Source organism: Nipponia nippon, unplaced genomic scaffold (genome assembly GCF_047370975.1).
Source record: "Nipponia nippon isolate SJK-2023a ecotype South Korea unplaced genomic scaffold, ASM4737097v1 scaffold_1, whole genome shotgun sequence".
NCBI classification, from domain to species: domain Eukaryota; kingdom Metazoa; phylum Chordata; class Aves; order Pelecaniformes; family Threskiornithidae; genus Nipponia; species Nipponia nippon.
Window position 1 is genome coordinate 146930984 of NW_028262290.1, and position 288358 is coordinate 147219341.

At 37.9% G+C, this 288358-nt stretch overlaps 2 protein-coding genes across 10 annotated transcripts; one reads left to right on the forward strand and one right to left on the reverse strand.

The window, feature by feature from the left end:
• The first annotated feature begins 3121 nt into the window (after window positions 1-3121).
• On the forward strand, window positions 3122-142635 carry MLLT10 (MLLT10 histone lysine methyltransferase DOT1L cofactor). Of its 8 annotated transcripts, none has more exons than XM_087776568.1 (21): window positions 3122-3364; window positions 3987-4155; window positions 7940-8019; window positions 26070-26124; window positions 39821-39930; window positions 46153-46256; window positions 48790-48883; window positions 50891-50986; window positions 64596-64691; window positions 72478-72733; window positions 74793-75359; window positions 104611-104789; window positions 121751-121868; window positions 123204-123276; window positions 127756-127910; window positions 129793-129981; window positions 130387-130475; window positions 130601-130962; window positions 136031-136133; window positions 136903-137115; window positions 137440-140894. In XM_087776568.1, the coding sequence occupies exons 1-21, from the start codon at window positions 3326-3328 to the stop codon at window positions 137512-137514; spliced, it is 3222 nt and encodes a 1073-aa protein (XP_087632694.1). In that variant the 5' UTR covers window positions 3122-3325; the 3' UTR covers window positions 137515-140894. The 8 variants fall into 8 exon arrangements, with proteins under 8 accessions (XP_087632694.1, XP_087632668.1, XP_087632631.1 ...); XM_087776505.1 differs by lacking the exon at window positions 137440-140894 and adding an exon at window positions 140985-142635 and having other exon boundaries at window positions 3123-3364; XM_087776523.1 differs by lacking the exon at window positions 137440-140894 and adding an exon at window positions 141002-142635 and having other exon boundaries at window positions 3124-3364.
• A 5269-nt stretch (window positions 142636-147904) lies between these two features.
• DNAJC1 (DnaJ heat shock protein family (Hsp40) member C1) lies at window positions 147905-260291 on the reverse strand. 2 transcript variants are annotated; one of them, XR_015708746.1, is made up of 13 exons: window positions 259892-260291; window positions 222435-222536; window positions 221595-221641; window positions 214902-215067; window positions 213907-214004; window positions 212748-212841; window positions 202829-202919; window positions 192806-192972; window positions 164438-164557; window positions 150815-150863; window positions 149828-150315; window positions 148523-148874; window positions 147905-148387 (listed from the first exon to the last, which is right to left on the reverse strand). XR_015708746.1 is itself a non-coding variant. In XM_087776578.1 (12 exons), exons 1-12 carry the CDS (start codon window positions 260054-260056, stop codon window positions 148806-148808), a joined length of 1656 nt encoding a protein of 551 aa, XP_087632704.1. In that variant the 5' UTR covers window positions 260057-260291; the 3' UTR covers window positions 147905-148805. The 2 variants fall into 2 exon arrangements, 1 of the variants encoding a protein (XP_087632704.1); XM_087776578.1 differs by having other exon boundaries at window positions 147905-148874.
• Between the last annotated feature and the right edge of the window lie 28067 nt (window positions 260292-288358).

The following is a 288358-nucleotide window of genomic DNA, read 5'->3' on the forward strand; positions in this document are numbered from 1 at the left end:
TTAGAAAAAAAAAAAAAAAAAGTGAAATTTAAAGCAAGTATTCCAAAATCTTAGCAGTATTGTTGGAACTGATTAATTGGTAGTAAAAATGTTAAGGTGAATACCTCTTTATTTTTGTTAATGAAGCTAAAGTGCTATGTGCTAATGTATGCTAACATTTTCTTGAGGAATTCCTTAAACTTTTAAAAACAATTTGCATTTGGAGAGTGTAATTTTCTTTCACTTATGCATTCACTCTATTTGAAAAAGTATCTAAAATCTAAAAAAATATGAAAACATATAATCTTCTTGTACGTTTCTTATAATCTAACTTGTTTAGCTTCTAGGTTTTGTAGGCTCCTTTTAAGAGAATTGGATTTTCTCCTTGCATTTAGATTAACAATGAAATTATTCATTCTTACTCACTGAATTATATTCCTCTTTAATTATTTTAATCTCTTATATATCACTATAAGAAGGACAGGCTTCTTTTTTTAAAAGGAAAATTGGCCTTCTGTGTCATGTCAGTGCTTATTAAATACTACAATCATAAGAACATATATGCTACAAGATTTTATGTTCTGATTCCATAGCTGTTACAGGCTTAGTGTTTGCAGTATTTATTTAGTGGTAATGCATTTCTTTTCCTATTTTGCATTTCAAAGGTCTTCTCTAAATGATTGTTTTACAGAACTATCAAGAGGTTATCTAAATTTTTCCATCAAACATTACACAATACCATAAGGTGGTAATCATGGAGTTTCTTTCAGTCCATGCACATTCTTTCTATAGAAAGAATTAAACAGAAATCCATACAAAAATAAAACAACTATTTCATTAAACATTTGAATGTATCAGGCTTGACAGAATTTTGACCAAAGCAAAATTTGAGGCTGTTCAGTACTGAGCTGTGTGTTACACGGTGTGGAATTAAAATATTTTTATTTGAAAACTATACAGTAGGTTTTTCACGAATGTACTTTTGTTGCCGTGGCGCGGCTTTAATCGAGTTGTTGCAAAGTGATTAATTTTTTCTTTGGTGATGCTTCTTTATAAAACTAAAAATTGAGCCTTAAAATAGCTAACATTAAACAACAACAACAACAAAAAAAGACCTGGGAATTGTACTAGTTGCTTTTCAAAGAAGAAATTGCAGGAAGACCTTGTCAATGAATTATAAAATAAAGAAAAAACCAAACCAAAACCCACCGTGAGAAAAATTTACAATTGTTTGTTACAAGTTTTACTAAATGTATAAATTTGTCCAACAAATTAAAATATATTTAATATATTTTCATTTTAAAAGGATATTTATTTTAATTTACCTGTCAGGGAAATAAAGGACAGATTTGCTGCTGTACCGTGATTTTTTTTTTTTTTTTTTTTTTTTTGGTCAGGGTTAACAGAATCATTGAGAATGCTTTTTAAATTAGATGTCATTTTCTTGACAAGAATGAAGAAGGGCTGGGACACTATATCTATCAGCTTCAAATAATTCGTGCTTTTTTAAAACATCAGGATATATTAATTGCTTTATTTCCTCACAAAGTAATTGCTTGCACCTGCAATTTTCAGGGTATTTTTACAAGCTTTAAAAGTAATAAAAATAGTGTTGTAAGTATGTTTTATAATATAAATAGTTTTATGTTCAAATTTGTATTCTTCAGTGTTGAGATAGGACATTTGGGTGTGGGGTGGGTTTTTTTTCAGAGCAATCACTGAATGATTTTACACAAACTGAAACGTACTACATTCCAGTCCGTCCCCGTCCCCCCCCGTTTTTGACGTATGCCTTAAAAATTTCTAAACTCTCAAGGATATTGGAACATACATTTACAGAGAAATGTTTAGAATGTGTCTCAAATGGCTGCGTTAATCGCACGTTTGGCTGGGCTCTTCATCTGGGAAGCTACCTTCATCATTCCTTTTTTGCCTGCCCTCCATTCTTCCTCTATCTAAATAATTTCACTTAAAACTTTCAAGGAGAGAAAAGAGCTTGACCTAAGAGATCCTGCATACAAACTGCAGACTTGGATGTCTCTAGGGGGTAGAGAGTTGTGCACATCCCACCTCTCCCTTCCACGTAGCAGTTCGTCATACTCACCTACACAAGTGCAGATGTTTTATTAGTTAGCAATGTATAAAATATAACCTGCATGTATATAGGTCTAGGTAGCGACATGTCCAGGAATGTGCACAATTCAGTAGTGATTTGTACAGATACCGTATCAACTAAGCTGGCCTTGGAAAATCATCATGAAAAATACAGTCCATGCGCAAATTCTGCTTCTCCGCCTTTTAGCATGATAATGAAGATAAATCAATGATATCTTCCTTGCCCAACACTAAATAGATAGATAAATAAATAAATAAATAAATAAATGCTGGCCCCGGGGCAAGCAAGTGAGCAGAATTTTGCAAGGCTGCATTTAATTTCTCTCTCCCCCTAACAATCACCACAATTAGTTCCTTCTGCTACAGGCATACCTGCTTACAATGGAGAATTGAATAGCCTGAGATTTTCCTCTCTGCTGACCACCTCAGCTCTCTCTCCCCCCAGGTTGTCTCCCCCCCCCCCCCCTTTAATTAAAAGAGACAACAGAATTAGAATTGTTTTACTAAAAAAAAAAAACCCAAACGCCCCACTTCCAGAAGGGCATATCCCCCTCTAAGCAGAAGTAGAGAACAGCTGTGTTGAAGAACGCGGTTGGTTTTGTGCCTCTGCGGCCTCCCCGGTTTCTCGATTTGTCATATCTTCTGTGCAGCATCACTTTTGCTGGTGTGGCAGCGCTAGCCACGCAGCGCCGCATCCGCACGGCGAGTTTTGGGGGAAGAAGAAAGAGCGGGATTAATAATGCATTAGTTTTGCAGCCCCATCGAAGGGAAAATAAACAAAATAGTAAAAGTTGCGGCGAGGGCAGGGAAGCGGTGTAAGAGTGAGAATGCATTAGTCCTGCAGGCGCACCGAGGGGATATAAACAGGATAATAAAAGTTGGGAGCGGGAATGCATTAGTCCTGCAGTCGCATCAGGGGGAAAATAAACAAGATAGTAAAAATGATTTCTGCGGGGTGGGAGGGGAGGGCGGGAACGGGGCGAGTCCTCCAGCCTTCCTGAAGGGGGCATGAGCAGAGTGACATCGCGGGTGGGAGCGGGGCGCATGTCTGCCACCTCCCCGCCCCCCCACGCCGCGGGGAGGGGGGCAGCAATAAGCCCGTCTAACGCTCGCCCGGGCTGGGAAGGGAAGCGGTTTCGCAGGGGCCGTCCCGAGGCGCGCCGAGCGGCCCGGCCGGCGGCCCCGGCAAGGGAGCGCCTGAGGGTTAGGCCGGCCGGGGTGGGGGGCAGAGATGGCTCGCCCGGGGGACGGCGAGTGGCAGCGCGCCGAGGTGGGTGCCCGAGCGGGGGGGCGCGGCGGGCGGGCCGGGGCCGGGGCCGGGGCCCGGGCCGGGGCCCGGCGGGCCGGGCCATCAGGTGGCGGGGCTGCCGGCGCTTCCGGCCGGCGCGGAGGCGCGGCGAGGCGAGGGGCGGGCGGGCGGGCCTGGCGGGGCGCCGCTGGCTCGCGCACGCTCTCTCGGCGCGGCGGTTGGAGCCGTTGGGGGGGGGCGGGGGGCGCGCGCGCTCGCAGCCGCGGCTCACGTTCCGCGGGCGGCTCGTGAACCATCGCGAGGAGGCCCGGGCCGAGGCCTTCCCCGCGGGGGCGCGCAGTGCGCCTGCGCGCCGGCCCCGCCGCCTTGCCCGTCCGCCTGCTGCGGGGTGTCCTCCTCAGCGTTACCGCCGCCGGGCTGCCCCTGCCTGCTTGCGTGACTGATACAGCCTGGCCGGTTGGTCGGGCGGGGGCGAGAAGAGGCTCTCAGCCAGCGGTCATGGGCCCTCAATCATTGCCGTGGCGGCGGTGGCGGCGGCGGCGGCTGAGTGACTGAGGGGAGACACCGCCGGGGGAGGGGGCAGGCAGGGGGCGAAGCGCGTGTGTGCGTGTGTGTTGTTGACGACGGTGTTTTTAACCCTTAGATGGTCTCTAGCGAGCCGTTGCTGCTGCCTGTGTCACTGGAGGGCGAGTTCTCCAATAGCATGAAGGAGATGATCGGCGGCTGCTGCGTGTGCTCCGACGAGAGGGGCTGGGCCGAGAACCCGCTTGTCTACTGCGACGGGCACGGCTGCAATGTCGCAGTGCATCAAGGTGAGTAGGCAGGCGAGTGCCAGCTCACCCGCTCTGCCCTCCGGCCTCGCTGCTTCCTTCTTTACCCTCCCTGTCCTCTCCCCTTGGGCCTACTCCCCCCCCCCCCCCTTACCCCCCTTGGCCATTTTTCCCCCCTTCTTGTCTCCCTCCCCCCTCCCAGCTCCTTCTTGTCACCCATGAAGCCTATTTTCTTCTTTCTATGGCCACGTGCTTTCTGGTCTGACCTGTCCTGTCATCCTCTATCCTTCCAGTTTGTCTGTCTTTTCCCTCATGTGAGACTTCCTATATTATGACTTCCTATATTATGGCTATGAGAAAGGAAGAATCCCCCCTTCCATTTTTTTTTTTTCTTCCCTTCCTCTTCCCCTTGTACCTCCCCTGTGTCTATGTTTTCCAGTCCGCCTTTGCACCCTGTTAACAAACTCAGCTGCAGCAGTCCAAAGACTACCTGAAACTCCTTTCCTTCTTTGTGGAACCTCTTACTAGTCTCTGTTCTGGCAACTGTGGCTGTATTTCTTTCTTCCTGTGCTCGATGCCTGTTGTCCCTGCCTTCCCAAGTTAGAAAAAAATGACTTGAGGGGCAGCCAGTATGCTAGGAGGGTTTAGGGCTGGAAGAGAGCTGTGTGTAGGAAAGAGTTAGCTGTCATGTGATTTCTTCGTCTGCCTGCCTTTCCTTGAATGTCATTTGGCTGATGTTTCCTGGTAGATGAAGAGACTTCCTGTTGTGGTTCTGCAGGGGGAGGGTGCTAGTTGGAATGGCTGATGCTGGATTTGTTTGGATTAGTGGAGGCTGGTTGGTTGGGTTCCAGCTCAGCTCAGGAGCTGGCATGTTCCCTCTATGTGTGATTGTTTTGTTTCTGTCAGTGGGTTGACCCTTCTTGTGAGAGCAGAGGGAGAGACTGGATTCTGCTGCTTACATTGTAAGAAAGGAAACTTCCTTACAATGATGACTTCTGCTTTATGGTAGCAGAAGTAAGCAATGCGATGGTAGCTTCTCCGTATCAACTCCCAAGCAGTCATATGAACTCCGTGCCTAGCTCTTTCACTCCTTCTAGATGGTGAACAAATTGGAGGAGACAGAAAATCCTAAATCCAGTTCATTAGTCTGAATGCCTAGCGCATGTGAAAGAACTACTACTGTGTGCCTCATGCTTGGTCTTAAATTGTGTTGAAGGTGATATAGTAACTGTTTGTTTCAGGTATATGATCCTTTGTAAACTGACAAGAAATAATGAGAAATAGTAATAATTTAAGGAGATCTGCAAAAGAATTCAATTATTCTTGTTAATGTTGGATTGAATGCAGAGGGGAGCTGACACGATCTTTGAAATTAGTCTGGTTTTGAATTAGTTTTCTGTTGTCTTAAGAGCTGAGTAATGTTAACCAGTAAGTTAACTCTGCTTTCGTGGAATCTTAGGATCATGAAAAATAACGCTAAAACATGAATACTTCTAGAAGTCATACCGGAACTAGCTATTATTTTTGGATTATTTTGGGCATCTTCCTTTGCATCTAGAGCCTTGCTGATATTTTCAGTGAAAGAATTTGATGATAGCAGCAGTTGGAGCTGAAATAGTGGCAACAACAAAAATCTGTTTTAAGAAGTGTTTCTCATATAGAGGCACGCTTCAGTAAATTGGGTAGAAGAATATTGAATTTTTTTTTTTTTTTTTTTAAGGTGAGGTCCAAATCTGAATTTGAATGTGGCAGGAAGTGTGCAATGTACTGTTGCTTCTAAATCCAGACGCTGTTGTAGACGTCTTAAGAAAAGAAGAACTGTATGTTTTGATTTACTGTCTAATTGATGTTTTACTTTTTGGATTTGATGTGTCACGTGAAGGTGGTAGAGGAAGCATGTCCACTCTTTTTGTAGTCTTTCTGTAGTAAAAGTAGCAGTCCTCATGGTTAAAGCTGGTAGTCCTTATTTGAAGTTCAGACAGCAGTATTACCCATGAGACTTTATTAACTGCATTTTTTGTTATTATAATTATTTTTAGTTCAGAGGAAACTTCTTTTCAAGTGTTAAGGCATTGGCAAGTTGTGGAGGACAAAATCCCTTCATGTGTTTAAAGAAGGTTTGCATAGTAGTGGAAGTATAAACCAAAGGAAGCCCTGGAACTCAATAAACAATATCACAGTGTATCGGAACACGAACCTGTGGTGGACTTTTTTAGGCTCTAGGTGTACTGTTACGTTTGCAGACATAGAAGTACTTCACTTCAACTTTGGTCTTCGCCCAGCTCGTGTTGCCTTTGAATCTAATTGCCAGCCCTGTCTCTGAGTTGCATTCTGTAATTAGTTTCTTACTCTGCACTGTCTCTTGCTAATTTAAATGTATGATTGCACATTTAAACTCTCCCTCTTAATTTCTAAAGAGGAATTCAAAGTCCTCCTCATCTGTGGTTAATATAGATGCAACAAAAGCAAGATGTTTTTTCTCATGTTAAAGAACTTTATTGTACAGTAGAAGGGGCTTACCAAGGTAGTTTCGTCTGTCAGTACTTGGATAATGTATTTGAAAATCTGACAACTGATCTTAATGTGACTACATGTATGTATATAGTAGGAAATTATTTCATTGACTTTCCTTCATAGAAGGAAAGGTGTATTAGCCAGACTTTTTTTTTTTATACTACTATTGCATTACTGGTTTTCTTTTCTTCTTCAGGCTAGCACAAAACCAATAATATTTTTCTATGTATACTAGAAGATACTAATTTAGTCTCAGCTTTCCTCTTAACCATTAATTTAGCATATATATATATTTTTCTAGTTAAGCACTTAAACCAGATTTTCTTATTTGAATAACATATGACTGTTGGGAATTGAAATATTAAAAATACGATGTCAGATTCAGGATTATCTCTTTGAGGAAAATGTTTGGCTTTTTGATTGTTTGTTATTAGTTGTTAAACCCATACAGATATTAGAATATACTCACAGCCCTTGTGTTCTTGTATTTTCATTCTCTCAGCAGTTCTTAAAGTTTCTTGATCTGCGCATTTCAAACATGAACAGTACTGCCAAATTACTAAACTCTTTTCCTGTGGAATTTCTTATCAAACTCCTGCCTTTTTTTTTTTTTTTTTTTTATATACTATAAAATACAGATGACAGTCTTGCAGAGAAATCTGCATGTCTCAAAATCTCTGTCCTACGGATTTATGTTGTAGCCTGACTATAGTTGCAACTGATCCTAGCCCTGGTGCTCAGTTTAGTTTGTATTTACAGCTCCATATGAATTTTCAGGGGGAGAAAAAGGCAAACTTTGTATCTTTCTTCAGTTTGTTGTGGATTTCTTGCTTAAGACCACTTGTCTTACTCATAAAGAGTAAGAGAACTTGATCATAACTGAGTGTGTGAATGTCTTGCGACAAACTTGGACTTGTTAGTTGCTTTTAGTTTTCTTGTAAAAAAGACTTTACTATAAATGATGAGTGTTTGTTACTGTGAAGTATTTTACCTGTTTTGCTGATAAATAAATAGTGGAACAGATCACATATGAAACATTGCTGCTTTTGAGTGGTTATATTACTTTTCAAGCTAATCAGTATTTTTTTGTTTAATTTAACAAATTTTGCATAAATTTTTAAGTGGAAGCTGCTTGTACTTCATTTTGAGTAACATTGTGATAGGATTTCATGTGCAATGTATAGATGTCCATTTGACTTCTTAAAATGATGCGAGATCAACTAATACTAAGCTTTTTTTTTTATAACATTCATGTTAGTAGTACTGTAGTGCTGCTTATGTTTGCTGAAATATTTTGTCTTGTTCAAAACAGCTTGCTATGGAATTGTTCAAGTACCCACTGGACCTTGGTTTTGCAGGAAGTGTGAATCTCAGGAAAGAGCAGCCAGAGTGGTATGTGCTTTGTTTATTAAGTAATGCTTGTGTGGATAATATTTACCTAAGTATCCCAGTAATAGTAGAAAATAGCTTAGTGTTCTCTCGTAATTCCGTGTAGATGCTATTCAGAAAGACCTGGTTTTTGTGTGTTTTTTTTTTTTTTTTTTTTTTAAGTGGAAATACGTTACTGTCTCTAAGTATTCTGACAATTTTGGGGGGGGGGGATGTGGGGTTCTTTTTGGTTGTTTGGGTTTTTTTATTTTTTTTCCCCAACTGTTTCAAAGATTATTTTCTTCTTGTCTATGGTGTGGGTTTTGTGTAATTTTGTCACATTTTGTTAGGTATGGGGAGGAAATAGAATCTGTGTCCAATTTTCTTTTACAGCAACTTTAGCTTGCCAGTTGAAAGCTTCAGTCTAGGAATGCTTAACCAATGAGTAGTGTTCTTAATTTCGGAATCTAATGCTTACTTGGAATGTGATACTTATAATTGAAGAAACATTTTCTTTCTCTGCCTTTTTAATTTTTATGGTAAATATTGGGGATTCAGATAATCCTTCTGAACAGCAACAAAAAAACCCAGCACTTTCTTTTTTTCATTGCATGAGGGGTTTTTTTTTGGTCAGACTTGTATGTTTTAGATCAAGCTGCATGATATCAGGCATTTTTAGAAAAGAGACAATCACATTTCTCATTACTTGGCACTTTTTCATTTGTGTTCCAGCAAAAGATAAAGTGAGAGTATTTAGAAATACTAAGGTGTTCCTTTGCCTCTGAAAACATTTTTCATATAAGAACTGGAAGAGAACGTGGTGCAGCATCTTAGGGCAGCATGTAAACTATTTCTAACTTTCATATATAAAGGCAAATGAAGAGCCTGAAACCAAATTTTCTGTTGCTGTCAGTGACTGGCAGAGTGTTTACATGAGCCTGTTTGCTGTACCTATTTCCTTTTCTAATATAAACTACTATAGAAATGGTAGCATGACCTAATGTGTGAATTTTTGGCACAGGACTGAAGAACCTTGTTCCTCTACTTTTTCCCAACTTGCCACTAGTGTTTTCATAATGCCCTAGTAAGCTAGACTTTGTTACTCCTTCAAAAGCAGACCTGTTGGTGGGAACAAGATCGGATTTATTTCTATGTGCTCTCCAAGTATTTGTCAACAGAAAATCAAAACCGCCACCCTTTCTAAAGAAAGGCTGTTTCTTTCTTTTCCTGGGAAGACCATCAGCAATGTGAAGTTTTATGAGTAGCATTTTTTAATGTTGCTGAGTTTGATATATACAGGTTGACAGCAAAGTTAGAAATACAGAGGGGGGAAAAGAGAGATGGTGGCTAGAAGGAGGATTTTTCTGGTGCATGACAGGGAATTCTCATCAGGATTTAGGATATAGTTATTCCTAGCTTCTCCTGACACAAGGAATGAAGGAGAACTGTACTGAGTTGTAAAATAAACAATGTCTCACTGCATTCTGATAATTTCTTGAGTTTACCAAAGAGAATAGCTTTGACAGGCATTATAATGCTTTTCTTTGCTGTTTGAAGTTAAGAAGGAATGGCGATGAACTTAACTGAATTCTCTGCCTGCTGTATTCTGTTCTTGTTTCCACCTAATGGGGTCTGTTTATGGTACAGTTCAACAAGTTGATTACTGATCTTGTTTCAAAAGCCAAATCTTTCCCATTTGTAATATAGCATAGGTTTAAATGGTTCTCAAGTGAAACTAATTGCATGTGAGGTAGAACAGATTGATAATAGTTGAAGTTTTAACAACTACTTGTATGTTAGTGAGTTAGAAACATGGTGGCTGTCTCTGAGGTGTCTTGAAGAAGCCCTTAACATTCAAAAACTAAACTGAAGCTTTGACTTCAGTATGAAGACTGGAACTTTACTGTAACCAGTTTATCAGACTCAAGTTGTAACACACTTACTTGCAAAAGCAGACCTCTTTATTAACTGTAATTAACAGAAATTAACTGTATTACATTGAACATGCTTCTACTTACTTATTTTTAATCTTTAAAAGACGTGAGTCTTGCACTCAAGGCATATTTTTCCTTGCTGATGCGGCCTGAATTGTGTGGTTTTTTTTTTTTTTTTTTTTTTTTTTAAAGCTGCAGTTACTGGGCAAATAAATCCGTTCTGATAAGAGTCCAGGGTTAATTGCTTGCACTAAAGTTAGTCTTGTTTTAACAACTGAAAGAAATAAACTAACTCAGGAGCATGTAACTCAAGTAGGTGGGTCACCAGAGAACTTTGCTTAACAGCAGGTTAGAGCAGTTGGCTTCCCATATACCTTCAGCTGTTATACACTGACGTCTGCTGTGTTCCCTTTCCTCTGTGTGCTGCTGCTAAGCTGGTACATACTGCTTGTCAGTAAAAGCGGTGGCTGATTTTTTTTTTTGTTTTGTTTTCAGCCACATGAACCTCCTGGCTGGTTGCCTTCTGCATTTTTGATAGTGAGGTGGTAGGTAGTGTCTTGGGTTTTGAATGGTCAACTGCTAGTTGGAAAGCACAGTTCCATACCTGACAAGTCGTATTGAGTCTTGGCTCTAGCGGAGTCATGTTTTTGTGTGTGTGGGAGAAACTGCAATTTTTGTAAACCTGAACTGTTTGGATAATGGACATATTGAGGTGTCTGGTAATTATTTGACTTACCTTATAGTCGTGCATATGTAGTACGTAATAAATAGAAGGTTGTAATCCCAGTGTGCACTTCTTACAATCACTGTCTTAAGTTTTTAACTTGAAAAGTCTTAGCTTTCCCTAAATCAGCTAATTTAAATTAGCTGACCTATAGTGAGCTTGGAACGTGAATCTCTTCAAGATGGGTGGCAACTGCTCCTAGCTTTGCCTGTGTCAGCACCAGCTGTTATTACCCTGCATAGTGGGCCCTTTTTATGTCTTCACATGTACCTCAACTTCTGAATCAAAAAGCAGGGCGGATACATGTTGATGTAGGAAGAAGTAATATTAGGGTCTGTGTGAGGATGTATACATAGGGAGTAGTATGTAAGGGACTTCGGGTCCTGGCTTGGGAAATTGAATGGTGCGTGTATGTTGTCCGGGGGCTGATAGTACTGGTATCCAAAGAGAGAACAGAGAAGCTAAGTTTAGGAATTGTAGCACAACTGTTGTTCAAAAAGACTGTTTTCCCCATCATCCTATTATGTGCCAAACATCTTTCTTGATGATCTTACTTTAAGAATGACTTAATTATAGTATATATGGGGTGTAAATAGATAATGTGTTTATGGTTTACTACAAGCTACTACTATTCATGCTTATCATGAGGGAGCTGGAATAATCCATGTGCTAGAGATACCAGGCACCACAGAGGCATCCAGCATTTGGACAAACAGTTAGCTTGGTCAGGCTTATTAGCTACATGTAGGGGCTGGTCCTTGTGAATCTAACTCGATTCAGAGAGACCAGGAGATCTCAGTATTGAACTTCAGTGTTATGAATTCCAGGAAGTTTTACTAGCTCAAGCACAGCTCAGCCTGTACATGTGAAGTCAGATTGCTTACGGCATTGCAAGTGAATTAATATGCTGTTGATCTGTTTCACTGGAATATGTATATTATAAGCCTGTCATTGTGTCTGGAAGAATCAGTTTTGACTTGGTACAAATTACTCTAACGTCGTAAAGGTGGTGTTTTTTCCACTTGGCATTTCTGTGTTAGTTTTTTTTGATGGCGTGGCTCATGGAGTACTGGCCCAGAACTGAGTCAGCACATTTGCGCAACACTACAGCTGATCTAATAAGCCACCTGGATTTTAGTCCTGGGGAATGTGTTGATGGGGCTGTGATTCCCTGTGGAGCTAGCCACATAAGATTTGAGATAGTATTCATCTGAATCTCAGCTGAATGTAGCGTAACTGGAGTCTCTGCACTTGCACATGTGTTTCTTGGAACTTGGTGCAGAGACAGAAAGATTGTCATTGCAGAGTTAGTTTAGATCACACAGTACTTAAGAATTCAGAGCTGTAGAAACACAGCTATACTGTTTACCTCCGAAGCCAGTTCAGGTACATTGTGCTCTCATAGTGATAGGTTCCTGCTAGTAATCCTGCCAGACTCGAGCTGTTCCTGCATCTGCTGCACAGATGATCCACAGTCTGAATGCTTGAGATTTTTTTTTTCTTTAAATGTTTAATACAGCGGTTGTAGTTCGCTTCTCCAAGTTCCGTTTTTTAAAAAAATAATCTTTCATCACGTGCATCTACAAGTTTGTTATTGTAGAGTTGCTCATAAGAGTTGTATGATGTATCCATAGTTTAACACCTCACCCCCAGCATAGTGTAAAATAACCATAGATGTAGTATTACTTGGCTTTTGCCTAAACAGAAGGAGGCAAAGAAGGAGGAAGTAGGAATGTAGGTTTTCGATACGCAGATCGGTTTGTGATCAGAGCTCTGACAGCTCTGGCTCAACAGGCTGCCTCCAGGGGAATGGGATCTCTGTGCCTGTGCTTTGAATCAGTTTTCCTGTGGTTATTAGACCTGTGTTTGTAAACTAGAATGCACATTGATAAATGCGGTCACAATAGAGGTGTACTAAGCTTAATTTTAGAAGAAGAAAACTTGCTGTTTTCTTTTTTTCTTCAGTTTGAAATACTGTCCACCAAACTAGTCAGGACTAATACACTATGCATTCTCTTTGAAGATATCTCTTGAAATAATTCTTAAAGAAATTTTGAAATGAATGCTTTTTTTAATGTATATCCATAGTTCTCCTTAAAGAACGTTTTATATAAGAATATTACTACAACTACTTCTGAGAATACTGTAACAAGTAGTAGAAAAACTGCTTTAGTTTTGAGTATACAACAGAAAAATTGACCTATGTGCTTTTGTTATTTGTGTGGCTTTTACACAGCAGTAGAATAGTAAACTTCTAAATAAGAGAAGGAAAAGTGACTGTAAAATACAAATTACTAGTAGATTTTTTTTTATAAATATGATAAACTACTACTTATTTACAATATCCTCCTGCCCGCCCCCTCCCCCCCCCCAACCAAAAAACCAAAACCCCACCAGCAGAACAGTCTTGTCTTTTATGAATGGCTATGCAGTCTGGAAGGCAGTGAATGTTTTTTTTGTAGCTGGATAACTGGAATAAAAAGTCTGCCTGAAGATACTTAGGCACAGCATGTGAAACAACTTTTATTCTGAAATGCTATTGATTGAGTGATGTGTGTTTCTTGTCCATTACATAGATGGGTGAGTGTTGTTTGCTTTGCATTTCAGGAGTAGGAGAAAATATTTTTTTCCTGTTCACATTTTTTTTTTTTTGTATACGTAGTGATTACAGACCCATCACCTTATTGCACTGCGACTCAAAAGACGACAGCATTGCGTAGGATTGCAAGGTGTCTGGTCATCAGTGTTAGTAGTACAAACGGCAGAAGGTGTTGCAGAAGTGCAGTATAGCTTCTGTGCATCTTCCTATTCGGTGAACTGAATCTTACGCACTGTATTGTGTGCTGTGTATATCGAAGTGGGAGTATTAATGCTATTTCTGATTGTTCTGCCTTCATGCTTTTCTTTTCCTTTTTGTGTGTGTGCTGCGTTTTTCCCTGCTTATATACATACTTGCTACTTGGTTCCTAAATACACAGCTGAGTTCAAAAACTTATTTGCAGCACTTACTACAGCAGAAGAGGTCTGCTAATATTTTTCAGTTTTGATTAGCTGCAGTTAACCTAAATGTACACCTTATTTGTGCAGTAATTTAAAATTACATTATGCTAAATATGGATACATAGAGTATTCAGGCTTTGTAACACAGTGTAAAATAATTGCATCACTCAAGTACTATTTGATCAAAAAATTTTTAACATAGATATCAATATCACAGGTACTTTAGTAAATGCTCTAAGGGTTCTGTGGCAGAATTACTAACCAAAGTGAGACTAGAGCAAAACATTTTACGTTACAGGAATTGCTTAATTCTTACGCAGAAATGTTTTGTGCTGGTTAGTGTCATTGGTAGACTGTTAAATCATTGGCAAAAGAAGTCTCTAAAGTAAGCAAGGAGCTCTTTAACTGCAAGAAGCCTTAAAATGCATGCTAGCATTTTATACCTAGGAATTTTTAGGGTACAGCTGTGGTATGTTGCAGGACGACACTGAAGTGAACCATCGCATACTGTGTTTTCTTCAGCTGGATTGAATTGGGTCAGTAGCGTACTTTCAGCCTGATAACAAAAGCTTGGGTGTTTAGCTGGAAATCCAGCCAAACATGACAGATATTTCTCATGGCCTTCTGATGCTTTCCATTGAAGATCAATGTGTGAATCATAAAAATTTGTGTATGTTTATAATTTGGATTCCTGCAAAATGTAGCAGGGTTTACTAGTCTTAAATATTTAGTGGGAGATTTATGGCTTTGGACTTCTGAAGTTGGAGTAGCCAGATCTTGATACATGCTGTGTGTCGCCACTATGTGACATTGTACTCTATGTTCCCTCTCTTCTAGTTACCTTACATGTATTGAGTAAAACTATGACTAAATGTCACCTGTAGTACGTACTGACTGGATGGTCTTGGAAGAATGCTGATTTGCATGTTGAGTGCCTCTAATCTTCTTGTCATAGTCTGTAAATCTGTAGTAGATGTTTTTGACAGAGCTAACTGAATCTGCATATATTTTTATCTGATGCCTTGATAAAGAGAACTAGGTCGAGTCTCTTTAATTTATCCAGGTATAAAACCCGAAATGCTTCAGGTAGTCAGTCTGTTTTTCTTTTACCTGTCAACTGTCTGCTTTAAAAAAAAGTTCTCTCCTTCTCCTGGGACAGATGACTGAATAGAGATGGGGCAGAGATTTGGCAAATTTGTCAGCATCAAGAAATGATTATTTGAAGATGGAGATGACTTAATTTCTTAAGTTGTCAAGTTGCAGAACATAGCACTTTTCGAGAGAAGTACTGACAGTATGCGTTCGTTTGCTCTATTAGTGGTGTCAGCCAGTTGGGGATTCCTGAATGTGGCAGAAGATCTTTTGATTCCTGTTGGTTCTTCATTGTGGCTTATAAATACTGGAGTCTGGGGTGAGTCATAGGTTGGAAACACTGGAACTTTAGTTTGCTTCTCTTCAGATACCTTGGTTGAAAAATGCTGTAGTTAGCTACTTGCTGACTTCTGCTTCAAATGCTTGCGTGGTTGCAAGCTATCATTTATAGAGCCATTTAGATCAAAATATTGAAGGTGGGTATTTTGTGGGTTTATAAGTAAGGTCTTAAAATACCGCAGGTTGAGACTATTGATAAGATATATTGCTATCCAGCTGTAGTTTAGAAACTGATAAATAAGAAAATGTGGATTTGGTTTTGTAGATAGCGGTCTCTTCATTGGTTGGGCTATGTGTTCCTATAGAAGCTATTGGAAAAGGGGTTATGCAATTCATCCTTTTTGCTGTACTGAACAAGTGAAAAATGAAGTTTTGACTCTGGCAGGTATGATAAAGCATGGGTGTAAAAAATCAGACATAAACCCTACTGGGAATTTTCAAAGTGCCTAACTGGTTTTAAGGAAAAAGAACCAAAGAAAAGATTAGTAAAATATCAGAGTAAAAGGATTTGATATGAATAGATAGCCTAAGTTTGGTGTGAGTAGAGCTTCAGTAATTTCAGCAGCATCTGGGAATGCTTGTGAGCTTTATTGGACTTTCTGGAGGCTTCAAGGGCCGTGAGGATGATCTTCTCTGGTTAGTCTTTGTATGTTGGCAGTATCGGGTTTGCTTCATAGAAGGTAGTTTGAAGGGGTGAATGGAAAAATGAGATGTCACTAGGTTCTGAGGGCTGGGGTAAGTTACTGCCGGCAGAGGTAGACATGGTCAGTCTGGTATGCATCCTGTTGCTGGGTCTGTTTTTATACTAACTGCCTTAGAATTCTCATCTATTGATGGAATTTATGCCAAGACCTAAATTTCCAGTGTACTGGTTTGTACCACTCTGTAAATGCCTGTGGGTTTTTCTTCTGGTTGTCTAATCTTGCAAAAACTGTTTCTTTGTAGGCTCTAAGGCATTTGTTCTTCTGTAGATACCCTCTGATTAGCTGAATTTGAGTGAGGTTTTCTGTTAAGTATAATCTAATTGTCTGTGGTGTAATTAGTACACTTTCATGTAAGTGTCTTTAGAATATGGTGTCTCTTTATAGAGGGAGCTATGTTTACATTGGTTGTTCAGTGCCATATTTGCCTGAATCTAACACAAACTAATCGCTAAAATGACCCAACGTTTTTCCAGGTTTATCAGGGGAAAAGAGAGTTTTTTCTTATTTTCAGTGTTTTCATTCCAATGTATGTGTATGGGTTTGTTTGTTTGGTTTTTTTTACTTCCCCTCCCCTGCCCCATCAAAGAAATGGGCCAAAACGCTAGGGCGAAGAGAGATGTAGAAAGAAAAGTATAAAAGGAAGATGAGAAAATGTAAGATTCTCTCCTCTGGAGAAGATGGAGTACTAATCTCACGCCCTTTGGGGGAGAAGGAGAATAAACAGCAAAAATGTTTTGAGCTTAGAAGATAATTTTTCATCAAAAAAAGTGAATAAAGAACTTCAGCTAGGTACATATAGGTAGGATGATGTATGTGCAGCATTGATATAACTGAAACTCTAGACGTGATTTGTGATCAGCTTTGTATCTATTTTTGGTTTTGTTTTCTAGGTATCTATTTTTGTTTTTTTTGTATGTGCCTGCCAGCGTTAAATTGTTTTACATTAACGTCAATAACTACCCATATGGATGTCTCTACCCTTCTAAACCAGTTTTTTAACCCATATTAAAATACTTTGTATCATCGAAAGTAGTAGTGTGTAAGACTATCTAGCGTATTAAAAGTCTATAGGATAGGGAAAGATCATCTTAGATATGATAAAGAGTATTACAAGTGACTTTTGTATGTTTCCTTCTGCTAACACCCAAGGGTGAGACAAAATGGGATGGAATATTGGTGAAGGTAGGTGAAACTGTACCACAGGACTTGGGAGATGAATACCTGGATGCAGTCAGCTGTGCTGCAGGCTTCCACAACTACTGATGAATGGGAGACAAGATTGCTAAGAGCATCAGGAGCTGCCAGTTGGAAACCATTGATTAGAAACTAACCTTCTGATCAGCTGCTTTGCTTACCTTTGTAAATCTGTCCCTGTGCTTTGGGGGAGTGTGTTGAGTTGGTGCATTTTGATATATACAGAAATACCCAGTAGCATGGCATGCTGTAAAATAGATGTATTTGGAAGCAAATTCAGAAGTAAAGCAATAAGGTGACTCCTGCTTGGCAACTGACTCTCTCCTCCTAGGTTAATTTTAAGAAAGTCATAAGAATTTGATGGAGTGTGTGCACATTTTGTTTTCACTAAAATGGGAACTAAAATTCAAACCAAAACCAAATGGATTTAACCAGTCTGCTGTTTGATTAATGATTAACAGGAGCAGCAGAATAAAATGTTTTGTATGTCAAGTTTGAACTCCTGTTGATGAAAGGATTGAAAGAGATTGTGTGTCAGGTTTCAAGAACTGTGATGCTGATTTTGTGTAACTTGCTATTTTGTTATTTGTAACTTTAAGGGTCATGTATTGCAATCTCTTAAAGTTGTTCCTTTCAGTTAAATACTGTTTGTTTGCTGTTGTCAAGCAATATGAAACAGTAATTCTGTGATCAAAATGTATTTTGGATTAAAAAAAAACTCTTCTGGAAGCATGGGTGTCATGCTGGATATAGTACAGCTTGGGAGGGAAAATAAGCTTGTAAACTAAACAGTTTGTGTATATGTGGCTGATGCCTATTAAGAAACTTGGAATATATGAATGTCAGGGAAATACCGAAACAAAGTTGGCCTAATAAGTATGTCTGGGTCTGGGCCCAAGAAATATGTCTATATTACTACTGAAATGAAATTAGTCTGTTTCAGGTGTGGTGTGTGATTGTTTTTGGTTTTGTTTGGTTTGTTTTCTCTTTGTTTTGTTTTGGTTTTTTTTTTTTTTTTTTGAGGGGTGTGTATAAGTGTGGTGATGTTTTGGTTGTTTTGTTTTTTGTGTTCTCTCCCCCCACCCCACCAAGGCCCTTGGTTGTAATTCCATGCTTACTTATAGGCAGCATAGATGATGCCACCTCCTGAACAGGGTGGTTGTATCCTTGCCATACTCCCTATCTGTGTTCCTGTTACATTTTTTATGTGGCATTGTTGTTTGTATGGCCTCATGGCCAAAGAGGTGATCTGGCTGAAAAAAAAGGTATTTCATTTTTAGCTTGCTGATTGGGATTTCCATGGAGTCAAATGAACGCTCTTCCCAGAGCAAGGGAGGCAGTAGAAAGTACACAGCAGGGGATGGCCAGTGATCTTCTTTTGGCAGCAGTGTGCAATTATATTAGCTTAAAGTGAGCCTGAAGTAAAGTCAGCTGGAACTGCAGCCTAATTTCTCAGCTAACTTTTAGGAACTGTGGTCTATTTAATCTGCTGTAGATCTTCTTGCGTTATTTAGGTTAACAGGTCATATTGAGACACACGGTTTATTGCCTCGTTGCAATGCGGGGAATTCAGTCCTGCAGGACTTTACTTGGTTGACAGTCATTATTCAGGTGAACGGTTCCATTGGCCTACCTTGGACCAGAATTCAGTAAATTACTTGCACAAGAATTCCTTGAGCTTTGTTTTCTTATAACAAGAGACAGCATATAATGGATGTTTGCAGATGATGCTTTATGAAACTCGCTCCAAATTTACAGAACCCTGAGGGAAGAACAATGTTATATTCCTACTAGTCTTTTTTTTCCCTCTTCTACTTGTATAGTCTTGTTCCTGTCTCTCTTTATCTTCCCTATCTATTACATCTCTTGTGCATTCTCTTCATTTCAACATGAATCAGGTTATCTACTGCTAGTTAAGGTAGCTGTTAGTCCTGGTTAAAATGGAAAGGCATATTTATCTAAAATGGGGGGGGGGGGGGGACACTTTGTGCCACAATGCAGTGGAGCCAAATTGGACTGTAACTAATTCAATATAGGAAGATGGGTTTATTTATCTCCTTCTTTACTTCTCTTATTTTGGTCTTCCCGTCTTGGAACTTTTTTCTGCTGAGTATCTTTAGTGGACACCCTCATTCTTTTTTCTTTTTTAAATTTTATTTTACTGGGCTTTATTTCTTCTTGGTTATTTATACTTTTTTAATAATGACGGGAAAAAAATGGGTTCTTTCCCCTTCTGTGTGGACCTCCTATGCTTTTGACTACTTTAGGTCTCTGCTGTGTGACTTTTTAAAGATTGGACCCCTCAGGAGGCAGTGGGTTTTTCGTCAGACCGAGGCAGTCTCAGTTCACCTGGATGCTAAGGTTACAGGATCAGTCTTCTTTCACTTAATTACCTTGCTGATTATGTAGCTCAGAAGTGAGTTGTGACAGTTACACTGTCAGACTGTTCCAGCTGCAGAACTTTGGTTTCACTTTAGTCCTCTACAGGAGACCTCATAGTCCAAAGCAATTCCTGCTGAGAGTTCACCTGAATTCTGCTTGGACAGAAGCTAGATCCATGAACTTAGTCTGTTCCACCAAAGAGCTGCAAAAATGAGATGTCCGTGTTACGCTCTGCAAGGACAGAAATGTCAGTTGCTACAACTTCAGTCTTCCTTCAGCCAGTGTTTGTGTCTTTTTCACTCCTCTTCAAATCTAAATCAACTGGCTGTACCTACAGCACCATATGCACTGGTGCCCCTCCCTGCTGTAGGACTAGTGCCCTTCAGCACACCAAAGGATGTGGTTATTCTCTTGGGTCACAGTCAGCCTCTTTGGTATTCACATTTGCACTGTCTGACCTGATGATGTTTATCTGAACTGTTGATCCATCATAGCAGGTTGCCCTATTTATGCTGTAGTGTCTTGTAGGTGTCATGTCCACCCCTGCTACCCCTTCCCGCCCCCCACACCCCCCAGCTTGTTTAGTAGTTCCCCACAATGTTTTTGAATGCTCAGACAATAAATTTGTGTCAGAAATCCTTTGCCAGAGCTAAGACTTAGAACGCACAACTGGAGAAGAGAGCCCTGGCATGGTCTGGGTGCTCAAATATTAGAGATCATCTGACCATCCATACAGATGGTCAGATTATTCCTTATACTGTATTGCAGACATCAAAGCTTTATTCCATTGTACAGGTTGTATGTGATGTGGCATTCAGTAGAGAGATTCAGCTGTTGCTGTTCACTTAAACTCCAAGCTCTGTCCATGAGTAAACTGGAAGAAGGAGACACTGCGTGGACAAAAACATGCAAATAAGATATTATAAGTAACTGGACTTCTGAGATACATATACACCCAACTATCTCCTTTCCTGTCTCCTACAGAATCCTTTGTAGCAACATGCATTTAAGCATTTTGAAAGCACCTAAGAGTTTTTTTCAGTCACTTCACAAATTCTCACTGAAACTCACTTTTTTTTTAAATGCTATATTGCTGTAAGATTTTAGAACTAGTAATAAACTGTTAGTTTAAAAAAAAAAAAAAAAGAAAAATTCTCTACTAGTGACTTGTCTCAAGGCATCATAGAATTATCATAGAATCATAGAATGGTTTGGGTTGGAAGGGACCTTAAAGATCATGTAGTTCCAACCCTGCTGCCATGGGCAGTGACACCTTTCACCAGACCAGGTTGCTCAAAGCCCCATCCAACCTGGCCTTGAACATTTCCAGGGATGGGGCATCCACAACTTCTCTGGGCAACCTGTTCCAGTGCCTCACCACCCTCATAGTAAAGAACTTCATCCTTATATCTAATTTAAATCTACCCTCTTTCCGTTTATAGCCATTATCCCTTGTCCTATCACTATGCTCCCTTGTAAAAAGTCCCTCTCCAGCTTTCTTGTAGGCTCCCTTCAGGTACTGGAGGGCTGCTATAAGGTCTCCCCAGAGCCTTCTCTTCTCCAGGCTGAACAACCCCAACTCTCTCAGCTTGCCCTCATAGGAGAGGTTCTCCAGCCCTCTGATCATCTTTGTGGCCCTCCTCTGGACTCGCTCCAACAGGTCCATGTCCTTCTTATGTTGGGGGCCCCAGAGCTGAATGCAGTACTCCAGATGGGGTCTCACCAGAGCAGAGTAGAGGGGGAGAATCACCTCCCTCAACCTGCTGGTCATGCTTCTTTTGATGCAGCCCAGGATATGGTTCGCTTTCTGGGCTGCAGGCACGCATTGCCAGGTGGTATTGAGTTTCTCATCAACCAACACCCCTGAGTCCTTCCCCTCAGGGCTGCTCTCAATCCATTCTCCACCCAGCCTGTATTTGTGCTTGGGATTGCCCCAACCCATGTGCAGGACCTTGCACTTGGCCTTGTTGAACTTCGTGAGGTTCATATGGGTCCACCTCTCCAGCCTGTCAAGGTCCCTCTGGATGGCATCCCTACCCTCCAGTGTGTCAACCACACCACGCAGCTTGGTGTCGTTGGCAAACTTGCTGAGGGTGCACTCAATCCCACTGTCCGTGTTGCCGACAAAGATGTTAAACAGTGCCGGTCCCAATACTGACCCCTGAGGAATGCCACGTGTCACTGGTCTCCACTTGGACATCAAGCCATTGACGGACTTCTCAGATATGATGGATAGTGGCTTAGCAACTTCATCTGTCAGTTCCCTCAGGACTCGTGGATGCATCTCATCAGGTCCCATGGACTTGTGCACCTTCAGTTTCCTGAGATGGTCTCAAACCTGATCTTCTCTTACAGTGGGTGGTTCTTCATTCTCCCAGTCCCTGCTTTTGCCTTCTGTAACTTGGGCGGTGTGGCTAGAGCACTTGCCAGTGAAGACTGAGGAAAAAAAGTCATTGAGTACCTCAGCCTTCTCCATATCCCACGTAACCAGGTCTCCTATTTCCTTCTGGAGAGGACCCACATTTTCCCTAGTCTTCTTTTTATCACTGATGTACCTACAGAAGCTTTTCTTGTTGCCTCTGACATCCCTGGCCAGATTTAATTCTATCAAGGCTTTAGCTTTCCTAACCGGATCCCTGGCTGCTCAGACAATTTCTCTGTATTCCTCCCAGCCTACCTGTCCTTGCTTCTACCCTCTGTAGGCTTCCTGTTTGAGTTTGAGTTTGTCCTTGTTCATCCACACAGGCCTCCTGGTGTTTTTGCCTGACTTCCTCTTTGTTGGGATGCATTGCTCCTGAGCTTCGATGAGGTGATCCTTGAATATTAACGAGCTTTCTTGGGCCCCTCTTCCCTCCAGGGCTTTATCCCATGGTACTCTACCGAGCAGAACCCTGAAGAGGCCAACGTCTGCTCTCCTGAAGTCCAGGGCAGTGAGCTTGCTGTGTGCCCTCCTCAGTGCCCTAAGGATCTTGAACTCCACCATTTCATGGTCTCTGCGGCCAAGGCTGCCCCTGAGCTTCACATTCCCCACCAGCCCCTCCTTGTTGGTGAGAACAAGATCCAGTGTAGCACCTCTCTTCATTGGCTCCTCTATCACTTGGACAAGGAAGTTATCATCAGTGCATTCCTGGGTTGCTTATGCCTTGCTGTGTTGTCCCTCCAAGAGATATCGGGGTGGTTGAAGTCCCCCATGAGGACCAGGGCTTGTGAATGTGAGGCTGCTCCTATCTGTCTATAGAGGGCCTTATCCGCATGGTCTTCCTGGTTGGGTGGCCTGTAGCAGACCCCCACTGTAATGTCACCTGTCCCTGCCCTCCCTTTAATCCTGACCCCAAAGCTCTCGGTCAGCTCCGTATCCATCCCCAGGCACAGCTCCATGCACTCCAGGTGATCATTGACAGAGAGGGTGACAGCCCCTCCTTGTCTCCCCTGCCTGTCCTTCCTAAAGAGCCTGTACCCTTCCATTCCAACACTCCAGTCACAGGAGCCATCCCACCACGTCTCCACGATGCCAATAAGATCATAGCCCTACAGGCATGTGCACGTCTCTGACTCCTCTTGTTTATTCCCCATGCTGTGTGCATTTGCATAGAGGCATTTAAGTTGGGCCCCCGATGATGAAGCTGACTTACTGGCTGGAGTGGCTGGAATTCCTTTGTGCTGCTCTTCAGGTGCTCTCCTGCTGACCTGTGATCCTTCTCCAGGCTCTGGGCATCTATTGCTGGCACTGGCATCCAACTGGTAGGAGTGGGATGGATTGAGGTTCCCCTCCCCTGGCAACTTTAGTTTAAAGCCCTCTTCACCAGCTTGGGAAGCCTATGACCGAAAATGCTCTTCCCCTTCGCTGACAGATGGACCCCATCAGCCGTCAGTAGACCAGGTTTCTCAAAGCGAGTCCCATGGTCTAAGTAGCTGAACCCCTGGCTGTGGCACCAGTCCTGTAACCACTTGTTGATTTGCCAGATTCAACTGGCCCTGGATGAAGTGCTCTGTTCCCATCTGGCAAAGCTACTGGTGTTACTATCTGGTGCATATTGAAACTTGGGAGAGCAGAAATGGGTGACACAGTCTGAGAGTGTGGAGGCTGGGATGGAGTTAGGTTCGTGATCTAGAGGGGGAAGTGGAAAGGGTCACTGTGTGGTGCATTAGCTTACTAGGGTGCAGAATGTAGCCAGAATTCCCACACCAGAAGTGCTCTGTGTCATCAGAGTGCAGGTATTTCTGCACAGTTGCCTAGCCCCAGCTCCGTGACAACCGAATGCAGGCATACTGCTCCCTGCCAGCGAGAGGATACTCTGCAGAACTCCATGCACTCAAGTTTCCTTCTGCTGTCAAAGCTTCCTCCACCACTTCAGTTTTCTGTCTTATATCTTCTCTGAGTGGTTGCAGCCAGGGCTGACCTAATGGACCCGAGTCCTATTAGAGATAGGAGACAAAAAAAAATTAGTTGAAACTGAGCTCTGAAGAGACTGAATGGAGCATGCTTAACTCTTCTGCATAAAGGACTGGTTCAGTTCCTTGCTGCTTAGTGTCCTGTGATCATTTTAAATTTTTTAATTTTGTAACTCAAGAAGTTTGCTAATTCTTTAATTATTAATGCTGCAGTGCTGTGGTTCCCTGCCTTCAGTTTTGCTGATGCAACTGATTGTGGGATTATGCTTAAGTTGCATCAGTGATATGACCTGAATTAAAAATGTTAAAAAGAAAAAGTTAATTTCACTCCCTTTCACTGATCTGGTTTAAGGTGCAGCCCTACAGATAGTTGGGTCAGCAGCTGAGGGAGTGGTGGAGGGAGAGATTAATAAGGGAGAGGTGGACGGAAGACAAGAACCTCCAAAACTGGTTTTGCCACTAGTGGAAATGTATGTCAAACTTCCACAGGCTTGCAGAGGTGGGGCAAGGTGGACTATGTTAACAGCTTCCCTTGTCTCTGTGGTAGACATATCATGTCCGCTCACTGGCCTTAAGCTGCCAGCTCACAGCTTTGGAGTGGGAACAAACTTTATTGCACTGTCACCATTAATATATACCAGGCTTCTTGCTTTGAGAATCTGATTCAGTGTATGGGGAATTCACTGAAATGAACCTACTGCTACTGAGTGTCTCTCAGCACCTAGTATTTAATGTTTGGAAAGCTGGAGTGTCAAGATACAGCTCACATACACACTGCATGTGTAGGATTTTAAAATGAACTGATCAGCTCATTTCAGTTGCAAGGAAGTCCTTATAATCTTGACTTTTAAAAAAATGGTGCAATGCTCCCAGTCTGCAGGCAGCTTACAGAATGGTTCAGAAATTTTAAACCATTTTTATCTTTAAATTTCACCATAGGCTTAATACTGCATTTCAAGAAATTGCTGATCATTTTAGTGGGTGAATGTGAGGGAGGGGAGTGAAGCAAAAGGCAAAAAGCGGCAACTCTAAAGATTCTTCTTCCTGTGTGCAGCTGTCTATACCAAGGTACCAAGCAAAAATAATTTAAGAATTTTTCTATTCTACCCTTTGTGAGAGCCTTTTTGCTGCTAATACCAATTTTCTTACAGGTTAAGAGGAATAGATAGTTCTCACGGTATACTTCAGCCATATGAATTTCAGAAATGGAATTTCTCATTCCTCAAATAAGTTTGGACAATCTGTTTCTGAGTCACTTCTAGCATCATAGACTCCTTTATCTGCTGACTTGCCAGTGAGCTGGTAACGGAGAATAGTACTGTTCAGGGAACACAGAGAAGATCTGTATTGATGCCAGATGTTCCTCTCCATTTGAAGGATGTGGTGTTAAGTTTGCATCTGATGACCAGACTGTTCTTCAGTTTCTTAAAAAGCTTTTTAGATTGATATGCTTTGAGTTGTCCCTAATTTGGGAATTCATAAATGTGCTAATAAGGTGATTCCTAGGTATAGGCTCTCCTATAATGGTGTTCCTTTGCATGTCATTTGGAGCAGTTGACGTGGAATGTGTGTCAAACCTGTTCCATTTCTGTCATCTCTGAACTGATTTGGAATTGGTTCACACTGCTCTAGAACACTTAGAGATAAACTTGATATTAGGAACTTGATAGAGGCAGCGACAGCAGAAAGATTGTACTGTTGTGATCCTGGTGTATGTCAGAGTAATACGATGTCAAACTGCACGTTTCCAGACATGCAGTCTTGGCGAATTTCAAGGATGAGTCAACTTCTGACCTCCTTTTTCTGAGACAGAAAGCGAGATTATTTTTGTCTCTCAGGGTAAGTGAGAGTCAGCAGAGACTGTGAAGTCAGCTATAGTATGTGCACCTGTGCTAATATATCTGTGGCACGTCTTTGTGATTGACCACTTTGGCGAATACAGAGATCCCAGGAGAAAGAAATACGGTAGGGAGTCTTTGGACTATGCCCAAGTTTCTTATCAAGTGAGTCTACCCTACCCCATGCTATAGTTTTCGGAGGCTTGTCTCCAGAATTCCAGGGTATGGAATCCAGGAATAAAAACTTGGAGGTAGAACTGCGAATAGCTTAAATATAGTTTCAAGATCTGAAGGAGAAAGCTTTGTTTGTGGCAAACTAATATTCAAGTAAAGGTTAAGGAAAAACACACCCATTCACTTTGAAAGAATGGTTGCTTCCTTAATGACAGCTAACAGTTTTGATGTGTGTGGTTTCTTTTTCAATGCTCCTATGATCATTCCATTTTTTTATTTTATTTTTGCTTTTTTTCCCTAGAGATGTGAATTATGCCCTCATAAGGATGGTGCTTTAAAGAGAACAGATAATGGGGGTAAGTTTTATTCTTATTTTTTGTGAACTCTCTTATTTTGTGTGAGGGAAATAAGACTGGAAAAAAATTATAGGGATCCTGAACACAAATGAAAACACTGGCTGGTTTGGAAAGAGAGAACTATTTTACAGTAACCTTTATTTGTCCAATTTAGGTTGAATTTAGTTTGAGAACATCAATCATTATTCTTAGTTTTATTTTTAGAAAGAGTTACAATGAAGAAGAAGCTGCATCTTAACGTAAGATTTTAATGGGGAAAAAGGATAAATTTTATGTGTGTTTAGTTGGAGTTTGAGCATTTATAGAAAGCTGTTGAAAGTGCACCATTCATGGAGGAAAGTGGAATTTTTGTGTCTGTAGCCCAGACTGAATGCACCAGTGCATTTTCAAAGAACAGCTCTTTCATGCCTGGTTTACTAATGTGTTCTGTAACAAAGAAGTTACAGCTGAAAAGTTGCAGTAGTGATTACCTGTCCCTTACATCTTTCTAATTTCATCGTTCAGGTTATCATCAGTTCTGCTCCTGCTGAGTAGAACTGCTAGAGAAAGTCTCCACTGAATATCCTGTCTTGGTTATGTTTATACTAATAGCTGGGTGATAGGAATGAAAAACTTCAATTAACTTTTCAGTCACTTCTGGAATTCCTTCTTCTCTCTTTACTAGATACTTCTAAATTCCTGTCCATCATCTATCTGTAAATAGCCTGGTTATTTTGATACTGAGCCCTTTCTTTTGTGAGAGGAGAAATTATGATCAGGATTCTGGGTTTCATTTGGACATGGCGTAAATTGTATTCCGGAGGTTTTATGCTGCACATGTAATATTCTAACTAATTTATATCTTAGCTTAGTGTCGATGCTGTTGATGCAGCTTTGCTACTTCTGTTGCAGTTGAGTTGCAGGAACACAGAGCCTACTTGTGTTTGGGCTGATCTATGCTTTCCCCTGTCTACACTTTGACTGCAATGTAGAGTATACGCTTTAGCGTTCACCATTCTGGTGTCTGCTTATCTCAAACACGTTAGTGAACTTAGTGTCATTTGTGAGAGTTGGGAGATTGTCTTAAGTCTCTGTTGTCTGTGTGTCAGTGAAACTACCATCTTAAGTGCCAGCCCAGTATTTTAGCTTTAGAACTATTCTTCCTCTTAGACAGGTTGATACATGGCAGTGTTGAATTAATTTCTTCAGGTAAGGCAGCTGGACACTTGATTTTTTTAGGAAATAAGTAGTAAGAAAGCCTCAGACCTCTTGAAATACACAGTAAATTTTGTGAAGTGTGAAGTATCTGAAGTGTTTTCTGTTTTTATACTTAAAGTAGTGTTTGGGAATGCCTTGCTATTCTGTATGGTAATTTTGAAATTTTTCTTTGCATAAAGTCTTGAGAACATGTTTTGACAGTGTGCATCAAAGATCTGAGCATCCTATTAGTTATCTCTCATATAGCTGTATTAATTGTAATTATGAATTCTTGTCTGAAAGTGAGTTACTGTATGAGATTGAAATTATTTGAGTTTAAATAGCAAAGATGTTACACTGTACGAACAGTATCGTCCCTGTTACAATTTTCATGACCAACTGCTTTCATCAGTGAAAGCCTCATAGTGAAAACTGAATAGCAGATAAGTCTTAAGAATTTGTACTTCACCTTCTGGAAACATCCATCCCTTAGTAATAGATCTTGTCTATGGTCTTGAATACAGCAAATTCTACCTTATGGACCAAATGTCCTTTAAATAACAGCTTTACAGAAGGATGTGAACCTTGGAAAAAATGGACTCCGACTGGTGTTGCATCTCAGAAATCTACATTCTTAACCTGAAGCTTTCCTTTCAAAGAGTTGCCTAACAAGGGATTGTGCCAGAAGAGTTTCGGACTTAAGGAAATATTGTTGAAGGTCATGTAATGGGGCTTGCCAGTTTAAAATTACATTTACAGTAGATTAATACTTGGATTTTTTTAAATGCTCTTACACTATTTGTTGCTGAGGGAAGTGATAAAAAGATGCAGGTATTTCTGAAGCAACTTTGAAACAAACATTTCTGATAAAACCTTGTAAGGATCCAGCTTTAGAAATTTGTAATTATGGAGTCTTTTGGTAAGTATAGAAATAATTAAAGGGTTTCAGCTTCTCAGAACAAGTGAAGAAATTACTTATGTCAGTGTTACAAAGTTATGCTTCTTTCTGCCTTCTAGCAACAAGTAACTTTATTTTGTGGCCAGAAAACCAATGCAGTTTTTCTTTTGGATATGCGGATAGCTTAGCTCATACATGGTCTGCTGCTCTTGTAGATTTTTTGGTTTTTTTGTGGTAACAGTCTTCTGGATAGTTGTTTTTTAATAATGTGAAGAAGTGTGTTTTGTTTGGGTGTTGAAGATGCTGTATTTTCTTTTATGTCAGGAATCTTAATGTTTTTTGATCTATTGAGCTTTTACTGTAGGATTCCACGATTTTCTTAACCTGCAGTAAGAAGCTGTTACTGCAGGGAGGGTCCTGGCTATGCATTATTTCCTCCTTCTTTGTGATGGTACTAGCATTTAGAACTTCCTCCCCCTGCCAGGTTAATTTTCAGCTAAATGAAATCAGTTCCCTGACCCAGCTGACCATGCTAATGCTGGTGTAGGGGAATGACCAGGACTGTTCTTTCAGCAGCAGCCTGTACCTTAGCTGTTTTAAGTCAGTTGCACAACTGTACCTGAAAGCAGCCTAATCTTATAGCTCTTATGTAGTGGTGTTATCTTGTCTTTAAGAACTCTCGCGCACTATAAGATACATACGGCAAAGTAGTCTGGGAATCAAACTTGTTTTTAAGTATTACTGGCTGACTGGAAAATAGCAATGGTGGTGTATGGTGTGGTTGTGTTGGTGTGCTGTGGGGTTTTTTTGTCCCGCCCTGCCCCCCAAGTGGCGTGAGGTTCCTTGGTGTGCGTTCTTCCTCCTTCCCCCCCTCCTTTTACTGGCCTGTTACTGCTTGTCTGGCTTTCTGGAGATCAGCACTTCTTTAGATTTGCTTTTATGTTTTATATTTCTGGTTGGGAGACATCTACTGTACCTTAGCCGTGCCTATCAGTACAGTTGCTGAGGGTTTATGTAATGGTATTTTTGTGTTGAATGGAACAAGAGTCCATCACTCCATTAATATGTCCACTTCTGTATAAAGGTTTAGTGTCTATAATGTTGTCTGGCAAGGCATTTTGCAGTGATCTGTGCAATGTGTCAAGATGTATGCTGGTTTGTTTTGAACCTGTTACCTCACGGTTTTATTCGATGCCACTTGGCACTTGCTAAGTGATAGGAAGAGACAAAGAGCAGTTATTTTATGTTCACCTTTTCAATACCCCTTCTGGCTTTATAGACCCTCTGTCATTTTCTTTTTTTGTCTCCTTTTCAGGATGCCCAGACTGATTGGGCATTCCTTGTACAGAAAACTGACCATCCCCTTTCCCCTTCTCTATATGTCTTCCAAATGATACATAATCCTTACCAGAGCTGAATGTGACATTTTAGAGAAGCAGACCTACTGTACCTGATGCCATGGAATCTCTAGACTGCAAAATGATTACAGTATGGTTTACTGTTCCCTAACACAGACTATCAATGTAATTATGGGTCACCATTTTTTTGGTACAAATTTTTCTCATTGATTATTAAATATTTGCATTAGTGTAAACATTCATAATACCTTGAGACTAGGACAGATCCTGAAAATGAAACAAAAGTATTAATTTTAGCAAGGCTTTTGCCTGAAGAATGTTCTTAAAATTGAGTGCACTGTTTTCTGCATCTGCTCTGAAAACAGAAGACATGGGTAATCTACATTTTTGAGGCATTAAATATTTTTATAGCCATAGTTAACTCTTGGCTGTTTGGGTTATTGGATGTAGAGTGGGATAGGGGAAGTTCAGTACCCTAGGTAACAGTGACTGTACTAGCCAAGTGGTTTCTAGACGGTGTTGTGGAAACATTCCGCTTAGTGTTGGAAACTCAATGGTTCTGCACCAAGTTGCTAGTGTGTCTGGATCTGGAAGGCCTAAAGAGTTCACGTGAGGCACCAAGTGAAAATGGCATTTTTTGTTGCTCATAACCTTTTTTGGTACACTGGAGAGTACACAGATGCCTGCCTGTTCTTGGCTGGGTGGTGGTGGCTGCTGTCACTGTAATCAGAACCTTGCACAGATCTTGGAAAAGATCTTGCGCAGATCATGGAAACAATGCAGTTGCATTTAGCAGAGTGTAGCCTGGACTAATATCCATGATGCGGGTTATCTGTCAGCAGGTTATCCATGCTAAGGATTATTAAGAGTTGACTGTATTTAGCTGCACATCTGATTGAATTAATTTGTTAAGGGCAGTGGGACATTGCATGGTTATGAACGGGGTGATTGTCAGAAATCTTAGGAATAAGTTTTGAATAAGTTTTAATATTTTGGCTGGCTAACATCTGTGACTGTCTTACAGCTATGGTTAAGTTTTGTTAACAAAAAATAGTCTTCCATATATGTGGGCTTTGTGGAATTTGTTTTTCCATAAGCATTAGGACTTCTTCAGTGTTCAGAGACTGCAGTTCTATTTATTTATTTATTTCAGTTTGTTTATTTATTTATTTATTTATTTATTTATTTATAATTGATACTAGAAGTAGAAAAGTAGGATTGAGTTGAAAAACTAACTTTTCTCTTTCAGTATGTTTATTGACAAAATTTCTTGCTAAGTTTGATATTCATGTTCATTTAGGGGCACCACTGGTTTTAAACACATGACTGAATAGAAGAGATTTTAAAATGAGGAAAACTGGTACATATATGAGTTGCTTATTGCTTTGCTGTCTTATGTGTAAGAAGGCCATTGAAAGAGATATTAACTTTTCTTTACCTTTGTACTCTGTATGTGGATTAGTAGTTGGACAAAATATAAACACATTTTTTTGAAAAACAGAAAAGCAACAAGTGAGCATTTGTTTGAAGATACTTGAGAACTGTAATGTTTCCTTAACGGCTGCAGTAATTTCCTTTGGGTTTTGACACTCAGTGAGGAGGAAATAAAATCATGACCATTTGAACTGATTATAGTTTTTTTGAATCCCAGTTCTTTTATCTTCTCATAATACTGAGTATGCAGTCTGTTTTTTTTAAGCAAATTGTTCAGTTGTATCTAATATTGTGCTTCTCCTGTTTAAATAGTTTTCTTACAGTGATCTTTATCCACAATTTTCTGTAAGCCTAAAAGGCTTGATTTTGCTGTACAAGTTGTTACTTTGAAATCTGATTCCACTGGATGATGATCAGGAATGCTGTGTAACAGCATTCTTTGTGTGACTTTTCACCAAGACTTCTTTCATGCAGCTGCTTGGGAAAAGGCCAGCTAACAATGCGGTGGTTTTATGTCATCGTCCAGGCTGTCTTCCCATCCCCTGGGTTAGCCTTGGGATCTCCCAAGTCTATAAAAACATCATATGCTAGGTTTTCCTATTGCTGTTGTTATTATTAGAGTCAGCAGCTCTCACTGTCAGGTTTACTGTTCTGATGAGTTTTCTTGGTATTAATGTCTAAGAATGAGGATGGTATAATGTCATACGTACACATTCAGGAGTATGCATTTTGCAAGAAGTGCTTACCTACAAATGTGCTGGTCCTTTTGTGCAGATTTGCAGGAGTTTGTATGTGTATTTTTTTTTACTGGGAAAGACAGTATAAATTGATAAGCAATTTAAAATCTTTTACTAATATAATATACATATTATTATATAATCTATATTGTATATTTATTATTTATATTGCTAGTAATCATAATGTATAACTAGGAAAAAAATTAGAGCTTTAGATAAATATTTGTGACATTTCTTCCTTTTGTTGTACAAAAGGATTTCTTGAGGGAGGGCGAAGAGACTCATTAATGCCATAGCATGCCAGATAAAATTATTAAAGCTATTAGCTTACTCAGTGGACCAGTGGAATGTAATCTGTAGCTGTTTCAAAACCAAACTATTTGTTGTGGTGCTGAATAATGACCCAAAGTGAATTTTTCTTATGTACCAATCCTTTAGTTCAGGAACAAACTTTGATAAATGGAGAGTTTGGTGAAATTCTATAGTAGGACTCTGTAGAGTGAAGCCTTTTCATAGACAAACAGTATTTTCTTTTTTTTTTTTTTAACAGAAATTGTCCCTTAATTCTGTGTACTAATGATAAGGTTGACTACCAGCCAGAGTGGTGAGATGTCTAGTGGCTAGTGTGAGCGCCTTTGAAAAGCGTGGATCAAACAATATAGTGAATAATACTATATTAACTGTAGCAAACTCTAAAACTGTATTTACTAGGGTAAGGAAAAGACAGTAACTTAAGCTGACAGATTTCTTTTCTGAAGTTTTACTGCTTTTCTGGAAAGGAAGATCAGGGTGAAAACAAAAGTGTGTGGAATGCCTTAACTAAAGGTCTAAAATAGTACTTAATCTTGCCCTCTGGCAAATAGTAACAATAAAGGTCTTAAGTACATCTTTGCTGGATTCACCTTTCAGAGTGGGATAGAGCTGAGTCTTGGGGTCAGTCAGCAGATGTGATAGTTGTGGAAAGTGAGGGTGCATTTTCATGCAATCTAGGGCAGCTGTTGACCTTTGCTGAAAGGAGTGGACTGTGGTTTTCCCACGACTGGCTGTTTCTTCACTGGTGGTTTTGTGTATGGTAATCACATGGCCTCAGTATGGATTGCATCAACTTATTTACTGATCTTACTGGAAGGTAAACTTTTGTTTTCCCCCGAGTTTAGTAATCAGGTGAATAAAATTTTATCTGCCCTGCTACATAGCAAGCTTATACTACAGGAATATACAGTTGAAAGTGAAGAGTAAGGTGGGATCTTACCTCTTAGTGACAGCCGACAGTTGAAATGGATTAAGGTGTATCCTTAAATTGCAACCTGGAGCAACCCTAGTAAGAAACTAACATTTCAACAAAGAAAGGTTTTTCCATGCTAGAAGAATACATTCACTTGGCTTAGGAGTGAGCTGTGGTTACAAAGAAAGTAAAATTTCCTTAGTGAGATATAATGGACTCTTTTAGGAACTTACACAGAACGCATAACCAAATTTTACTCTGGAATTGGTGCACAGTTAGGAGATGGTGATGACATCCCAGAGCTCTCTTGTAGGACCACACTGGCACTATGGCTCCATCTCAGTGTGACTTTATGATTCTGGCCTCTACAGTCTGTTACTGCTTTGCAGCATGGCTTCAACATTGATTGCGGGATGTAGCGCTAGTGTAGTGCCTACTCTGTGTCTGTTCACATGGTATAGTGAACTTCCCTAAATTCGGATGGTGGGATGGATTATTGGAACAGGCTGCCTAGGGAAGTGGTTGAGTCCCCATCCCTGGAGGTATTTAAAGGAGGTGTAGATGTGGTGCTTAGGGACATGATTTAGTGAACCTGGCAGTGCTAGGTTAACGGTTGGACTTGATGATCTTAAAGGTCTTTTCCAACCTAAGCCATTCTATGATTCTGTAAGTCTGTTGCTGTTATTATGAAGTAAAAGATTATAAAAGCAAGGCTTCAAAATTTGCACTGGAAGATGATTTAAAAGTACTATGAATTTTTTTATGGTGAAAGTGCTTGTGAATCAAGTTTTGAACACTTCAACAGTAGTTGTAAAGGCAAAAATTTAGTTAGATGGATAATGTACTGTATATTATTTATCTTCCTGGGTTTTCTTTGTTAATTTTAGATTACTTTGTTAGAGTTTGCTTCTAGCTATAGAGTTCTTTTTTGGCAACAGTCTTTTGTTTGCTGATGGTGAAATTGTTAGGAGTTACCTGTTCTCCATCACGTTGGGATAACAGATCAACTATTTATTTTCAGTTGGGGTTCTGGGGTCTGAGATTTGTTACCTTGAATGAATAAGGTATATTCAAATTATACCTGCTACGTATGTACTGATAGGTTTTCACTGAGTTAAAAATTAGTTAGGCACCTGAAATAAAAATGTCAGCAAAAGATTGGTAAAATTTGGATAGATTCTGTGCTGGTAATTAAATATTTTTCATGCCAGAACAAGACATAAAAATCAGCAAAACTCAGTAGTGTGTCTTTCTGAGGGATAAATCAAAATAAAAAAGGACTCAAGTGAGAAGCTGGAAATTTCATAAGATGTATGTGAACTTTGAAGGCTTTTCAACATGAATTTCCAATTTCTGATATTGGAGAAAACTGTTTTCATTATTATTGTTATCAAAGTAGATCTTGGAGTTGGTTTATATGTGGGTTTGATATTGTTTTAATGCTGGTTGAAGTTGTTTCCTAAGATCTCTTCAAAGGAAAGTGTCTTAGCTATACTTGTGTGATGTTACCTTAGAAAGCACAGTAGATTTTTTTGTTGTTGTTGTTTTGAAAGGTAAGCAGGATTTCCCAAAGTTATTGTACTTGAAAGCACAGTTGAAGTAAATATTTTTAATTTTAATTTGGCTGTCACCAATAAGTTGTTTCTAATAAGTAATAACCAAAAACTGATGACATTTTACAATTTCTGGATGGAGGCATTTATTTTTTGTGGAATATTGGATTGTTTAAAACAAAAGAGGCAGTGAATCTGCTAGCCCATGGTAGCTGCTGTGAATATTTTTTTCAGCAGTTTCAGAGAAAGCAGTTCTGATAAGAATGCACAGAAACAAGCAAACTCAATGGCTGATTTGAACCCTCATAATACATTTCCTGATTTCTTGTTTTTAAGTTAAAGCTTAAGTTTATTTTAAAATAAGCAAGCCAGATACTATCATCTAGTAAAAATATGATTATTGAATGTCCTGGTTTCGGCTGGGATAGAGTTAATTTTCTTCCTAGTAGCTGGTATAGTGCTGTGGTTTGGATTTAGGATGAGAATAAGGTTGATAACACACTGATGTTTTAGTTGTGGCTAAGTAGTGTTTATAGTAAGTCAAGGACTTTTCAGCTTTCCATGCTCTGCCAGGTGCACAAGAAGCTGGGAAGGAGCACAGCCAGGACAGCTGACCCAGACTGGCCAAAGGGCTATGCCGTACCGTATGGCATCATGCTCAGTATATAAACTGGGGGTGTTGGCTGGGGGGCAGTGACCGCTGCTCGGGGACGGGCTGGGCGGCAGTCAGCGGGTGGTGAGAAATTGCGTTGTGCATCACTTGTTTTGTATATTCTTTTATCATTATTATTATTTTCTCTTCCTCTGCTGTCCTATTAAACTGTCTTTATCTAAACCCACGGGTTTTACTTTTTTTTTCTGATTCTCTCGCCCATCCCACCGGGGAGGGAGGAAGGGCAGGCGAGCCACTGTGTGGTGCTTAGTTGCTGACTGGGGTTAAACCACAACACTGAGAAAGCACATACATAAAGTGACGACCTCCTCAAAGATTAACAAATAGTAAGTCAAATAAGAAAAAAAAAAAAAAAAGAAAATTCTGATGATAGGGAAAATTTTAAGAACATTTTGCAAGATGACAGAACCTGTATTTACAAAAAAATTTGTCCCCGTGTCCCTGCCCCCCCCAGTTACAGTTGTTCTGAAAGTGAGATGAAAGCAAAAGTAAATTGAGTATAAGCAATTCAGTGGCAACAGTAAGAGTTTGTTAGTAATTACTGTAAATTTTATAAGTAAAATTAAAATAAGTAAGTAATAAATCTGTGGCCAGTTGTTTGGATGCAAACAATGCACAACCAAAGTGAATGGAAGCTTATCATTGATTTAAATAGTAAAGGATGTGGTCTATACAGATGGTTTTAAAAAACTCATTTGGAACAAGAGTGGTCTGAAAAACGGCATGAGTTCCTGGCTAAGTTTGGAGAACAATTAAGAAAAGTCAGAGTATCCTGTTATTTCTGTGCGGTGTTTTGGGTGAAGAGGAATGGTGATAAATTAATTTCAGTTCCAAGAGAAACTAGTGAGAATGTTTTAAGTGTTATTGAATGTGTAGAACAGTGCTACTGGAGTTGGTTTTTTAAACTCTAAAACATGGGTATACAACAGAATTTTTCACACTTAAGCATTGGGAAAACTCAAAAGGACTGGATTTAATGGTGTTTTTTTTTTTTTGGGGAGGGAGGGAAGAAAAAGATGTATAGTTGCTGATGAAGTTGTAGTTGCCCAAGAATAATGTAGCAAGTGATTTGAATAGGAAGTTTACAGCACAATCTTTATGTCCTAGGTGGAGTTCATTGAAAAATATATATTTTAATGTAGTCTTAAATATCATAAGTCCTTATAAATGCTTGCTTCTCTTATCAGCTCTATGTACAGTTTGCATGTGTGTCTCTAGGATGTTTCATTATCTCTGCAGACAAAGTAGGCAGTTGTCATCCAGTAAGAAACAGTAGATGAAAGCACTCAACTCTCAACGTGGCAGTAGGTACTTTATTCCGTTGGGATTCTGAGCTCGGTGCTCTGCCTCAGAGTAGTTGTCTAAAAGAGAAGGAAGTGGCAGCGGAGGATGGGGGAGGCATTTTCTCACTGTGTTATGTATTCAAGAGCCCTCTCAGTTGCAGAAAACATTAAAAGTAAAGTCTGCTTGTGTGCTAGTAGCTCGTTATTCTATCAGTGAGACAGAGGAGAGCTATCACACTTACTTTTGCTGTAGGTGTCCTTGCTTCCATGCTTACTCTTTGTAGGAAAAGCGACTAGTCTTTTGATGCTTGGGAAAAAGATGATGGTTGTTTGCTTCCTTTCCTGTTTTCCTCCTCTACTATCTGGTCCTTATATGGCAAAACTGAATCTTCTTGACCTCCCTTAAGTTGGCAAGTTTTGTGAAGGAGTCTACAGACCTTCTTGAGTTCTCCAAAGAGGGAGATTCCACAGCACCTTTAGGCAACCCGTCCTTAATCATATTTGTTATGGAAAACTGTCTTCCTTATTCTTTCTTCATGGAGAGCTGCTGAAGCTCTCTGTCTTTCGGTTCTTCCAGGTGAGCTGGGTGTTGCTCTCTGACAATTTTATATTTCGTCACCAGGGAAACTTTGGACAAAAGAACGTTTAAGCAGTTGTGTATGGGGTGTCTGAGTCCTTGTGGGAGCTGGTGCTGGAGGAGGGCCTCTTTTATGATGTAGGCATTTGAGGCTGGTAACATAAGGGTGCTGCAACCTCTGCTATGGTTAAATTTTTATTGGACAGGTTGTGATTTTTCAGCAAGGTGAGATTATCTGGGATCTAAAGATACCAGATGGAAACCAATGGAGAAGGTCCCTTGTCCTCAGTTCCCTGGACACTTACTGACCCCTTGGTCAAAAAGTGTATTAGTGCTGTAGTACTTCATTTGTTTCATTATGTAGATACTGTTTTTGTTATAATGAAAGATGAAGGCATGCTATTGCCCACAACTATCCTGGATGTGCGCTCTGTATTTTGGAAATCAGAATATATTAAGCTTGTAGGTTTCGGACTATATTGTTTAATTTTTTTTTGATAGTGATGGAGTAGTATGCAGTCAAAGTTACTTCTAAAACTGGTTTCTTGTAGTGAAAATTCTTTATTTATCTAAATTTCAGTTGGCTTAGTAAGCGGTTTTTTTTTTGTTTTTTTCCCCTTAATGTCTCTGGTATATTTTGTATATTTACATAATAATTTTTCATTATAAGTAAGTGTAACTGGAGTACAGGCTTAATTATGTCTGAAGTAAAAGCTTTTGCCATCTGTTTATGAGTAACTAACTGAAGAAGGTTTTTTTCAAAATTTCAGTGTCACTTTTCTACTGGTTTAATGGCTTTATTAGATGAATGGTGTTTCTATTTGAGTTAGTTTTTTGGGAGGAGATTTAAAGATAAATATTCACCATTAACACCATGTTAACATTTATTTATCTGTCATTAGTAAGATGACTCTGGCTTAGGGCAGTTTGCAAGTCTTAGAAAAGTCCTTATAAACACTTATTCCCTGAAGATATTTCAAGTAGAGCAGAGAACAAAAGAAGATTGTGATTTTTATAGTTTTTTTTTTTTCAGTCTGTCTGTTAATGATAATTTTAAAATGGTCTGTTGGAACCGTTTTTAAAAGCAACTTAATTTGGCAGCTTATATTTTCTTTTCCCTACTCTTTTATTAGTCTCACGCTTTTTCTGTTTGGAATAATTCTACGAACTATTTGTGAATAAAATGATGAAGCAGCACAGATACTGTATTTAGATGCAGATGAAGTACCAGAATGATACATATTACGTTGACTGTGAATGTTGACTCTGAGTTGCGTGTGCGCTTTTCATTTTCTATACAAATTATAACTACCAGTTTAGCAAATGGTGAGGGGGAACACCAATTGGTTGGAAGCAACTAGGAAAGATTTGTCCTCTAAGAAAAGAATAAAAAGCATGTATGCTATTGCAGATACTAAATACCATTCCAGAGTCTTAATGATGCTACTGTAAGTACATCATTACGTTTAGCTCAGTTTAAGAGTGAAGAAATTAAGAACCTTTAGATTCAGCAGCGTAGTTAAAAGGAGAAAATCCAAGATGAAAACAAAACTCAAAAAGGTCTGCAGTGAGGCAGTATGGTATGGTTTGTGTGGTTTGTTTTTTTTTCTTTATAGGATGCATTTGCACAATGATAATTTACTTTGTTTACCTAATCTAATAATCTGCTAGATTATCTGATTTTGTAAGTCATTTGATCTCCTTAATATTTGCATGCAAGTAAACCTGGGTAGGAGGAAAGCACAATTATTTTTAAGGTGTACTGAAGGTCTTATAAAAAAACACTTGAGTTTTCCTCTTGGGGAAGAACAGAATTCCTGCTAAATGATTAGCCACACCAAATTCACTTTCAGATGAGGTAGCTCTGTACTATGTGATATTACTCTTGTAATTCTATTATTAGTGTCAGTATATTAATATGTTGGGTAAGCTATATAGCAGCTTCTGCTAAATTTAGTTATGGCAAATGTCCTCCACTGAAACAAACTGACAACTCTCAAGATCTTAGTATTGAAAAAAGGCCTAAAATAGTAGGTTTCTTTCTGAATTGTTGTTTCCCCTTGCCCTCGTCCAACCATATGTCAGGCAATTAGGATTGTTTACTTCTTGAAATGTTAAAACGCAATATGGTAAGTAGCTAAGCATTTATTGATGACCCCAAGTTAATGAGTTAGAACAGGACTGGATATAGGAGTTGATATTCCTATGAAAAAATTAATTGGCCACACCTTTAAGGAAGGAAAAGAGCTCTGACGGAGGGGGTGTGCGGGTGTGTGTGTTGGGATTTCTTTCTGTAGAAAAAATACAGGAGTCTAGTCAAATTAGAATGACTTTGTTTAAATAAAAAAGTGTACGCAGAAGTCTTATATGATGGTAATGCTTGCATGAATGCTAGTTTATTCAGGTGATATCTCCGTTTTGCAGGAATTTGCATAGCTTTTACGTGATGACTGTGTTAATCCAAGAAATTTAGAGAAATAACCTGTTTTTCCATTTGTGTGTGTTACTGTTTGTATAAATCATTAGTATTTGGATTTCATGGAGGATTATCTGTGTAAATTCTTCACTGAATAAACTTAAAAATGTATTGCAGCTCATCTAAACTTTGGATAATATAAAATGAAATGTAAACATGACTTAAGTTACTTATGTCTGTAATATATTAAACAGTTAAAATAGTCCATGGAAAAAAGTGTTGTAAAAGGTTCTTTGTACTATAATTGAAATGTCCTTTGAGCTTCTAGAAAACATTAAAATTAAATACAATTATAACTTTTTGTAGGTTGGGCTCATGTGGTTTGTGCTCTGTACATTCCCGAGGTGCAGTTTGCAAATGTTTCTACAATGGAACCTATCGTGTTGCAGTCTGTTCCTCATGATCGTTATAATAAGGTATAATTATATGTCTTTTTATCTATATTTAATGTATTTATTTTAAAACTTGTGAGCTTTAATAATCTAAAACTACACTTCTTAGAATGCACTTTATATAAAATTCATAAATGTATGCAGTAATGATGTGTGTTTTCTGCTATGGCTTTAATTCAAGAATTAAGAAAGCTATATTATTAAATTAAGCTGTAAGGTTATCTGCCATGTCTCATTATTCTTTTACAGATTAGGGACTGTTTTGTTAATTAAAAATATCATGATCTTTGAATAACAGTTTATTTTGAAAGGAATGTGAAGTATTTCCCATAAGTTAAAATATTATTACAGCTTATTTGAAATGTTATTATTAATTACCACTAAGTCCTACTGTTTTAAGTATTGATATGATGTTCATAAACATTTCTTTTAGGAAGAAAAGCTATGCTAATATATTGAGGCAAAAGCCTGCAGACTTTTGCCTTTGTAAACAGTGTTCAGTTTAGTGGGATTATTTACTTGTAGAAGAACTGCTCCTAAATAAGTGTCGGTGAGACGGAATGTTTTGTGAAGTGTGGTGAGACTTTATTTAAAAAAAAAAAAAGGCAAAGCAATGTAAAAGTAACTTATTAATGTTCTATATTGGTAGTTACATTTTTCTACTTGTTTAACTTGTACTACCTCTTTGCCACTAGTCTTAACTACTTCCTCCTGTGTATTTTTGTTTTCCCTTCTGTAAGCAGCAAGCTGTCTGAATTTCTGATTCATTTTATTACGTATTTTTCTGGTGGTGTTCTTTTTACCTCTGCTTGCTTTCTTTCACTTCATTTTATGGTGGTTTGTGGACACTGCGGTAAAAGAGGAATAGACTGTATTATAAAAAAAAGAAAGGAAACAAAAAAAAGACACGTATCACCTCTGGTGTTCTTTCTACATGGAAAGCGGTCTTTCTCTTCTCTCCCCCCCCCCCCCATCTATGATTTACATGCCCCCCTCCTGTTTTCCTATCCTTTTTTCTTTTTTCACACTTCAGTCTTTTCCTTATCTGTTTCACATTCTCACAATTGCTGTCAGTATGTTTTGCCAATCTTATTTACCAGTGTATCTGAAAAGCCGGGAGTCAAAATCTAGGTTCTTCTCATGCTTTCTCATTGCGTACTACCTGAGCATCTGTATTGGCTCCTCACTATTGGCTTTCTTCTGCCTTGGCAAGAACATGCAACAGTGAGATTAAGTGCAGAACTAATAAAATTTTTGTGCTTGGACACAAAGCAGTACAGATTTGCTGTGGCAGATGAGTTTATTTTCTCTCTCTCCTCAACTCTGGGCCAATAGCACATCTGTTTTCTCATTTTTCCTTGAGTAGTAGTCCATGGTTTTTTTTGTTGGTAGTGGTTCTTTGCTAATGTACTTCAAAAAATTTTGTGGAACACTTTGGATTTTGTTTTATCTTGCACCATTTCCACTGGTGGTAATTGGTATTGGATGAGTAAATCCTTGTAACGTAAAAAAATATATGATGCATCTTTTAATATTACTTGTTCACAAAGTCCATTGTTGGTCTGTGACTTTAGTCTTGAATTCCTTTTTGTTACAACTAAAGTTGCTTCTTTCTTGAACTGTTTTTCTTCCAAATATACATGTATAGTTGTTTTTTACTACAAAAATTCCAGTTTGCATTTTGTTGGTCTGTAGTTACCATGATTTTTTTTGCTTGCTAGATAATTACTAGTGCCATACAGATCATGTAGATAAAGTTCCTGATGGTGTCTAGCTTTTCATTTTCTGTGGTTTTGGGTGGGTGTTGTGATTCAGGCCTATTTTCCATGATAACAGTCAGCCTAAACCTACTTTTATACAGACCACTACAGTAGATTGTAAAATATAATGAGACCTGTATCAGAAATTTCAAAGTTTGGGGTCATACCCCTAGCCTGCAAATTATTTATTTGTTTTTTCCCTTCTCTTTTTACAGAATGCAGTTTTTCCTGTCTTTATTTGGTCTATATGGTTCAGGGAGGTAGCAGTTGTGGATTTCAGGGGAATCAAATGCCTATATGCAGTTGCTGCGGCAAACCTCGTGAGACCAATCTAACTTCACTGCCAACAGCAGTCTAGTTGTAACAGCACAGAATTTAAGATGCAGTTACTGACTGGGGAGTCTCCCAACCTTTTTGATAAATCTGTAGCCAGTGCTGAGTTTGGTACTGCTGTGGCTAAACTGCCACCAGTTCCTGAGCAGGCTGGTTTTGAGCAACACCCCCAAAACCAATACAACTACTAATTCCCTTTTCAGGTAGCCTGCAATAACTTCACCTCCCCACCCCCGTTGCTATTCAGTATAAATTGTTTTTATTTAAATGATACATTTTTTAGATCAGAAACTTTGTAAAGCATTTAACTATGACTTTATCAGTTTGGGAGGAAATGGGAAAGAAAAGCTGTTTTTCTGGGAAGTAGATATGGCAAACCGTTCTTAAAACATTTGTTGTGCATTGTGAACAAATGTAAACATGTAATTAGGAAAAAATGATTAGAGTTGTTTCTCCTTTTAGAGTGGTCTAGTGCTAATTTCATTCTGTCTGTCAACTCAATTTGGAATAGGATGATTTTAAGAAAGATTTTATTTCCTGTGAAGTCCTAAATAATTCCGCGTATGTGGCTGGATACATATGGAAGGCTAGCATATGGAATTGAGGGAAAATACAGGTCAATGAAAATTACCATAAGGGAAAATTTATACTGTAGTCTTTAAAATAGAAACAAATGTTGTTGGAGTTTTGCCAGGAGATAGTACTTAATTTACACATTTTTTTCTATGCACTTGTTTCCTTATTGAACACTGCAACATATGCAATATTATAAAGTGCAGTAATCTTAAATGCAAGAAGAAACGCAGCAGACGCCGACGCATGAGGCTTGTCAGTGTAAAGACATTTAGCTGCTGTTTCCCTGAAGTTTACCTGCTTCTGGGATAAAAACCATCACATCACAGAATGAATCCACTGAATGACTTGATAGTGCGTTGACTAACAGGAAAGCTCTTCTTACACAGTTGCTTCCAAAAAGAAATGGACTAGTAGTTGCTCTCCTATTTAGTAGATGTTTGTTATTCCTTGAATGATTATGCGTGGATAATCTCTATTTATTTTATATGAGCTTTATTTGAGGTTCATTTGAAAGTATGTGGTAATTGAATATAATTACTGCTTTGAGGAATTTCTTTTAAGAGCTGATTAAAAAATAACTGCATTTGGAGTTTCTTGATCCGCCTAGTAGTAAAGGCAGCTGTTAGACTTATTTCAGTGCTTGCTGCAACAATGAGAAATTTCTGCACAACTCCTAGGTTTGATTCTATAAGCAGGGAATGCTCTTGGGTAGCTGTTACAAGTAGAGTAAATGATTTCTCAAATTGCTTTTTGTTTTATAAGGGTTTTCTTGCCTCATCTTCCCTTCTGTCTTTACTTTTGCAAAGAAGGTTTACATTTTGAATCTTTGAAGAAAAAATATTGACAGAAACATAAAGGCAGCTTTGCAAAATGTATATTTTGCCATTAAAGAAACTATTTGTTGTGTTTTTTGAGTAAAATTTCCTTGCTGAGTAAAAAGCTTTGTGTAATGTTTTGCTTGTTTTCCAATGAGTTTGGAAGAAGTCTAAGTACTCTTTTCCCTTCAGAGCTCTGAAGAGCAGCCCTGCTGTAGGTGGTGGGACACAGAGTTTTACACTTCCACATTCCAGAGGTTTCAGAGCAGGTGTAGCAATTGCTTGAATTTACAAATGCATGGAAGTCTTCAGTTTTCTGCTTTGTGAAAGAAAGATAAAGGTTCTCAGGCTTCTGGAATTGTTTCTGTGTCTAAGAGAAGGTAGAAGTATGAGAAGCTCAGCTTTAGAGAGAACTTACCGTCCATGTTGGAACGGGAAGATGAACCTTCTTTGGCTCCATTTCGTGTGGAAGATTAGGAAACACGTTTTATACTTCTCACGACTATTGTAGGAAGGATAGAAAAGTTCATTGAGCTTGTTAAAACGGGTAGGCAGTCCACCATGTTGTGTTCAAACTTGTTTGTAATGTAGCTGGTCGTTTGTTATAATTTTTCAGTCATTTTACTGTAAATTGGTTTAAGGGGTCCTGAAACACAGACCCTAAATGTAATATGTAGTGGTGAAAAACAGGGCCTACATCCTTCCTAAATGGAATGCTTATATTGCTTTTCTTTCTGAGCTTCAGTGAGGGAAAAAAAATTCCAGAACTTAAGACAAAACTTGGCAAAAACAGAACAGTAACAGGAGCTTGAGTTTTATGGGGTCTGTTGAACCCTCTATTTATAGAGGTACCTTGATTTTGAATTTACTTACGCTTAATATAGTTACTCAGATGAGGTTGATAGATCATGACCTTGTTTGTTCCTAAAATCTAAATGTGTCAGGTCATGGTATGGAAAGCTAAAAAGCAGCCAGTCTCAGACCTGTCAAACAACTGAATTATCTGTGTGCGCTACCTTGATGTACAAAGGGAGCAAAGCAAAGAATTAAGTAGGATTATCCCCTTTCTGATCCTTCAAATATATCCTTCAATATAGGGTATGATTTTAGGATATATTAGCTATTGGGTTTAATGCTTTTTAAAAAGTCTTGTGGAAACCATACAAGAATGACTCACCTACCCTAGAGTCTTGCATGTTAACAAAAATGCTGTAGTTAGCTGATATCTCATGTTAAATGTTGTTCTAAATACCTCTGTTAAAGGCTGTTCTGATCTCAGAATTTCACTCATTTTCATGTCTTTCTAAGTAATACTGGTTTTACATTATATCCTTTTTAATTTCAGTGGTATCTTGGTCCATTTTTCTTAAACTGGATTTTCTACTACCCATCGTTGATGTTCTTTTTATTTATTATTCTACTCATTCTCTGCCTCACTGAAGGGAGGTTGTGATACAATTGCAATAAGTCAGTTACAGTTTAAGTGTAGACAATTTTTTTTTAGAGGGGGAAATTTCTTTTTTCTCATCTAAGATTTTGTAATGGGATTTCTGCAGAGGTAGCAGTGTGTTGTTGATGATTGTTACCTCAATATGGTTCTCTCTCATTTAAAAACAGACACTTGACTGCCCCAGTGCTGGAGGATACTTTCACTAAGAATCTATTCTTAAACTGTTAAATTTTACACATAAAAATGATATGATAGAATCTCTCTAAACAGCATTTCAGTAATTAGGACAGTAAAAAAATGGAAAGAGATTTAGTTTTGCCTGATGTTTCTCCCTGAAATGCTGATGAGAGATTATAGTGATGTCTAGTATAATAGTGAGCTTCCATACAGCATGTATCCATGTTTATTGGCCACATATTAAAAAAAAAAAAGTATTGAATAATGAGAAAAATTTTGGATTCTTCTTAATTCTTTTTTTCTTGCATTTTACTGAGAATGTTTTTGAAAATATTACAAATTGCTCTAGTATTCCAGTAAAACAAATAAATTGACAGAAATGCTGTGAAAAGATTTTCAGGTACTAGACAGGGTGTTTTCATTTTAGCTTGTTTTTGAGCCTGAAATGGGCTTGATTATACTAATTTAAGCTTTGTTTACAGAAGGTTCTTGCTTGATTAGTTTCTAAGGTGTTTATGGGGTTGTCCAATTCGTGCTGAAATTAAAGCAGAGTTCTGTTAAACACCATATATAATTAAAGGTAACTGAGCATCATATAAATATTGAAGCATGCTATAAGACTTCTGAAAATTCTTTACACCAAATGTACAAATAAAATTTTAAGTTTGCAGTTTTTCTTTGTGTAATTTTGTAGACATATGCATGTATACTGTATGGTATCCTGTACCATTAGGCACTCAGTCTAATTTGATATTTCTGAATGCCACCGATACAGGTAATGTTAAATGAATGTGGAAATGATTGTGACCTAGAAGGACATAAACACAAACTTGAAAGCAAGGAAAATCTTGAAGCCTAATGCTATTAACCTTTGGCTGTTTGGCTAGTTGAATAGTCGTATAGAATTTAAGTAAATTAGTATTTGTACTGCTTTAGTGTTTGTGAAGTGTTACACAGATCCCAGGTGTCTACCAGGTGATCTCCTTTTGCAAACAAACATAATCAGACTTTTATAAAGAAGTTCTTATATAAGCTTAGCTGCAAAATCCAGTGGTTCTCACACTAGAATCTCCTGTGAGTAACACAGAATGTATTTGTATGCTTCTTATCATGTTAAGTATTTTCTCTTTGGTAGACATGCTATATTTGTGATGAACAAGGCAGAGAAAGTAAAGCAGCCACTGGTGCTTGTATGACATGTAATAAACATGGATGTCGACAAGCTTTTCACGTAACGTGGTAAGTATATTTTATTACTTAACATCTCTGATGTTCCAGAAAGAATTGATGCACGCAGTGTAGTGAATAAACTCTTTATTTAGTATATTTCTGAATAAAGAAATATAGTAAGGTACTTTGTGTAGAAATATCTAACTTGATTATAATAGAGTTTACTAACAACATGGCAGTGGCAGCACAGACGTTGCTGTGAGCTGCAAAAGCTGTCTGATAATACTCCCTTCGGTTGTATTAAATGCTGTGTGCTCCTGTGGATAAGGTTTAGTGTTGTTTGTTTGTTTTGTTTTGTTTTGTTTTGTCTTACGTTATTTTTCTTAGATGATATTTTATAGGATATGGGAATGTGAAGACTTTGTTTGTTTACCTGCAAACTGATTTGATGTTTACTTTTGGTAAATCAGTGGGAAAAATTATTGAGCTACACATAAAAATGCACTAGAGTCACCCCTTCCGGTACAGATTTCCAAACATTTGGGGGTAATTCACCTCACTGATTTTATCTAAATGGTACGCATCTATCCTGAACTATTCATTTAGGTTTCATGTATAGCTGTTGCAGAAAAACAGCTGTGTCCACCATCTGATTCATTCCACGTTAAGATATTTAGGTTTGCTTGGATTCAGGAGGCGCTTGTATTGCTTCATGGACTTCTTAAAAGAGGCTGGATAATTAGATTAAACCACATATCAACAGGTAAAAGGAGGCAAAAGGAGTTCCACCCCAAAATTTACAGGCATTATTTGTTTTTTTTCAAATTCAGCTGAAGCTGTTTTGCAGTAGATAGCAGATTTACACAGACTGTCTAGCTGCATAATCTGTGGCCTTACCCATCTCCTTTATAAGTGGCCCAGTATGCTGCTTCATGACCAGCTCAGTCAGGGAAATGGTATTTGCACACCTACTTAAATTACTTAAATGTTTTTTCTTCAGTGTAATCAAGTGATACTTTGAATGTCTTGTGCAGATCTTAAAGGATGTAATTCTGTAGTTTAGGCGCTGATTTCTTGGCAGCTCTTCTTTTTTTTCTTTTAATTACTTGACTATCTGGCAGGTTTTAATCTTTCGTAACCATGTAATTTTTCATTGGATGTGATCAATGTCAAGTTTCTTTTTATGGTGAAAATGGACTGTGTTCCTCGAAGCGTACATATCATGTAAAGAGGTTACTTACAGATGTGAAAAAATGTATACATCCAAGTGTTTGGGTGAAAAGGACTCTTTTCTTTCAAACATTTGGATGCATACAAAAGTCCTTGTCATTTTTTTTCTTTCTTCCAAAACCCCGTTTTCAGTGAATGCCATAAAGAGCATGAGAATTAGGTTCAAAATTAAAATATTTATCTTGCCAGTTTTTAGAATGTTTTGATTCTAAAAAAAACAGGTATGTACTATAAAATGATATCTAGCCAGAGAGTACTGTGACTGAGGATATTGAGAGGCTTCTGTAATATTTAAAAAATGGAAGAAAAATGTGAAAACTACAGAAGGCAGAGATCCAGGGCGAGGTATATCAATTTTGGGTTAACAAAACTAATGTCTAAGGAAGAATGAGCTTGAGTCCATCTGATTTTGTATGGCAAGCTTAGAATGATAAATCTTTGCTTAAAGAGATCCTCTTAAATGTTTTCTGTAGTTGGAATCTGCTGTAGGTGTGCAGGTATTTACGAAGCAGTATTTCTGTATTGCCCAAGAATATAATGTATAAATGAGGGGAAAGTGATTTTAAAAAGCAATGAAAACAAGCTGCCTTATATATTGTTCTTTCATTTAAATACTCACGTGCATCATTTTGACTGTAACATTGCATTATTATGCTAATGAAAATGATACGGAAAATGAAACTGAATATTTGGTTTCTCAATGTCTAACTTGGTTTTGATAAAGAAAATAAATCAACATTACAAATGGTGAAAAGCAAATTTGATTTGAAAAAATGTAGTAGAATAAGGTAATAATTAGCCCAGGCAAGGAAACTTGTCACTCTTATTCTTTTTAAAAGAAATTAACCTGCCACAGTCTTTTAAACCAATAAATATGGTTTGATTTATTATGTCATTGAAGTTCTAGTTAAAAAAAAAAAAAAAAAAAAAAAAAGTAATTTTCCTAGCAAAACAGAGAAGGATGTATGCAACTTTAGAAAAATTTCTTCTTTGGATCTACGGTATGGTTTTGTTAAAAGCCATTCTTTCCATAAATGATTTTTGGCTTGAATTTGAGCTAAGAATCATTGGAAATTGCTTGGTTTATTTATTTGTGGGAGTACGTGCATAATAAATGTAGATTTTCAAGCTATAAGCCTTGTGTGAGTGGCTTAAAGACTATGAAAAAGGCATCAGGCCAAAGTGTAAACTGTACGTGTTTTTCACTGGGCTACAAAGGTCGGTTATGTGCTCGCATGCCATTAGAAGTCACTTGTGTGGAAATGTCTTCTGTTAAATGCAGGTATAAGTATCTGTGCATTATCAGCTGTGATATTGTGGTACAAGTTGATGTAAAATTTCTTTTCTTGAATGTTGTTTGGTTTATTTTTAGTGCACAGTTCGCAGGACTTCTTTGTGAAGAAGAAGGCAATGGTGCAGATAACGTCCAATACTGTGGCTACTGTAAATACCATTTTAGTAAACTGGTATGTATTTGTTAAATTCTATAAATCAATGTCACTGACTTATTTTTTCACTCTGAAATGCTATTAACAGTAGAATTTTCATGTAGCTCAGAAAGTAGATTGTATTTCATTAAAATAATGTTTTAATCACAGTTACAGAAGTACTAACTGAAAATGTTTTTATAAGTGGTTACTTTCCAGATGTGTGGGTTTTTCCCCTCTGCCAGGAATAGCATGCACATTTAGTGGGTTTTTTCATTAAGTTCCTGTAATGTTTTCTTTTGCTATTTGATTAGTTGGCTTCTAGGAATTTAGTCCATTTCGGAATAATCTAGAAAATACTACTTGTTATCCTGCATATTAGAGAATAAAGAAGCCCTCCATTTCTTTCTGCTTCTGTTACTCCTTTTTTTTTTTTTTTTTAGTGTTTTTCCTTTTGTTCTATCTCTCACCATGTAGCCACTGGATATTCCCTGCCTATAAGTTCTCTGAAACACAACCTCGAGGAAGTGACTTGAGGTTTGATTTTTAAAAAACAAACAAGCAAACAAAAAACTTTGACATTTCTCAGTTATTTAAGTAGGTTTTGGATCAGACCTCTGGAATCTTTCCTATCACTTCCTATCAGTTTGACAGTTCCAGATATCTGTTTCTGTGTACGTGTGTGTGTGTGTGGACTTGAAGGACTTACTGATGTTTAAAAAATGTTATTTATGAATATTGAATTATGAAAATTAAATTATATAGACGTAAGTTCAGATACTGCTGTAAGTATAGTTACACTTGCTGATTACTTGTTTTCACTGCTAAAAAAGGGGAATACTTGGGTGAGTTTTGAAGACATTGCAATGAGGTAAAAATACAGGGCCAATGAACCATTTTAGCTTTCTAGAAGACGAGCTGGGTGAGGTTAGCTCTGTGCTCTTGTGAATATTGATGATTTTGCTTCATATTGAAGATAAGTCAGGGCTTTCTAGGCCCTCACTAAGCTAAGATTTTTTTATTATTATTATCTTGAGCCAAGTATACAAAAAGAACAAAAATGGTCTATTACTTAGCAGTGAAGGCAAGCTCTTAACAGTATTATGCATTTGATTTGAATGTTCCAGTGCTGCTATGATTGAGAACACGTATGTTTATTTAAAAAACAAGTTTAATGATAAAGACATAACTCCATATTTGACATGTAATTAGGTAGCTTTCAATTACAAAACTATAGAGGTAATAACAGTAAAGATTGGCAAGGTAGTTTAAGTGATTTAGTGTTTCTTTAGGATTATTGTGATTGTTGATGCCTGGTAAATACAGGTGTTTTGTATTTACTACTGAAGATGGTGGGTGGCATATATCTACTATACCACTGAAAACTTTAGTTGGCAAAGTAGTGACCTGAAGTGTCTTTATAATGCTACCTCAGTTATGATAAAATAACATTTTGAACGCTGGCCTAGCATAAAGTATTTGCGGTCCCAGACTAGGCTCTCAAGCATTACAGAAATACAGGCAATTATGTCTGCCGCTTGTAAATGCATACATGACCATAGCATTGTGTATCCTATTTTTAAACAATTCTAATGAAAATATTGCAGACGGGTCACTTGAATAATAAATCATGAAGCCATAAAGCAGCCACCTCACAATGCCTGTCAAGCATGTGGCAGGGCTAGCACTGTGGCTTCATGTGATACTCATTTGAGCAGCATCTTTTCTGTTTTATGTTATGAAAACTTGAAAATGTGTCTAGCATCTTTTAACCTTTAAAAAGTGGCATATCTTATTTCTTTGTGGAAAACATATCTTGCAAATTCGTGGGAGGTGTAAAAGTCAATATAAGGATAGGTTTTTTTCCTGGTATACTTTGGGTAGTCTTGTTAATGTTATTAGTGTTAGTAATTTGTCAGCTTTTCAGTGACTGAAGTGTTTTTTTTCTTCAAGCAGTAAGGCATCTTATCAGTTGAAATGCTTTATACTTTTTATTTATTCAAATGGTTCCTTTTCTCTATCCATAAATATATTTTCTCTTTTTAGAAAAAGAGCAAACGGGGATCTAATAGGTCATATGATCAAAGTTTAAGTGATTCTTCCTCTCACTCTCAGGATAAACATCATGAGAAGGAGAAAAAAGTAAGTGGATTTGTCGTTGCTAATTATGTGGCACATCTGCTTAATAGTAGCACTTTCTGATAAATTTAATTTTTGCTGAAAAGCGTGAAGGAAATCTTGTTCCTGAAGCACTGAATAATAAGTAACACAGCTGATAAACTAAAGGTACTAGGGTCCAATGAGGAAACATCTTGGGGTGCATTTGTACATGCACCTTCCTATTCCTGTTTATTATCAGTTTTGGGATACACACTGAAACGTATCCATTGGGAAGGCTGTTTCCATGCAGCTTCCTTTGCTTTAGTCTTCTATTAGAGATTCTTTTGTGTAGCCCTTGTGACCAGGCGGGAAACAAAAATAGGGGTAGACATTTTAGCAAGTGTGCTGATAAACAGGTGCATCTAATTTTTTTATATTTCAACCTGTTATATCTCTTTCTCCTCATCAAAGAACTGACATCTCTTGTTGACACATTTTTCTGGTACTGGTGGTCAAGCCCACTGTGATGGCAAAATACCTTGTCATTCACCTGGGAATCTTCCTGTGAGGGTACAAAGAACATAGCTGACTGCTAATTTCAATCATTGGTGTATTCTTTTAGCATTTAACTTTACATATTTTAAAAAAGATTTTTAAATTTATAATGATTATTACTTTATGTTTTTGTTACTGCTAGATTAATAGTTGTCTATGGGAAATTTGTCATCTAAATTCAACACAGGGTGATAACACGGTGGCACGATAATGCAAATTTGCTTTGGCTCTCTTTTTAGCCCTCTAAGAATACATGCAGAACTGCTCACCTGCATGCATCCTGTACAACTAACTTAATAGACTTTTCTACGTGTGTGGGTAGACTTAGTTTTGCATTATTCAAAATCCTTACATAAAAATTGAAATCAAAAAATGTATTGACCAAATGCGTATTTATGAAGGAGCTGTATTTATAGTGACGGGAAATTGAATAACAAATGTCAGTCTTCAGACCCTTAGTCTTCTCAATATTTGATTTGGTTTTTAAGCTCACTTCCACTTTGCATGGATGTTGCTCTCCATTGTTCTTGGATAGTCTTCTAAAAAGTGTCTTTAGATCTGGTTAATGGTGTAGGTGAATAGTTCCATCTTCATCTGGTAATGCAGAAGAGAGTATGCATTGTGGTGTGGTTGTACCTCTAAATCTAAATTTATGCCTAAAATAACAAAAGTATGGGGTTTTGGCAGATCTTTTTTGCTTAGTAACACATGGGTAGAAAAAAACAATCTTGAATTACAGACTACAGAATTACCTGCAAGGTAAAACCTTACTAACATTTACCATATTTTATTCTTAGTTTGCTTAGTTTTTCACCACTATCTTATTTCAGGTCATGTTTTGTCAAAATACCTGCATGGATTTTTACTCACATTGACAAAACTTTGAAGTTGAATTTGAAGAAACTTTGAGGTGTGAGCATGAGGCTCAGTTTCAGTTTTGTATGCCTGAGCAGTGCAAAAACATGTTGGTGGTTTGTTTGTTTGTTTTTTTAAGTTACTTTGGAAATACTGTGCTTCTTCAGGTCATAATACCTGTAAAATTTTCAGGGAATACTTGGAGGGACTTTCTAAGAGTGTGTTCAGCCAATGTATCAGCTATTTTTTTCCACTAGCTGCTCGGCTTCTGCTCTGGAAGTGTTTTGATATGGATCTTCTAGAAATAGTTAATGTTGTGGCTTGCCTGTTCAAGTCCTGGCCTTGTTCTGTGACTCAAAGTTTGCTAGAAATAGGATATTAAAGTTTCTTCAACCTTTCATGAGCTGAAATGTGGTAATCCAGAAGATCTCATGATCTGTAATACCAAGTGAAGCAATGCAGTTTGAAGCACTAACCTGTTCTGTGACATTCAGAGGTTCTCATGGCATGTTACAGCGTGTTCACTTATCAAGTTTAATTTGCTTTATATGTTGTATAATAACAAAACACTATTCTAGGTAAAACCACCAAGTGGTGAAAAAAGTTGCAGTTTCCTGCAGCTATTAATCACCTAACTTTTTGTGGCTACAGATGTTTTGTTTGACGTTTTTAATCTTACATGTTCTATACTTAAAAAAAGTTAAAAAAGGACTTGTGCTTTGCAAAATACTAATCTTCAGTCAGTGAACCGAATGTGGTATGGAGGCTCATTCTCTTGGTAAATTTCTTCACCTTCTGCATGTGATGTCTTCTTTGATGTAGTACATCAAATGTACAGTGTATCTTGGAGGAGTAGGGTCATTTTTTAGGGTGATTTTCCTTATTTTCCTTTTCTGTAAATCCATTTGGAATGTAGATAGTTGTCCTATTACAATAAATACATATATCTTTCTTCCCAGATACAGTGGTGTCGTGTCCCCCCCCCAGGGCACTCTAGTTTCTACTTTGTCTTTCATCTTTGTTGGAAATTTGGATAATCTGATCTTCAGGCATCCTTAAAACTTTCCCTTTTGCCAAGCAGAAGCTGTATGAGTTGAGGATTGGAACCATTTTTATTGCTCAGACCTCAAAAGCTATCCATTTGCATATAAAATATTATTCTGCAATAAGAAGAGGTTGGTCTGAAAATGTTGGTATGGGTAGCCGTCATTTTTGTAAACAGACACTGAGTTGAAAGCGTGTTTTCTTTCATAATATGTTTTAGTCTTTTCTGGGCACTGTGCTTACAAAATAGATAGCAAATATATAAGGGTATAATAATTAAAAAAACAAGCAAACCAACCTTTGGTATGATTTAGTTTTAATGAGGAATTTGAAGCTACAGAGTAAACAGCTTTGTTACAGTCTGATTACTGCTGCACTAAGTATTGTTAGTTTCTATGGCAGAGATGTTATTTAGAAATGATTAGAGATTAGGCTGTGTGCCTCGTAAGTAGGGTTGGTAGTATGTTGCTTGACATCCCGTTACAATATCCCTTTTTTCAGGGCCCGTGTGTTTACCTCAAGCTTTTTGGGGAAAAACTTAGGCCACCACAAGGCTGGGGAAGAATACCTTGCTTTGCTAATGTTCCTGGCAGCCTTATCCTTGGACTCAAGAAGGAACTAAACATGTCTGGGATTGACCTTTGTGTAAAAGAAGCGTTTCTTGCCACTTATGTGAAAATTAGGCAAGCTTACTAGCATTATATATTTATGACTTCTAAAAAATGTGAATTTACTACATAGTAAGTAACTGCTATATAGCAGCTGAATTACACAAATTCCTTTTCTACTAGAAGTGCTTTGGTCTGGGCTGAGCAGGAAGGGGAAATTTAAAACTCTGCTATGATGGCTCATATGATGCAAAATAAACAAAAATGGGCTTGTGACTGAAGACTGCAAATGTGTAAGAAGTGGTGATTGAAGGGCAAAAGGAACAAAATAGTGACGAGGAGCTCGAGGGCACTATTACAGAACTTGGAGGTGTCAGTCTGAGGAGAACCTAAAATGCAGGAGCCAGGACAAGTGTTCTAAACACTGAGCTGCTGGCTAAAAGGAATTCATTATGGGCTTCTTCTTGCTGCTTGTCCTGTTCTTAAAGAAACATTACACCTTCTCTGATTTTGAGGGAGAAACTTGAACATCTAAGAAGAGTTTGAGGCAGCGTGTGCCATTCAGCGTGTTCCCCTGTAGCCGTGAGTTTGGTCGTTGGGTCCATGGGAAGGGAAAACTTAAAACACACCTCTGCTCTTTGAAAGTTTCCATAGGCTAGCTGTGTGTTGGTTTGTGAACTGCATTCTGAACTGCCCAAACTTTCCCAATATGTTGTGAAGGAGCCTACATTCATATGTCAGGGCTATGAATTTCATCTGGGAGAAAGGCACTTGATGCTTTTTAATGTATTTTAATGCTCTGTGTGGGCTGTTACAAATCAAGTGTTCATTATGTATTCCTCACTATCTGAATAACTGACTGTGAAAAGATAAAATTGACCTGCCATGCATCACATAAGAGTCTGTGGCAAAAATAGGAACAGACTGCAGTTCTTTGGGTTACCATTCAGCTGCATAAGCAATGGTTTCCTTTTTCTCTTTTAAAAAAATCTGATTTAGTCCTGAAGAGTCAATTTATAATATAAAGCAGAGTGTTGCAAAGGCAATTCTAATTATGTCATTCCTCTAATTGCCTCATTTAATAAACTTAATGATGTTATTTGAACATTGGGGTTTTTGTGTAACTTTTTAGGGGAAAAAAGCTCCAGACTCATCTCAGTAATGCAGTATTCCACTGCATTGTTATTTTTGTTAAGTTTTTGTTAATCAGTTTAACAGGTATACTCAACTGTTCCTGGCATATGAGGAAAAATTATAAGAATGCTCAAGATAACTAGAAGAAAAGTGTTTTGCAACCACTTTGATATTACTTCAATTTTAATTATTCAAGTATTGCTGGATAAATATTATTCAAATGAGAATTGTGTGGCGTGGATACTAATGGTGATGCTTATCCATGTTGACTTCTTCCAAATTCTGTTCAGTCAGAGGGAAAGAAGAATGCCTCTAAAACACCTCTAAAAACTCGTCAATAAGTATATACCATATGTAGCTCGGTTTATAGATGCTCTTTAATATCTATGTGTGAGCTGCATAACCTAGTTCCTGTTTCCTAAGACTGAGTTTTTGCCTGGGTTCCCTAGTGTTCAAAAAGGGCTGACTTCATGCTGCAGTCTTTTACTGGTGGTGCCAACGAATACTATTTCTGGTTTTGGGCACCTGTTCTTCACTGACTTAGTAGGAGTGTAATTTTTTTTTCTTTTTTAACATATCTCTTCATGTCAAATTGTGTTGAACATCTAGTTATTTGGGAGGACTGACAGAGCGTGACTGTGTAAATGAAATTTCATTAGAAAGCCACTCTGAGTATATTCAGTAATATATATCTTTAAAGTCTGCAAGATTAAGAGCAAATGTGCCATCTTATTGTTTGATTTGTTGCCTGCTAAAGTTCTGTGTTAAGTTGTGCTGTATTCTGTGTAAGCCTGCTATCAACTGCGTGTAATCTACTGGAACTGGCACCAGTTGGTATAGATGGCACAGCAAAATAATCTCTTGTGCAGGTCAGGAAGAACTATATAAGCAGAGAAGCTAGGTTTTATTTAAATTTTCTTTTAGTAAGAAGAAAAGTAGGAACTTCTGTTTCAGTTATAATGCTTATCATGGAATTACTGATTTGACTACCTCATATTTTTTTGAACCTTACAGTAAAACATCAAATATATTATGGAAAAAAAAAAGTAATGCTTTTAGTGTACCTTAGCACAACATGCACCTCATAATAGTATTAAGCTTGGCACCTGGGATTAGTTAATTATTGTAAAATCAAAATGACAAACACACCACCTCAGGTATACCTAAAAACTACTCTGTAAGATGTAGAATTTTGTAAGGCTGCATTAGCTGCAGCTGTCCCTTTTCCCTCAAAGTACACATTTCAGTCTTCTGCTTTTCCCTGTGAAAGAAAACAAACTCAAAATCTGACCCCTGCAGAACCTGTGCACAAAATAATAGTGGTTAGTAGCAGTGATAATTGTCTTCGTAGACTGTAAAACTGAAATTCCACAGGTGGCAAAATTCGCAAACATTTATCTGAAGTAATTTGGTTATTTATTTGTTTCTTTCATGGAGCTACTACTTCACTGTGATTTTTATAGATGTCTCTAGACCAGTACTGGGAGAATCAGAATTTTGAGTAGATCTCTACCGTAGTAAGTTCTTACTGTGCTCATCAAAGAAGAGTTGTGTTTTTTTTAAAAGAAAAATCACATTGTTAGTCCAGGTGTCTTCCTCAGTCTGCAGGGATCAACCAGAAGACTTTCTGTTACATTGAAAAATTGCTATGATATACTTGAGATATTATTAGGTGTTACTCTTACGTATTTATGCTGTTATTACGTATTACTTCAGTTTCATCAATATCTTCACAAAATTAAAAAAAAAAGACTTTTTCTCTGATTATGATTTTGATCTTTCTATGAGTTCAGTGGATTGTGGCCTCATTTACTTAACTCCTCAGTGTTTGTACTCTGCCACATTGTAAGGTAGAAGAGAGTAACTTTTGAATAACTGGGGTAAAAAGTAAGCTGAAGTTCAAAGAAATGGGAACATTTCTTGCTTGAGAAAATTATGCTATATTGTTTGTCTTAATTTGGAAACTAAATGACACCTGAACATTAAAAATATGTTATTAAGGTTAGTGCTTGATTTTTGTTTCTGTTTGAGCAATGAAATTCCTATGCTTCAATTCTATAACTGTGAGAGATGTAGAAGCAAGAGGTACTTTAAGATATTCTTTTTTCTTTGCTTTGGAGCCTAGATTAACGCAAGATGACTTTGTAACAGTTTCTAGAAGGTAATCTTGATACTTTTTTATGAAGTTGTATGTATGTGCTGTTCACCAGGTACAATGTTTTGTGTGGTGGTAGACCATATGTAGTTAAAGGTGATCTGCAATGTTAAGCTGACTGAGCCAGGAAAATTAAATGTATTCCTTTTGCCTGCCATTCTGTTTGCCTATTTCTTGGCATATATTTGATGGGTATCTTTAAGATACCTTGCAGACAGTGGAGCATTTCACAGTATGTAACATAATACATATTTTAAAGTTTTAAATACTTGCAATTTTTATAGGAATAAATGAAGATGAGCATGGAGAATAAATAGTTGCCTTGATTTAGTTAGTCTTGCACTGTTTTTGAAGTTATAAAGTGCTACTCAAGTGTTTAGCACTGCATGTCCATGACTAACCATTAATATTAAACCGTGTAAATAACAGAAAAAGCATATTTTAATGTTAAATATCAAAAGAAGAGTAGCTTATTCTGAATAAGAGTTGTTGTGTGTTAGTCTTGCACCTAAGAGAAGCTTTGGCTGGCATTTTTATCATCGATTCTTGAGTCTTTTTAGCATTGACGGTTAAAATTCTGACCATTATCCCTGTATTGAAGTGAAGGTTTTGAGTCTTTTAAGTAATTGTATCAAGGATTGGTACTTCAGAACAAGTTTCATGCTTAGAGCTGAATATGTATGTAGTTGAATAATGCTGGCAGTAGTGTTCCACCTCTCCCTATAAACTATCCCGTGCCTATATCCTTTTATTACTGTGACTGCAGCAACGCTGCCACTGCATTTAATTTTCCTGCTGTGGTTTATACCATATAAAATGATAGATAGATGAATGCTTGAGCTAGGGCTGTTCTTGTCAAAACAAGATAAATTAGGACTTGAATTTGAAACTTGTGGACTGTGGGCATCTTTCATTCTGAAATTGTTATGGTTATATTACTAATAGCTACTAGTCACAAATAAGAGGCCAAGCAGGTCTTGTATTGGGGATTAGCAAGAGCTATGTGCAGCTTTCTATTAAAGATGTTAGTTGTGATGGTGACAGCTCTGGATTTACAAGATTCAGTGATGGAAAGATAGTGCAGAAAATCCATAAATGACAAAAGCACCAATCTGAGTACTCTGTGCTAACAGAACATTCTGATACATTGGAATTATTTGAGGGAGTCAAAAACAGTGGCTGAAAAAAATAGTGATTTAGACCTTCAGATTATTTTGCTTACAAGAATCACTACAGAAACTAGATTTGAAAATGTTGTTAAGGTTTGAAGAATTGGGCCAACCAAAAGTAGTGGAGGGGTTATGATTTTTGTAATAGAGAAGGGGATAAGAATGGAATACTTCAAGGTCGGCCCAAGCAGTTGTGTCTGAAGGGCCGAGCACTGGTGCTTGCTGATAGTGTGCATGTGTTTTAATTCTTCCAAAATAGAAAGTTAATCTCCTCGTCCCTGGGCAGGTGAGCTCTTGCTCCTCCGTTTTGCATCTGCCTCTTCTTGTCCCTGTTACTGACCACCTCTCATGCTCCTCCACTGAACTAACCCAGCTCATTAAAACGGCAGAAAACTATCCACTTTGGTTTTTGTTGCTGCTGTTTTAGCAGTTTGAATTGGCACACGGAAGGTCTGGCAGGGTAAGCAGTGTGGGAAAGGTGAGAGAGGGGTCAGGAAACTTTTACCGCCCCCCCCCCCCCCAGTGAACTGTTAAATGCTGAACTTCAGTACTGTGGGAAACTCTTTGGAGAAGGTTGTGCATTCCTGAGACAAAAATGAATTGCAAATAAGTGTAAATACCTTTAACAAGTTAAATGATACTTCTGTGTGGAAATGTTATGAATTAGTAATGCCATTAGAGAAAAGCTGAACTCATCCATTCCATCTGTACTGGAAAAGTTATCATTCACTTGCATTGTTTAGTCTTCCCAGATACTGAGGTCCAAACTGTGGAAAGATAGATTTGATAACATTTATTCTGTTGGTAGCAGATCAGAGCTAAGATGAAATTATACGTGTATCCTTAATTTGATAATTTCAATGAGATGATATTTTAATTCAATAGTCTGATGTTTCCTCTGAAAGTACGTTAAGAAAAATGAATGAGCAAGTGCTGATCTTTAGAGTGATCCAATGTGTATATAAGCTAAAAAAATGAAGAGTTGGAACCAAGCTGTATTTGTGAAATCATATTATGTAATAATTTCGTAGATTGAATCTTTGTGGAAGAAATAGAAGCAATCAAAATGTGCTTTTTTCCCTTCTCCACCCCCTACCCCACAAGAGGGCCATGTATAGAAAGTGCTATAGCATTCCAGAAATCTTGCACCATATTTGTTTTCTTATCTTACAGCATGTAGCTATTGGAATTAAGAAGGTATTACATAATATTTTAGATAAGAAACAAAAGCCAAAAAATGAGGTCCCTAGTGATAAATAAAGCTTTCTGGTTAATCATGACATATGAACTCTAGTAGGTATTTTGTATTGGTATTTAGCTACATCGTAAATCAGGGCTCTTCAAGTTCTAGGATGAATAATGTTACAGCTGCTTACCCAATGGCTGCATGGCAGTCACGCCTTATTTTTCTTACAGTAAGAAAGGTTTCAGGAGCTGCCTGAGTCTGGTCTGTTGAGCCACCCTATTTGTGAACCAAGATTGAGGTTTGCTTTGTCAGTTTTGTAGCTGGCCCTATGTTTTTTAAGGTATTCTTCCTTGGAATGTGTCTTTTGCTAAATCCTGTTTTTACAGAATGTAGCATTGCATTTATCAGCTCTGCAACTATCTTAAAATAAGGGTGTTTGGAAGATTTGAACTTGTGCCTATGAATCTTTAAAAAATTTGAGTATATAAATGGGATACATGGGTTCTGCCTGCCCTCAGGCCTCCCTTAGCTTTCACTTACTAGCAGTATTATTTTCAGTGCTTGTTAAGAGTCATGTCTGCCCCTTTTTTCCTTACAGTAAATCTTGTAAAAGGTCAGACATTTGATATCATTACCTTCCATTGAACGGTGTGCTTCCATGTGGCTTTCTGGATGGATGTTTATCTTAGTGAACTGCTGCTATGTTATTTTTTTGTTGGTGCTGTGGCTGGTCAGAGGAGGTCTTACAAAAGCGAAGCATGCAGCGAGTTGTCCATGAAGGGCCAACTGTTTGTTCTTTTTCTGGCGGTAGGGAAGATGGCTCGTTTGTGTGTCCTTTGAGACAGACTTGATTGAAAGCTGTCGTATTTGTTAAATATTGTGGGAATTCATGTCCCTCTGTTATTCCTTTTCTGGATCCAAAAGTGGGTATTTCAGAACTCTTATTATGCTTTGTATGCATCTTTAGGGTGAGAAGAGGGTGCAACTGCAAGGAGTCACTTTGTGGGAACTAAGTCTCTTCATCTCAGCAGGTTGTTGCTGAAATTTTTATTCTTATCAGTGTAAAACCTGAGCATTCCTTTCAAAGGTTTTTTGCAGTGAAATTTTCTCCGCTGCTTTGATGTTATTTGCATCTGGAGTCAATTCACATTCAGAAGCAGGACTTCTGAACTTTCCTTAGAAAAAAAAAGAAAAGAAAAAGAAAAAAAAAGAGGAGAGATTATTTGTCAGAGGAAGTATAACCTAAGCGGAGGAGGGAATATAGAGTTAAGGACAGCAGACCTGCAGTGGATGCGATCTTTGTATGCAAAAGGCCTTATGGTGGGGTACCCCTCTAGTTACCTTGACTGGTAAGCTGTAACCTTGGTAAACTGTCCTGGCAAACTTTGTGTTGATGTTTTGGATCTGGGAGAGGTATTTGATGTGGTTGCTGATGCTTCACTTTACAGAACCTAAAGCATATTCTTTCCAGACTCTTAGTCATTTATGCCCCTTCCCTTCCCCCCTTTTTGTATCCCTCTTTCCTTCTTGACACATCCTTTTCTGTTGAGACTGCTATCAAACTGATTTTAGTACATTACAGAATGTAATTTGAAGTCCTCCTGACGGTTCCTTTGATCAGAATTCTGTTTCTTTGCCTTTCAGACAAAATTAACACTGGAAGTAAAAGAACACTAGAAAGTCAACAGAAGAGACTGTAAAATATGTTCATTTAAACATTTCCTATTGTTTGCTGATATTGCTGTGAAGTTTCATCTTAAAGCATATTAAATTCATTGCCTCTTGGCTCTGAAATTATAAACAAAAAAACCTCTTGAGGGTGATTTCCTAGTAAAATGATGAAAGCTAAAGAAACTCGGGCAGTGGCTTAGATTTCCATTTCATAATTTCTTTCTTGAGGCTTGTTTGGGGTTCAGTGAAATTGTTACTGAAGTTTAGATAAACAAGCACACTGACGATATAGTAAGCTGGGTAACTAGCACTGATGAAAGGCTTTTGGACCAACAGACTTGATGGATAACATGGTGTACATGTCTACAGTCTTGGTGTAGATGCTTCTGTTTTCTCTTGATCCCTGTTTGTTTTCTGGCAGTATGGGTAGCACTTTTGGGATTGCTATATTTAAGAAATTACTGGAAAAATTGTGCAGTGCATTTGAATCCCGCCTCTCCCTATTTTTTTTTTCTTTCTTTTAAATGTGTATTTTCCAGGTCTAAAAAGACCAAAACAAACAATTCCCCCTCCAAAAAAAGCCCAAAAGAAAACAAATACAGCCTCCCTGATCTAAAAACTTCCTCAACAAGCCTATATTAGGTTTTAAACAATTGAAATCCTACCTTATGGTGTACGTTATTGTAATTATGACACCTGCACACTTTGTTACGAAAGGGAAGACTCCACATTTCGATCCAGGTGGCACACGGGGGGTGGGGGTGGGTGGAACAAAACTTCAATGTGTTAAAAAAACAAACCTAGAAATCCCCATCAGCCTTTGAAAGAGTTCTCTTGGACCTTCCTTTGAGTTTTAAAAAGCGTACAAGAATCAAAAGGACTTTATGTGTTGTATTCTAGCAAGTACATTTTTGCATGATGTTTTGGTGAAGATAGCTTTGGTACTTTATTTATTAATTTTCTGGCTAAACTGTATTTCCTTCCTGGCTAAATGAAGTTATAAGTTGAGTTAAATGGGTTCGGGGCTGGTTAGAGACAAGGCAATCGCTAAGTCAGTCAGCTGCTGTTTATAGTTTATAAAGGTAGAGATAAATCTGTTTTGCTTTCAGCTTTGCGTTTGGATTGTCAATTAACTGATTCTACTTTATTAGAGAATTTGAGAACCCATTCTCTTACTTTTGTCAGCTGATTCCATGAAACATGGTTCTGGTATTTCTTCCATTGTGACTGAAACAGAAAGCTGACACTTAGCGATACCTGAATAGAGTATGCACATGTTACATCTCGTCCTGGTGCTTGGTGAGAGTGGTTGTGCAGTCACTGTTGGACAAATCATTATTTTTTCTTTTGAGGGTCTGGATAATCATTTGATAGTTAGAGGATGATCACTGTGGTTCACTTTCAAAATTCAAAACAGTTACTGAGTTTTCATACGGCTATTCAGACTTACACATTTTAAGTTGTCTTTCTCATCTTTTCAAGCTACTCAGTATTTTCAGTAACTCAATGGGAGTTTTAAACCCCTTGTGTCAATCCATATGTATGCATTTTTTTTGGTAGCTTTCTATTGAAGCACTCATTCTGAACAAATGGCCATAAGATTATACTGTTCTGCTGGGTTTTGTGTGAGTACACAAAAATTCCACAAATGTATAGTTAAAGAAGCAAAATACTTGAGTGCCAGTAGCTTACAAGTAACCTTCTCTCACACCTGCAGTTTCTCTGCATCTTCTGATGTTGACTGTCGAAATAAACCATACTATGATACTAACGAAAAAGTGACCCTCTAGACTTGCTTTTGATTAAATTAGTAAAAATACTGAACTCCTCCTGTATTCTGAGTTTAACTGTTAATTTTGTCAGGCTTTTGTATTTTTTGTATTTGTGTGAATTATTGTCCTGGTTTCGGCTGGGATAGAGTTAATTTTCTTCCTAGTAGCTGGTATAGTGCTGTGTTTTGGATTTAGGATGAGAATGATGTGATAACACACTGATGTTTTAGTTGTGGCTAAGCAGTATTTATAGTAAGTCAAGGACTTTTCAGCTGGCTTTTCTGCCAGCAAGGAGGTGCACAAGAAGCTGGGAGGGGGCACAGCCAGGACAGCTGACCCCAACTGGCCAAAGGGCTATGCCGTACCGTATGACGTCATGCTCAGTATGTAAGCTGGGGGGAGTTGGCCAGGGGGCAGTAATCGCTGCTCGGGGACAGGCTGGGCATCGGTCGGCGGGTGGTGAGCGGTTGCATCACTTGTTTTTCCTGGGTTTTGTTTCTCTCTCTCACTTGTTGTTTTCATTTTCATTATAATTATTAATTTAAATTCTTAAACAGTTCTTACCTCAACCCACTAGTTTGCTTACTTTTACCCTTCTGATTCTCTTCCCCACCCTACTGTTGGGGGGAGGGTGAGCAAGCGGCTGTGTGGGGCTTGGTTGCTGACTGGGGTTAAACTACAACAATTATTTAAACAAATACAATTTGGATCTGATTCCATAATCCTCCAAGAATTGATTTCTATCAGTATAGAAGACTTCTATTATACTCTAAAGGCTCTGGGTTAAGAAATGATTTTGTCTCTGTTTGCACAATTTCATTCACACTGCCAATGCTTCATGTTGTGGTTAAAAAAAAAAAGTTTTTATTTGTCTTTTTTTTTTTTCTTAAATTCTCAGCCTCTTTAGAAAGCACACTTGATTTGTATAGCTTTTCATATTTTGTTCAGTTTAACATGGAAGATACTTATTTAGTATGTAAACTGTATGCACCTTTTTGGGAATGAAACCTAAATCAAATTTCACATTCTTATGCATGGAGATGTCAGCAGGGGAGCCAAAGCTAAAACCTTGCATTAATTTACAGTGATATCTGAACAAAAAATACTATGCAGGTGCAGAAATGCAGGAAGATGGGAATCTTTGGTGCAGAAATGCAGGAAGACCTACGAAGCAGAAGCCATGTCTCTGTTTTTAATCCACTTTCTTTTGTTGATTAATTGATTATTGGGAAGATGGATAATATTAACAACAGTGGATTCATAAATGCTGGCTATAATTGAAGAGCTTCAGTTTGTGTATTTTGAAAGCAAATATAAATACTTGATTTGCTCTTATAAAATTGTATTATAAAAATTTCAAAACATTAATGTTGTTTCCATTAAAACAGCACAGGACATTATTACTATCTCTCTTAAATTTTGATAACACTTGGTGCTACTTAAAATGGGTTATGTTAAAGAGGAAGCTGAACTTAGGTTATATTCTCTTTTATAACTTCTAGAAATATAAAGAGAAAGATAAACACAAGCAAAAATATAAGAAGCAGTCGGAGTCCTCACCATCCTTGGTTCCATCTCTTACTGTAACTACAGAGAAAGTAAGTCAATGTATTTTCCTCCTCTTGCACTTCAGTTACTTATGTTGAAATTTTGTGATTCGTCATTCCGGTGAAGATACCCAAGCTTTAAAATGGCCTAGATTCTATAATTATCAAACACACTTGGTATTTTTTCCTATAATGTAAAATTCTAAAATACTTTGAAGTTTATAATATGAAGAAAGGCTTAGATTTTTGTAATTGAATAGTGAGTGATTTAATGGTACCAATCAGGTAAGTTTTATTTCATTGACTTATGTTTAATAATTTGAGAAGTTCTAGAAAATCTTGCCTTTGAAATTCACTTGTGTGTGCTGAGCTGTCACTGAACCTGTAAGCATTTAAGCTGGTAGGTAGGAGACTGAAACTTATGCTTCATATACTTGTAACATCACATTGCCTTTTTTAACAGTTTACTCCTTTAGGTTCTGTGGTCTTTCCATCCTGTTAATGTGCTAGCAAATATCTAACTCAAGGGACAACGCAGAGGGTTAAATAGTAAGGACTGTTCTCATTGTACTCTAAGAATCACTTTCACTATCCACCAAAAAAATAACACTAATGGTGGTGTTACAAAGTGGGCAGCAGTATTGAGAAATGGGTTTTCTGACTTCAAAGCTGGAAAACATTTGTCCCGTTCTTGTGGGAATGTTTGACATCTGAGTCAGGGAATTACAGTTTGAATTAATTAGCTGTCAGTAAGTAGAACAGTTTTTTAGCCGAAACTTTTGTTAACTGTATGTAGTTTGGTTGCTGTGATGCAATATTCAACAAATGTGTCTATTTGCATATGGTACACCGAGACATTGTCAGGACAGGGTAAAAAAATTGAAATACCAACTTTCTCTAGTCCCTGGATAACTAATGGTATCAACTTCAAGAATCGTCACCAAGAAAGTTAGTTTTTTATTATGCTTTGGATATTTCTTTATTCTCAATAGTAGGAGTATTAACTTGCGGATGTGTACCTGTTAACATCTCATTATTTGTGACTCATGCTTCTGATAAAGTAGTCTTGTTTCTGGTTCTACTGTATTCTTTTTGACACAATTATGTCAAATGAGACTTACTAGTCAGTGGATTTCTGAAACTCCCAATAACTCTTTATTTAAAGGAAAAAAAAAAGGTAGTCAATTTGCTGCTTTGCTGTTTTGATTTGAGAATGATTAGACATTGCAGTCAGTGAGTGTGACAGTTTTTATTGAAATTGTTGTAGAACTCTTTGAATAGTACTGACTGGTCCATGTGATTTGTTATTTCATTTTATTAATTTGTCCTGAACATGTTTCTCTTAAGTCTGAGACAACTCATAAAATTCATAGCCTGTAAAATAATTTTCCTGTGTGGGAACTTCCTTTAGATGATACAATTTTTTGTTTAGGTTTTGTGCTATCTATGATCTTATCTTAATTGAATATATCCCTTTTGTACTATGATTATCTAACCATCATCAAAAGCTTAACGAAAAGTGATGTTGCTGTATATTTGTGTAAAAGTTAAAGAAAATATATTGAAATATTGGTTATTTTTGACTCCTACCTATTTGAGTATGCTAGAAGATACAGTTGGATTCTGTTTTTCTGCTAATCTATTTTCTAATTGCTCCTCCCTAGACTTTTCCTAATTACAAAGTTTATGACTGAATGGTGTACACTTTAAGGTGAACAAGAGTAAAATCCCATTTTTAGAAGATCTCTATTTAATCCAAGTAAAAAATGAAAAAGTTGCTGAGTTGTTGGCCATACTGTTAATCAAGATTGTACTACCTATGCATGTATAGCAAATATTAAAGAGAATAGAAACTCTATAATTCTAGAACCTAAATTATAAATGAATTAAACTAAACCAGAAGTATTAATTGTGGAATTTAAATATCAACATGTCTCCTGTTAGTTTTTTTTTTTTTTTTAAACCTTTTACACCCTGCGTTTCTTTCTATCTAAGCTATCTGCTTCATTTTCTACCTTCTTTTTATAATTCTTGAGATGGTCAGGAAACTTTATAATGCTTGAGACCGTCAGGAAAATTGGTGTTCAGTTTTTTTTAAATGAAGTTACTAAGCGTGATTACGTTTTTAAAAAAAGTATCTGCTGGATATTTGGAAGTGATTTTCTGTGGCTAGTTCCTTCAGTTATCTTATTTTAATTTTTTTCCAAAGTCCTTTTGACAACATTTACATGCATTTGCTTTTCTAGGTTATAAATTCATAGTGTGTTCCTCAAAATTTTGAAATTCTAATAACTAAACAAACTTTGTTTTTTCTTCTGAGATAAATATTTGGTTCAGAATATTTTGTTAATGTGTTACTTTTGTGTATCCCTTTATATAGAGTTGTCAGAATTAATTTGGACTTGATGTCTTTTTCACAGCAGTCTGTCATTGCAGTGAATACATTATTTTATCATGCTATATAATCACTTCTGCTACCGTGTTGTTCCTGTTGGGGGGTACTGGAACTTGAAATGAATTTTGGTTTTCCTTTTTAAAGAAGTGAAATCCTTTATGATACAGTGGCAGTGACCATTTATGTAGGTGATTCCTTAAAGGATGTTTTTATCTGGATGAGTGGCTTCTTAAGATACGTTCATGAAAGGCTGCAGAATAAACTGTGGATTTACATTATGTGAGTTGGTATACTTGGCTTGCCTGTTTGTCCTGCAAAAATTAATTCCAAGAAATTTTACTTTGGTTCCAGTCCAAATGCTGTGTTGAGATACAAGTATGCGTTTTGTGCATCCCTGTAATGTTTCAGCAAAAACTCCTTAGTCTGGGTCAGTTAAGTTTTGAAAAAGTTTGAAATAAGAAATTCTTAACTACTCTTTGATTAATGTATTAATAAATTTTTCACTTTTCTTTTGGGATATGGATGCAGAATGTTTTAAGAAGGACTAGAATGAATCACTTACGAACTTGAGTTTTCTCTCTGCCCCTTTGGATGAGGTTTTCTTCCTGCCTTCTTCTTAATTGGGAATTGCCATCAACCCTTTATTTAGTCCTGATAAAAGCTTCTGTCTCAGGTTTTGAGCTTTGGGAGGCTGGGCTTGTGTTGAAAATTTAAAAATGTGTATGGTTTAACAGATCCAGAAAAATACAGTTGTCTTTTTTTTTTTTTTTTAAGTTCAAACCCCAAAACATTGATGTACGCAAAGATACACAAGACAATGTATCTGCTTTCAAATTGTAGCCAGTAACTAAATAAAAGATACTGCAAACAGAAAGTACAGCTGACTGAATTTTATCTGTAATGGTAGAGATGATGGTGATAGCCCTTCTCAGGTCACCCTGACTGTCAGACTGCTGTCGTTCTCAAGGGGCATGATCAGATCCTACTGCAGTGGGATACAGAAAGGAATGAAATAAGTAGAAAAATATCTATTTGGTATGACTGAACGTCACTGTCCTACAGTAGTGTGGTGTTTGTGGGCTATGGGGGTGTGTGTTGATTTTTTTTGTTTGGGTGTTTTTTGCTTGGACCATTCCCTTACCATCTGGCATTTTAGTGGATGATGACCTGCTGTGGTCCTTCCCTTCTCTGTGCAAGATTACGGGCCTATATATCTGTATTAGGGCTAAAGGCTTCTCAAGCCTTGGGACGTACTGTGTATAGCAAGAATGATTATTATGCCTTTACCGTAAATCTGAAGCTTTCCCAGAAGTTTTAAGACTTGCTGCAGATAGGTGGTACAACTCTTCAGGGCGCACAGAGTGATATATGGGGGGGTGTAAAATGACCGTAACTCTGTACGCCAAGTTGGCAAGGTGAAAGTGAGCTTTTAGGGAAAAACCTGCGAACTGGTTTATGGGAAGCATAAAGGAACCCTGATACACGCAGGGTTAGTTTGGTAATTGCACTAGCAAATACTGATTGATTTTTGAGAACAGGATTAACGTTCATGACGTAGCTAGTGAAGTCCTCCCAAATAAACCAAGGGATGGTATTGGGTGACAGCATCAGGGAGATCTCCTTTGTGGGGGATGTTTGTACTTAAATGGTGGAAAATGACTGCCTTGGAGTGTGAGCAGTGAACTGGGGAGCCTCGAGTAGCATATTCCACTTAAAAGTATGTGCTGGGGAGAGGGGGGACGGCAGAGGCTGAAGCCAGTCATTATATAACCAAAGATGTTCTGCCTGCATCCTCAGATCCTTGCTCCCTGCCAGTCTTACTCTCCTGACCTCAAAAAATCGCCCAAACAAACAAACCAATATAACTTTGGCATGGCATATTAGGGTTTTTTTTTGTGACATTTATGTTAGGCCTTTGTCTTTTAGAACTTAGCGTTTTAAAAAAGCAGCTTGTTTAGGGTTGGCTAAGTTGTTGTATGAACCAATTAGCTTAATAACCTAAAGTTTGTGCTGCAGTTTTACCTTAGATCTTATTGCATATCGTGTGGATTCTCAGTGCATATCTGTTTTAGGGCACTTTGTTGCAATTAAGTCCTTAAAGTAAGGAATATAATCTGCGAAAAAAACACTGACCAAGTGATACCAGTTTTACTTTTCTAAGTGTCTATTGCATCGTATAGTGTTCAAGATACTTGGAGTAAGCATGTAGATTTCAGTATGTTTTATAACACCTTCCAAAACAGAAATACCTGTTGGAGGAAAATTTTCAAAAGCAGAACAGCGATGTGCACGTATGTTCTCCAAAATCTGCTAAGAGCAGGATTCAGGCTTGCAGTCAGCCCAAATCTCTGCACAGTATATGCAAATTAATGCCTACTTGTAATTTCCTAGCCCTGGGCAGTCTGTAGAACTATGTTAAACTCTTAATTTCCTTTTTAAAAGAAAAAATTCCGCCCCCCCCCCCCCCCAGCAGTGAATGAGAAGAGTTACTAGATAACATCAAAGTATGATTGTTGATACCTACGGAGAATTATCCTTGCAATTAGCATTCAAATGACTGGACGGGAGATAAGGAGGGAATTGGATAAAAGGAGAAATCCGGGATCCTACAAAAAGCCTGACTTTTGTTTTGGGTTATTGCATGTCTGGAAGCCTTTTGTTCAAATGACCCAGATTTGAACCACTGCTTCTTAACTCAGGTCAAGTGACACATCAGTTTAAGGAAAATTGAGCATACTTGTATACTTCGTAATAGTTCAAAAAGTTAACTACTAAACTTACCTTAGAATTTGCTTCATCTTCATTATAAACAGTTACCAGTATCATAATATGAATTTGAGGTAAATTATTTTCAACGTTGTACTTTAACAGACTTAAACTGTTTTTTCTTCACTGTTATTCAGAAAATCCATAATATATTTTTATTGCAGTTCATAATAGGGCTATATTTGCTATATATATTTTGAAAGGCTATGTTTTGCCTTTCTTTTAGGTAGGTAAATTAAAATATATTCTTTGCTTGCTAAAAAGTGTTGGATTTTTGATGGACTATGCAGAGTTTGTTTCATACCAGTGGATACTTTACGGATACTTTGTACATGTTCATAGTGATGTATATTTTTCATTTAGAATATTGTATAGTGAGATAATTTTGTTATGATTTGGCTTGCTTGCTATAGGAAGAAAAAATAGCAGTGATTGAACAGTATGAAAATATGAAACATTTGTTTATTCTTAATTTAATGCTAACATGGAGATGTTACTTTGGGACCTTAAAGACATAATGGTACTCAACATGAGTTAGTATATCAAAGTTTCAGCTTCAAATGTTAAGATACGTAGAATCGCTTCTCTCAAGTGGCACAGAGGAACTGACAAAATTGAATTTGATTCTATAGTAGATTTTAATACTGGATTTCTAATTAGGGTGTGCTCTACTTCTTTTCACTCATGAGTGAAGAGTTTAGAAGCATTGTCTGTGCATGGCTTTTTACTACACTAGGTCACATAGGTTTGGTGGGATGGAGAGCTTCAGGATGAGCCTAAGCTAATGGGCAAAGTGCTTGAAGAGTGAGTCTGATTGTTTTCTATATTGGCCTATTGTGCCTGGAGACACCAACAGTGTAAAACAAAGCATGAAGCCCAACCAGTTTGAATCCTTCAGATTCATGTATTACTTTGCTGTCTTTGGAGTCAGTTGGGTCTGCTGTTGTAGTTTGGAAAGCAATACCTGTCTTAGCTTGGTTTACAGTCTTTGCATGGAACAAGTTAAAAAAACAACAGTAGAAACTAATAACTAGAACAACAGACTCGCAGTAGAATTCAAGTAAAGCAATTTCCATGGAAACCATGTTTTTAAAGAAGCTATTGGCCAAGTTGATTCCTCACCCCAAATAAACACTACTCCTCTCCCCAATAATTCATACAGGGCAGTATGCAAATAGATTGAAATTTTCATCTTCCTCAAAGTTTGCGTATTTAGTTGTCTTCTGGCATTTGCAAGCGAAAACTAAGTTCTATGTAAATGTCTTCTCTGTTTTAGTAAAAATATGAAAAACTTTTTATACCAGCCATACAAAGCTGTATGTAAAGTGAGGCAATATTCTGCTGTAGGCCTAAATTCAGCAAGCATCCCAGCTGGGGAAGAGAAAACTTGTGTATATGCTCAATTTTGAGAGGCATGTATTTGTGTGGTCTTTAATGGAGATAAATTTAGATACTATTTTAAACTCTCTTCTATAACAAACTGAAAAACAAACTAAGCTTGTTCTGAACAGATGAGTAGCTTCTAGGTTTGATCCCTATTTTTTTTGTTGAAGACACTTTATACAGTTAAAAGGCTATTTTACTAGCTGGTTTGAGTATAAATAACAATGGAATATTGTTTCCTTTTTCCTAATTTTGCTTTCATTTTCTTTCTTCTGATATTAAAATTCTGCTATCACAAGTCCAATTTTTTTTTATTACGAAAACAATTATATTCCTTTCTGTGGTTTCCTAATGCTGTGCACGCAGTTTCCCTGCTTACTTAATTACTTTCTGTGAACCTATTTTGACTATTGTTAACCGATATGAACAATTCTGACAAAATTTAATGAAAGAATAATGGGTCTAAAGGTAAAATTGTTGAAAGCCCTGTGAAGAGTTTATGGGTGTAGGAGAAGGGCCAAAATTCTTGGCGATGGGTGGGGGCTGAGGAAGAAATCTTCAGTGGGAGCTCAAGAGCGTGTTACGCTTTTTCCTTCCTGTCAGGTAGCAGGGTTGTAGTAGGTAGCCAGTCATTCCTGCATGTGTCTTGGCCAGCTAGATCTCACGTGTCTTCTTTACTTGATGGTACTTAAGGAACTGGATGATAGGGACAGTTCAGGGAATCCTTGTGTGATGATGGGAAGTGAAGACATAAGGCGCAGTTGAGCTTCTTGGAGTTGATTTTGGTTTGGCGTTGAGAGTATAAAGTCTTAAAAATGCAGGTTCCTAGATTCTGAAGCCTTCATCAGTTCCACTGCTGATGGAACAATGTTTCCAGTTTGACAAAACAAACTGCACAAAAATTGTGTTTTCAGAAAAATATTTGAAGTCTCATTTTTTCTTTTTAATTTTTAAGTGGTAAAATAACTATCCTATTTAAATAGAATATAAAGACTGTGTAACCATAGATTGGAGATTAATCCATTGACCTCAACAAAGTAAAAATTTCAACCAAAGCTGACGTTATTTTTGCGCATTTTTTTCTACAAAGTGAAGTTCTATGCACTTAAATGGTTTGCTGAAAATCTTAACAATTCAGTTTATGTAACTCCTGCTGTTGCCAGTTACCTTAGTATCTGAACACTTCCAAGTTTATTTGAAAGAATGGGTTCTTTTAAACACTTCTTTGGTTACAGTTTTTTGTGTGACCTAACTTTCTTTTCTTTTATTTCTTTTCTTTCATCAAAATGCTAGACATACACAAGCACTAGCAACAACTCCATGTCAGGCTCCTTGAAGCGGTTGGAAGATACCACAGCTCGATTTACAAATGCAAATTTCCAGGAAGTTTCTACACACATTTCAAGTGGAAAAGATTCTTCAGAGGCTAGAGGGTCAGAGAGCAAAGGGAAGAAATCTGCAGGTCATAGCTCAGGTCAGAGGGGAAGAAAGCCTGGTGCTGGAAGAAATCCAGGAACAACTGTGACTGCAGCTAGCCCTTTTCAGCAAGGTATTAATTGTTACACTGTAACATGACTTCTGCTTTGACAGGAATTGGAAATCTTACATATTTAAAACTTGAAAAGTAGCTCATCCTTTATCCTCAATAATGAGAATGTCGTTTTACTTTGGGGAAAAAATAACTTTTTTCAGGGAAACAATGTTCATTGTCATAACATGAAAAAGAAGGTCGTGCATCTTTAAAGGGCAAAACTGATGCTTTTGTTTAGACTGTTAAGGTATTCTTTTTAACTGCTAAAACCAGAAGTTTTTTTATGTGCTGAAAAGTTAGTCTGGGGTAAAATTTAACATGTGAATTTGAGTCTAGGGGTCTTTCTTAGCTCTTTGAGAGAATAATACTAATGTTTTTTAGATAGCGCATATTAGAACGAAACTGGACTGCCTAATGTATAGGATGCGGTGGCCCCTAAATAATTTTTCAAGATGCCAACATTTAAAATATACCATTTTCTTCAAAGTGAAAGGCCTTTTTACTTTTTTTTTTGGTCATCGAAATACATAAGCAGAAAATGATTACCTGACAAGTATATACAGTTTATTTACGTTATGTAATACAAAAAGTTTGACGTTTTGAACATGCTAAAATGCACTAAATGCACTGTTGACGCTTCTAAAAAGCTGATTTTATTATGGCATCTTCATCAGGGTTGAAGAAAGATAAAAAAAATTTAAAAGTCTTTTTTATTACTTAAGTAATAAAAGATATTATTTTGAAACACAACAAATTAGACCTTCTATAAAGTAATTGTTCCTCCATAATTTTCACTGTGGCACATAGTAGCTGACTGTCCTTTCAGCTTTATGATGTTGCTCTTTCTTTGAGTTTATTTATGCAGTGAGCACTTTTAAATTTGTCTAGAAATGTTTCAATATTTCAGGCTTTTTTACTTGAAAAACCTGAAGTGTTTTTTTGTTTGAATTCTCAAAACTTTGAAAATTGCCTTCTGGAGTCCTGCATTCAAAGAAAAACCTTGCTCACTGCAGATGGCAAAATAGATCTTTACTATGTGCATGTATTTTCTTTAAAGCTGCATTAAGTGAAGTTGATGTAACATATTTAAAATACAAAACAACAATGTTTTTATGATTTTTAAATTGCTGTATTAATGTAAATTATATTTTAAATAGAATTCATAATAATATTTAATGGAGTACTAATGATAAAACAGTAATTTTTAAAGGACTTTTTTTACACCTAATGTTGTATTTAGGAGTATTTTCTTGATGGGATAGTCGTCATCAGTCTGAGTTCTACAAAACAGTACCCACATGCACCCACCCATATAAAATTACTAAGTTTCGGTGAAAGTAGATGTTTATATTTCCTAAGTGTGCCTCATTTTCTGCCTTGGATGCGCTAACACAGTGATGAAATGACTGCCTTCCAGATATTACAGAAGCAGTGTAATTCTATTACACAAAAGATCTTTATGGTTCTCTGGCAGTGCTAAAGGAATCTTAAAATGCCAATTTTATACACTGTTTTCCACTTCCTCTACTGTCATTTTGAAAAATACCTATTCTGTGGAACACCTCCACAGCCAGGGTAAATTAAGTGCAATTGCTGTTCCCTTGACCTGTGTCAGACCCTTGATTTAGGTAGAATGGTAAGGAAGATTGTAGGCATAGTGTAGATGTGATCATAGCACGTTTCTGTCAGCCTCCTTCTTTTTATATATATGTGTATGTTTAAAAAAAAAACTTGCTCTGAGTTGCACCGAGTGTTTGTTGTGGCTTCAAAACATGAGGGATGTCAAAGCTGCCTAAGCAACAAAGTTGTTATTCTCCTTTTATTAATTTTCACCTTGTTTGTGCCCCAAATTGAAATCTGAATCTCAGATAGGAATGTGAGAATCAGATCCAGCAGAGCGAAGATCAGCAGGAGAAGCAATGACTTATCTTAAAAATAAATTCTTTAGCTCTTGGTAACACTTCTCATAAAGACATTGTACTTTAAATTTTTTTATTCTAAGATATTAATCTTTCCCATCAATTTTCATCAACTACAGGAAAAAAAAAATGTACTTTTTCTTTACTTTCTTTTTTAGGAAGCTTTTTGGGCACTCCTGGGAGCATAAAGTCATCTTCTGGAAGTTCAGTTCAATCTCCCCAGGATTTTTTGAGTTTTACAGACACAGATCTGCGAAGTGACAGTTTCACGCATTCTCAACAGGCTTCATCAACCAAAGATGTACATAAAGGAGAGACTGGGAGTCAAGAGGGAGGTGTCAATTGTTTCACTTCCTTAATTGGTCTCCCTTCATCATCAGCTGTTTCTCAATCTAAAAACTTTGACAGCTCACCTGGAGACATAGGTAATTCAAGCCTTACTTCTACAGCATACAAACGAGCTCAAACTTCTGGAATAGAAGAAGAAACTGTAACAGAGAAGAAACGGAAAGGAAACAAGCAAAGTAAACATGGGCCTGGTAGACCCAAAGGAAATAAAAGTCAAGAAAGTATTTCCCATCTTTCAGTTTCTTCTGCTTCCCCAACTTCATCTGTGGCATCTGCTGCAGGAAGCGTGACAAGCTCTGGTCTTCAAAAATCTCCAACTTTGCTCAGGAATGGAAGTTTACAAAGTCTTAGTGTTGGCTCATCTCCAGTGGGTTCAGGTAGGCATTTATTGGATTTGTTTTCTTACCTCAAAATATGCCTTTATTTTAGCCATAATTCTTGAGTATGCTTTTCAAGAACAGAGTATCATTTAAAGTGTCTTGAAAGTCGCATTGGGAAAAAAAGTAAAAATTAGAATATGACTGTTGGAAGAGTAAGTTTTGTTCCATGTATAGGTGCCACTGTGCTATAGGTGACTGTAGTAGATTGACCTGTGTATTAACCTCTGTGCTATACAAATGCAGGTGTTGAGGCTGTAGGGGGAAAAATAAGTTGCATGAAAATAGGTTCTTTGGAAATTACATGTGACAGGTTTAGCTAAAATAAATGATAGTTTATACAGACTATATTGTCTGTCTGCTCTGTTACATAGAGAAAACAAAATCAGTACTCAAGTATGTCAGCTGTGCTGAGTATGTCCCTCAATTATTTTTTCCCAATTTAGCTTAACTAAAAATCAAAATGTCTATATGGAGAATTACCAGTTTAAACATGTAAAAGGATATTCTGAATCTGGACCCCTGTGCAGCCAGATGACATTTTCATATTCTTGTGTGCTTTTTAGCAATTGAAATTGGCTGGTTTGTTCTTCCTCTGTTCTAAATGTTGTGTGCATCTGAGGCTGCGAGAGGCTTTCTGTTCCCAGTAAACCTGTGTGTGGAATGACCTTGCGGAATACTGTATCTACCAAAGTCTTTGTTGCTTTGAAGTTTCTTTCAAGGCCTTTGTGTTTGGATAAACAAATAGCAAACTATCTGATAGCTTGTTTTTGTAACTTTGAAATTTTGTCCTTTTTGTTGTTCTAGTAGATTTTTTTTCTTAATTTTTCTTTTTGGGGGAGAAAGAGAAATGGAACTTGAATGGTTGTGGGCAGGGTTTTATGCTTTTATATTGTGTCTTTTCACTGCATAAGCAAGAGATACTTAAAAAATATATATACTTAAGAAACAAGAAACTTCATATTTGTTACAAAACAAGGCAGGTACTTAAAAACTTGATCTCAAAACCACATTATTTTAAATCTTTGTTAGATGTAGGCAAATGATGCTTTTTATTACGGGTTATAATGGCAATAGCAGTGGCAACTATATTAAAAAAATATTTTTCCTGCCTTGAAATCAATAGAAAGAAATGGTATGTGACAAAACTTCCTAGTTCACTGTCCATATTTTTGATTAAAATGCAGCTTTAAAAACATCTTAACCTCATATCTGTTATGGACAGAGATCATCCAACAGATTTAGATCAATGTTCTGATTATTTTAGTATGCACTTTCTTATTTCTTTATAATCCCTTTGAGGTGGATTATGTATTGTTGGAGTTGGGGTTACAGATGCAAGTACAAGATATTGGTTTGAAGTGAATGACCCATGTTTCCCATCTTAGATTTGTCTTAGAATATTCCCATCTTGTCAGCTCCTAGAACTGGCCTTTCCCTGGCCAGGTCTATTCTTGCTTCCTTTGTCCTCTTTATTACATCTCACTCGTCCATCTATAAAATGATAATGTAAACTCCCATTGTAAAAAGCTTTGAAATACATGGATGGAAATACTGGGTAGGTTTTATTACCTTTTTCATGATACTCAGCCTATAATTTCACCTCTGTTAAGCATACTTAGATTCTTGCTAGCCAGCGTTAGACCTGTCCTCTAAAACAGTGGTATTTTCTGAAGGCACCAAAGAATATGAATGAAAAACAAAAAACCAAACAAAAACCATAAACAAAATCACCCCAACAAAACCGAGAAAACCCAAAGAAACAAAACCAGATGGGATTTCTTTGCCTTCGAGCATGAGCTCTAAATTCATCTACAAACTTCTGCTTGAGTCTGAGCATATTGTTTTCATGTGCTCTTCTCCCTCATTTCCCCTCTTTCTTATGGTTGTAGTGCTGCTTTCCTCACTTCATCATAAGCATTTTCTGGGTTTAGCAGTCCATTTACAACTTTGTTACAATGAGGACAGGCATATGAGTATTATCAGTATTATCAGAAACATAACATTTTCTCAGGTATGATATGCTGATGTTTCTCTTTGAAATGTCTCTATATTGTCCAATAACAAAATCTGACAAGTGAATCTAAACGATTTGACCCAAAACCCCAAATAAGATTTTGTGCATGTAAATGTAGTGAGAGAAAATACAGCGGAAGTCAAGCCAAAAAGTTTTTACTGACTCTTACTTGGAATTGCCTTTGCTACTTCAAAGAAGCAGAATCAGGAATGAGTTAGGCCAGACTGTACAAAGCTTTTGAGGCACTTTTTCGAGAATCTCCTCCTCATTTTTTTTCTAATAACCTTCTTAACCGCAGCTATCTTAAGCTACCATTCTTTTTCCATTTTCTTAAGAGTACTTGTTGAGATCCATAAAAATTATGAAAATCATTACTTCACAGACGTGTGATTATCCTGTTCACAGTTAATGTTCAAATTAGATGAAATGTGAAGGAAAGCTTATTTTAGAAGGTAATGCAGATTCATCATGTGCTATTTATACATAATTAAATGTCTTCCATAAAACTTTTATTCTCAGTAAGTACATTTAGCTCATTTTGTGAAAATATTTGTCCTCTCCAAACTTTTTTCCAGTCTACAGAACCTCTGTTTTCCTGCTTAATAAGAACAGAGACGTACCATGAATAGTACAAGGCCATGTAATTAAAAGCTGTTACAATACATACGCTCAGGTTGTATTACAGTTGCCATGCAATTGATGTGATGCTTTCAAAATTTTGAGCGCTGGAATTTTCAATCTTAATGCTCTTTATAATTTTTTCTGAAATGTATTTGTAATCTGATAGGAAACAGTGTATGCATTACTTTAACAGTGTACTCAAAGGAATAAAAAGTAATTTAAAAAAGTGAAATAAAATGTAGTTGGTAGGGTAATAAGGAATTTTTATATTAAATTAACATTTAACTAGTACATCTGTCCCTATTAAAAAAAAATAAAATAGCTTCTTTAGCCAGTAACAGCTTATTTCCAAACCATACTTAATAATCTTTCTGCTGGAAATTCACAAGCACTGCAAGTTTGTTGTCTAAGAAGACGTAAGTCAGTTGTCAATGGGCGTTATATAAAGCTGATACTGGTTCCCCCAAAATGGGACTGGTCTTTGGAGTGATTTTGGGATCTGAATTTTTTAATGGGGGAAGGTTTCATCTGAACTCTAAAATTTTATACAGCTACTTAACTTCGTAAAAGTCACACTAGTTGTATTCTCAGGATTAAGTTCATTCTCAGCATCCTTCTAGGGAATAATACTTAAAGATTTAGATCTGAAGTATTGTAAAGCAGTGATCCCTTCTGCTGAAGATTTTTTTTTTTTTTTCTTTTCACAACAATGGTGATTAAAGAACAGAAAACCGTAATCCAGGGACTGGAAGAGATGAGTAGCATCTTGTCCCAGTGCTGACCTCTGCTAGTAGTAGATTCCAAGATTAAATGTTTCTTTTACCATACTTCCACTTTATTTCAACAGTAGTGCAGAAACTAATAAGGTGGTGGGAAGAAGAAAAAAATACAGTTACGATAAATAACTTTCATACATTCTGTATTTTTCTGTCAAGCAGTTTGTGCAGGCTCTGGCCCCTCTTTGTTTGGAGTACACTCCAGTGCGTGAAGAACTTTCAGAGAACTCATGTTCCACAGCGATAGGGGAAAAAAACCCATTTTATGTGCCTTCTGACTTTTGTGGAATAATGCAGCAAGGTAAAATGAAAAGCAATCAAAGTGTCAGAAGTAAACTGAAATTTCTGTTTTATGGTAGAGAAAGTTCTTGCACAGTTATCTTCAAGCTCTGCATGGATACTTGCTGCTGGAAGAACTACAGTGCTTCAAGCATATAGGGATGCTTCTCTGTCTTTCCCAGTTCCGTTCTTGACTTCAAGTGTACAACAAATTGTATAGTATCAACTTAAGTTGCTAAGGACTTCAGGGGATCATTTGCTTCAATATTTTAATTTTTACATAATTGATTTTATGCCTTTATGAGCACTGTAAACCCTACAAAAGCTTATAAAGCAATTAACTTTTTTCCCTAGGAAGACTGGAGAGGGTTAAATTCCAAATTGGACCTCAAAATGGTTACCTTTTTCTTCCAGCACCCTTGCTGTGTCCATCTTCTGGAATTCCTTTGTCACAATTGAGGCAACCTTATAATTTGTCTTCCTGCATTTTTATCTCTACATCGTACATATTCTACCCTTGACCAGTCTTCAGTATGCTCTGGTTAGTAATACTAGACAGTTTTTGGAATAAAGGATGTATCCAAGCCCAGTATTGTACTTTAATATAGCAATATTTCAAATTCTGATTTAGAAACAGTTAATGTTTCTTGCCACAGGCCCTTCTGGGTTGATCTTATGTCTTGTGCAGTCAAATTTCAGCTTTATATAGGAGTTTACTACATGCTTCAGCTTAGTCCATGTATTTTATTCTCCTTTCTCATCAGATTCAAGCAGTGGTGAAGCCTCTGCCAAATGTTATGCTTCTGTGCAAGGAGATGATCTTACTGTTAAGCTTGTTGTCATACTGATGATGTAAGAGAACTCAGAGCTTCAAAGTAGATGGGTAACTTGAAATCATTCTCATTGAGATGCCGAGTCCCTCAGAGCTTATGTTAAATCTTTATGATGTTATGTTTAAACTCTTCTGTAACCTTTGACTTACTAGCTCAGTCTATTGGGAGAAAGAGCTTAGACAAAACTATTCTGAAACAGTTTGTGCTATTACGTTTATCTGCTAGGTGCCCCAGAAGCCAAAGCAGAAAAAGAAGTCTTGCTGTGTTAAAATGCCAGTTTTTATTCCAGGGGAGACAGAATAGAAAGGACCAATTGATACTAATAGATATTAATGACCTTTTAGGACTAAGCAAATGGTGTAGAAAACACACATGACAAAATTCTTGTGCAGAGAATTTCATTCTTCATATTTGAGGCTCAACAGAAATGGTGTTGGTTTGATATGAGATTAAAATGTTAAAATTGATGATTGTTGGTATTGAAAACATGGAGACATTCATCAAGTAATTGGGAAGAAATCACAGGAGGTAGTAAAAGCTTATGAAAATGGGGATTATTGTGAAATGGATCCTCCTATCAGTGTTCCTAATTAAAGCAGGTGTTAGCAGCAGCTGCAGCCAGAAGTAATAAATTGGCATTTCCTGATTATGAGGACCTCATATTTTCACGTTTTTAGCCTGTCAGAGTTAAATTTCAGTACGTCTTTAAAACTTGTGAAGTTGTAGGAGACTGGCAAGTAGTTAATGTTATGTAATTAGAATCATAGAATCACAGAATCATTTAGGTTGGAAAAGACCTTTAAGATCATCGAGTCCAACCATTAACCTAGCACTGCCAAGAATTAGGACATGTCTGATACAAGAAAGATCGATGTTAAGAGATGTAAAGATGTAATGATTGATGATGGTTATTGTGAGTTACGGAAAATAACTTATTGGACTTATTGTATTTTTTTTTCTTTTTTTTTTTTTTTAATAAAAGGAGTGGCATAGTAGATGTCTACATTTCAATTGATACAGCAAGACATTTCAAATAAAGACCTGTAATGATAGGAAGTCGGCAAACCTTTGTATAAAATGTAGTTAATGGATAAATTTCAATTTAATTTTGATCAAGGAATTATTAAATCAAAGTGTTTACTTTGGCATTGCGTTATTTCCCTGTACATCAGTTATCAACCTTGTGCTTATTGGAAAATTCTGCAATTTCTGAAAAAATCTGGGTATGAGGACAGGGTAAAATGAATCTTTTGTTAAGCAATAGAAACCAAGAGTTATGTTGGTGGAGCTAAAGTAAAAGATTACGTCTAAGAAAGATGGATATGTGCTTGCAGGATAAGGATGGCCTTCTGGGGAAGGAATGGCTGAAAAGAAAAAGGATAAAGGTGAATAATCAGTTCTGTCTGAGCTTCCAATGCTGAACTATGTTTAAAAAGGTTTGAATGCATAAACAGCAAACTGATGAGAAAGGTAACTCTGTGTTCAGCAGAGTGTGTCTGGTCTTCAAATACTGTGTCTAGTTCTGGTATCTGCTGTGTGTAAAGAAGAGAAGAGCCACAAGAAGGATTCAAGGACGGGAAAAAGCACGTTGTAGAAAAGCTAAGGAGTGAATTTGTATGACTATGGATAACATATGGGGAACTGAAAATTGATACTATAGTGATCCTTAGCCTAACAAAAAAGGTAAAACATGATCAAATGAGAGAAAATAATAGTTGACCAATTCTCAGTAATGGTTCTGAAAATTTAGAGATAATACGTCTTCTAGAAGATACAGTTTATTCAGGCATGTTTATTGGATTTGCAGGTGCAGGAAGTTCTAGGGCTAAGAATCAAGTCACATGCTTGCAGAGATTCTTGTCTGGCTCTTATCTATGAACCTAATTCTGCACTGTATTATCCCTTTGATTTCTAAAAGACAAATTAGCACGGTGCATCAGTTTGGCATATGAAATAGACTGTAACTAGGCAAATGATGCACTTCAAAATAGAGTAGTTAGTAGGGAATTGTCAGGCATTGTGGGTCTGCAGAAATCAGTTCCCAAGATGGGATGTTCTATGCTTTTATCAAAGATTAGGAACAAATTAAGAAATCTTCGCTGCTTGGTGTGAGGGTTCACGGTGGTTTCTAAAAATGCATGTTGTAAGAAATGTACTTGGATGTTATGAATAATAATTCCTTGATTAAGAAAGTTTTGTACAAAAAATACTGAACAATGAACCTTATAACAGAGATGTGTTTTGAAAACAATTATGAAAAACTTCTGAATAATGATGGTGAACTGAACATTATCTCATATTGAGATGCTTTAGGAAAAAAAAGCCATTTTCATCCCTGTGATACTCATTTCAAGAAGGGATATAAAAGTTATATTGCTTGAAATTACTCCATAGATATTGCAGGTAGCAGAGTACTATATTTAATTCAGATATTAATTTCCTCCTAAAATATGAATATAGGAAAATTGAGAGGAGGCATACAACGATCAAGATTTTTAAAATGTCCTTTTTAGAGAGTCTTAAGCTCTTTGATAGACTGAAATATCTTTAATTTGAGAATATTTCAGTTTACAAAAATGGTTAAAAGCATGATCATAATTTTTATACAGGGAGAATTAATATCCCTGGTCAAGATTTTTTCATTGGTAATTGCCCCATTTTCTGTTTAAAAAAAAAATTGTTGACAGAAAGGTACAGACCCATAGTACTTAATTAGATGGGCTGCTGAAAACAAGAAATGTTCAGCCTTTCCACCTTTGAAGTTTGCAGGCTGCCTGACTTTCCATGGAAGGAGTGGTTTGTGCATTAGATACAAATCGGCTTCCCTGTGAATGTCACAAGACTAGAAACTCTTGGAGCATTGCTTGAAACAAAACTTCATTCAAAACAAAACAAAACAAAACAAAAGAAAATTTTCCTTTCTCAAAAAATTTTAGATTTTTTTTTTTTTTTGTGAGTGAAAACAGATGTGAGGGCTTTCTGAAGTGTAAAAATGTCCCAGGGAAGGGAAGGTAAGTTCTAATAACTAGGGTATGGCTTGCATGTCAAGCTGCTTATATTGGAGATCTTCGCAGCTATGGAAATGCGATTTTACCTGACTAGTTAATTGTTGTATGAGAATGTAAGAAATTTTGAAGATTACATACTTGCAACTACAGTTCTAAATTATGGTGTGACTCTGGGCATTAGTTTCTAGTTACATTTCAAAATATATCATCATTTATTTATTTATTATGCTCTGATAGTCAACAGCAAATAGTATGTTTAAATTCTGAACTTGTAATACATTTCAGATTCTTAAAAAAACCAACAAAACAAAAACCAAATTAATATTGGAAAGGGAATCTGTGTTTTGCTGAGTTCCCTTTTAGGTCTTTCATTTAAAAACAAAATAAAGATAATATTGGTAGTTACTCATTTCAGGAGAAAGATGTAATAATTCTAAACAGCTGAGCAAAAAGATGTAATTATGTATAAAATGTTTAAAAATTTGTTTTTATTCAAGCTTTGAAAATCTTTTACTCAAATATGAATTTAATAATGAATAAAATAAATTCTGTAGGTCTAGATTTTTGCCCATACAGAATTATCTGCAGAATTGGCATCTAAATATGATCTTTTCAAAACATAATAAATATCTGTATGAATACATTGGCTTTTTGTTAGTCGTATCTATATTGGCAGAGAAGAAAATGGACTGGGAGAGGCTTAAAGGCTACTTATATTGCTGTACTTACTACTTTTTAAATTTAGCTATAAATCTTTCTTGTTTGGTGAGGAAAGGTTTTCAAAGAAGTCTATGAGATTTTTGTAAACTGTTTGCTTTTAGATTATATTTGACCCGTAAGCCCACGAAGTGCCTTGTATATATTTGGTGTTAGGTTTGAATTCCTAATAAAAACTCACTTATTTTAGGCCTGGGTGAACTACACTGTATGGATGAGATCTAGCCGACAGCTTTGCTATTATTGTTGCCCTCATAGTAAACAAAATAAACTGCCTGCTTTTCCAAGAGTTGATTATCTTTGCAGATACATGGAGTAAAAGTATGCGCCATTATCATTATTCTATTTAAAAAAAAAAAAAAAGGCAGAAAGAGAAAATCTATTGAAACTTCCAGTTTTCTGCTTGAATTATGTTAGTTCTTTAGCTCTTTTTATAAAACTAAGAATTAGCATTTAAAATATACAGAGCAGGGGAACAAGGAGACACTCTGAAGCAATTAAGAATTCTGTCCTATCAGGTGTCTTTGTTGCAGAACTTGATATTTGCTTTAGAGGTGTATCCCTTTTCTGAAGATCAAGGAAATATTCCTTAAATGAAATTGTATTGCTTCATGGAAAGTGAAGTGAGATACAGGTGGTGTTTGCTTACTTGCAACTGTTTAGTTCCCAGGATCTCCTTTAAAAATTAGCCTTAAAAATCCCTTCATTTTTTATAATTTTTTATATATATATTTTTAAATTAAAATACACATTTTTTTGAGTGTGAACATTTTTCAGCATCTGGAGCCAATTTACTAGAGTACGGCATTCCTTGTACGTCAAATGCGAGATAGCAATCAGTCTTTTAACTCCATAAAATCTGTTAAAGGTGACATGGGAACATAAAAAAGTGTGTGTGTGGGGAGGGCAAAGAAGAGGCTTGACTCTAAAAGGAACAGTAGGGTTTTTTACCCCTCCTTGAAAATTATACTTTTCAGATATTACAGACTTCCAAGTCTTTCAGAAATCAAATATAGCTGAAAAATAAATGAGGTATATGTTGTTGGTAGTATTTGCAGCATTTTTGTCCCTCTGAAGACTGTCCAATTCATATGGTAAAATCCTTATTTTGTTGTGTTGTCAGTCAGAGGTGATAGCGCTACAGTCAGGTTTTTAAAATCAGAAGGAAATGTACTTTGCATTTAAATTTTCCATTTATTTGATATGAAGAGCTGCAGTATCAGAAGTTTGACTGAAAGTTATTTCAGGATTACAATTGGGGTGACTTCTATATAAGAAGAGGCTCTGATGTGTAGAGCTGTTGTTGATTATTGTAATTATTTCTGAGATTCCCCTGTAAAGTTTTAAAAAGAAAAAAAAAATTAATTAGAAATACTAACATAGTGTAGTAGTATCAGGAAGACTCATAGAATCATAGAATGCATTGGGATGGAAGGGACCTTTAAAGGTCATCTAGTCCATCCCCCCTGCAATGGGCAGGGACATCTACAACTCCATCAGGTTGCTCAGAGCCCCATCCAGCCTGGCCTTGAATGTTGCCAGGGATGGGGCATCTACCACCTCTCTGGGCAACCCGTTCCAGTGTTTTACTACCCTCAATGTACAAAATTTCTTCCTTATATCCAGTCTGAATCTACCCTCCTTTAGTTTAAAACCATTACCCCTTGTCCTATTGCTACTGGCCCTGCTAAAAAGTCTGTCCCCATCTTTCTTATAAGCCCCCTTTAAGTACTGGAAGGCTGCAATAAGGTCACCCTGCAGCCTTCTCTTCAGGCTGAACAGCCCCAGCTCTTTCAGCCTTTCCTCATAAGAGAGGTGTTCCAGTCCTCTGATAATTTTTGTGGCCCTCCTCTGGACCCACTCCAACAGGTCCATGTCCTTCCTATGCTGGGAACCCCAGAGCTGGATGCAGTACTCCAGCTGGGGCCTCACCAGAGCAGAGTAGAGGGGCAGAATCACCTCCCTCAACCAGCTGGCCACGCTTCTTTTGATGCAGCCCAGGATATGGTTGGCTGGGAGCGCACATTGTTGGCTCATGTCCAGCTTTTCATCCACCAGTACCCCCAAGTCCTTGCCAGGGCTGCACACAATCCCTTCATCCCCCAGCCTGTACTGATACCAGGGGTTGCCCCGACCCAAGTGCAGGACCCTGCACGTGTCCTTGTTGAACCTCATGAGGTTCACACAGGCCCACCTTTCCAGCCTGTCCAGATCCCTCTGGATGGCATCCCATCCCTCAGGTGTGTCAACTGCACCACTCAACTTGGTGTAATCTGCAAACTTGCTGATGGTGCACTTGATCCCGCTGCCTATGTCATTGATGAAGATATTGAACAGCACTGGCCCCAGAAGGGACCCCTGAGGGACACCACTCGTCACTGTTCTCCATCTGGACGTTGAGCCATTGATCACTACCCTCTGGATGCGACCATCCAGCCAATTCCTTATCCACCGAACAGTCCACCCATCAAATCTGTATCCTTCCAATTTAGAGAGGAGGATACTGTGGGGGACCCTGTCAAAGGCCCTACAGAAGTCCAGATAGATGACATCCGTAACTCTTCCCTTGTCCACTGATGTAGTTACTCCATCAGAGAAGGCCACCAGGTTGGTCAGGCAGGACTTGCCCTTGGTGAAGCCATGCTGACTGTCCCGAATCACCTCCCTGTCCTCTGTGTGCCTTAGCATAGATTCCAGGAGGATCTGTTCCATGATCTTCCCAGGCACAGAGGTGAGGCTGACAGGTCAGTAGTTCTCAGGGTCTTCCTTTCTACCCTTTTTAAAAATGGTGGCAATATTTCCCTTTTTCCAGTCCCCAGGGACTTCGTCTGACTGCCATGACTTTTCAAGTATCATGGAGAGTGGCTTAGCAACTACATCATCCAGTTCCCTCAGGACTCTGGGATGCATCTCATCAGGACCCATAGTTATATACGTTCAGGTTCCTCAGGTGGTCACTGAACCTGATCTTCTCTTACAGTGGGAGGACCTCTGCCCTCTCAATCGCCATCAAATTGGCCAATGACTTGGGAGGTGTGAGGAGAGAGATTGCCAGTGAAGACTGAGGCAAAAAAGTTGTTGAGTGCCTCAGCCTTCTCGGCTGTTGTTATCAGCTCACCACTACCCCTCATCAGAGGGGGTACGCTTTCCTTAACCTTCCTTTTCTGGTTGACGTACCTGTAGAAGCCCTTCTTATTATTCTTTGCATCCCTCGCCAGGTTCGGCTCCAGCCGAGCCTTGGCCTTCCTGATCCCATCCTTACACAACTGGGCAGCGTCCCTGTACTTTTCCCAAGATACCAGTCCCTTCTTCTACTGCCTGTGCAATCTCTTCTTGGTCTTTAGTTTGATCCCCAGGTCATGGCTCAGCCATGCCGGCCTCTTCCCTTCCTTGCCCGATTTCCTGCACTTGGGGATCGAGAGCTCTTGTGCCCTATGGAAAGCATCCTTGAAGACCTGCCAGCTCTGTTCTGCTCCCTTGTCCCTGAGGGCCATTTCCCAGGGAGTCCTGTTGATTAACTTCTTGAAGAGCTCTTCAGTTTGCTTTCCTGAAATTCAGGGTCCTGACTATACTCTTCACCTGACCCTTATCTCTCCGAACTGTGAACTCTACCAGTGTGTGATCACTGCAGCCAAGGCTGCCTCCAGTCCTGACATCACCAATGAGCTCCCTTAGATTGCTGACCACCAGATCCAGTACTGCGTCCCCTCTGGTAGGGCTATCTATTACCTGGCTTGTCGTCTATGCACTCCAGGAGTCTCCTAGATTGCCTACTGCCTGCCGTGCTACTTTCCCAGTAAATGTCAGGGTGGTTGAAATCCCCCATCAGGAGAAGAGCCTGTGAGCGTGAAGCTTCCTGTAGCTGAAGAAAAAAGGCTTTGTCAATAGGTTCCCCTTGATCAGGCGGCCTATCGTAGACCCCAACCACAAGGTTCCCTTTGTTGCCTCGGTCTCTAATTCTTACCTATAAACTTTCAACCTGCTCATGGCTGTTCTTCAGGGACACTTCTTCACACTCTATCCATTCCTTGACGTAGAGGGCAACGCCTCCGCCCTTCCTACTTCGCCTGTCCCTTCTGAACAGCCTGTAGTCTTCGATAGCTGAACTCCAGTCATGGGATTCGTCCCACCAAGTTCCAGTGATGGCAGCTAGGTCGTAGCTTTCTAGCAGTGCGGTGGCTTCCAGCTCCTCCTGTTTGTTGCCCATGCTGCATGCATTGGCATAGAGGCACTTCAGCTGGGCAGTTGGCCATGTCACCTTCTTGGAGGAACACCCCTTGGTTCTTTTGAGGAATTTGTCTGATATTGCCCTGTTGGCTCCTGTTACCTCAAGAGCGCCCCGCTCATCCCCGTAAGACTTGAGCTGTGCTGCAGTGTCTCCAGCACGCCTCAGATCAACAGGCTGAGGGCCCCTGCTAGCACCCCATCCCCCGCTAGTACCCTGTCCCTCTAACCATGGTCTGCCATCCCACCCCTTGTCACAGGCAGACGTGGTGTCGACCCCCTCCCCCTTCAAATCTAGTTTAAAGCCCTGTCAATGAGCCTCTCAAGCTCCTGAGCAAAGACCGTCTTCCCGCTTTGGGAAAGGTGAACCCCGTCGGATGCCAGCAAGCCTGGTGCCGTGTAGGCCATCCCATTATTGAAAAACCCAAAATTATGATGTTGACACCAGCCACGGAGCCATGTATTAAATGGACTGGATCCATCCGTTCCTTTCAATGTTCCTGCCCGCAACTGGAAGGATGGAGGAAAAAATAACGTGTGCTCCTGATTCCCTCACCAACTGTCCCAAGGCCCTGAAGTCTGTCTTGATAGCTTTTGGACTACGGGTTGCAGCTTCCTCTCCACCTACATGGAAGATCAATAACGGGTAGTAGTCGGAGGGCCGTACCAGGCTTGGAGGTTTCCTGGTGATGTCCTTAATGATGACTTGTTACCTTAAAATAATTGAGCTTTTAACTGAAAGATGTTGCTTGGGGACAAATCCATTAAGACTTAGAGTGGACAGATTCCTGTGTTGATGTATAGGAACTGTGCTATCTGTATACTATGCTCTTTTTAAACAGATATAGTCAGACCATGTGTCTGATTAGCAACTCCACATTTCCCTGTGCTTCCTTCTTACTCAAGTAATTTATTCTACTTTCTTAAACAGATTGCATGGAGGTGACAGGACTAAGAACAGTAGCTTTCTGAAGCTCTTGATATGTGTGCTGTCGTATGGTGCTCTGTGTGTCACTTGGTACAACATCAGGGCACGTGTCCCACAGCAATTCTTGCTCTGTAGTGAAATATTTGACATCAGGCGGTCCCCAGGTATCTTCATATGCTGTGGTTGATGACAATCCAAACGCCTAGCTCTAGTTAAAATGGCAGGCACCAACTGGGATAGCTTTACCGCTACAAAGTTTTGAATAGCTTTTGTATTTAAGAACACTTTAAAAAAGGGAAACTGTGGAATCCAGTGTCTGTCTAGATGTAAGGATGTGTCTTAGCTACACTAAATGAAAATATATCCCAGTGCCTTTTCACTGTATGGCAGTATACCTTATAAAGGTTACCTGTACTAGTTGCTTAAAACCTGCAAGATCTTTATGTTGATCCACCTGGATGTGAGCTCATTTTTAATAAATCTCCCCAGCATAAATAAAATGCAAAAAATTGGCACAGGTAAACGAACACCGTATTTCCGGAAGATTACTGAAACAAACCTCTCTTTCAGGAGTATTAGGCATAATTGAAAAAGTGTTGGAGGAGTTAGATATACAGGTATGCCATACACACAAAGTGTGCTGTCAAAATATTTAGCAAAATAGTTCTTTCCAGGGCTTTTGTGGTGGTAATGCAAGAAATAGTAAGTGAAACAAACTATTTTATATTGTTAGAAAAGATACTTCTTGGCTGATCCTGAATTTAAAGTGAATTTTTTGTCCATTTGAACTAAACTGAGATTTAACACCTAGTTTAGATGCAAACTCATTACTTCATATTGTTCTTTCTATACTTTTTAATCAGCTTTTAAATAGAATTCTTCATTTTTTGGTGTCAGATCTGGTAGTTATGTAAGGTGTCTGTGAGAAGGCCATAAGGATAACATTAAGAAAACTGTTAATTTTTGACAGTCTTCTCGCTTGCTGCATATGTTTTCCTGAGGGAGAATTACATGCAGTGGTAAAAAGTTTCTGAAGAGGGTTCTCATTAGACTAAGTAACTTGGAAAAAAAAATGGAAATTGTTGTCCAAAAGAGCAAGCATCTGTGGTCTTTGGACCAGTATAGCTCTAGAAACTTCAGCTGAGAAGAGATTCACGGAACCTATAAACAGAGCTGAAGAATATGAACATGTGTCTGGGGCTTGTGGACGAGTAATGCTATCAGATCCTTTGTACTTGACTTGGCTTTATATCTATTTCCCATTGTTTATTTGTGTTGGACATTTATGAGAAGGATTTCCTGATAAGAATGACTAGACGTTCCAAGTAAATTTAAAAAAAAACCCAACAAAACATTTCCCCACCCCCCCCCAAACAAATGAAAAAGCAACTCATAAGTTGTTAATATAGTTAGCTTTCACGTAAGAATCTCAAATGCAGATTTTTTTTTTTTTTTTTTTTTTTTTTAAGTGTGATAACTGTCATGGACTAATTCCTGATCTGAAGGATTTAGTGGTTGCTTACAGCAAATAACATCCTTTCAAGGGCTAAAGTCACTAGGCCTTTTTTCTGCTGTGGGAGTAGTGGTAAGCTTAGAATTTAACTTTAGTTTTTGTATGCATAACCAATTCCTTTAAAAACAGGTAATGAACAGTAAAAGGATGGTGACTCGGATGTAGGTATTAATACACAGTCAGTTCTGAGTTATTTTGAAACTAATTGAAATGGATGAGCTGGAAGCAACAAAGTCTTCCTGAGCAGCATAGATTTTAAGAAAGAATAATTGTAAGGTTTTAAAGCAAGCAATAGCAGCTGCCATAAGGATTAGATGAAGAAAGGAAGGATTCAGCTAAGACTGAGAGGAAAGTGCGTAAGGCAGCAGAGATGGAAAATAAAGGAAAACAATTAATGTGAAGTCCAGCTATTACAGCATATAGTTTTTTGGCATATATGATTACCATTCACCATCCCTAACCTTTCTTGACACCTTAGCGTATTGGAGTTCAATAGCTTGGCTGTACATTGTAGGAGAAAACTGGGTGGCTGGGAGGGTACTTCAGTGCAGGAAAAGTCAGGAAAGAGGTAGCTGCCAACAGAGGCCGTTATACCAGGAACCCAGACAGTAGCTCTTTTTTCCTTCCAGAATAAAACACCTTTTTTCATCTGCCTTCTACTAATTTATGGGGTGTGGAAGGGACTAGTGGTAGCGGAACAGTTCTCCTTCTGTTCTGTCTTGAGGCTTGGGGGGAGTCTAGAATTAGCCCCATCAGTCACAAGGAGGGCTGATCTAGTGTTGGCCCTTCGTCATGTAACTGGATGAGGTCTGTCTTAATTTCAAAGCAGTTGGGTTAAACAGGGCGTTTTCTTGCTAGGATTCCTTGCATCTCATCTCAAGGCTGGATATCTGTAGCTATTGATCTGTTCTGTGAATCGGTCTCTTCCATGAATTTGTCTAATAATTTTGGAAACGATTTATGCTGTTGATATCTGAAACGTGGAAAATGAGTTTCGTATCTTTATGTATTGTAAAGGGATGTACTTTGTTCGCCGCTGTTGCTGATCATGTTTTGACACTCCTCTAAGAACAGTGAATAGTCATTAAAAATTTTCAGCATCTTTACAGTATTCATAATTGATACATTTCTGTCATTTCCCCCGTTATCTTTTTTAGACCTAGATATCTTAATACCTTCATGTCATTCATACTATATCCTTCTTACCCTTTCCAGATCTCTTTTAGTGCTACTATATCCTTTTTTTGGGAAGTGCAGGTGGTATTTGAAATATAGGTGCAACATGAATTTTTAAAGTGGCACAATTATGCTTTTTTTTTTTTTTGTTCTGTTCCCGTCTGATAATTTGTCACACTATATTTGTCTTTTTTGATCATTGCATGATAGTCTTTTTACTTACTATTGGGAACCTTAAGGATTCAAAAAAAAGACACTTTCAAAGTAAGAATCAAAGGTGTGAATCCTTTTCTCACATGTTTATTCCATTGTAGCACATGCTTATTGTGAAAAGTTCATTCTGATAAGCACAGTAGCAGACTACTAAAGTGTAATTCATGTGTCCTGGAATTGGCACTGTTCTCTTAAGGACTGTGTATACTGTGAATGTTAAAAAGACTTTTTTCTGCATTTAGTAGCTGCAGTTGAAAGGGGTTCTACTGCAATTTGTTTCTCTCACTTTGTTTTTATATATGTTCTTGAGTTGCCAGACAGCTACTTGTTTTAACCCCGTGTTGCTGACGAGGTCTACTGAACTGTTTTGTCAGCTCTTTAACTGCATCTCTTCCTCATTTGTCTATGAAGTGTGTGTCTTGTCGTAGTAAATTTTTCACTGGGGCATATCTAGTGTATTCTGCTATAAAACTTTCTGAAAGCTCTGAGTGATGCTTGGGAATGCAACACTTGTGATGGTTTGGGTTAATGGTACCTCCTGTGTGGTACAATTTTAAAGAAACAAAAGCAAAAGGTGTAGCTTCAGGCAATCTAGGGCTGTGCATGTTTAAAAAAACCCAAAACACCCCCAAGCCCCCCAAAAACCCTACCCAACAGTTCCTTTAGTTTGAAAGGGGTTTTCCTTAATATTGAAAGCAGCGGTGGATCAAAATGGCTGCTATTTCTTGTTCACAAAAATTGAGCGTAACTGGAATGAACCGATGTCATTATAATCAAAGAAAGGCTGTGGCAAGTAGGTGTGGGCAAAATGAGTCTGCTCTTAAGGGTAGAAGGCCGCAGTTGCATCGTGTCCTCTGCACCTGAGGCAGAATTTGTCCTAATAGTGTAATGTATATGATCCCAGCCATATTAACTCTATGCGTTTCAGTGATTTTTTTTTTTTGCCTTGTAAAATAATAGTTTTGATTATAAGTGTATTTGTCTACATTGTTGTTAGTTCTCTGAAAACTGTTGAGAAGGTTAATTAAAATTATCAGTTTCATTTTTATCAGATTAATCCACTTTTGTAAAGAATCATCCAGGATTTTCTTTTTTTCTCTACCACAAAATTTAAAAAAAAAAAAACAAAAACCAAAGGCATTTGTTTTTACAGACTTGGTCTGTAATGTTTTAATTAAAATATTCTAACTTTTAAAAGTTTTTTCTATGGAAGTAACTTTGGCTAGTTATTCAAGTTTAGGCAGTAGGTAAAAGGCAAAGATTTTTTTTTTTCTTTTTAATGACTTCTAAATTAGTTTTGTAGTATTCTAGTACCTATGACAAAAGTTTAAATTGTCTTTGTTGTTAATTCATTTTTTTTGGAATCCTGATGTTCAGAAGAGGCTGGCAGTTAAAAAAATGGCTTATGACAGCCGTAGCTGCCAGTTGTGGGGAGAACAAAGAAGAGAAAAGTAAAGTATAAAAGACAGTCACCCTGTTGGAACATGAACAGTTATTACAGTCAAACCTCAGAAGCTGATGCAGGTAGAAAATTCACCCACGAAAGTATGACAGAGGTGATCGCTACACTCTCACCTGCAAAATCATTCATTTGATCATCTTGTCAAACCAGACATGTAAGCTCAGGGCTTTGTTCATTAGTAGTGTGAAAGAGTGAACTAGTAAATTGAAACTAAAATAATTTTGTAGTCATGAGGTCATTACCCTAAGTATGAATAAATTGGTGGCAGAAGTGGAAGAGCTGAGCCATCGGCATGACTGCCGTCACTCTGCAACTGGGCATAAAAGTGTTGTGTTGCTGTGGAAGATGTTACAGAGACTTCTAGCTGCCCAGCAGAGGATGTGAGTGTATTCTGGCACTTCATGGTCAGAGATCAATATTCCCTAAAAACCCCAATGCTTGAAGAAAAGGAAGTTCATGTGACCATCTCCTTTGGTGTACCACCAGTTGGACGTTCTTTCTCTCAGCACATTTGAGGAGTTCTTCAACTGAGCTTCCTAAGCCCTGGAGGCAGAACTGTTTTCTGTTAAACTTCTTGATTGCTTGAGTTAGTCTCAATTTATCAGTGAAGCAAAAAAGATGCCTCGTGATTAAAATTATCAAGGCAGCTTCAGTTTAAGTTTCTAAATTTGTTGCGGACAATGAAATGAAAATCAGTCTTTTGTTGGGAAGACTGATTGTCACCGGAAAATAATTATTTTTTTTATTTGTAATAGTAGCTTTAGAATGCAGCTAATTGGTGTGTGCTGGAATGTTCTTCTACTCGACAGTTAAAAGCTAACAAACACTGACAAGAAATATAAGTAAAAAATTATAGTGGATAGAAATAAATCCCATTTTACAATTTGAGCTACTGTAAATGATCAGAGCTCTAATACAAGAAAGATGTATTCAGGTATATTATTGTTCACTGAAATTCCTGTCTATACATATATTCTTTTGTGCGTCTGTTAAACATGATCTTAACTTGAAGCCCTTTTTCTCCTAACTCAAAAGCTTTCTCGAAGTTGATGAATACCATACATAATGGTAAGTTATATTAGAATCTTTTTCAGAGGTTCATTTATCACAAAGGGTAGCCTTTGTGGAAGAGCCTGATTGAAGGTCTGCATATTCTATGGATTGGGTGAAATACAGGTCTGCAGTGAGTCAATTGTTCAGTACTTGAGTGAAAACTTTGTAGATTGTCTGCAGGAGCCTGATAGGTCAATAGTTCCTCAGTTCTCTTTTTATGATCTTTTTGTATGTGCACAGTAAAATGATAACAGTTTTATTCCAGTTCTGAGATTCTTTTCTTTAATTTTGTGAATAGTGTTTCTAGTTCTTCTTCTGTGCTCCATTCATACGTGTGTTATAGTGGTGTCTATCTCGGGCATTCTCCCACTTGCCTTCCTGACTACTTAAATTACTACAAGTAATGCATGTGAAGGTAGCCTTGTTTTGTCCATTCTTTGTTCTGACACTCCGATGCTGCCCATGTGTGTAACCGATAACAGTACTATCAATTTCAGAGGGAGCAATATTGAATCTTTAATGTAGCTAATTGCTGTTTCCCTTTAGTGTTCCATATTGGCTTTGTACCCCTAGTTCTGTATTCCCTCATAGCCAGTGGAAACGAAGTTTTACTTTTTTCAAGGCTTTTGTTCATTTGTAGGAAAAGAATCATAGCTATATTCAAAAGTTACTGAAAGATTTAGGAGGGAATGTTTACAGTTAAAACCCTCTCATGAGGCTAGTTTTGAAGATGATCAAGTTTATTTCTCAATGTAATATTTAATTGGTGTCAGACAATCTATTAATAAAAATTGGAATTTTTTTATCCATTGGTGTCAACCAAAGAGAGTGATTTTCTTATTGCTGTACGTGTACGTTGGAAGAGCAGTGCTGTATACATTACAAATTTTATTGACTTGGAGTTCAGCATATGCAAAAGAATTTAAATGTTTAAATTTTGCATGGTGAAGTTCTTTGCATTTTAAGCTAGCAGTCATTAAGGTTTTATAGGACTTTACTTTTCACACAGTCGGAGCCACGAATTACATCTGTTAGGCAGATGTCTATAGTGGTGTGTCTCTTAAATAATAAAAAAAATTAATATTACATTAAATCTATATTTTAGAGTCTACGTGTGGTGAGAAATGTTGAAATTTCTCTAGATTTGCTTTGCTTTAGTAAAATAGGTTTAGCTTTTTTCCTTTTGATATAGGGTTTCCCTCTCACTCTCCCAGGTATACAGTGCTCTGAACCAGCTTTGAGATGAAGGAAAGCAAGCTCACCATTTTTCTGAACAAAAATAAAACATCTGAAGGGTATCTGACAAAGTGTGCTGAATTTGGACTTGGTGAGTTTCTGCTGTTTTATAAGCAGAGCCTTTTTGCTGTTTAATGTTGAAGAGGGATAGGTTCACAACAGTGCAGAATAGAAATTGATGGAACGCCATTTGTGATCACGTCTTTCCACATTGCACTTTTTTTTTTTTTTTAAACTGATTGTGTATTTCTAACTGCACAGAAGTCAGAAGGGCATAGAAGAAAGTGGTTACTTAATGTTGTATGCTTTCTTGTCAAGCAATAATAATGCTTTGTATGACTCATTGTGGGGCAGCAAAATGTTACCTACATCTTTGTTTTAGAACAGTGTTTGGACAGTATTTATCATGTAATCTGCCTGATGGTGTGGGGTTTTTTGGGGGAGGGAGGGAGGAGAGTGTTTGTGTGTTTTATCTACCTTCCCATGTTTCTCTAAGATTTTAAAGTTGGTTACTTTTTCCCCCTCTATCTTGCAGGGGTGTTTTTTGCATACTCTTTGTTTTGATGGAAGCGTATATATGGGTAAAATCAATGAGGTTGGTAGAAATTTTTATAATATGAACAGCAAGGAAAGATCTTGCCATGTGTGTATAGGATGAAAAGAAAGTGTTCAAACTGGAGATAAATATTTAAATATAGGCAGATAGTTTACTCCAACAGCATATTCAGATTATGAGTCAGATCTAATGCTGAGGACTGTAAGAGTCATTGTCTGTAAGAATTTTGATGGAGACTGTATCAGGACCTTGTTTTTTTCATTGCATTGAGTTTAAGTTGGCTGCACATCAGCAAGAAAGTACTGAAAAAAAAACCCCAAAATTTTGATTTGAGTGGAGACAAATACGAGTTTGGAGCAGAGAGATTCATTTGATAGTTATGCTAGTATAAAGGTGGTGGTGAAGCCTGTCAGTTGAATTTGGTGCTGACAAAGTGTAAATGAGGAAAGGTGATCGCTAAAGATTTGGAACACATTTGAAAGGGTCAGTTAAAAAACAGGACTAAAAAATGGAGTTGTGCAGGCTGTATCTTTCCGTAAAGATACCTGTCTTAAGAGAAAAGAGTCAAGACACTTCAGGGCAGAAGTGGCACACGGCAGTTTTGCCAGTAAGAGACTTAGTACTCAGCACTCTGTTGCGCAGTTTTACGGTCAACTTATTATATTTTTCATACTCTTTTAAAAACTTATTTAAAAAAGCCCTGAAAAATTGCAGTTGAGAGGTGTAAAGTTTTCACTGCTATTCACTGTGTGATAACTTTGTGCTTTGTCCTTCTCAGTCTTACTCTGGGCCTTACAGTCAAACTTTTTTGACTTGACCTTGAAGTCTCATCTCTTCTGCATCATTTTTATGGGCCTACCACTGGAAAGCAGGAGGAGGGAGTACAGACATACATATCTGTTGAGGATTTTAGTGCATACTTTAAAAAAAGACTATGGGGAGCGATGACCTGAATGTTACAATTTTATGTTGGAGCTAGCTGTAAATTGTAATGGTTGGTTGTAGCCTTTCTGTGGGTACTTCTTTTCTTGTTTGTTCTGTCTTCTGCCTGTTTTATTTCTTACTCCTGTTCCTATTTTCAGGTCTCTGTTTATGCTTGTTCCATCTTATGCTAATTTGTGAGGTGCAGTGTGGAGAGTTGTAGCACAGAACAGACATCCATCATGCCAGTCCTAGCACTGTGATCAGCTTGAGACCACAGCACATTTCTTTCCAAAGCAAGTTTTCAGTTCTGTAGACTTGGACTCTGCATCAATGCAGGCAAAATTTAGTATATATGGTATGATTTTTTTAACAAGATAACCTAGAAGAGTCAGAATATCTACTGAGCATGAATGAGTTAAATTTTTTGAATCTAGCCCAACTTGGGAGACTTTTACAGTGTTGATAAAAGGCATCTGCCTGTATTGAAGCATGGGGATAGTAGCACTAGGTTAAACCATATCAATTTTAAAAAAGGATGAACAAGAGGAGGACAAATTATGAAGTCATCCTGACATAGTTCCTTTATGCCAATTTTTTCAGAGTATTGAATAATGGGGTGTTATTGTTCAGTTGTCAAATATTCCAACCTTAAGTATAACTACCTGCCCATGAGTTTCTAGAATACCACTTTAAAGCTTTAGTTGTTGCTAATGACAGCTATGTGTAGTCTTTCAGCAGTTCAGGCAACAGCTGTTCCCCACCAGCAGAAATAACTAATCACAACAGAATTGCCGTTGTTATTCATTAGCCTCTCTAGTGGCCCTATTTTTGAAAATTCTGGCTCAGTCAAGTATCCTGCAGCATGCCCTCAAAGACGCCAGCTTCAGATCACTGGAATCCGAAAGAGAGAAAACTTTTGAAATAGAAACTCCTTTAAAAGACTAGATTACATTAACAGTGAAGAGGAATCTAGTGCTTCCAGTGACTCACCATTTCAGCACTGAGATAGATTGCTGTCAGAATGGTTTGAAGCTATGGTAGGTTTTCAGAGATCTTAAGCAAACACATTAAGTTCTCCCTGGAAATCATTAAGAAACGTAGATTACAAGTGTCATGCTCCTACTCAGGAATACTCGGTTAGTGAGCCTGAAACTACTTACTACATACTAAAAAGTATGTCGTATTGAAATAACTTAGGCTTGTACGTCTTGGCTCACCATGACAAAAGTGAACATCTAAATAAAAGTTAAGATCTTTATTTATCAGTTGTTCTTCCATATCTGTCTAACTTTTTCTTGTTGCAAAGATCTTTCTGTGCTGCGACACACTTGAACTACAGGTCTTCCCTGCAGTGCTGAGCATACGTATCTTAGATATGATCGTGGAGCTCTTTATCTTACTGCTCTTATTCTAGAAGAGTACTTCAAAATTTGTTGAATCAGACTAGAATAAGCATAAAATTCTTAATGTGTCTTATTTCATAAAGCTGAATTAATTACATATATGAAGCTTAAACAGGCAATTATAAAGCATCTCAAAGATTTATCATGGGAAATCAGAACATCTAGAGGAAACAAACGAAAGGAGGTTTGTCCTTGTGTCATCCCTGTCTTCCACCCCTGCCCAAAAAAGACCGCACAATTTAACTGAGGTATAACTTTGCCATGGGACATGGCATGAGAAGTCACAACTGTTCAGACAGAATTGGAAGAAATTAATTGGGGCAGGGTTGGAAGCAAATTTAAGGCTAATAATTGCAAAGACTATTTCTGAAGCTCAAAATCTGTAAGTTACAGATTTCTAGAGGCTGGGAGAATATTTGAGGGAAGTATTATTTCATGCTTGACCTTTTCTTGTGCTTTTCCTTCTGCAGCTGCTGTTGGTCACTGTTAGAGATGGATATACTGGGCTAGGAAAATGATACCATTCTCCCTGTGTTGCTAGTCCAGCGTGTCATTCATCTGTCTCCTTGTGTCATGTTCAAACCTCTCCTCTCAGACAGCAAATTCACCTTGGCTGGGCTATAAAAAATGTGACTTTGAGCCCTTCTGCAGTGGAGGGCTGTAGTGTAAGACCTGTAGCAGCCTGGGTTAATTCAAAGCAGGAGTAGGCACACTCTGCACCAGCTTTCTGGCAGTGGTTTAGGCAGTTTTGAAATCTTGTACTTAAAAGCCTGCCTGTGGAAGTAAAAGTCTAATTGAGGACTGTATACTGACTGATCTTGGTTTAAGCAATTCATATGTATTATGTTAGTTAGCTGGTATAGGTATTCCTCACTGTTACAGTTTATTGAAGAGTGAGTTCCGTAACACTGCTGACTGTCATCATTAATGAATGTGGGATCAAGTATAAAATAACGTTGTTCTCTATAGCCGGTGGGACTAGCTGAACAGAGAAGACCATTTTGGTAGCTACATGGATCAGTTCTGATCCTTCACCCCCCCCACTCCGTTACTGAATACATTTCTGAATGACTGTAGATAGCTGTACAGTCAGGAACATGAACATAGGAATGGATGTAGGCAGAAGAGACTGAATAAACATCTTTTGCTAGTTGAGCTGTCAAGGATTTGGGGTTAATTTTAATGGAGTTTGATAGCAGACTTCAGATGGTATGACCTTGTTCTTAGATCACTGATTGATCGTACATGTGACATTGCCATGCCGAATTGTGTTCCTCAGTTGTGTGAAGGTTCTTGTCAAGTATAAATCATATATATATATATATCATATATATTTATATATGAAAATATATATCTATATTTATATATAAATGCAATCTGTGGAGTATTTTCAAAAAGAATAATTATGGCAGTCTGCCTTCTGTCAATAGGTATGAAACTAGAATAGTTGTTGCATTTTGAAAACATGTATACCTGTATTTTGTATCTTCCCTCCTCCCCTCCACTGCCAGCGATGTGTCTTCTTTGGGTACTTTGAGTCTGGGAGCTTCTTTTCATTCTACCTCGTCATGGAGAGGACATGGAATGCCCTTCATAAAAGGACAGTATTGACTGCTGATCTGTGACAGAGGCTGCTGTGTCTCCATCAAAAAAGGACCCCCAGTCACTGAAAGGGAGGGACGTGCTGGCATGTTATCAGACTGCAGATCAGTAACTATCATTTCCATGCTCTTCTAAACTGTTACTGCAGAATCTTGTCAAAACCTATCCGAAAGTGAACTCTACCGCTTTGCTCATCAAGCAGCAGGAAAACAGCTTGATTATTTGATTCTTAGATTTCAAATTTCTTCATGAAGGAAACAGTTTGGCCCTAGCATCCAAGCTATAGTTTCATTACCTCAGATGAATTCAAGTGTTGTTGCTAGCTTGGCAGTTTCAAACACAACTTTCTTCTGTTTTTAGACAACTGTGTCACAATAACCTGTTTTTAATTGCTTGTGTTTAGCATTAGATTCACTTTAGCTTATGTCCATAGTACAAAATAACAAATAATATGATATTTTGTCCACTATTAACATTCTACTGGAATAGAACATGTTCTTGTGTATCTAACCTTAATCAATTTTTCGATGTGTTTAATGCCTAGTTAATGGACTGCTTCATTCAAAGGCACTTTTTCCTTTTTTCTCTGTATAGAAAGTTGTTATGGTTTTAGGGGAGACTTTTTGAGATCACAGGAAGTAAAGGTGCTGAAAATGTGTATATAGCTTCAGTTTTTGTAAAGAAGTTCTCGTAACTCAAAATTTCCTGCCCCATGTCCATCTGTCCTCTCCCAAGTAGGAAGGTTCTGTAGTTCTGTGCAACTTCTGTGGGGTTGCAATTTTACATTTTTAAAAACATCTTTGACCAGATTCTGCTTATTCGTTAAGTTTTGGCAAAATGCTGGGATCAGCAACCTATGATAGATATCTCAGATAACTTCCTCTCTTCACGATTGTTGCAAGAGTTTCAAGTTACTGACTTAAAAAAGAAAATACAGCTTTATGGTAGAGAGAACATTTTCCTAGCTTCCTAAGGAAGCAGTCTACATGTTGTCTCTCTTGATTTTGGCCCGCAGTAAGCTTTGAGTCTGTTGTCCAATTTTGAGCAAAATTGATAAAGGAGTCTAAAATATGTTAGTTCCTGTCATAGGTGTGGACAGTGTATGGCTACAAGAGCAGCCACAGCCTGTTTTTGTTTCTTGCTGAACTAGGCAATCACTAGCATAGAAAGGGAATGTAAGGGAGCTGAATAATGAAGGGGAGTGTAGTACTAGAAAATAAAAAGACCTGAGGATTTTGTAGCTAGATACAGAAATCGTGGTGAGAAAGCTTAGTGTATTGATGTCATCTGTGAGATACAACGCTGCTGAAAGCCAGAGTTTAATCTGTTTTGTTAATTCTTCTGCTCATGGAGCTACTTATTTTTTGAGATTTTGAATAAAATCACTAAAATTGTTCTGTGTGCCACTTGGTGTATGTTGCTGCACAGCTGCTTCTGACTTGAGGCTATTCTGTTTTTCGCTATTCTTGAAGTTCTTTTATTTCCTCTATTATCTATTTCGTCACTGATTCTCAGCAAAAAGAGTACAGTTTTTTCCAATCTGCATAATGTGATGTGTTCCCTGCTCTATACTACCCTTCTGTTCTAAGCAGGCAGTTATTTGTTGTCCGGAGATGCGCTTTTTTTTTTCTGCAGTTGCCTTTTTGTTAAGCCTTTCACTCCAGCAGTGCAGGCTATACGTGTATTTTATCTGTCAGAACCCGAAACCACGTTCTGCAGCTGTGTTAGCAGTGTTAAGCACAGTCAGACTTTACCCGAACAGTGTTACATCCATTTCCACGTGCAGTTGAAGAACTGTGTTCTGTTGAAAATGCTGAAGATCGTATTTAACCATGCTGTTTGTCTCTGGCAAATTACACAATGCCGTTCATCACAAGCTATAGCTATTTGGCTTTTCAGTAATATGGGAACGACTTCAGGGTGGTTTGTTTGTTTTAAACATTAATGTGGTTTATAGTGATTTGTTCAGGCTTTCGTTGTTATTCCTTCCTGATCCAGAAAGTGATTTATCTCTCACAAAACCCCAAAAGGACAACTTGATATGTTTGAGACATTTTAAATATGTACTTTCTTGGCTTTTCTATTGTGATATGCATATAGTTTTTATGCAGGTATTTTTGAAATGGTGTGAAAATCAAGGATTTATTTGTATGTTCAGCATACAGTTCTTATTCGAATGCTTGCATGGAGTAATATCTTGGTTGCATGACTAGTTCCAGAAGGTGCATGTACTTTATGTATTAAGTAAGGTATTGCTTAATGGAAATACTTAGCCCAGAGTGTGCAGATAGGTCTTATTTGTCCTGTGTTTTGCAACAGCAACAAATAGCGAGTGTTTTTAATACTACTACTACTACAGCTACTACTACTAGCAACATATAATAGCTTACCTCATTCCACTGGCAAACTAGTTTACTGCTTGTCTTTCTTTTGAAATACATTTTGCCCGTGATTTTATAACCATATGCTTGTATTCCAGAATTTTATTTTTAAGAGGAAGAATAAACCTTATCAATAAAATAGAAGCAGCAGCAGCTCTGCAGTTATTAAACATGTAAGATTTTGAAAAATTAAGAAAAGAAAATCTACAATAGCTTTTAAATTTTGGAGTTGTTTTACCTTTCTGGCAAAATATCCTTCGTTTTTTACTACTTGACTCTCACCAAAAATTTTGTTTTCTCCACTCATTATCGTTGACGTTTTATGAGAGTGATAGCATTTGTGGTGACAAGCTCTTATGATTTGATCATAAGTGTTGTGATATTTCATTATTTTTACCCTTAAAATTGATGATTCCTGGTGCCAGATAATTGCATGAGAATCTCATCTTTTTTAAGAATTTTTGTCCTTTTAATTGTTTTAATACATTCAAAATACAAAGGGTCAAAATTCTCATCCTTTCATTAATTTGAAATCTCTGATTGAAAGCAGATTAAAAAAAAAATCATTTGAGGACCTGGAGCATATTTCAGTTTTTGTGCTTGTAATTACATCGCATTTAAGAGTAGACTCAGTAGCAAGGCTGTTTGTTAATCATGTTCATTTTGGTGGTGTGTGTGGGCATATCTAGAGCAGGATCCGTAGAATTTACTGTCTAGTTAGATAAGGCAGATATAATTGGAGAAAGGTCATAACAGAATGAACACTTCAAGGATCTTAACTGCTAGTAATGCCATAACTGTAGATTTTTGGGATGGTGACCAAAAAAAAAGAAAAAAACCCAACAACAACCACAAAAAAACCAACAAGAGCAGATGATGACCCAGGAAGGTGCGCTAAATGGAAAAAGATACAAAGGTCAGTAGAAAAGCAGAGCAGGTATGGAATTGCGCTATGACGAAGAGATTGGGGAGAAGATGATAAGAAGTCACTAACCTCGGTTAGGCAGGAAAGAAGTGTTGTCGGAATGTGTCTTCAGCTGTTTCTTTCATATCTTCTTTATCTAGTGGGTCTGGCTGGTTTTCTCTTCCATTTTTCTTGACAGTTAATAGAGGCAGGGAATTGAAGATGCATCAGGGTTTGCATATTATGTGTGGGTTTGGATGATGTTAGTCTCCCTTGACTGCCTGTGCTCAGAGGGATTGCTGGGTGGCGAGTGGTGTTTTAACATTGCGTATCTTCTTATTGTCACTGCCTTCTTCAAATCATTATTTGTATGAGTGACAAACTAGCTCCACCTTTGCCTTCTAACTGGCATTTCAGTTCTGTTGCTTTTTTTGATCTAACCATGTTCATTCTACTTCTGTTTACTCCCTGTGGCACTCTTCCTCTAACTGCAGTTCAGTGCTACCATGCTTGATATTCCTTGGCCAGCTGACAGCTCACTTATCTAATGCACGTGGAGCCTAACAGTTTCATAGACAGGTACTACTTCTTGTCCTGGGCTTCTGGTCAGTAGGGTTTTTTCCCAACCTATATAATGAACTTTACCCTGCATGTAGATGAACAGAAGTAATGGCTTCACAGAGGGGTATGAACTCTTCCTATTTAAGTTGCTAACGTACAAGTCTGACTAATGTTAACATGTTTAGTCGTTTACTTGTTGGCTGTTCTAGCAGAAATGTTAGTCAAGCATTCTTAGATCACAGATGGAGTTTTAGTTTTTGAATAAATGAAGTACCACCAGTTCTACCAGCAAATCTGAGTACTTTGTCATCAGACTTGCTGTCAATACTTTTCTGAAAATACACAAGCAATCCTTAGTTGTGAAAATTACAGTTTTGGACAAATGTATGTTGTTCAGAAACTTTTTACTTTAAAGTTAAAAAGTATTTTCCCATTTGTATTGTGTATGTTCAGTTATATAGCCCAATACTTCGTTCTTTATCTACTTTACTTTTACAGTAATTAATTGAAAGAACAAACTCTGAGAGAAGACTCAGTTGAAGGCAGGCATTTTAGCCAAAAATTCTGCTACTGTTAATATTTGAGCAGTTTGTAATGCACATAAATATTTGATGTATCACACATGTTCTACAAAAACTTAGAACTGAATCAATCTGTGTTCCCTGAACTGTAGAATGTCAAATGATGAGAGCACTTTTATCAATCAGCATGGTTAGAATTTCAACACAGGAACTTTCTGCATTATGTGTTAAGTGATCTTGTTTGTCTTGATTAATTTTCTACTGCATATTTACATGGTTACTAGAAAACAGAGGGAGGGGAAGAGAGAGAGATGCATGTAATCATTTTTGTAATTTTTTTCAGGTATTTTTAGCAGCAATGATGTAGCAGTATCATTTCCAAATGCAGTATCTGGCTCAGGATCTAGCACTCCCGTTTCCAGTTCTCATTTACCTCAGCAGGCTTCAGGCCACTTGCAGCAAGTGGGAGCTCTATCACCTTCAACTGCGCCTTCTATAACTACTGTTGTTGCTGCAACTCAGGTAAACTATCACAAGAGTTTAAGATCGCAAATCATGTTATTGACCTGCTTACTGTCAATGTTAAAAGAAACAATAATTTTTTTGGAAAATAGGTTAATAAACATTGTATTTGTTGTGAAAACGTTACAGTTGCTAGAAGTTCCCCATAATATTACATAGTCCCATCTTTGTAAAGCACATTGATTTTTAAAAATGGTCTGTGGAAGTGTGTAGTAATAATGACTGTATTATAACTGGTAGCATAAATGCTGGTTACAATTCATCATGCTCTAACCAACGTCTGTTATTAGAACAATGTTTTAAGAAAGGATTTAAAAGAGGAAAACATGTAAAGTTTTGCTTGTTTCATGCAAAAATGCTGGTATCAGTTAAAGAACAGAGGGGTTCATTTGGGAGGTTTGACAAATGGACAGCTAAGGCAAGCCCTGGCAAAGAGGTGGCCAAGGCTGACGTCTTGATAGCAAATGAAAGTTGGGTAGATATCCTACAGCTTTGTATTTGAAAGGTCATACAAATGAAGATGTGTAGTTCATATTTGATGGTGAAGGGATAAGGGAGGCACTGGAGGAGTGCAGAATGGTGACATAGTCGAAGAAATGAACCAGAAAAAATATCTTTATGGTAGTATTTTGTATGAATTTAAGTTGGGCAAGATTGCATTTATCAAGGCAAGAGAGTATAAAGTTATGGTTTTAGAGAGCCACCATGATTCGAGTACAAATATGAATGAATACTGTAATGATGTGTTTATACTTCAGGTTTCTTGTATTTTTCATTTTCTAATGGGCATCTGTTTTACAATGAATGTATCAAATATATCTTTTTGTGTGTTTGTATAAGCCCTCAACTTTTTATTTATAGGGTCTACAGTGATTTAAGATAGTGGATATAAACCTGAAGAATTAAAATCAATCAAGCTTAATACATACATACTTATATGCATGTGTGTATGTATGTGCACACGCATGTGTGTATAGCACATGTATAGCAGAAATACTATGTGCAGGCCAACATAGAATACATTTCAATATCAAATAACACTTTGTTGTTATAGGTGGCAGTATTTTTACTAATTCTTCTGGACTGGTTTCCTAAAGAAATAAGGCTTGCATTATGCCAGTGTGACTTCTGTCTTGTAACTTCGGAACCTGTTGGCCAGTTTCACACAAAATTGATTGACATCTCTGTTGCACAAATTGATAGAAACTATTTTAAAGAAGTGAATTAAAAATATGATGCTTTGGTGAAGAGCCTATATATAACTTTTGTGAAGGGAAATCACAACCAATTGGAGTTAGGTTTTTGTTTTTTTTTTTTTTTTTTTTTTTTTTTTTTTTTTTTTTTTAATTCCCAAAGTGTATTACACAACATAACTCACTGAAGACACTTAAATTGAGTAGTCTGGAGATAAGGGGAGAGGTTGTGTCATAGTTTAGTAGCAGATTAAAAGATTTAAAAAAACCCAAACAAGTAGATGCTCAGTTTTCACAGTGGAGGGGTTTACCATCAGAGCCTTGGAAAGATCAGCCTTATGGCCTTTTGTACAGCTCAATGTATTCATAAATGATCTAGGAAAAGGAGGAGGGACAGAAGCCAAGTTTGCTGCTGCTAGGTTATGCAATGAGCTATTATGAAGATAGCTGTCACAAACTGCTGGAAGACCTCACCAGCCTATGTTGACAAGGTGGTAAGACAGCAAATGAAATTCATGTTAAGGGGAAAAGGCAGTTTCTATTCAAAACACATACAGTAGATATCAAAAGAGGTACAAGAGCAGCCATGGTAGTGAACAATGGCAAGGAGCAGTATCTTTATAAGGAATGAGTAAATAGTGTAGGACTCTTGGCCTGAAAAAGAGACACTGAGATGTCATAAAAGAAAGGTCTGTAAAACCACAAATGACATGGAAAAGTTAAATAAGCAAGAATTGTGCTCCATCACTTCTATTTGTTAAACTCTGTCAGAGGATAAACAGATTCAAAAAGCAATGGGACAGAGCCCATATTTAGCAGACAGGAACAGAAATACCATAGGATTTTTTTCCTCATGTTGTCACAAAAAGGTGAAGTATACCCTAGGAGGTGTGCTTTCTCTTAGTCTTTAGCTGAACTAGAGAGCCCCCCATAGGTTAAGTGTTTAAAATTCCTGTCATTCCTTTGGCTCTGTTTTTTGGGAGATATGTTGGGGTTTGTTTTTGTTGTTGGATTTTTTTGGGTTTTTTGTTTGTTTGTTTGTTTGTTTTTTCTTCCCAGAGGAGTTGTGTATCTTACCTGAGTACCTAACTTGTTTTCAAGTGGTCATAGATTTACTAGTCAGGATCTTATTCACAGGTACTACCATTTAAAGAGTCTTTTGGTTCTGAATTATAAAGGGAGGTTCAAATGGTGAGACGTTTTGGTTGCCAGCCTTAGAAGGGAACTCCTGCGTTCACACAGAGAACTAACGAAGTCCTGTGCTGCTTCAATGATTCTAGGACTAACTTTGGTAATTAGAGCCTGCCAGTTGGAAACTGGTAAAGGCATAGTTTTTGTTTTTTCTTATATCAATGGTGTCAATGCGTAAATTTGAACTTGGTCCTTCCATCGTCTGAACCATTATACAGGCATATATGTCAACCAAACAGCATGCCTCAGATAAGCTGTATAGCATGACATGTCTCTTAAGTTATGCTCTACAACCAAGGCACCTATATTTATTGTCCCAATCTTTTTTCCCTTCTGTATTCCCTGTCTTCACCATTTGCAGTTAAACTGGCACTTTTCCTTTTTGTCTGGCATCCAGTTAACATACAAGAAGTAAGCAGTGGAAATTTCCAGTTGAGGCGAAATTGCTTTAACTGTCACCTTTCTGTTTGTTGTGTGGTTTTTTTTTTTTTTTTTTTTACCCTGCTGATCTATCAGGTTTGAGAGAAGCTTCCTACAAAGAAGCTGTAGTTGCAAAAGGTGGTCAGTTGGCTTTAAGGTCCATGCACACAGTTCTTCCTAATTCAAGGGAAAATGAGTTTACAGATCACTTTCTAGCATGCAGGAGAAAGAAGATGGATGTCTATTGTGAATTTTAAAATATTAAGTGCATTCATGTCCTGGTTGATATTTAGGATTGGTGCTACTTCTGTCATTGCACCAGGCAGATTAGATGCTTTTTCCCAACTTCCAAGACTTGAAAATCCCAAGCAGGTCTCCCTGCTGGAAGTGCCTTTGATTCACACTAAATCGTGACAACCACCTGTAACGTGCCTTTGTTTTTCCGGGGCTCTACGAGTCTTTTTCAGTTTCAGTTCATGAGGTCCTTGCTAGTGTTTGAAGAGACTCAGTCAAGAGAGCCTATTTTACCATGCAATTGTTCTCCAATTCATTTTTTTCATGCCGTTATCATAAATGACTGATTATACTTCAAGGGCTAGGGTTTACCTACTTAGTTCTGCAAAGTTTCATGAGAGTGCTGTGTCTGCTGAGTGGGCTCTTGTGGATGTATTCTCAGTGTTTACCCACCTCTTGACCATGAAAGTCTTCAAATAACGGTGTGCTAATGTATTTTTTGTGTAGTGCTGTAATTAAAAGAAAATCACCCAAGAACCTAGGTGTACATACAGTGGTTATAAGTTAAGGTAAGCCTGTGCCTCTATAGCAGATAAAAAGTAATAAGTGAAAAAGTAGGCTTTATTTAAACTATTAGTTAAGAGAGCAAGTATGCCCAGACCTTGGTTGCTCAGCTGTTTGGTCAGGACAGCAGACGTACCACTATTGGAATAGTACTAAAAATTGAAATAGCCTCAAAGATGTGCTGCTACGGTGCACTCCTCTCTAAGATTTCAGCTGTTAAGTTTTCTTAGATCTCTATTGGGCATTTGTAATTATAATTTTGGGGACATCATAAATTTGTCAATTTTTGATGGATTTTTTACATCCTTTTTTTTGAAGCAAGGGTGTTAAGAAATTCTAAAGAGAAGGTCTTGGGGGGAGAGGGGGGGGGAAATTCCATAGAATTAGTCTCAAAATTGGCTGAACTATTTTGATTAGGAGGTTATGGTAGACATCTAATACAGAAAATTTTGTTCATAGTATTAAGAAAACTTGCAAGCTATTGAAAGCAACTGTTCTAAAGCGGGAAAATTAGGTAACACTACTGTGCCTTTTATTATTTTTAATAACTGCTATGCCCATATAAAACTCTAGTGATTTAAAACCCTGAAGTGCTGCTTTTCAGCAACTAAACAACACTGATTTTAAAGCTTAAAAAAATGCTTTGAAAACCCTGCATTTTGATTCTTTCATTCTATTGTCTAGTATGATAGTTCCCATACTGTGGTTTTTGTTTGTTTGTTTTTAAGACGAAAACACAGTATGGGCCTTGTTGCAATCACCTTTTCTGTTGTGTCTCATTTTCTTCTCCCTCATGCCACTCATAATTTTTATTCCAATCTAATAAATCCAGAAGAGATTATTAGCTTGTGTTCCATGCTGTGCCATAACTGAATTTACATGCTGGTGTTCCTCACCAGGTGGGAATCAGTGGTCTAGTAAAAATGCCACTTGCTGGAAATGCAGATTTTTTTTTTTTTTTTTTTGCATCCTGTTCTTTTTTTATATTTCTTGGGCGTAGCCTCCCATAGGTTACACTGCTTAATTCAGTGAGGCTTTATTAGCGCAACAATGCATTTAACAATTGGAAGAATACAGAAAAAAGGGGATACAGGAAAGAAGGTACAGCTCACACCAATATTTGCTCCTGGTTTCCTGTGAATTGATCCTCTTGATGTGTTTGTCGGTACTGCCTGTTCTGCATGTAACAGCAAATCACTATATCCCAAACTACTGTCTTTTCTCTCAGAAGCATGCCTTTAACTTTTGCATTAATATTAATTTCTGCTCTGTTGTTGAGAAAAATCACTTTCTTGTATTTGGATTTTGAATAATGTCTTAATTTTTCCCTGTTAAGCCAAGTCACAAGTTGCACCACTCTGAGGTCCAATGCTCAGTTTTTGTCTCAAAGATTTCCTTGTGTTTCATAATTACAGCAGAAATGTTTGTCAGCCTGTTGTGGTGTTCTGTAACAGTTTGCTATATTGCTCTTTCTGAGAAGTTATTCTTAGCGATTAATATATGCTCATAAAAAAAGCATTGACCTGGGTGCCTCGGTATCTTTTGGTATTGTACAGCAGGATTTGTTTTCTGCTTGTCAGGAAATGGTGGTTGTTAGATTAAAAAAAAATTTTTTTTTTTTTTTCATTTTGACTTAGTAGATTTAGTGTTTTATAATGAAATGTTTGCTACTTTGGTCGAGATTGAGATTGAAATTGGTTGAGCTCTCTATTCTTTGTGATGACTTAAATCAGTGAAATTACCCTACTAGTGCTCTGTGGCCATTTGTTTCTGGTGTCTCTACATTCAGAATACCAGGATCAGACTGCAGAAATGGAAGTAAAGGTTTTTGACTGGGTTTTCTTCCAGTCATTGATTATTAAAGCCATCTCTCAAACTGTATTCCTTTTAAGAAAAAAATGCCTTTAAGTATCTTGTCATCTCATTTCAATAGTATTTTTAGTGGGAGTGGAAATGGCACGTAGTGGTGTCTTTAAGACATACAGCCTTTTATTTTAAACATTTGTAGCTCATCGTCTCTTTGGTGCTGGTATTGTATGATTCAGTAACGTATGATCTTCACATTATAGTAATCTCAGTTTATTCAGAAATTTTCAGGATTTGTTCTTATTCTGGAAATTTAATATGATCAAATTGTGACTTCGTAGATTATTTTTTTTTCTTCTCCTATGTGGTGGTATCTGTGCTCGTAGTGACTGTAATAAGCACATCTGTGAGGCAATTTCAAGCAATATTGCACATACTTGTCACTAACATGTTTTACAGATAGAATCCAGAAGATTATTTTCTCTTTCTTAGGAGAGAGGGGAAAAATGTTGTGGTTTTTGTTTCCTTTCCTTTCTTTCTCCACCCCCCCCCCCCGAAGTGGATTCTTATTTCTTTTTTAAGGTGTTTTTCTTCCTCTGCAGCTTCTGTTTTATTTTCTTCTAAGTTCCCATCTCTTACTCTATGCGCTGTGCTTCCTTTGCCACAGAAGCAGCTAACGAAGAGAAGGAAAAGGACAAGAAGTAGCTCTAACAGCAGTCCTTATGGCTTGCACAGAGATAGGGAAGCTGAATAGTTGCTGTTCATTACTCTTTTTAGTCCAGGATTTATTTGTGATGGCATGATAGGTCCACTTCAACATAGTGTAATGAACTGCTGCCTCCATGGTGGAGATGTGATAATTGGGAAGGTAGGTGCTGCTACTCAGTTGCAATTCTAAGAGAAATAAGTTTGCTTTAATCACTTCCATTATCCCTTCTGAAGTTCGTTTGGCTTTACTCCCCTTAGGAGCAGTAGAAAAACAGCAGGGTTTTCTTTAGCATTCATATAGTGGTGGTTATCCTCCTTTGTGTGATCCAGCTTTTAGAGGGAGATAAGGCTTATTTTTTTTTCAATAGATTTGGAGTTATTTGTTAACAATAGAGGAATGTGAAAGCTCGGGAATCCTGAGATCTTTTCAGATTCTGAATGTAGGGCACCTGATGTTTCAGATGCTTCTGTCCTGTGTTTTTATTTTCTCACTTTCTGAATTAGTCTAGTCCCTAATTTTGGATCTCTGTAGTCCCCTGCCCAATTTACACTATTTTTGGCTTCCTGTTTCAGTGGTTTTTTTCTTGTCATAGTTTAATTCTGCTCATTATTTTGCATGCTATCAAGGTAACTTTCTCCTCCTTTTTCTTTTCTATTCTGGCACCCACAGGAAAATAAGTGAAAACACAGGAAAAAGGAACTCTATTCTTAGTTCTTGTCCCTATCATCAGAGAAGTTAGGAGCAGTTTTGGGAGCAATCTTATTTATACCCTCCAAAACAGGGATGGAATTATGAGGGAATTTAAGTGTACATCTTCAACAAGTAGTCTTTGCTGAAAATTCAACTTGAGAGTTTTTTTTGCAAGTCTCCAGAAGGGGGATTTGGGCATTTTCATAGTACAGTAAAATGCACATACCTGATTGATATCGCTGCCGAGTTTGCAGTTGTAGCCTCAAATTATGGGTGTCATATTCTCAAATTCAGTATGGCCAAGAAAAACACTCCTCTGTCCACTTCTGTTTCCCAGTCTTGTGCAGAAAAACATATCCTGTTTCCTGCCCCCCCCCCCCCTTTTTTTTTAAATTAAATATTCAGCTCAAAGTAAACATGAGGAAGGGAGGAAAGTTCCAGGTTGAGCATCTGAAGTTTGCTAGAGCTGGGCAGACAAAAGTATAAGTCCATTTAAGGGAAGTTTCTGGGCCATCCTCTCTGTGGGTACTCTAGAAAATGTCAGGTCTATCGGCTGTCAGTGTTTAATGAACTTTTCTTTGGGGAGTAGAACAAATACATGAAAAAAGACAAATTGCCCTCAGTTTTGGACATTGGGATATGACAGATGTGACAATCTCAGACTTCAAGTAACCTGCACTAGGTGGTTGGCTGCTTAAGTGTGCTTCCTGTTTTGCTCTCAAAGGTACACATCACAACCATGTGTAACGGCTGAAGTTAAGAATTTAGTATAATACTCCTGCAGACACCTTTGGATCAGAACATCTTAAGACTTAAAACTAGAGACTTTGAAATGATCTCAGCAAACTTTTTTAATCAATAATCCTTTCTTGCAATGCAAAGGAACTTATCCTAATTATGGTAAATTACATAATACATGTAATCAGAGATGATTTCCATAACTTAGGAAGACCTTTACGTTCTTTTTACATTTTTTCAGGCCACTTCCTGAAGTCTGTTTCTTAATATAGAAATAGTTGAGATGTTGGATGCCAGAATAGCTCTTATGAAGTCCAGAGTGCAGATAGTATAGATTTCTACTGCCTATCTGCAAAGCTGGTAACGGGTTGGTGCCTTGTGGTGAAACCTCTCACCCCTTAGAAATCAGTCATTTATGTAAAGCATAGACAGTGCTTATGACAATATGTTAATGTATTGCTAAATTTCTCCAAAATATGCTTCCTCTGGTGATCGTGATATCAGGTCACACCAGTTTTTTCCTTTCGCTGATACTAATTCATTTGATGTAATCTAGAGTTAAGTGATCTTTCCTGCAGATAAACAGTATGTTTTTTAAGTTCTATTAGTTCATTTTTTTAAAGTTTAATTTATACATTGCCATACAGTGTGTGGTGGGGAGGTTTTTTTGGTTGGTTGTTTTTTTTTAAGATCCGACGTAAGAGTAGAAGGCTTTACAAATTTGTGGTCAGTTTGGTTGCATTTTCTGCATTTGGCTTTCTAAAGATGATTTGTATTACCTTTAATATGAGTGGTATTTAAAAAGAGAATAATAAAACATCTGGAGATCATGATGCATGGTTTAAGCAGCACGCTTCCAGAAGAAGGAAATCATATCCTTACTGTGGTACTAGAATTCTCTAATCGATAGAAATGGTGGATACATGAAAAGCAATTAACATTTTATGTGACTATCAAAACACCTCTGGATGATAAGATCTCTCAGAAGAGGTTCCTACCCACTGGGTCAAAGGTAAAATATCAACATGGGTCACAGACTGTTTGGATGCTGAAATTACCCTGTACTCCTTATCTCATAACTTAACAAAAAGATATAAAAGGAAAAGCCAGCACATCCAGAAGAAAAAGAAATAATTCTTAATAGAATATGTTGCTCATCCTTGGGACTCATTGCCACAGGAAATTGCCAGCGCTGGTAGATTTAGAAAGTGCTGAATGCATCCCTCAGTATGCTGTAGACGGAGAGGGGTTTGGTATTGTGGTGTAAGATGTCAATGCAAAACAGTGATTTTCCTTCTAAAACCATGAAACCATATTTGTGTCACAGCCACTTAAATTTAAGAGTCTTGCAAAATTGAAGTGTAAAAGAACCATGCTAGTAAAGGCTTTTCCATCTAAATTTTCTTGTTTGTCACTTAAAAGCTGTTTTAATTCCTTGTTACTTCTAGGCAAAATGAGTCGAAATCTAATTTTCTTCTCATTCAGTCTAGCTGAGGGTTTTTGGGGTGGGGGTGGAGGAGAGTAGCAAGGAGGAAGAATTTACAGCCAGAGGGAAAATTCCTTCTAACATGTGACTCAACTAGAAGAACAAAGGAATCATAGTTGCAAGTAATCTAGTATTTAGCCCAATTAAAATCTTTACTTTTTATATTTTCCTCTTGCTTCAGTAAGATTGTCTTCCTGTAGACTTATGCAGTATACAGGTAGTCTGAAAGGCAGTTGCATGATTTTGTGCAGTGCTGCACGCTGAGACAACTGCATCGATGTTTCGGTCTAGCAATAAATGTTTTCTGCCTTCAAGCTGAAGCTTATTTAGCTTGGCTTATCTGGTGCTGCTGTAGCAACCATCAGTCTCCAGGCAACTGAGGCACATTGACCTCTTCGTTGAACTGAGTGTAGCACTACTTCAATTTAGCTGCCTGAGACAATAGTAATGGTGTTGAATGTGAAAAATGTGAAATTTTCTAGTCTGTATGCAATGGAAAGAATAACTAAAAATATTTAGATGAAACTGAATGTTTAGGTTTGACTTGAAAAAGATTTCCAGTTTAGGTGGTGTATGCTTTGTTACAAGCTGCAAAGTTCATTGCTGAGGCAGTGTTCCTACAGGCCTTGTATAAAATGTTGAGAATCTTGCAAGCGTTTTTACACGGCAGTAATTCTGCTACTGTGGGTGTTTGTTTCATCACTTAAATAGCAAAGACTACTGAGGTTTATTTAGAAAGTTAAAATGTCAATGTTTGTGAATAAGTAGCTGATTCTTTATTATTACTATTTTTGAAATTATAGATGATGGAAAATAGTTACTTTTCTCTCAGCTCCATTATTTGCCGTATTATGAGTGTCTGGCTTTCTTCAGAATACTCACGTGAAGAAAATAGATGACTATATGGGTATACTGGGGTTTTTTTCCTAATCAAGTCATTCTTTCTGCTAGTCAATATGAGAGTGAAATTGTGATTCCTGATATATAGGTTAATGTTCTTAAGGAAAACAGATTCTTGGGTAAGATATTGCTTCCATTGTCTATGTAGAGCACATGCAGGTTAAGTGCTATGAAGACAGAGGTAGATGAAAAGGATGGAGGAACAAACTTGAGGTAAAAGGAGTTTGTGTTGAAATGATAGCTCTGTTTTCAGTTAGGTTTGTGGGGGAGGTGGAGGAATCCCAGGGTCTTATCTTTGTAAAGCCTCCTTTTAAAAAAAACCAACAAACACCACCAAACAAAAACAACCAACCAAACAAAAAAGACCTCTTAATGAGGTAGTGTTCTAGTAAGTTTTTGTACAAGTCTCTTTTTTGTGTCTAGTTTGTAAATAAATAATTTTAATTGGTTGAAGTTTTATATAATATCCAGCTTAGTCAACATGGAAGGGATGAGTAAACTGGTAGTACAGTTGAGGTTATAGCTTTTTCACATTATTTGAAGATAGGCCTTCTACCCATGTGGTTTTTAATGACTTGATGTGCCCTTGTTGTACACTGGGCAGAGGTATAAATTAGTTTCTGTAGGTGTGCCATTAATTTTTCATTTTGCCTTTCAAATCCCACTGTGTTTCCCAGTTGCATTCATTCATGCCCTTCTTGGAAAATATTTGAGTGCTGCTGTTTGAAGGTTAGATGGTTTCATTTAATTGAAGGATTTATTTGTACATTTAATCAAAACAATTGATTCTCAAAGACAGTATTTGATTATTTGCTCGTTCATAAGCAAGAGTCTTCATTACAGCTAGAAGTTCAAAGTCTTTATTTTTGCTAGTAACATAAAAAGTACTAATGATGTGAATAATATATCCATAGCATGATTTTACATCACATATGCAGTTTTCCTGACAGATTTTAATTATAATAATCTGTACATTTGTAATTAATGCTCTTTTTGATTGAAAAGTTGCCTTTTTATTCTAACATATCACAAACCCTTTTTCTGATTTCATTTTAACTTTTTCAGCCTCCTAATTAAGCTTTTCAGTTAATTCTTTTATTTCAGCCAGTTAGTGAAAACACTTATTGTAAAATTGCACCTTGATTATCTGTTTTAAAAAAAACCCAAACTCTAAGGACTTCAAAGTGCTTGGATGGTAATGGTGGCAGTACGGGATGGGTTATCTTTTCAATCCTGGTATTGCTTTCCTAGAGTGAATCAGTAAAAGACTACAGTGGATGTTTGGGGTTGCTTTGCATTGGTGATCTATGTATGATAGCAGGTGAGGTGAGGTTAGCTGTAAAAAAGTACACTTTCTGTTTTCAGTCATCAATAGTGCTGTAGCCTGTTTTAGTGAAGAAGTCGATATAGTTTGCTTGAAAATGAATTATGTTCAATTTATAACTGTGAAAGCCAAAATACAAATTAAAAAGGTGTACATGAAAGTATTGGTTTAGTTAAAATATATAGATGGTGTTTATCATGCTGCATTTTAGTATTATTTTGTGTTGTGCTCTTTGTTTTGAAAAGTCATATGATGGTTTTTAGAAGAAATGTGGAAACAGTATTTTATTAAGGATTTTCTGTGTTGTCCTCAATTCCATCTGTATTTCTTGGTGTATAGGAAAATAAACAGGAATTTGGAAATTTTTTTTCATTGGAAACAAGATCTAGATAAGATTTCTAAGCAAATTCCGTATTCGTGGTGAAAATAGTCAAGAGTTGTGTTGTAGCAGGTGATGCATAAAAGCTGTTGATGTGGCAGAACTTCCTCTTGGGCTTCCTAGAAATCTGGTTGTATTGCTGCAGTTAACTGCAGTCTGACCACCTGTGGGTTCTCTGGGGGTGTGTTGCCATCCCAGATGAACAGCTAACAGAATTCAGAGAAGGCAAGTGATGATGTGTAGCAGTGGTTCCCCCACCTCTCCTAAATGAAATTAAAGATGGTACTGGAAGTACAGAAAGAATAAAAGGAAGCAATAGCATATTCTTCCCATTGCATTGAATACCCAAGAAAAGCCAACTGTTATACGCTCCCCATAGCGTAACTGGCCTTCAGAATTCTAGGGATAAAAATCACTTCACTTGTCCAAGTTAAGCTAGGAAACATAAGGCCAGGTTGCTTTTGCTGCTGTCACTTGATAGGCAGCTCTTTTCACTTGTCAAGGAAAGCGATTTTTATATATGTATATTATCAATTTTTTATTATCATTATGTACATAGCATTAATATGTTTGAATATCTAAGCTCATTTAATTGCAATGCAGGTTTTAATTTTGATGCTATTTTCAGTAATACATTCTTCAGATAAATGTTGCTTGCCATTGACCAAAATACATCAGTTTGAGATGACTGCTAGCTGAAGTAAACTGATGTTAATACTTGGTCTAGTGCTTGAATTTCCTTCCATATTTCATGAAGCTAGACAATTGCATGGAAAGCATTAGTCACATCTTCTGAGAAGTGTAGCAGAATAGCGTGCAGAAAATTTAGCTTTAAACTTCATCTGCATCGAATTTTTTTATCCTGTTTTCAGTAGTAGTTGGCCATAAGAAGTAGTTGTTGGTGATATCTAGTGCTCTTGATTTCTTCACTTTGTGTTAATAGGAACAAGGGGTAGTTTTGGGCTTTCTGTCACAGCTTTGTGCTGTGATGAAGAACCTAGTATGACTGGTAAATGGTATGGCCCCAAGCACATTAATCTGGTACTCATACTTCAAGGGATATAGACAGTGCAGGAGCAATGATATGTTTTTATTTTAAACAAGAAATAAAAATAACCTTTGAAATTATTATTCACAAATAGATACTGGCTGAAGTAGGGAATTAGGTGATCTGTCACTAATTGTAAAGCATCATCATAATATGACGCAAAGCTACAATATAGCAATGACTATTTTTAAAGCAGAGGGGGAAAGGGATGTTGATTGGATATAAACTGATTAAGAAGCTGTCTTGGAATTGGTTGTTCCGGCCATCCTTGTTGTCCTATCATGAAAGGAGGAGAGTTCAGTAATGGTTTAACTACAATTAAATCCCTCCCCTTTCTTTATGGAAACTCAACTGTAGGCATTTCAGCATTAGCCTAAACAATGGTTTTGAATATGTTAAGCCCCTAACAATTAGGGAGCAGTTTGGGGCATTGAATAATGTGGAATGATGCAATTGAACCTGACAGCTTCAACAGTCAACCTACTCATGGGACCCGAAAGTTGTTCACACTTGGTTTCATCTCTCATCACACGCTGAGTATTAAAACCTTACTGGTGTGGAGCTGAGACAGAAATGGGGCCTGTTATCAGAAAATATTTCATAGCATAAAACTTGAAAGGCACAGGGGAATAGGCATGCTCAAAGGTTCTCAAATTTTTGAGACCTAATCTAATTGTATACAGCGAAGTATTGTCTCATTTTCTCCCCTTTGTTTTTTTTTGCTTGAAGAGCATGTAACTTTTGAAATGAAGAAATTGTTTTCCCTGGAAATTTAAGTAAATATCCGGTTATGAATGCAAATAGTTGTCAACTTGGGAAACTTCATAGTCATACTGTTACAGTAAAATACCATTTTGGACTGATGAAAACAAATATAACACTATTGTAAATATTTCAGAGGATATTTATATATACGAGTTAAATTTAGTTAACTTGCAAATCTAGTTCTTTAATTAGAAGAATATACTTGCCCTTTCTTTCTTGCTGTAGAGAAAGCGTTTTTAAGCATCAATCAAATATCAATCATTTATTCTTATTGCACTCAGGCATTCCGTGAATTACAGTGTATCTTCCTTCTGTGCTGCTCTGCTGCTTATTGCTTTACTGATTTATTGAACATGCCATAAATGAAAGCAGTGTATTATATACCTCTAGATGGGCTTAAATCCTTCTGCTAAAATCTTTTCAGGAAAATTTGCTGCCTTTTCAAAATAAATACTTAGCAGTCTCTTTATTTTATTAGTCCATACGTTTTGATGGTGCATTGTGTTGACTGTTTGAATGGAATCAGTTGAAGTAAAGAATACTACAGCTTTAAAAGTTCTTCATTTTAGAACATGTTTCAGTCCTGTGACCTTAATATGTATTGACAGGATGATTGCGCATTTTTAATAAATGCTTGCTACAGCTTGTTTCGACTGTGAGTGAAACATGAAGCTCCTATTTCACCTTTAAATAACGTAGCACTCCTCCACCTCCTCTACTTTCCTGTCAGATGAAGTCATCACATACATAATAAAGCTTCGCAAATCGTTATTCTTGTCATTTTACGTTGTCATTTAAAAAAAGTATTTTAAAAGTTTTTTATTTACCTCCAGCATACTTGAACAATTTTACTAATATGACTTTTTCCTTTTGAGAGTTGCGTAGGATACATGATGGCACTAGAACTTCTGTAGTTCCAACTTGTTGTAGGACACCTTAACCCCTGTTAAGTTTAGGGTGAACCACCACTTGTGAAAAAAACTCAAGTTCTTGGATATTGTTTAAATCATGCTAAGTCTTTTGATCTGGTATATCAACCCACTTAGCAAACATTGTTTAATTCCTTTGATGTCTTTTGTTTTGTGATGTGATGGTTACTCAACAGACTTTAGCAACTCCTTTCACGATACTTAGATACTTTTAGAAAGTTCTTAAAGCTATTTGGGCATGTTTCAGTCCAATAAACATGTATTCTCCTTGCTGATTATAGCTGCCCTGCCATCCTAAATTAATATATAGTTGCTATTGCCCAGTTTTAAGCAGCCTTGCAGTGAATTACACAGAGTGAGAGTATGTATAGCAGCTTCTGTGTAAAATGTGAGCAGTAAGCTTACTAGAATTCAGAGAAATCTTTTATAGTAATATTCTAAAACTAAACAGAAATAAGACCTGGTGTTTAAAAAAAAACAACAAACAACCAAACTATATTAGTAGAATTCATAAGCTCAACAAATTTATTTGATAATGTATATATAGATTTTTATTTTGCTCGTCTTGTCTCTTAGATATGGAAGCAAATAATGGTTGAATCTTGTAATACTCCATTCTGTAAGGTTTCTTCAGTGAAAGAATTTGACAAAAAAACTGCATTGTTTTTGAAGTTTGTTTTGTTTTTGAGAGGAAAACAGCTGAAGGTTGCTAGTGAACAATAATAGTTGAGTTGGAATCATGCTATAGGCGTTTGTTAAGGAAAATGGCAGGAGCTGTGCAGTATTGCTGCCTTCATCAGTAAGTGTCACAGTACTAATACGCACTGTATTTCTGGAAGCTGTCATACCTGGGTTAGGTGGAAATGCCTGCATTATTTTTAAGACTTAAAACTAATTCAGATTAATTCTACTAAAGACATGCAATTCTTTTAAAAAAATACATAACAGCCAGATTTGAAGTGAAACTGGGGTTCCGTGTCTAGCAATCTTGCCCATACCTTTAAACTGAAAAGTGAAAAACCGTGATCATTGTAAGTAATTATTTGTGGCTTTTTCTAACTTTGTGACAGTAGAAGAATGTAAGTATCAGGCACAATTTCTCACCAATATATAGTAAATAAAGCATCATTGAAAACAGTTGTGTGAATTCATAAAAGTCCATTCATCAAGTTTAATATGTTGGCTGAAAGCCAAAACTTAATGGTAGTGTGTGATTCTTTCCAGAGACATAGTTTATACTCTGTAATATTTTGCTGTAATAACCAGTATGTTTCCCCCGTCTCTTGTGTGCAGTTATACATGTCAAAATGTCCCACAAATTGAGTTCCTTACTGTTCACCTTCTTTTTTTTTTTGTTTTTCAAAAAAAGTTTCCTTTATAAAGGTTGTTTACATTTTCTTAAAAGATTAATTTTAAAACCAGTGATCACACAGGTTGTGTATCTTTTTTTCCCCCTCCACCCCCTAATATTGCAGTCTTTTCTTTGTTCTGAAATAATTTTTATATCAGGCAGGAAAATGCCTTTTTAATAAGCAGCCATGCCTTTTTTTCTTTGATTGCCTGTCTCTGCAACTCAGCATTTGACACAAATCTTTTCTTCGAAAGGCAAAAAGCATAAGCAGCCAAGGAAGAAGGTATTTTTATTGCATTGGATTATGCAAGATTTTGGCCAGCCTTCTTAGCTTCATCTGTTTAAGGGTTCATTTTCGCTTGTTTGGCACAAGTCCCAGCAGAGACCTTCAGAATTGTGGTTAGCAACATGAATGAACACAAACTTTGGGAGCTCTTCAATAAGTAGAGCTGGCCAACTGCCAAAAATACAGTTCCTTATATGGGGTCAGGGCAAAGCTGTGATTCGGCGAGCCCCCTATTGTATAGAAAACATACTTGTAATGGCTGTTTGCATTCTTTAAAATAAAAACAAAACAAAACAAAAAAACACCAGGCTTCCAAGTCTATCAAAATAGGAAGTAACAAAATAGTGTGCAGGTTTTACTAATGACCGAGTCGAGCAAAGGAAATATGGCTCTGTGTAGTTAAACTATAGAGCTGAAAGTTGGACCTTTTGACCTCCACAGCCGGCTTGTGATGTAAGGAACCCAAGCATTTGTGAGACATCTGTTGTCTACCTGCCCTTATTTTGTAAATGGTTTAATAAGATTAAATAATTAGTAGGATAACCACATGGTCGCCATGCTACTAAGTCCCAGCATTGAGTGCATAGTTCAGGATCGCAAGGAAGTCTACCCATCCTGCTACATGGTGGTTGTTTTAAAATGCAATTTAGGTATTTTTAATATTTGCTGCAGTAATATTTTTATTAGAGGGGTTTTTTATTAACAGATCTTGCCAATGACAAGTAAAACACACTTTAAAACCTGATACATTTTCAAAGTACTGCAATTCTATTTCTGTACTCACAAATGGAAAATAATATTTTTTTCTTTTAAATACATTCCGTTTTTAAAAAACATGCAACACTAAAAAAATTAATAAGTGTGCATTAGGAAGGCTTCTTTAAAATATATGTAGCATTTCTCCCCCTTTCAAAAAAAAGGATTCAAGTTTTAACTGGTTTCTTGCAGGCAAGCACCCTACCTGGATCTTCTCTCAGTCTGCCTCCATCCCACATGTACGGCAATAGGCTGAACCCAAATTCAGCAATGGCAGCACTTATAGCTCAGTCTGAAAACAGCCAAGCAGGTAAGCCCCCTGCTGCTGCTGACAAATGTGCAACTTTACAGACTTCAGTATTTTAAAAAAGATTGTTGAATTTTATTTTTGAACTCTGCTCAGCATTTGGTTATTAAATGTTTGTATAAAGTTGTTGTGTGTTGGAAGTGAATTCTCAGTTGTCCGGCAGAACAGCGCGGGTTTTCTTCTCCCCCCTTTTTTTTTTAGTGTCTGAAATGTAAATGTTTAAGCAGAGCCATCAGCAGGCAGGAATGCAACAATGTCTCCTGTGACTTCTGTGATTGATGTGTTCAGTTCGGAGCTCTTTGCAACGAGAGGAACACAGCTCTGGGTTTTGTCGTGAATAGTTTAAACCTTTATTTGCATAATTCATGAAATTGCATTACATACAACTTCGTGTGAAAGGGATCCCGTTAGAGAACTTCTGCAGCGTTTAATAATCTTGTGAATATTTACCGATTGGCATTTTGTACCGTTGGCTCTCCTCTACAGTTTTAATGAGCCGCTGGCTTTGCTTTGTTTCATTCCCTCCGTAAGGATTTGTTGACATGTCGTAGTAGTCATGCCTGTTTGGGGGCAGGGAATGAGTTTAGCAGTTTACCAAGAATGGATCAGTCATGTCTTTGCCCTCCAAGAGGTCGGAGGTCGCTTGACTCAGAATAGGGGGAGGGCAACCTTGAAGGGGGCAGATAGGGTTATTTTATTGAGAGGCCATAGGGAAAATAACCCTTTTGAGTCCTTCCAAGCAAAACGTTTTCGTATATTTAATGAGGCCTTTTTTGTTTGTTTTACTGCGTTTTTAGCAAGGGACTTTCCTATGCTTCTGCTTATAAATAGGAATTAGTGAATTACACACTTTCATAAAGTTTTCAGTAAATTCGCGGAATAATGTCTGCTTGTTAGACGGCAGCAGTAAGTTTAATACGTTATATATTTTATGAGTTGTTTTGGGACGCAAAGTGTTAAAAAAATACAGAGCATCAGGATTTGCTGTGATAAGCATACAGATTAGCTGTCCACAGCTGTGATTCATTACTTTCACCGTAGAAATTAAAAGTGGCTGAGGGGAGGGTACTGCAAATGCAAACCACGCTTCTGTGCTGTAAAACTGAAAGGAATGAAAGAAGTGAACATAATCCATGGCCTGGTACAGCCTCAGAAATGTGTAAGGACAACACCTTACATGCTACAGTTCAGCAATCTTAAACTAGTTACGTATTCACTCTTCAGCAGTACCTACAGATAGAAGTTGAGATTTAAGGTATTTTTAAAATATCTACATCAGCTTTAAAACTCTTATCTAAGAAGAGTCGATTTATCAGCTGTGAAATATTTACACTGCAGATCAAGATCTCGGAGATAATAGCCGAAGCCTTGTTGGCAGAGGAGGTTCACCCAGAGGAAGTCTCTCACCACGGTAAGCGTTATTTACATTGGAGAGTGCAGGCAGAGGAAGTGTTTTAAGATTTGGAAACTTCACTGTCTTTTTACTTGTAATACATGAGTGTTTTAAAAGCCTATATATACGTATGTATATATACGCACGTGTATACATACATTTATTTTTATATAGATATATCCATCTGAAAAAAACCCTGATATGCCCAGATAGCTAAAGATGTGCTGACATTTACTTTTATATCAACTGAAATTAGGTTTACAAATGAAGGACTTTACTTAAGGAATGGAGACTTTCTTTAGAGGGATTTATCTGTCATTTAATCCACATTTACTACTTATCTCCTCAGATTTGTTACGAAAATAATATTTTTAGTCATATTTGCAAAAATTCCAAAATCCCTTAGGCTTAAAGACTACAACAAACACAGGAATGAGACGGTCTGAGCAGTTAAATATCAGTAAAAATTTCGAACAGATATTTTCTTCCCTTTCCCTCACCACTTCAAAATATGCAACAATTCTCTGTGGAAAAAAAAAAAAGTACTTTTTTTGTTCTGCTGCAATTCACCTCTACTACAGAAGTTTGACATAAGAATTATGCTGGAATTGTGTCACATTATTTTGTTTTAAAATACTTGCTGTTAAAATTTCAATATTGTGTTTTAAATAGTTCAGTAATATTTTCTGTATATTTTAAGTGAATCTTTGTTTTTAAAGGGCATTATTTTCCATACTGGATCCTACATGAATTAGATTTTATAGCGTTATTACTTTTTTTTTTTTTTTTTACTTAGGGACTAACCATGCGGATTTCAGCATAGCTAAAAAATGGTCGTTACACAGAACACAATGAATTTGATTGTTACAGTGTGTGTTTATTACAGTAATTTATAATAAATATCTCCAAATTAGATAATTTAATGTACATGCCTGCTGTTGTTGATCTTGTACTATATTCCTTAATTAATCAAAAGACCTCTTGTTGAATGGGTGAGAATATCCATTAGAATACTTAGGTGTTATTACCTAGTCATGAATGGCTTTTAAGCTTTCCAATACGTCTTACTTCTAAAACAATAAATAGAGAATTTACAGATTAGTTTAGACTGTGTTCTCAGTATAAATACCTATATTTACATTAGCATATAAATCTTTATATAAATAAGGAACATGTCGGTATATATACAGACAAGTAAGTTAAGAGAATTTTGCAAAGGGAAACGCTCAACAACGAGGAAATTCCGGAACTTTTGATTATATATTAAGTAGTCCTCTTATGCATATATGTTGTGCTAATTTAGAAGGTTTTAATGCCTTCTTAGTTAATATGCAAAGGTCTGGTCTTTGTACGATTTGCAGTAGGCCATAGTTGTGTTCAGGCTGTCTTTAGGTAGAATATTTGGGAAGCTAAACTTCTTAAATATGACGCTTCTATGGAATGTATGTGCAGTGTATATACAGTCCAACACTTACAACATGGTCAAATTTCACCTGGTTTTGGTGGGGATGGCAAAGGAGAACTGTATGACACAAAGGCCACCTCAGTCCACAATTGCAGAGCTTCCTTCAGCGTGTGGAAGCTGTATCACTTTGCAAAGAGCTTTTGCTAGGCAGCAGTTGTTCAAACACAAGCCAAAAAAAGGGGGGGGAGGGCAGGAGGGCAAGAAATCACTGCTGTAGTTCCAAAATTGAAAGATGGAAAAACTTAGTCTGAAATACCTAGCATGGAAAAAATTTAGAAAACTTACCCATTCAATTAAGTTCAGTAATCAGCAAATTTCACCCCTGATTTGTGTGATAAGAAAGATCACACGTATGTCGATGTTTCTAAAATGTGTAGGTAACTTTCCACCTTCCCCAGTTAAATAAATAAGTAACTCCGATTACTTAAAATATGGTTTATAGTGAATAAAAAGCTAGCTTCAGAAATCTGTTATCTGAAAACTTTGCAACTCTTAGTGTTACCTGCTTTATCTATTAAAATTATTTTTCTGCAAGTTCGGACTCACTTCCCTTTGAAGCTTATGAGATTCATAAATAACACACTCCTCTGAAAGAACCATGTAATTTTCAAATAGTTGCTTAAAATAAAAACACTTGCAGAAGCAATTGTTTGCTGTTGGTGATGCAGCCGATTTGCAGCTCTTTTGAAAAGACGTATGTGACTCATGAGCTGTATGGTCATTTCAAATTCATATTGTTCTATCTTTGTACCCCTATATAACCACAGTGTTTGATGTTTAAGCTGACATATTTAAAGTTTTAATATATTTGAGAAATATAAATACACTTGGTGTACGTGAGCTGTTTCCATTTTGCAAAGGAATTGCTGCTTTTCCCAAGGTAGCACTCAAACTTTTTTTACCCTGTACTTAACACATTTTTAAATCTAAGTTTATGTAATACCTCCATTGAAATACATATGTATGCCTATATGTAAATTCAGTATTGTTTACAATGAATACTATGAGAGTATGAATAACTGTACCCCAAACTTAAACAAAAACCAGTTGTGAAAATAAGTAAGGTATGAAACAAGGGATTCCTATCTCAGTGACAGCATCAGACCTGCGCATACAGCACATTTATGGTCCTATCGGAAACTATGATCCAAATACTATTTGAAACAGGGATTCAACCCTAGTATGCGGCAACCGTATCATGTATGGTGGATGAGGTAGGGGTTCAGCTGGAAGAGGATGGATTGACTAATGTTACGATACACGGAAATCTAGATTTTATTTTTTTTTCTCCTTCTGTGCAGGCTTCCAGTGAAGGATTGCAGAGGTTATACAGTCATGTGCTGCTTTGTTTCTACCTTTGTGAAATTGATAGGAAACAGTCCTAAGCCCAACAAGAATTTTGTTGGTGATTTATAATTCAAATGGCGCAATCTGTTAGAGTAGCGTTATGCGCCCTTCAAAAGCATGCATACAGAGAAAGAAGTTGGGGGGGGTTGTGTGGTGGTTTTCTGTATTTGTTTTCTGGTTTTGGTTGGTTGTTTTTTCTTTTTCTTTTTCTTTTTTTTTAGAGTGTGTTGTTTGTGTGGAGTGTAGTACATCTGTTCAGAATGTTTCCGCATAAACCTTCCTTCTTATCACTTCAGCACATCGTGTAAACAACTAGTTTTAAGGCCGTTTTTGCCATGTCTGTGCTGAACTGTTAAGTACTGCTGAGTTGCCATCTCTTGTCAAAAAACACTACCTTGGTTACCCATTCATCAGGGCTTTTTGTTTTAACAAGTGTTTTTCTTCTTTCATCCTGTATGCAAAAGAGGAATTATTTATAAATACTTACAGAGCTCTTAAGTCACCTACTTAAAACCTTTTCTCGTAAAAATCGCTTTGCTCCGGTGCCTGCAAAATGCTTGACAGTCATTAGGTAGCTAATGTGCTGTGACCACTGCTTATTACACTAATCATAATTAACACACTGATTTCCTGAGCCCTATATGTTGTCCTGTACTGGGACTATGGTGGTCTTGTTGGTAAGTTTGCACTGCGTCTAGGATAGTACAGCTGTGATCCTGTGATGGCACCAATAGTTATTACTTACAGTGATAACTAATATATAAGAATCTGAATCTGAGCTCACTGGAGTTGATTTAAAAAAAACCAACAACAAAACAAGCAAACAAAAGCACCAGCCAACTTTTAGTGGGCTTTGGTGTTGGTCCTGTATGAGGAATGGGGCCATGCATACCTGAGGCCAGAATCCCGAGTCAGAAATACACTGAGCATCTGGTTTTGCTCACAGGTTAAATTTTGCCCCGTCCAATGCAGAAGAAGTCTTCTCATAGGACCTGAGGGGTACTCAGCTTTCTTAGTGGCTGTGTGCTGAATATTTAATTTTCTCCTGAATGAGAAGAGACATGTGGCAGAGGGATTATTCTTTGAACTATGTGTGATCATGAGTAAAAAAGGAAGTATATTAAGTGTGCACAGGACAAGCAGAGGATAACTTTAACTTTCATTGCATCCCTTGTGAAATAATATTTTCACGTAGTCCCTCAAAAATCTTAAAACAAGTTAGCCTTTCTATGTGGAAGTACCATTACCGTGCTGATTTTAATACGTTGGAGTGTTTTTCCCGGTTTTCTCTGGGAAAGGTTTGAAGATTTTTTTTTTTTTTTTTTTTAAAGACAGGTGCTCTGTGTATCCATATACCGTGGTTTCCTGCTGTAGGAGTATGTGTTGTATAATTTAATACAATGCTGTTTGTCAGTTAGGTATTATGTTAGTCTGCATGCAAGAGAGGTTATGTGCTTTCTCAGTATAAATTCTCATGCTGTAAAATATTACATCTTTTTTTTTATAAAAGCCTTGGCAGTGAGAACCAGGAGTTCTTAGTGGTTTTGATGAATTAACTTAGTCTTGGAACTGTAAGCTATGTAGGTGCTAAGGGCTGATAAAAGGTAAGAAACTTCAACAGCCTTTTACTAATACATTCCCTTCCATCCTTTTCTTTAAACAATAAATTGCAATATTTTCAACAGATCCCCTGTAAGCAGCTTGCAGATCCGCTATGATCCATCAGGGAACAGTTGTGGGGAAAATTTGCCTCCAGTAGCAGCCAGCATAGAACAGCTTCTGGAGAGGCAATGGAGTGAAGGACAGCAGTTTTTATTAGAGCAAGGCACCCCTAGTGACAGTAAGTACTCACATTCGGTTTATTACTGCTTTTGTTAACTGTGTTATTCAGAACTGCCATTCAGCGCTTGTCCAAGAATTTTAAAAAAACCTTATCTTCTACTGTGAATAGAAATATAACTGTAGTGTGGAATTGTAACATAGCTCCTAATGCAGCACATGGCTTCAGTAGATTACAAGAGTTCTCTATAATTATCTACATTTTTATGGATGGGGAAATTGTGTCAGGCAAGAGGAAGTGACTTGCAGATCCAGCTGGTTGGTTGCAGCGTTTGGAAATGAATTCTGGACTCTTAGATCCACTACTGTAAATAGTACAGCACAGTTCCCCAGTTCGCTTTATATTGTGTGATATAAATTGGCATAATAATTTTTTATTGTTATATTTGTCATTTTTCAATTCTGTCTACTTCTGTTGCTGTTTTAGAAAAAATGTTTACACATGTGAGGCAGGTGTCTTACTGGACTTTTCGTATTTTTATTATGTTCTGCATTTCTTGTGAAATTCTCAAAGCAAGCAAATAATTATTTTCTCAAGTTATGTTTAATAGAGTGGAATAGTCCAAGAATGAATACGTTAAAAGCATAAGTGATGAGTAGATCACTTTGGATCTCCATATTCAACAATATATCGGTATCAAAGACAATGACTGAATACATTTAAAAATTTTTTTTTTTTAATACCAGGTTAGGGTTTGTGTTATATTTTATTGAACATATTCTTCTTCTTGTTGGTAGTGTAAAGTGGTATCTAGTTGGTATTTTTATGAATGGTATCCTGACAAAAATGCTAATTGTGAGGAAATTCATGCAGGGATAATCCTTTAAACATGATAGCTGGAGGACAGGTTTAGCTAAGTCTTATTGCATCTCATTTGGGCTCACTGAGGGTTCCTTTGTATGTTCTTGAAGAGGAGGGATAAAAGCTAAATCCTTGGGAAATGACCAGATGTGCCTATACCAGTAGACTTATGTCTGTAGTAGGCCCAGAGGTCATGTTAAACAAATACAATTTAGAATTAAAAAAAAAAAAAAAAATGGCTATCCCTGTGGCTTTACAGTCACACTCCAGTACTAGTTGGGAAATCCAAGTTCTGAAACCAAATCGGAGTTTGAGAAAACCGTGCTTGGTAAAAATCAGGTTAGTACAGAAGATGATGCCCTTTTTCTGCAAAAAAAGGGGTGGTAACTGCAGTGCTCACACAGTGCTCCCTGCTGGGTGATTTGTAGATCGCTGCTCAAAGCAAATGAGAGCTCCTGCTCACAAGGTGTGTCATGATAACTTCACGTTGGGTGACAGTTTTTTCATTGTTTCTGGAAGTTTGTGATTCACTGTACAGGGCATTAAAGCAGAAAACTTCCCTTTTCACAAACTTGCTTGTTTGTATATAAATAATGTTGGTTGGCTGTATTGTTAGTTGAATGCGTATTTGTCAAACTTGCTCTATTTTGATAATGTTTAAAATTTCTAATACTGCAGCTGAAATAGATTTTTCCCAACTATGCAATTAACCTGTGCTACTAAAATAATATTTTTATATTCTCGTTTGGGGATAAGTTATCATTTACTGCTGTTTGCTAAAAGGAATGTCAGCCCTAATGATGCGACTTCATCTGTATTTAACCCAGGGTGTAGATATATTGCAAAATTACTATCACATGCTACCCACTTTTTTCTGCACTTCAAATTACACAAAATTGATCCTAAACCTTTCCACTTAAAGTCAAATTTCTGTAATGTGTCTCTCTGTAATAATTTTATTTATATTTTCACATATGACTTAAGGCTAGTCTTAAATTGTAATACAGAAATTAAAAAAATGAAGACGTTCTTCATTCTTTGAATGTGGTTGCGAAAAATAACAAATGCATTTTTACCTTAGTTTTAGGAATGCTTAAATCATTACACCAACTTCAGGTTGAAAATAGGCGGTTAGAAGAACAGATAAAGAATCTGACCGCTAAGAAGGAGCGGCTTCAGCTACTCAATGCTCAGCTTTCGGTGCCCTTTCCAACAATAACTTCAAATCCTAGCCCTTCTCATCAAGTACATGCCTTTCCAGTACAAGCAGGTAAGTAGAGTATTAAAGTGTCAAAGTAATTCGAACACGTATTTATATGAAGGATCTATTTCATCCCTGTATGCCATTGATGGGAGATGCATATACATGTAGGATGAATATAGACTAAGTATTTGTTTGTGTGTTTAAATGTTTAAAAGTCAATTGGAAGATTTATATGAACCATTACTACTTGTTCCAGTGCAGTTTTTTTTCTTCAGTCTGGAGCACATCTGTTTGAATCTATTGATTCACCAGTTATTTAGTTAATCTTTTAGTATTCAGCAATGATTTTAAGGTTGACTTTGCATTTTCTATGTTTACCTTTGACATTATTTTGAAGTAATTATTCCGAATCTTTTTTGACATGTTACAGATATTTAACCACTGTGTGTTTTTTTGAAATAATTACTTTAGCACCTAGCACTGATTCCTTGAACAGCAGTAAAAGCCCTCATCTGGGGAACAGTTTTTTACCAGACAATTCTCTTCCTGTATTAAATCAGGTAATTTTTATTTGCTTCTTCTAAACTTAAACTTGTTACAAGTTAACTCATCGTAGTCCTTGCATTGTGCTGTTAGGTGAAATTTTATGCAGCTGAGGGGGTTTTGTTGTTTGTTTTTACACCAGGAGATAACCTCCAGCGGACAAAGCACCAGCAGTTCATCAGCTCTTTCCACTCCACCACCTGCTGGGCAGAGTCCAGCTCAGCAAGGCTCAGGAGTCACAGGAGTTCAACAGGTCAATGGTGTGACAGTGGGGGCACTAGCTAGTGGTATGCAGACTGTAACCTCCACCATTCCTGCAGTGCCTGGTGTGGGTGGAATAATTGGAGCACTGCCAGCCAGCCAGCTGGCAATCAATGGAATTGTAGGGGCTTTAAATGGGGTAATTCAGACCCCAGCAACAATATCGCAGAACCCTTCTCCTCTCACTCATGCAACTGTGCCACCCAATGCAACGCATCCTCTGCCAACCACGTTAAACAACAGGTAAGAATTTGCTGATTTTTGTTTTTCCTGACAGTGCCTGCTGTTCTTCAGGTTAGCTGTATTTTTTACCTGTCTTATTCAAAAGGTACTGTTTCTTCCTTAGCCTGTAATTGTCAAACTAGGTTCTGCTCCTGATCTGCGAATGAAAGTAAGAAGGCATTTAATGGAAGCGCGAATAGTCAAGTTAAAGAAAAGATGTTTTCTGTTTAGCTTTTGGGAGTCCTAGTGACCATTTATTCCTGTTTTTTACTCAAATCACATTCCCAAACAAATGTAATTATGTAAATGTGCTTCAGCTCTTTTTTTTTTTTAGTTCAGAAAACAATATTCTTTGTCTTGCCAATTGTTCTTCCATGATTAAAGTAGCACTGGAAAAGCTACCATTTGTTGCAGTAAGAAGGGGGGAGGGGGAGACGAGTATACGGACATGTAATTAAAGATGTAACAGGCATAACTAACCAGAGTAGTGATACAGTTGCATGGTGTCTTCAGTTCTCTGCATCTGTGACTCCAAAGACAACAACATTATTTTTTCAGGTGGTGTTCCTAAGGATTTTTAAATGCATAAAAAGATCCATGTTTGAGTATTCGTAGCAGCCCTTCCCCAAAAAACAGGTATCCTCAGTAGCATAAACTGCTGCTGCTTGAGGTGCAAGGCAAATGGGTAACAAAAGGAGACAGCTGCTTTCCAGGAAGGGGAATGGCCTGCTTGGTCTGGAAGTGTTTTGGGATAGAGCAGAGCCTGGGCTAACTCATTCTCCCCGCTCCCCTTCCCCCCACTCTTTGTATTGTCCTTCACTTAGGAAGGAGAGCTATGGTTCTATGTAGAAAGAAATGCCTGCAAATTAGGGAGTGGATTACTTGTCTTTAAGTAGAGTTTATTTTTGGAGATTATGGTGGATTACCCACCAAAAAAGGCGCATGTGATTGGAATGATGCAAGGGATGCCTGGTTTTGTAGCTTCTTTTTCCAGTTTCTTTCCTCACTGTATGTTTGGCAGCTACTGAATGTTCGTGTACAGTATCATTGTGTGGTATTGCTTCAATAGGCTCATAAAACCTGATACTTTCAAGTGTATCCTGTTGTTTTGATGAGCTATCATATTTGTTCTGAGGACGTTATGTTTTTCCTAGTTTATATCATATATGAACATAGCATTTCGTACGTTAAACAAAAGACATTTTCTTCATTAAAAGTTACCTTCTTTATTGAGTATCAGAGGTCTGCTGAAAACACAAGAATTTTGTGTTACTCTCCCCAAAAGTGTGAGGAGGAGTGAAAAATACTAGACAAAATCAGTAATATTAACCAGTTGTGTAATGCTTTCCACTTTCAGGTAATGCCAAAATATACCAGTTGTGCTGCTATTTCCTCATAATGTTTTTATTAATAGACAGATTATTTATTTCTGACTCTTTATATTGCAGAAGTTCTTTTGTCTTTTTTTTTTTTTTTTTTTTTTTTTTTATATCCAGCTTTACTGCTCTTGAGTGTGTAGCCTAGTAGTAGACTACTCCAGTTCATGCAGAATAGTGCAACTAGTATCCCGTTCATTAGCTTTCATTCTAACTGTTAGCATAGTCTGGAATACTTCAACGATTCCCTGTTTTCTGCTACAACAAGCTTATGAAGTACAACTCTGCCAGCATTTCCATTTTTCTATTTCTATTCTTGCATGATCTCTTTCTGAACTGCTCCCTCAATAATTAATATTTATTTTAAATTTAAAAGTGCACTTTTCACACAATTCTCTGCTTTACTGAGCTCATCCAGATGATTTGCTGGGCCCCCTTCCTTTTGAGATGTTTCACAATTGCCCCCATTTTCTGTGAGTTTTCAGTATTTCTAGGTGTATATTTAGAGGAAAAAAGTTCAGGCCGAGCAAGCACTAATGCTAATTAGTGCTAATACGATTATAGCAATGATACATGCATTCCTCATTCCTGTTTCTTCCATTACAAATGCTTCAGTGAAAAAGATGAAAAAACTTTTCTGTTACTGGAAGTTAAGTTGTGAAGAGGCTCTGGGATGACTTTGAATGAAGGAAAAAAAAGGAAAAAAGAAGAAAAAAAAAAAGTATTTTCCACTGATTGAGATTATTGGTTCCGAAACTATGTGGGAAACCTGCCACTCTTGAGTTTAATGCTGTTTCAGTGGCAACTAGTTGACTCTTTAATGTCAAATTCCTCTGGGCATCACTACTCTTTGAACTGCGTGAGTGGGAGGGTTAAATGGTAACAAGCCCAGGCAGGTATGGAGGTCTGCTACCATGCTATTGCGAGCTCTCTGAACCTGGTTAGAGTGCACGGGGGTGATCAAGTTTGGAGCTGGCTTAAACCAGTATGCCCAAGGTGATGGGAAGTCACATGAGAACTCAGTGCTGCTTTCTAACTTGTTTTGCATTTTTCGAAGATAAAAGACTTCCCAGATGTTCCTCTAAGTTGCTACTTACAGTAGCTTCCCAAGCTTCTGTTCGGACAGATTCATGTGAAAAATAGCTAGATTATTCACCTATACATGAAGACTTCTTTATGCATATTGTCCTTATTCACATGAGCTCTTTGACGGTGGGCCGTAGGGAGGTGGCAAAACACTGATCCACACACTGCTGTTGGAGAGAGTTTCAAATTGTAGGTAAAAGTCATTTGGCAGAGAAAAATGCTCAATCCTTTTCTGGGAAAAAGATGGCTCAATACAGATTGCTAGCAACCAGGAGATTAAGTGATTTGAGGAAAAAGATGGGATTGTTTCTTTACATTCTCACAACCAGAGAAGACTGTAGGATGGAGAGTTTCAGACTGATCATATACCTTTTAATGAGAAGCTAAAAAGGATTAAATTTACATTCCAAGCTGATCTGGTTTAGTGAGAGCTCTGTGGTGAAATCCAGTGAACTGCCTCCTCTGGGAAGCTTGGGAGCTGCAGCGTTTTGTCTTCTGCAGTTAGGTTTTGTTTCTAGACGCTTAGATCTCAGCGGCTGGCTGAGGGTATTTTCTTACAAGTGCCAATGTAGAGCAAGAGAGGACGACAGAGTGGATAAAGAGAAGGGAGAACAACAGCAGAAGAAAGGAGTGCAAAGGTAGAACATGATGTAGGAAAAAAGAAAGAATGGGATAAAAGAATGAAAAAAAAACAGTGGAGAAGATTGATTCCAATATAGAAGAATACAGAAAAAAGTGAAGTAAAAAGAGAAGAATGAAATAATGGTAATATTAGTCAAACTGAAGGTACCTATTTTTTTTTGCGGTTGTTGCAAATATTTTTGATACAATTGAATTTAACGCTGTTGGAAGGAATTTCAATTAATTGACGAGTGTCATCATTTAAAAGTCAAACATATTCACAGTTCTAGCTTATGTTAGGCCTGACTTTTCTGGTTGTAGCTCAGGAGGAAAATCTAGGAGTTTCCTTGGATAGGTGAAGTGTCATCTCTGCTTTCATCAACAATCAAACAAACATTGCTAGCAGTTATTGGGGAATAAATAGAATGGTGTTATCCGTTTTGTGTTCTGGCACGTTAAATCCCTGGTGTGTGTGCACCTGGAATATTATGTGCAGTTCTGATTATGCAGTTTCAGAAAAGGGTATAATACAAGGAAAAAAAACCAGTACAGCAGGAATAATCAGAGGCAAAATGGCTTGCACAGGACAAGGTCGGTAGAATTGACTTCTTGGCTAGGGAAAAGAGGTTTGAGAACCAGGAGAGTGGTAGAAATGATAGTAATGGATGTTGTGAAGCAGATGATGGGAAATAGCAAGTGCAGCCCAGCACATGTTTCCCATAGCACTGAGGCCATCCAATGAAGTATGAAACAAAGTTTGTGTTGCCTGCCCTGTCCCAGCAGTAGTGAATGGTGATCCTATGGGTATTTCTATGCTGGCTGGTTGATACAAAGTAAATGTCAAAGTGATCACGGAGCCGGGCTACAGTATGCCAGCTACTGTAGAAAGGCAAGATAAATATTGCGTCCTGAAGAGCTGGATGGTTGTAGCCTAACTGTGCGGATTTGTGGCTGATTTAAATTAATTTAATTCCTTACTACCAATCACAACTAGCAATCCTGTTGTCCTGTTGGTATCCTATGCACAGCTTCTTGCTGATACTAGTGCTTGTGCATTCACACAATAACCTCATCTACATTAACAGATGATGCTTCAGTGTTTTCTGTTGGCTTAGGTTTCAGCTCCATTCCCACCAGATGCAGCTCATTGTGCAAGAGCTAGTGCAAGGGGAGGCAATACTTAACCTTTCAATAGCAGGGTAAACCTATTGTGAAACTACACCTTCATAATTCAGTGGGTGTTTAAACTAGTAGAAGCTAACACTGGTACCGAAAGAGTAAATCAAGCTGTCTTCCTGGTCTTCTGTTCCAAACCCCGCCCTTGTTCATGCTGCTGGTCTTGCAGTGAACTGGCATAGCTGAAGAAACCTTTTATTTCCAGACCGGTTGTCAGCTGGATCAGTTCCCTGCCCAGTTTCCTAAATAGCTGCAGAAAATGTTAGGTAGGCATGAAAACAGGGACGGGGAGCTAAGCAGTAGGCAACTTCATTCCATGGCAGCATCAGTTGGCCCACTACAAGGCTGAATGGGTTTGCTAAATTAGAGATGAGGTATAGGCAATAGTGATAGATTTGAATACAGCAAAAGATGAGAATTAGAAGGAAACCAAGGCAAAGTAAATGCTAGTTAAATAAGTATTAAAGGTTGGTAAGAGCTGTCTTACAGTACAAAATCTGGCCTTTCTGTGTAAAGTATTTGAAAAAATGTAGAAATGGTAATTATTATCTGAGTTTAAAATAATGTGCACATAGAAGACTTACGTTACGGGTAAGATGTTGCTGTTCCTCAGCATAAATGAGACTGGGGGTGGTGGTGGTAATGTCTAGGTATGTATCAAAAAAGGCAACTGAACAGACAGACTATTTAATACTTGACAGTATGCAATCAAAATGCTAAATAGGAACTGTCTACTTGTATACATATTTTCTTTGTTTCAATGGAAAGCTGAAGTAAAAAGTTCCCATACTTTCATATAAACTACAGTATTACCCTGTCAAACCCTACAGTGCCTCGGGACTAGGATTACTTCCTGACCAACAGAGACAACTTCTACTCCATCAACAACACCAGCAATTTCAGCAGTTACTAAGTACCCAGCAGCTCACATCAGTAAGTTTTCCAGTTAATTGTGATTTGTTCTTCTACTGTATTCTAAGGCACGGATAAACTCAGCCTAATACAAATACTAGAAATGTGTTTAACTTGGTATTACAGGTTTTGATAATCTTTCAGTTTTTCAGTTGCTTCAACCTTTTTGGATGATAGTCATGCTAAATTACAGGATGCTACTGGGCTGTGTGTATTGCTAGGAGAATCGTTCCCTAGTGCCTTCAGTCCCATTTTGTCCCATGTGGACATGGTGGCTTGTCTCTATCAGCATCAGCTGTGGGCAGCAGAGTTTGGGACCATTCTGGATTCTATCAATATCCTAAGCTATTCTCCAGTTTCACTAGGACTCTAGCGAAAGATTTTTGGGTATCATCTCGTGAGCTGTCTTTGCTCTGCCTTGCAGTATTCATATAGGCCATTAGGTAACTGGTTTAACTATTTGTATTGTTAATTGTGTAGTTTTAGTACTTTGACAAAGATGGTTTGATATTCTTCTCAGGTATGTTTCTTCTGATAGAGGCCTGACAAAGCCAGCAGGCTTAGCTGAGCTTCTGCTGAGCTACTCATTTCAGGAAATTTTATAGGCACTTTCTTCTCTTTCCCACAGTCTCGTGGAACTTCATTCGTGCAACCTAAAGTAGCTGGGATTAGGTTAAGGGTTGCACTGACTGAAGATTTGGATAAGTAAGAAGCCAGGGAGGAGCTATTTTTCAGTAACTAATTCTTGATTTTTTTTTTTTTTCTCTTCCCTCCCCTCATATTACTCAAGGAACAGCATCAGGCCCTTTTGTATCAATTAGTACAGCAACAACATCACCACCACCAACACCATCAGTCTGAAGTACAGCAATTGCAGATTACTGGAGGAGCACAGATACCCATAAACAACTTACTTTCAGGCACACAGGCCTCGCCGCTTAATGCAGCTACTACCAACCCATTCCTTACAATTCATGGAGATAACGCAGCTCAGAAGGTGACAGTAAGTATATTTCTCACCTCATTTTCAGTGTAGTGCCTCCATGAGGTAACTAAAAGATAAGAAGCAAGTTATGTGCCTGTATTCACAACCCAAGGATGGTGAATTTTTTCTTTATTTTCTTTGTTTTTCTTGAGCTGCACTTAATGAGGTTCAGAACTCTGTGAACTTGTAGTCACTTACACCTAACCTGTCTGCTGCACACTCCTGCTTCCCTGGATCAGGACACCAATCCAGGGACCCTTGCCTTCCTCTTGTAGTTACAACTGCAGCCCTAGTCCTCCTCACCCCGCCTCCTTCCCCAACTTTATGTCTACCGTTTTGTAGATCATTCCTTTTATCACCTCACATGAAGAGTTTGTCCGGGCCAGGCCTCAGGCACTGTGGAGCTGCAGAGATTAGTTGATGACTTGAGAGATCAGAAGCCCGTTGCTGGGAAGGTGAAATACGTATTAGGAGAATGGGCTATGTGTATCTTGGTTCTGGCATGGGAAGGTGAGGCTGAGCGACTCCTTTGCTCGATAGAATAATAAAGCCCTTCCTAGACAGATAAGGAAACAAAACACATTTTTCTGGCAAAGATGTTCCGTTGTCTTCAGCATTTGCCCGTAACCTCCACCCCCAAGACAGGAATTCTTTCTTCAAGGAGTCAGAGAATAGACTTCATTCTCGAAGGGTCATGCAATTAAGATAAGAGAGGATGAAGGGAAGGAGCATGTGGAGCTGGTAAAAATGAAGGATGAGTAGAGCAGGAAGACAAATTTCTAGTATTCCTTGGAGAAGCCATCAAGTGGCAGTGGTAGTGAAAAAAGGGAAGCTTGTCTGCAACAGCAGGCGAGCAGAGTTTGGGGCTAGATATTCGTCCCCTCTCCACTCCCCACCCCCAAAGCCTCCAGGTCCTTTAGGGGCACAGTGGTGGAGAAGGACTCGGGCAGCTGGGCTTTTGTGGTACTTCCCAAACATAAGGTGAGACACAAAACATAAATGATGAATTTTCAAGACAGTTTTCCAGGAAACAGCTCCCTTCCATTAAAAAATACAAGAGTTTACTTTTATTAAGCTTTGCGCATGGTCGTTGTCACCTTGCAGTTTGGTCCGTTGTTGTGATGTTGCAACCGTACCGCAAACTGCAGGACTGCGGTAAGATCACGTTCTTTCCCAGGCGCTGACTGTCAGGGCAGAAGCGCTCTGTCACAGGGGTTTGCTCAATGCCTTGCCTTCATTTACAAACGTTCACAATTGGTTCTAGTATGTTTAGGATTTATCTCCCCTCATTTTCTAAAAATTAGTAGTAAATGGAATTGAGACCCTATATGTGGTTTGCATCAGAACAAACTATTCTCTCTGTGTGACCTTATTTTGAATTTTTTGAAATGGCTATTACTAGGTTTGGACAGCATGACCGGGCAGCACTAGTGTATTTTAAAAATATGCTGTAACAATTTTAGGTTTTGTATTTATATAGTTAGCTGTAAACAGTTCCAGGAAATCTCAGAACATCTTTCGAGCAAAACCCTTAGAAATAAATTTCTTTTGAAATTGCTTTTATTTTTTTTAAAGGTTAGAGTTGAGGCAGATTGCATTGGATTGTTGAACTATTTTAATCCAAAAAGAATTTTTGACAAATTCTCTATTTGCCAAAAGCTGACTGTTTTAATCTCATTTCCAGTTGGAACAGGTTTTGAAGCATTTCTGAATGCTCAGTGAATGAGATGCGGTTTTTGCTCAGTCCTGTTCAATACTCGCAGGAAATGTCTTTGTAGCAATTTATGAAAGAAAGATAATCGTGACGGGGCAAAACGGAGATTGTATTTCTATTCTGATGGAGAAGTGTATCATAGAATACCAGGTTGGAAGGGACCTCAAGGATCATCTGGTCCAGCCTTTCTAGGCAAGAGCACAGTCTGGATGAGGTGGCCCAGCACCCTGTCCAGCTGAGTCTTAAAAGTGTCCAGTGTTGCAGAGTCAATCACTTCCCTGGGGAGATTATTCCAATGATTGACTGTTCTCATTGTGAGAAATTTTCCTCTCGTGTCCAATCGGCATCTCCCTGGGAGTAACTTGTACCCGTTACCCCTTGTCCTCACCATGTGACTCCTTGTAAAAAGGGAGTCACTGTCTTCTGTGTAGCTCCCCTTTAAGTACTGGTACATGGTGATGAGATCACCTCTAAGCCTTCTTTTCTCAAGGCCGAACAAACCCAGCTCTCTCTGCCTATCCTCATACGACAGGCCCCCCAGACCCTGGAGCATCTTGGTGGCCCCCCTCTGGACCCCCTCCAGCCTGCCCACATCTTTTTTGTATAGCGGGGACCAGAACTGTACACAGTATTCCAGGTGTGGCCTGACAAGTGCTGAGTAGAGTGGGATTATGACTTCTTTATCTCTGCTGGTGATGCCCTTTTTGATGCAGCCCAGCATCCTGTTGGCCTTCTTGGCCGCAGCAGGACACTGTTCACTCATGTTGAGCTTCCTGTCCACCAGGACCCCCAGGTCCCTTTCCATGGAGCTGCTCTCCAGCCAGGTGGATCCCCATCTGAGCTGCACTCCTGGATTATGTTTTCCCAGGTGCAAGACCATACACTTGTCCTTGTTAAACTTCATAAGGTTCTTGTTAGCCCACTCTTCCAGCCTATCCAGATCTTCCTGCAGGGTGGCTCTCCCTTCCCGAGTGTCTACTTCCCCACTCAGTTTGGTGTCATCTGCAAACTTCATCAGGCTACACTTGATCTCCTTATCCAGATGACTTAGAAAGACATTGAATAACGTTAGGCCCAATATCGATCCCTGGGGGACCCCACTTGTGACGGGTTGCCAGTTTGAAAAAGAGCCATTTACCACCCCCCTTTGGGTGCGGCCCTTCAGCCAATTCCCCACCTACCGCACAGACCACTTGTCTGGGCCGTAACGCATCAATTTCTCCAGGAGGAGGCCGTGGAGAACCATATTGAAAGCCTTGGAGAAGTCCAGGTAGACAACGTCCACCGCTCGCCCCATGTCAACTGAGCAGGTTGCTTTATCATAGGCGGCCACCAGATTTGTCAGGCACGATCTGCCCTTGGAGAAGCCGTGTTGGCTTTTCCCAGTCACGTACTTCATTTGACTCGTGATGGCCCCCAGGAGGATCTGTTCCATGACTTTCCCGGGGACTGAAGTAAGAGTGATGGGCCTATAATTACCTGCATCCTCCCCTGAGCCCTTCTTGTAGATAGGGGTAACATTCACCTTCCTCCAGTCCTCTGGGACATCCCCCGATCTCCACGACTTCTCAAAGCTTATGGAGAGTGGCCCCGCAATGACATCAGCCAGCTCTCAACACCCTCGGGTGGATGGCGTCAGGGCCCATCGATTTGTAGGGGTCAAGCTCCTGTAATAATTCACATACAAACTCCTCCTTCACTGATGGTGGGTCTAGGTTTGGACAAACCTGGATTTTCATTCCCAGTGTAGATTTCCTTCTCCAGTGGGTAAAATGCAGCAGAGGTCACCTGGTATTTGTCTTGCCCATCATGTGGTTCTACGGAGAGACCAACAGCCCGGAGCAGCAAATCTTGTTGGAACCAAAGTAGAAGCAAAATTGGTGTTTTCTAATGCTACCTGTGGTGGCCTTAGTATCAGTTGTGTCAATGTAGGCCTTACTCCTTTAATTATTCTTTCCTTTCCCACTTTTTACTCTACAATATATATTGTAGAATAAAAATATATATATCTATTCTACAATGTATACATTTATTCTACAATATATATTATACAATTCTTTACAATGGAAAAGTTACTATTTAGATGGTGCTAGTAAATGTACCTCATCTGCTCTGTCATTTGTGTGAATTTAATTTTACTTAACTCTGTATTTTATAATCTGATTTTTAGAAGTATTTTCTCTTACACAGAGGCTCAATGATAAAACTGGACCAGTTGCGTCAGAGAAGAGTTGACATTTGAATGATACTTGAGAACTGCATGTCCTGCTGTTATAGCACTTCACCTGGCTGCAAACTGCAGTTTTCCCTTCTGCAGACTGAAGAAATGCAACAAGGAACTCTTACTGCACAGCAAAAGGTTAATGATTTCCACAAGGGTATTTTTGGTAGGCTTTCATTTGCTTTCTTGTTGCACTAAAATGGATGTACTTTTTAATGTTTCAGACTGTGAAGTAGATAAAACTCTGCAAACCATAATTATTTTGTCAATACGATGGTACTAAGTACAAATTCAACCATAGAAGAGCATATACATGACTCTTCAGTCCTAATCTTATAAATTGCAAGGCTAGCAGACTGGCTGCAGTCAGGCATTACTTTGGTTTCAGAGCAGTAGTTTTAAAAACCCACCCCGACCCTAGCCAGTCTGATCTGCTGCTGCAGTTGCAATATATCCTTTTAGACTAAGCTCGTCATGGCAGCCTGGACTTGCTGTTTGTCCTTTCTTTTTTACACACTTGTTTTGAAACCTGACTCATAAGGGAATCCACTTCCGAACTTTTTATTCCTTTGAATTCCTGTTGTTATATAGTGGGAGCTTTTCCTGAGTAAGACTTACAGTATGGAATCCAAAGTTTATTAATTTTGGTGTAGGTTTTAGAGTTCTGAGGTTTTTAAAGGAACCGGTTCGGTTCCCGTGACAAAGTTTTCTTACCAGATGAGAAGGCCACACTGGAAGAAGAATGTGTAGTGTTTGGCCGAAACCAAGTGCCTGTTGCTACCTCCATTTTGTCGAAATGGCTGCAAACAGCTGATCATGCACTAGACGCGTCCTTGTTAGCAGCGGGAATATTCTGTGTTGCACCAGCAGCCTTGTTGTTCTGCCTTTACTAGAGGTGTTTGTACCACTGTAGATAGCTCAGGCAGATTGTTACCTGGGTCACTTTTCACTAATAAATTACCAAAAAAGTGAGTTAGTATTTCCCACTATAATTTACCAGTGGTTGAAACGGGTGAACTTGTGTTACACCACTTCCAACAGCAGCTGATTTCATGGCGTGAGTCTATGCAGTATGGCGAAGGATAGCTTCAATGGGGGTAATGACCACTAATCAATATTAAGGTGGGAATTATTAGAGGAAAAGACCCAGCTGTAATTAGACCTCCACTGTGTACTTACTTGGAAGAACATGTTAATTCTGCAATATGTTTCTTAGTTAAACATTGCACAGTTCTTACCTCATTTCTGTAAATAAAGTTTTGTGAATCTGTTTTGTATTGTGAAGAATTCATAAGAAAACATTGATATTTTGATTTGTAATATTTCTAATTAGTAGATTTAATTGAAAAAGTAAAAATAATTTATTTTTATATGTTCTGGGGAATTTTTTAAAAATGTCACAAATCACTTTTGTAGATACTTTACAAAAGTAAACCAGTGGTTTATTTTACTTACTCAACGCACTGGTGGATATTCTGTAACAATTTGTACAAAAGGTAAGATGGAAATGTGCTGTTATTTTGACTAGATGTAAAATTCCAAGTGTATGAAAAGATACGTGCAAAGCTTTTGTTAATAAACTTTAATAATGTTTATAGTTGTATACTGCTTGTGTGAACCTGAGTCTCGTAGGAGAACGGACTATTTCTGTTAACATCACAGGACAGGAAGGATTTCAATCGCACATGGCCACTAACGTTTATTACAACAATCTTTTAAAAATGTTTCTCATGTAAATTTTGACTTTTCACGAGACAGATGCAGCTGCAGTACTGTCCAGGGATGTGTTTGCTTACTGGACGTAAAAGTCCAGTTGCAGCCCTGTGCCGTAGTCTGATGTCAGAGGTTTTTGCTCTCATCGTTGAACGAGAAATTGCAGTGGAACTGCAGGAGGAGGAGCGAGCTGTTGCTGTAATTTCATTTTGAAATAGCCTGGTGAGAGCTCTGCGGAGATGGGACGGGCTCTTTGTCTACACCATGCCTGTGCTAAGGCAATCGAGGCCTTTGGCTGTTGCTGTAATTTTTGTATTGTATTTTCTGTAAAACCAGCTCAATGTTTTTTCAGAAATTTAGCTTATTGTCCATGGAGGCGTTGGTAAACGCACAGCTGGACTCCTCCTGGTCTTTTATTTCCCAGGCAGCAAGGAGGAACGTGACCCTTCCCCTACTGTCACTTGAAGGTGAAATGTGAGGTTTGTGGTAGAACAGGTTTTAGCAGACAAGGGGCGCATTATGGCTCCCGCAGGATTTTCAGCCCCTTGCCAGTCAGGCGCCGGCTCCGGCTTTGGAACAAGCAGCAGGAAGATGGTGTTGCAAAGGCCTGTGGCATTTGCGTACTCTTCCATCTGCTCAAGTCCTGAGGATTGAATATTTGCATTTTGTTTTCAAATGGGGAAAACCAGAGTCCCGAAAGAAGACAGGTAAAGGAGCAAGCTGGGCACTAACCGTAGGGGAGTGTGAGCCACCCTCTGGCACAGGTAGGGCCATCACTAACATCCCCCCTCCCACTGATGAATGCTCTGTGCTGTAAGGCGAAGAGCCTCGGAAGACTGGTTGAACAGAAGGCATTTCTACTGATTAAAACCTGTGCGCCGCCTAGACCAGCTCTAGCACTGGGTACCGCCTTTCTTCTGGCCCTGTTGGCACTGACTATTTGTCAGTCAATGCGAAGAAGGGAGGGTATGTAGCACATATACGCTGGGCTATGAGACTTGTACTTCACAGCGCTCGACGTGCAGGTGAGGGGGGAGGAAAGCCCGGTGTGCCCACCAGCACGAGGCCTCCAGGGAATCCCGAGTCCCTTCTACTGAGGTCATGGACCGGAGGCTGACGTTACTGCTGCTCTACTCACGGACCTGCGATGAATCCAAAAGCTTCCACCTGGTAGACAAGACGTGTCAGTAAGTCACCTTGCTCCTATTGGAGCAGCACCATAGCAACCAGTGAAAGTGGCAAGTCCGGCTTTTCCTTGTGGGTTTCCTTTGTTTGAGAGGGACTGCCTAAATCCTAGAGAAGCATGAAAGGGGCAAAGTTGGAAGTAATAGTGAGATCGTCAAATTCAGGACGTTCTTAAAATCGCAACTTGTTAGAGACTGGTGCCAGCCGCCCAAGATCACAATGGCTGTTTCACAGTCCTCGTAGTCCTGATGGACCAACAATCAACAGCAGGGAAATAATGGAAAGGACAGTTCTGACATCTAAACAAAAATCCAATTCACTAGCCCTTTAAAGAAAGAGACCACATCAAAGCCAAGTTCATGTGAGGGCCAGATGCAGTCAAAACCAACCTTGTTTCAATGATGTTGCAGATCCTGACATCAAAGATGACGGGCTGTGGCTGATCTGGCACCAGTTCAGTGGAAGCCGATAGTGCCGTCCCTGTGGAATGCCTCTGATGCCAAAGCAGCCCAAGCCACTCCGCAGGTCCCCGGCAGCCAAGTCACTGGTTACTGAGCTGCCCTCAAATGTCTCGGGAGCTGCTGCGGGTTCAGAGTCACGAGAGCAGCACAGACGAAACGTGCACCGTTTCAGCAGTTCCATGTTAGCAGGCTTTTGAACTTCCTAATTTTTTTTTTCCCACCAAAACCCAGCTTTACTGACAACAATGATGACACACCTTATGGCTTACAGGAGCCAACTAATTCTGGACAGCCTAGGACATCTCAAATCCTGTTTTTATCAACTTTTTCACGCTGTGTTAGCAGGAGCTACTCCCAGCAATGAGATTGTGTGACATTTAACTGACTGAGGTTCTGGTGCCTGCTTCTCATAAGCTGCACTAAAACCTCGCTGTTTAAAGTCAAACACGCAATGCTTCTGTTGTTTTCAGACTTTGTCATCTCATAAAGATGACATAAAGATGCAAAATCTTCCCTGAAACAAATGTGTGTTTTAATTAGTTCATACATTGTCAGCTGCAAAACTGAGAATACTATAGTCTAAACATTTAGATCTACAGGCCATTGCAGAACAGCGTTGGTTAGTCTTTGAGAACTAACCTAACCAAAATTACAGCACCATTAACCTTTGCAGCATCTGAGTCATACTCTGCTCATTCACTTGTGTAGGGTTGTCCGGCTATCATTTTACAAAATCCTGATGCTTCAGCTGGGCATTTGGGCTGCATCCTCAGCGTGGCACGGTAACACTCCCCTCCCTGGCTAGTCTGGCCCCAGCGCCCCTGTCCGTAGCGCCTTGCCTGTCCCATCCACAGGGACACGCAGAAGATGCTCAAAATAGACTCAGATCTTACTCATTTAAGTGCAAGTCACAGTATAGAAGATACAGCATAGACCCTGTAAGACTGAAAGCTTCTCATGCACCAAGTTATAGTGCAAAAGGCACTTTGAGGTACAGCTCACAACTGCCCAGGAAAGTGAAAATATTTTAAAAAAACATATTAACATTACTTGAAAAATCTGCATCCTGTGCTAGAACCAAAGTTGGAAGAAGTTGCTTAAATCCCAAGCCTAGAGTGACCGCGACTGTCATGGACAGGAAGTTTTAGGGAACAGAAGCTTTGGTGGTGGATACCAGGACCATGAGAAAACAAAGCCTGGCTATTCTTACAGAGACTGGCCGCTGTTTACCACTTCTCCAGAGAGCATCGCATCTCACCTCGGCGATCACAGCCTGGAGCCGCTGCCAGAGGGGCCCACGGTCTCATCACACAAAAACCCAGCAAGCCCAGGAGAGGACCCTGAGAGAGCCTGAAGATGCTGGACGCCTACTCCCACCGCCCTCCTCCCCGCAGCCAAACATGAGGAACAAAACGTGAGGTGAGACTGGCTGGGGCCCGGACAAAGCTTTCACGACCTGAAGGATCCCTCCTGGACAGGTATCTGCGCACGTGGGTGGAGAGATTCGATCCACCGATGCTGGACACTGACTCATGTTCCTCATCCCAAAACCTACGCTGCCCGACTGCCAGTCTGGAACACCCTTCGGTTCCACAGGACCCACCAGTGCATTGCAAAACCTTCCCCATTCTTGACGACGAGACAGTTGGGCTGGCACCCGCTCACGGCGCAGTTCCACTGCGGGAGAGGCCAATGCCTTTCTCTGACACAGCCAGCTCACCTCTACTTTCAGGCAGCTTGATTCTTCAAGCAATAAGGAGGCAATCCATCAACTCACTTCCATCCAGGCATGAGCAGCACCTGTGATTAGACATTCACATCCATCACTTCAGGTACTCAACCTGACAAGTGCAACACGATGACATGTACAATCTTTGCCCATCCTTAAGGATCTTCCTTCAGATAACCTGTATTTGTCAGGAGCGCTGCTTTAAGTTTCCCAGTGTGAATGTTCTTACGAACAAGAAAAAAGTTTCCTACCAGTACGTGGTGCTCGTCCTTCTTCCTTAGACCCTCGTCCAGAAAGCCTAGGGCGGAGACAAGCTGAAGGTGCTGGGCAGGCAGTCTGTTACAGCTGCCCGTACGCACTAGTGATGTGGGCGTCTTGAGCAGGCGCTCTTACACGTTTAAGTTTTTAAAGATGCCCACTGATAAAGGTGTCAAAGCCCCTGCCAAGTCCTTATTACATTTGCCACTGGATTTTTTTGCCCCAATATCTAACTAAACCATTTCTCGCTCCAAAGTGAGCCCATTATTATTCTGCATGGCCACAACAGACGTAGCACATCTGTAGTAATTGCGTCAGGGAGACACAGAGATCACGCACGTGCAAAGCTCCCCTTTGACATACCTGAAGATTTACCTCTCGCTCGCTCTCTAGTGTAGAGCAAACACCAACAACTCCTCCTGTCCTTCCTAGCGCATCGGGCTTTGTAGACTCTGGAGCATTCTCTTTGCTCTCTTCTGGACAGTCCACATCTTCCTTGAAGCGTGATGATACACCAAACTGGGCACACCACTCCAGGTGAAGTCTGGTAAACCCGGGGTGCAAAGACGACTTTTATCCTCGCAGGCTATCCTCTCCCATTACTTGCTTGCTTTTTTTGAAACAGCAGAAATATTCCAATTGCCAGTCTATTTTTTTCATGAACAATACATCTCCATTAGCTCGTGTTCTTCCGCCCCAGCCCTACCAATGCTCCCCCGAGTTAATTTTCACCAATTCACCTAACCATTTTAGCAGCTTTTCTTTGTAGCCATTTCAGTTACCTTGCTTTACAGCTACAGTCATCTACCTTTGAGTGTTCTGGATGACCAACACCTTTCTGAAGTTAAGATTTCCTGATATTTCTTGAAAATATCTCACTTGGTCTCACTTAACACTCTTCCTTCACAGGTGCGTTAGTAGCACAGAATTACTACTTGATCAATTACCACACACGGATCATAGTACAGCTCCTAAGTGTGTTTAGTTTCCAGTGCAGTTAACCCGTGAAGTTCTCTGTGAAACAAAATTTAGATGCATTATTTTGTATCTAGTAAAGCTTCCATAATATCATTATTTCTACTGACTAAGATTAATTTTTTTATATGTGACCAAAAAAAAAAGTTCTACTTGGTAAGGAGCACATATGGAACACTGTTATTTTCCCTAAATACTTCTCCCTTAAAGTTTTACGGGAATGGCATGAAATTTTGTGAAATGCTGATCTGTCAGAAGCAACACAATTCACAAACAGTCACTGGGGAAAACCAACAGTGTAAATGGCAGAAAGTTAACTGAGATTTTCAGCCACCAAGCTCTGATTTGCAGTTCAGATACAAGGTTTTCATTTTTTTTCATTTTAATGAACTGATCTTTCATTTTAATTTTGCATTAAAGCGCAAAAACTTACTAGAATCCTGGTATTAAATCAGAATTTGAGTGGTAAATATTTCTTTAAAAAACGCAAGTCCTTAATGTTTCTTGCAAAAGACTATGATCGCTTCTCTGATTTACTGATGTAATTTACAGCCCATTAAGTACCCTTTATTCCAGCATTTGAAGCTTTGTATAACAACTTTTCCAAAATTATGAAAAACAAAACAGCAAGTAAGGAATAGTAGCGCTTATTACCTGTTCTTCAAATATCAAATCAAACTATACTGAATCCAGGGTATACAAACCCCCCCAAATATGAGAACTCATTGCCAATAATGTTAGCTTTTAAGTCCCATTCTGTAGTTAAAAACTGGTCATGAAGGTATGCCTTATAAATCTTAATTAGAGGCCTTTAATGTTCTTACCCATTTCAACTTTACCAAATAACAGCACTACCAAATATCACCGGGGATTAGTCTGCAGAGTTGGTACAAAAGCAGTTATATTGCAGGTGCGTATAAATGTACATGGAAGTTAAGATTAGAAATACTGCTGCTTTCAAAATATTGTCAGAATGACTGGACATTTCACGTAGCAGCAGACATGCTTGTAAGCATATTGTCTTCTATCTATAGCTGCAAGAAAGAAAAAAATACCTTGAGCGCAGAGTTCCATTACTCTCGTCCTTGCTTAACAGTTTCAGATCAATTCTCGTTTTCATAACATTTAATATTCGTTATATTCTGTATATGCATTAGCTGTAAACCTACCAGTTCAGGATGCAATTATCAGTGTGGCTTTTCCTGAAGGTCCACTAATTGTTAAGACACTGTGATCACACATCTGCGTAAGCAGCTCTCCAATACAAAAATACACCTTCATTCTTCAACACACAAAATAGGTCGGTAGGATGCTATAAGGTTTATTGATATTTTCTTTTACTAAGGCACATGACGTATAGAAATACTGAGGTACAAAAATGCAGTTCCCTGCATATGAGATTTAAAACCCCATTTTGACAAAGATGAGCTAAATCTCTCCTGCTCAAAACATTCAGCTTTTAGCCATTTTTTTCTTTTGTACCAGTTCAACAAGCAACTTGTATCTTGCTATACACTCCTCCTAAAAGGAAAAAACAAAAGTGTTAATTAAAGTTGGATATTTAATATTGCTTTAACTCTCAATTTATGTTTCTTAATGGATAACTCCTCTCTTTAAAGGGCACACAAACCCAAGAAAAGAGTTACCCGGTATTTCTTGACAATGACCGTAAAAGCAACGATTAAACGGTTGTATTGTAATATCTATTTCAGAGCCGTTATTCTGGTGCGAGGCACTCTGCCGACAGGTTACCTTGTTAAAGGCAAGCCTTTACGGTCACTAACACAGCACCTACTGACACCAGATACTGCTGAGCAGAGCCAGAGAAACACCCAAATCCCCCACCCACGTCTCCTGCTCTCTCACGCTGGTTTTGGCACAAGTGAAATGAGGATTTTCTGCAGCTACAGTGACTGAAACGAGCACACTAACCTATCACAGCTATCATGGAATCTAACACAGACCAACTGTATCAATGACAACGAACATTATTTTTAAAAGATTATACTTACAAAAACAACATTAGATAGATTATTGAGCATATAACACTTGTGGATGGATTACTTATTTTGTTTGCTCACTGAGATGGGTTGAGAAAGGTACTGTAAAAGTGTAAGCAAAGCAGCTCACCAACATTTGGTTACTACTTTGAATCAAAATCTGTCTTAAAATCTAATTTGTCCTGCAATTGAAGATCTGAAAGGCAGAGGAGAAGTAGGAATTTTAAATGAAACAGGAGGTATTTCAACATGTTCTGTAACAGATCAAACAAACTGAATTAAATGAAAATATATTTTAAATAAAAACAACAAACATGCCAGTAATGCTCTTTAGGTCGATTATGCCTGGACTGCTGCGCTAAGTAAAGACCTCACCTTTCTGCATGGACCTTCAGTTCCTAAGGATTATCATAAACTGGTAGAAAATATGTTTCCCCTCAATTTATGCTATAGTTCAAACCAAACTAAGCATACCTTGCTTTTTCCAGGAACACATTTTGCTATTTTATCCCAGCGATCCGATGTTCCCTTTGGATACTGCTGCAAGGCCATTTCAAGAAGTTTCTGTTGATTTTGAGTCCACAGTTCTTCTGGGGCACGGCTTTTCTCTCTTTTTCTGCTCTCATCATCACTCTCTTCCTCTTGCTCAGCGTTATCAAAATCTTTCTGGCGTCTTCCTCTGCCCTTCTCTTCTGGTACCTCTTTCATTGTTGGTGGAGTCATTTCAGGTGCTTTGATAATTTTTCGTTTGCGGTGTCTAGTTTCACTTGCAATGGTCTCTCTTTGATCTGTTTGGACATCCATCTGCTCTGGGGTCTGATCGTAGTTCCCCTCCTCCTCCTCCTCCTCCTCTTCCTCCTCCCTTTCTCGCTGGGTGATTATGTGGTCTGGCAAATTCACGTTGACTTTGACATTCTTGGAATTCTGGGCCAGGGTTTTAAGCTCGGAGAGCCTAATGATACCTGTTAGAAGTATTGTTGTTACACTTCTAAATAAATAAAACAAACCACAAACAAGCAGGGAATTGCCTGCAAATAAAAGGTACCCAGAATAGTGCAGAGAGGAAAAAAAGCTCTTCTGGATTAAGAGCTTAAGGAAAAGGCTTATCGAGAAATCAGGGTATTTGTTATGAAGCAATGAACTTTGCCAATTATGAGCTTATCTGGTATGTGCAAAGTACTAGCAAATTACCACACTGATATAAACAAACATAACAGAACAGCGTGAACAAACGAACAAACCCCACAATGAACTGAGTAAGAAAGCCTGGGAAGCTGTAGCTAAAGGGAAGCGTTCCCTCGGAATAGCCATCGGTTCTTCTCTTTGCTCCAAGTAAGGCAAGGTTGCCAAAGTCCCTCTGCAAAGCATTCCCCGAAAGGTACGGCATGCGCTGTATCTGCATGGCTATAATCCCAATACAGTGCTTTTTGTAAGCATCAGTGGGGATCCAGTAGCACACACCTGGTGTATATGTAACTGAATCCTTCACTTGTTTGGCTTTCATCGTAACCTGCACGAAAACAACAACAAAAAAAGGACTATTAAAAAAATTACATTACTGGGGCTATTGAAGAGTTCATTAGCAGCTTACTGCAAAATACCACCATCGAACACACATTAAATACAGCGAGGCTGATGCTCTTCTGCTGCCTTTGTTCGTATATGGGTCCCAAACTGGCAAAAAGTAACTTTCTAAACTTTGTCCTTTCTAAAACATTCCTAGCTTATTAAAATCATGTAAGCAATGTCACGCATTTCCATTACTATCACCATAATACATCACAGTTGATATTCAAATTTTATTTTCTTTCATTGTTAAACCCTAATTCTCTAACCTAAAAATACCCCAAGGAGAGGGGGAAAAAGGAAACGAATGAGTTATCTTCTAGATACTAGTTTCTCAATACTGAGCAAAAGAACAAAATAACCCACGTAAGTCCAGATGATGAAGCACGCTAATGGACAGGCATTCAGTCCCAAAATAAAATGTAACAGTTTGACTACCAAAGATCAGCAAAGCCATCTCCTAAGTCCTGATATTTCAGGAAAAAAGTTTATTACATGAGAATCCAAAGGATGGAGAGCTGCCTGCTTCAGCCTCTCCATGTATACGGAAATCCGTGTCCTGGGAGAAAAGTAACACCAGATTTCATTTTACTTAAGTAAGGAACCAAACTGGCTTTCTCCACACCCAGAACGAGGAGCTTCCCCATCCCAAACTTCTAGACCTCGCTATAGATAACAAAGGCAGGCTTCATGTAAAATAAAGATCCTTTTAATCACTTAGCATCTGTGTTGTATCAAATGATCTGGAGTCCAAAATTCAAGTTCTATGTAAAAGCATTTTAAAACGTAGTACTCAAAGAAATATACACACTATTTAATTACTGAAAATGTTTTACGAAGACCAGATTTCAATTTCAGTTTTTTTGAATATGAGGTCTTTGTGAAAAAGCTAGAAATGGAATCAAGTCGTCTGAGCCATCCAAATCAAATACAACTTGGAACGTGAAGAGGCAACGCACTGAACCAGAACCGACACTGCCTGGGATGGGCAGCCTGCGTTTCCTGCTGCCTCAGCCTGGGGCTTCCGATGTTAACACCCATTTACTGTAAGGCACTTGGTAGCGTGCTGCCCACAGCAAAAATAAAAAATACTTCACCTACAAAGTCAGAAATTCCTCCACGTGGGATCGTATTTACCCACAATATGAATCATTTAGACCTTCAGGGCCACAGCATAGACCTCTCATGTTTTAACTAACTAATATTAACCATATGGTTTGGGGTTGTTTAGCCTGGAGAAGAGGAGGCTGAGGGGAGACCTTATCGCTCTCTACAACTACCTGAAAGGAGGCTGTAGCGAGGTGGGGGTCGGCCTCTTTTCTTGAGTAACAAGTGATAGGATGAGAAGAAACGGCCTCAAGCTGCGCCAGGGCAGGTTTAGGTTGGATATTAGGAAATACTTCTTCACCGAAAGGGCAGTCGGCACTGGAACAGGCTGCCCAGGGCAGTGGTTGAGTCCCCATCCCTGGAGGTATTTAAAAGATGGGTAGACGTGGTGCTTAGGGACATGGTTTAGTGGTGGACTTGGCAGTGCTGGGTTAACGGTTGGACTCGGTGATCTTAAGGGTCTTTTCCAACCTTAACGGTTCTATCATTCTAATAACAGACTAGTATCCTCTATGTAGAGCAGCACTAGAAGCAAACCTGCCAGGGCGTCGTACAGCTATTTTCTGGAAGAAGAAGAAAATATAGAGATTCAGGATTTTTGTTCCATTACAGGATTCATAAGTGAGTACTTCAATAGTTAACATACTTTGGTACCATCTGCTTGTAGTCTAGTCTGTTGGTTCCTCCCACCCGCATTTCTGCCTGTGGAACTGCAGGACTTTGCTTTAAAAACAGGCAAGTGCTGGACCTCCTTCACAAAATGACAGCAAGACTTAACAAGGCAGTGGTCTATTTTCCCTACAAATTAAACCTCATTTTCTGGGATGATTAAGTTCAAATGAAAACTCCATGAACAAAAAAATCCCAACTCTAATTAACCAAAACCTTTATCCAGAGGCAGACACCTGTCATAGAAAACTCCAGTTTCTACTGGTGATGCATGATACAGTTTTAATTGTTCAAAGAGAAAAATCCCAGAATACTACGATGAACAGCTAATTTTAACTAGCACTAACAGTTCTGCGTGTGATCTGTGTGATCCTGATTTTGAAATGACAGGATGGAACCTCCTTGAAACAGGAGATCCACTAACAGAAATTGCCTTCCTTGAACACTTCATAATCTAAAATAATCAAAATTAAAATGTTTGTGTTCCATTTTTGTTATTAGCAGAGTGTCTCCATAGGGCCAATGCTTTAAAAGGCTGAGTGGAGGGGAATCCATTCTTCACTGCTGAACAGAATGGATCCTTAGTGGTGTCCTGCTATGCATCTCTTCAATAGAAACAACGTTATATAAACTGGATTACAAGAGATTATTTTGAAAAGAGTGAGAAGAACTTGTCATGCAAACAAGCAGCTGATCCTCAGTGGATTCATTGCAAATATGACAAGGTATTATTTATCTATGTTCATGTATTCCAGAAAACTGTTTCTAAACCATTTTGCTATTTTCAAAGCACTTCTGTCAAAGATTTACAGCCTACTCATAAGGCCAAGAGAGGGGAAAAAAAAAAAAAAAAAAAAAAAAAAAAAAGAGATTCCCTGAACCAAACAGAGCAGAAGAAGTTGCAAGCAATGACAGAGACAGGTATACCAAGTTGCTACCCCAATGCCAATGTTCAGTTTTCTCTACATTGAGCCTCTGATATTTTCGGAGGTTGGTAATTACTGTTTTGTCTTTCAAACTGAGACCACACATGCAACATAAACTTTGCATTGGAAGCGGTGCAAATCAATATGCTGCATTCAGGTTTCCTTTACAAGGCAGACGTTCCCAAATTAGGTTACTGTAGGTATCCCATAATAGATATAAATTTTGCTGCGCATTACATCTAATTGAATTAGAATCTAACCCAGCCCTCTCCACTAGAACAGTGAAAGATTTTGCTTTATTTCTAGATCCTAATGGCATTTTACATTTCCCTCTACATGCAAAAAGTTCAGAAGCAACAGTTTTGTCTTAGGTTATCTTCTTTTGGATAACTTCAGCCACAATAGCTTGGTGAACTCAGATGCAGCACTTGTAAGTTACTCCATTTATTACATCAAATATTTTCAAGACTTGCTCTTTTGAAGGCATTATGATATCTGTCCATATTTTGATGGACTTTCAATTTGAACATTCACCAAGTAAGCTGGAAATAACAACTGTGTGTATGGTTTAGATATTGAAAATCTACAATTTCAAACACTGAACAAGCACCTTCAGTTGACATAAGTTTGGCAACTCATCAAGCTTCTTACTCACAGCTTTACTATCATCATTCACAGGTTACATGAGAAGATTAATTGTCTATTATTCTCTTCTTGGGGGGGGGGGTGAGCTTTCTTCTTCATACGGATGATTTTGCAAGTCCTTTTCCAGGTGCTATGTAAAGTTCATATTTACTCTAGCTCTTTTCACTTAGAGTTCAGGTATCACTTATTTAGACTTAAGATTTATTTGTCCATCAGCTTCAACTGGCATTGCTGTTAAAGATGCTGACACAGGGCAGAAATCATAACATGTCAGTATTAAACTACGAAGGATTATTAGGAATCCAACCTATGGAACATATGAAATTTTATTTCAGAGTTTAATCTGTTTCAGTGTAACAATTGCTCTTGCCACTCAAATTTGCAGTCTCTTTTGGTGCCAGTTCCTCCATACCTTCTGACATCCTTAGTATCAATTTAAATTTCCTCTCCAGTCCTGAGTAGTGTTATCTACTAGCTAGTTCTTAACAGTGATTTTAAAACATATCACTAAGTTATACAACATAAGTTGCTCCATTGCTTTCTCTACTCAATTTCTTATCCTAACGCTTGTATTATTACTCTTTCATTAGGTAACAGATAACATACTTGGAAATACTGTTATTCAAAGTATGACACAGTTGTAGAATTACTCTGCTAGTTATTATTGCTGATTGGTCCTGCATAATGCTTTTACATTATAGTTTTCATGTATATTAAATTATGAGTTGTATCATTGCTGTGAAAAGTTGTGCTAAAAGCCTGCTGTTATTGACAGCAGCTTTCACCAGAGTATTAGCCAGCCCTTAAGAAATCCTGGGTCTGGGGACACCTTAAATAATAAGGATCACAACTGTGAAATTGATTTAAAACAGAAGAGGGCAGATCTTCTATTCCTGCAAGTATTTGTACTGCATTATTTTACTGGAATCAACTTGAAACGTTGCTGGGTTTATGCCCAAATAACCTAGGCATCCCTGTAGTCTACCAGGGATAACAGAAGTCACAAATAAAGTCAGATAATCACATGCACAGTGAAACAGATTTTCTTAGGCAGAGAAAGATGACAAAAAAAGAAGTTGGATGCAAGCAATCAAATTGCTGAAGTAGAAATCAAACCATCCTACTACGGGACCTACAGAAAGAAGCCACAGGAAGAGTTTGCTTCTGAGAACTCCCTTCTGAATTCAGTTTCAATAGCTCTTCAGCTACAAAAAAATTTTATTGAAAGCAAGTGGGATTAGTGGGATGATTTTATGCGGTGAAAGCCAGACAGAGCTGGTTTCGTCCTGTACTGCTGACAATTAGTCCAGATCACAAGACTAGTTGCTACTCAACAAGACACCTAGCAGTAAAAACGTTCCTCATCATGACCATCCAGATGTTAAATCTCTTGTTACCCCGGACACCTGCCACCTCTTTCAGATGGAACAATCAATGCTTCAGAGATACACAGGAGAAAAAAAAATATCATTCAGGGTCGGTTTGAAAGACTCTCAGTAGCATAGGCAAAAGCAAATTTTGCTGTCACATGAATGAGAGGCTACTTTTCATCCTGCAGGGAAGGCATGCATAAAAAAAGCACAGAATTATGGCAGAGCTAGAGGGAAAACCCTGTAAAGTCAGGTACAGTGATCCTACAGATGCCCAGCAGAGAGAAACAGCCCTTTTGGAGAAGACGAGGAGCAATTCCCCATTCCCACAGCACAAGCCATCACGTCAGCTGACCCCTCCAGTACCATGCCCCTGCTTCGCAGGGCACACGCCAACAGGACTTGGAAGCCTTTGCCATTTTGCTGTCTTCTGGCAATCTTCTCTAGGCAACAATCTACCTTCCTTCTCTGAACAGGATACTATTTTGATCAGGATTGCACCAGATAATTACAGAAGTACAAATCTCTTGGGTTCTGACAACATTCTGAGAAAATAAAGTGTTTTGTTGGTTTTTTTGTAGAGAAAGAGATAACCCATGTCGCTTGGTTTCCCAAATGTATATTACCTTCTTGCAAGGAAGGATGACATGCTATTGTGCTGCTGAAAACTAGAGGTCCTGATAAAATTGTTTACTGTTCTTAGCATCTTCCTGAGCAGAAGTTCTCTAAATATCTACTAAAGCTGCCACAGTTTCTCAGCATCAGCTATCAGAAATTTGCTGCCCCAGTAGCAGTGTTCTGTTCACCCAGTTGTTATTTTCCTGCATGCTCTCTGTCAATTATGTCATGTAAAAATGCCAAGATCTGTGGAATTATGGAAAATGTAATGTGGAGACAGCCTGTGAGTAGCTGAGCCTAATATGCAGCAACGAGTAATTTCTTGAATCTTTGGGGCTAATTTGAGTTTAAAATCACATTTTTCTCATGAAGGAAAGACAGACACAGAAGGACTTTAATGCTTTAATGCAGAAGGACTTAATGGTTCAGAAAACCTGCCTTCAAAGCAGTAGGTTTTCTGCAGGTCTAACCTTCTAGAACAGCATAGAAGAAATGGCCAAATTTGAAGTTCTCCTCCTTCAAACAAAATACTACTTGCTACACTGAGTCGTTCTTCCAGTCTAGATCTAAATAGCTTTTTCATAGCAACCACAACTATTATCAAGAACTGTTTGACCCAAGTCAGACAACAATAATGACCCATTGCTTTATTTTCATGTGACATACTCAAAATTTGTTGCTTTGTAAACTGCTTTCCCTTGCATGCACTAAAAAGGCGGCTAAAATTGTCTTCCAGTTTTAACAGATTGGTGAAACTTCAAATTCTGAAGCTTCACGCCAAATCATTCTCCATTTTTTGGAAGTATCCTTATTTGCAACTTACTAGAGCTCTTGAAACGAAATATTTCAAATTAGAAGACGCACCTTTGTTTTGGCACTGCTTGTAACAGTTTGCTTAGTAGACTGTTACCCATTTTCTCAGAAGTATGTAACGTAACTAGTCTTTATCCACTGTGTAAATTACACGTTGAATTTAATGCTAACATAGCAAATGAGTATTTTAAGGAGAATGTGCTTTTATTCTTGAAAGAGCCAAGAGACATGTTATGAATTTAACTGAATTTGTTTAGACCAATCAGTTGCACCTGGCAGCAGTACAGTTTTCTTAAGGTTATGGACATCGAAGCTGTGTGTGATTCTGAACTTTGCCACAGCAGATGGAGAAGAGGTAGCTACCTCAACAGAAATCCCCCAAACAACTGTGAGTTTAATTATGAGGTAGTTTAAGATGTGGCCTGCAAAAAGGCAAACTTGGCCTGTATCACCAGAGGCAGAACACTAGCCTCTCTCCAGTTTACGTGCCCAAATAGTTAATTTAAAGCAGCAGAAGAATGGCTCCTTTTTTCAGGAGACAGAAAAAGGAAGAACTCAGCAACTAGAACTGTCATGATGTTGGAGACTTCATACTATGCTGTTTGTTTGGGGTTTTTTTTTGTCAGTTAAAATCCATGTTTGAGAGTCTTCAGCTCACGGGCTATGGGCACTCATGTAAGAGAGGAGTTTGGCTCAAATGCCCATTGCAACAACTACTTGGACATCTTATTTTGTGACTCTTGATGCAAAATGCATTACCCTTCCTGAGAGTCAGAAGATTTGAATTCTGCAATGGAACTCAAACCCAGCTCACCAGGATGTATGTGGGACATCACATTAACTCAAGCCACTCTAAAAAGTCGTGGCAGCACTGGCTTGACCACCCCACAAGCCACCTATTTGAATTAAAAGTTGGCGTCCCACTGTCTTCTGTAAAAAACTTTCTCCTTTAAGTGAGACAAATGCTCTGGTCATGCTTTATGAGAAGGAAATCAATCCATTTTGCATTTGGGTATAAGATGCACTGTGCTGCCCAGTTCTGCGAGGGGCAGCTGTAGGACTGCACAGAAGAAAACTTTGTGCAATGAGGGAACTGTAAACAGCAACCACCTTTTCCTCCCCTCCAAGTATCAACATTCTGGTGTGTCTGTGGGATTAGACAGGTGTTTCAAAGATCACTCTCATAAGGCTTCTATATGACCTACACACGATCTAAATCCCAGCTTAGATATTCATAACCCCTTTTGGACCTCGATCCAGAGCTAGGTCTTTATACCTCCATAAGCAACTGGAAGAGCTATTGATTACATAAATATATGCAAGCTGTGAAGGGTGAATGTTTCAGAACAGCCACAACTGAAGAGCACAGCAACTGAGTTAACACAGACATAGTATACAAAATGAAATGTAAAACAGACTTAGGAAAACAATCTCCAGAAGCAAAAAACCTAATAAATTCATGAACTTTTACATATGGATCATTTCTCATATAGATGTTTTCTTGCTGGCAAGGTAATGAGCTTGCATTTGTCAAAAATAAGAAATCTATTTTAGAATGGCATATAAAGTACGAGTATGAACTCACGCAGTCAGACTTAAAGGCTGGAACTGTTGCTTGGACATCCAAGAGATATCACAAAATAAACACCCCCCCAAACCTTATGTTTTCGGGTTTCATGATAATTCAGAAAGCCTGCTCAAATATATCCACCTGTCTATTGTTTTGCTGTCTACCTTAGTGTTTTATACAAGCAGCAAATCCCAATCAGTCTGTTTTTGCAACACAAACACATGAGATTAGTGACTGCAGGAGCAAACAGAATCAGTTTAAATCCTGTAAGACAAGTGAATGATATTACTTCACAAGTATGAAATCTGAGATCTCTTTGCCTTTAATTTAAAAAACCTGTACCTAATAATCACATTAAAGTCTGTTTGGCATGCCAGACAGCTTTTACTTCCTCTGTTATTTTTACAATTTGAACGTCCTTTGTAGTTACTGAAATTAATTTATGCCTTTCAGCAAATATTTTTTTTTTAAACTTTTTATCTATAAGGGTAGGTATTGTCAAGTACAATATACTTTTATAATTTCACATCTAAGTGCTTTTTCTCTATTTTTTAATTCAGCAAAAGCTGACAGTCATTTTAGAAATATTCGTAAGGCTTAGCATTTGTCAAATCAAGCAATGTAATTTTTGCAGAAATAGTAGTCTTGAAACTCCATTCCATTCATTATTTATCCTATGTTATAGGGTATTCACAGTGCTTAGGAAATTTAAACGTAACTTTTTTGTTTTGTTTTAAAAGGTCAATTATTTCCTTAAGTATGGGAGGACAGGAATGAGAACTAACCCTGGAGCAACAAATTCAGCAAGGAAAATGGGTCAAAGAACAGATGTGTGGAGGATGACAGAAAGCAGTGGTACAGGTAACCAGGTCAGCAGGCAGGAACCCTGATTAGAGTTAACTGAACTCCATTTCCCTTTCATAATCAAAATACTTGAAAATCTAATTTATAACACCAGCCAATTGCAATAAAAATTACTTAAAAAGCTGTAGAAGCTTTCAGTTGTGAAAGCAATAAGATTTCATTATACTAAGCCAGCTGAAAATCATCTTTACGGGAAAAGATTGCTAAATTCCCAATATGCACATATTAAAATGACAATTAGCAATTTAAATAATTAAACATACTGATAAAATGAGCACAACTTAACCTCGTCTATTTTGGGTTGACTATTCATTGGCTGTTAAAAGCTGTCTTCCTGAAGAGAGACAAGACAAACATATCCTATATTTAACATGACAAAAGTTAAAGTAATAAGCCTTTTTACAGTATGCCTGCACCACGGTTGCAAACTTAACCTAGCTCTGAGCTGAAAAGCATAGGAATATGTTGCAAAGATATTTATGCTGGTATCACATGAGATGGCATAAATAGAAAGGGTAGAGCTGAATGAGCTCAAGGGCGCTACAGCATGGCTGTAGCTGTTTATTGCTGGATTTTGGCTGGCACTTTCCCAGCGGCCTGCATCACATCGTGTGGATGTACCTGTCTGGATGGGGAATCTGGTAGAAATACAAACTTAAATGTCTACAAAACCCCAATTTGAATAGTGGTAGAAAAGAAAAAAAAATCTGAAAAATTACTTTGTTAGGAATTACTGGATTTAATAAGAGTCAAGCTAAGGTATACACAGTGATTACTAACCAACTACAGTGACTATCTGGCTTTAATTTTACATTTTTAAAAATGAGTTCACACATGCTTCCAATTGTAGGGAAGGTTTTGTTTCCTCCCCCTTTCCTCCTAGATAGCTTGCACTTGCTAGTCTAATCATAGACCATATGAAGAGAAGGACCTAACCTCAGGCAGAATCACTACATCGATGTTGTTTCTTGCAGATGTTTGTGTAACCTGTTCTTAAAGGCCTGCAAATACGGAGACTCCACAGCAGCTTATTCCACTGCTTTATCATCTCCATTGTAATTCTTTGCCCCTTAATGTCTAACTCTGCAGCCTGTGATAAAATTTGAGGTAATTACTTCTTGCCCTATAAAACTAATAGAGTGCACAAGCCCCTTCCTCTTTACAGTTTTCTTTTTATGTAGTTGAATACTTACATCCTCAGTTCATATTTTCTTTCAGTTCAACAACATGAATTCCTTCACTGTCTTTCCTTGTAGGTCACACTTTAGAGACCTATTATTCGCTTTATTCTCATCTGGACTCTTTGTATTGAATCACGTCTTTCAGTGCAATACTGAAAACCAGACACAAACCACGGATGTAGATGCAGGTTTACCGTCCTCCTGTTGGTGTGTTCTCAGTAAGGTGCCTGCCTTTTTCACAACAACTCGCTATTTGTTGACTTGTATCTAGCTCATTATCTCTGCTAACCCCCACGTTCCTCCTGCTTTAAGAGCCACCCCTAGCCAGTTGTTTGATATCTTTTATTTGTGAACCTGATCACCGTCTTGCTGTGTCCTTGCATATATTTGTCTGTTTAATTTCACCCTATTTTTTGCATCTTATTTTTCCAATTTGTCCTGACCTTTTTGAATTCTACTCATCTTCCAAGATACTTTCAGTTCCTCTTAGCTTTGTAAGACTTACATGTGCTTACCAGGTTCTGGGGTATCAAAGTCATGTTCTAGCAAAATCAAGGAAGAATTTTCCAAGCTGAACAAATCTCTCTGGAAATGAGTCAGACACACAAACTTTTTGGGCTTTTTTTGTACGTGAAAAAGCAGTATTAAAGCTCCAAGCATTAGAAACTTTTCTTCATACTGTTCCAAAACTCATTAACATAATAGCAGGAGGAAAATTCAGAAATATATTAAGAAAACTCCAAAACAAATAAACCCACAAAACTAAGTTAAAACACCACCATGAAGTTGAAGAGTTCACAAAAGCCAAGAACACTCTCCTCAAGTCACTTCATCCTGCTTAAAAATTGCCAGTGGAAACAAATATAGTTTGATGTAGGAATTTACTTTTTTAAAAAAGTAATTTTTTAAAAAGTAGTTTAAAAGTAATTTTTTAAAAAAGTAAAGGGGTTTAATACAATTTAAAATGGAATTTCTTTGCAGTGGTTAGAGGGAGTGAATTTCACTGATGCTTTTCTGCTACATATGAATGGTCTCACGTTATTCTTTAAAAAGCATTGAAATATTTTTCTAGCCTTTTTTTGCTGAGGAAGAAAGCTTTGAGACGGAAGCAACAATAGAGAGATCATTTTGGACTGGATTACTTTGAACTGTTTTTATTAACACCTATTTAGCTTATCTACTATTAAGAGGGGTTTGAATGCTTAAAATCACATGGATACAAGCACACTGTACCTTATCAATCCTTTCTACTATAGCTCTCTACCTGTGAAAGGAAAACCAAACTTTACTGCTCTTGATACTTTACAGGAGAAGAAACAAGCAGAAAGTGGTCTCGAGTTTTTAGAAAGCATGTCCTGTGTCACAGAAAATGTCGGAAAAACAAATTCAAATTTGCCCTTAAATGTTTTTCTTTTTTAAGAGCTAGTGCATTTCCCAGATAATACACACTTCAAACTCTCTCTGGCTTGACTAATGTTAAATTAGCTGTAAGCAAGGGATTCCCGAACTCTGCTACACAAGCTATTTCAAAACAGCACCTCATACACCAACACTTATCTCCCTGCACCTCTCCCAGTGGAAAGAGGGAACAGTTGTCTGGGCAGCAAACACTGCCTGCATGTGCAAACACCTCTTTTTCTGTGCACGAAGTTTAACAAAACCAGAAGTTTTTCCTGCAGCTTTAGTGTAACATTTCTTGTTCAACTACAGTGATGCCCAAGCAAAATAAGAATCCTTGCTGTAAATTTAGATGCTATTCTATGTCACCTTCAACAAATATAAAGGATAAGCTGTATGTCTTGTTCAACAGCTGAATAGATACCTCTGAAGTAGTTCCCAGTTTCAACATTTCTGGTACTAGTGCAATAACAGTTTGAGATCCAGAGAAGTTTCCAGGAAGCTTTTGTTTAAGTGTTTCCTCTTAAAACCTAATCGCTGTAACTCTGTGCAATGCAACGATAAAAGTAGCACAAACTCTAATAAGTAGTCTGTGTCAGGAAAGCTGACCTAGCATTATCAGCAGTTGGAAATTTTTAGAGAAGTGAAAACTTGTGTGGAGAACACTTACATTAATCATATAGTTGGAGGTCACTGGAAGTAAAAAGGATTACACTCAGACCTTTCTCCACACATAAAAATCACTGAAAATTCCTTTTTTCATACAAGAAAATGACAGCTCTTCGAACATGCACCTTTCTTTCATTTCTCTTTCCAATTCATTGAAGAGTATGTTGCTCAAGACTTCTCACCTAATGGAAGAGGCAAGCAAGCTTTGTTTTTTCTTTCCAGTACTGGATGTGTGCAAGTATGGTGGCCAAATATATTATGCAAAGGATTCTTAATAAAGAATGTTTTTACACCTGCGTCAAGGAATAAAGCAGAAAATGGGTGCAAAAGGCAGTCTTCAGATAGTGTGATGGGTATATGTGGAATCATTCCACATGGTTGTATTACCAGTATCAAGCAAATTAATCAGTTTTTCCAAAGCAATCTCAAAAGACCTTTCCCATGCACACTGCATACTACCAAGCCATGTGAAATATTTTTGCAGTTAATATCTGCTTAGTAAAATGTAGCATCTTTTTAATAAAGTCACTCCAGTAGTATGAATACTTCAGGGGTATGATAAATAACACTAAACAGAATAAACAAAAAAAGACAATTTCATTTGCATAGCAGGTTAGTAACTTCTTGCTTACATTTGCTTATTCGCAAATAATATGTGTTGTTCTAAAATGACAAGAATGCAAATGGCTTGTTTTCTAGTATATGTAACAGAACTGTATAGATGCACTAAATCTTTAAAAATAACTTCTAAAAATATCTTTTTGTGATGATATCAACAGGGAAAAAAACACTGAAGAAGTATGAAAATTTCCTAGAAGGTTATAATGGGCTACGTTTCACTCTAACCAGAGGCTTTGTTTCCCATTATTTCAGATAATTCCTGAAATATAATAAATAAAGAACACCTAATCTCAAAACGTACATCAACAGATTTAAACATTATTCTCATTAACCCCTCCAGAGCCTATAAAATAGGGTCAGCTGAAAGGGCTTTCAAATGGTCCTCAGCAGACACTACATCATGTTCTAGTGATCTATTGCTTGGAAAGGAAAAGTCTTTTACAGCCTAGCCCCTAAGGGTTTTAAGATCATAACACTTAAAATCCGTAAGTACAAGCTTTCTTTGATATCTGGTACCATACTATAAAATATGAATTAACAAGGATATTAATCATTTTATACAATATAATTATTAATCATGCTATAATCCAGAAAAAGGGACTGAAATAGTTTTACACGTATAACTCATTTTAAAGTTTGCAAAGATATTTCAGTTTAATTAATGGAAGCCACCTGTCTAAACACCATTAGCTCATCTACATGTTTTAAGGACTGGCTAGAAACAGAAATGTAATCTTTAACCAAGTCACACAAACATTCACTTGCAGTGAAAGGAGGTTGGTACAAAACCCGAAGCGCATTGTTTTTCTGTTATTGGGTTACAGTAGCTCAAGTCTGTAAGCAGCACAATCCCCCATCCAGCTGATCAGTTACAGCTGTTAATTGTGGAGGGAGAGACTGGCTGACATCTGCTTCTTGCATAGTTAGTTAATGGTTCACTTCCAGGTCCTAAAAGGATTGTAGCCTCTCTCAAAAGACAATGTCGGCCCCCATATACGTCTGCCTTCTACACTGCCTGTCGTGTTCTGGTTTGTCACTCTATACAATGCAAATCTGAGTGAACTCACATCTGCCACTGATCGACCCAATTCGTGAGCAATCTTTTCCCATCGACCTGGGGTCCCCCCTGGGAACTTAACCATACTTCTTGTCAGCTGGCTGAGGTCCTCCTCTGTCCATTCAGGTGCCTGTAAAACATTTGTAAAACATTCATTACACTGGGATATTGGACATATTTTTGTGAGGTAATATACTGAAAAAAACCCCTTCAAATGAATTAATCAAATCATGTAAAAAATAAAATAAAAGTAATAGTTTCAAGTATCTGGATGCCATCTCCCTGTGCTGTTGCTGAAAACGCATTAAAAACAACAGACCAACAGTGAGATATTAAAAAGCCTTAACAGTCAAAAAATGCACGTTGTATATTGTATACACTAACACATCTAATTTCTATCATCATTTAGACAATGTACACAACAGTATAAAATGCAGTAAAGATAAAAAGCAGCAATACTTTATAAAGATTAAATCACAGTTTAAGATGCAAAATTTTAGACATTTATTTAATTGCACATGTAAGATTTTTCAGCAAAGACAAAGAAAATATCCTCGGTTTTACATTTTAAAAAAGCCTCTAAATAAAACAGAACAGTCATTTTAGCTCTTTGCTGCTGTAATCATCCCATGTTTTAGCATTCTGGGATGATTCAGGAATGAAATCTGTTGATTCTAATATTCCATTAAGACTATTAAACAACACCCCGCCCCCGCCCAAAACACAGTTACACCACAAAACCAAACCGGATGCTTCTACCACCCAATAACCAAAAGCTACAAAAATGTTTTGCTCTAACCACGAAAGACAATCTGTTAAAAATAACTGTCTTCATAACGGCCAAATGAAAGCAAACAAAGCAAGGAACACACCATTATAGCAGTTTAAGGCATGAAATCGCGCTGGCCTCAGAAGGCAAGAGGCAGTGTCCGTCTTTGGCGTTTGCAGCATCTTTGGCAACGACTGCAGAGCCGAATCTTTGTTACCATCAGCAGTTTGCCATTTTATTTATTTTTAAGGAATCCATTATGACATACCTCTTCTAATCACCATTTCCGATAATGAACAGGCACATATCAAGCAGTTTGCATTACAGAGCCATCAGCACAGAACAACAGTCAGAGGTGAGTGACCCCAGGGACCATCTCCACAACCACAGCAAAGCTTCTCCCTGACACTAATCCCGCCTGTCATTCTCCCACTGTGCTCTAACCACGCTGACATCCGCCTGCCGCACTGCGAGCTTAACGGGGCCCTTCCTGACTTTTTACTGTCTCCCCCAATCAATGGTTCAAGCGTGCTCTTTTCACCATGTCCAAATGGCAGCTTCACTCATAATCAAAGTGCATTGCTCCTGTTAAAGGGCTTCCCGAAAGGCTCCACCATTTGCATTCATTTGCAAAGCAAACTACTTTTATTCACTTTGTTCTGCTATCAAGAGTGTTCCCTGAAGCAGATAAATTGGCATAAATACAACCTGCCACTTAAAAGACAGTAAATAATAGTCAATAGTAGCAAGGATTTCATCAATCGTCCTAGTTTGGATCCATGTAGTCCTTTATTCAATGCTGAAAGCCTCAGACATTCATATTCGGATAGTTTTTAATACAAGTATAAAATGAATTATCTATGCTGATGCAAACGCAAGACGCTTAAATAACGCGTGCGTATGTGAGAGATCTCGCACATACATTACATGCATTATCACACAATTACACTCTGGCCTACAGAAGAAATGATAAACACATAGGAAATCTCAACATTACACAGTAACCTTATTGCTTTTATTGTATTAAACAAGTTAATACGCTCCATATACTTCTTTATTATATTATACTCCATATATATATATATATTTCATACTAAAATATTTCTCAGAGATTTTTAGAAGGGAAGATTTGGGGTGCTTAATGTTCTACTTATAAAAATTTTCATCACTAATTTAAATAATTAATTCTGCTAAGATTTTTGGTTAAAAGCCTTTTGTTCAAAAATCATACCTCAAAATTAGCCTTAATAGGCAGTTTACTGTAATTTTCTATTTAATTTGTATTAAAACTTTGTGGGGATTTTTGCTGGTTTGGGGGGATTTTGTTGTTGGTTTTTTGTTGTTGTTGTTTTTGGGTTTTGGGGTTGTTTTGTTTTTTTTTTTTAAGTAAATTCACAGCTATTCTCTCTTACCATATCCAAAGCATATCTAAGCAATTACACATGGAAATCAAGATGAGCTTTTCAGTGATGTACACGCATCAGAAGCTTCCTGGTAAGTTTTATTTTCAGACTGTTTCAGTGAGCTTTGATTTTCCTGTGTGCTCAAAACTTTACTAACCATTTGCAAATATTACAGAAGTCGTAAGTTCCTAAATAACAGACAAAACTACAATCATTCTGTAGATCTGTAGCTAATTATATAGTTAATTCACAGCACAAGAATTTGTTAGCTACATTAAAATATCAACTTGTTAATCTTATTTCAAGCTGACAGTAATTTTAGAATGTGAAGATCTAAAACACTTATAGATTTGGAAAATCTTTGAGAAAGCTTTTAGAAAATCCACTCTCAACCACTGAAGCTGTAAAGAGCTTTTGTGAATTTGCAATTCCTCAGCAACAGTTAATTGTGTCTTTAGATGCAACAGCGCCTACTGTGATCCAACTACTACAAGCAGCTATGAGGGTGGCCATGGTGTGAATGTATTCTCCCCGTTCTAATCTGTAGCCAACTGTAACTGCGAGAGTCAAATGAATGCATAAACATACTGCTTTGTCACCTAAAACCATGTGTGTCCAATATTACTGAAACACTGGGCCAAAATTCATCTCTACAGTAAAGCGATGGAAGACACCACATGGTGAGGGGACAGCTGTTGTTACTGCACAAGCATTCAGATTTTGCATCAAAAAAGCCCCATTCTGGGATTAACTCCCCATACTGAATACAAAATTAAAAGTACAGAGTTGTGGTCTACAGTCTTTAAAATGAAAATAAACTACAAGTGTAGATATAAAAAATTGACAGCATTCCCATAAATAATAATCCTTTAACATGGTTTATCATACGTAGCTGGCAATATTGAAGGATTAGTTCACCCAAACCACTATGCACCTTCTATAGAAAAGAAATATGAATGCGGGTTATTGTTTATCATCACTCTTACATGTGTATCTGCACTTAGCAGTTCCATACCACCTCTTTCAGCATGACAGAGTTTGACACTATTAGGATTTTTTTAAATATGAGCAACTCTATTTTCAATTACATTAAAAGCTAATTTTTAGACGATAAAGCATTCCTTTTCAAGAAAACAGTCTGACTTGTTTAGACCTGTTAACATTAATAAGTATAAAACTATATACCCTTTTATTGATAAAATCGGGAAGTGGCTAGTATTTGAGAGTTTGTAAAGAAACTTTAAAAGCTATTTATATTGACTTGACAATATGAGATAATTGGATTTTTTTAGATTCAATTTTAGCTTTAGACCACTTCTTCTCATCATCAATGTACTGTAGATTCAATTAAAATCACTGTTGTATGGAAGTTTGGATAATATTTTCAATCTGGCTAGGACTTTGTGCTATGCTTCACCTAATTTTGGTGATTCACTGATTTGAGCATGTCTAGTCCATGATCTTGCAAATAAACCATGAGGCAGCATCGACTTAAAAATACCTGTGCAAACGTTTGTAGAACATGGGTCCTAGTAAAATCCCAGACAGTTTTGCAATTCAGGATACATTTAACCTACAAGAAGGTGGTGTTTCTATCCAGTAACTGTAAGAACAGAATGTAAAAGTACTCCTGATTTAATTCCTTGCCCATAATGTCTTATTTTTCTTACATTATTCTTCCATATTCTTACAATTTCTTGCTTTACCTACAAGAAGTCTGAAGTCAGTCTTGTTTTATCAAGTCTAATACACATCCGGCATTGTGATCCAGCTGTGGCTGAGCACAGAGGATCTTCTACAGTTCTAAAGATCTGTTGTGAAGCTCTAAAGATCTGCTAAAGGGTATTAATGATCTGAACTCATATTCAAAGCCACAACATGTTCACATAACCCTTTGTTCCTTCAAAGCCATAACTCAAATCCCATTTCCACCAGTACAATTTTTATTAATTGAGCCAACAAAAGTGTAAGGACAGCTCAATGGTCAAGGTAGGCCAGCGAGCTCATCATTTCTGCTCGGGGAGCACAGCTGCAGAACACTTTACTGCATACTTTGTGATAACAAGAAGGACTATATTTATCATTCATCCTTTCCAGTCCCACTCTGCTTTGAAAAAACAGGGACCACATGCAGATACTAAGAGAAATGCAAGCATATAGGTTACATGTATTTCCCCTAATATCTTCCCTAACTCAAATTATTTTCAGCTCAAGGAATTTCTCCAGGCTGATATCTTCTATTTATTTAGTAAGCCTCAATGAATCTCTCTTTCAATGTTTTTTCCAGTATCCCCTGAAACTATGTAAACTTTCTGGATTTGCAACATCATCTTCATGGAGTTGCACACATCTGCTACCCATTATACAAGGAACCACCTTATTTTGTTGGTTTTGAACCTGGCTCCTGCTAACTTTGATGACACCTAGCTCTTGGCTTTAAGTGAAGAACCAGCAAATAGTCTATGTCTACTGACTTCCATGTCACTTAAAACTTTGTTCAAAATACCCATTTATAGTATTCCCTGTAAGTTGTCTCTTCCTGGCTAAAGACTCCTAGTCTAGTCAGCTGGTTTCTCATGTAAAAGCCATGCTGTGCATAATACTGCCCATGATGCCTTTTTCTAAACCACCTGCAATTCCGTTATAACCAACCTCTTTGAAATGAGGTACCCAACTGAACACAGCAGGATTAATAATAAATTTATACAGTGGAATAAGGATTCTTCTGGCTTGCTCTATTCCAGCACTGATAACTCCTCAGATCTCACTCCTCAAGGATCACGGCCAGCTCAGAACTCCTCATCTTGTGCATGAAGTTAGGACAGTCATCCACTATATCAACATTTGCATCCCTTCGTATTTACATACTGGGAAGTTTTCCTGCCATTTATTGCCCAAGCAGTCAAACTCATAAGATCACTCTGCAGTTCTTCAGTGTCTGTTCTCATTTTCAGTATTCCAAATAATACTATCATTGATAAACTCTCTCACCTCAAATCTCACCTTTTTACCATATTATCACGTTCACTGTACTACATGAATACACTGAGCAGCACAGTTCCTAGCAGAAGCCCAGCCTAACTCCACTGCTAACCTTGCTCTACTGAAAGAGCTATTTATTTCTACCCACCATTTCCCATCTTTTAACTAATTATTTATCTGGGAAAATAACCTTCCTCTTATCCCATGACTGCTTTCTTTCCTTAAAAGCCTACAAGCCCTGTTAAACCCTTCTGGAAAAATCAAGCGGACTTTATCAATCAGATCACCTTCTCCCTGCATATTTGTTAATCCTTCAAAGACAACCGGAGGGTTTAAGGCAGGACTTCCCTTTATAGAAGCAATGTTCAGGACTCCATGCATGTCATATTTACATGCTGCTCACTAATTCTATTCTTTATTTCAGTTTTTAATAGTTTTCCCTAAAGAGATGTCGATGTACAGGTCTGTAAAGGTCCCTGAATTCCACTGACAACTTAATAAATAAATAGAATGCCACATTTGCCATTTCAGTCCTCAGGCACCCAAGAAAATAAACAGTTAGTTGAATTATTTAATCCTTAAATTTTCTTTGAACTCTTTGTTGCATATCCTCTGGTCCCAGTAACTTAAATAATTTAATCTTAAACAATATATTACATAGGTCTAAAAGAACATTAGAGATTAATTTTAGAATTTTTCAAAGCAACTACATGTAAATATGAAGATACAACTAATTATCTTCACTTATATCATAAGCTTGTCAAGATAATAACCTAACCATAATCATTTTTGTTTATACTATTCCTCACACAGGAATGCCCTCAGCATTAAAAGCATTAAAATATTAAACAATATACATAATGTAAGTAGACAACAGCTCTTGGAGAAGAGTGAGAACCTAAGAGGAGAAGCATGAAGTTTCACCTACCTCAGTGTCAGGTCTTCTACTATGTGCAGCAGCAAATGTTCTAAGACAGAGCAATTCTTTCCCTCACAGCTGCCCTCAACCCAGATTAAGGATTTCCTAAGCATGAAGCTGAATCCATTTCTGTTACAAAGCCAATGATGAAATAAATTGTCTGCTCTCCTCATCCCATTTTTGCTCTTACTCAACATTATAAGCTGGCTTTCTACACACATTCAGTTTCTCACTTCTCACTATACCCTGCTGCCTTCTCATTTCTCTATCCAATATATTTCTGCCCTGCTCTATGGCTCTATACATAATATAGGAGGGAGAAAGAAAAAAAAAAAAAAAACAAAACCAAAACAAAACAACAAACCCCAAACCACACAAACCCCACCCAAAAAAACCCCACCCAAAACACACTACCAGTAGGCAGTGTGGTTTCTTTAATTTCTAAACACACAGTTGAAGACAATTTTTCTGCAGTAGGAGAGTCTGTAAGAAAAGCCAGGACTCCTCAGGAGAGATTTTTCTAGACCTTGCCTGTTTCAGAATGGGGATTTCGCAGACATTTCAATTAGTACTGCTCTGACTAATTCCGCATCATCCCTTGCAATTCCCCACATTACAGACCATTTCCAGTACTGAACAGATCCTTGCAGATATACATGAAACTCCTCTAGTGGCATTTTGCAATAACAAAAATGTATGTTTCCTGGTCTTTAACTAAGCATTACTCTAAAGATCTTCCCTTTCATCTTATCATTACTCTGTCTCTATAAGAAGTCTTGCTGACAGAACCTGTCAAAAGCTTTATAAAATCCAAGTACACTGTAAAGCTCTAATAATAAGGCATAACTTTTCTTTACATTCACACTGAATTTTTACTATTACTTTAAAATTGGTGCATCTAATAGCATCATTCATTTCATAATTTCAAAAAATTACCCAGGATGGAATTCATGCTAACCAGTCTGTACTTCCCAGAATCCTCAATGAAGCTCAGAAATTGGTATCCCATTTCCATCTCTCATTTCAAGGCTCATTTAAGTAATTGCTAAGATATTAACAGCAGTATTAAATGGATTTAATATTAGAGTTCTTTTTAGGTCAACTGATGGTGAAGACCATTGTTCCAAGCAATTTTTTATTTATCAACCTCAGATGAATGCTTCAATCTAAAACACTCCCTCCCCACTTGCCTTCAATACATGATGTCAAAAACTCCCTAAACTCCTTTGTAGTAAACATGGGTGAAAAGGACTTTTAGCCCTAGCATCTTCTTGAAACTGCTTTGTATTTTGATCATCTACTACTACAACAAAATCCTTGGCAGTGTTCCTTCATCTATTTGCTTTGGAAAAAAGTAGTAATTTTTTGTTCTTGGGCTTACCTTATTTTGGATTTACATTTAACTTGCAAATCTTATGCTCTTTTGCATAAGCCTGTCCCTTTCTGAAGCTTTTTCCCTGCAATTAAGCAGCTATCTTCACTTTTTAGTCTGAGACAAGAATAACTTAATTCCAGTAAAATGGGTATATTTGAGATTCTTCCACTGGCTACCATATTGATTATTCACAATTTTGACTTTTTTTTTAAACTTCAATCAGTCTGTTAACGCATCCTAACTGCATGTCAACAGATGGTTCTTAAACACACAAACACACACAAAAAATGTAAGTTTACTTTGAGAGTTTAAGCGTATTAAAAATCAAAATGCCAATATGTCCGTAACTGTATAATGTCAATATAACAGCTCCCCTATGTTTTTGGGAAAGCAAAAACAGTTGCCATCTATTCAGAAACATCAACTAAAATCTTTATTTACAAGTACATTTCACAGTTAATGCAGGTCAAAAAGGAATTATTATTCAGCTTTCTCATTGTTAACCTGTGCATCTATATGTACATATATATATATATATATATATATATATATATATTGCTTACTTAACCTCAGCAGGGAGCCTGAGTGAATAACAGATTCTCCCACCGCCACCTTTGGCAGTATTACATGGTGCTGCCAGGCTATTCCTACACTTAGAATATGCCACACCTTAAGACTGAAAAAATCTGTGCTCTAACAGACACACAAATGCGGGGGAGGAAGATGAGAAGTAACTATAAATCACGTTAAGAACCAGCTACATGAAGCAGTAAGACAATTTTTTAAAGTTATGATTATATTCAGAAAGTTGCAGATACTCAAAAAACAGTAGTACTCAGTCATCTGACAGAAAAGGTGGCAAACAGTGACTTAGAAATGAAGCACTGGATGAGCTATATACTCACAAGATGATTGCTATTATACTACATTCATTCCAACGTCTCTGCCTTTCACTTCTAGCTATTGGCCCTTCTGCATCTTTCTCCCAGACTGAGTGGCCCTTTAATAACAAGTATTTTCTCCCATGAAGGCACCTGCTAAGTTAAAAGGTCACTCTCCAAGTATCAGTAGATACCATTTCCAACCCTTGAGTAATGTCTACAGATTTTATTTATGTCTATTTTCCACCTTTTTTCATGTAAATCCCCAAATTACAAAAAGCCGTTCAGAGCTCATCTTTCCTCCCCTTCCCTACTCATTATTTATTCCTACTTTGAGAATTCAGAGCCAAGAGAGGTTTTTTATACTTTCTTTGAAAGTTCTCCAGTTCTTCATAAAGAATCTGTAGGGGAAAGCAATGCTGTGCAGTAATTTTCAGGTTTTGCAGAACAAGAACACCTCAAAAAACATCTCTAAATTACTTTAATAAAGATATTTTCTTGCCAGTAGAGCTGAAATTGCTCTAAAATAATGACTTGTTAATGACTAGTCATTGATATAAACAATCATCTGGTTAAAGCTACATCACCTGGAAAAACAGGAGAGGTAAAAAGAGTGAAAACATTTCAGTATTTTATTGTAAAAATCTTTAGAAATACAATAGGAAAAGTGAGAATTTTTTATCAGGTGTCTGTGGCAAGATTTTGGTAGCCAGGGTGGCCTCTCTGGAAGGAGGTGAGGGGCTGCCCCATCTTGGACACAGCCAGCTTCAACAGACCCACTGCTGGAGACAGCTGAGCCCGTCAGCCAAGCTGGTGGCACCTCTGGGGAAACATATTTAAGAAGGGGCAAAATGCTGCACAGCAACGTGAGGAGTGAAATAAAGTGCGCGAAACAGCCCTGCAGACACCAAGGTCAGAGAAGGAGGGGGAGAAGGTGCTCCAGGCACCAGAGCAGAGATTCCCTGGCAGCCCATGGAGAAGACCACGCTGGAGCAGATATCCACACTGCAGCCTGTGGAGGACACCACACTGGAGCGGGTGGATATGCCCTCAAAGCACCATGACCTGTGGAGGACCCATGCTGGAGCAGGTTTATTCTGAAGGACTGCAGCCTGTGGAGGACCCATGCTGGAACAGGGAAAAGTGTGAGAAGGAAGGAGCGGCAGTGAGGAACTGTTACAGGCTGACCAAACCCCCCCATACTCTATCCCCTCTGCACCACTGGGAGCAGGTAGAGGAACTGGGAAAGAAGGAGTGAAGTTGAGCCTTCAGCTTCACCGGGAGTGGGAAGAAGGTGTTTTAGGTTTTGTCTTTGTGTCTCACCATCCAACTCTATTTTAACTGGCAATAAATTAATTGTCCCCAAGTCGAGTCTGTTTTGTCTGTGACAGTAATTCATTACTTGATCTCCATGCCTTTACCTTGACCTACGAGCTTTTTCATCCAGTCCTGTTGAGGGGAGGGAGTGAGAGTGGCTGCGTGGGCACCTGGCAGCCAGCCACTGTAAACCCACCAAAGAATTATGAAGTAACAAATTACAACATCCTGGTTTGTATTTAGGAGAAGTTTTGGGGAAGAATTCTTTGGTGATCTCCCCTCAAAACTACAGGAGTAGAAGATTACCAGCATCTACAATTACTGTTGTTGGTTACAACAGCACAAATACCAGATTTAAAGTAAAACTCTGCTAGCAATACAGTAGTCTGCAAATCTACCTCCACAAGAAATAAATTTTAAAATTGTTATCTATTGGGTATAACAAAACAAATCCGTTGGATTTCCTACACTAACCAATTATAATTTTAGGTAAAAGTTATTGACTTCTAATTAAAAGTTACTCCCTCAGTTATTTAGGCACTTCTGAAAAAACTTACTCACATTTTTTCTTTTTTTGACTAGCTTAAAAAGGAAAATCTTCCATGGATGTCTACATTCTAAAGACGTTATTGTCACCTCTTTTAAACAGCAGCATGCATTGGTTGCCTTCACTGAATACTGAAGCCCTTTCATGATCACAAAGGTTCAAAGAGATCACAGATAAAAATGACAATTCCATAAAACACAGATAAAATGAGCATATATGAAAAGGACACAAAACCAAGAACAAAGTTATTAGAGCGTAAATGTCCTCATTTAAAGTTAGAGAAAAATTACTCCCTACACAGTCCTCAAATAGTATCAGAAGCCTAGATTAACTAATGAACTTCCTACCCCCGGCCTTCTTTAATGAGAGGTGTTTTGAAGAACAATTTCTATTTCAGTTTTCCTTGATCAGGAAAGACATAACTTATATTTGATGAATAAGATGTTCCTCTCAGAATACTTTCTTTTAGTCAATTAAAACTGACATTACCCTTGCATTCTTTGAGAATGGAGTTAAAGTCTACGAGTGAATGCATACAAGTTAACAGTACAGAATCACAGAATGGTTGAGGTTGGAGGGGACCTCTGGAGGTCATCTGGTCCAACACTTTGCTCAAGCAGGGCCACCTAGAGCCAGTTGCTGAGGACCATGACCAAACAGCTTTTAAATATCTGTCTCCAAGGAGGGAGATTCCACAACCTCCCTGGGCAACTTGTGCCAGTGCTCTGTCACTCTCACAGTAAAAAAGTGTTTCCTGATGTTCAGAGGGACACTCACATTTGTGCCCGTTCTTGTATCCTGAATCACATTCTTGTATCCTGAATCACAAAGCCCTGTTAAAACAGTTGAATTTGGGTGAAATTATAAGTAATTTATAGATTAGGAAATCATTAACAAAGATGAAAGGTTTTTCAAGGTTATACTTCTTAAAATTCTACATGGCTTGAGGAAAAAAAAAAGGTACCTATCAAAGTCAGTGTAGAAATGCATCCAAAATCCCACAGCTCCTCCATGCAGTCACATCATATACATGGAGACAGAGCCTCTTATAATCTGCTGTTGCAATTGTAGTAAATTTGAGTTTTGTTTTCAGAGGTCATCCTTCCTATGGTATGAGGGACGACGTTTCAGGAGCTACAGTTCTCCCAGTACATCTCTCAGTACATACTCACCACATAATTTATTGCCATCCTTCTCCTGCTAGACCACTCACATCAAACTTCGAAAATCCCAGAACAAAAAGTTTTTCTTACATTATACTCTTCCTCCTTTCTTAAGCAGATCCACCAGTCATGCTGACATTGCTACATGGAAGACGTGTATATGAGGATGGGACAGGAATTGAAAGACTGTTCTGGGATGACTTCTCCAGCAATGGTCTAATTAAAAGATACTAAGAACCCTTCTTGGTAGCGAAGCTGCTGTGTCGTCACCAAAATGAGGTACATTCAGCATCTAATTAAAGCACAGGTCACTGCAACAACTGAACTTACTTAACAAGAGGAAACACAACTAGATGTCTTAAGGTTCATTCCAGCCCTAAGATATAAATTTTCCTGAAACAAACATCTCTTAATACAAAAGGGATCATCTCATCACTGGATCATCATAATCTCATAACACATTAAATAAAGTGCATGATCCTTCCAATGTATATACAAGTTGGAAGCTCATCAACTGGAAGTGACATAAAGAGAGCCACATTTACTGGCAGAAGGGTGACTATAAACTTCCAGTGTTATTCAGTGATCAAAAAAAGCAAAACATAGTACCAAATGGATGAAATAAGGTCTGTCCAGAAACACAGAGATCTAGCTTTAGAAAATAAAAAACCAAATAACCAGGCTTTTTAGGCCAGGTTTTGTTTTGTTTACTCTAGAATGGTTTTCTGATCCTGTTCACACCCCTACACCCAGTTACACAAACATAACAGGCTAACACATCACAGAAGTGGGACATGAGCACTCAGGTGTTAATTTACCATAAGTTTAGGCTGGAAGTTAGAGAATGCTTCAAACAGTGATTTTCAGCATGCTAAAAGGACCTGGAGGGAGCTGGGTTCAGAGGGGGAAGAAAAAAATCCTAATCCATTCTAATATGGAGCTTGTTCCATAGCAAGTTCCCTCTAGTATTAACATAAAAATACATTAACTAGTTATTTGCAATACATCAACTCAAATATGAAGCTTTCTTTAACCTATAGCCATTAACATGACCAAATACATGCAGGAATGTTTCAAATACCTACCTACATTACCATAAAGCAATCTGAATATTCCTCCTATGAAGTAAATAGTTTTCAAAAATATGAAAAATAATTCAAATGACAACATATTTTTATGGCTTTTGAAATTAAATTTTTTTGTCATATTTACACAGAGCCCAGCTAATTTTGTCTTTTTCTGTTTGTCATTCCAGAAAATCATGGGGGCAAAAAGGTTATTTCTTGCTGCATTCTCAAAATTGAATCTACTTTTCCATCGCGCAAGCCAGAGGAAAAATGTCACAATTAAATGGTTCATAAATATAACACTAAAATTACTACTTAAGTCAATGTAATTGAACAGAAATTAAAATGTAGTTTTTAATTGCATATTACAACTTAAATGGTAGCACTTAGCAGAAAGTGTTAACTCATTTATTTTTTAATTGTTAGCTGCTTCAAGGCAATTGTTTTAATGCAGAAAAAAGTGAGAAGCTCTTCAGTAAATTTGATTGTAGGACACTCAGGCATGTAGATCAAATAAACTATAGGTTGAAGAGGTAATTAGGTTTGGCCTGTGATACATTAATGTGGAGAGAAATTCCCAAAGAAAAGGAATAAATGTTTTTCGTTTAATTCTCCCTCAAAACACCACTCTATTTGGATTTTTAAATGCAGTTTGAAAAGTATTACCATTTGATAGAGAACATGAAATTGAAAATCTTCTAGAGTACATAGGTCAATTAATTCTTCAGGAAAAGAATTTTGTAACTTTCATAAACTTCAATAAATAAGTGCATAGGGTAGTAAATCCTCAACAGACTGCAGGTGGTAACTTTTTCCATAATTACTTGATACATTAAAAATCTTTGGCCATGCTGTTAAATTCGCTAGAGAAGATGAGCCCAAAGGCATGCAGATACATTAAAGCGTATGATTAGTCTTTATTAGTAAGGAGTGTTTTTCCTTGCAAGGTTATTATTTGTCTCATGAAATACTAAGCAAACTAAGCAAGTGTCAAATATTTAACGGCACTAGGCTGTTCTATATTGGGCTGTATATTCTTCTTTAGTCCACTTCAGTATAACATGGCATGTTATGGGTATTTTGAAAACATTAATGTGGTATGAAAAAACATTCAATACACTGAAGCACCCTCAATCTCACAGACTGTGTCATAATGAACAAGATATTACTACACTGCTAATCCTGCTGACTGACTGCTCCACAGTGCTGTCATCTTCTGTCCTTTGTCCAGCTTTTCTGTCTTGCTTCCTGGCACACTTTATGGTAAGATAAGATCTCTATCTCAGTAACTTTTGGATTTATTTTTTGTTGTTGTTGTATGGTTTGTTTTTTCTTTTTTACGTTTGTCTATTGCTGGCAACCTGTTTCTCCTACCTTCATTCACCTTAAATAGCTTATCCAAAATCAGTTTTTGTTTTGTTGTCCCTTGCCTTCCTTCATAATATCGTTTCAACTATATCCATCAGAATTATTTCAACACCACAGTTAATGTGTGAATAACATTCCTCCTCCCACATCATATGCAACTAAATTATTTCACTGGCAATGCTATCTTGCTCTGCCATCAGTTATTCCCTAAAACAGCCTGAATATTCTGATCTCTTAATTTTTAACTCGAATGCAAGAGGTAGTCTGCATCCCCAAAATGCCCAAACATACTGCACAATTACAGAGCAATTACCTCCACCAGTGACACTGAAATATTTCTTCTATACTAAGTATGGCTCATCAAGTTAGGTCTATCAGTACGTTAAAACAAAAGGAAAAATCCAGAACCCTCCTCCAAATGGACAAAATGTCCAAAGATGATAAAAATCCGCTAAGCAGAATATCAAAACTTAGAGATTTGGTTTCAATATACAAGTTCTCTTTGGTAGAGAACAGAAATACAGAATGGTATCTAGCCTGCAACCTAACAGATATTTTGACATGGCTCAAGGCAGCTGTGAATTTTGGCCACAAAGGGAAGAAAAAAAAAAAAAAAGAAAACAAAAAAAAATTTCTACTATCCCACCAGAATATGCCTGTAGGAATCAGAAACAATATGCATATGCATGTAGGACCCTAAATGGGCTACCTGGAAAATGTCATGAACATGGCCCATACTAAACTAGATTTTCAGTTCTGTGTTCCAGTGGTCCAAGTTGTCATGTAGTAACATCAGGGGGACTGAGGGGGACAAAAAAAAAATCTGAGAAGTTTTCATGAATTCATAAAACACAGATCTGTGATGGCAACCTCAAGCAACTGCACTTCCAAAAGAACGCCAAATATCAAAAGTGTTAATTATCATGAAATAGTATATGCGTAATTGAAAATAAGGGCAACACTAAAACTGCTTAACATATAAATGTTGAATCTGCCTGTCAAATTCCCAAATATAACCACAAAGTCTGGGCTAATTAAAAATCAAAGGTAGCCTTTGCTTTTCTCATATGCACAGCTTTTCCCTCCCATGATTTGTGGCCATTTGAAAATGTACCATTAAAGTCAGTGTCATTCTTCCCGTGCTCACTTTCTCATTCCTGGGCAAGTCTTCCAAGCAAGGACAATAAAGAAAAATCCCAAGGCAGTGAAATATTGCTGATACTGGTAGGTATCCAGTCAAGACCAGCGTAGTTAAAAAAACCAAACACACACACACACACACACTAGAAGTTACTAACTTACTATCTAGGTTCTCTGTTGACAATATATTCTTTATAGAGCTGTTCCAATGCAGATTTACAGTGTGAATTACAAGTATCACCTAGTAAATAGTAAAAATTGAAGTATTATGTTTTCTGTGTTCATGTGCGTGTGTTTTAACAAAATAATAAATCCAGGCATACAGTTTATCTCATGATTAAAAAGAGAACACCACTAGGAGAACTTTGGATGGTCAGAATGCTGATGTTCCCTGAAGAGGCCTATGTAAAAAATCTTGATGCTATACAACACATCAAACCTGCTACTTTTGTAAGTAAATGCACGCTGTCATGCATGCTTACTTTGTGAAAGTCCGAGGGCTGCAGCAAAACACAGATATTCCCCTAGTACTCAATTGCAAACGATGCGAGAACCTCCACTCCTTCACAATTTGCATCTCAAGGATAGTCACTGTATTTAAGAAATTCTGCCTTTGGGAAATTATGGGAAGCACCATCACCAATATGACAAACAAATCTCAACTGCAATGTACCATTTCTCATATTGTGCCATCATTAAGAGTGCTCTCCTCTTTTGCAGGTTTAGGTAAATAATACATTATCCAGCAGCATTTTATAAAGAATGGTTCAGGCCAAGTAATTTGCATCCCAATTCAAAGCGTACGTAACTTCAAATATGGACACAACTATTCATTCAAATGGAACGCAAATGCATGCTCAAGTGTGCTGAACTGAAGGTTTGAAGACTAAAGGTGATCTTTTCAAGACTGCATCCTGCCTGTCAAAAACTATACAGAAAATGGCTAATAACTAGATTGAGATTCTCTGACAATTCCTAAGTGGCAAAATGCTTACGTCAGTAGTATTAAGTCAATCCTTGGCAAGGCAGGATTAACATATTTATCTTTACTGGGAAAACAAAAGCCAAACATAGAATCATAGAATCATTTAGATTGGAAAAGACCCTTAAGATCATCGAGTCCTACTGTAAACATAACATTGCCAAGTCCACCACTAAACCATGTCCCTAAGCACCACATCTACACATCTTTTAAATACCTCCAGGGATGGGGACTCAACCACTTCCCTGGGCAGCCTGTTCCAGTGCCTGACAACCCTTTCAGTGAAGAAGTTTTTCCTAATATACAATCTAAACCTCCCCAGGGACAACTTACAATAATTTACATTGAAAAAGACCCTTAAGATCATCAAGTTCAACCGTTAACCTAGCACTGCAAAGTCACCCACTAAACCATGTCCCTAAGCACCACATCTACACAGCTTTTAAATACCTCCAGGGATTTAAATCCCGACTTAACCACTTCCCTGGGCAGCCTGTTCCAATGCTTGACGACCCTTTTGGTGAAGAAATTTTTCCTAATATCCAACCTAAACCTTCCCTGGTGCAACTTGAGGCCATTTTCTCTCATCCTATCACTTGCTACTTGGGAAAAGAGACCGACCCCCACCTTGCTATAACCTCCTTTCAGGTAGTTGTTGAGTGATAAGGTCTCCCCTGAGCTTCCTCTTCTCCAGACTAAACAACCCCAGCTCCCTCAGCCGCTCCTCGTATGGCTTGGTCTCCAGACTCTTCACCAGCCTCATTGCCCTTCTTTGGACACGCTCCAGCACCTCCATGTCCTTCTTGTAGTGAAGGGCCCAAACCTGAACACAGTACTCGAGGTGTGGCCTCACCAGTGCCAAGTACAGGGGCACTATCACCTCCCTGGTCCTGCTGGCCACATTATTCCTGATACAAGCCAGGATGCTATTGCCTTCTTGGCCACCTGGGCACACGGCTGGCTCACATTCAGCTGGCTCTCGACCGACACCCCCAGGTCCTTTTCCGCCAGGTAGCTCTCCAGCCACTCCTCCCCCAGCCTGTAGCGTTGCATGGGGTTGTTGTGACCCAAGTGCAGGACCCAGCACTGACCCTTGTTGAACCTCATACAATTGGCCTCGGCCCATCGATCCAGCCTGTCCAGATCCCTTTGTAGGGCCTTCCTGCCCTCCAGCAGATCAACACTTCCACCCAACTTGGTGTCATCTGCAAACTTGCTGAGGGTGCACTCGATCCCCTCATCCAGATCTTTGATAAAGATATTAAACAGAACTGGCCCCAGCACTGAGCCCTGGGGCTCAAATTGTTCAGTTTATTTTTAGCTGCTGGGGTTCACCCTACATTATAGTTTCTGGGCAGTTTCTATAAATAAATTTGACCAAACCCCACTATAATCATGGCCTCAGGAGGGAAAGGAAAGCAGCAGCACTGTGCACTGTGAAAGAAGGTAAGATGCTGAATCTAACCAGGTTTTAATTGGTTTCTCTGGAAAACACGATATAAACATCTATATTTATTTACATCTATACATTAAAACTAGATTTATTAGAAGCTAACTTCATTCTCCAATTTAAAGACAGCTAAACTCACACCAAGAAAAGTAACTACTTTGCAACAGTCCGCGCTTTTCAAATTCCCATTAAAAAGCTGGAAAGAGCAGCAGTGAATTGCACTACAGAAGTTGGTGCCATAAATGGCAAATTCTTTCTGATCCCTAAGTTGTGGATCCTGTGAAAATCCCATTGCGGGGATATTTACCATCCTTGCCTCTCATTTATTGGCTTAATTCCAAGGATACACTGTGTTAACGCTGGACTGTTCTCTCTCCCTTCCATCAGATGGGCAGGAGCAAGTGAGGCAAGGTCACAGTGATTAACCAGCTTTCACATCTTCCTCCAGCTTCTACCCCACGTATGTGCAACTACAGTCTCTTCCTGCTGCTTCTCTACTCTGCCTTTCGTAGTTGAGACAGGAGTGACTTTGTTTTGGGGGGTGACAGGGAGGGAGCACTGCCAAGGAAAATCAGGATTTCCACCAGCCCCTGACCCCAACTGGGCTAAATCGGAGCAGTCCCATCGCATGTTTTTCTACACCTCTCCCAGGCTGAGAGGAACACAAAACCACTGCAATGAAGACTAATATTTACAAAGGCACTGCACAGCTTCTTGCAAATTTATGTAAAATGGCTATCAGCGTCAGGACAGAAGAGACACTCCCAATGAAGAGAGTCAGATTTTCACCGGCTGACTGGGAAAGATTGAGTTCCTGTTCCTCCTCACAGGTACAAGGTTTCTCTTATGTCAACTACTATTTTTTCTGTGATAGACAACTATCATGTCAATCTCAGAAATGAAACAGGACTCGAGACCTGAGGTAAATTAAGAAGTCCAACCGGAGTTATAAAAGTTAATATAACAGAAGCCCTAGTTTGGACCCAGGCAGATGTCTAAACAGAGGTTATAGTGCTGCCCAGTGCAGAAACAGAACCACATTTTAAAAACCCCGTGTGTTCGGCCACACAGATTAACACTTTGCGCAATTAACTTGAGCTCTTGGGTAGTTTTCAACTGACAGACTCAAAAAACTGAGGAATACATATGGAAAACACACATGTAAAACTAGTCAGACTGAATTATGGCAGCAAGTCACATCAATCACTTCTGGAATACAGATTCAGTTGAAAAACTACTGAAAGCTAGAATTTGACACCACAGCATCTATAGCATGGTGTTGAAATCAGTGTATTATTCTTCTTGTCTGTACAAGACAAGAACCTATGCTACTATACTTAATTAGACAGAAAGTTTAAAAACTCGATCAAGATCAGGAAATATCAGGCAAATGTCAACTGTTTGGCCTTAATTCAATACATATGCATGGCTAATTTTTTTATCTGGTGTGTAAGTTTCTATAACATATTGTTACTATCTTTAGGAAATTTCCTTAGAGAAATATATATTTTGGCTGTTTGTTTCCTTTGCAATCTAGACTGAATTTTGGTTGCGCTGTGAAACATACTGTTTCCAAAAAGCTTTTTCCCTGGCTGTCATATCAAATAATTTCTCTATATCATTCAGATGCTTTTTAATATTCTCCTTGAAGGCTCACAGCATGATTTTCCTGCTTGCATAGGTTACACCACATCTCCACCCAAACTAGGTCTAGCCAGCCTGAGCATGGCACATTTGAGAGCAGAATATTACTGAATTACGTATTCTATAAACACAGTTACTTTCTATAAATACAAGAATAAATAAATAAAGTTTCCTATGCTTTGTTAATCTATCCAACCTAACTAATAGGTCAAAGAGAGAAAGGCAGAAAAGGAAATGCATAAATTCCACGTTCTTACAGAGCAGTTGTTCAGTTAGTGTTTATTCACAGTCTTTTTATATTCCTAACCTATTTTAGGCAAAACTCCATAACTCTTGGTTCAAGTGCTTACGATTTCTGGCATTTGTCCCAGTCATAACAACGATTTTCCCTGAATCCATGGCTAGAATTTATTTTTTTCACTTTGTATTTACAAATACCATTTGTCCTTCGATGTATATCTGCCATAACACTGAAAACACTAACTTGAGATGCTAGTCAAAGAATGTATCGTCATCATCCTGTAACTTTATTCTTCCTTAAGAAAAGCTGAGGATTAAAAGCATTGCATGTTTAATACTGCAGATGAAATTAGATTTCTGACCCTAATGATTTGATATTCACAGCTCAAAAGCAGAGAGGTCTTATTCCAGATTTAAAGATGTGGGTCATCCTCTCCAAGGAAAACTCAATAATTAAAAATAATATTTTTTTTTTTTAAATCACATTTATTCTCTCCTTAAAGCTATTCAAGTCCAAAGTAAAGTCCATAGAGGCTTAAATATTTAAGACAGAAGCCTGAAAAGAAGGTTATTGTCTGCATTTAAGGAGAAATGATTCAAAGAGTACATAAATCTGTTGTTTCTAAATGAAATTAAAAATACACCAATTGGCTAGAAATATGCTAAATACACTAATTTGCTATAAATAGAGTGCTCTGGTTCAACGGTCACATAAAGAAACAAAAAGATTAGCCATAAAACCAACAAAAACATTGGCTGTTAAGTACAATACTTGAAAAATTCAAAGTTTTTCTAGTTTTCTTTTGTTCATTAGGCTGACTGACTTTGTGGCTGGCAAAGAGGAAGAGGAACAGAATCACTAATATGTATGCTAGGGACAAAAAAAATTGCACAAATGTTTTAGAATAACCAAGATGCCCATCTACTGTTTTGGTAAATCAAGTCCTGCTCCCTATCTCACAAACACAGTATGTAACAAAAGAGTGCCTTCTCCACACTGTCCTAACTGCTACGATCGTTATTTTATCAATATCATTCTGCTGCACAGAAGAAACTTGTATACATTGTTCTGTACCTGTTCACTGACCTCAGGCAGCAGCCCGAGCATATTACGTAGGTAGACTTAAACACCTATTTTTAAAATGTGTATGTGTGTAGGACAAAAGTAGCTTTTTCATTAACACTGATAACTCTAATGTAAATACAGTAACTGTAGGAGTTACCTATAGGGCAAACTGTAGAGTTATTTTAAAATGCAAAATCCAATATTCTACTCAGGCTGAGCCTGCAACATTTACAGTGACACAAAGCATAATAAACCACAGGAAAGCCTGGAGTCTTCTGACTTAACACTTTCAGTACCACCCTAATGCATATTTTCGCGTGTTTTTTTTTTTTTTTAAATGAAGCATCTTTTCAGTGACACTACATTGCTTAAGAGTTTGGTAATAGAATACTGAGATTTTCACCTCAGGATTAGTAAATTCAATATGGCCCAGATCAATAGTGACTCAAAGTCATCACCATTTGATGAGAGTTTGGAGCTCAGGTTAAAATGTATTATGAGCTTAGACTAGCTCCTAGTGAATAGCTTCATAACTGACATTAACAGGTATGGTTGCTGGCAGTCTCAATATAGAGCCTTAAATTCAATGGGCACACAGCGTGATTTACTTTCTCGACCTACAGCAGTCCCCCTGGGTCAGGGTCGAGGCACACTAGCAGGACACCATGAGGAACCTTGGACTGCTAGTTGCCTACTTGTACCTGTCCCAGGAATAAAAGAGATTTAGAATACAGACACACTTTTCAGATACTGTATTTGTTTCACTGCTTAGAAAAAGAAAATTAAGTTATTTCAAAACTAGATGACCTCAGGTAGCACACTAAAACAGAAAAACCCTTCCCCGTGAAGACCAATTTATTAAAACATCTGGTTTACACAGCACCTTAATCCTGCTAAGATACAAACTGCTTGCTTAAGGAATTAACATTTTTTAAAAGCCTGGAAACTGTATTCAGGTAATCCGTCATATGACGTCTGATTAGAACAAGCACCATGTTATTTGCTACTAAAGAAAAAGCATACTCAAATTTCAAAGCAGCACAGATGCGGGAAGATTCAAGGCAGAAGAGAGCAGGTGGCAGGCTAGCCGGCAATTACAAAATGTGCAAGATTATAAGATGACTAAGATTTAATTGTCAAAACTATACTTTTTAAACTAACAAAATAATAATTTAGCATTTGTATAGCATTTTGCCTTTTAATGTTATAAAGCAGAGAGACCTCCTTTGTGGATTTAAAGTTATTTTATATTGTTGTTCCACAGCCAGCTTTCAAATAAAACCTTCATGATTAAAAAGCTCAGTCGGTTATCAATATCCTATCTATGAAACACAGTGCTTTGATGGCCCAGGCTGAGAAAAATAAAAACACAAACTGCATTTTAACCAGATAAGAGTTCAGTACAAGATGACCACAGCCTACAGTTCAACAACTGAGAAAAAAGGTCACTACTATGTTTCCAGCATCTACCAATAAATTGTGTAAAAACAATGCTTATGTATACTTTTGTTTGACGGTATTTTTAATAATCCTAATTTAAGGATAAAAAGTGTAGCAAACGCAGGAGATCCATGTTATTTAAGATTCCCAAGCTCTGTGCACAAAAATAGTTTTTACTACTCCTGCTTTAGTAAAACCAAGCCAGGTGCTCCTGCAATATCAAAAACACCCAAATGCCAAGAAGTGCTGCATGATAACATGAAAAACAAAAATAATGAGAAACATGATTTTCTATCCATACATCTGGTCCAGCTGGAAGAGATCAGGCACTGTCGTTCTCCACCTTTATCTCCCCTTTACAGAGCAAGCAAATATCAAAAGGTCAAAAGTATTCACCCCTCATTGAGGTAGAACTTGGAACTCTATCTTCAGAGATGAATGAGTCAAATAATGATATGGAACGAAGAGGAGATTCCAGTGGAAGAAGATGAGCAATCTGTAAACCAAAAGGAATTATAATCCTGGTCCCACTGAAGACAACGATAAATCTCCCATTCATTTCTCAAGGGCCAAGATTTTCATGTAACAACAACATTATTCACATAAACAATGAACTCTCATGAAAACAGTGTGTTACGAATCACGTAAAATCAAATCAGAACCAAGAATATGAGAGAAATCCCACTGGGAGAGAAATTACTTGGCAACAATTCATCAACAGAATGATTCCAGAAACAGTAAATACATATATTCTTGCATGAATATTTGCAGAAAAGACAGAACTAGATCAGATGTAACAAAACATGTCCTCTAATAAGTTGCTCTTTTTTCTTCCAGCTCCACATAATAGGTAGCCCAACAGGAAAGCAGAGGGTTAAACGGCTGCAAAGCCATAGCTTAACAACATATGCAGGCCACAAAATAATGCAACCTAGAAGGAAGCCCATGGTAACATTCCCTCTAAATTTCCTTTAATTCCTAACAAGCATACATAGAACACTTTTTCCAGTCAATTTTTGGTGACAGATAAAGAAGAAAAAAAAATCAGAAGCTCGAGCTAAGTAAATTAAGCTACTTATCCCCTCTTAACAACCTGAAAGAAGATCTGATCTGGGAGTACAAACATTCAGTGAGAAAACAAAAATAATTTTAGAAATAAACTTTTTCAGTACTTGCTTTAAAGAGCTTTATCAGTATGAGAATGAGCTTTTAGTAATTCCTCCCAGCTTCATAGTCATGTGCAAGGCAAGAACAGTGTAAACAGTGCTACATGAATATGCAATTTAGTGCTAGGTAAGTATATGATTTCCTATATAGAAAAAAAACCCTCAAGAGTCTCATTACTTCATTTCCATGCTCTCAAATACAGTTGAGTCTGCTCACACTATTTTCAACAGATGGAGTTTAAGAACAGGATAGATGGTCAAAGAAAGGTTTCATAAATGGTCTAGGTAACATGCTCTAGTTATGCGTCTCCCCCTACATGTGTTCCCAAATCTGAATTTAAACATCCTGGCTGCAAATTAAATTCAATATTTCTTTCTCTCCAAATTTATGAAAGGTAGTAAGTAATGATAAATGATTATGATTTTACCTAAACCAGCCCAGAATGGACTGGAAAAATGATGTATTCAGTTATTCCCCAACAGCTTCCCTCTTCTGGTCTAAAACTCCATCTATTTAACCTTTCCTCATAAATATGACTTTATAAACTTCTTTTTATTGCTGATCTAGTCTTCCTGTTAATTTTTCTTTCTTTCTGAAAAGTGCAATGATCAAAACTATAAAAAAAGTCCTAAAGGTGGATGGATCACTGCTGCAGAGAAATACAGAAAAATTACCTCTCAGTTCTGTAATACTGAATATCATCTGAATATCTCCCAATAAAGTACAGAGTAACAACATAGCAAGATAAGCCCCTTATGGACATAAACTCAGTGTGTTCTCAAACTAAGACAGAAGAATAACTTTACTACACTATAAGCACATTTTCAGCCAGCTACGTAACCTTATGAAAAATCAGAACACACGCCTCTTTCTACATCCCTTGGTAGATCATTTTACCTTGCCTAAGAAAGAAGCTGTTTTTTTTTCTATAGCCTGTTCCTTATCTACTTCAATACTTAAACCCTATGGAAACAGTAATCAACAGTACATTAATAGCTTCCATATCATATTCAGACACCAGACAGAAAACACCCAAATGTTTCTAAGCAACTATCAATAAGACTTAGTAGACCAATCCCAAACCACACTGGTATTTCAAATTGCATTTTATATTATTTTCCATGTACTTTTACATTGCTGCTATTTCATTTTGAACTGATGGGTCACTTAATAGGGTGACAGTGGCATATATTTTTTTCCTTCTTAAAAAGGACAATGTCTGCTCTTCAGTAAGGACGATACTTTAAATGAATTCTGGGGTGAGGACTAGCTTACGAAGTCTTCTGACTTTGAGATTAAAACTTTACCTTCCCATTAGAGATGGTAATTCTCATTTCCAAGCAATTTTCATTAGCTTTTACTTTCAAGATCATCTTCAATAAACACTGAAGCAAATTATTCATTTTACTCCAAAGCTACCCCCAGATCATGATTAATCTTAATTTGAGCCTCTCTGCCCAATTCCTCTTGACCTGTTTCTTTACATCAACGTTTATCTTTTTCTTCTATTCAGTTACAATACCCAACAGCTTTTGTCAAGTCGCACTTTATTCCTGTACCTCCTGACTTACCAGACATATTGAAAAGATCAGCAAAAACTTAGTCTTTCTAGGCTACCAGTTTTTTTTTTTGGAAGCCCAGGACACTGGCCTCTGAAATCACCAATTTTAAATCCGTCAAACCCTTAACAGAAACACACATATCCTTTTTTCTTTACAAATACAGAATTGCAGTTATTGTCAATAATTAGCAATATTTATTTTACGAAGAAGAATGTAGAGCATATTCTTCATATATTTACAAAGAATAAAACGTAGAACTCTTATGTAAGCTTAATGAAACAATGATGAGTCTGATACTTCTGAAAGCCATTATCTTCTCTATGTTGGCAAATCTATTTTACAGAGCTATTTAGTCTATGATAATGTTACTTCCTAGACTAATATCTGTCAGAAAAATATCCAGATTCCTGTTGCAGATGGAACAATAAAAATCTTGATTTTCTTTTATACAGCTTTGATGCATCTACATTCATAACCTTAGACTTCTAAATTCACTCTTCCAAAGAGCATAAATGTACTCTTCCAAACTGGAAGAAACATTAGTAAACAGCTTACAGGACTGTAGCCCATGAGCCATTAAACCAACTTTCAGAAAAAAAAACCACCAACAAAAAAAAACCCAGAAACAAACCCAAAATGAAAGGAACCTAAGCATTTAAAGATCATCATGTATTTAAAAAAAAAAAACCAACCAAAAATTCACAGAAATTTACTTCAACCTAACAACTGAACATAATCTAAATTTTTATCAAACTAAACACTCTGCATGGTACAGCACTTCCATAGCCCATGGATTACTGGCACCTCTAAAAATATAAATGTCAACAGTGCAAAGCAGTTCATGAACAATATGAAATGAAGTGTAATCATCTACACTTGGGTACCAACATCAGGGACAGCAACTCCACTACCTTATTTCTGGATGGATGACATAGTAACATAATATTTTACGAAGCTACTTTGATCTTTCCACATGGATAACTGCTCTCAAGCCTGGTTGACTGTACATACTCCACATCCCTGAGCTATCATGAAAGAAAAGAAAAAAAAAAAAACACTAACAAGCTTTCTCATGATTGAAGCATGACAATCCCAATAAAAAGTCTGATAGCAAAATGATTTATGAAAGAGTAACTTTTTCCTAAGACAGGCAGAACTGAGAGGTGAATGTTACTGTTGTGGTTTAACCCGGCAGGCAGCTAAACACCACACAGCCACTTGCTCACTACCCCTCACCCCCCCAATGGGATTAGGGAGAGAATCGGGGGGGGGGGGGGGGGGGGGGGAACGAACTAAAATTTGTGGGATGAGATAAAGACAGTTTAATAGGACAGAAAAGGAAGGGAAAATAATAATAATGATAAAAGAATACACAAAATAAGTGACGCACAATGAAATTGCTCACCACCCACCAAACGATGCCCAGCCAGCCCCCGAGCAGCAGTCGCTGCCCCCTGGCCAACTTGCCCCGGTTTATATACTGAGCATGACGTCATACAGTATGACTTTGGCCAGTTTGGGTCAGCTGTCCTGGCTGTGCCCCCTCCCAGATTCTCGCTGGCAGGGTATGAGAAGCTGAAAAGTCCTTGACCAGCGTAAGCACTACTTAGCAACAACTAAAACATCAGTGTGTTATCAACATTATTCTCATACTAAATCCAAAACACAGCACTATACCAGCTCCTAGGAAGAAAATTAACTCTATCCCAGCCAAAACCAGGACAGTTACACACCACTTGCATGTCCATGCAAGAAGCAGAAGAGGGAGGAAGAAGAGGGATGCTGTCCCAGTTCACATCTATGATGTGTAGTGGAGGAAAATACATTTTGCTAAAACAGAAAACGTGTCCAATGACAGGAAAATTCACTTGTGGTACAACCATCTTCCCAGTGAGCTTATTACAGAGCATATGACACAGACATTCTCATATTGATATAGAAATGGCTCCTACAAGCTACTAGAGCCAGTAACGTATATTCTCCATTTCTTTGTACAGTTTACGAATCTGTTTCTCTCCACTACTGTATTAAATGTCGATGTTGCATTGCGGTAACGTATTAGCTGTCAAGAAAAGGTAGCACACCTCATCACAGTTTGTTCAGGTCTAACACTCTACCCAAACAGTATACCTGCAAATTGCCTGCTTGTCCCTAAAATGTTAACCCCATTTGTAACAGAATATAATTTAAAAAATAAACTCAATTGAAGTGATGAGATGCAATACTGATCCTCGAGGTGTAAGCACAGAAAAACAAATTACTTACCTTTTAATAACAGTTCTTTGAAATGTTTTAATTTCTGTGACTCCTGTTTCTGAAAGGATGTACCTACAACTTGTTCTCTTAGCAGTGACTCTGAAGACACAACTTCTATATATTCTGTGCAGGAGGTGCAAACTTATAGATGGAATAGGCCCAGTCTTATTCAATTCCTTCATTTTCATGGAAATCCAATGAAAGACTCAATTTGCATCAGAGGGGAAGGTGAATTTGGGGATCCAGATAGTCAAGCATGTAACCAACCCAAGCTACTGTAAACAAACACCCATCTTTTCTCCTTTAATCATTTGCCCACACAGCCTAGTAATCAAAGCTGGTTCACAGAGATGCAACTAACAGGAATCCAATCCGCGGGCACTTCTTGAATTAAGGCAAACAAAGCAATGACTGTACATACGCTCTTATCTCCCAGGCAACTCATCTATAGAATTAAGTACCCGAGTTCTTACTTTCTCTAACTGCATGAAAATGAGCTCCAGTGTTTAAGGATTCAGAGTGTCAATCCCTTACACAGAAGTCAAAAGCTAAGCATATTTGCAGAACAGATTTGTTACAGAAATATAAAAGTAAACATAATGCAGATGTACTAAATCATACAGAAAGATAAAAGTAACAGCAAGAGAAATTTGGCAACTGGGAAGTCATGAAGCTTAGGAATCCAATAGTAGTGGATGATTAAACAGGTTATGCAAAATTAAAATTACTTCAGTAAAAATTTTAGGTCTGGCTAAAAATGGGAGGGAGTTTTTTTCACAGGCTTGAAAACAACTACGGAGTAAGCAAATCTGCAGCACAGAGGAATCAACCAAATGACATCAGGAACTTCTTTAACTATTTTGACACTGAAGTCAATGTGTTGCCCTAACTCCACTCCAAACACACCATTCTTCTCATCTCAGTCTTCCAGGCAAGGCAGATTTTCAAGTCAGGAGACCAATTTATAACATTTCTTCTGTCACCTGTGTATCATAGTTCTAAGAGGAAACTATACATTTTCAAGCCAGTATGTTTTAATAAAATTTACCAGAAGATAATTACACTAACTGCCACTAAGAACCCTTATCTCTAAGTAGCAAGAACCTTAACAACAAGCCTAAGTCCAATTGTTAAGACTTTTCCATAAGTCAGATGAAATGGACAAAGTAGCTAAGCAGTTCCGTAATCAAAAGATACTACACCTGGGTATTAAGAAGCAAAGGTTTCTTCTTTCTTCTTCCTTTGCCTTTTTTTTTTTTTTGAATAGAGAAGAATCTATTCTTGCAAGCAAAATGTTATTAACTGCAATTAAGAGAAAGAACCAAGCTTCACATAACTTGACAGCATTATGTTCTACTAATTTCTAGTGAACAAGAATAGTATTTATATTAGAATCCATAGAGAGCTTTCAGATATTTTAATCAACGACATCCTATTATAACAATATTTCCAGTATCATTACACAAATTACATCGATATAATCTTTTCCATTATGTCTCTGCCTGACAATTAATACTTCTCTAGACTTCAATGGTATATGAATATTGTGATGGTATACATACATTATTCCATTTTCTTAAGAGGCAAGCAAATGAATCAACATTTAAAATACATAACAGCATGAAAGATTCTGAACTTACCTTCTTTTTTTGTGTTCTGTTCCTGCCTCCCAACCAATCATCCATCTGTTCCTCAATCTCTTCAATTGAAGCTCCATGATCATATGATGGTATATACGCACTTGACTCCAGAACTGTGTATACAGGGAATTCTGATTTTGGTTTCTTGATTTTGGGCTTCTTCTCCTCTATACAAAAGTAAAAAAGAAGCAGAAAAAGTAATGCTACTAATACTGCAGAGAAGTATAATTCAGAAGCAGGCTTAGCTCCTCAAGTCATAATGCTGTATTAAAATTTCCACTGAGGAAGGGGCTTCAATTTCTTTGTTAAAAAGAGAATTCAGAGTTTTGCATAATAATTTTATTTTTATGAAAAGTAAATAGAAATGCACACATTTAGCCCCTCTGCTATCTGAGCTATGCCTTGAAGGGCCAAATGAGGAGCCCCCTCAAAAATACAGTTAGCTCTCGTCACCGCTACGCCACCTGGCAATTAAGATTAGTACAGGCAAAAGCATAGGGAGTTGTTAAAAGATTTCAAAAGTCCAGCTGGCTTCAAAGAAACTGGCAAAGGTAGAAAGGTGAGTTTAAGACAATTCTGTATTGCTTTAAGGTCAGCTGTGCTGAGTAAAAGCTTCTGAGTCAATAGATAGCTTCTCTGTTCTCAGATTTCTGTAACTACAAATAGCTCTGTTCTAGCACTTACACATTTAGGAAGATTTACATGTTGGACCTCATTTCTCAAACTGATCCCTGTTTTCTGCTCTCTCTGTCCTTCAAATGTTATTAAATGGGAGCAGCAAACTTAGGGGACAGGAAGGGGGGGGACAACAACAGCCTAAACACCAGCAACTGAAAACATATCTGCTATATAAGAAGATCTCAAAAGAAAGATTTAAAGTTGATTGAAAATTGCCAGAACTTTAGGAAAGACAAGAGGATGAGGATCAGAAAAAGAAGCTTGAACACTCAGAAAGCATCCAGAAACCTCAGGTATGCTAAGTCGGACTCTCTTGGTTTTTCCTCATTGTTGTAAAAACATGCTGTATTCACAATAACTGGATGCTCCTCAGGATGCCATTGAACTGAAAGAGCTGATCTAATGGCTGGCTGCAGCCAAAAGAGGAAAGTTCTGCTCTGCCTCCACCTTTCCACTCTCCACTATGGGCTTATGTGCTCCTCTCTCTTCTATTTTTGCTTGACAGTCATCCAACCACTTAGCAAACTAATTCAATTCACTGATCTAGTAGAAAATTACTCCTTTACACTCAAACGAAAAGAAAGAATCCAAGTCGTTTAAAGGTGGTGGGCAAGGAAAAGGAGAACCACACTTCTGAGCAGCAGCGGGCCATTGGATCAGCTTATCTGCCTTTGCAACCGTGCCCTAATACTTTCTGAGCACCAGAAGAGAAATACCTGTTTTTCATTAAAACCTTCTTAAAAAAAAATCCTAAAGAGGACAGAAGGGCTGTTCCCTACAGACTCTGATGCAGAATTCCTTTTCCTAACAGTATATGTGCAGGAATAGAACAGTGAAAAGACTCCGCAAACTTGACAAACTCCTAGGAACTGAGTACTTAAGAAAACAATAAATGGAGAGAGAACTGTTCCATGCACCTTTCAAAAGTCCAAAAAGAACAGGAAATTCATGCAGATATTGAAAGGTAACAGAATGACTAATGATCTTTTAAACTTTTAAATATATCTTGTTCAGAGACCTCTTTTTGTGAAAAATCTCTAACTTTGCTTGTAATTGTCAAATTACTCTCAATAAATGAAATATTAAGTAAAAACTTTGTCTTTGAATTTTTTCTAGCATCCTTCTATAGTTATGCACAGTAAATATAGCTAAATAACATATACTCCCCAAAAAACAAAACTAAAAGAAAGCCCCAAAATGTTAACCAGCATTTGTCTCATTGTTCAGATGTTATTAAAGACAACACTGTTGCAAAATTCTTTTTGTCTGTTTCAAAAGGTAATTTTTATAACCAAATAACATATATTAACCGTTATCTCATTTTTCTCCAAAGTTGCCCTACGTAATAGCTTCTGGAGTCAGACTTAAGATTTGCAAGGATAAGTAACAATGGCTTCATCAGCCATTTACTGCAAACACATACACTGGCAAAAATATTCTAGGCAGCTACGTAAAATGACAATTTCCACTACTGTATTTCAATCCTGCAAAATAATCAAGCACACTGCGTGCGTTCACTTGGAATTATTTAACAGTGGAGACACACACAGACAGTTGGATTTTTCTGTATCTTGCACCCCATCAGCTACTGTTTGCTAATTTTCCCTCTCAAAATATGCAAATAGTTAAAGCCTGAATGCATCTAACTAACATGTAAAAATGAAGAGCCCAGCCTGCAAACAGGTCATCTAGGCTCTTACTGCAGTTTTAGAACTAATTCTGTAACAGTATTTCCAGAAGGCACTGCGCCCCACTTTAAAATGAGGTATCAAAGACAGCGTCTAGGCTTTCTCCAGGCAGTTAAGTGAGAGAGGAAGACCTAACATAGATAAGATACCCTGCTGTTTGCTGACTATCAAAGGAATGAGAAATCCCGCCTAGAGAAGATGGCTGTACAACCTCAAACAAGCACTCAACCAGAATTTAAAAACCTGTCTCTACTGTCTCCTGTGCATATACAAAAAGATGAAGGAGTTCAGCATACCCCTTACATACCACAATGGCTGTCATATTGAATTAAAAAAAAAAAAAAAATAGAACCGAAGTCATAGCACCTTCGACATAGGACTCCCAACAACCCATTGAGAACAGTTTCAGCTCAGAATTTTCAAAAGCCACTTTTTAGAATAGAAAAACACATAAAAGTGGTTTAACGGTAACATCATAAAGGATTTTAGATAGGGGAAGTTCAGAAGTTATGTTCAGAGGTAATGATGTACACTATGAAGCCTCAACTTAAGGCAGCCAAGCACTGTTGTTCTTTCAGGTGAAGATGGAGAAAGCAAAACAGATCACGGAAACAGAAGTCCACAGCAGATACCTAAGAAGAAAACCTCTCTCTTTCCACGTTATCTTTTCATTATCAGCAATTCAACCGGCAGCCCAAAAGACACTTCCGACCTGCCCTGGTGCTTTCCCCTGAAGAGAATAAGGATCAGGTTTTCCAAATAGTAGACGATGCCTACACAGCTGAATCCTCCATCTGCTAAGGCTTGACAGACAGCCAGGAAGCTGGTGCTGCTGCCACCACCACAACCTACAGCGAGGATGTGTTTGATGGTGCTGACAGCAGCGACAACTGCAGCTGTGATTCAGAGTTTGGAAACACAAGTGTTGCCTTAATACTTGGTGTCATCTTCTAACGGTGCTGGGTTTAGACCACGCGGCCATCCACTATAACAGAACAGGCTTTTACAATGCATTTTTCTCCTCCAGCCTCCAACATTGTTCTAATATTGTTGCATATAAACCTAACTGAAATGCAGGAAAAACATACAGAAAAAGATTTCAGAGGTTCCTCCCAGTTTTGTGACAGCCTACTCACTGTCCACTGGAGATGCAATCAGACCGCTATGCCCTATGCAGGCACCCATATGCAGTGGACCTTTACCATGACCAGAGTTACTGGTACTCACACAACTAAATGCAGTGGAGAGAAGTAGTCATGGTGAAACCAGAGCCTGACTTCAAGCTCAACACGGTAAACGAATAGCTTACTCTCACTACTATTTTCTGGGAACATTATGTATTTTAATTGCCAAATTACAGTGTAGTAACTTTTCTCATTTATTAAATAGAATAAAAAAAACAGGCAACAGCAAAACGTAAATGGATAATCCAAGATTGTAAATTGTTTGATATCTACCACTTCAAGGTATAATGATCAGTATTTTACATGAGTTATGACTTTTACAGAGTTCTAGTCCTTCTGTAGCAGAAAAAATTTTGTTTTATCATTTGCTGAATTCATACTGCAAGGATATTAATTTTCTAAGAGTAATTTCCACCTTTAGAACTATCAAGTTCTTTACCAGAAGACTAAATTTGACTGTGTATTTAACAACATAGAGTTAAATAAGAGAGATCTAATTTGTCCCCTATGTTTGAACAGCATATAAACACTGGGATCCCTAGACTTTAACAGATAACTATTAGCTAACTCTCTTACCTGCACAGTACTTCATGTGTCTAAAGGCCTCCAAAACTATTCCAGTACTGGCTATACATTTTACTAGTTTATGGTGCCATGATCCAGGTTTTGAAGTTTGATTAATTACTTGCACATAATCAGATACTTTGACCTTCCTCGTTAGTCCTTTCACCTTGTTACTACATTAATTTTATCAGTGGCAGAATTAATAGTATCTGGCTAATGGTTATTTGCTTTAAGATATATCAGCTGTCATTTTTAGAAGATAAGGAACCAGCTGGCATATTGGATCAAGTGCCATGTAATATAACAGTGGTGCTTTTTCCATAATAAATATCAGAGGTCCATATTTTAAAGTTTTCAGAAAAGTATACACTGATTTTACCCACCAGTTGATGTCAATGTAAAGAATTCAGAGAGTTTTTCACAGAAAAAAATGACCGCTTCATATAGAAAGAAACAAAACAAAACCAAGTGCTGAACTTCTGCAAAGAAAGTATGACACATCAAGATGAAGCTCCCTCTCTCTGCATGGCTTCTAAGTTTTAAGCATGAACAAGGATCACAGAAAATATGGTCAAAAAAGACAGTAATGAAAGTAATAAAAGGGACAGACTGACTGGTATCTCATGTGTTGGCAAGTAAGAAATATGATTATACACAGAGGTAGACAGCAAACACCTTTTCGGCAAGTCAGTAAGATACTGCATTGAGATCTCCTTTTCTTTCAAATATTGTTCACTTACATACGTAACTATGAAAGACAATCAAAGCATTTACAGCATTAAAATTTGTTTAAAACATGACAGAGAAATATTCACTTGCATGTACAGCAACAGGTAAAATACAATGGACCCAAAAGTCTGGGAAAAAATTGTGCTAAGGTTTTGACAGTCTATTGAAAAAATGGAGCAAACTATAATCAATATATGCAAATATGGGGCAAACACTCGTATGTTTAAAAAAATATACATTTCTGTACTCATAATAAAGCCAATGGGATTATATGAATGCATCATGAGTTGGAGACGGATATATACATCTGCTGTACTGAGACCTAGAAGTTAGTTTATTTTTGAGTAAACTGACCAAAAACATGCTCAGTGATGAATATATCCTCAACTACAAAAAACTTCTCACAAGCTGTAGGGTTTGATGTCTTTGATCTTTTTCTCTGAGTATCTACCCTACCCAAAACTTCCTATTCCCCCAAAATACCTCATCCCCATAGTATGAAAGGGTTAGAAATAAACCTCCAATATTTGAGAGCTACTTTGTCTTCCAGCAAACATAAAATGAAACACGCATGCCTCTTTCAAATGAGCCTCGTGACACCGTATGTTAGTGGAATACTTTCCATAAAATCTGAAGCAAGTTTTGTAGGGAGAGGCATCATATAGCCTAGTTGAAACAACTGGAAAAAGCACATGAGCTTGCAAGTTCAAAATCCTTTCAGCAGGCCTGCCAAAACAATCATTGAAACGGATGATACTTAGTTTGCCATAATTAGGCTTCAGAGGTAACAATTAAGTGATCAGAACATTCACACCCACGCCGACCAAAAAAAGCATGCATTATATGAATTAATTTTCCCTGAACCTGCCTGTCAGCAAATCATTACTGAGCAGGCATGTGAACACTGCATTTTGGCAGGGATTAATATTAAACACAATTATCCAAGATATTTGTCAATTATTTGGAAGTAAACTTAAAAGTCACCTTCAGTATAGTGCTAGATTACATAAATTTGGTCAAAATGGTTTACAGTGAAGAGGACAGTACAAGAAGAAGTAGGAACATGGACTGGCTGGTAGTCTGGGACCAATCGAATCACAAGCATTTTTGAAAATTACACAGTTAAGGACCTTATACCATATCTGCACTTATGAGGGACTCTGTGCAAGGAACCTCTGATGTAAGAGCTTGCAGTTATGGTGGACAAGCAGTCTGAAACAAGCTATCAGAGCAATGGGAACTAAGGTAATCGGTGATTCTGTAAACAGACCAGTAACAATAGAAGAAACATGATTTTACAATCAGAAGATGACAAACGTTAGAACACTATATACAAACCCAGGGTCCAATACTTACAGCTACACTGGAAAACTAAATAGAGTACAGAAAATGCGCAGAAATTAAAGGCTAAAGAAATGCTTTATATAACGAAAACCTGCAGATAAATAAGACTTCTTTTTTTAAGCACAGAAAAAATGCTAATAATGAACAACTGAAAGCTAAAGCCAGAGAAATCTATACTGAAATTAAGATATAAATACATAACAGTAAAATTAACTGTCTGAACAAACCAGAAAGAACAGAAGGCATCTCAAGGTTTTCTGATCAATATTGGATCTTGCATAACAAGATACTAAAAGCTACAGTGCAACACTGGTACAAGTTAAACAAGACAAGTAATGAGAACCAGTATTCTTCACTGATTTTTGCCGGTAAGGGTCTGAAATAAACACATTATACTAAATGATCTAGTGATGTCTTCTATCCCTAAGTTCCATGAAACAATATAAAAAGCTACCCAAGCAACATGCTATATTCCAAGCTGCCTGGAAAGGGAGAACCACCAAGCCTAACCAAATTTAATCAAATGTGTTAAAGGTTTCACTACTGCTCTGGATTTTTCACAGCAGGCACTCAGGTAAGACACATCGTACTATAAAGCCCTATACAGAGATCACTATAGATACCATCATAAAGCCCCAACACAGAAAGAAGCCTAGTAACGCAACCATAGGGCTAGTAACTTTGTATTTCAGTTAAAGCTTGAATGATGGGGGTAAGGAAATAACCCAAAAAACTTAGTACTATTCACCATGGTTTATCACTAGAAACAAAACAGTTCCTTGCCATGGATTGTTCCAGATGACTTGTACATCAGGGCAAGAATTCCGGATTTACAATGCAAATATGTTTGTTAACTGGGATGCCACTGAAGAGTTCGCTTGCAATAGCCAGCAGGTACTATTTCTTTAAAAAGGCATATTTTAAAAATAAATTTAAGTCTTCATATTGAAGGTCAGGGAAAACAAACATAAGAAGAACAAAAATTAAGAGAACTACCAAGGCTAATTATAAAGAAAGAAGAACAGATGTACTTTCCCCGAAAATGGACGTGGTTGAAAGAAGTACTCCATGCAACAAAAGGACCAGTAGAGGTGCAAGAATTTGTTTTGCTAACTATTCAAACCTTGCAATTTAAGTTTAAAAACTGGCAGAGTCATCTGTCCTGACAATGTACACCTAAGTCTTCTCAGTTTAATGGCTACTCGGTTCAGTTAATACATACTCTATTTTACATCCCATGGCTATGAAGAACAGGGCTATCTATTGTTACAGAACCATTCCCTGATGCGGGGATTATAGGCATGTGTAACACTACAGGAAAGGGAGAAGTTAACAGAAAGTTTATTAATTAAAGCACTTTCATTTTAAAATAAGTTTTGTGTTCTGGTCTCTAAATGTGAAAAGGCCATCAGAAAATGTAAGGCAAACCATTTATATTTTTGTTCATAAAACACCCAGTTATCTGTAATTCCATACAAAACCACATTTCCTAGAAACATAAGGTCTGTATTTGAAATTGCTATATTTTTGCAAGGTAAAGTTGTAAAGTTGCTAGATTTTTCTAAGGTAGTAATGACAGTTTTGAATGGATTAAGAAGTGCTAAGAAACACTGCAAAAGTGCCAGAAAAATAAATCAAAATTGTGTGTAATATTGACTTACCAAGAAATTATTTTTTCACACTCCTTACCAAATATAGCACTTTAATGACATCTCAATACTGTCCTCTCTTTCCTACTTTGCAAATTATATTTTCCTCCTCCAGTACCCTTCTCTGGTTTTAGTTCAAGACACCTACAGAATACTGCACAATTTCAGCAGGAAAGCAGATAGACATGGGGGTAAACTAGCAATTAGGTCATTAAGAAACAAGCACTGTAAAACAGCTATTGCTAATCTGCATAAGATACATTTACTCAGTTAAATAGATGGAATTGTTATTACTTGCATTCCATGGATGGTCTCCAAAATTAAGAAGAATGGGGGCAAACAAAGTGCACATTTGGTGATTTACAACCTTTCCATGCTAATTCTGAAGTGACAATGCAGAACAATATAATGAAATAAGCAAATTTGACAGATGCTTTGCATGCAAGCTTCAGGAAAAAATTATATATTTTTTTGCCTACAGTAACATAGATGCATCTCTTGCTTTTCTTTTCGGAGTCTCATTTCTTTTAAAAAAGTTAACAGACTGCTCATTCTGCTGCCCAGCAATAGCACTGCTATGGCTGACCAAACTAATTCTGTGCCAAATTTCAAACTCTGCTAATTACAGGTGGTGACTTTCAATCCTTCCTCTTGTTCCCTGCCAGGAAGCCTAGCACGGGAGGGCAGGATGCCAGCCAGTGAGGCAGCCGGTGAGGCCTGGACCCTGCTCACACAAGTGACATTGGGTCCCCTGGCAGACATGGGGGTCACACGCCACATCGCAGCCAGCAGCACGGCAGGGGACAAGGTGGTGCTTCTGTCAGAGATCAGGGGTGACCTGGAGGGGGAATAGTGCCAAACCCGCACCTCATGTGCAGGCACTGCTACTGGAGGTAATAAAAAAAAGCGACTCTCACGTGACACCCGGCAGAGGAGAAATACTGAAAAGTTCACACGTGGTCTTTCAGTGAAACACAGGAACATGCACACTACAATTTTAATGATTTTATACTTTCACTTGCACTTCTGTTTTCAAAAACTAGTCCTTTTAACACAGTAGTTCAGAGATTTCAATGAAGAATGCATGCCAGCTATTTCGAACAATGGCAATACATTACTATCTGACAATTTAACAAGTTTTTAATAACCCGAGTCAAGACCCTTTTCAAGGGCCCATTTTGTGGTAGGTATCTCAAACATAATGGCAGGCCTCCCTAACAAGCATTAAATGCACTATTTTGCTAGATTTGGCCCGGGTCCACGATGCTCGCTGAGGTGCTGAATGTTATCCATTTTCTCAAAATAGATTCAGCTACAGATAAGTTAGGAATTATCGCTGAAACTGGATCTCTCTGCTGATTTTACAAAATTAAGCTATTTTGTAAATATAAATAATGCAGCTGTATTTTAAGTACTCAAACCTCGTAAATTATTATAGGGCACTCAATGCACTTGTCAGAATAAAGGAACTTAAAAGCATGTGCTTAAGTACAGTAAATAAAGCAAGCACACATATACAAACACAGACAAAAAAACTTTAAAAATTGTCTTCAGAAGAGGGTAGGTTTAATCATTGGCAAAAGCTGGCAAAAGCAAATAACTGAAAGAAGAAAAGGAAAAGTCACCTATAATTATTCTGAATACTTTATTAAGGGAAATGCTAATTGCCTTCTCTGGTCTTTTATAAGAGTGTAAAGACTTAAAGGCATTTATTTCAACAATAGCATGAATCCATCTCCGAAGTCTGCATCCATGCTCTTGGAAATTCAAATTATGTTCAATTTCTATCACAAAAATCAACTCAATATGCACAAAAGAATTCTTAAACATAATATTTAAAAAATATTTACAAAGAGAATACAAGAATGTTCAAAACACAAGAGGTCACTTGTGAAAATATATACTTCAAGATCTAAACATTGGAGATTTCTCTCCTGTAAAGCAACATTTCTAGCAAAGTATGCTTTTGTTGCTACTATATAACTATTACCTCAGTTTTATGCTTCTATAGGAAGAAGCCAGTAGCAAAATTAGTCAGAAAAACAAAAGCTTATTTAAATTTAACAGCAGTACAGAAATATAAAAAACATATTTTAGAAGATCATAAAAATATTTGTTCACATACATCCCGTGTAGTAGGTATATCATATTACATCTTTGTTTATTAAGACAGTGGTAAAAACTCACTCTGAAGTGTTTCAAGTTCAGCCTTAGCCAGGGCATCTTCTTTCGCCTTCATTTTTGTTTCTTTATATTCTACATATAATTGTCTGGCATCCTTTAAGAAAATGTTGCAATGGCATTAGCATCCTTATACAAACAAGTTATTGCAATGGCTCTGTTTTAAGTTCTCAATTAATCTCACAAAAAAGTTTAAGAGACATTCATTTCCTTGAGTTACAGTAATTTTCAGTACAGAAAGTATTTGTTTAGAATGTTCAATTTTTGTGTAATAAAGTTTCAAATGCAATAGCGTTGATACTATAGGCTATGATGCTCATTGACAACCTGAAAAGCAAAATGGTTAGAAAGATGTTTCTGATCACTACCTACAGCTTTGTAAGAGGCCATGTACCCACTTTGCTCACATCAGCAATCTGGAAGTTCAAGGAAGAAAGAGTTGTTTTTAATCAGAGTAGTGTGTGCAGAGACAAATAAAGGCAATTGCTTGGTAGCAGTCGTCTTAGTGTGAACTCATTATGATAACACTAAGTACATGTTCCAAAACCCAACTTGTTCGCCTCCTCCCTTTCTTTTTTAAACCAACTTCTACATTGCTATTAAAGTGTTGAAAATACATATTAAGTTTTTTTCTCCAAGGATTAGTTAGATTCTATTCTGAAATCTATTTGGCAAATTTACACATAAAACTGCAAGTCCCATCACAAATCTCACAATAAGTTACACATTTCCAAAATCTGATGAATTAGTAACTATAGATTTGCATTGAAAGCTTTAAGTATGAACAAACAGATTGCTGAAGTAACAGGTATAGAGAGTTTTCTTACTCTCCCTTACCAGTTTAAGAGATTTCTATACTCATTCAAAAACAATGAATAGAAATGCTGAAATAGACAAATTCTTATTAATTTCCAAGCATGCAGAACATCTACTGTATTGAATCAAAATTATTTATAGTATTAGATATAGGATAGATAATATAGAATTATAGTATTAGATAAACCTAATTTCAGTTCCTTATAGCCAAAAATAACTTTATTCTTGTTATTATATTAACAGTCCAACTTTTTATATATAAAGGCTGATTTAAATTTTAATGTAGAATGTATTGTAAAACATCAGTAAAGATTTTTATAATTTTAACTATAATCCCATAAATTTGAACAAAAGCTGGTCTCATTAAAAATGAAATAAGACATCTGAATGAATTTTGAAAATAAAAACAGAGTTAAGCAGTCATTATTGCTGCCTCTAATGGTAGAAGTCATTGCTTCCTGCAAAGTACTACAACACAACAGTTGTTCTTTGCGTTATACTGGCATCTACCCTTTCAAGGATACCTGAGGGAGGTGGGACAACACAGGACAGAATCATGATCCAGCTCTGAGCAGAACTTTGGAATGTTTTGGAGACATCTCATCGATACAAGTCAGCACGCCTGAAGAAGAGCTCTGACAAATTCCCACAAAAGATCAGTAAGGTTTCATCTCCTTCCAAAATACCTCTTCTTACTCTCTATTTGTCTTTACATTTGGGTATGGGAAATGGGAAGTTACATTTCTTTGCCAGGTTTGTGCAGGAGATCACGGCACACAGAAGAAATTTTAAAGACTTTACATAACATTTTGCCACTGGAACATAGCAGATGAGAGCATCTCATGCTTACAGTTTTGTTTCTGGGGATGAGGAAGAAGGGGGTTTTGGTGGCTTTAGTAGAATTTGGGCTAAAAAAAGTGCGTAGGTACAGGAGGACTATCATTAACAGCAGGTATGAAGGCTTTGAGGAAACATATTCAGTTCACATGTTATAACATTGAATGACAAAATTAGGATCAGCATTGGGTCTCTTTTTGGTTTACCTGAAATATGAATTCCCTACCACATGTGGAAACTTTCCTTGCACTCTCCAGATTTGGACTATTTGCATCATTAAGAAACAGAAACATCCATAAATGTAACGGTTAACTTCTGCTGTAAGTTTGAGACGTTTGGGCTGCATGGCATACACAGGACTCAGACGTACTGATATCCAAAAAATGCTTTTGTTTAAGGCTATGATTTCAAAATGGCTACAATTAACCGGCATTTAAATTTAACCCATTTGACACTGAAAGCCAATATTTGATGCTAAATTCTGGTGTAAAATCCATTATTGCTTGTGGGATCTCCAGACAGCAGGCACTAGGGGGTAACTGTCAATCTCTCCAGCATGTCAATCACGGAACAATTGGAAATGTGGCTCAGATGAAAATGAGACACAATAGCTGAACAACAAAGAAAACTAGTCAGAAGCACATAAATGAAATTTAGTAGTATTGTTGCTTTATAGATATAAAATGGATTATCACTGCAAATGGAGTAATATCCAGGTAACAAAGGCAACGTTAGTCTTTTATATTATTAACCACAGTTTATTATGGCTGATACCATAATCACAAAAAAAGGGGGAGACAGCACATTTTGAAGCACACATAAAAATGTGTACATATAAAGTAAAGCAAAGGAAAAAACAATAAAAAAATTTCATCAAAATGGATTTTGAAGATTTGAAAATCAAATCCTTCCCACAAAAGCATAAGAAATGGCTCTACAGGTTGCAAAGAGAAATTAAAAGACATACCTGAGTAAATATTTTAGACACAGACTATAAAGGTATTAGACCTTATAAGTCAAAATGAAAGAAACACTGGAAAACAGTTTAAAATAGGAAGTTCTTTGAAGAAAACTTCTGCCTTAACATAAATAAGCACATTTCAATTTACGCCTCATTAGTTTTCAACAGTATCAGTCTAAACAGGAATATTCGTTTTCAAGCATATTCAGTTTTGGTAGAAGGAGTATTTCAAAATAGATTTAGTTTAGATTTTTTACTTTTCCAGTGTGATACATTTAAGCAGTCATTTTGCCTCAATACAAACATTTTAGGGCCCTAAAACCACTGGCAATATAGATACAGCCTCTTCCAATCTAATGCTTCTTCCTAAGATTCAGTAATGATTTTTCTTTTAGAGCGTCTTTTCCCAAACAGCTCAAAATATGCTCAACATCAGAATTTTATACCTGATGTATACTTCACCTTCAACAGGTAATAAACATAAGAAAAGTAGCATTTTTGTCCTTCTGGGGGTGGAAAGGCACAGAAGAAAAAGACACACAAATACAAAGCTTGGAACTGTTCTAACTAAAAGCTCCAGCTTACCTCATCAGAAATATTTTGTTCTCATTTGCAGGAGTTTAAGAAGTTTTCAGAAAAGAACATCAACGTAAATACGTTACTTTACCATCAAAGCAGTAATATGCATGTAGTTAAGCAAAAAGAATAATGAAGAGGGCTAATATATGCTGGTTTATTATACTATGACTTCAAATATACGCCTTCCAAAAAGGAACAGAATGAAAAAAGACTGTATTAGAAACGCAAAATTCTGCTATTAGTATTTCTAAATTGTATCTCAACTGCCATGTATAGGAAGTTCCTCTGATTACCCTGATATTTAACCAAAAGTTTCAAAAAGTGTTGCAGAAGAAAAATAAAATTGACAGACAAACACTTCATTAACATATTTTCAGTATTTTAACCACAATTAAGAACGAAGAATATTGAAAAATTCTTGTATTTCAGTTCCTCTTTATATCAGTATCATCTTGTATCAATAAATTTGAGATTGCCAAGACAAAGCTGCACTTGAGTTACACAGAAATACAGAAATCCTTGATACTGGACTTTTAAGGGTTTTTTTTTCTTTGTTTGTTTGGGAGTTTTGCATTTGGGGTTTTGGTTGGGGGTTTTTTGTGGGGTTTTTGGTTTTTTTAATTTTGTTTTGGTTTGTTTGTTGTTTTTAAATCAACAGATGCAGTATTTATTCAAACTGTACTAATTCTGGAACTAAAAACTTCAGTTCTGAGTAAGACTCAGCCACTCCGGCCTCTCCTTGACTTCTGGGGTGGGTGATGAGGTTTTGTTGGTTTGTTTGCCTTGTGGGTTTTTTTTTTCCCTCCCGTTAATCTTCCTGGCTTTCTGGTCTACCTCAGAAAGACTAGAGATTAGGAGAAATAAGGCAAACATTGGAAACAACTTGCTGTATTGGCCATACGTGAATCTTCATTACACATTTTGTGATAGGATCAGCTTCACATTTTACTTCTCTCGTGAGGGACTGATACAAACAAAATGCATTCCCTCAGAATTTACGGTTACCTGGAGACTTTCCCACAAGCATACTTAAAATCAGTATATTGAAATATTTTTCTTTGCATTAATTCTTTTTAAATCAATCTATAGACTTAAATCTTTGTATGAAGTTCTTCAATGAATTTTTTGTCTTTTTGAGTACAGTGTTCTTCTATAATTTGTACAAAGAACAGAGATAAAAAGGAGTCAAATTAAAATTACCATAATATCCGACCTTCAATTTGCTATTTCTACACAATAAAAATGGCAGGCATTATACCACAGCAAAAACACTCTTTTGATGGGTTTATAGACTAGTAATATCAACGTGTTACGGTAAGAAATAATGTAAAAATAAAAAAAAAAAAGTTAAGCATTATGATTTATATTTCTCTCTAGCATTTTTACATGTTTACTCAAAGGGAAACTAATAAATAAATAGGAATTGTATTACTTCCTCCTTTATAATCAGAAAATAATGTTTCAACCTTGGAATAATACCAGGTGTGGCCAGGCTTTTCAGCTGCATACAGCCTGTGGGCAGTTGAAGCATGGTTCCCAAGCCTCGGACGCACCGGGTGACCAGCAGCAGGCTGTGCTAATGCAGTATCTGCTGGGTATTCCACATCCACACTGGTGAAAGAAAGGCAGCCAGGAGGGGGAACTGAGGCCAATGCTGCAAGGCCTCCCTGGGACCTATTCATACCCCGTGAAGCCTCATACCACAACAGAACAGTACCATTAACTGAGAGCCAGTATCGCCTTGTACACACAAGCAACTCTTAGAGCTACACTCCTCTAATGTGTGTCCTAATGTGGGATATGCAGACATACAGTAGGTGATTTGAAAGAGCAGAAAAAAATTGGCTGCCACAGAACAACAGGCAATTAAAGGCAAATTTCTTTAGTGTCTTACATTTACTTAAAACATTTACTATGCAGGAAAGCACATTTTGTCTCCAAAGCCTCAGATAGTACCTTGTAAGACGCAAATTATTTTTGCTCACTTGCATACACCCAGAACACTTGTTTTACCATCCACTCTCCTCTGACCTGCTTCTAAGCTTCTAATTGACCTCGGGGTCAAGAGCTTCATCCCTACTTTGGTTCTCCCAACAGCTGTGAAATAGCAAGAAACAGAGCAAATGGGCAATCACTCGTGCCACACATCCTGCAATTGCTCGCTCCCCACAACTTATATCAATACTGGTGCTGTACAGTAAGTTGGGACACATCAAAACCCTCTAAAATTGGGAATTAACGAGATATTTAACTTTACTGACTTGGATAAATCCCTTCAAAAAAATCTCTTTTTTAAGGCATACATTATTAAATGCAATAAATTTTACTTCAATCTCACATGATGATTTTACATAAAGTCATATGGGAAGACAAAAACAACCCACATGAATGTTTGATGACCTAATCAAATCTTGCTTAAAAGCTAACTTTGCCAAAGGAGATGCCCTGCTGGCAAAGCCTCTTGAGTTTAATGACACATTGCCAATCCATTTAAGGCCAAAGCTGAACCATCTCTAAACAGGTGTTGAAATGTAATCATGGATTAAAAGAAAACCTGACAGAAAAATGCCAAGAAATTAAACACCTCTGGGTCACTAGTTTGAATCTATTCCAGGCTACTAAATCAGCTACAGTAATTACCATCTGGTAGTCTACATAAAAATAAATTACTGGCCTTTTTGTTTTAATTCACTTCATGCTACACAAAGGTCTTTATAAACAAAAGTTTCAGTTGTAATTGAAAGCTTTGTTGATAATCTCACTAGGTTATACCCAGTGCAACTACGTATCAAGCTTGAACTGCCTTCTCATTACTGGCGAGCCACCCGAAGTTCTTCCAACAGTTCACTGCTAGGGTGTATGCGCTACACCTACACTAGTATGGACAGAAGATAACAGGAAACTCTATTTTCTGAACAAGAATCCATTTCTGTCTGAAACAAACAAAAATGCTTTCTGCTTCACTACACTCAGGCCAACAGCAGGCTCATAATTTAACTAAAAAAAAAAACATTTCCTAGTGCTGACTGGCATTAATGATGTTGGTGTAAAAATAAAGACATTCATTGCTAAGCTTCACCACATCAAGGTGGAGGAAAAGTAGTTGACAGGAACGCTAACGAACACTCCTATCTTCAGTTTTCTGAAGGAAATACTTTGTGAAGAATAATTAACATTTTTAAGAAAGACGACTTTTCTTAAGTTGTATGTCTGCACATCCAAAGAAAAAACTCTAGTCAGCTGTTCTGGGAATAAACTGCAATTGACATATGACTGTTCGCCCACAAAAGAAAAGTACACTTAACACAACTGTCTATTCCGTATTCCATTCACCATTTGAACTGAAATTCTTGCACACTATATTTAGCTGGTTTATTTCTTTGTAAGAACAATTTTCAGTTCCAATAAGCATTTTAATTGAGTTTTGTTTCTTTCCTTTTTTCCTTCTTTTATTTATTTTTTTTTAAACATATAGCCTTCTTCCAGGTCATTCTCATGAAAGAGTAAACTATAAATGACCTTAAAAACAATTTGCATTCTTTTTTTATGTTTTTCTTGAGCCTACATTATAAGAATTAAACTTGGTAATAGTCAATGTAATTTACACTCCACTTAATGTTTCTTTCACACCACAGATATTTGATTTATGATACATTTTATATATTCTTTTCCTTTGGCTTCTTCAAACAAGCTTAAAGATGCTGTTTTCACCCCCAAATTTAACTAAACTAAATGCATAGATATAAAAGCCTATATAGCCTCTCTCAAAATACAATCGTCAACCAGTTTAAAAAAAAACCAATCAGGTTTTAGTTTCTCTCATCCTCCTCTCACCATTTTTCTTCCCGTTTCTTGACATAAAATGCAGACTACGATAAAATGGCATAGGCCATCACAAGGGCATGCAAACAAAGCATTTTTCTTCAGTAAAGGCCCACCTTAATTATTTTAAGTGCCTCCTTCTGAAATCTGACATTTTGAAGGAGGAGGGGAAGTAGGAGAAAGACACTCAATTGGATAAATGAGAGCCAGGCATGGGCAGAAGCTCAGCAACCTGAATCCTGAGACAGAGCTGTTGTAAGTAGAATATTCACATTAACTAATGGGGGGAGAGATGGATGCTAGGTAAAAGCAATCAATACAAGAAGTGGCAAAAAGTTTAAATTGACCTCTCCTTGTGGCTTTTGTTTTATTGGTTTTTGCTGTTTTGGTTTTGGGGGTGAGGTGTTGTTTTTAATAAAGTTGCCTTTGAGGAAGAACTTGTGTACACAGGCAGGTGGTTTTGTTTCCTTAATTTGAGGAAGCAGTTCAGCACTGACAGGGCTTTGAAAAACTCAATGGCAGAAGCAACATTTAATTAAAAGTATTGCTAACTCTTACCCTTTTCTGTCCCAAATGGGGTTCATTTAAATATGGATGCATTTTTAGAAGTTCATCTACAATTGCATTAGTTGCAGATGAATGACGGCAAACTTTGAAAATAACTTGTTGGCTCTTAAATGACTGAAGAAATCATTCAGATTAACTCAATAAACAATTAAAATCTATAGCAGCCATCCTTATATCAACCACTGCTAACACCTTGTTAAACAATCTGCATGCGTAACTAGCACATACAACACTACAGAATATCTGTAGGAGTCTTATCTTCCAGATAAGCTGCCCTAGTGATTCTACTTAAAAAGCCTGAAATACTCTGAAATCTCAAGCCTATGTTAGTGTATTATTGAAGAGAAAAGCACTTATAGTCAAAACAGGATCTCTACCAGGGTATAATCATGTAAGTATAGCTACTTGTTTGTTATATGTTGGTAATCGCAACTATGGCAGAACTTGCTAAAACCTTAAATACAAGCCAAAAAGAGCCCAGAGGTCTCCCTGTCCAGCTAGCTACAACATACAAGGTATCTTTTGCACTGTCATTTCAGAAAACATCTCCAGCATGAGGTCACTGCTGCTCTTATGCTCTTCAGAAGAGGTAATACTTTTTTAAGTGTTGTTCACTAATAAGCTACAGTAATTAATTCCAGGTACCTGAAGTCCTGAATATTCTTGATATTGAAGATTACTTATATTTTATTACATTTTAACTTACATAATCAGCAAGTCATCTTAAACAACAACAAAACAAACCCTGAAGTTAAGCGGTAGTGTAATTTACATATGGGGCAATTTACTCTAGAACCCTGTCTCTTCGCGTCCTCCTTGCTCCAAAGCCTTCCATCTCTGAGTTCTTCTACATTCTGCTTCCCCTGCCACCAAATCCCTGCTTGCTGGTCTCCAATTTTCCATGAGTTATCAGATAGCTGTTTTCTCCACTACCATTATTTTAATGGATTTAAAATCCACAGCAAGAGGTATTGGCTAGGTGCCTACAAAGCGTGAAACATCACTTCCGTTGTATTCGTCTTTTCTGCCTAATCTGACAGACAGAAAAGCTGATTTTTGAACAGAAAATCTGAAGCGTGTTACACTGACTTCTTAACAGACTACCTTAAAATCATAAAAATGATAAAATGACAGCTTAGAAAGATTATAAGAAGTCCTAATTTAAAATTCTTCATGAATCTTACTATATTCTATAATATTCTGCAATTAAGGCAAAAGGGAAAGTACTGTAATTATGAATAAAGTTTCAAAAATGCAGCAACAGCAATTGCTCAACTTAATTCTTTTCCATCTGACTCACCACAGTGTGGAATAAACATCAAATCTTGATTTGGCCGCAACAGTTGATTTAATTACACATCATCATTTTTGCTTTAAAAACTTGCAAAAAGAAAGGTTTCTTTAATAAAATAGCCACACAGTTCTGATGAAACTTTTAAAAGAGGAGGAGATACTAACTTTTGCATCTCTTTGTAGGCAAGGTTAAAGGCTATAAAAATTGATGCTGAAAGACCAGACTTCATTGCATTTATAATTTTTACAAGCCTTTTGCGAACAGATTAGGAATTATGAATTATATGCTTTTTCCAGCTTGAACACAGACAGAAATTGAACATTGATGCTATTTATACTATTTATACTTCAGAATTAATACTCAATATTTTTGTAAACCAAAGTAAAATCTACTTTGCATTCCCTGATCCATATTCATTAGCAGTGACATTAAAAACAAATGGGTGTATTCAAGGGAAATGAAAAGAATGCACATTTGACATTAAAAAAGTTACTCTGATAACTGATCTGACAATACTTACACTGGATGAATATCAGCTAAATTTTACAGTTTATAGTGTTAGATTAAAAAACAAACACAACCATGGGCAAGTCAGCCACATTTATGTTTATAAATTACAACCATACCTTTTTTACTTTACCTTAGTAATTTCAGGTATCAATTTATATTGTCATTATCTAGTGACTCACAAAAAAGCTCACTCAATCAGAAAAAGTAATTTCACTCTTCCCACAAATTTAAATGACATATATCTGCTATGAAAACATAGCATTTACTTATTTGAGATAAAAACACTTTTGTTAACAGATCACTTAAAAGACACTGCTATTCCTTATTAGATGTATGAACTTACAATATTAAATTTGCCTCCAATAATATTTACAATATTAAATTTGCCTCCAAAGACTGATTTTTTTAATATATATATATATATATATGGTATGTGCTTGAGCTACGAAATTCACAAGAACAAGTGCTACACATCTGATTATGCATAATAACACCATCAAGAAAAATAAAGTAATATAACTCAAAATCATTACTATTACCTGGAATAGCTGAGGTAAAGCTTTCACAGTGAGACAGAACCATATTCCCAGCTTGCATGGAAGTAAGTCATGCCACTGTGGTTTGTCCAGTATTCTGCAGTCAAATAAAATTGTAAGTTTTTCATTACTGCCACAGAATCTCAAAGTCAGAACTTTCCCATTATCCTTTATGATGATTAGCACTTGTCAACTCCTATAAAAATGTGTAGCTACATAATAATAAAGATACATTTTGAATATTTAATTCAAAATACCTAACAGCCAAACTTCTAATCATCGCTGTATTTTAATCTCTTAAAAAGGGCCTTTCTTCAAGAAAATAAATTCATAAGCCACACAATCACTTCAGTTTAAAAAAACCCCAAACCAAAAAAAACCCGCAAGCCTCAACCAAATGTTCACAAGTGCTGACAACCAGATATGAAGACTGTAGCATAAACAAAACAATACATAAAAATTAATGTCATTTGCAGTTCACTAGAGCATTACTCACTGATGTCATCAGGAAAGACGACAGGCAGAATGGTCTCTGATCTCCATCCTGCATTGATCCAGTTCATGCCCCTGCTGTGTGAACTATTTAAACCCTTTATTTCTTTCTATGAATCAATAGAAGAAATGGTGGTATCTTTTGGAGTGTCCTGAAAGTCACTATTTCTCTATGTGTTTCTTAAACAATGGTGTTAGAAGCCTTTACCAACACGCTTGGTTTTAAGTTAAGCAGATAAAAAGCATTAAATCAGACAAGCATTAAACCCCATAAAAAGTCCTTGCTTGGTATGGTAATAAACTAAAGCTTAAATAAACTGAAATTTGTTAATTGTAATCAAAGGCAAAAATCTTCAAAGATGGAAGAAGCTGTAAAATCTTCTAAAATCAACTTCTAGAAATAATACCCTTCTATAAGCCAGATGCCATTAATTCAGCCTTAGTCTTTCGATTACTGTTGATCTGCTGAATAAACACCACACACTTGTTTACAAATCAAAACCTGAAAACACATCTACACTGGCACACTTTACATCAGCAATGGCTGTTACTACAAATACAGTTATTTTTCTCATAAAATAGTTCAAAGATGCAAGGAGAAAATGATAGAACTAAATCAGTAGCTGATAAAATATTTTAAAATGCAGAAAACAAGAGAGTTCCTTCCCACCTTTCATTTTTGTCTAGAGCTGCAAGTTTGGCTTCATCTGTACTCCTGCTGCCTGTTTTTTTCTTCTTCTCCCTCTTTTTTCTGCTAAGCAGTTCATCCTTGATGTAGAAAGAACTACGGTTACAGGTTATCATTAACATGTAAACCACAAATGTTACTGGGACTCTTCTGTGAAGGGTAAACAGTAGAGTAGCATTTATGCAAATGTATCTAGGGGTCCTACATGATTAAGTAAAATGATCTATCTTAACAATAACTGTTGCCATGGTATCCAGTCTTTAAACACACATGAAGTCCAGTTCTGTCACTCATGTGTATCTCCATAGCAATCAAAGTTTTCTAAGAGGAGAAAGCATTCAACTTGCCTCCTTTCTCATTCATCAACTTCAATAATGCAGTGGAAAATAAAAAAAGTAAATAGATGCTAATGTATGAATATTTTTCAAGTTATGCTTAGGTTTTTTCCTAGTCTACTAAGTGCAATAGATTTTTATATGACAAAAAATAAAATAATCAAAAAATAATGTGGCTTGTACTGCTTACCAATGCCTATCCTGTTAACAAAAACCCAAAACAAAAAAGCATTTAGCTAAGAACAAAGGCAAAGCAAGTATGACTTTTAAATGAATAAAAACTTATTATTTTTAAACAACATTTAGGAAAACCATAGCCACAACTACAGTAGCATATGATTCTGCGTCAATAGATGATAGAAGAGTTTTTATTCCTCTTCTTCCTTCCAGTTAAAAACCAAAGAACCATCTCTTGCTATTTATTACCAATTCTAGAAAAATTAAGTTGTTTTTAGATTACTGTTTCTGATATGTTGAATATCTCATTCTATAACTATCACCATTTAAAGTATAATCCTTCTAAATTATGAAAAATCCAAATTCAAAACAGGGGAAGTGGTAGAGATCCCTATAATATGCGAACTTCTGCAGGAAATTCAATACTAATAATTGAAGCAAGTTTGATTTATTACCAATACTTACCAGCTGTTTTTCCAGGTAGATTGACCAAACCACAGCATAATGACCCACTGTGAGTATAATGAACAAGAGTAATGCCAGCTCAGCATTGCTCATTTTTCTCACCCGCCTGTAGTAGAATACAGGCTGTCGCCAATCTGGTAGTCCATTGATCAGAATATCATCATACCTACAGTAGCAAATATAACAGGCTTTCATGGAGAGCTAAAAATGAAATAAGCCAAACCATCCAATTATAAAACAAAACAAATGATAACCCACAGACCACTTGAATAATACACACACAAAAGATCATTTAGTAATTTTTTTTTTTTTTTTTATAGAGCAATGCCTTGTTTTGTCAGCTGCTAGGCTTGCATCTGGAAACAAACAGAATCCAGAACCAAATGCTGGGGAAACGTATCTCGTCTTTTGCACAAAAAAAAAAAAAAAAAAAAAGTAATTTGATTGCTCCTGCAACAGCCCCCCGCCCACCCCCCAGTTCATTCACTTCTGAAATAACAGACTTCTAGAAATGTAAATGTGTTCTACCTGCCCAGTAATCAGTGGGCAGGTCTCCACGACAGAAGCAAATAACAAACCACAAACTACTAAATAGGTAGCAAAGAACAAAAGTCTCAAACACTAGGAACCTTTTATGCTTTTACAAATTAAAAGCACAAGTGCTGGGGGGAGGGGAGAGGTATCTTTGCTTTTGTTTTGTCCTTCAGTAGCACGATATCCATTAGGTAAAAATGCTGCCAGACTTAACATCCATTCTGTGTCAGATATGAATTTAAGTTAAAGGCTTGATTTTGACGTTAGAACACGAAGTTCACCACAGCTAGACGATTTTGATTTTCTATTTGAAAAGCTGTCTCCAAAATCAATCTATTTTAAAACTGTTTAATTTTACTAACACTACTGACTGTACAGAAACCATTTTATGACAATTTGTCAGTTTTTCTTCACACAAATGTGTTGAAATATCTTCGTATGCCTGGGGTCTTTTATTTACAGTATGTTATCACCAATTTAAAAATAAACAAGCTACAGTCATGCAAAACAGATTTTTCTATTTGTTAACTTTTCAGAGTAAAGTTTCAACAAAAATCTCTACAGTAAACTCAAAAACCTGTATGTTCAAGATGCACAACCTGTTAATCTTAAATTGAACACAACTCATTACATATTCTAATCACACCGTTTCCAGAATTAAATCTGCACTGAAAGGCCTAATTTGGTGCAACACATTGACCAAAATATTTTAATTAAAAATATTCTGAGTTAGGCGCAGGCCTAATTACAGGAATAGAAATAGGGCCTATATTGTCATGCAGGTCAGTAGAACTCAGTAGTAGGTTTTTCTCAAGTAAATTGACCGATCCAGGAATAATAGCGCAGCTGCTAAACTGCCAGTCTTGACATGTAAATCAATTTAAATGCAACAACTGCACTAGCTACTTTGATAGTTATTAAATTGATACCTTGGAGATGTACTAAAAAAAATCTCCATGAGCAAATTCATTTTTTTAAGCAGAAAAAGAGGCAATGGTTTTCAATTATAAAAATATACTTTAATTCAGTGCATCTAGAAAAGCTCACTTCTGATAAAACATTTGTTCGAGTTGGCACTGTTATTTCTATGCAAAAGATTTAACACCTCAAGATTCTGCAGCGTTCTGAATGCTACCAGAAGTAAGAATTTTGTAATATGAATTTATCTTCCATGCCAATTATGAAAATCCTAAGATTAATAGCCATTAATGTAAAATTTGAAGTAATAACTTTTTTCCTTTCCCAGTAAGTCAGAACGAATTAACTACATATGCCTTAACATAAACTCTGTTCAGAAAAATTGTTTAGGACATTATTTCAAAACTAAAACTTCTACTTAACTTTTTGTGTAAGAATTAAGTAGAAGTTTTAGCATTTAAAAAATAATAATGCATTTGCTAAACATTTTATTGTTAGAATACAAGAAAATATTTTACAAACAAAACTATTTTTAAAACAAATTAGGTTGATAACAAGATTTCACAAAAGATGCCCTTCCTTTTAAAGCTTCAGAGAAATATATGTAGAATCAAGACAGATTTTTTTTTAATACTACTATAAATTTATTAAGCATTTGCCTTTCTTATACAATAAGGCTTGTTAATTGACGTACTGAAAATGTGGCTACTGATTAAATAAGGTCCATATATGCTAATGGTAACAATACAGTAATACGTGAAACAAGATTGCAAACTAACGTTTGGCAACCACTTTCTATTATAAATTATCTGTTAAGAAAAAATAAATTAAGACAGCAGAGTCTCTTGCATTAAACACTTTAAACAGCACTCTGTATTTACTAGGCTATGTCCGCTGTTCTGAACAACAGTCTCCAAGGATTAAGTCTCAGAATCAATGCTCTATTGATTTTACTATCAATGAGCATTATGGCTCACACGACTGGCCATTTTAAGGGAAGATAGCTTCTATTATAACCCACTTTTTAGAATATATACTGTTAAAAGATAAATCACTGCTTTCAATAGTAATTAAGCTCTGTATTTGAAAAATAAAGATATCAATGATTTTTAGGTTTTCAACTGGAGAATGATCCTACTGAAACTCAGAAGCTTCCCATAATTTTTAAATCTTGATTTCCAAATTTAGGATGTGGTTTAATTAAAAGCAAGTTTCTCATTAAAGAATTTCTTTACAGAAGCCTATATTAACTATGAAAGATAGTTGGTTAATCCATGTGCATCAAGAACTACATTCAAAATTCAATTACAAAGCATTCTTCTTTCCACAACCTATATTAATTGTTACTCTATGTAAAAAAAAAAAAAATCAAGCTGAAAAGGAAAAATACATCTGCAGTATTTTTTCCTCAAACATATGTACACAGAATGCAGCAAATCTTTGACATATGAGTATGCCTGCCAGTTGTCTCTGAAGTGTAGCAGTCAGCAAGCTAAAAAAACCCCAAAGCACCAGTACAGAAACAAAAAGACAAAAAAATCCCCATTTATAACTTAAGTTGAATCTTTATTTTAAAAATCAGGATTCTACACAAGACTTGTTAGTCTTGTACTAACAAGTAACCAATTGCAAGATTATTAAAATTTAATTCTTCTGTGAAGTTTCATGAAATAGTTTTTAGAGCTCTTTGTAGAATCAATTACATTGCAAGAAAAAAAAATCCATTAACTGTAGTAGCTAATTACAGTATCATCTATTTTAATATAATTATAATTTACTCTTCCCTTTAAGAGAGCCACTGCCTTTCATATTTCAAATAATTTCAGAGATCTGATATAGTTTATATACTATAAACTTGAACTAATGAGATCTATTCTGAACTATGGGAAGACTGCACTGGCATTTTTTATTTTGGGGGCCCTTTTTTCCTCAAGCTGTCAAAGACATCCAGTGCAACGTCAGCCAGAACAATTTATACCTATGAATACAGACATTTAATTATAATGAGAGCTAAGATAAACATCTTTCTTACTCTAAACAAGTATATCTTGATTCCTTTGCAAATGCTTCCTGTAATCAAGCCTACATTGTTACAGAGGATAGGCCTGGTAGGTAAAAAAAGCTCCTTAATGTGGTAACAAACAATGAAATTAAAATCCAAGATATTTGCCTAATTACAATTAATAGAAGTGTGTAAAACTATCTACTTTTTCATGAATTAAAAATAATCAAAGACTAATAAAATTTATCATCGTCAAGTTGTTTTACCAATGCCCTAAAGTAAAGCGTATTTCAAGAAATGCACCTATCTACATACCCTAAAGATAAACTTTTCTGTAGAATTTCACACACTCTGCAGTGTGTATACAAAACATAAAATATTATGTTCTGCTGTCTGTATGTTTAATTTAATGTTAAACACTGCTACATTAAACAATGCTGCATGTATGTTTAATGATAGACAATTAGAATGTTTTGATTATGTATCAAAGTGTGTAAGAGAAAAGTACTAACACAGTAATATTACTGTATTCTGTAGTACTACTAATAATATTAGTATACTCAACAAGCAACTATGTAACTTTCTCAAAAACACAAACCACTTTTTAAGTCCTGTACTGTAATTGTCAGTAGAGGAACTATAATATTTTAAGAAAGGCTTCTGCCATCAGACAAAAATAAAAATTCACTGAGAAATATGACAATACAAAGGTTTTAGAAGAATAATTACATATAGCTGGCCAACAGATCTGTCTTTTTAGAAAGCTGTTTCTGTACACGCGCACAAACAATTAACACCTCTGATGTTCACCAAGACGTGGAGGAAGCCTGTAATTAGACCCAGTTTTATTGTTTCAAAATGAGTTAATCACTCACTCATACAGTGCAGGACCTTATTCCTGCCTTTAGTGGTTCCACTCTGCACACATACCAGGACCAAGGCTGGATTACACCACTTTTGAGATGAGCAGTAAGAGGCAGGTACAGCTGACTTCGCTGTGCAGAAGCAGAAGCCTGAAGCTCACTCTTCTGGAGGTAGTGTAATCCCATGCCCCAAACCATTTAGGTGTCCAGTTGTGAAGGGATTCCCAGCTCAACTGACAGAATTCCTCGCCAACTAATTTGTGAGAAATGGAGCTAATTTCCATCTCATCCCATCAGGTCTTTGAGTTACTTTAGAAATAAAAACTGCCACACTGCCCAGGGCGAGGCAGGGCAGGGCGGGGGGGACACGGGGCGGAACCACAAAAACACCACACATCTGGCAGAGAACTTTATTACAGCAGACCCAAATAGGTGTGTCTGGAATCAGCATAAAACTGAGTTGATAAGCCCTGAGAGACAAAGGGTGCAGCACAGCTTCTCACCAGTGCATGGGCATGACAGTAAACTTTGAGCCTCTTCCACTAGCTCCAGCACCTCAGACAATGCATAGCCAAATATCAACATCTAAAGTAGGAAGATCCCAAAAAGCAACAACTCTCCCCTTTCCTTCACCATAGGCTTGCAAGAAACCCATGAGTTACCTTACAACAGAACAATATTACAGGGGGAGCAGCTCCCAGCACACTTACTGAAGACCTGTTTTAAAGACATGCTACAACATTGCCTTACAGGATACAGGACAGACCACACTCCGTTTACAAGCTCAACTGAGAGTTTATCATTAGGCTGTGTAATAACTCTGATCAATAAAGATTTTCTCAAACCAATGAGACCATATAGCTCTGCTACTCTACATGTTATTTCTAAACTCTGCATATTATTTCCGGAAAATTCTCTGAAGGTAAACACTATTTAACTCACTACATTTCTATTTAATCAACTATAGAGGTAATATCAACCAGACATCCACACCCTGCAAGAAAAATACGACATTGTCTATGTACAAAATAAGTTATTGACAACGAAATCAATCTAAGCTGGAACAATCTACTGCTGCTTTAACTTCTCCTTTGTAATTACTGTGCTGCACTAATTAACAATAGTCTCACAAGTTGGGTAAGTTAGTCACATTTGTAATGTATACAAGGCTTAAAAACATAATTTTTACAAGCTACTGCATCATGGTTCCATGCAAAAAGCTGTTGTTACAGCTGCAAGGAAATTCCTAGAAGTTCCGTGCTGGAACTAAGCTCCAGAGAGTCAATATCACAAAGTGCATGTAAACAATGTTATAAACAAACAGGTGGTAAAATTTTGGGGATAACTCACTTTTCAAGTGGCCTGAAACCACTTAACTAACAATTTTTTTAAACTTTCCTTGAGTAGAACTTCACAATGAAATTCTCTTGTGAGAGGTGAAACTAAAAAGAAAAAAATTTTTCCAAAAGTACCTCTATGAAGTACATTTTCATGACACTTCAAGAGAGGATTATCAAAAAGTAGATAATCTGTACTATAAAACCTGGACTCCTGCCAAGACATCCACAAAGCCAAAAACCCTTCAAGAAATGTCTTGTGAAGCCCTGTTTAAAGATTTGTAAGACGGAAGATGATTTACTAAAACTCCAACCCAAAAGTAAAACTCCTTCAGCATCCCAGTTTTCCTGATAATCATTAGTTTAAATGTTCATTTGCTTAAAAGGGGGGGAGTTCAAAACAGTTTTCCAGAAAGCAGATCAGCCCCAGGTTTTCAGTTCTTAATCCTATCTTCTTCAGGCACTGCTGGACCTGCTCCTGAAGCAGCAAGGACAACTACCATTTATTTTTTTTAAAAAAAATGTGCTATGTACATCAAAGTTTACAGTATTATAAATAATACATCTGAAAGAAAAACAATTAACTAAGCAGCAGGAAACAATGTTGAAGAAGACATAAACTGGAAATAATCCTTAAATATCATGCAACAAACCTTTTACTGATATAGTAAGATATGACTGACAGCTGAATCAGTGGCCTACATTTCAACCACAGCCTTAATAAAAAATCAATGATAATTGACACAACTCAGCAAAAAGTGAGCTTAAAAGTTAAGTGTTAAAAAAATTGCTCCAAATAACATCTAGCTTTTCAGGTTCTTTCAAATACTAGTTTTAAAGATTAACCAGTATATCACACAAAAATACACACCAGCTTCCCCTTTAAGCCACATACAATCTTTAATTAAACAGCTATATAGGAATTACAAACAAATTATGCAAAAAAAAATCATCTGAAGAGTTACAATTAAGTCAAATAGAACTTCAATATATCACTGGCATGAATGCTATATTTAAGAACCTGTGCAAATTAACTCACCTCTGCCTCCTTTCTTCATCCTTTAAAACCTCATAGATGGCCACCAACTAAAACAAAAACAGAACAAGAAAAAAACCACACAAAAGAGTTTACTTTAGGATTGAGTTTATAAAGTCTGAATAGTAGTATCATATCTTACATTTGCCAACTAATGCCATTTTTCACTTTTCCCTACAACAGGAAGAAGCAACTCTGTGTGCAAAAGAAACAGTGACATATTCATATACAAAGTATCATCCGATACACAAACAAGCAACTCCTACAAAAGACTTTTTTTTCCCCTCCTCACACCTGTCAGACTGAGTCTTGTCTCAGTTACACCTTAAAAATAAAAGGTATCATTTGTTTCATCCTAAAGATCTTACTGAAATTAAGTAGCCTGTATTTAGTCATCAGAAGTATATTTTTAAAGGTAGAGCTAATTACAACAGTCTTGTGGTTTCACTCTGTAAAGATTCAAAAGGCGAAAAATTCAAAAATTAAAATTAATTATTTTCATTAAATTATGCCTACATATGACTTGCATTGAGAACTGATCCGAAATTTTCCCTAGTGCTTTTATAAACAGTCTCACATAAAGTGCAAAACGTATTTTCCTCCTAAGAGTATAAGTATTATGTTCAAATTATTTTTAATATACAGGTAAATACTAAATCTGTGTTATTCAACCTGTTAATTACAAAAAAGTGTACTTGTTTTTAATCTAGCTACATCAGGAAAAATGTAATTCAATGTCCAACTTAGTCATTTCAAAGGCGTACCATTGTTCTTACTAAAACGACATCATCATAAAAAATTTCTCTTTTCCCTAAAACTTTTATTGCTACACATTGCACTTACTTGCCTAAACTGTGTTTCTGCATTTTCATCTTTATTCTTGTCTGGGTGTAAAATTAGTGAAAGCTTTCGATATGCTTTCCGAATGTCTGCAGACGAAGCATCCTGAAAAAGAAAAACAAAGCAAACTGTCAGAAAGTAATTCCCAGAACTTTGTCAAGACCTGAAGACAGCCAACCAAGTGCGGGAACTAAGGCAACGTAATCTGAGATGTCTAACAACCAAACCACGCAACTAGCCTAGCCTAAATGGCTGAACAGTCACTCAGTCCAATTCATCTTTCATCTTAACTTCCTTCATTACCATACATCCATTACAATGATATTTGCCAAAACTTCCAAATGCTTGCTTAAAAACTAACCTGGGCACCTTCTGCACCATTTAAAAGTTCAAATAAAAACTGAAGATATGCAGATGCGATAATTTTCAAGACAGACATAATTTCAGCAAATTGTCACGCTCAGTTTCCCAAACTGAGGACTTGCTATGAACTCTTCCCTTATTAATATTTACATGTAATTCACCACTAATAGGACTTCCATTCAACTTCAGCTTCACCATGTCTAAAGAACTGTATTTTTCTAAAGTAGCTTCAAATTGCAGTCTTGAAGCTATACAGTAGCACTGACATCAATCTATACCTTAACCATTATAAGAATTGCACACATTTTGGGAGAAAAAAAAAACTCAGAATGTAAAATGCATCAATGATATACCAACTTAGCTGCACAATGCACGAATTTCTGAATTAATTACTGCTATTTAGTACATGCTATAAAGATATCCAGAAATGGAAGATTTCAAGAGCTGTATTATATAGTATATAGGTGTTACACTCACCAGAAGATCCACAAAGCATCGCATTTAAACAGAACTCCTTGCATTCTATTACTAACATGTCCAAGACAACATTTTAGAAATCAACTGTTTATCTGACAATTTTTATTTCTTGATTTTATATATATTGTTCCCCAGTATATTCTCTCTCTCAAAATTACAGTGTCAATAGGGATTAGAAAACACCAAAACCCAGATCTGAATTAGCTGTGAAAGGAACAGAGCTGAAATAAGATAATAATTAATGCAATACTATAATTAGTCTGTCAGGCTTTTTATTACAAATCATTATTTTCATTTTAAAATTTTCAGTTTTATAACATGAGGTTATAATAATGCTGTATACAAGTTTGGTCCAGGAGTGAATATTGGAGAAAGACTGGAGGAGGAGAAGGGGAAAAGGATAAAGCGGGGGGAAAATGCAGAATTTGAGAAAATTCAGCTTTGAAATTATATTTTAAGGAAGCTGGTATTATCCCCTAATGCAAGACCAATGTTTCCATAGTCTCTTGTCTGTCAAAGGAAGGTGCTTTTATTACTCACAGGGAAGATTTCTCCCGAAAAGACCGCATATGCTTTTTTTCATTTTTAAATTTTCCAACAGCTAATTCTAAGGCATGTGCACACCAAAGCAGAATTCCTCTGGTTAAGTACCAGCTTGCTTCCTGCCAATGAGTTGTTTCATATTGCCATTGTTTTACAGGTTTATTTTTAACTCTTGGTTAAGGGGAAGGAAGAGACAGTGACTAAATATCTATTCTAAGCACAAAGAAACATTAAATTCTTGAGATGTAGACTTAATAGAATTATACGAAATAAATGTGAAAATGCAGAGTAAATAATTTTTTTAAAAAATTAGGGATTGAGACCATGATAACGTCAAGAAATTACTACCTCCAGACTGTGTATTTGGGATAAACCACAGCTTATTCCTTCTCAACCACACATTTAGATGTGCTTGGTATTATTTTTGGAACACTCCCAATGAACAGTTAAAACCTGATCAAAGCATATTAAAGAGCTGTCCCACAGTATTTTTCCAATTACTTTGAAAAACAAACAAGTAAAAAACAGGTACGGTGTTTTCAGTTGTATCTGAACAATTTAAACTTCAGTTTTCTTTGGGAGCAGCACAATTATTTGTGTAAAAGGTCAGGACAAAAGGTAGTTTATCTGGTTCAGCTTAAGCAAAGCAAGAGATCCCAAGTCAACTCTGAAGGAATAAAGTTGCTTAAATATTTATGTCACTTCACCTTAATAAGTTGAAACAAAAACTTACAAATTTACAAAACCAGATTGTTCATCTTAGTTACCAGAAATAATTTAGAGATTGTTTTGTTTCCCCTCATCTACCAACCCAGTCGGCCACTTCATAAACAATGTGGGCTTGTCTTCAAAACAAAATATAATATTTCGACACTACTATAGCAAATAAAAATCAGGAAATAGTTTACTGGCCATGGTTTTAGCTAAACCATGAAAGTGATCTTTATGCACCTATCAGCTAATTGTAATTAAGCCCCTAAAAGGTTGAAAAGGGGACAATAATACCAATAAGTAATTAAATATGGGATGTTGCTGTAAATGATTTAATTACAACTGGTCCACATAAATTTCTAAAGCGACAGTAAGTCTGCCTGCTAACCAATTCGTCACAATACTGTCAAACACAACACAGGAAAATGTTGTATGTTCCAAACATTTTGCTAATTAATGCTACCTACAGGTATTAGGAATTTTCAGGCAAGGTTCCAGATCCTCTAAGAGCTGCCCTGAACAAAAGCGGTCGGTTTTTGAGAAAAGCCTCTCATCACTACAGAACTTCCTAGCAGTGTATGACCCTAAATAAGCTACTAATAAAGAAACATACTGAAGTCAGCTGTTCTAAGAGACTTTCATTTATAGCTAACTGACTCCACTGGCCACCTTCAGCAACATTTCCATAAAGGCTGAGCAACAAAACACTGAGTTAAGAGTCAGTGTTTTCTACAGACTAAGATATTATTTTACATATTAGGGCAGAAGTCCAAAGATTAGAGAGAGAAAACCATGACCACACTAAGGTTTTGTTTGTTTTAAAGAAAAGGTCAGAAGACATGTTGGATGGCTTCATTTACAATTCAGAAACCTCAATCTCAGTTACCTTTAACGAGGGAAAAATAAAAATCTGTATAGGCATATCAGTTAATAGCAGGAGCCGGTGATGTTACAGACAGCTAGTACATTCAGTGATTTCTCCAACACTGTGCTTCAGGATGGCAAGTTTTGCCACCAATTAAGGCAAATGAGCCTGTCACACTGTCTCCCTCATGTGGATACAAACATCAAAAGCATCACCCTATTTCTTGATAACTATCTTTTCAAAGCAATATTGTCCCATCATACTTCCAAGGTTGAACATCTCTTTACACACCCATCTCCAGTTAACGGATCTTACAAATTGAGAACTACTCTCACTGCAACAACAGCACACACTTCCACGTGCAGCATCTCAGTCCACTTTCATATGAGTCACTGCTGTTCAGGCGGAAAAAAGGCAATACTCCATCACGTGTATTTTGAAAAATAAAGCATAATATAAGCACTTATACTAAAAGATAATGCAAAATGAATGCTCTAAGCTAAAATAAAAACTGCTCACCCATCAGCTGCATAGCTGGAAAAAATGCACATAGTAGACAAGTCAATGAGGAAAAGGTGTTTTGTGCTAGAATTAGTTCTCAGACATACCAAACTGCAAGTCTATATTTAGATAGGCCACAGTTTGGCCTCTTATGCATGCAAATATGCAAGTAATTGTGTGGGAATTTTTTAACTGCTAACACTTTATTGAACAAGCAGAGTGTCCATGTGTCTGGTTACATGACCTATAAGTAGAAGTTAAAAGTTCAATCTTTTACACTTTTTCGCTTAATCCCTTACACTACAAACAAGTAGTTTAGCACACAAACAAAATAACCATTTGAAGGAATCAACAGGATGTCAAAAGTTAAACACATTTCTTAAGGTACTCTGTTGGAATTTTTGTCTAAAGGGTGATACACATCAGATTCCCGGGGGGGGGGGGGGGGGGGGTGCGGCGGGGGGAGAGAAGAAATATTCTTCTCGCGATTTATGTCATTTACTTTTGGCAGCTTGTTCAATTCAGGCAATGAAAAACACATTACTAAATTTTATTTTACTCAGCATCATTTTCATATTCTTTAGTATTACCAAGAAAAGTTCTATCATTAGACTACAAATACATAAGGAGAAACAAAGAAAGGATTTTTTTCACAACACAAAAAAATAACTTATCTAAATAGGCATTTGCTTTCCTTTTTTTTAAATTAAATTCTTGCTGAAAATACACAAAATTTCAAATCTGATCTCCTCTGTCTTTACAAATTCAGACTCCCACCTACAGAGTTCACTTCCACCTTTACAATAAATAGGAAAACTGGTGTATTACAGTACAAGTATATTAATCCATTGCTTTCTATTCCTAATGTAACTATGATTACTAATGAAGCTAAAAAAATGCCTCATTGTGGTCCCAAGACAATTCTTGGTGAACACATAACATATCAGATATTGCCATAGGCAAACAGTGATTAGGTCAAGGGGAAAAAATAATCAATGCCTACATAGTTTTCACTTACCAACATATACAATTCAAAACCTAAATTGTTCCCTTGAGTGCAATGCAGTTATACAACAAGACTTAGTTACTTACAATTTAGCAAGTGCTTCTAAAGCAGTAAATGCGCTCAATTCATCTTGGGTTTTAAATATGCCTGCCGATGTCTTCAAATAGGTGGCATTATCTTTATTAGCAATGGGAAGGCATGTGGTCCAGAGGACCAAGTATGTGGATAGAAATCACATTTTTATTCACTTGCAGTTTGTCCGATCACTTGTTAATGGGTGAAAAAACACTCTTGTGTTTGAGTATTTTTTTTTTAATTCAAGAGCAATTCAAATGTATATGGTTTCTTCAACAAAATATCCCATTCAGAATTTTTGTGTAGAAGGGGTATATTAACTACTTTCCTTTGGTAACCATCAGGTATACAAGTTGAAGCAGAATGGTGCAGAAAAAGAAACAAAAGGTAAGCTTTGTAAATTCACAATCACATATTTTTCTTCTGTGATTTGAATCTGCAGGATGCACAGGCTGTCCCACAAAAATTCACAAAACAAGCAGGGGCAGATAACTGGACAGAAGCTGCAACTGTCTGTTAAACATTGTGTCAACATTGCTACTTCCTACCTGGTCGTTTTCATGTGAAGTCCACAGAAAACTAATATCCATAAGTGTCAGAGACCAAACAAACATGACTGTAGGCCAACCATTAAATATCCACAATCCTCATTCCTGGAGCAACATCAAGGAACACAGTGTGACCCCTCTTAAGTGTCTCATTCTCATGGAGACGGAACAGCAACCACTGTTGCTCCACAACCCTTCTCTAGGTCATTCTTAGGACGGAAACCGTGTAGCTGTGACCCTTCTTCCAACCCGATTCTCACCCCCACTTTGGTTTAGTGTAGGCTGACACATACCTTTTCAACTCACTTGAGGGGCATTCTTACTCTGGAAGCTTACCACCAAAACTATAATTCAATGGCTTGCATTCGCTCTCAACTTTGTACCTTTTCTTTTTTTAAAAAAAAAAGAATTTAAAAAAAGTAAATGAGACTCTTAGAAACAAACAAAAAAATTCCCACTATCAGTACCAATAGCCTTAAATGTCACAATACCTATCTTCTGTGCACAATCACAAGCATCCGTTTCCTCAAACACCTTTTTGGAAAGTCATTTCCCTTTAAAAAAAAAATAAATAAATCACACCTGCAGACATACCCATATCTAACATGGTTGCTTCTCTAACAGCAGCAACAGCACAAGACTAGGAAATAAATGAATCTTCACCCATATTAAACTTGATTAAAATACCACTCCCATTATTTGCTTCACGTGCATCTACTGCAACCTGGTCCTAATTTAAGCTCCCATGACCACATTAGTTCCAAGAAGTACACCTGAGTTTGCCAAGTTTGCACTTGGAAAAACATCTATGAGGGAAATAAGAGTCCTGTAGCAAATTCCAGAGGTGGGAAGGACCTGCTGGCAATCCTGAATATAACTCTAGGAAAGAAAAGCAAGTGTCTCCCAGAAGACCAAGCATTATCTGTGAACTTTTATAGTTAACAGATGCCAGCTGAGTTTTCGTTTAAATTTCTTGCTGCATAACCTTTGTTCAATTCACCCTTTACTTTTATTGAACTTCTTTCTAAGACACTCATCTTTTCCAAGGATGCAAAACGAGTTAAACTCAAATTTGCTGCTTCTCTACAGATGAATGCTCCAAGTATACCCAGGCAGGAGGAGAGATCTGCTCTGCTGCAAACGGAGCCATGTGTCTCAAAACATTCCGTTGATTTAAACTGAATAACAGCACAGCAGGGAAATATGTAAGAACCAAAAATAATGCTAAAAAGGTGTTTTAGTGCTTTTTTATGTTGCTAAGTTTTAAAGCAATTCATGAAATGAAAATGAATACAAACCAGCACAATGTATTCCTGTGAGCTTCTGATAACTGGCACAATCCCTTCACTGGCATGTTTGTTTCCAGGGGAGTGTGTCAAATGAAAGAAGACTCTGTTTTCAGCCTAGCGTGCCAAATGAATGAAAATTCTGCTGCCTCATGCTTGAGAAACCAAAAAGTGTTCTCCTCAGCACATGTGCACAATTACACGGGCTTAGGTTTTCTTGACCAATTTGAAAAACAGTATTTATATGTAATTTTTTTCTTCTGTTGAAACTATTTTAGCCTTTTACTTTTTTTACTTAGATTTTCAGAAACTGATTATTTAGGAAAAATCATATTGCCCAAGAGAACACTGTCATGTATAACCATAAGTTATGATATAACATGAGCTTTGTCTCTGAGAGGCGAAGACCATTCACCAACTCTCAACATTTTTAGAATTACTCTTCAAATCAAAATGGAGAAAAGCTATCAAACAACAACAACTGAGGAAATTATTCAAGCCACTACCGACTAATTTGAAATCCTCCCTACTTTTATAGTTTATTTCCATTTAGTTTTTCATGCTGGTAGTTTAAAAGGAAGGAATGAGTAGGTATCCTTCATTTATTTCACGTTTTTCCAGGAACACTATTGCATATTTATTTTTATTCCATTTTGTATGTTACATTTATTGTTTACATATTTGTTATATATATTTTTATAATACAGATATTTGCATATATTTATATATACCTGTGTGCATTCCCTTATAGGCTAAAAACAGTTACTTCTAGGGAGTTCTCTTGAAAATTTGTCTATCGCATCAGAGATTTCCAGTCTACAGCTCTCAGGTAAAAATATTACCTACAAAATTCCCGATCCTGCAACATATTCACAAGAACTAAATTGCTAATAAGGCATCCACAGAATTTGAGTTTAGAATACTTTCTCCATCTGTTATCAGCTTTAGCCTTAAAAGATAATAGGGTACAGATATTATCAGCAAGGTTTCTTGAGAATGTCAGATGAAAGTAAGGACTAAACTGAACAAGGAAAGCAAGCAGGAATTTCTACAAATATCATTAAAACTTTTTTAAAATTAAACTATTCCTTTTAAAATGTTCTGTATTTGTATTATAAATACATTACTTAATTTCTGCAACAAAAACACCTAAATGAGGATATGGTAGAGCTATTGTACTAAACCATGTCCAGGCACAGCAGTTATAATGTCTTCATTTATGACAGAAAGCAGGAGCACCTCTCTCAAAATCATACATACATATATATATTTATTATATGTTTACAATATATTTATATATTTTTAGAAATATATTTATTTAATATATTTTATATTTGCTTCCACCCTCCTTTTCCTATTGTTTACCTAGCTTCTGTACCATACTATAATATTTCTGAAGGACTCATATTGCAGAAGCAGTGTTATTTTTCTAAGTTTAAGGATGCTTAAGAACAGCCCTGTCTACTGAATTTGAGCTTTGAGATCTAGGTGTACCTGAGTCTGCAGTCTTTCATTTGTTTGTTTGTCCTTCTAGAGTCTGGAGGAAGACATGAAGCATTTACTGATATCAAGAAGTTTTTCACCTCACTGCTACAAAATCCACATTGTTCGGTTTGGATAAATCCTTAATACCTTTGTCCAGAAAATAACTGTAGTTAAATGAAAGGCATAAAAAAAGAAGATCTCATGTGCAAGGTGGTTATGTTTTCCATGAACAAAAATCATATTAGGGGAACATTACTCTCCTCATCCCTCAAGGAGAAATTGTTCCACCATTTATTCTTGTCATATAGAACAGAAAATGCCTAAAAATCTTGAGATCTTAAAAGAAGAAATTTAAGTAATTAGGGGGAAAAAAATTCTTTTTTTTTTTTTTTTTTAAATTCAAACCCAACTGATCAGAAGTGGCAAAATGCTGCATATTTTAACCAAAGACGCTTCATTACAGACTATGTTAAGGTAACTTTGAGATTATATAGGATACTAATGCCTCTGAAAGCCCTAAAATACATTTACAAACCTGTATTAATTTATTCAAAATGTATTTCTATGAATGTTTTTTCAAATGCATTGCTTTAAATAGCTAGGTTTATAAAGAACTACTAGCAGCATTTATCAAATTCCTTCCTTCTTTATTTAGAATACTTTATACTGAACTAGTTAGGATTTAGCCCTACCCGTCATGTAGGAGAGTCGCATAATGATCCCTTTATACTCATTAACTACCATTTTAATGAGCTATTACTACCTCGGGACTCAGAAGACCTCAGGGAGGTTGTAACATGCCACTACCTATATAGTAATTCACTGCTGAGTTAGTACATAGCCTCCTTGAAAGAATATAGGAATGCCCTCCATCACTCTCTGTAGTGCAGATGCCAGCGTCAGCAAAATTTCTGTGTGTAAGACACATCCCAGCCTAAAACTTAACAAACATCTCGGTTAAACTCCAATAAGCTTAACAGATTGCCTATTACTACGGCCCACCACTTTGCTAACAGTTATCACGCTCCTAACAAAGTGAGCTGAAAGCATGAGCATTGCCTGACCACCTCAACTCACAGTCCGATGGCCTAAGACATGACAAATCTGATAAAAGGCCAGGGCAGAAGGCAGGGGACACTAACATCCCAAAAGACTATTTGCAAAACCTGCCAGAGTCTGTATGAGCCATAAATTAGCCAGCTGATGTTCAAAGGTACCTGGATAAAGAAATCAAGTTTAGCGTTAGGAACCAGCAATTAAAATTCACACAGAAAATTGATTTATAAGCAACTGAAAGCTAAATAAAATTAAATTTAAAAAATCATGCCCATTAAAAAAGCCACATATATGCAAAGACTTGTGATGGAACTGACTTGAAGACAGCCCTTCCCATTCACTAGTGATTTTGTATGGAAAACTGGTATTATGGTCACTAAAAATGCTTATCTGACATTATTTCTAGTGAGAATGAGCCAAATAATCCTTAAGGAACATAATTACCTCTCAAGATTTATGGCAGCTGTGGGCAGATACTGTTACACACAGTGGCACGCTGTTCCCTGAATTGTCCTCTATGTTTTTCAAATCAAAATATTTCAACTGAACCACACAGGCCCAAGTGAGAGGCGGAAAGATCGCTTCCCTGCTTTTCATAAAACCACTCCCTGCAAGCAGTTACCGCTCTTCTCTTCCAGTGCTACCTTGGAGGCACTGTTTGCATCAGGGAAGGAGGGGAGTAATTCATACTGATCCATAAACTGCCTCCCTCTTGGCCTGCAAGAGCAGAAGACAGACGCTGCCCAAACTGGGACACCCTCACCACAGGGCATTCCCCTACAGAAGCAGCCCAGGGAACCGCTGGTAAAGGCAGCATGTGCCGAGCTTCTGCTCTCACAGCAACACCCACAGCAAGCCTTCAGCTGAACCAGACACTCTGAACACCCAGACAAGTCCAGAAGAGACAGAGGGCAGGTCTGCACAAGGAGGAAAAGCTGAGCAGATGAGTGTGAAGTAAACACTTCTCCCGATCTACTTTGTGTTCTTCAGTTACGTGAGTGCAACACCCAACAACCTCATCACTACAAAAGGCGGTGGGTATCAAACACATGTATGTGCCTGCTTCTCTCGTTATACAGACATAAAAATAATTCAGCAAGAACAAGCCTTTTTTTTGCTGGGAAACTAAATAGCCTGTCACCACCATCAGAGGGCTGAGAGGCAAAATAATAGCTCTCAATATGCCCTCTGAAGTCACAAGTGAAACAGATTGGGAAATGCTCCCTGCTCCGGAGAGAAAAATAAGTAAAGGGGCAAATGTCAGGTCATTTTTTCATCCGCTGGTATTAAAAGACAGGAGTTGTATGGAGCGTATTTGCCTCCTATCATCTCTCATCCACCCATAGAGACCTACTCTCAAGTCACAACAGCAGAGTTGGAACTGGACAGCTGAAGAGATCTCTTGCTTCCTCCACCCCCATTTTCATTTCCCCACCATCACAAGCAGAAGTAACAAATAAGAGGAATTTTCTTCTGACATCTGTATTTTAAGGATTGTTCCTCAGTCTGGAAGCAGTACAGAGCAGGACAGAGAGCAATAGCCAACTGCAGGAACTACGAAGTTGGGTGAGCAGAGCAAGACAAACACTGCAAAAGGAGAAAAGACCAAAATAAAGGGGAAAAGTATGCCTTTTTCTATGCCTGTGAAAAAGAAGAATCAACAGTTGAGCGAGCAGCAATAAAAACTTGGCACAGGTTACATGCCATTAACTATGCTACCAGAAATCTGTTTCAGCCAACTGACTGCAGAAGATAGTGGCTATTACCAATTCATTTAGTTGCCTCTCAACATGGGATTACAGGATTATCAACATCAAAGATAACAGAGAAAGTCGGAAGATAAAACTGTGGTCCTACTGCCTCAAGTAGAAACGCTGACAAATGTAGAATATTTCAAATGCAAAAGCTACCAGAAAAGTTTTGTGATCATGGGACTTAAATGAAGCAAAGATAAATCCTAATGTGGGTTCTCCCCCAAGTTTTCAAGTTATAAAGTCAAGACTAAAAGAAAGATCAACAGACAAGCAAGAATACATTTAGTAGGTAACTTTTGACACAGGTGGAGAGGAAAGGACTGAAACTGCAAGTCCGCAAGCTACTACATGGAAAAAAGCATTCTGTTACTGACAATCCTACAAGTATCAATAATAGGCCAAAGCCACATTTCCTTCTGTCTCATAACCCCAGCCATGGAATCAAATCCAAGAAATGAAAAAGGATTCCATCAAATGCAATTTCTTTCTCTCATAACTTGTCTTTTTTGGTAGGAAAAAACCCAAACACAAAACAGTGGTGGCAGAAATACTGCAAAACTATTTTTGAAAAAAAATCAGTCACATTAAGTACCACTGGCCAAAATAAAAGAAATATTTACTGCAGGGTGAAGAAACTGGGGAAGCAGGAAGAAAGGAAGGAGGGGACTGAAATTAGTCCGTTTCCTCATCTATCTCCCCTCTTCCAATTAGTCCCACACAAACTCTGAGCCAACTTGAGGCAGATGCCAGCAGTGGAAGCCGTACAGCCTGTGGCAATGTCGACAAAGAGCACACTGTTGGCAAACAGACCAGAAAAATAAAAATTTTTGGTCAAGTTCTATTTTCATTCTTTGAATAAAGAGAGATTCTTTTTTTTAAGAAGCAAGAGAAGCTGTTGTTAAAAAAATGAGATTGCTAAAAGGTAAGATTTGAGTTTAATTAAATCTAAAATGTAAACTTACAGTTTAAAAATTAAAGGATAACAGAAATATGATAAAGATAATACATGCTACAGACAATAATGAGTATTCTGAACAGGTAAAGGAGATTTGGGAAGAACTCGGTGGTTCCCTGCAAAGGAACTACAATCTGTCGTCGTTACTCCTGCCACTTTGTCTTTATGCAACATACAGAAGATGACTGCTTACCCAGTGAGCAGCTATTCAGTATTTTTCTCCACACATTTGTTCACGTGTGGCCTCATCTGCTCTTAGCTGCATGCTGTTCAAACACGTTTGGAAGCCGTGGTTATTTGTTTTGAAGCCCATCACAATGGCATCAGAGTTCATCAATAATATTATTCACCATTGTAATATCTTAAGAGACAAGCGTGCGTTACTTTCCTTTTTTTATAGATTGCAAAATGAGGCACAGATTAAGGTAAAATCTTCAGTAATCTCAGGCACTAATTTTATCTCAGATATGATTTTTCCAAGTGCTCAGTATCAAACAACATTCCATACATTCAGGGCACAGACTTTAATCGACTTCAGCTGCAGCTGCAAACCCTCAGCATTTCTGCATATAAGCCCCTAGTATCTCAAATTATGCAACCAGAATTGCAGAGCACTCAAATCAATTAGTCACCACTTGGGAAAAGTTTTGTTTAAATGACTTGCCTGGCATCACACAGGAATTCTGCAGCAGAGAAAGGAACAGAATCCAACCCTCAAGGGCACTTTTCGTCTGACTAGCTTACCCATGAAACCATTTTTTTCCCCCCTGCCATCTTCTCCCCCACTCTCTACATACCCTCAACATCCACAGGTTAAACAGTTTTTACAGACAACAGTCTCTTTCAATACATAAGCCTGAAGCTGCACTGGGGCCAGATCTCTCCCTGAGCCTGAATAAGTAAAGACCCTGTAGAATATAATGTAGTGAATTAAAAATCATCACAATGAACAAGCACAAAGAAACCAAATTAAGATTTGAGACATCCTGAAAACTGACGTTCCCTAATTTTACAGTATGCAGTCCCAGAAATTTGTTACTAGTCTTTAAAAGCGATATTAAGGTATGTGGCTGTTGTACAAAAAGACAGAGAAAGAAGCAGATTCAAAAAGGAAAAAAATATTTGCATAAGCAATGCAGACCTGTTTCATAACACTAACTCACAAGCAGTGGTTTCCCCCCCTCCCTTCAAATAAACCCCAGCTCTCTGAAGAATCATTTTGATTCTAACAGGCTCCACTGAATTGCAGAACAATCTGGCTAGTTATCAGCTTGCCTATTTCAAATTACAAATCTTAATACAAATATAAGATAAAATGGAATATTCCTTAAAACAATAAAAGCATAACGTTTCTGAGAGACATGCAGCAGTAGACTGGTATCTGCACAGAACTAAAAACCAGCATATGCTGTATCATTTTAGAAGGGCAGGGAGAAATCAGTAAACCGAGTGCATCAATTACGAAGGGGAAGGAGACTGCACGTATTACAAGCAGATGAGCCCAGGTGTAGATGGACAGTTCTGAAACACGCAGTGTCCAGGCAACTGATGATTCTTTTACAGGAAAGCGTACTTTTTGTCTCAAAAGACCCAGAAGTATTTACCAAGCACTTTCTGCAAGGCATATGTATTTTTATCATCTAAGACAAAGAAGCACAAGACCTAGCACCTTGCAAAATCTCTCAAGTATAATGAAAGTAATGAGATTCTAAAAATAATGTCAGCCACATGAGAAACTGGCTAAGCATTTTAATTACCAATTCTGTTACAGTACAACAAAGTTCTTCCTTAATAATTCAGTAGAACTTCTTGACACATAAGGGTACTCCAGAAGCACAAATGGAGATGTCTACTTTCAGACCACAACTGACTGCAACTGTTTTTTTAATCCAAATTATTTGGAATCTTGTTGAAATACAATTTATGAGGCACATTTTCAGAAGTTATAAATAATCCAGAACTGGTTTGCTTATGTGAATGGCATTGTTAGCATTTATCAATCCAAGACATACTTGCAATACTTTTGTATCACCTCTATCTCATTTTATCACCACATACAATGTCAAACGTTTGACTAAGAATTAAAAAGCCTTATATACCCTGGAAGACAAACTCCATCACGCTGAATAAACATGAATAATCCAAGTCTTTTCTTAAAGAAAAAAAGAAAAAAAAAAAGAAAAGAATCTAAGTATTTCTAATCGTATTTTTGAAACAATATTTCATGTATTTTATATTGTATGTAGTTTTCCTGCACTATGTAAGAATAAAAGAATAACTTAAAATATAGAACCATGCTATTCCCACATGAGGCAATCAAAATTTGCATGCAATTAAAAAACATTGTTTTAAAGATTAAAATTCCAACTCTGCAAGTTTCCAGGAATCCTAGGACTCATGCATATATTTACATGGGAGTCAAATATGACTGCTGCTTAAACGCTGGTAGAATTATGCTCTCAAATAAACTGACAGGCACGTTAAGCTTTTATTCAATAATATTTATAGATCTAGAGTCAGACTTAAATATCCATGAACTGAAAAATTACAGGCACCTTTACAAGCAAGACAACTTTACATATGGAGAACAGTTTATCTTACCCAAGAAAACCTTTGTTTATATTGATCTAGAGTTGCATGAAAGAGTCTTGTTTATAAAGGATTCTTAGCATAGCAAGAGTTCCTTGAAAAACTGAAATGAGGGCAATTTCCATAATCATCTTAATTTAGATGGACTTTGCACACAACACATAGGTTATAATCTACATGCGTACATACTTTAACGTAATGTTCTTCACCTGAAAAACTTTAACAAAATTTTTTAGAAGTCTTCACTACCACCCGCCTCTTTCCAACTAATAATGTTAGATAAGACGAAGCGGGAATCTAGGGGAGAAAAGCAACTCTCAAGAATGAGGAAACGACAAAAGAAAATTGGGATATGGTCCACCAAGATACAACTATAATTAGTTTCCATATTTCTAAATCAATATTGATACCAAAAAAGTGGAAAAAAAATTTTAAAGACAAGTCAAGGATATTTGTTCAGTTAATTGTTGTTACTAACAGAAGATACAAATAAAACCAGACCCAAGAAGTAAAAAAGCTTTAGTGATAAAACAACAAAAAAGGAATTTTTTTTTTTGCTTTCTTTACTGAATGAGTCTCCAGAAATCTTTAATTGGGTCTGAAATTTAGGTGAATATTGAATAAGGGTACACAAACAAAAAATTGCTGCTCACTGCATTAATGAGTTGCAACACAATGAAATTAAAATTCTGTAAGGCTCTCTTATGGCAAAATAAAACAAAAACATGAAGAGGTAATTCTATGAGCAATTTTAAGTTCTTCATACTTCTTTATTCTGCTCTCACTGAATATTGCAACAAGAAATGCTAATCATTACACTGTTTTATATGATCAGTTTTATCAGCTTTTTTTCTATTATTCTATGATTCTAATAAAGTAAAATAAAATTCTTTAGAAGATCTCTCCACAGGAGGGAAACTTCTGATTATTTTCACTAATTCAGTAGTTTTAATTAGTGAATCTCTTCCATCACTATTAAAAAGTAAGCTAAGGTAAAAATGAACTCCACAACAGTATCAAGTCTTCAGTTCCAGTAGGGCTTTTTTACTTTTAAATGACAAAGTCAAGTATTGCCTAGAGACACAGAATTAATTCTTTGTTCAAAACACACATTGATAGTGAATCCAGGAATATTCAAGGAAATTTACTGCATATATTGGTTGCTAATTTGTGCAATTTTATGCCTTTTCCAAGAATTCACTTGTTCCTTCAACCCAAACAGGAAGTAACTGTTTGAGATTTCCTCAGCAGTCAAGGATAAATAAAAATGCCATCAACGTTTTTTTTTAATGCCATCAAAGAACTTCAAAGTTTTAATAATAAAGTTAATATAAAGATATAACTAACAGACAATTTCTGGGCAAAAATTACCCCAAGTGTTAGCACAGTAAAAGGAAAAAGCCAAAGGATTTTTAAAAGATCAATATGAATTTGCCAACTTCAACAGAGATGAAACCTAGAAATTGAGACCTTTACTATTATCTGCAACTCTTAACCAGATAAGGAGAAATAAAAATAACACATTGCTTCTGGGAATTGCTACTATTGTACTGATTAATATAGAAACTACTTAGTACAAACTAGTTACCCTCCAGGAAGTGTGAGAGTTGCATTACACCCGCAGCCTTTTTTCTCTCCCCTTTTAGAAAAAGTGATTTCTTGAACACAAGTTTTGACAATTGTATGCAGTCATATAACATAAATCCCTGAATGAATAAATTGCCCATCAGCTAGATAAGTTTACATCTCAGGGAAAAAAAACAAAAACCAAAAAATCCCAACCAAAACAGATTTTTTTAAACTTGCATTTGCTAAAATTCTTGACAATCACCTAGAAGAATAAAATTTATTTTGCACAAATATATGTATGCTTCCCATATCTGATTTTTGGCAATTATGCTGTTCAGCCTAGCAAGCAAACAGAGCAAGACTAACACTAACTTCCTAAAACAAATTGATTTCATATTCCAAATGCTGTGATAATTTTCTCTGTACATTTCAAATTCCCCTAAATCGAATAATAGCAGCTGGAAAAGCTTGCACTAGGTTCTCTTAAAATTGTATTGCACCACAGTAGCTACGATTTTCCACAGACATTAAAATAAATGCAGCCAACCCCTATCACGTAATGAAATAAAATTTCATTGTTTTCTAACAAATCTTACTCAAAACAGCATTGACAAGAAACTCATTTCAATACGGTTTTATGCTACATGATGAACTAATGCCACAGATAAAGAAATGCTACAATCTCATAAGGGCATTTCCAGTAAATGAGCCTCCACTGGCTGAAACGATCATTCTAAATACTGCACTATCTTCAACTCTGTCTTCTAACCCTTTCTTTTTACCACTAGACAGACTATGTATTTGATACTTATTTGATAAGATAAACTTGAATTTTGCCCAAGAAGTATGCTCTGGCTGCCATTATATTAAACCAGTAACCACAAGCCGTCAATTAGGCTAACAGATGCCAGCTAATACTAGAAATAATGTGCTTAAATGTTTTTTTAAAAATAAGAACACGTTTTAAAAATAAGACTAGTGTCTGAAACCAAAGTAAATATTTGATAACTCTGGTAAATTTTCACTTATTTTCAACCATGAGTTTAGGTAGTACTGCCTATTATAGAACTAGAATAATGCTGCTAATGATTAAGATATTTAATAATTATGCAAACTTATAATTTGCTTTTTCGATATTTTCCAAAATTAGTAACAGGCTGTACATGCACAAAACTTGACAAGCCAAGTTCTTTGTTTAATATTCAATCAAAAATATAACTGCAAAATATTAGCTATGTGTATTTTTAACAAACAAGTTCAATCAAGTTGCTTGCTATCATCTGCATGGATGTTTTTGATACTCATTCAAAATCACTTACATGTCAAAAACACTGCATGAAATTGAAACCTTTACTAATGCCAAGGTTTGACCCAGGATCCAAAATAAATCTGCATGTACAGACCCTTGTACCTACACAAAGCACCAATTACTTCAAATAAGGTTTTGTCTGTGCGCTAGAGTCCGCCCATGTGGAGCCAATTACTATAGCAGGGCCATTATATGGTTCATTTCCCCATACGAGCTTGGCAAGAGGTGTACATGGGTGTAGGAAGTGCAAAAGAACCTGCACTAATAAAGGGCCTCAAACGTACATCCGTGCATTGTCATATTTAATGTTACAACAAACACTTCTTCACTGGGACTAGACCATGCAAAACAGTAAATACTGCAGGGCAGTCTCCAATTTGAACAGTATTTCTCAAGTTTCTCTTTTTGGTCCACCAGTAAAATCCAATTATCTTTTTTTAAAAAAGCTTGAATAATTATGCTGATCCTTAATCTACGTCGCACATTTCTAACCATACCTGAGAATTCCTAAGAATGTTGAGAGGCTGCAGGATTTGAACAGAAGGTGTGAGAAAACTGTCAGAATTGCATGCTCTTCAAGAAGTATAGTATGTTTGGAATAGTAGAAGCACTGATATTACTTATTGATTATGTCTGGTATCATTCCATTTCTAAATGGGAAATTTGTTGTTTGAAATAATTATTATAAATAGGAGCAAACCATTTGAGTATAAAAATCTCTCCCCATTGGAAGTACTGAAGCTCCATCTAGAGGCTTTTCTTCCTCTACTGTCATTTGTGGTATATGTAATATCACCTAGAAATGTGAACAATATTAAATGTCAGAGGCTTCCCTTTGTACCTCCTCTTTTGTTATTCATAATGGGTTCTTGCCCTGAACCTTTGCCTGGCAACACTAGCTCCTTCACTGCCATCAAGTGGTAAGAAACCAAAACTGAACTTAAAAATGTAAAATCTCAATAATCAGATTAAATGATCAGTACAATATAGAGACAATTATAAATACTGAATAGTGAAAATCGTTATGGTTCTTTTTATTGAAGTTCTGGTATATCTACTCCAGAGCACTACGAAGCCTCACACAATAAATTCAGCAATGGTTTCAAATCTCTTTTTGCAACGTTCATTTTTACTTCAAATTGCACAGAAGAAAAATCTACATCGATACTCCCCAACGTTATATCTAGAAGAAAAAGGCATCACAACAAAAGAATTCCTAAGCAATAATATACATAATGCTTAACACTTATAAAATACTGAATTTAGCCATTAGGAAGAATTCCGTAACATAATTAGAAGGAACAGCACAAGCGTCTCCTCAGACTTAGTGTTGCCTATTGGCAGTATCTCAAAAGAAAGGGCAAAACAGCAGCCCATCTCTTCGACAGTGTCTAATGCAGCAACTATGCAGCTATGTCAGTCTCTCCCTTTGTGCTCCACAGCTGTAATCAACTGTGGACATGTGTTATGTCAGGAGAAGTCTTAATGCTCTACAATCAAAAGTGACCTATGGGGAAACAAACACACAACACACCAAAAAACTGGGAAGGTTTGTCTAGATCGAATAAATAGGAAAAAGAACTGATAAAGTAACAGCAGAATGGAGCCAGGCTGCAAGACCTTGATTACTTCAATTTCAACCCCTTGAGTGACTTACGGTACAACTACTCCCACAGTTGCCCATCACTCCCACATACAACGCTTCGAATTACAGAAATCCCACAAGGTCTTCACCATGACTAGGAATACCGCTAAAATAAACCTCCTAGCATACACACAGTGAAATTGCATTAACTGCTTCTAACTGCTCTTCCATGCACACAACCTTATTTCACTACACTTTCTCTTCAGCAGTTATTCCGATGGGATATTTTGTTCATGGCAGAAGGTAAAGTACAAAGACCTCTTGGTGTTGTTGAGCTAGACAGAAGAGCATCTAGCACATACAATAGAGCTTAAGAATTCAACTTCTGTTACAGAAATTTAAAAATGGAAAAAGGAATAGCTACCAGATTAAAATGAACAGAAAAAATAATATTCTCTATACCAAAGATATTTTATACCTTATCAATACTTCATCGGTAAGGGAAGAACTATTGAACTATTTCTATCAAATCCTGTGTCTACCAGTCCGCAGATTAAATCTGTGCTATCTAAGCAGTGGGTGGCCACTTACCTACTTCTAACCGAGCAGAGCCAGCTCTCTGCTGAAAAGCAGGCTCACACAAAAGCCGCCTGCTAAAACGTTGCCATTGGGAAAGCAACCTCCAGAGCGCCAAACTTTCCAGCTGGAAAAGGTCAGTCTGAAAGATCTGACTTCTGTGTTTGCTTGGCCCTGGAACCCAGCCTGCTCGTCCAAAGACACTTCATTTCTAGACCAGCAATTTTCAAACACGCTTGTGAAAAATCCTCCTTCAAAGTAATCATTAGTCTAACACCTACATGTTGAAATTGAGACCACATCAAATATTTGTTTGAGACTGACTGGAGAAAGCCACAAATAATAAAAGTATATATTATGAAACTTAGGACAATTATTTCTTCTGTAACACTGGGAAAGGAAGACTAGGACTGATACTGACATGCAGAAGTAAAAATGGATCTTCAGAAATTACACGAGTAAGAAAAGACCAAAATGGCCTCAAAACCAGTGAACAAGCAAAGACGAAAAAAACCAAACAACCACAAACAAACAACAAACCACCACCAACAGCTAAAGTATGTGCAGATTAAAAAAAAGAAAGGCAAGAATAAAAAAAGGGAAAATACAGAGGGAGTGTAACATACAGCCTAAAGCCACATGCAGCTTTAAGCTCAAGGCAACACTAACTGCCTGTTGCTTGGCAATTCAATCTCGAGGTCCAACTGAAAAGCCAAAACCAATTTTAGACAGTCATTTTAGTTACAGAAAGCATAGGGATTAGACAAGGAGGCTGTTCCTGAAGTAATTGAAATGTAAGTTAACCAGGGTACATACGACCACTTTAGCTCCTGAGCTGAAAGAAAGGACTGAATTTATGATGAGCAGTGAAAGCCACAGTAAAATTTGATGGCAGCAGGAATACATTTAAAAACAAACAAACCAACCACACAATAAAGAGAAAAGATGACCTCCAAGATTGTGACAAACATAAGACGACGACATTGCAGATTTAAAAAAGAAAGAAAAAAACACCTTAGTTTTTCTTCCCAAACATGATTATTAGATGTAGTTCAAGCTGATTGCAGATCTCTCAAAAGGATGTATCGAATGCACTGGTAAGAAAAAGCAACCAGAGAAAGGGTGCTTTAAAATTTACAGATATCCCTGTATAGTATCCCTGATTGATAACTATAGTTCTTAATGAGAGGACAAAAAAGGGAAAAAGAGGAATCAGAAGACGAAGTACAGTATATACTCGAGCAGGACAGAGAGGACTGTCAGACTGTTCACTCTTTCAGCCTCTGAAAATTAGAACAGAAGAAAAAACTAGCACAAAAGCCATGGAAAGTGTCAAAGAGGAGAGAATAACTATTAGCTCCAGGGGCTGCATGGACAATCACTGTGAACTGCAATGCAGAAGGTTCCTAAGATGTATTTACAAAGCCCTAACAATACTCAAGCATCACAGTCAGCTCAGCAATTCTCAGCTGTGGCCACCAGGGACCCCATATACTGCCCTCATTAAAGAAAAACACTCAGTGCAGTCCCAGCAACAATGCTGTCTTGGTGAAAAACAAAGCTTTAGGCATAGCAAAGAACAAGAAGCCATTCAGGTAACTGTCTTGTTCTCCATCACTATTCTAGGATTGACAGTTTGAAGACAGGGATGGGGGGTGGGGGGTGGGGGGGCAAAAAAAATTTCCATGATGCCCAGTGAGCTAATGGCTACTGAAAATTGTAAACCTGTTGCGAAATATTAATCTAGAAAATGAAGCCCTGGTAGGCAGGTCTAAACACATCTGCTATTAAGTCTAGAGAGGAATGAAGAAATCGAAGAGGAAAAAAAACAGCATAGGTCATTCATTTTGAGGATTTGTTTGCGTCTTTTCTGGGTAAAGGAAATAACGAAGAGCAAGTAAAGCAGAATATGCAGGAAGTCTACAGCAAGCTTCTGCTTCCTTTTTTGGGCCACAGGTGTTTATTCTAGTAGTAGCTGGAAGGAAACCTGCCCTTGCCCTCCTTTGTCAAGATGGGAATATCACTGGGACTCTAGAAGGAAGGCTATGGCCCAGAAATTAAAGACCAATTCATCTGAAACATCGTCTGGACCTGGCTTTGTCAGAAAATGGGGTAGGCTTTCATACTTTATCCAAATAAAATTATCAAGGTCCAACTTAAACAGAAATCAAAGGACAGCATAATAAGTAAGATGCAACTTAAAGTGTCAGCAAAAGATCAGCAATGATTCTTTTGAAGATTGGCTCCTTTCCTTGGGCTATATTAGCAACTGCAGTACATTTTCCAGATTACTGATGCTTGAAATGAAACACAATTTTAGAACATTTATACCAGGGCACATGCAATGATTTTTGCTAAAATCATCGGTTCAATATTTACCTTAAAAATTTAACACAGAAGACCTCAAGCCTGTTAGGCAATCAGCAAGAGTGACGGTAAGAAACCTCCCCGAAGTAACCTGCCATTCCAAGCACACGCTGGCTCCACTAGATTCTCCTGTTTTCCTTCCTCTCGCCAGCATGTCAGGACTCAGCAAAGTGCTATCACACACTCTATCTCACTTGACTAAGTGATAGGTTTTACACTAGTATAATTCATCTAGAGTATTTTTTCACCTCTTGCAATGATGTTTTTCCTTAACCAAGTCATTACAAGACAGATCCTTGTGAAAGTGAGTCCTGTTTTCAAGGTGCCTACTGCCAGCATATGAATCTGTTACTACTGATGTTCAATTAGATCCCAGAGCACAAGCATTGGGCTGAGAGTCGGAACAACATTTTCGAGATTGAATGATTATGTCAGATACTCTTACCGTAGCCTAGCACAGAAATTAACAACTTGTATATTAATTTAGTCACACAAAAAAAAAGTAAGGGGGGGACCATGACACACACAGAAATCAGTTAATTTCCACATTTCACAACACGCTGGTTTTCTTTCATGTGTTATTATTAGGGTATCTCAGCAATCAATGTCTTCAGGGACTCCTTCCTTCTTCTTTTGACCACCATTTCAGGACTCATACCATCTCATCTTTAAATGGCATACTAGCTTCATTATACAACCGGACAAAGGGACACATTTTTACCATGCGAGTTTAATCATTATTTTCCAGCTTTGCCAACTTATATCAGATACCATCCCTTTAGGCATTTTTACCTTCATGCCTACATCCATTAATAGAAATTTTTTAGGAGGTGGCGCTCCTTTTGTGTGTGGATTTTTTTTATCCACCTACTCCCATCCCCCACCTCTCACCAGTGGGGAGTTCAAAAGGCACCTCTGCTTGAGCAAGGTACCCCTTGAGAGGAACCAAAGTAATCTTACCAAATCGTTCTGTGAATCTGATACTCAGGTGAAGAATGGAAATGACTGCAATGTATGTACTTCCCTAAGGCTTGCAGCCAAACAGCCTGGGACTCCACAAGCAATCCTTGTGCAAGCTGCAGGGGGTGCTGGGTTTTATGCTAATAGCAAGTTCTGCTCTTGGAGCTGGAATTGGAAGTACTCTGTATATTTGTCTTAGCTGGACTGCAAAATACTGAATACCTGATCAAGATATCTTGACTGAGAAATCAATTTCAGAAACCAACCTAGTCCAGTACTGTCTGTCCTGGCCATAGTATCAATCTGATCACGTCTAACCAGCTGTCATGTAAGGCTCTCGTATCTCATGACAGCAGACAGGATAACGGTATCCCATTATTATCAGGGTACTGGTTAATTCAATAGCAGTGCCTTCGAGTTAATCTGTTAGAAAAGAGCACAGAAGCTATGGGAATGCATCTTACATATTCCAGAAGTGAAGAAACGCATGTTTTACAGCCTTTTGCTTTCTTTAGGTCAGAAATTTAAGGAGATACCACGGCCCTGTTAAAGTTCCCTAAATACCAGACAAGTTTTCTTTAATTTTTTTTTGTTGTTAAAAATCTGAACTTTGAAGAAGGCAAACACATAGAAGATAAACGAAATGATACCTTAGAAAGAAAACATCGATATCCATATTCAATCTTAAGCAGTGTTTATATTCACAAATACATTTGCAAGAGAAGTCGAGATTCTGCAATGCAAAATGGCAATCTATACAAGAGCAAATTTTAAACAAAAATAGCGTCCCAATTTATTTTCTAGACTTCAAATACTATAAAATGAATGCAAACAAATGTTTTGTACGGAAATCTTTAGAACATCATGGTTTAAAATAGGAAATATAATACCAGGATTAAAGTTCTCTATTATTAGGGTATGATTTTTACTTCAAGTGCATTGCTCTCTAACTCTATCCCTTTTAGAGGGAGAATGTAGTATTATCTAAACATTTCAGATTTAAATACAGTCTACTCAAACTTACAGCTTCAGAGACTGATAGAATTAAACATTATGGTTTTACCCAAAAATCAAGATAAAGCTAAGACGTGTGATAAAAATCAGCTGCAACACTAAATGGTGTTTAATTGCACCTATACATTGCAATTTGCTGTCGCAGTATGACAAATTGGAGCCTACACGAGACAACTCTAGGTCCAACTGTTAAGGTGGCTCAAACTAGGAAATATTCACCACCAACACCTCTCCTATGAAATTGTCCATCTGAACTCCACACCCAATACATAGTACCTACAGAACTAGACTTCCCAGAAAATGCAGTCTGATTTAGTCTTTCATTACCCCATACTTTTTTCTAGTTACTCTTTCTTTGGGTTCTCAAACTCGATTTCTCAGTGCATTGCTTCAGCAATGTAGATGTTAGCAAAGAGCCAAGTCTACCCTAAATTCACAACTCTTTACATTAGTCAAGGTGTATGCACAGCATGGAAGCAATGGGTAGGGATTAGGTACAGGGTTTAATTACTTTAGAGAGTACCTAGAAGTATGAGTTTATCAAGTCCCTGAACAATAAACAGATCAACTCTGTTTAGCAGAAAAAGAAAATTGATTGTACGCTAAAGAACTGTACTAAAGCCTTGAAATTCAATACATTTTATTCAATACAACTTTTAGCTTTAATATGGTCACTTCAAGTTCCTGCATTTCAAACAAGTTCTCTGCTGCAAAATTTACTTTGACAAGTTTCTATCTTTTAAAAACTTCTAGAAGTGAGGGCATTTCATAAAGCCCTCTCACTTCTTTATCCTAACAATGCTAGCATTCAATAGAAAACATAAACATTGCAGTTTTCACACAAGACTTATATAAGTGAAACAAAGCAATACCAAAATCTTGCTTAAATCAATAGGAACGAGCAAAGACATTGCTAGTAAGTGGTACCATCAAAATTAGGATAACTAGAGTAAAATAATCTCATTGTTTCCAAAATTATAAACTTACATTACAGTAAGAACCTTGCTGGGGAATTAATAAATCCACAGAATTACTATAGTATAACGGTACCATAAGTCAAAAGGGAGGGGGAACACAAACCAACTCTGCTTAAGTCCTAACTCAAGCAGTAATACAAACCCAAGCCCTCCATTTTACCTTCTGAAAAGAGAACTATTGTCCAAGACTGAGATGTTACAGAGTTAATGCTAGTTACTAAAGCAAAGTGACCAGAAGCAGATGATACGTTCCTGAACTCCATCAGGATATCTCAGTTAAAGGCCTGACCTCCTAAGAAAAATGTGCTTAATCATACATGTGTAACTAGGTAGAACAGGCAAACTGCATAACAGCAGCTATTCGTCCTTCTAATGATCAATAACTACAACAGTAACGTGGTGGATTTTGTGCCAGTTTCATTAGAATTCATGGAATGTGTAGCTAAAAAACCGCATTGACCACTTCTTTCTAACTTGTTAATAAGGACTTTGTATTTATCCAAACAAACTACAGTGGCAATTTATTTGATTTTCAAAACGCTTTTATTTTTTTAAATGTAATCAAAAGCAGGATGCTAGCTACGGACTGATTGATGACAAAACTATAAGAAGTTTCATTCAGTAACAAAGCTACAGCCATGCAATTTAATAATTTATTTAATGAGTCTTTCCTGTTGGAGATGTTCAAGGTATTCCCACACCAACACATTCTTTGCAGTAGACAGGTCAAGAGAAGCTAATTCAACTTGAAATAAATATACAGACGTATTACTCCAAACAGACAAATTAGATGCTAAAAAGTCACCAGGACCATGGCTTTCACCTGAGATTGCTGAATTAAATTTATATACAAAGCTGCAGACCTGCAGATGAAGAAGGTAACCCAGTACTGCAAAAAAGCTGGCAGGCTGCCAACGTGATTCCCATCCACACACACACACAAAAAAAAAAAAAAGAAAACCACAGAAGTGATCCTGGGAATTACAGACCAGAAACTTTGTCATCCTTCCTTACTAAAGGCAGTAGGGGCTATAAAAATAAAGTCACTATAGACATGGATAAACGTGGTCTGTCAGAAGAGATGTTGCATGTCTTCTGCAAAGAGAAATCCTGCCTCACCAACCCACCACAGTCCTCGCAGTGCATCAGTAAGGACAGAGAGAGGTCCAGCAGACACAGTACAGCCCAATTTTGAAAAAGCTTTTGACAAGGTTCCACACCAAAGGTTATCAAAGAAACTAACTTGCCATAGGATGGGAGGAAAGAGTCTTACAAGTAGAAAATTAATGAACAGGATACAAAAAGCAAGGTTTAATGGCCAGTTTTCAGGGCAGAGAATAGGCAGCTGAAAGGTCTCCTGCTGGGGGATTGGTGCTGGGACTGGCTTTATTCAGCACTTTCAATGACAACCTGAAGACTAGAGCATGCAGTGAAATCTCACAGTTCATAAGTGACACTATACATTTTGGGTAAATACCAGACGCTAGTGAGAAAATGCCAAACCAGGTGATTTGGCAAAAAAGCGAGAGAAGATTCAGCGTAGGCAAGACTGTCACCTTAAACCAAAGCATGCCTACACAGAGCAGAGCTTAGAGCTGGCAATTACAAACCATTAAGCGATCCAAGACACATTGCTGATAGTTCTCCAAACCCAATGTACAGCACCAACTGACTGAAAGGCACCACCAGGAATGCACCTTTTAACATTACTGATGAAAAACTGTGGAGGCTGAGGGGTACAGGGGGCAAACGGACTGCAAAACATGGCTAGGTTCACCTGCTCTCCCCAGGTAACACCATCTATTGTCACTGGCTTTATTATTTTTATTTAAGAAGTCCAAGGGTTATACAGAAGTATATAAATAATGAGAAACCAGGGTGGAAACCAGCCAGAGCACACTGACAGCATCCAGCGCTCCTTGAAGGCATCCAAGGAGCTCGTGGATGATGTGGAGGGGTGCCCTACCTGGAGACCAAGACGACTAGGGAACAGAAACAGGCCCTCACAGACACCAGGATCCATTCCCTGAGACACAATACTAGACTAGTATTAAACATTTGCAATCAAGACAAGGTAAGGGTGCTTAGTATTCTCAATTGCAAATAACATTAAAAAAACCCCACCACATTATTTCTTAACTGATACATGTTTATTCAAAAAATAAATCCTCTTCAGAAGCCACGCTGCATTACACCACTGAGGAAAAGATTACAATTTAAAAAGAAAACAGAAGTAGGTATCTCCAGTGACCAAAAGAATATCTAATTGCACAGACACAGTGATCAAAAGAATATCTAACTACACAGAGATAGATAGTGATTTTCAACCAATTAATCACAGGGCCCTGGAAACCAGTAAGCTATGATCTACTTCATCTATTGTCCTTAAATCCGAGTTCACTAACCAGCGGTCTGCACCTCTACCAGAAAATTAAGGTGTCTATAAATCATATCCATTTGTAGGTAAGAAAGGTAAGTATAAGTGTGTGAAAGGCATAAATCATCATGATTGAGGAAATCAGTAAGTCAGTAACTCATTGATAGGTTAGTCTCTATCTGTCCAGCAGAGGACTGGATTTTTTTTTTTCCTCTTCAAAATTAACACAGCTTTCTGGCTAAGCACCTAGTATTACTCAACCAGAAAACACAAAGATTTACTAAACGGACTACTGGTGCACTCCAGCATGGGAACTCTGTACTATGTAACTGAACATGAATGTAAGTCAGTTATACCTAATTTTTAAATATAGTACATAACTTCTGTACAAAAGAGGTTTGTTCTTTCACCATTTTAAGTTGTAGGAAACAACTGACTGGCAGATACCCTCAATCTGTATTTCAACTGTTGAAATACAGGCCTGAAAACAGGCCAACATTCGAATTCACTATTTTATTTTGAATGTTGCTGGATTAGCTTGTAGTGTTGAAAAGCTACTGGCGCAGAAATAGAAAGACGAAAATATTCAGTAGAACAGAAACTACAACCCACACAGAAACAGACAGAAGAAATACTTTCTATTCAACAGATAGGTAGACTCAGGTTGGAAAACAAGTTTATTTCAAATTTTTAATCAACTGAAAGAAGTGCTTGAATTGAGTAAGATTTCATTTCCATTGAATAAGATTTTAAATAATTCCTAATAGGAAATGGGAAGAGGCTTCCATATAGGATGAAATTTTACAGACTTTTTTTGTTCTACTGTAACGTTTTAGCAGCCACTGTTAGACACAATATCCATTAAAGCAATTACTAATATGATTGTAAACTGTCACAAAATTAAATGGCATACGGCTCTTCTTCTCTTCCATCACAGCATTTATATCCCATGAAAGAACACTATAGGAATCACTGACTATGAAATGGTGATTATTAAATATAAAAGCTAGTCTAAATGAGTTTGAAATTTAATAAAACATTGATCAATCAGACTACAGAATCATTTGCAATATTTTCAGGGGTAGGTAAAAACAAGCTGTTCACCCCAAATCAGTGCAATAGGGCTACTTCACAGCTTTCTCGTGTCCTCATCAGCACTGAATGCTTCCTTCAACAAGCAAAAGCACTTTACAGTGTTGGAGACAGCAGCATTTCAGAATCACAGCCTCTGTATAAAAGCAAGACTCCCCTAGTTCTTCACTCTTTCTTTAGCCAGAGAAAGATTGCAGAGTGACTTTATTTCAACAGCTCCCATGCATCTTCTGGTTTTCTCTGCAAGTTTTCCAGATTAATGCTGAGAAGGAAGAATTTCAGATCTAGCAGGGATGAGAGATTGCTTATGAATTTTCTTCTCTTCTCATTCCACCACATCTTTGTTTGACATCAAGAAGAACAGTTTGTAAGGCTTGCAAGCCAGGTCATTTAAGAAATTTGCGCTTAAGCAATCCATCAGATGAGAGCCCAGTAATACACAACCGTGCTTTAAAGTGTTACATTCAAACTGTGTTATTGTTTGCATAACTGTAACACACACCACATGTGTACAACACATTGCCACATATATAGGATTGTTTACAAATCGCTTTTATACAGAGCTAGTAACAACCAAACAAGGCTGATGGACAAACAAACAAGAAGCAAAAGAAACCCAGAAACCCCAAATTTCCTCATAATTTAGGGAAAAACAATAATTTTAGGCTGCGGGTGAAACAAACAAACAAACAAACAACCCACTACTGTTTAGGAACACAAAATTGAGAGAAGCAAACTTTTAACAGGAGCAGCGTATGGCTAAGCAAAAGCACGAACACTAACAAGCAAATCAAAAGCAAAACTGCAGGTTTGCACATGCTGCATGAATTTAGTTAGCCCACCAGGATGCTGTGGAAAACCAAAACATTTCAGATATATGTTAATTTCCTCCTTTTATTCATTTTAATATCAGACCTATTCTTGTAGATGAAAAACCCTTTGTTATCGTTTATACTGTCATTCTTACTGGCTCAGCTGCGCAACAGCACCACACGCTCTTTGTTACTGGCTCTGCTGAGAACACAAGGAGCACCAACCCAACTAAGAAACATTTTATATGCTGAATTTTCATTTTATTTTTTTAAATTTTACCAAGTTAAAATAGCACCATAGATACTTCCAAATATCTCCCTTAAAGGTATAGTTTTCTCTAGATCTGCTTGGAAAATCGTGTTAATCTTAATTATAAAATTACTCTAGATGGAGCATAAGAGGTTTCTCATTCAACAGAAAGAAATTAAGGCTGCCTCTAAGATTTTTCTTTACACAACTTTACAGACAAACATGATAACCACAATGCACAGCAGTCAAGTAGTAAAAAGCCCACTGGGAAGTCATTTACAAAACTGTATGTTAGATTAATTATGTGGCTGTTTTAGATACCAACACAGGCACATAAATGAGAACTTCAGCAAAGGAGATGAATTTGAAACAAGCATAAAACATATAGCCTTGTGCGAGCACCAGAGGCCACGAGCACAGGTTACCTACAATTCCTCACCAAGAAACTGGTCACTCCCTTCAATGAACTACAGGTCAAACACAGAACTGCTAGGAAGCAAAATAGTCCATTTTTTATTTCTGCAATTTGAAGATCAAGCTATTATGGATACATCCTTAAAGGATTAGTGAAGTGGGAAGTATAGAGAGGAAGAGCTGAAACATTATTGCTGCTGCAGACCGGGGGGGGGGGGGGGGGGGGGCGAGGGAAGAGAGAAAATCAAGACTGCTTGTTTTATCCTTTTCACAGCACTTGGCATACCATTAGTTCCTTGGGTTCCCAAACATAGTAGTTTCCTATTGCTATATGTCCTTCTACACAGCAAGAAAGAAGAAAAATATAATCTGAAAGAAATCAGGAAAGTATTATATGAATGAATTGTCAGGGCAAGTTAACAGTAAATGTCTTTAGAGCTACTTATAATGGTAGATTCTGAAACATTTTTGTGTCTTTAAGAAAGGAGCCAACAATGAAAGCAAAAAGAACCCCTGTTTTTCCTTGGACAACCTCCAAGCAGAAATTTAATAGGAAACAATACAGAATCCCCTTTTTTATGGAAAATACAAGTTTTCTAAGTCTAGATGTCTCAATCATTTTTAAATGCAGCAACTGTGAACAAAGACATCAGGGAATATTATGCATACATGATACGTGTCAGGGCACTTACAGAATGGATTACATTATGTATCAGCAGCTTACCTGGAAGTTCAGCACTGTTAAAAAAAGGCAAAACAAAACCAAAACACACACACAAACCCATATCCTGCACCACGCTCAGTTACAAGTCTGAGCAGTTATCATAAGTGCTTCTTTATGGTGACTCTTGTGAGCAATTAAACTATTCTATAATTCAGAACAACTTTGTTCTATAGGATCCAAGTGAATAATCTCAACAATGACTTGACATAATTTTTATAATTTACATCTTCTATGAAAAGCAGAGTTTCCAGAACTGCTGGAAAACTCACTTCCATGTATAACTTGTAACTAACGGACTCAAATAGGAAGTTTAAAACCATGAAGGGATGCAGAATTGTATCTCAATAACATACTGAGAAAAACCACACAATTACTTTTCTAGAACGAACAGCTAAAGCCCCTAGAAACAAATCTAATGATATTTTTGTTTGAAGGAGTGCAATGGAGTCTATTATTGCCTTAACGTTGATAGTATATTCAGGGGCTTTGGAGGGCTTTTTTGGCTGTAACTGCCATAACAGTAGCAAATTCTTAAAGTCAAAAAAAACAATTTTGAAGAACCCCTCCCTCATCCATCACTTAAAAGGAATGTACAGTTTCAGGAATGACTAAGATCCCTCACTGTCCAAGTAAGGGTCAGCTACTACTGTTACCTAGTTGTGTGTTACAGAAGTGAATTATTTTTGACAGTTTGGAGCAAGAAAGTTGAAATATATTTCATCTTTCCACCTGAGAACTCTGATGTTGCGATTGACAGTGCATTAATATCTAATGCCTTCCAAAACTACTAGACCTGCTTAATACATATTTTGAACAAGAAGTAGAAAACAACCTTGAAACAGGCTTAGACCGTTAGACATGGTGTGTAATCACTAGCCCAACAACTCTGATTCCTCAAACATGAGTAACCGAGATATCAAGCTGCTACATGGCTCCATGTCACTTCACAGCACAAGACTTTTGAAGGTCACAGTGGATATCCTGTTTGTCATGCAAAGGCAAAATAATCTTACAAAACAAAGCAAGAAAAGCCTACAGCTCAGTTTTGACACAATCATCTGAAAAAGTGATGTCAAAATTGCATGCATGTGAAGCTCTGTCTCACTGGATGAAATACTTCCAAAGCTTGGAAGACTGAAACAGTGTTACCAACCTAGATTTCCTCTAAAACATTTGCAGATGATGTACAGTCCACGATTTTAGTAACACTGCACCCACATATATTAACCTTAAAAAGCAGCAGGGAGGAGAACAGACTTAAGTGTTAGAAGAGCAACGAAAATAAGTCTTTGGAGTGTGATCCAGCTTGTAACTGGGAAGAAGAAAAACTGCTGAGCTTCTGGGCTATCCCTCCTTATTTCCCCTTCTTTGTCCTCCTTATGTGCCCCTTGCCTGCCAGGGAAGACAGAAGGCCTAGATAGGTACAGGTAGGCTGTTCTTGCTAAGGACTTGACTGTCCCTCACGTGCCTCTTCCCACTTGAAGAGACCACTCTGTGTACTCAAAGATCCCAAAAAGTTCTACAGCAAAAAAAGTTTTACCTAGATTTTTTAAATGGACAGTGACACATTCAAAGCCAGAACTATGGCAGTGCCAGACGATATAACACTGACAGCTTCAAAGACTGCCATTCTTTCTGGAAAATACGTTACCAAACCTATGTCCAAGAACTTTATCTATATGAATTCACAACTTTAGAACTGCAGTGATGTACACGCTGCATGTCATCAGTCAATACACTTGCATAAAACAGACTACACAAAAACCTATTACTGAGAATTTTCTTAAGTCTCCTGTAATGCCTTGTAATACCATAAAAGCCACACAATTTGTCATAGGGCTCATTCCTGGTAAGGTTCTTACAGGGCAATGCCAAGAAGTAAAATTCAGCATCAGCCATTTATTATAAACTATAGCCTTAAAGGTGCATCTACCTCAATTTTTTAGTGCACATCAGGAGTGCACATTTAAAGCAAACTTCCTTACTGTATCCACTGACTGCATATCATGAAGCGGTCCTGGAGTGCATGAACTGGATTCCTTTTCAATAGAACTGAACTGCAAGATGTAAAACCAGTAGTGCAAGCAGCACACTTCAACACAAACGGGCATTTAGTCCATGCAGCCAGCCTGGAATTAGTTCAACAACAGCAACAAAATATCTCTGAAATGCAAACAGTATGGACACCAATTCCTCAGCACCAGACATTGCATTCTACAGACACAACCCTGTCAGACCCTGCCACTTGCCAAGGTACACACAGCTCCTCTGTTCCAGTGTTCTTGAAAGGAGCCTATTAGCCCAACACATCCAGCTCATCTAGAGCGGCTGTGGCTTCCCGCAGCCAAAGAAATTTGACTCCCTGGTTTTCACATCTTGGACTTTCTTGGAATTGCCAACATACCAGTGTCTCACAGGCTGTAGGACCAAAATCACGTTCTGTACGTGCAGTTCTGACTTTGTGCTGTAGCATCACCCAGCAAACCCATCATCCAGCAATGACATGGATACAATGCTCTTAGTTCTCGACAGTAAAGCCACATGAATGGATTAGAGCCTGGTTCAAAATAAACCTCATGTGCCACAAGGCAGGCATAAGCCAATACTGAAGAAAATACCTCTCTCAACATTTTTCAGGGGTTATATATTTATCCACAGTGTTGGCCAGCAAGACCCACCCAGGTGTTAACTCTCCCTCAGGAACTTGAGCTTCCAGGGCCTCTTCTACTACCTCAAAGAACACCTGGAGAAACTTTCTGTGTTTGCTTTCATACACTGCACAGGGCTAACAGAACTTTCAATACAAACCTGTTCCCTTACCTGATTACCAGTAGAAGCCAAAGCCTTATTCAGAAATTCCTTGGTCCTACCTGATACGTAACATAATGCTCTGCACAGACTAATTCTAGCAACACAGCTCACACATTTTAGCACATCTTCACAAACAAATAATGTTTCCTAGAAATTCCTTGATCAGATCCCTTGTATCCAAGAACCATATCACAAAGTTTCAAAGGACATTCAGAAGCCTGTAATGCCTTCCTTACTGCAAGCCAAAAAGAGTAGAGGAGCATATAAGCCATATAAACAGTTATAATGAAAAGCATATTTTGGCAAGGAGATCCACAGGTTCAACTGATGCCTAGTTGATTCATCCAAAGCGTATCATATTTATGCAGGTACCAGCTATTGAAAGCTGTAAGAGATAATAAAATTAACTTGATCAGTTTGTTTGTCCGCCATACAAGCTTGTAGCTCCCCAGATCCTCCTGGAATTTTTCCAAAAAGTTGACATCACATTTGCATGTTCTCATTCTCAGGTAACAGGGTAATTTTATTACTGAGTCTGCATAGCCTCTGGTTTAATTCTGCTGCTTCATCTGAGTTTTTAGATTAATACTATTTGGTCCTGATCCCTTTGTCAGTTTGAAACTGGCTATACTGAAGTGATTACTGAAATGATTATTACATCTGATCTGTCAAGAGTTTATGATTCTATTTTCTTCATTTGAACACAACTTCAGTAATCACTTGGGGAACACGGAAACGTAATCTTTTCTCAAGCCAAAGGTTATCTTATCTCCCCATTCTGCTAGGTCAAACTTATCACGAACAGCAATGTTTTAAACGAGCCATTCAAGTTAATCACATAATCAATTTAAGAACAACTGAAGAAACAGGAAGGTAGAGCAATTCCCAAATTGTTCAGAACAGCAACAGTAACAACATAACAATGCAAAACTTCCTATATATGCTATGCTACCATTCGATCTGACAGATTAACAAACTGATAGATTGTGTCCTTGTATAAATATCAGATAGTTCTTGATCTAGGTGCTCAGCCCTAGCACTTGGGGATTGGACAAGATGACCTCCAGAGGTCCCTTCCAACCTCAACTATTCTGTGAGCATTTGTAGATTTCTCAGCCAACATCTCCTTGAAGTCAGGATCTAAGGATAGTTATTCTAATAGCCAAGAGTCACAATCTTACTCTTCCTCTGTCACTCCACATTCACAACAAAAATCACTTTCATTAGACCCTATCTAATCTCAGTCACTCATCTTGGAAAACACTACAGCAGTGTCAAACGTAACACCCTGCCAGCGCTGGATGACAGCTACCTGACAACACCAGGAGCCTTCCACAAGGCCCTCGAAAAGACAAAACGCAAAGCCCTTACTCCTGCAAGCGTAGACTAGCAACAAAACAAAACAAATCAAATCATCATTTCTCTCCAATCCCAGGGAAAAATCCATCAGCCAGAGGCTTCATCAAAGCATGCTAGAGAGCTACAGGACTTCCCACAACATCTTCTGCACCTTGTCAGTTGAGGTTAAAATCAACTTCTGACATTGCGTATGAGGTTCAACAAGCAGCCAGTACCACAATTGTCCTATCAAAGCCTAAGCTGCTTTAATGCCTTAAGGAAGCATTAGAGACATTCTCTATATTTTTTCAAAACACAAGATGACATGTTTAGAAAAAATCTGGCAGCCCTGATATACCACTGTTAAACATGGTTGAGCATCCGCATCTCAGACGCAGAAGTCACGTCCTGCATATGGGAGAAGTGCTGCCTCCCCCAGAAGTACATGAAGGAAGAAGGGATTATCAGGACACGATACAAGGCAATGAACACCAAGAGGAATACGGAGGGGGCGAGGAGGGGAAAGCAAGCATTGATGAATGAAAGATTATGAAACAGTCCAAAGGCACGGCCACAAAGGCCACTGTCACACACGCTCCGCCCCTCTTGTGCTAAAATGCCAAGAAAAACACCTGAGCAGAGGGAATAACACCGCTAGCACCAGAACTATAAAAAGTTAATCACAGAATTCTAGTCGAAAGCATCCCAACTAAACAATAGCGACACACAAAATAACCACTAAGCTCCATTAAACCATAGTTTTAAAAAATAGCAGAAAACCTGAAGAAACGTGCAAACAGCATGTAGAGACGTTATGGTAGAAGGCAGCTTTATGTTAAGACATCCAAGGTAGGATACAGCACACTTGAGATTTGTGCACTTCCCTTGACCCCGTTACAAGACCAGTTACCCTTCTCACAGCGTAACTTAAAACTGATGCAGCTACCTAGCGAGTCACTGCAAATCAGAACCCTGCTTCAGTATCTTGTTTGAAGCTTCAGGTATAGGTCAGAGCTGGAGAAGGAAGCAGCAGGAACAAAGGATACAGTGTGGAAGAACCTGTAAACCTATACAGCATCTTCCAGTGCTTACAAATGTCTGCTGAAGCTCAACTTCAACATTGTATACTCTATTACCGTACTCACAGGTATATTCTGCTGCATGTGCAAAGCATCTAATAGTAGTTACACTTCAGCTCTTGGCTATAAAGACATTATGAGTGACTAGCATATACTTATAACTAACAAAACTTCCTTTCATTTGTGTTGCACTTCCACCAACTTTTTCCCTTCTCACACGCTACAAGTCATTCAAGTTCTCCATTAAGATTAGGAGTAGAACTGTGAACTAGAAGAATATTCACTTGCTAAAAGTAACATTGTATTTTGCTAAACTTATTGTGCAAGGTACAGATTCAGCCCTAGAAAAAAGGACTGTGGAAGATACTGACAGAGAGTTGCATACCAGATCTGAACATCACTAATTGAAACAAACAAAACCCTACATTATCTAACACTAAAATTGCCATTGAGGAATTAAAACCTAGATTTTTAGGCTCATGAAAGTGAAACTTGGGTAGCAGTGTTTGCTGTGTTGTATATATGATGGTATTCCATAGTATTTAACACCAGATGCTTAAGAAGGAGTAAAAGAAAGATGAAACTGACTCAGAATCCCCCCACTATCATTAACAACCACAGCCTGTAGTTTCCAAAACAGGACCCTTACATATTGCAGACACCTTCCATCTCTTTGTAGACATGGCTCTAATGAAATGGACCTGAAAATATAGCTATTATTCTCAAAAACTCCAAGAACTACACCAGAATAAACTTTAAGGTTGTCAGGGGAGCCCATTCGAATAGTGGGATCACTCACCAGAATGTAGAGGTGTTAGGAGACAAACAAAGAACAACCTGTCTTTTGGGGACTCTGGGTGAAGTAACAGATTATAGAGAGTTGCATATTTAATTATTGAGGAGAGGAATACTGACTGCAAGGAAGCGACAAAAAGAAGATTGCTAAAATGAATTAATAGAGATCAAGCGAGATTACACACACAGAGCAGAGCATCTAGAGATGAGGAAGAACATCAAGTGGGAGCCAGGACAAGTGATGCAAGTTGAAGGTGCCAACTGGCAGCAAAGCCAGCAACCACATCTAGAACATGCACAACAAACATGGGATAAAAGCATTCGGAACAGGAGTTCCTGTCTTGACTACACGTGCATGAAAATTAACCGAAGGTGCATAATAAATGCTTTAAGATAATCTTAAGGGTTGCCTAGCAAACAGAGGTGAAAACCATGCGCAATAACCAAGATACGTGGAAAGTAAACAAATACAACAATCTACAAGCCATTACTGCGGCAAAGGGTCACAGTCTACCACATGGCACGTCTGAGAGAAAACAAGAGCCGCAACACAAGGCGATGCACAATCTTAGGAAGATAAGGAACCAGCAGCTATATAGAATGAGGGAAAGATGAGAAACAGCCATGCCCAGGATATGTATGGGAAGTGGGAGAAGCCCACGAGCTACTTTTGCCTACGTGTTGATGCATTTGGAGAAAAAGAGAGATATTCAGAAGAGCAACAGGCAGCAGGAACACAGAGAGGTACAGCGGGAGAGGGACCGTTGATTTATGGTGGGGCCACAAGGACAAAAAATAGAACAGTACTTGAGGGAGCGTGGAGCCCCTGCAGAGGCAGGGAAGAGGCTGGGAAAGGGACAGAAGCCGTGTCCGCAGCCTGGGGAGCCGGGGCACGGGGAGGGCCCGGACTGCAGCGGCAGAGCGGGACAGCCGCAGGCCTGCGAGGGCAGGAGGCGGCTGACAGCGCCAGGCGAGAAGGCAAGGGGCCGGCGGCGTGCCCGGGGCCCGTGTGCCGCGGGGAGCAGCCGGGCGGCGGCAGCGCGGGGGGGGCGGGGGCGCCAGCCAGCCATGTTCGGCGGGGGCAGGGACGGCGGTGACAGGCGAGGCCCGGGCCCGCGGGAAGGGACCGGGGCAGGGGGCGGCGGGGGCGGCGCGCCTCGGGGCCCGCGCCGGGCGGGCGGCCCGGCCCTCGCTCACCTGCTGCACCCCCAGGAAGTCGTAGAAGTTCCGCGGCACCTCCTCCACCAGGTCGAAGAGCTCCAGGTCGCCGCTGTCCCAGGCGCGGGCGCGGGGCGCCGCCAGCGCCAGCAGCGCTAGGAGCGGCAGCAGCCGGAGGCGCGGCGCGGGCCGCGGGCGGCCCATGACCCCCGCCCCAGCGGCGGCGGCAGTGAGGACGTGGCCGGGCAGGCACCGCTGAGGCCGCGCACGCCCCGGCGGCGGCTCCGCACTGAGGGGAAAGCGACAGGCCCGGCCCCGCCGGCGGCCAGGCCCACGGAGGGGGGAGCGCGCTCTGCGCCGGGCCAATCGCCGCCTCCGCAGGCTGTGACGTCGGGTACCCCGGCAACGGCCGGCGCTCGCGCAGTCGAGGGGCCGGGGGGGCGGGGGGGGGAAGGGAAGGGAAGGGCGCGGGGGGTGCCCGCGGCGGCTGGCGGGGCGCGCGGGGCCCCGGCGCGAGCCCTCTCCGCGCGGCCGGCGGGGTTCGCGCGCCCGCCCCGCCCCACGCCGCCTGCCGGCCCTCCCCCCCCTCCCCCGCCTCCTCCCCCCGCCTGGCGCCGCGCAGCGCCCTCGCCCTTCCGCGGGCCGCCGGCCCCCCCCGGGTCATGCCCCACGCCCCCGCCCCAGCAGCCTGCCCCCCGCCGGGCAGCGCGGGCCGCAGCGGCGGCAGCCGCCGCCCCAGGCGCGGGCTCGGGGCCCGGGGAGGCGTTGGGGCCAGGCTCGCCGTCCCGCGGCTGCCCCTCTGCGGGGCCGGGGCCGGGGCCAGCGCTGCCCCTGGTGCCCCGCCCCGGGTTACCCCCAGTACCAGATTTATCCTAGTACTCGATTTAGTAACTCCTTAAGGATGGGTTTGATGATCGTACCCTGTGCTGCCCTCAAATCACTCCAGCATAGTGTCAATATCGACTGGATCTTTAAGCTGTTTTCCCTGGAGTTCTCATTCTTTCCTTGCTTAGATTAATGTTAAGCGTGAATGCTAGATGAGAAATTAGGTGGAGACTTAATGGCTTAACAATACAAATTATCAACATTAAGTCACTCTTCTCTGGTACCGTCAGAGTCCTTGGAACACCCCGTCGGTTCCATCTCTCCTGAAGCTAAGCCTGGGTAGCAACTCACTATGGGACTCTTCTCTTTAAGAAAAGACAGTTCGCTCATCCCAAAAATACCCATCAATTGAATCAAGTTCAGAATATAGTTTTTCCAATTTAAAAAAATCCCAAATGCCAGTCTTACATGCACCTGAATTTACCTAAGAGGAGCTAGGCACCATTTACAAAACCTCTGTACAGTAGCGCACTGCCTCGGATGCTCTATGGGAATAGCAAGACGTGGCTTTAAAATACACGCTGCTTAATTCAGAATAAGGACTCGAGCCAACATAACCATTATCAATTTTCCAACTCATAGAGTAGTCTTAGGTATTCCCTTCTATTGAAACTGCTCCCTTTTGTACAAACTATTTAAATATTAATTAGATTGATATTTAAACTCATGTTTCCATATCCCATATGCACACCCACTGGGCTGTCAGGATCATGATTCTGCCTCTGGCTCTGTTTTCTGAAAGGACACCTAAACCCGTTTGCCAGGAAATGATAATTTAACCAACAGTGTCTGATGGAGACTCTCTTTAATTCACCCTTCTCAAAAAGGAGCGCTTGACTGTTCATTCTGATCATCTTAAAAAATGCTTCCCCCACTTGATCACCAAGCCAAGAAAAGTAATCCTTTTCTAGAGAATGACAAAGTAAAGAGAAAGTCATGGGCTGGTTAATTTATCAGCTGCTTTGTTTTTCTGGAGTAACTGGAGCTGGTATAGATCAGTTTCTTCCCTCTTCGTAATTGTCTTAATCTGTTCTGTTTTGCACACCCGTATTCATAGCATAAATTCCCTTTGTTGCCTGGTGTATCTACATTCTCCTTACTTTCAAGCCTCAAGCTTTACTGCACAAAAATACCAGCTTTGGATTCAAAAAGTTACCTACTCATAAGGTTGTAGAACAAAGTTCAAAGATGCAAAGTACCCTCAGAAACCAGGGGCAAATGAAGAGTTCAATAAGGTAGAATTATTTTAAACAAGGTTAAAGATTTTTTTAAATGTGGGATCAACAATACTCCATTCCCCTTAATAGATGCTTTCCAAACTCTCCTTCCCTTCTGACTCATTCTGTATTTTCCATATCTACCTCATCTTGCCTCGTTAGCTTCCAAGTCTCCTTAGTTAAGTTGATCTAGTGGAATGATCAGCCTCGAAGAGAAGCATTTGTTATTTTGATCTTATTTTTCATCATTCAGACTTTGTTATGAAGAATGACCCCTTTTGAAATCCACTGAATTAACAGTTTCTTGCTGAAACTGTTAAAACAAGCTTAAAAAACCTCATAAACGCAGGTGATCTATTCAGTTCTGCTGAGACTAGGAAAAACTCTCCTAACACTGGCCACCAATTGCAGGCAGCTTGTGGCTTCAATCCTTTTGAGAACAACAGCCTATGATAGCTATTTTGAAAGAAACATCTTGAAATTCTTCAGATAAATTATGGTTTCTTTCAGTCAGGAGGAATGTGAATTTAAGAAGAGTAATCGGAGAAAAAAAAGCACTGATGATAATGGGATTATGATTATTTAAAATACATATTTAAGAGAGATCTTACATTTAAGTCAGCATACTTAAATTATTCCAGTCGGTTTTAACAATGTGGGAAATTTGAATACTCATTTTTGTTCTGTTCCTTAAACCATTAGGAGAGAAGGCCTGACACTGCATGTAACATTTCTTAAAAGGATTTTTTTAAATTCTAGACTACGAGATTAGTTTAAATGTTTCCATTAAAATCATTCTGTACCCTACAAATAAATACTGAATATTTGGCAAGAAAATGCTAAAAATGCTATTAAAATTCTATAAGCACCACCGTAATAATGACACATTATTATTTTCTCATTCTTCTGGTTTCCTCTTTAAATCATGAGAAGTTGTTTTTTCTTGGTGGGTCGTGAGAGTCCTTCCCCCTTCTCCAACACTTCAATTAATCCAAGTCACATTGAGCTTCCACAATATAAAATAAATCAGTAAAATTACAAGTCAGTTCTCCTGTTTTCAGAGACAGCCTTAAAACACAAACCAAACATAATGAAACTCAGCAATGCTTGCCTTCGCTATGAGCCTGCAACGAAATACGTGAGAAATTTCCGGGGACGCGTGCAATGACTGGCGAGCTGGGTGACCAGTGACGACGGTTTAAATCTTAGTACTGCGAACTCTGACACAAAAGGAGAGGAGAAGGTGGAGGATTACACCCGGCTTTTTTGTGACAGTCTAAAACTACTGATGTTGGGAGGTATTAGTCTTTTTTTCTGTGACTCAGACATGACATTTAGAAGGCTAGAGGATCAGAGAAAGGTTTTGAATTCTGTAGGTAGTCTCTGCAGCTGGGCAGCTCCTTTACTTAAAGAATATGGAGAGCTATGACGGCAAGGACGGCATTTTCTTTCTCTGCCCCGAGTTTGCGTGCACACGCAGGCAGGTATCACTGAATCAGGTACGCTTGGTCACGAAGCTCTCCTTTGCAAACCAAAAGGGAAAGAAGCATATACAGAAATAATTTGTTTAAATAAATCTCTGTTCTGACGCTAATTGACAGTAGCACCCAAGGCCTGAGGCATGAACCGGTTATTATTAGCGTTTTTAACAGCACTGAAAGACCAACATGCTTCAGAAGCCCAGTAGGATTCACACGATCATATTCTGAATAGCTAAACAGCCTGTGATTTCGATGTCTCAAATGAATAGAAGAGGTCTAGGGGAAAGAGCTTATTAAGGGACCACCCCTTTTCTTCCTAAAGATAAAGCCTTATCTCCAGCAATTTGAGCGCCTGACTGCTCTGCAGTCTGTTCAGGTTTTCCATCCTGGCTGTGTAGTTTAGGTGCTCTACATGGTTTTGTATAGTAACAGTAGTTTTCTCTGTTAACAAAGCTGGCTTAAAGTTTCCTGCGCCCTTCCCCCAGCCCCGGCGCTTGTTCCCACCTCTGCGCCACTGTTCGCTGCCTCCTCAGCTGTGCTAATTCAACTCTTTGTGGGCCACATTATAAATCAAATGACTGAAATGATCCAGGTTTTTTTAAAAAAATAAAAAAAGCTGTTCGCGCACACATATATCCACATACGCACACAAAAACTCAGATTTATTTCAGTGATCCAATTTACAACACAGCCCACAAACAGCTGCATCGGCACAATCAAGGGGACAGCGAACTGTGATGAAGGAGAGGGCAGAGCAGGCAGGAAACTGCCTGGCTTAAACTGGCTTTCCCACTGGAAAAAAACCTTTGCATGACTACACTCGGGAGAGCTGAAGGCAAGCTGTTCCCCAGGCGGTGAGGCTAAGCAGAGCGGAGGGAGGAATTCTGTTTCGCAGCTGGCAGGAACGGTTGAGGACTTGCACCGGAAGAGAGGGCTCTCCTGCAAAAGCGGCGAGCGAGACGGCGGCAACCTTGCTCCGAGGGCTCCTGTCGTGCTCCGTCCCCATAGGCAAGTGGTCTGGTTATTGCCTTTTTACGGGATTTTTTTTTAAAACCAGATCATTTTGCAAATGCAGTTTAGAGCGTAGCCACGCACACAGGCGAGTGGAGTGGAGACCGAGGGAAGGTAACATCCAGCGTGGCAGTGGGAAAAGAAGGGGGGACAGCATCCCTGCACAGCAGCCCTGCCCACTGAAAGATTGGTAAGGAATATGCCGTTTGTGTAGACCAGCTGTTACCTTAGGCCAGACATAAGTCAAAGTAATGAGAAAGAAATGTGGGAATGGAAAGAGAAGCAAAAGCAACAGAGCTAAAAACAGAAAGCTATTATGGTCCATCAGACATGAAAGAATATTATTTAGGAAATAGCTAATTCGTGCCTGGTCTGGGCAGCTCAGTTCTCGCTTTTCGCTATGTTACTCTTTTTTTTTTTTCCTTTTCCTCACGTTACATCATTAGTGTCAAAACCCAAACAATCCCTGCCTACTACTGAGCATGCCATACCCTGTGATGCTATTTTCCAAACTGAAAAACTACCTGAAGCCACATTAACATCATACAAGATGACTCACAGACTGTGGGATAGGAAAAGAGGGTTCATTTTCAGAATATTGGCCGTATCCCAGTAGTATAAAGCCAACATATAAAAGCCTTGATTGTTATAAATGGCCTTTTTCCAGAATAAATGCATAATGTTTCGCTGCACAACATGACAATAGTCTGTCATTATATTTTAATATGTATTTTCCCGAAGAAGAACATCAACATGGGGAAGCACTGTCTTAGGCAGAAGTTTAGGAGGCACAAGAATTAAAAGGCAAAACAAAATCAGCGATTAGAAGGCTTATGCCATCTTTTTAAACAATGTATTCTTGACACCTTTCAAAATGATCTGTGGCTTAAACTGCAAGTGGATGACTTCCAATGTCAATTTTGTTATTACTATTCCAAGAATGACATCCTGGTACTCTGTTCACATATGGAGACGCTCAGCATATGCAAACTGAAAACCTCTAGACAACTTTCAGAAATATGTACAGCTCTTTTAAAATTTTCATCCAGGGAATGTTATTCTAGTTTCCTGGAATGAGAGACAAGAGCTTTCACTGTATGGGCAACGTAACTGATTTCTAGACAGCGGCATATCTAAAGATGCTGTGCAGATAAATGTAATTCCTGTAGTCCATAAGGTAAGAACACTGGAAATCAAGCATTCTGTGTTGTCAAGACATTTGTGTTAACCTCCCCCCCAAAAAAGCAAAATAAGAATCATGATTTTGAAATGTTGATCATCTCATACAGTTTCAAATGGTGATGTTGATTCCTTTTGTTCTATTCTGCAGTGACTATCAAAGATTGATGGAGCTTGTTCATAACAGGATTTTCCTTAATTCTATTTGACACATTAAGTATTGTTTAGCCATTTACTTGTGTTCACTGAAGCAATTAGTATCTCTTTTTAATTTCAGGTAAATTTTCCTAAAAGTGTTTTGTAGTATTTTTCAAAATTAATTCACCACCAGGGGGCAAAGAACTATTTCTCCGGAGAGAACATTTTATATCGGTTTCATAGATGCGTGACCCTTCCAAGGTCCTTTTCTACTTTACAGTAATTGCAGATGTGATTAAAAAAAAAAGTCTGCAGACCTAAGAATACACCAGAGGGGCATCTTTACCATTTTTTGCAACTTTGACTGCTCTAGCGTTAAGGCAATAGCTGGCAGAGCAAACTGGAGGACCACGAAGAGGTGGTACAAGATGGCTGCTACGTGAGAGCTGCCTCAGTCCTCTGTGCATGTGGTTTTACCACGTCTCTGTCAGGTCCCGCACTATGCTGTGTCAGGAAAAACGAGAACCATTTAGGCACTAAATAAGGTAACAATAGTAATTCAGTGATACCTGCAACCAGTATCCTAACACTTACATTCTGTTTCAGTTGATTTTAATTCCCGGCACAATTCTTTCAGTGCTGTTTTGTTCCTGCTAGGTCCCTCCTCGTATTCTCAGAGGAGCTGATGTTAGGAATAATAAAAAAAAAAAAAAAAGAATTTCATTTGGCAAATGAAAAGAATGAGTTTAAATATCAACAGAGAACTTGCTTATTGTTATGAAGAAATAAAATCTCAGATGATACAATTCCATTTGTCAGTACATAAGACTCATCTCCCATTTATTAAAATGGTAGTTAAGTATGTTTGTGACATTTGCTAAGATACCTTCCCAAGAAAGGAAGATACTAGCACCATAAAAAGTTGGAGAAGAGAAAAACAGTCAGTCAAATCCAAAACCAAAAATACATCACCATAAAATAAAATAGTACGTGTAACTATGACCATGCACAGAGATACTGTGCAATCAGAAACACAACATGCCGACAGTACACGGGAAGAGCTTGTTACAGCGAATGTGTGTAGGAATTAATCATGGACAGCATTTGAGTTTTGAGATAGCACTTTAATAAAAGGATCGAGTCCATTCAGAGAGTGAATTGAAAGCTATGAGAGATGAGCATAAACTACAATATTTACTCAAGACATGTTTCCTTACCGTAGAATTTGTTTGTGGTAAATTGCTGTCCAGTTCAAAATTGAGGATAATACTTTGAAATTTGCTCAGGATGTTCAAAATGTTTTCTTCATAAAATAAAGTTAAATTTCAAGTGATATGGTTTTCACGTTTCAGGCTTGCATTAACAAAGTTGGCAGGCTGTTTTTATACAGTGCAAAACCAGCAGAACTAACTAAACGTATGAAGACCATCAACTTGGTGTATGTGTACACATGTCCTTCTAAGAAAGATCCTGTAAAACCTCTTCAAATTCCATGTTAAATATAACAGTGCACTTAATTGTGATTGGAAAAAAAAATCCATTGATGCCAGAGGAATTCCAGTCTATGCAGATACCAAAAAGAAATTCCTAGGAAGGCCAGTCTGGGTTGGATAATCCCAAGTACACACACAGCAGAAAAAGTGCATAGCTGGAAACCAATATAAGGAAATAAGGTTGGATTATTCCGTGATTATATTTGCCAAAAGTACACCTTTGAAATCCTACCCACAGCTACATATGCAAACACATATCTGCTAGAATAAGCATTGTAATGTCTGGTATAATTTTTCTCACATTTATATGATGTCAAGTAGAGATATACTTAGTTCTTGCAGTCACTTGCTTTTATAAAATTAAAAGTTCAGTGTTAAACATATCACAGCATCTTGCTGCTGGTAGATTATATTTGAGTTTTCTTCAAATCATAACACAAATGGCCAAAATCCTTCCTGTACCTGTACAGTTGTGACTTCCATTTGCTCTCAAGGAATATGTTTCAGAAAATAGAGCAGGACATGTTACTTTCATTACAAGTGCAAAATGTTATTTTCAGAAAAACAAATTACTGTCCAAAGCACTTTCTTTGCCAAAATTCTGCAATATAATTTCTCACAAAATCACATTAGCCAGGACAATTTCTCCATAACTAACCTCTCCAGTAAGTAGTCTTTAACAGAGTTTTAACAGCTCTCAACAATGTGGGGGTTTTGTTGCTGCTGTTATTAGATTTTGCTGTGGTACGAATTTCACTCACTACATCACAGACTAAAGCAATAGAAAAGTAAAAATAAAGATTTCTCATACTAAGAACCTGTCACTGAAAATAAAAGGTGCCCTAAACATGAAGAACCCAAATGATCCAGATCTTAGAGAAGTGGATCACCTCTGGAGTTCTCCTGAAGCAACATATTTTTAGACAAAGCATGTCTCCTGTGAATAGTTATTTACAGTCCTCCTTAAATATTATTTGTTACTTAAAATATTTAACTTTTAAATTCTAAAATCCAAATATCTGAGCTGGTCTTGCTCCTTAGTTTTCTCAGAATCACTGTAGCCATGTAGAAATATTTTATGTTCTGTCTATGCCCTTTAATCACTTTTTCTTCCTCCTGTATTTGCATTCTCTCTCACCTCCCCTGTGTCTACTGTGTTGTGCTACCAAATAAATATTAAATATGTTGTACTCATTTAGTTCTTCTTAACCAGGCATCCAATTCACATAACAAATACTTCTTCCGTGGGCAAATATTAGACAAGGAATATGTAACACAGAGTGTTATTTAGCAAAATATATTTAATGAATTCTATCAAGTGTAAGGTATAAATATTGACTTCTCCTTCATGTGGCATGTACAAGAAGAAATCACTTAGTGGATGCTCCTGATATGTATTCTCGGTCACCGGCAGGCTGAGAAGGTAGCTTGCGGAGCACAGAGTAAGAACTTGCACAGTGGCATTACCTGGATCCACTTTTACGCAAGTCATCCTAATGAGTCATACTTTCAGCACAGAATATCAAAAAGTTACAGGACAAAAAAAGACTATATTTAATAGCTTGTCAATAGCATGGCAATCCTCCCAAAATCAAAACTATCTATGAAAACTGGGAAAGCAACCACCTTTAACAGCTGTGCTAATGGATGTGATAGTTAAATTACAGATCCACTAATTTGTTTCACTTGTGTTGCAGAGGCCAAACAAATATTCTCTTCTTTTTTGACCCATAATGCAAGCTCCAGAAGTCTCTTATATCCTGCAAATATTAAGGAATTTAACGTCAAAGTCCCTTGCATGCCTTTAGGATATCCTTGAATACAAATATTGTTAAAGAATGGCCCTCTTTTCCTTATTCCATTTATCCCAGATTTCCTTTTATAGTCAAATTCTATTTTTCAACTTTATTTTTGTTGTAAAATAATTATTTTTAAACAGTAAACAAACATCAGACTAACAGAGTTTTAATCAGTGCTAGATCAAAGTGCTGTTATCTCTGTCCACAGGCCAGCGAAGGATTCCATTATATCACTTAAGCACTGTTTAGAGCTGAGTAGGTGATTTATTCTTGCAGCATGTTAGAGGAGAGGGCAGAAGGAATTCTCCCTGCAGTACCTCCTGCTGGGTACAGGCTGCCCTCCCACAACTCGCATGTCAGGGACAGATAATTTATGTGCCACAAGCCATCGGTGATTGCGGTCCTATCAAACGCAGGGCTAGAGATCGTAAGTTTAAAGCCAGGATGGTCCCAGTTAACTGCGTTGCATGTGCACACTTTTGTGCATGCACGGCACATCATACCCACGGCAGGTGAAGCAAACAAACGGAGCACGTCCAAATGAGCTGCAGTTGTGAGGCTAATTGCTATCAACATCTTGTGTCCTACCTGACGATCATACGAGATGCAGAACTTTCATTCTGGATGCTCTGTGTTACAAGGGATGTCTGTCAATCCTAGCTAAGGAAAGGCATGACGCCTGCTCTTCCCTGCCCTGTGTGGTATGCGGTTTGCCTGCAGGGAGCTCCTGGTAGCACGGGAGCTGCCATCCTGCCTGCCCCCCAGCTTCAGAGACCACCAGCAGCTCCCTGCAGCTGTGCTCCCCCTTCCTGGCACCTTCCACTGCTGCTTTGCACGGCCTCCTCTCCCTCCTGCTCCCCACCTGCCCCAGCCCCGCCGTGTTCCCCCGGCTGCCCGCTCAGCCCGGCACCCGCGCCAGCCTCAGCCATGGCTCTGGAGAAGGGAGCCGGGCATATTTGTCCTCTGTTGGCACATCCACACGCAGGGCGGCACCCAGAGCTGGGGCCCCTCTTGCTCTCTCCTGATACATGCCAACAGCCACTCCTGCTGACTTTTCCGGGAGAAAAAAACTGATTTAGGCCATGCAGCTTGGGAACAAACATTTGGTAACCTTCCAAAGGCTACTCATAATGGACAGGTTCTAGCCAAGAGACCTACACTACCATCCAACTTTCCTTTAACAAGGTAGCTTTTCCTTTTAAATGACTGGACTTTGGGGCAAAAACCACCCTGTTCTGTCAGCAGCTCCAGCTGAGACTGAACCAAGTACTCTGGCCATGAAAAACAAGCCAAAGCGGGTCAGTGGAGCAGGAGATGCGTCTGTGACCACCCGACCTCTGAACGGCTGACTGAAATGAGGGAGAGCCCTCCAGATGCTGTAGCTCACGGCAGGTATAGGAACAATCCTGTCCTAGTGTTTTGCTGAAGTTTTACATTGAAGAATGCAGTACATTCAAACACAAGAGGTAAAAAATAATGAGGTTTTCTGCTTAAAAGATTAACTGTGTTTTTTTGCTCTCTGTTTTGATTTTGAATTATTTTTACTTATCCCTTGGGTACATATGTTACCATTAGTATTGTCTGGTTTCCCAGGAGTATTAAAAAATGTAACCTAGGCCTTTCTGCAATTAAAAGCAAGCTAACTTGCCACAGCTGCGCCCCGTGTTCAGGCCCAGCAGCAGACTCTGCCCCCACTCTCCACTTTTCCTGTTCCCACTGGGCACAGGACTAAAATTCAGCAAAATGGTCGCACTTCCATTGCTACGGTGCTTCCCATCTGTGCCAAAATCCTGTCACGTCACCTCTGTGGTCACATCCCTGTGAGTACAGGAATATTGAAAACAAAACCGATCTGGAGAGAGGCATGGGTGCAGCAATGGGTCCCTCCTGAGCTGGAATTTCTGTGTGTGTTTATAGAAAATGTTAAATACTGTTGTAGTCAGCTTTCTAAAATTTCACTCCATGGCTCACTGCTGAAGATAATAATCTGTTAATTTACTTTAAAAAGTATATTTGCCTCATGGAAAAGAATATTCAGCGAACATTTTGCAATGGTACATACAGGTCAACTAGACACACCATCTCCTCCATATTAAGAACTGTACAAAATAGCAATGGCAGTCAAGGTAAACTGTAAATGGTGGTCACAACAGTCTTCTGGCTATCATTTAAATACACCTCGGTTACCGTAGGGTTGATTCTGTCACTCTTTTACCCTTATTTTTGAAGGCTATCTCCTGAAACTGCACCTCACTCCAGAAAATCTTGGACACACCGTCAATTTACATGCCTGTTAATAGAGTGATCTCGACCTAAAAGGAGAGAAATCAAACTGGTCAGTTTAAATGTCTAAATTGCCTTTAGCCATCAGCTCTCTCGACCAGAGAGCTGTAATTACCATGAAATACCCGGGGAGGAACTTACCATTGTTGCTTTCTTTTGTACTTCTCTGTTATATTTGGAGTTATGACAGATTATACTACAGTTACTATAAAGTCATATTTCCCAAGTGAAAAGACTCTTCACAAACTATTGTCTTTCTTCCTGTTTTCATTTTCGCCAGCAAGTCACCAAAACGTTCGTTAGAAGGAGAGAGAAGCAGCACACAGATTTATTTTGGAAAAAAAGATTTAGCAGCTGAGGAATGAGCAAATTGGATCTTATTGTTTTCTAGTTACATTTTGCCTTTTTCCTGAACAATAAGTGAAACAAAATGGTGGTTTCTCAGCTACAATGATTTTAGAAATACAGTATTTAATTAAATCTTTTTTATAGCAAAGTATTGTACCTGTACTCTTTGTGCTTCTTGTAGATCTGAGGCTTGCCAAGTTTCACTCAACTAGAAGGAGATCAGTCATTCCAGAACTGGAGGCAGTTTTCTGGAATATCTCCATAACAACAAACACTGAATAATATCACTGAATGTAAGAACTTCTAAATAGTAAGGCACTACAAGCCAATTTTTAACCTTGGTCTTTTAAATTTGGTGCATAAATGTACCATTTCATGCCTTCCTCATTTAACTTCAGAAACAGTTTTAAGTACGTAACACCTATGAACATTAAATAACACTCACGGTAAAAGGCACTTTAAGAAGCATTCTGGTTTGAAGTAGTTCTTGCTACACTCAGTCAGTGCTATCCACTTGATGGAGTAGAACATGCGGGTCTTTCCCCAGCATTAGTTTCTCTGTAGTTATAATACTGATTTATTGTACTTCTAAATCCTGATTTGGAGTTCTGTTTCACTGCCACCTCAGAAGACGATGTAGTACCAGCAACGGAATAGATACACAAGTAGAAGAAAAGATAGCGAGTAAAGGATATCTTAGAGAAACCGGTTACAATTACACTATGTCTCTAACTTTTCAGAAATACACTAGAAAACTGGAAGCAAAGCAGGGCAAGAGTTTTTTCTATTCCCGAGAAGATGAAAAAGTAGCCTAAAAATACTGCTGGTTGGGTGTACCAGATTAGACAAATAGCCTACGTGCAGTTGAGAAAGAACAAGACAGCTGCTACACAGCACTAAAGAAATGAAGGGTATTCTTCAGTTACAGGAAGGTAAAGTTGAAGAGGTATAATTTTCCTATAAGAAATCAAAAAGGAGATGTGCGATGTTTTATATGTATTAAATTGTAAATCCATAAAGAGATGCAATTGCAAAACAAAGCTGAAAACTCTATAGAGAAGTTCACAAAACACAATCAGTGGATTTGCAAGAAGTCACATAAAAGATTGCACAAGTGTTTGTAAGAAGTAAAACAATTCTGCAAAAGTCTGCAGGCAAGAGCTGAAGAGAAGCAAAGAAGAACTAAAAAGAATAAATCATAGCAGAAATTTTGCAAGAGACTGCTACGTGCAAAGACTGGATTATCACTTTGAATATGAAAAGACTGCATACTATTTACAGTTGGACACAACACACAAGTAATACTATATTTGAAGTTGCAGCAAGACTTTTGAAATTAAAATCTAATTGTGTTGATACAAACAAGAAAAGCTCATTTCATAGGAGTTGTGCTGTGGTGAACATGAACTGCAAGCCAAGGCAAGACAAAGCTCAGAAAAGTTAACATCTGCAGCTATTTCAAAAATGAAGCATGGTATCTTTTTTAGGACTGGAAATGTCAGATGCTAGATGATAAAGCAAATACTGAATAAAAACACAAGTCCAGAAAGCAAAAATATAAAGGGAAAGCAGAACCTAATGAAATGAGTAATTGAATAGAGAAGTGACACAGGAAAGGTAGCCTATCTGTAACTCTTTTTCTTTGAGATGCGTGGTTGAATGTCACTCATACTGTCAGCATAACTATATCCAAGCACAGCTAGCCAGATAATTTTTGTCTTGGTGCAAGAGACACAATATGAAAGGTATGCCAGACAGCTCAGTCCTGGAAGCATGTAGCCTAGGAACAGCTGATAGAAGTCACTCTCCCAACTGAGAGAGAATTCTGACACTACTTACGAAGGTATTGAGGATGAGTATAAAGGGTAAACTCTAAAAGAGGTAGTATACAGGAGCCTGTTTATAAAGGCTACCATCCCCTTTTACTCTCTTGACTGAAATAACTGCAAGGCTGATTTCACTGAGAAATGAAGAATGGAACAAGACTTGGAAAGTGTCCTACCAAAGATATAAAGACAAGCTTACAAGGCAATGAAGAGCAAGCCCCTGATGGGAAGAAACTTTGGGGAGTTTCAAAAACATTCAGCGACCCCCAGTGGAAAACCCTCCACTTGTTGACACAACATGGGTATGACTGTCAGGGGCATTTCAAACCAGCTGACCAAAAAGTCCCGTCCTATCATACATCAGCATACATCAGCACACTTGCTGCATGTGCCCGCTGAAATCTTTGCTGTTGTTTGTCAGGGTATCACCAACCAGGATAAACAGGTAAACTGTAATCCAGAGAGCCATTGCCTACTGCTGACTGGAGGCAAGCTCAGCACTAGGAGGTCTTGGCATTGAAAAACTGTTTTAGGGAACTCTACCAAAAGCTTAGGAGTACTGGAGAAAAAACTGCCTTGGGCCATGGAAGAATCGTTACAATCATATATTGACTTACCTACTGGATGACTATGGTCATGAAAGAAATTTCTGAGAAGGCATACTCCTCTAACTGAAAAACCAAGAAACCATCTAACAAGAACTATAGAGACCAAGCAGCTTTAGGGCAGAAAGACTGGTCCTTCCTGTGGACATTGAAGGCACAGGGGACAACCCCTGGCTGCTGGTAGAGGGTATTCACCAAGTTGATCCAGCGGACTTCTTTAAAGGGGCATAAAGTATCCTTACTCATCAAAGGAAGACTTTTAAATTAATGACGGATTGAAGGGGCTTGGTCTGTACAAGGAATAAGTCAATCTAAGTCCACACAAAATTCCTCTGGCCATGTTAAGGTGGAGGAGTAATGTGCTAACACAGCTCCCTAATCGTAAAAATGAGTGAGAGACTTTCAGTCTGCTCTTGTGCCTTGAAGAACACTGTGGAAGCAGAACCCACTGAAAAAAGCTCCTTCCCTTACTCTGTCCTGTTTCAAAAGGACAGGTCAGTGTATAAGGAGCCCGTGATCTTTGCCTTGTGCTTTTGCTTAGGGAGTTAGGAGTTCCTCCAGGAATATTTAAGCCTTCTTGACTCCCAGGGAAGATGAGGAAGAGCTTACGAGTTGAGTCCTCTGATTTCTCTTCTGAAGGACTTTCAGTGTAAAGGAATGCTCAAGTTATAAAGGTAAGTGCTGTCAAATCAACAGCCAAATCACTTAATGATACAAAGGAAGGTGGTAAACCCTAGGACACAAACAAAAGCTATTTGAAGAGAGAGTCAGTATCACGTACAAGGACCTCTCTACGAATGAGTCTGGAAGGAACAAAGGGAGTACCATTGTGGATCTCAACAATGTGAGAGTCACAGCTGTTCTGGAGAGTCTCATGAGTTGCTGTTCCAAACCAGGAGGTCTCTGAAGACGTGGTCTGAGCTAAAGAGCCAATCTTTGCAGATGTACATCTGACCAAACCACATCTTAAGGGCCAGCAGTCTCTTTGTCAAAAGCTTGTTTCTTCTTTCTGGTTGTAGAAACATGAACCAACCCAAGAGCTGTCAGCTGGACAGTTTGTTCTCCAGGCCATTTGACTTTGTAGAACCCTCTGATTTCCTCATTAAGTGTTCTCAGAGACAACACCAGTGATGCCCACATGTCCAGGACTTGAATCCAACTTTGAACATCTTGCCAGGGATGTGCGCTTCCCTCGGGCAGTTAAGACAACAGCAGCCATCAGAAGTGGAAAAACAGGTTCCCCAGGGGAAAGTCCAGCAGTCTGTGCCAAGTAAGGGAAGCAGGTAACAGCTGGTGAAGTTTTGGCCAAAAAGAAGCTGAAAAATTGAGCAAAGTTTATATCTATCTATATATTCATATTGATATGGAATTAAAAAATCTATACTTTGTATTGTTTGCATATGCATTATGCATACACATATATACACATTTATGTGTGCATATATACATTCTATAGAGAAACTATTTTTATAAATAATTCTATATATATACAGAACTTTAAACAAGGATCTGGGGTCTTGCTCCAAATCAGATGGGCTACTAAGACGGGGTCACAAAATCCTTCAACACTGAATGCCTGCAATGAGGACAGGGCTGGGTTTGTGCATCTCCCACCTGGATAATTTTGCTTCCTCATCAGTACATGACAGTGTAAAGACATATGTAGATAGGTACTCAAAAGAGAAAGCCAAATTCACAGCAAATTGCCAAAAAACATAGATACAATAAAATCATAAAAATACTGATAAAGTATGCCAAAGATAAAGAAAAAGAAAGACCAGAACCTGATGCTGGAGACCAAAATGTTGAGCATAGCATTTTCACATTGTAATCCTCATTGATTAGAAAATTGTATCAATCAAAATTGTTAAAAGGTGATTTTAAAAAAATTCCTGGAGCTGCGACCTCTATTTAGCTCAACTAAATTATGGTGCAGAATTCTTGAAACTGAGATTGTCATCTGCTGAAATAGCTGATAGAAATCAATAGGCCTACCTGGTTATGTAACCATCTCTGTCAAAACCCGTGGAAATGCAAGTTCTTTATAAATACCATAAAATCACTATGGTAAAGTATATTTAAGCAACCACAAGACAGCATGTTTATATATATATATATAAATGCATAACAGCAAAGTAGGGGCTCAAAAGGCAGTATTGCCTCATAGAGATGGTCTTTGGCACACACAGGCTGCAGAAGGGTAGGAGATATCCACAGCTTCTGATAGAAAAAAAGGAGGAAAATGAGTAAGATCCTGAACTTTCAAATTCCAAAGTAGAAGAGACTGTAAAGAAGCCAAAGGATGATCAGGTAGTATGAGGAGAAGACTACGCACAGAACAACACACGAAGTAAAACCCGATGGATTCTTGCTTGCTTTACAAGAATTCAAGTGCAGGCTCCGTGTAACAGAGAAGACCAAGCTGACGTTGACTGAGAACTGTTGAAATACACATTCTTCTTTCAGAGGGGAAGGACGTATGGGTGGCTGGCCTTCTAAAGCTTTCAGCATCCTGCTTTCAGACAACCCCTGTTAGGGTCCTAATCATTGCCGCCTGACAGAATGGGGGTCTTTCTCTCTCCCTTGCAAATTCCGGCCCCCTCCCCTTTATCTGATAGTTTAATTTTTACTTGCAATAAGAACTCAATTCTCCTCTCTTGCACTAGCATGTAAGAATATGGATTAAGTTGGAAAATTTAATACACCTGAAAGATGAAAAGTTAGTCTTCACTTTCATATTTCTTTTTTCTTAGCTGTAAAATGGGGATAGTAAATTTAACAATACAGCTCACATGAGTCATTAGGCTTCATTAAGATTTCCACAGATTGTATTTTTTAGCTACCGAGTGTTATTATTTTTATCTCCCTCCTCTGATGAAGGGATTTAGAATGTCTTTCAACATATTTCTTATCACATTTGCCTTTTTTTTTTAAACTCAGACATTCAGAGTCCCTTTTCTTGAAAGCTCTGTATAATATCTGGGTTGATAACACATCTTGAGACTCTTTTAAGATAGCCCCAAGTGTTTTATGCATACACTAAAATTAACATTCTTTGGTTTAAATTACAATACAACCCAAAATCCTACCTCCTCAGCTGAGAACCACAACTGCATGCACTTGTTCTTGTGATCTGGAGGAACCTGCAATTTATGAGTCTGACTGTCTAAATTCACATTATGCAAAAAGCTATATTTAAAGGACATTATTAAGGTTGTGAAGACAAATATTCAAAAGTTAAATACCAGAATTAGGGCCAATTCCAGAATAACTTATTACCCATTCATTTGACATTAATTTCTAGCTACAAAAGTAAGAGTTCTGCACTAGGCACTTAAAAGTTGCTTGATAGGACTTGCTCACCTGAGTACTGCTGTACCTTCATATGTCAGCACAATTTTTTCAATTCTTTGTGAACCACACTTCTGCATAATTCAACACACACAACCAGTTCCTGAATGCCACGAGAAGCGCACTGTACTCCCTACACATGCCTTTTCTCAAGCAATTGAGTTTATTATTTTGATGCCAAAATGAAAAGGTACTATGGAATTTATGCAGTGTAGTTTTCTTTTGTGCACAATAATATTCTAGACTATGATGACAATTTTAGGGCTTTAAATCAGCAGAAGAACAACTAACAACTCTTTATGATACCACAAAATGGCTGTATTGTATTCTGACTGTAAAAGGCTGATGTGAAAATGATAGCTGAGGTTTTACCTCTGGGGTTTGGGTTTTTTTTCATTTCATTTGTCTGTTTTCAGGCTACTTACAGATGGATTTTCACCACAACATAACAAGCAGTGGCAGCGGTTGAGCAGAACCTTTCTTTACAATGAAAGTTAATATCCTTCAGCTTTGGCTAATTTTGAATTCAAGGAGGTTCCTTGGCTAAATAAAAATCACATTTTTTTTTATTAAAGCAAGTAAAAGAAATTACAAACATCTTATTAAATTTTTTAGCTCCTTTTTCCTGTTAGCACTGTTTTCTTTGCAAATTTTGATCTAGTAAGAGCTTGCATGAAGGAAGCCCTAGCAGGTTACAGGGATAAAATATTTCTCCTGCTTACTGGTTTCCCACCCAGCACTAGGCTGCATTATCAGTCACAGCTTCTGTTCCCTCACATTTTTTTAACCCTAAAATTCTCCCAATACAGAGCACCCAGTAATGCTCTATGAACCACTCATATTCCCCATTGAGCTCTACTTTACATACCTTACTGGGTCTTAAATGATATACAGATGCTAGCTTGACCTTTTGCCCATTATGCAGGTGTGGGAGCACTGGGTGGATGGATTGTTAAAAAAATCACAAGGCCCCACAGTGCAGAGAATCTGCCTCCCCCTTCCTCCCCAGCCCTGGCAGGAGGACCCTGAGCAAGCTCCTTCTATACTGCCTTGGCATCCTACCAAAAGCACGAGGAATGGGAAAGTAAAGGCTTATCAAATGGCTGTAAAAACATGATCCAAAATGAAAGTTGGAAGCTGACATTCAAATCTATATGCCATTTTATTTTATTTTAAGGGGGGGGGGGGGGCAAAAAAAATCAGATTGCCCACATCTGGATTGCTGCGTAAAAGCACCTTTTTGGCAATCTTGAATTTAGATGAGATTTTTTCAAAATGCTGTTTTCCACCCCTAAATCTATGGGGCAAACTAGATACTTCATTTAGATGAACAGCTTTTGGGCATGAATGACAACAACTGTTCGTATGGATTTTTATTATGCAGATTAAATACTTTCTAATTACACATAGTGGAATACTTCATAACAGTCTGCTGTGTTATGTCAATAATCCATTACGATATGAATAGATGCTTGGTAAAACTTCTGCTAAAAGCAAATGAGCGCTTATAATCTTGTTGGAGAAAGCACAACAATCCTATTGACAAGAGCCCGATGGCATTGCAGAGATACAGTCTCATGAACTGCTCTTGAAATGCAGAGAAAGGTCCCGTGGTGCTGAAGAAATATATATACTAATGAAAGCACAGAATTTCAAAAGTGAACTTCACTTTTTTCCAGATTCATTCCTCGTGTCAGTAGGAACAGCTCCTCTAAACCCTAAAGTTTAAATGCTTTATCCCTTCTTCCCACAAATAAGTTTGGACCTAATTTTCAGTGGTTTTTCAGATATAGAAGAAGGGCAGTTTGAGAGGGGAACTAATTCTGGAAGAGATCAGAGGGTATCAAAGATACCCGTGTTCTTTTCCACTGTTTGCTGTCTCCCCTGCCTGCTGTTGCCACCACTCCAGCACTGAGTCAAGCAGGCAGGGACATCAGTTAAAAAGGGACGGGAAGGCTAAAAGCAGAAAGGATTGGGGATGTTCAAAAACCATGGTAAGCAGAAACAGACATTTTAGAACATTGCCCTGACCTGAATCCTAACCACATACAAAACAAGTTTAAATCAAATGTAAAGTTATTTGTAGTTTATATTGGCTGACTCCAGCAAGAGGTATTAACTTAAGCCAGTAAAACTCATCGACTGCTTTATAACTATCCTGTAGTTATGGAGGCACGGCAAAGTCACTCTACTGCACACCCTTCTGTGCCTCCCCACCACCCTCCTTGCCCATCCAAAAAGGACAATTCCTTGGGAAAAAATTCACGGAGTAGCTTAGTGTGCTACAGGGTTAAGGATCATGGGATATTATTATTAAGAAATATTGTTGCTATAAATAGTTCTCCTGGTACTGGCATAGACGCAGCACTCCAGATGAAATTATACACTGCAGCCACTGTCCCTTGAATTAGCATAACCCAGGATAAACAGCTTCAATATTGGAATCTGAGTTAACTGTGTTGGAAGAGGTTGTGAATACACCCAATGGTGGTCTTGACCCAGATGGTTCCCGTGAGGCAGCTCACAGGATGGCCCTGTAAGCAGTCGTGTCAGCCCAACGTGGTAGTGAATTCACGCCTTGGCAGGAACAGACGCCTGGGGATGAAGCAGCAGCGGGAAGGGCAGGGCAGCAGGACCTTCTTAAGGCAGCTTTGTTTACGTTTTCGTGTATGTTTGCATTTCATGAAACTCTACGTCTAGGAATTGAGCAGATCTCCAAAACCCAATCATTCACTTTGCTAACAGAGTATGCTGCTCCTAGCTCCTGCATGGCTACAGCATGCGTGTGCCAATCCTCCACCCTGCAAAGTTTTCTCCTTTGCTTCCAGACTGCTGCGTGACTGCACTGTGCACCTGCTGTCCCTGGAGCATCTAAGCACGCTTTTTCCGACCAAATACATGCAGGTAAAGTTGTACTTTCCCAGCAATAATTGCTCTGAACAGGTAGACAGAAAAAGCAGCACGTCATTTCTGTGTTTGCAGAGACTTGCATTGCTTTCACACAAGGTGCAAGAGGAAGGAGCCACTTGAATCAGAGCAGAGAGAGCCGGTGACTGGTGAACCTGGGCCTGGCCAGACAAGAAACCTGGGAGCAGAGTGATGACAAAACGGGAGGAGGAGGCAGGAGAGACTCGATTTAAAGACTAGTTGGCTTTAGCCTGTGGAGAACACATTGGTATTTGATGAAGAGCTACGTGAAGAGGAGTGACTAAGTACTGCATATCGTTGTTCAGCAAAAAAGATAACATATAGCACCCATTAAAGACTGTATCAGTAGCACCTGTGAAGTGAGATTTGCAGTCACAGGTAGTATCTTTTATGAAATCAAATTATAGTGGTTGGAGAAAAAGGTCTTGGACAGACAAACGCTTCTTTAGGTCTTAAATAGACCAATCTTCAACATTAGGTGCAAGTGCTAGGATTTACTAGCCATGTTAGTCAAAACTTAGATACAAGCTCATAAAAGACTGGAGTTACACAAAACCTCAGTTGTGGCACTTCGTAATTTTGGGGTGCTTGAGTCTGCAGCCTCAGTAATGCTGTCATTATTTATATATGTGTTATATACCTGTACGATCCCCAGAACCGATCAGAGCAAATGCTGAAAGGATACCCCAAAGTTTCAAAGGAGTAAATTTGTGGTAATTCTGGGGAAAAAACCTTCTTGTTCTTTGACAAAGTCACTGAGGATATTATGCAAAAATAAAAGGGCAAAAAAGACAGATGATTTGCCTGTTGAGCCATCATTTATTTGGTTCCTTACACAGAGCTGGTAATGCATGTTGACCGTATTTTATTAGGTGGATACACACAGCAGTTGGGTAGATCTTTTCACTGGCATTAAGGTAGATTACATTTTTGCTCTTACCTCATTAACCTTTATTGCTAGTGCTTTAGTTTACCGAGATAGTTTGTCACTCTGCAATCCCGTGTGAAACTCAATAGAATGCTTTGTAGGTTGTCTCATTTCACTGTATTCCCCTCTTTAGCTCAGTATTGTAGATTGTTACTCATTTTGAATAAAACAGTCTCCAGACGAAACAAATAAAGTTTATTTACAATCTAATAGTAATAAAAGTCTACACAAACAAAAATTTACAGGTTGCTTTTATTTGTCTTTTGATTTCTAAGTCTTCAGAGCATACATGAACATGTCTTGTAGCATTGTTCTGCAGGCAGGGACTTACTTCAATTTAATTAAAGTTGGAATTCCTGCTGTAATCATATGAATTTAAGAGTTGGAGCTTTAAAAAAAAATACTAAATATTCTCAGACTCTCAGCTGAATCATGAGTTATCAACACTCAGCTGCAGAGCTGCATGATTCACTGTGAAATTGATTTTATCACATGGTTCCACAATGCATCCTGTGGGGTTTTTTCAGTTTTTTCCACGCATTTTTAATACATTGCCAGCTTTTTGGGTACAAATTCCTTTCCCTTCAGCAAATTCTAACTTTCTAAACACCTGAGTAGCTTCAAACACCTGATATTTAATGTTCATCAGCCTTCCAGGGAAATATTTTTTTCCTCCTAAATGGGCTATTTTTCTGCTAAAAGTATTCACTCCTGAGGTACACTATTCAATCTCAAGATATGAGTAGTTGAAGGGCTAAAAATTAGATCTCTATCATGATAAAAAAGAAAGAGATATAGTTTCCTTATAGGACTCAATGCTTGCTTCTGTCACTGGTAAGTCAGTAACAGGTATCTGCCATTTAAATGTTCACACTTTCATCAACAGAACCATCCAAAGTTATTCTAGAATTGGTTTGCCTTCAAGCAGCTCACACTGAAAGATCTTAAGTGCATCTTTTCAGGCACATTAATTCTATTGACACCAGTGTAATTCCATGCTGTAACATGCCTAAACATTTTGCAGAATCATGGTGCTACAAACATGGCCCTATAGGTGGAGAATCCCAAAATATCTTAACTCTAATATAGCTAAAATTTTATTTAAAAAAAAAAGTAAATGTGATTCCAGATATATGTGTGTGTGTATATAGATATATATAAAAATCACATAAAAAATAAGTTTTTATTGTTACTTGCTTGGAAGGATATGTACATATATATATGTATATCCTTGGAAGGATATATATACACATATGAATAGCTGAGTTTTATAGAGGCTACATCTATTGTCCAACAGTACAGTTGCCGAAACACAGCTATTTTTCAATGAGCAGAATAACCACACTCCCTCTTTACTTCGGTAATTGGCTAAATGACATAACTCAGCTTCATATTTTAAAAGATGAGGGGTCTGTATTAAATAATTTGAGATAAATCATGGACCGCTTGAAGGACTGTAAACAATTAATAATGATAAATAGGCTGCAATTTGTTGAAATAGATGCAAAGAGGTATCTAGGGAGATGCTGAAGAAGTCAGTGTTGAAACAAATTTACTATAATCATAAATATTCTAAAAGGGGCAGTTGATTAAATGAGTATATGATATTTTTTAAAATTTCAAATGTAAGCAAATACAGGTCAGGGAAAGAACCATGGTAATCAAAAGAAAGTAACAACATGAGGTTACTTCAACTGAAATATAAAATAATAATAGGAGAAAGAGTAATTACAATCATAATTATCTTCCCCTCACATAATTCTCTTCAGATATAGTTATGGTTTAAAATACATTCAAGAACTTAAGACACTGTTGGCATCAGGAGCCTGATACACAGGCTGTTAAAATGAAAGGGAGCCTTTTCCTTAATGTCAGCAACTTTGGATCCAGCCTTACAAGAATTTCTGGATTTGTATATATTTGTATAGAGTAATAGAAACTGAAATATGTTAAGGAATACAGAATAAGGATAAGGTAATCAAATAATGGCAAATTCTCCCTGTAGTGACACGATAACAGTATAATTATAATTAAGTCACATCAGTGTTTGTGGACACAGGTTAGGGTAAGATGCTTAGAGTAACATTAATATTGCTTAACCTTTTTCTTCCATCATAGCATGAGCATGCACAGATCAGTGACAGTTCTGGGATTATTATTTAATGTGCAGACTTAAGAAAACAGTCATTTGTTTTCTATGGATTTTCTTCATGTTGGAGGACAGGGCTGTAGGAAGTCAAACAGCTGAAGAGGAGTCTACGTTAAAATATGAACGTATGAAATTTAATTTTCAAATAATATAATCTTCCTGACTCTGATGTGCTAAGCATAATAAATGAACAAGCACACAGTACTTTATGCATAAGCAAAAATAAATCAGTGCAAAGTCCCTGTAATTCATCTGGTCAAGAAGACTTATTAGACAAGGTCAAATTATATGAAAATCAATCTTCATAGATTGAATCTGATTTGCATTAGTAGATAAATGTTTACCATAATTCCAAATCAAGAACAAGACTATACAGTAATTCCTTCATCCACGCTCGTGGTCCATCATACCTAGGGACGTGCTGTTACTTACATTGGCTGTGCTTGTGCTCGGCTCAGCTAAGGGGAGCTGCACAGAAATGCTGCTCTAAGCAGAGATATATGTCAATCGTTTTTGTCTAGCTTTGGAAAAAAACTGTCCTGAGTTAACCTGAAGCTGTTTTTTAATCAATTAAAAGCAAGTCTAACAAAATGTATTGTTTTCCTTTGTCCTCTCTTATATGTCCAACAGGGAGGAGAGCTGCCCTCCAGTCTTTATTCTCGCTTGACCAGATGAGGAATTCAACCTGATCTCCCATTTCAGAGGACTGTCCTAGACGTGGACTTCAGCTTGCAAGTAGATTGTCACCCTGCAACAGACCTCTTCTTCCTCAGCTACGTGAACCACATTCAGGCATGCCTACGAATCTAGTCTGAAAAAGCTTTAGGAAATGCCAAAAACGGATCTATTTAAATTTTTTTTTCTTTTTCTTTTTTTTTTTTTTGGTCTGAAGCTATTTGCCAAATTCAACTCATGCTTGCAAAAAACTTTGGCTGTCCTCAAATTGCTTTTGGTGGGTGAATAAATCATTGAAAATCCTGAATCCCAATCTTAGTTCTAAACGTATATATATTTTTTTCCCCCTTCAGTCCTGGTCTAGGTAAAGGCCAAACCAGCTTGTAGTATAATTGTAGTATAGCACTAAGATCCTACTTCCTAAACTGCTCTAAATTACACTGTGGCAGAAGGCTGAGCGCTCTGCTTCAAGTGTTAATTTGCAGTTCACTGCGTTTGGTGAGAGCTACTCACGTGAGGGAATCCTTAGGTAATTTTTAAGACAGCTTCAGCACCCAAAGCAGCCAGACACCAGGTCTGGAATAAAACTTCCACATCTCAAGTGGAACTTGAATAACACTTACGACCTCTTTACACTTTCTAGTAAGTTTTTCCACATTGGGCTCGATTCTGATTTTTCCTATGGTGGCTTTACGCTGATGTAACTCTACTGGTGGGAAATAGAGTTGCTCTGCATTTCACCTGGCATCAGACCTCTCTGAATATAATGCTCTGTCAACAGCTGTAACATAGTCCTGCATCCCAGGCAGGCACCTACCCTCATGAGTTGTAAGTTTAACCTATCATATGATGTTAGCGCTAGGAAAGACTGTGCACTTGCTCTCAGGGAAGCCAGCGGGGCTGGAGCGTGCTCAGCACCCTCAAAAGATGAAGGCTGCTGTAAGCACCCACCTGCTGAACACCACCTTCCAAGCCCTGGCCGGATTCAGCAGTAACAGCTATACTGAATTTTCTGTCCTAACCTTTTACTAATTAAAAAGCTTTAAAACCTGAATTGTGACTCCATATTTCTCAATTAAATTCAAATAACAGGGCTTTTTCACATTCGGGCCAAACGCTAATGCAAGCTCTCTGGCTGTGACACAAACAGTGGACCCACACCAGTGAAAAGCGGTGTGCTGCAGTCCGAGCGGTCTTCTTGGGAGGCTGGAAAAGCCTAGAACAGCTGTCTTGTTTTAACTTGCTTACCCTTTCCAGAGTTTTTATACTTTATACTACTTTCTGATCTATGAAAACCACAATAAATAAGTAGAACGTACTTTAAAAATTAACCGAAAGATGTAACACGGTTTTACAGATATTGGCAAACTGACGCTGGAGAGCCCAGCCTGCTGCAGGGGCGCAGATGTCGACCTGATCAGTGCTTCCTTGCCCTTTTTCCCTCCTCTTCTCCTCACTCCCCCTCCCTCTTAACTCTTTTCTTCTCTGTGCCAAAAAAAAAAGTAAAGACTAGCTAGTCTGACCAGCAAATGTGACTCACCTCCCAGTCTTGCTCACCTCCCAGATCAATCTCCATACAGTCCCTAGGAAAGGCTGTCACACTGAACAGAGGTACCTCCTTGAGGTCTGGGGAGGACTCCATCCCCATCCCTATCTACATACCCATCTCCATCTCCATCATCTCCATCCCTGACTGACACTCCACAGAACTCTGTTACATTAGAGGTTTGTAGTTAACGGAGCTAGAAATCGCTTGAGAAAAGACAGTTCTCGCCTACACCGTGCAAAGTATGCCCTATAGACCTACCTCTTTGTAATTAACAGCCTCCTTTGTTAGTTCCCTAAAAGACCTTTCCCAAAGCAGAGGAATCAATACATTTCACCTGTAAAAACAGGAACCTCGTGAAAAATAAGAGGTCTGGCATGGAAGCTTAAGAATATGGGGCATCTAAGCTTTTTGCTGACAGTTTCTCTGCCTCCTCTTCCCCATCCCACAGGAGAGAATGGGGATGGGCAGTGTTAGAGCAGAAAAGTGGAAAAAAGCCATCAGCGGGGCTGATAACAGTGATTCCACCCGCTTTCTCCTGAATACAGGCCTTCTGGCTACATCCACAGTGTTTAGTAACCGCAGCTGCATTCAGGCTTAGGCGCACCGAGCCAAATGGCAATGATCAGGTTCCTGCAAACCATCACCTCAAGTTGTCTTTGCTCACTCTGGTTGTATCCATGTTGTATTTTGGCAGGAACAAACCTGGGCTTAGCAGCCAATACACTTTTGTATCGCCTCTGGCACTCACACCATTTTGAAAGCATTGCCAAAAGTGCTCTGGGGTGGCTACAGAAGGCAGAACTCTGCCAGGTGTCTCTTTAAACAGTAAACCAGCAGAAGATGGGATATGGCTTAACAGCGGATTTCTGTAAAATCCTCACAACACGGAATACACTCCTTGTACTCCAAGAGGACTATTTCAGGTCCTGGGCATCATAGGAGACCAATTTAGGGTTTTTATTTTATATTTCCACTGGCTAGACAACCTTTGAAGACCATATCTATCATGAACCATGAGACTTCATGGTTTTGCTCACACAGAAAATTTATCCCACAAAGAACCTTCCAGACGGTGACAGAGACTTTCATCTCCTCCACCCGCCAGATTCCCGCCTTCTGGGCAGCCAACACAACTCCCAGAGATAAGCTCCAGAAAAGAGAGAGGAGAGATGTAATCCACCAGCCGGTGGACTTAGCAGTAAGATGCTGAGAAGGCAGGTCTGGTAGATGGGTATCGAGACCGACTACAAGAGCATTAAGGATGTATCCGCAGCCCAGCACCAGGGTGGCCAAGATGAGCCAAGTCCTGGGGAGCTGGAGTTAGTCTGTAAAAGCTGAGCTCTGGTCTGGGATTGTATTCAGCCCATGCCTGAGTTTCTTGACTAGAGACCCCTTGGGTTTGCTCTGCCCCAGGGCCAGACTGCAAACCAGGATCCAGGCACCACGCCAGTGCAACTCTCTGTAATTCAGGTGTTCTTCTTCCAGATTGTCAGTTCCTTCACAAAATAGCAAAATAAATAAGTGTTGAGAGGATCCAGCACATTACAGGACTGTGTCCTTAAATTTAAATCATTAAGCGCTTCTTTAACTACTCCATCCAGATAGAAGCAGATCTGATCTCCTAACACTGCCAATGCCCACTTCTTTCCTCACCCCCCACCACTGCTTTCCAGTTAATTTATGTGGGAGGAAAGACCCTTGGGAACTGGCCTTTAATACCGCAGCTGTAATCTGCTCTGAGGCCAGGACAGAGAATCCTACTCAGGGATTTGAGGTCTGCAGAGCTGTGTGGTAGTCCGGTCTGGTTTTATATTGTCATTACAATTTTTTAAATTGTTTTTTATTGTCTTTCTCTTATAATTTAAAAAAAAAAATAAAAATAGGGAAGTTTTTTTTCAAATAAAGAATAAAATTTACATATAGATAATTATTTGCCTAAATAAGAGATCAATACAAATTAATAGATTAAATTTCTGATGCATATCAGAAAAAAAAAAAAAAGAGGATGGTTCATTTGCTTTAAATTAGAAGAGAGGAAAGTTACTGACAAATTAAAAATTGGAATTGATGATTTCCTATTGTTCCTAAGGTATCAGAGCACAGGAAGAAATCAAACAATTTTTCCCAGACTTAAACATTTGAGAGACTGGAATTGCACTGCTGAAACATTTGCTGTTCAGCCCCACTGCTTCCGCTCTATAACGCAGTGAATGAGCCCACCATTAAATGTTTAAGACAGAAATACTTTATCGTTTTTTTTTTTTTTCTTTTTTAACTAATCAGGATCATTCTCGTTGAAACCTCACATACCTCTCTAACAGTAAGTTCTGTTCAGATGTCTTGAGCTTCTGCCATCTCCTGCAGATTTTCTGCACGGCTTGAATGGTGGGCTGTATATTCAAACCATGTACAACAATATTTCTTACAGATGTCAAACATATGCAGTAGGAAAATGAACTGTACAGCAGGCTTAGTGACTGTGTAAAAGCGACTTTTATGTTAAAGGAATTCCCTTTTTACAGAGAATAGAAAGGGCTAGTAAAGGACTTGGAGCTACAGAAAAAGGTACCATTCCTTGCTGTCACATTTCTGCTGTGTTCAGGGATTGGGACTGTCTGTGCACAGCCTTTGAAAAGAATCATAACGGCATCAAACAATTAC

Bases quoted from the DNA above. Each gene is read 5' to 3' on its own strand.
- MLLT10 (XM_087776568.1), top strand. From the start codon at position 3,326: ATGGCTCGCCCGGGGGACGGCGAGTGGCAGCGCGCCGAG. The intron at 121,869-123,203 runs GTAAGCCCCCTG...TTTACACTGCAG, and splicing joins GTCTGAAAACAGCCAAGCAG to ATCAAGATCTCGGAGATAAT. The intron at 137,116-137,439 runs GTAAGTATATTT...ACCGTTTTGTAG, and splicing joins ACGCAGCTCAGAAGGTGACA to ATCATTCCTTTTATCACCTC.
- DNAJC1 (XM_087776578.1), bottom strand. From the start codon at position 260,056: ATGGGCCGCCCGCGGCCCGCGCCGCGCCTCCGGCTGCTGCCGCTCCTA. The intron at 212,842-213,906 runs GTGGGAAGGAAC...ATTTGACTGCAG, and splicing joins GCTCTAGACAAAAATGAAAG to AATACTGGACAAACCACAGT. The intron at 148,875-149,827 runs GTATGCTTAGTT...TTTTCCTTTTAG, and splicing joins GTGTTCCTGGAAAAAGCAAG to GAGGAGTGTATAGCAAGATA.